This window comes from Saccoglossus kowalevskii, chromosome 13 (assembly GCF_978046115.1).
Source record: "Saccoglossus kowalevskii chromosome 13, keSacKowa6.1, whole genome shotgun sequence".
In the NCBI taxonomy this organism is placed as follows: Eukaryota; Metazoa; Hemichordata; class Enteropneusta; family Harrimaniidae; genus Saccoglossus; species Saccoglossus kowalevskii.
This window is the reverse complement of record NC_140653.1, coordinates 22,173,210-22,461,567: the sequence shown is the minus strand read 5'-3', so window position 1 is coordinate 22,461,567 and position 288,358 is coordinate 22,173,210. Positions and strand designations below refer to the sequence as shown.

Sequence of the window (288,358 nt, the reverse complement as noted above, 5' to 3'; positions counted from 1 at the left end):
TATGTATGAAAATATAGATGAAGAGGGTGTCAATAGATAATATAACCACTATATAGTGCGATGGGAATATTGATTGATTAAAAACACCTATACATAAATAGAGCTAACGAGTTAATGATTTGGCTTTTAGAAGAGCTTAATAATTGTACTAGAGTATTCAAATTTGGGGGTTGTGTCTCATTTGGAAGATACTTTTTCCTGATTGTGTCCCATGCAGTGCATTTTAGTAAAAATGATATTCATCATCAATTTCTTGCAGGCACAAATGACAAATTACTAGATTTTCACTTGTAATGTCACCATTATTGCTAAATTGCAAGGAGAACCAGATTTTTTTTTTTTACTGTGATATCTACGTATGATTCAGTCGAATAATAAAGTTATTATTTAAAAATTGATATGCTCGGTAACCCGATTTTGTTTTATTTATTTTCGGGCTAAGATTATTTTTTTCTTTTTTCACGATGTGGTACATTTTAACGACACCTTGGAATCATACTTGTTAAACTCTTAACTTGATGCGAAGACAACCTCCTGTGTTTGACACATTGATCGTCCCGACGTTTCCAATCAACACAGTATCTAAGGCGGTGCGATTCGAATAGACCATTTTCCGCACACTGCGAGAATCACGCGTTATGCGTGAAATCGAACGTAAAAACAGGACAAACAAAGGTCATAGCGTCGTAGTGGCGTCAAACATCGCGTGGGATTCGACAAACGCGAAAGTATTTTGGGGACATTTCCATGCTTAATAATGTGCTGTCCACATTTGATGATAGGCAATTTCGATTAAGTAAGGGTATTCGAAAGCAATATTCCTCTGTCGAAGATCGGCCGGTCGATGTGAGCTACGAAACAAAGAAATTCTAGTTCAAAATCAAATCGTTCGATTTTTGCGGCAGACGTTCGACGCGCGTCTTTCATGCATCTCGCGAGATCTCGCAATTGTACGGAAAATCACCTATTAACGTCACAGACAGTATATATCATTATTATCATCTTCATATACCAGGGAATGTCTTACGTAAGTTTGGTATATTAGCGGTGATATTCGGGTCTAACCTCCCAAATGTCGGATCGCACCAAAATATATATGGTCTTTATTTATAATAGAAGACCATAGGCCCATAAGACTTACATACATTATTTATATTTAAAAATAAAATTACAATTTTCAAACAATTGACAATTCTTGTAGTTCTTTTCGCAATTTCATTGCGTGAAAAGTAAAGGCTTCCAGTCTTTGAAGAAGATCTGTATTTTTTGTAGCCATTAATTTCTAATATTTACTAACTGTTGGCAGGAATATATTTTATTTTTAAATTAACAAAAAAAAAGAACAAATAAGTAAAAAATTATACAATGTTGTTACTGTTACAAAGCAAGCAAATTCGTTCGCTCCTATCTACAAAATAGAGGGCGCTATTGACAATACAGTGTGTCATGTAATGGCCATCGCATTCGGACGAGGCAGAATGTGTTGCTGTGTTTAAAAAAATAAAATACTATGTTAATATACGCCCTCCTCTATCGTGAACAGAGCACGTAATCATTGGGATATAGCTTAACTTTCCGAGCGCCATTTATTCCCCGCCAAAATTGCCTATCGTCAACTTGAATTATTAATAAGTCTATCCTTGGGGGCAGACATCCGGGCATTTTCACAGCCTGGCAACCCTGGCGGTGAAAACAAAGGCTCAAAACTCGCAAAAAACGGTACTTTGGGATGATTGTTGAGACTCCCCTGAACAGTGTAACAAGATTAGCCCTACGTGTGTAACATAACATATATAAATTTGGTTGTTTAGGATTACTTCAAAGTTGAGTTTGTGTTGTTTGCTCGAATTTGCGCGTCGTAGCAACGTAGGAACGTCTTGTGACGTAGCTCCGCCCCCGAGGATATGAGAAAATTGATTTAACTTGGTAAATTGTGACAAAATATTTTGCCGTCGTCTCGCGAAATTAGCACACACACACACACACACACACACACACACACACACACACACACACACACACACACACACACACACACACACACACACACACACACACACACACACACACAAGACATTTAGCTACTTCTGAGTTAAAATAAACTGAGCTGTGACGAAAACGGTCGGGAATTTTATTCATTTCGCTACGATTTCCTGAATGTGCATTTGTCAGTTGGCGGAATATAATCGATGTCAGAGGATTTGATCTCTCATTCGAGAGTACGCGACACCGCCACCTAGAGGATGTGTCTCTCTCCGCTCGTTTATGGTCGAGACCCAGATTCGCGCTTCATGTTTTGACATTTTCGTTTTGTTTTAAGCAGATATCACAACCTCATGGCATTAGCAACCATGACCTAGAAATACGTTTTAGAAAATATTAAATTACGTTTTAATCAAACTTGTTTAAATGGTCTACATAATTAAGCTATACAAAACTAATAATAGTCTAAATATAGAATCTTCAAATATACTAATGATGGGATAAGAAAGTTTCACCACAACACTACGATAAGGACTTCCCCGTTCTTGTGAAATTCTTTCGTTTTTATGCAGTTGAATTATTGTATTTAGCTAAATGCTGAAAGTCTCGCGTTTGGGGAGAAATGACACCAACAATAAAAAAACAAACATGATGAATAAAAAGCATTGCTAGTTTATTCATAAACAATTTGAACACTAATTACAAGAGAAGAAACCACACAGGATAAATGCTGGACACTGTTAGCCAATAGACAGGGAGTCGGCAACTATTGTCTCGCTTGCCTATATTCATTTTTAGTTAGATATATATTTAACAAATATATAACATGTGTATAATCAAATGCCATTTTCATGACTGTGAAATATAGCTTTAAAAAGTATTCACCCCGAACGCCTAGCGATAAGTTTCATTGCCTCTAACACTCACCCGATATACTGACCCATATATAGGCCGGCTGGAATCGTCTACCACAAAATGGCGACTCATTTCATCAAAACAATAAGCACAACAATCATAAATCTTGCAAAATATCAACGTTTTCAATGATGACCTTCATAACCGTTATGAAACGGTCAGCAATAAATCAACTTGTCTCAAGACTACACTACTCCTTTAAGTAGCCAGTCTTACCACGTGACATCTCATTTGCGGCTCCCGAACTCTCTCGTAGACTGCTACGTATCCACGTCCAAACATGACTGATACGAATAAGAGGAAGATATACCTCGCCGTGGGGATTACCGCGATTGTTGTATTGGTGATTGCTGTACCAATAACGTATTTTGCGCACCCTGATTACAACGCAGGTCCGGATCCGGTATCAACTTTACCCCCAGACAACACGGCTGATAATTTCAAGTTCAACTGCCTTCCTGGAGATCAGAACCCAACCGTCTCAAAATGTAAAAAGAATGGCTGCGTTTGGAATAACATTACAGTAGTTAATCCGTCGGTGCCTCGCTGTTACTTTCCACAGGGCTATGGGGCTTATCGTATGGTCGGCGAAAAACCCTTCACCTGGGGTTACAGGATCACTCTCGATCGACTGGATAGACCGTCAATTTACGGTAATGACGTCACTCGAGTTACATTGGATGTTCAATATCAGACTCAACATCGTCTACGTTTTAAGGTAAGTTGAACCATAAATATTTTTCTTTAGTTTATGAAGACATACCCGCAAATTTTAAACTGACAATATTTTCTTTTCTTCTGAATTTCAGTTTAAAATGAGTTCCCCCTCATATACTGCACCCGGATTTAAAATGGCCCATCCCTCAGACAAACTCTCGTGTACATAGCAGTCATGTTAAGTATGTTTTCCGTTCTATGGAGCATATATTCGTATGTGAGTTCAGTGGACGCTAAGGGATTGACTTTGCAATTTAACACGGATCCGATGCCCCCAACCTGACCTTTTCAACTATATATTAGAAATAACATGTCAATGGTGGTCGCATTGCGACCACATGTCGCTGAAAAATGCGTTGGAATGATTATTAGAAATCCACACCTAAATCATAATGCTTTGTATCACGAACTTTACTACCAAGCTCGATCCGTGTGTCTACTTGGTAAATCTGGGATTACTATTTTTTAATATCATTTACGTGTAGGTATCCCACAGGAATAAACAACGAGCATACGACATATACAATTTACATTTGTGTTACACAGGCTTGTGTTGTGGTCGACCTAACGATACACTCACGGGAATATTATTTTTGTTTTGATTGATCTTCAAAATAGGTATAACACACTTCAAACCATACATACGTGAACGAATTCGACGGGGACTGGCATATCCTGACGCAGTATACCACATATGAGCAAATTGCGCAATCTCACTAATCGATAGATTCTCGATACGACCTCCAATATTGTTACAGTACTTTTATCTAACGAGGAAATGCTAACTCCACTGTGAACGAAGTCGCCCTTGGCCTCGGTCCAAGCACACTCTCTGGTCGGTACTAGCCTTTTAGCCTCCCATATTTGTTGAGTTATTGTTCGACGCTGTTGCTAAGTTCTTGAACCAAACTTTACAACAGAGTTGCCGTAATAAAGTATATGACGACGTGACTTAAACTACGTCGTCTTAAAATAAGTCAGTATTTATCATATATACAGCTCTGTGTCATGATCGCTTCTCCGAGTTTTTAGGCACGACCTGCATACCACGTAAACGCAATTTATCAGTTCAGATCAGTTTGGAATAGAAATATCTTTTAGCTTAATTAATGATTTTATTACTGGCACTAAAATAATATAAAAACCTTATCCGATAAAAGTGATTTATAATACGCAATAATGGGCAGTGCGGAGTCCTTTATTTCTATCCTAATACCTCACAATGTTGAATATACGTACGTGCCTGAGAGTGAAGAAATCGACTCGGTGGTTAGCGCGTTTCGGTTATTTCAGTCTTACGCTCGTACAACGTTCACGGGCTAACGACATGCGAAAACACGCTGCTATGTAATGTTCTAGATCAAATCATGTTAACCAGGATTTTTAACGTGAAAGAGTCACAGTAGGTTTTTGTTTAAACAAAATTTGAAAAAAATTGCGTTCGACATTGTTAAGTCTTGTTTGCATTCTTGTTTGCATATTCGTGCACGAATCTCTGACTAGTTATCGTCTGATAGCTGGGCAACACGTGGTATCGATCAACCAATGAAAACACGGCATTTCAAAAACAGCGTACGGTATTACAATAATGCAATATTAACAACAAAATAGGTTCAACAGATTCATGGTATAAAATGGTGTAAAAGTCTGACAATACTTCTTATAGATAAACTAGTATTTTGAGAATTGAGAAACATACAAAATACGATATCTTACAAATGTATACGTGTTCACTGCAACAGAATGCATTACATTTATGACCTTGCACGATACGTGTGCTATAATAGTAATAGGAAGGACACAATTCATAATATATATATAAATCTTGCTGAATATAAAATAATGTTTCAGGTCAAACACAAGAGTGATCACCATCTCGCAGAAAGTTGTACCCCTTTCGAGACGTCACCTCTCTCAAAAAATCTAGGTCGATCCGTATATGAACTTATAACAATGACGTGTTCTAAGTGAATGTTTAGTACTTGCGTTTATATTTCAGTTCTATGAACTCGGTAGCGACCGGTTTGAAGTACCAGTAGAACTGCCCGACGGTGGTGAAATGGCGACGGACGCATTGTATGACGTCAGTTTTGTGTCAGACCCATTCTCTATGAAAATAACTCGCAAGGACACATCCACGGTGTTGTAAGTCACTTCCGGTTGACATATTTGTTTCTAAATGGAATTGTCACGCTAATATTTCGTAAAAAAATCACAGGGAGCCCAGGAACTATAATCAACTGTACGCAGTCTCTATGAGCGGTGGGGGGGGGGTGTTGTCTGGTATCTTGTGTAAGCAATAGGCAAGGGATGAAGGCTCCAGCGAGCTCATATTTTTTACACTGGAAAAAACAGACGAACAGAGTAAAATATAAAATCTATAAAAAATACCAGGTTGAAGAATTTAAGTTGCTCTTTCAAATTTTGCCAAAACCTTACCTATATTTTACCGATATCTGCAGTAGAAATCAAGAAAGCTACACAAATTGACTCCATTTATGAATAATTAACGGTTGGCCCGAACGCACGGCATAGTTGGAGGCGTGGCCTATTCAAAATGTGTCAACAACCAATCATAAGACTGGTTACGAACCACACCGAGTTTACGACTCGGTTAGTCTTACCCAAACTGGTCCGTAACCAGTCTTGATTTTGGTTGTTGACAAATTCTGAAGAATGAGATTGATTTGTATTCTTGTTGAAACATTATTCAATTGTAAATATACAGATAGCATTAAAAAAGAAGTGTTTTTACGTTATTGGTATTTTATTAACCAAAATCAGTCTAAACTGATTGTGGCTGTTAATTATAGATGGGACACATCAGTGGGAGGATTCATTTTCGCCGATCAATTTCTGCAAATATCCACCACACTGCCTTCCGACTACGTATATGGATTGGGAGAACATGAACATGCTAGTTTCCGACACGACATGGCGTGGCAAACATGGGGATCCTTCTCCCGTGACCAGGGACCAGCTGTGAGTATACAATATTACCTTCTAAAAAGTCAGACGAACGTTGTCTACGTTAAAATTTTAAATATAGTAACTCTGACCAATTGAACCTCTTCAATCGATCGATCGATTGATTGATCGATTGATTGATTGGCCAGGTATTCAATCAAGTCAGTCAGTTATTTGTGTATATAGTGTATATAGAAACAACATGTATACTGTCGAGAATACAACAGGACTAGTTAATTTATCGCGTGATTTTATAATAAAATTACTCTTAAATTCGTTGTTAATTTACTTTGCAGTATAAAGCTAACTTATACGGAGTTCATCCATTCTACACGTGCCTGGAGAGCGACGCCAACTCTCACGGTGTATTGTTGCTGAACAGTAATGCTATGGGTAGGAAACTTGATATCGATTTTTTTATCAAGTGTTACGGATCGTTTTGTTGAGTGCAATACATTTTTTTTCCAAGAAGTAAACGAGTACTATCTTTAAAATCGCATAATACATTATAATTTTAAGATATTTTATTTTAAACAGATTTTACTTTGCAGCCGACACCGGCTCTTACATACAGGACGATAGGGGGCGTACTTGACTTTTACATGTTTCTGGGTCCCACCCCGGAGATGGTTGTGCAACAGTACACAGAGGTATGATATGCACTAGAAAGGAAAGGACACATACAGCTTCTTGTTAACATCGTTTTAGACAATCATATGTGGACGTGCAGTCACTTTCAAACCACTCACATGTCTATATACATATGTATACATAATAACATGGCTGAATTGTTTCGTCATATTCAGGCGATAGGAAGACCGTACATGCCGCCATATTGGTCGTTGGGATTTCAACTTTGTCGCTATGGTTACGGTAACCTAACAAATGTGCAAGAGGTGGTAGCTGGAATTCGAGAGTACGACATTCCCCACGTAAGCGGAAATACTGTGAAGTACTTTATTTTCACTTGAAATTTGTTTTTCGATATTTTTGCCGGAAAGAGAAATCAGTGAAATAAAATCCAGGGAAAATACAGTTCTTGTCTGATGGTTCACAATTAAACTCATCAAAACAGTGAAAATAAACCTCCCACAAAACAGCAAAAATGCGTTTTTAGCAAACATTATTTCCAGCAAATATAAAGTATTTTACAGTATTCAATGTACTATTAGGCTAGACTTTTTTTATTCCTTGTTTCTCGAGTTTTTATAAGGCAATTTTTTTGAGGAGGGCGGAAAAAAATAAAATTTATTCTTTTTTTTCCATTAGATTTGTGTGATTCTCAAAGAATTGTAAGTGAGATCATTGATCGGAGAGAATAAATGAAATAAAATTTTATTCTATTTATAACCTTGTTTCTCATCTTCGCGAGACTTCAGTACTTTGATCATGATACTCCCACGAAAATGCAACTTGGATTTCTTATGCGGCGGGCGGTGAAAAAATGAAGATAAAAATATAATTTTTTTAGCAATTATTTGCGCTTACAAGTCACCTAAACCAACCACAATATTCTTTTCACGTCTACTTTTGAATAAATTATCATATTATACATGTTTTCAGAAACAGTAATTAACATATTGTTACCTTTATGAATATGTACAATTTTTTGTTTCAAGGATGTGCAATATGGCGATATTGATTATATGACGCGTCAACTTGATTTTACATATGAACACGTGACTCGTTACAAAGGTCTACCAGAATGGGTGGATCAATTAAAAGAAGAAGGGACCCGTTATATCATCATTCTCGTAAGTGGATATTAAAGGGCGGTAGTCGTCGCGCCGCGCATGTGCGACATTTGTGTTGATAAACATTGATTTTCCCACAATCCAATGCGCTCTTCTAGTGGAAATCACAAGTATGACGGAGGTTTGACTTGGGGGCGACTTGAACTAATTACCGCCGGTGACTCATTTGATATCTTCCAATCTTCTAAAAAATACCTAATTAAAGCTTAATTAACGTCTCAGTTTGTACTCGTTGATCTGGGCAACAGCCAAACTCGCCATCTTTGTTTATATGAGACTCATATATCTCGAGCATGATGCGTGGCGCGACTACTAAGCTGTTGTGTTTCGTGTTTATGCAGAGAAGCACTCGTGTTGTATTTTATGTTTGTCGTGCATACATCATAACGTGTTAATGACATTATGATACATACAATAAAAAATCGAGAAACAAGAGTTCGAAATGTCATGGAAAACGTTTTAAAAATGCAATGTTTTTACGCTTGTTTCTATAGTGAAATTACTAGTATTTCTTCATATCTCGAACTTTTTCTCGCTATTACGGGATACAAAAATTATATTATTCTTAATTAGAATCTTCATATTCTTAAAATATTTCAAAAAACGACATTTCATTCTTTTAATGAATTTCCAATCTTGTAATAGTTTTTCATTATATAAGACTTTCATCCCATAATGCATTGCATATATTGGCAGTGACATGTAGAGTAAAAAAATGAATTCGACTGAGACCGGAGTTACGTGTACTCGGAGATATATAATGACAAAATGGTATGGTCTACTACAGTGAACAAATAGTGTGCTACACGTATGTGCAGAAGACTAAATAAGAGTCCCCCCCCCCAAAAAAAAATACTAAATCGTATGTAGTATGCAAACCACGCCTAAATTAAACACGGAAAATATGATTTGCTAGATTTTTTGTTTTCAAATCGTAGTTTGTTTGTTTTTTTGTTTTGGATTTATAATGTTCACACTAGATGGTATAAGGTTCGGTTCAGTTATTATTTTTAAAATAAAAATATTACTTAAATTAAATTAAAAAAACTGAAAATAATTTCAGTTAGTAATAAACATATGAATTAGTAAATGTTCCAACCAATCAATCAAATCGTGTATATTAATCTATTACCAACCATACTTGTTTTATTTGATTCACATTAGGTGTTACAAAATCGGGGGGCATGGCGGAAAAGTGTGCAACATTTTTTTATCATTTAGTTTTGTGATAAAGTTATGACGAATTTGCTGTAATTTTTTTTTTTTCATCATATGGGATATCTGTAACCTAAAATGTGGGCCTGTAGTATTTTCGTCCTTTGTTTCCATGATTTTTTTTTTTTTTTTCAATTCTGCCATCGCTCTTGCCCTGATAGTTTCTAATGATCAGCTCTTTACACCCAACATAACACCGTGCAGGAATCTAATGTTGACAACGTTGTACATAGATGTGCATTTGTTTTATCAGATATCGTCATCGATACGTGCCGCGCAAGTAATTAAAATCATGGCGTTTCTTGTTTGTCTCATTGCCAAGTTTCTGTCTAATTTGTTTACGATCATTGCCAGTAAAAAAGTGATAACAAAAAAGTTTTTTTTTTGTTAGGACCCAGCGATCAGTGCAGAAGAGGTATCCGGTACGTATCCACCCTACGATATTGGTACTAATTTGGGGGTTTTCATAACAGAAGAAGATGGAAAGACGGAACTGAAAGGAAAGGTAAGAAACAAATTCATGTTTGAATTATTTTTTTTCTTAGCACATGCGTAATCATGCTATTTTTTTTTGTATTAATACGGTATGATTAGGAACTCAACAATATTAACTAAATGAACTTTTAATATTGCGTATTGAAGCGGATTCTGGGAGTTGTGTCATTGCTACTTGAACGCCTTTTGCTCTCGCGCTAATTAATATTCCTGCGATAGGTGATGTGATGACAATGTCCCATGCGCATGCGCTGTAGATCACCGGTATGCAGAGGCCAAATGGCCGACTTGATAATAATGTGGGAAAAAATACGAAGGTGGTTCTTCCATAAAATGACAGTAACACCATAAGTAGTTCATTGTTACCACACAGTCCTGTTTCATTAAGCAGCTAATTAAATCATCTACTTAGAAAAAATTGGTATTGTGCATACGGTGATCTGACATCTTGCTCGCTCATTCAGGTTTGGCCGGATCCACCAAATATAGAGAACATTATGAAGGAGATCGACTGTAGCAAGACAGGAGATTCATGGGGCTGCTCAGTTGAGGTAAAGTTGACTACTTTTGTATTCGTCATACGCCACAATACATGTTAGTCCATTGTTTACAGGATATATTAAAGTGGGGGAGTCGTCACCCGCGCATGCGTCAGATGGCCAAGCGTGTCATTGTTTACAAACAAGCGTCTACCCATTTTGCCTTTGCGTTTTTAGAGTGTGTTGATATCGTCGCTTGGTACTCAATCCCCGCAGGCGACGACCCTCACTTTAATATATGATAGATCACATAGGATATAGCATATGATGAAATACTCTCATTACTACAGAATTATCGAGCCGAGGCCGTCTTCCCTGACTTTTTGAACCCAGATGCACGTAACTGGTGGTATAATTTAACAAAGGACTTCCATGACGTCATAGCTTACGATGGTATTTGGATTGTAAGTAAATTCTATTCTAGTAGTATTAGTAAGATAAAGTATCGCAACTCTAAGTTACACAGTTCCGTATTACCTGCCAAGTGAATTCTATCAGGATTGTAAGCTCACTTGATTGTGTAACTTGATTGTGTAAGTTTCACAATTTGATAATATTCAAATTACGATTCATTTTATTTTTATTTTAATTTACATTTGTGTGTTACGTAATCTCATATTGTTTTACTTACGTTATATTATCAGTATCATAAATTGTAATACGTAAATCATGATAGCAACCTTAAGATACATATCAGTTACAAATTACGTAGCTGCATAGTATTTCTCCTGGGATACGTTATCGCGATACCAAGTTACGTGTACCATAATATTTTAAGCGCGGTAGTCGTCGCACTGCGCATGTGCCACATTTGTGTTGATAAACATTGAGTTTCCCACAATCCAACGCGCTCTTCAAATGGAAATCACAAGTATGAGGTTTGACCTAGGCGCGACTTGCACTGATTACCGCCGGCTACTCCTTCGATGCCTTCCAATAACATGAAAATTACTTAATTAAAGCTTGGAAACGTCTCAGTTCGTACTCGTTGATCTGCGCAACAGTCAAAGTCGCCATCTTTGTTTATATGAGACCCATATATCTCGCACATGCGCAGCGCGACGACTACCGCGCTTTAAACAACGAACGTGGATACATGGTATATATATGGAGTGTTGTCTATTCCAGGATATGAATGAACCGGCAAACTTTGTGGAAGGCTCGGTAAAGGGGTGTGACTACAATAATCCGTTAGAATCGCCGCCATATAAACCAGGTAATTAGCATATTCATCAACACGCATTGTAAACAGTCACTGTTCTCCGTCGATGCAAGGTTTTTTCACAGAGCGGTGGTTGTCATGTAATGTAGTCCAGCAGATGAACCATCAAAACCTGATTATGATAAAAGCATAATTTGGCACATATGTAGAGTCGATAATGTGCTTATCAAAATAAGAGGTAGACCTACTTTGACACCCTTCTCCAAAGACAGATATTTGGGTTTAAAAAAAAAACATTTTGGACCAAAAAATAAATAAGTTGGGAAACTAGCAAATAATCGTTTAAACAACGTTCCTACTGTAATATACAGCGTATATGTTAACCACGATCTTATATATTCGTATAGCTTCAAGAAATGTTGCATATTTTATTTTAAAAAATCCATTTTTAGTCAACAATTTGAATTTGCATGATACAAGCGATGATTATTCTTTCAGACATAGCCTACAAGAACTGCACTCTTGAGTAGAAGTAGTAAACTTGGCACAATTGTACTACCCGGGTAGCTAGGTGATCATATTTCGATATAGCACCGAATGAGAACTGCCATCTAGAGGTATATAACGCCATCTATGGTATCAGTATTTTATTATGATACAATTAAAGCTTGGCGCCTTATGTATAGTTTCTTATCTAAAAAGCGATATTTCTTCATTACTACTATACCAGTTAAATTACCTATACAATTGTGTCTAATTTCATGATTCTCCCAAAAGTGCATAATTTATATAATATATATCAAATCTTTACCCATAAACATGTTGTTAACTGAAATGTGTAATATATCTTGCAATGGACCCATCTCTTATTCTAATAAGCACACTCAACTTTACATTTGTAAAAAGTTTCACGCTTTTCTCGTAATTTGAACATCACTTCACCTTATCGGCTGGACTAGTGTGTTTTTACACGTATCGTCGTGTGTGACACATCAAAGACGCCGCGCTGCGACGGCCACCACCCTTTAAAAGTGCCTGAGTGCGAGTGACGTCATAACACATATTGATGCCCTAACTAACACATATGACAACTCGCAAGTATGGCGCAAAGTTGCATGAAATTGCAAAATCGTGAAAATTAAATTCGCCACCCGACAGAAAAAAAAATATGACAAATTTGTATTGATTTTACCACAGTCACTCTACTAGTACCGTGACGTAACTAGTAGAGTAGAGTGACTATAATTTTACATAAACTGACGTTTATTGTGAAAAACTCTTCTTGATAATATATAGACCTAATTTAAATTAACAATTGAAATGTACACATATAAAATTCCGGTGAACTGAAATGGTATTTAAAAGAAATAAAAACAAGATTGTTATCACAAACATGTCTCAGTTTGTTATGGCTGCCCTCGTTACCCAGAAATGTGCCATGCCTTAAAAAAACATCTCTCTATTTTACAGCTATATGGGGAGCGACGCTCGCCGACAAAACAGTGTGCATGGCGGCAAAGACACATAAATCATCGACAGAAATCAGTAACCAGTATAACATGCATAGTTTATTTGGATGGAGTCAAAATGAACCAACACTGAGGTAGGTAAATAGGTAGATGCTTACCGAAACGACTGTCCAAACTCTCTGTCCTAATGTCAACATGCCAGGCAACAATGGATTGTCGAAATAAACGTACATATTATGATTTATCCATTCCACAACTGCTATAAATCTACACTTTATTGGGGCTCTAAAATCTGCAATCTTATAAATTCATGTAATACTGAGCTGAACTGACGTCTGTAAATGAAAACATGGAATAAATTGGTTTCAGTTCATTCTAGTATATGCAAACGGAACCTGGGCATCTGAAACATAAATGCATGAGAGAACATGAATTCATTTTCCATTTTATTTATTTATCTTGTTTTTACTTAGAATTTTATCTCAGTAGTACGTTGATTAAAACAAATTAAAAAGGGATAAACGGCAACACATGCCCCTTTAAGATTATTCGTTTAATTACAATCAACTCTTGTTATATACACGGTTAAGAAATATCCTGCCGTTCGTGGCGTACTCCGCCCTCTGGTGACAAATTTGATGTAAATTCTCGCCGTTGGGGGCACGCTATCAGTCATCGTATTTTGGCGTAGTTTTCGTAGGGTGGAGACCATGTATAACCATGACATGTTTACACACTGAATGAGTATACACTATATATATGTAATTTCATTATATCACAACACAGCCATCTAACTGCTAGCCTCGCTTCTGATACGGTAGAAATGAGAATTAAAATGCGCGTACCTGAAAAGCGATTCCCTCATTTTAGTGGGAAGGTTAAAGTGGAAGGGTCACCTGCGCACGTGTGGGAATTGAGTTCCAAGCGACGATAATAACACATGCTAAAAACGCAAAGGCTCATGGGTAGACGCTTGTTTGTAAACAATGACAAGCTATCTGACGCATTCGCAGGTGACGAACTCCTCCGCTTTAACGTCGATTTCATTGACTTCGCCCACACACCACGCGGTATTGTTCATTTCACACCCCGTTCATCGTCATCCGTTCTTAAGCGACGTTGGTAAAGATTCGAATTCGTGACGCATACAGTTGAGGTAGCATGCATCTTGTTACAGCCCCAGTTGAGGTAGCACGCATCTTGTTACAGCCCCATTACGCAAGAACAACAACAACAATGTATTCATTTTAACAGTGTAATACGGTGCATGCCTTAATCGTTTGTCGTCTATCCCGGCCCCCCACTCCCTATATTTAGGCGGGGCCTATGCTTGTTCCCTCATTTTTTTGACCCCCCTATCTAGGTAAAAGAAGAAAATTTAACCCCCCCTTTCACGGGCTTTTCTGATGAATTTCACCCCCTATCTAAGGAACTTTTCAGTCTAGAACTCCTTTTAAACCCCCCTTTTTTGTATATCTCGGGAAGTGTTTTGAAATACACCCCCTATTTTGAGAATCTCGGGAAAACAAGCAAAAAATACCCCCTTTTCTACGATTTTCTCGGGAAAATGTTCCCGAGACAGATCGTCAAAAAGTACCCTCTTTCCCGAGAAAATGGGAACGCGCATGCGGCCCCCTATGGATCCTGAGTGGGGGGGGGGGTCGTCTATTTTTTTCCACTTGAGCAATTCACCATTCCTGTCAACACATGCATCCGGATAAATGGTAGTGTTCGATATTTTGTTATATTGCTTATGTATATGCACTGATTATACACCATATTAGTTTCGTAAATTGGAAAAAAACATAACGTTTGTACTACTTACTCGTTTTCAGTGCAACAAGAGACGCAACTGGTAAAAGATCCATCGTTGTCACTCGATCTACCTTTCCAAGCAGCGGTAAATACTCGGGCCATTGGTTAGGTGACAATGCTAGCGTTTGGCCGCATGTACATAAGTCTATTATAGGTAAGTCTATGTACTAGTGGTAGGGTTAACATGGGAAATCAGGGGTGCAGTGATTAAGTGTCGGGTGTATGAAAATGATTTCCATATCTCACGGTGTACGTAAGGGTTGGCCCGGACATTTCGGCCGCGGCTTTGTTTTCAATTTTAAAGAAAATGAGTTTAAATAATGTATTCTTCAGTGTTTTAATAGAACTTACGTGAGAGGAGCAAAGAAAATCTAACATGAACATTTCAGATTAATGTGATTTTCCAAACACTACTTATAAATTAAATTAATATATCCTTCGAGATGTTCTGGAAAAAAGGAAATTACAACCTTTTAATCCGGAAATTAACTTTTTATGCAAAATACGACACGGAAATATATCGAGAGAATTAAGTAATAAAATGTATGTTACAAGCAAGCACGGTTTATTTATATTTATTTGCTAATAACGTACGAGTGATGGTACGTTTCATTGTATAATGCCCACGACAACTTGAAGAAACGATTGCATCAGATAACTGAGGCAATTAATGTAGGCATTAAGGTAGCAACATAAGTTAAACCTCTAAAAAACTTATCTGTGATCCAGACATTCTCTAAACGGCACAAAGAATACTAATAAAACAACCTGCACAGATTCTGAAAGCTTAGAATACGATATATGTAAGCCGTACCAATGTTTGTCTAAATGACTACTTGACGGCAAATTTCGCTGTTGTGCTTTTTTGACTATTCATAAACTGGAGTGACATGTGAACTGCACGTTAGTCGTAGAGTAGACGACATCAAGATGACGAAAACATAGAATGGTGACATGAAATTAACTAAAAACAAATAACAATGACATCATGATAACGAAGACAAGGAACGAAAAATAACTAAAGCCAAGAAATATATGTTAGCCGTTGACTAACCATGATTGTGTCTTTCTATAGATAGAGAGGTAACCCCCTAAAATGTCCTTCTCGATGTGAAGCACTACGAGAGCAGCACAATGCTGTTATATATTTGATTCTTGTGGGGATAATTTAGATATACATTTTGATTTTTGGCGCGGCATATGTTTTTAATTTGAACGATGTTGAAATTAGTTTATAACGTAGCATCTCGTCGATAGAGGTATGGAAATGCAAAAATAGGTCCTCAAGTCGACCCGAAAAAACATTCCCATTCTTAGACTAAATTTTCTCATTTCATAAAATGTATATTTTTCTTCAGGAATGCTGGAATTCGGTTTATTTGGCATACCATATGTAAGTAGCTGTTTTACGATTGATCTGTCGTTTTTTGAGTATTTTCTGCAGTAGAGTGAGCAATCTAAACACTTAACATTGTTTGTCAACGTAACAGATTGGTGCCGATATATGTGGATTTTTTGAAGACACTACAGAATCATTGTGCAGACGCTGGTCTCAACTCGGTGCCTTTTACCCGTATTGTCGTAATCACAATGGTCTGAATTACAGGGTAAGTACCGTATTGAACACCTGGAGGTGGGGGGGCAATACATAGAACTTTTCTAATGGGGACGTGCCCCTGAAATCGGTCTCGTTTTTTTGGATTTTAGGTATAAGTATCGGTCTTATTTCTGGTTAAGATAGGTATAAATATTGGTAATATTTTTCCGATTTGGTATACTTATGGGTCCGTATATGAGCGAATATCTCCACCTCAGATCCCGGCCTCGGATCCATATATACATCAACACGGAAATTAAACAAGGCAATCAACATTTAAACGGGGATTAAACACGGAATAGAATAGAGCACACATTCCTCAGTGAAATATAGAGCAACTACGGTAACTGTATTATTTGGAATAAACAGTGATGACAGAAATGGCACTTTGGTATAAATATGGGTATGAATTTTGCCACTATTTACGTATAAAAATAATCATACTTATGAACACTCGGGGCACCTCCCTACCCAGCTATGCATCAACTGCCCCCGGGATTGAACATTACAATACAACAATTAGGCCGTCGTGCACGACATTTCCAAAGGCTGCTCGAAAATTGTTTTTTTTATTTGAAACAGTGTGTCTGTCGCTGGTGGCACAATATCTTGTCTTCATATGCGTAAATTGACGTTCGTGATGTTTCATATAAACAAAATTGGAGAGACATTAGGAACATTTGTTCTGTTATTCATATAACATACTCTTTTTACATTCCTAAATTTTCACTGAATTCTCAGTATATATTATATCTACCTATTTGTACCATTTACATTTTTTGACTAGATTTTGTTCCCTCAATATGTGAGATACACCAGCGAAATCGCAACTGTATAACGATATAAAGACACTCCAGTCAGTTTTCGTGTTAACATGAAACGTCCGTCGTGTCATGGTTAACTCGATGTCGGAGTGATTAGTGTCTCCTAGTTTCAAGATTTCCTTTATAGATGTACATCAATAGATTTACAACATTCATTGCATCTGACGTTACGGAATACGTTGATATTTATCCTGACATTCAAAGAAAAAGATACCTCAAGTTATGCAATCAGCATATAAATAATCATATAAATACTGACGTTTTAAAGTTTGCTAAAGAGAAAACATAAACTGCCTACTCTAATTCACGCATATATTTTCAGAGACAAGATCCAGCTGGATTTGGTGAGGAGTTTGCGAAGGAAGTGCGAGATGTCTTACACATACGATATAAATTATTACCATATCTTTATACGTTGTTTCATTATGCTCACACAGAGGGCACTACAGTAGTGAGGCCATTGATGCACGAGTGAGTATTGTTTTATGAACTAATACTTACTTTACTTTCGTACAAACCGTGCTGGATTGCAGTATACTCCTGAACTCATTCTCCATCACAAAATTCCCATAACACACCACGCCATGACAGAATGGATGAGTGTAGTGTAGTGTAGTGTAGTGTAGTGTAGTGTAGTGTAGTGTAGTGTAGTGTAGTGTAGTGTAGTGTAGTGTAGTGTAGTGTAGTGTAGTGTAGTATTCCTGATAATTTGTCTATTATTTTTTAGATTTGTTAGCGATACTGAAACATGGACCATTGATAGACAGATGTTATGGGGTCCAGCTTTTCTGATATCTCCCGTATTGGACGAGGTATGTGTCAAGTGACAATGACCACGTGACATAATGATGTAATACTGATCCATCACAATATATTACCAATCTCGCTAACTGCCTCGTGTACATTTACAAAGATTTATAATATAATAATATACAAACAATAAATATCACCACACCGATTTTAATTTTGGTTTTTGTGTAATTATTTGTTCAGCATGTTGAAGAAATTGATGCATACTTCCCAGACACCCGTTGGTATGACTACCATACTGTGAGTATAACGCTCGTGATTATCATATAACGTTGTATTTATCTTATTTTTAATCAGTACATCTGCACGATACGCACAGATAATTTTGAATCTAAAAAATAAAAAAGCAGTAATCATTAATGTGAAAAAATAAATGAATGAACATATGCTTAAATGTAACAATAATACCTCTTGATTAGGGTGTGGAGATGTCTAAGGGGGATCGTGGTAAATACGTGACACTCGCTGCACCATATCACTACATACCATTACATGTACGCGGAGGATATATACTCCCTACACAAGAAGCTGCTAATTCAACAGTCTTCAGGTAAGTTGTCATTATCTTAGAACTTCAGCAAGTATTCACATTTAAGATTCATATGCCGGGATTGGAGACATATCGATTCCCACTTCGCTATTCGAGACCCTGCGCCCTTAGCCACGATTCTATATGGCTATGCATATAATTAGAGTTGTTGGCGCTATATAACTTTTAATTTTCTGAACCATGAATCACCCAGCCTTATTTCAGAATGAATATGTGTGTTATTTGTATTTTAGCAGCGACTTGTCAGTTCAAGAGGCAGCTGAGAAACACACTTTTTCACTTTTGCTTCATGGTAGCCCCCTCTCCATCCTTGGACCTCATCCCACCACGATGTCAAATTTCCTAATTTGAATCTCAAATCTTGGCAACATACCTAGTAAGATTTTGGAGGTCCTTCAATTCTGGCATGGAGAGAATTGTGCGCGCTCTAAGGCCCTCTGAGAATGTTCTCTCATCAATTAAGTTGTCGTTTGCCAGATCTTACCGCTAAACTCTGGCTTTTAGTCCTGACAAGTTTTCAGCCTATGCCCAGGCCGCTAGGTGGGCGATGCCTCATAATCTGAGAAAGTAATATTTGTATAGTGAAAGTTGTCTCTTAACCGTATTCTTTATAACTGGGCTGTTGGTAGTGCCCTCCCTCAAACAGCTTTCGTTTTTATTTTGTTTTGTTTTTTCAGGTTCTGTTCATTAACGTTATCCCAATGATTTAAACGATTTAATGAGCGTTTATTCTGTTCCGTTTTCCAAAAAATGCTGTCATCAGATTTTTACGACTTTGCCAAACTATCAATTGTTTCTGATATTTCCTAAAATATCCCAGAAGTGCAAATATATCCAGGTTATATTATTATAAGTATAAAAACAATTTTTTTCTCCGTGCCATCATTTTAAAACACGCCCTCATCGGTCATTGTTTCACGAAGTATGCTCATTAATACTCAAATAAAATGTTTGGCTTTCTTTAAATATGTTATACGTAAAGGTAATATAAACACTAAATACTGTGTTGCAGTGGCATATTAACCCCTGCGCTTATTATATGTTATTGTTATGAATTATTAATAATCGCATATCTTTATATATTCGAAAAATATCTGATTTTTTGAGAAAAAAATTACATCATCGTTTGCTAAGAACAGTAAACACAGAAACTGCAGCAAAAAATGAAAGTTAACAAATAATGGTTCAGATTGCTAAATCTGCATGATTTAAACAACAACTTATAAAGTAGATAAAATAAATTTAAAAGAAATATAACCCCACAATATAAACTTAGAATTTGTATTAACTATATAATAGAGTGTACCTTTATTCAATTTGTTTTTCATAGTCGACTGAAACCGTTTGGTTTAATTGTTGCGTTAGACGATGATTTAAATGCCAAGGGCTCACTGTTCTGGGATGATGGAGATACAGTCGGTGAGTTAACACACACTTTCCCACAGTTAATAACCTGGGCGTCTCTCTCGATTTGTCGAGTCAGGTTACGTACACACGCCGTAAACTATTATCTGACCACTATTACTTACCGTATATTTTTGTAAAAGGAATAACCACTCAACTATAATAATTAATTAAAATAATTACGAAAATTATTCACAGTGACAGGTACAGTACATAACATCATATAACTATTCTAACCTCAGTTGCTGAGGTAATTATAAATTGTTTCTCCTTGTTTACTTACAGATACTTTTGAGAATGGCGAATATTATTTGGCTGAATTCCACGCAACTAAGGTGATATTTTGATATATTTTCACCCAAAAATGTGTGCGATTTTGATGGATGTATTTTAAAATATGTAACATGCCAGTAATGCGACGTGTTCCATTGGCCAAAGGAACGAGTCGGGAAAATGACGTCACCTTTTTGAATGTCATTCTTAATTATCATAGTTTCAATGTTGATTATAGGATGGATTAAACAGCTATATACGCCACGACAATGGTCAAGTTAATGGTCAAACAATGAATGAAATACTTGTATATGGATTAACTAGTGACGTCAACAATGTATATCATAATACTGTAAAACTTAACGTCAATAATTGGGAATATGATAATCAGAAGGTGAGAAAATGTTCACTATTTTTTATTATTATGCTCTGCTCTGTTTCTTCGTGAATACTCGTTTATAAATAATACGTATAACACATGCTAATATTGTTAAATAATATAACATATTAATCAAACACATAAATTAAAATTTAATACAAATTACATTTTTTGAATGACTGTGATATGCTCTTTATTGTGGCCTGATATATGAACCAATCACACACAAAAAACTGTTTATTTGACAATAAATAAACGTTTCCTTTTTCATGTCGATTTTGTTTACACTCGATAAATTATTGTCATGCTCTCTCCTTTAGATTATCTGAATATTACATTATGTTTGCATTTTTAGGGATTACGCATAACTAATCTGGGTCAAGATATGACGCTACCAATGTCAATAGTCTGGAATTAACAACGAGGCTGATGTGTGCACGGGGAAAACAAAATCCAAAATAATTTCATTTATCAATATTGTATTCTGTTATTATGGTCCTTTTGTTGGCATTCAAGTTATGATACTAATATTAATATATGATATGTAAATGTATATGTACGTATTGACTTTAATAAATTAACAAACGATTTCCTCCATGCACTTGTTTTCCTTTCTTTCAGCTAATTCGATACGTTAATTTGTTTTTTATGCGTGCTTCATGAACATATATGACTGAAGAGAATTTATATTATGCTCAAAACATAAAGCCTTACGAGTATAGATGTTCTGGATAATGTGTACAGGATAATGACATGAGCAATTAACAAATTACAGAAATGAATAAAGTTGCTATGACTGAATGTAAATAAGTACAATGATACTATGTTTATATACAAATTTTCAGTGAATTATTAAATGCTGACTAATTAATGCCAGAAATCATCAAATACCCTCGTGTCGGATGTATCTTTTAACTTAAATATGATCTATATTATTATACATCTGTCACCGTAACGCCATAAGTTATAGCGTGTCATACTTTTGCGGTATTTTACGGGAAAGTTTCATTCTATCATTTTAGGAAATGCGAATTCCAAATATGGAATGATTACGCGCGTAAGCGTTCTCTAATAATAAAAACAAACATGGCTGCCACCAGGGATTGACCAGACTGATTATGTTCTACACTTTTTGAATTTCGGCATTCCCATGATGTATCCTTGGAATGAAAAGATGTATAATAATAAGGTTATTACGAATATTATACCTCAAAGTACGCACTCAGACAGTACGTCGTCGCATTGACCTCCGCTGCGCGTCGGTCGATTCTGCCGCTGTACTGTCTTCGTGCATACTTTGAGGTATCTTCGCAATAACCTCGTATTACTGTGTGAAATAGTAGTAACATGATGCGCTTTTATTGGGCATGGCATCACACTAGCACTCTGCTGAATACATAGTTGTCTTAGAATTAGTATTGCAATACACAATTCCATTTCACACTGGGAGACATAGTGTATGTGCTTACTCACACTCTTGTGTTATTTGCACAAATTTGAACACATATAGCCCATCTGTGGAGTGATTCATGCATTCTGAGAACTTACATATTTTTTCGAAATGTTTTTTTTTTTCTTCCAAATTTAATTATTTTGCTATAGTAGTGGAATAAACAAAACTTCGTTTACAAATACACTATATAATTCTTGGAAAATGTCAAGCCCTGGTTGTGTCTTTGTATGGATGTATAACAAATATATGCAAATTATCTACCAGGTAATAGGGAGAGTACTAATGTTGGTGATTATATTTCCCAAAAATTAGCATCTTATTAGCACATCTATGAATTGTTGTCGCCAGACTTCGAGGTAAATTTGACATTTTGATCACACATTGCAAAACAAATTTTTCGAAAAACAAATATAGTAAACCTATTGGGAATTTAATAGGGTCCGAAATGGTAGTTCAATGGTAAAAACCACTGGAGAAATCAATATCCAATGATACAAAACATAGAGAATTCTGGGTAATTTAGTGATAAGAATGCAAGAGTGAATTATGCAATTACAAAATAGATTCGAGACATGATTGCTAGGAGTTCAAGTCCATATATGTAATATATGTCAGTTTATATTGTTCATCCTACCTAGATAGTAAACCACAGATATTTTGAATACACAGAGCTAGCCTGAATAGACTGGTAACGTAGTGATTGTTGTGCCGGTTCTGAGAATATATTCTGAACATACAAAAGTGGTTAAACGCGACTCTTGAGAAGTCGCATAAACTAGCAGTTTCTGCCAAACGTATTCATTATTTCATCTATCAATTTATTAATCTATATTTATTAACTTATTTACTAATTTATTTATTATTGCACACCAATTACAAGTAAAAAGAAGATGGAATAGCTAAACAACAATATTAATGCAAAATTCCATACATTCTAGTAGTCTAAAAACTGGCAAGACCATATCTCGGTATTTCGTTTGGTGAAGTATTGTATTTTACACTCCTGTATTTAAACATTATTTTGTTTGTTAATTTGGGAAGCTATGTACTATACAATGAATATTATATATCTCATAGTTTAACACATGCTATGTCGAGTTTTCGGAATGAGAGAATAAAGACTTGAGTTCTTCGTCAGTTGTGCTATCAGTTTTCTGTTCCAGCTCCTGATCACCAGCAGTTACACCCCAGCTATCTGACGTGGATAAACTCGCAGAGAATGGCCGACCTGAGGCGGGCTTCAAATTCCCCCAGTAAGAGCGGCGAGCTCTGTAAAATTTAAAAAAAAAACAGTGAGTGCAATATTACCAAATAATGGCAGGATCTTTGCGTTCCAATGACACAATAGGTGAATATAAAATAGGTGAATATAAAATGAATATTCATGGGAAATAGACACACATTAGATGGTTGTCAATCCGACATTTGGCAACTAATCTGTGTACTATAAATTAGTGTTTGTGTTTTTACAGCATTTTCATAATTTACAACAAGTAATAAGTATTGGAGCTCACGTATATTACAACATAAAACACGGTATATGAAATCAAGAACACGAGAAGTGCCTCGCCACAGCAGGTAGACGCGCACTCTACCCTGTCACACGCATTTTCCTAAACACAACAATTCGAAATGGCGTGTAGTGAACATCGCCACACAGTGATGGTAACGTAACAGCTGACTTTTGTAAAATACAAACAACGTATAAAGTCATGTATACATGGTTCGAATTGATTCTGCTCAATTCACGATTACAACAAGTGTATCCACCAGCAGAGACAATATATGAGTTGGTAATAAAACAAAACAATGTTTAATTCTAATTCAGTACATAATCTGATCTGATTTGTTTTATTTTAGCAATATGAAGAATATGAACTTAAAATGGCTTCATATCTATTTTGATAATTGTCATAGAAAATAATACGTGTTGTTGTCCCTGTAAACAAAATATGTATTGGATATACAAGTCTAAAGTAAATTTTTGGTAACGCATTATGTGCGCTATTCAGTTTGCCACTCGCAAATAAAAAGAAGTATTAATAATAATCAAGTACAATATAATGCGAATTATCAGAATGACAGTGGGAATGCGTTATCTAGGGATTTAGTTACATATTATGTTGACAAAATCTCGTTAAAGAACCTACTGCATGAAAGGAGTGCACACCCGAATCTATTTGATAGTTGAACGCGAATTCACAAATAGACAATCTTGCATTTTCAGAAATGTCATGTGGGATGACTAAACGCGATTTTCTGGTAGCTTTTAAATAATTTCGGTAACTTGGTCTCTTGAATAAACATTAACACATAATGAAAACAATCATTATCTATTATATCTCAACTTTCTGAAAATATGAATAATATAATTACAGGGATAATAGGAATATATAAACACACAATGAACGCGATTCAAACTGATGACCGCGCCATCCTATCTAAACCATAATAACCGCGGCGCGAAAGAGGAATAAACACGTAGCTACAGTGACTAGATAGGCTCCCTCAAGTCGAATCACTGACGTCAGACAACTTCGTATTGATAAGGCCAAGTATTCATGGTCACTATGACCTAGTTTAAGTTTATGTCAATGAAACGCTATACAGAATAGTCTTATTGCCAATGGAATATTCAGGTATTTTTCTGCGCTACAGGTGGCATTAAAGCCATTCAAACCACTCAATTGAGTGTAGCAAGGCGCAGTCATATTAGAGCACTCAGAATTGACCGAATCAAAATAAAACAACTTTGTTGCATACCTCGCTCTGACCCATGGTTTGGTATGTAGCCTAAGACCATCCCCCCACGGGGCATGCTTCTCAGATCCTGGGGGCAAGAAACCACGTTCTGGTGCCAATTCTTCAGAAATGGCACGTATATGGTATGGTTCGAAACCACAGCAACCTCCAATATACCTCACGCCCATTTTATAAGCTTCACGTGCATATGCTTGTATTTCCCAACGTGTGCACACACGTGGCTCTAAACCTGTGGGAAAAAAAACAATGCATACTTTGATTAAATCCTTGATTTAACACGAAATGGAATTTTGTACTGGAAAATTGGGTACTCTGATTACTAAATTAAGTAACACTACAGACAACGTGATCAGGTTGCTGATACAATCAACGATACCATCAGCTAAATATTTTACTGTGCATTTTCTTAAGTTTGTATATGTAGCACACAGTTATGGATCGTCGGGCAGTGCACGTCCAAATTTGGTTTTACACGGGTTCATATACATATATAATGCATATGCATATATAAGGGAGAATAATAACAATGGATACTCACTAAATGGAAATTCCGGTAGATCAATAAATCCTTGTTTATTAACATCCGGTGTATGATATGCTAATGGTTGAGTCATCAAATGAACTTTGAGTCCGGCAGCATCCAGGGCAGTCTTCATTTTACGTATAGCAGCAAGATTGGTAGTAGGGTCAAAATGGCAATTAATACCTACAATATCTGCACCTGTAAGACATAAATAATAGTGCGAATTGTTTTTAGTTTATAAATTTGGCTGCCTGTTCAAGGAGACAGTTCCAACAGTGAATCCGAAACACAATGAGCATATATATATATATATATATCGTTACCTGCTTTAACTAATCTGACAGCGCATTCACCCGTTGACACTCCATGCAGATCACCATCAGGTCCTATACATAGCGTAGTGGCAACTGGTAAACCAGTAGCTTTACATACTTCTGTTGCCCATTCAGCCTCTTCTATGTGCTCAAAATACTACAGATATAAATAGTACGAAGTCGGCGAATATAAAAAAAAAACTACAAAATCACTGGCCGTGAGAACCTACAAAATTCGATCATTATGTATTATGAATAAAGTGTATTGGATAGTATGGGCATTATACAATTTGAAAACAAACTATCGGATATGGGAAGGGTATTCAATTATAATCTTACCTCTGCTATAAGGAAATCTACTTTATTCTCCATGAATACGCTCATTTGTTTCTGAAACTCCTTCTGGGTAAATCCTTTGCCTTTACCGCTGAGATATGTTGGTGTTTGTGACACGCCTCCAGCCACCAAAGCACCACCTTCGTTTGCCACCTCCCTGGCTATGGCGCAGGCTGCAGTGTTTATAACCTTGCTCTGGGTGAATCGATTTATTTAAATTTATTATAAGTATAAACCATTATGATATTAATATTTATATATATATATATATATATATATATATATATATATATATATATATATACGCTTACCTTCACTATTGATAATTATAATTATCTAATGTGTAAATGTTCAGTAATGAGGATGTCTAAACTGGTCACTAATTTATACAATAGTCAATGTTATATATGTACTAGTCCATTCGGATCGATCTAGCTAATTCTTCATTAACGATTGACAGTTTTTTGATTACTCACAGTCAATGTCTTTGAATTAATATATCCTCTGTTCTGCAACTTATCATCACTGGCATAGAAAGTGAATGCTTGCATAACATCAGAACCAGCACGGAGAAATTCACGATGTAACTGACGAACTGAAGAGCAGAGAACAGAAGAAAATAAGCCACTGACTTGTTTCGCCGTCAACTACTGAAGAATTGAATTACAGAACTTATTTGCATATGAATGTGAAGTGGTTTGTTAGAAGGGTGGTTATTAATAATATAATCAAAATTAATATACCCTGGCTCTGTATTGAAAAAAAGCGCAAGAGAATATTTCATTAGATTGAAGCATCCAACTAACTGTTGTCAGTTGTACTAGCTACTGGTATTACTTAAAATACCTCTTTGATTGCATAATGTGTGCTAAACTTGTTTCCATCGATATCAACTTGTATAAATAGGTTCGTATAGCCCAATCCTCGACGTTTGATACATACAAAGTGGTAAGGTTTGTTCAATATAACTAAGCAATTCGAGTAGTAATTAGTGTAGTTAGGGCTTCTACCATCAAGTGTGTTCGGGGTTTCTACCGAGTTTGGAGGAACTCAGCAATTGTAGAATTAGCTTCATAAGTTGGTAGGCTAGAGGTACGTACGGGAATCGTTATCAGGCGGTAAGGACGTACACAGAGAAGAGATACAGATACGTGTAGTCCAGTATGTAACGCTTAGTAGATTTATTCGTAATATACAGTAGATCCAATCCATGACTGATAAAATCACTAACTATAAACAACTCCAGGGTGACGACTTAATCATAATAGTAAGATTAGACGGTTCACCGACAGTCCATTTGACTGCAGCTCCCTTCGTCGCCAATCGAGCTGATGTTACTGTAAACTCACTCGTTGTTCTGATGTTCCTCACTACTCAAAAAACAGTTCTTACCCTTTATACACATAAGCAACCAAATTGTGTAGTTTCTAATTTTAGAGATCTATTCACTTTGTCTTGAATGGTCATAGTTCAAATTCATTGTTAGTTCAAGGGCTGTTTTGATTGAGCAGTAAATAACATTTGTCCCTACTTAGAGGGTAGCAGAATTCAATGAACCGTAAAGCAATACAATCAAATTGTTGTCGTTGGGGAAAGTACACTCGTGACGTAGACGTCAAGTGCTAATATAAAAACACGTTATTTTTCAGGTTTACATTATATTTATTTGAGTTTATGACACAAATATGAAAGTTGATTCAACAAAATAGACATCAACCATAATACGATTAATTCAGTGGTGGAATGATGTTCGGAAAATGGTGCATCCATGTTGTCTCTGACGTACGTAAATTTGAAACACAGTAACTAAATTTGGAAACGGGGGGAAGTGGAATGCTCATGGTAACACGTATCAAACCAAGGTAAACATTTGGCCATTTGAAAGATAAGGACAAATCCATTCTAAAAAATTGGCGTCCGATCTCATTATTGAATACAGATTACAAGCTGGCTTCAGGCTGTATAGCCGAGAGACTTAAAACGATTCTTCCGGATATTATTAGTGATTCTCAAACAGGATATATTAAAGATAGGTTCATTGGTGAAAATACTCGTTACTTGTATGACGTGTTGCAGTACACTGAGCTTAACAAAATTCCTGGTCTGTTGTTATTGTTGGATTTCGAAAAAGCTTTTGACTCTATTGAATGGAGCTACATTGATGAGGTTCTCTTAAAATTTAATTTTGGTGCTTCTTTTAGGAGTTGGGTTAAATGTCTTTACAAGGATTCTGTCTCATGTGTTATAAATAACGGACATGCAAGTGAAATGTTTAAAGTATCCCGGGGTGTTAGGCAAGGAGACCCCTTGTCTCCATACATTTTTATTATTGCAGTCGAATTTCTGGCCCAGGCTTTGAAAAACAATCGTGATATTAAAGGAATAAAGATTGATAATAAAACATTATTATTAAGTCAGTATGCAGATGACACATTTTTAACATTAGATGGTTCAGAATCCTCTCTACGTACTGTCTTCCAGGTACTGAAGAATTTTGCTTTAGTTTCAGGCCTGAAATTGAATGTAGGCAAGACAAAGGCTGTTTGGTTTGGGTCAAAAAAGGGATGCAGTGACAGAATATGCCCCACATTTAATTTAATATGGTTAGAAAATAATTTTGAATTATTGGGACTGATCTTCGACCTTAATTTAGAAAACATGGTGGTCTTAAATTATGAAGATAAATTGAAAAAAAATTCTTCCTTGTTTGCTTCATGGGGCTGTAGACCACTATCTCTTTTGGGTAAAGTTACAATTGTTAAAAATCTTGCAATCTCACAACTAATCCATTTATTTTCCTCCTTGCCATCCCCTCCTAGTGCACTTATGAATCGTCTTAATGCAATTATTAATCAATTTATTTGGAGTGGTAGGCGAGCTAAAATATCCAGGGCTACTCTTAGTCGTGGTGTTGAATATGGTGGTTTAAATTTACCTAATTTAACACTATTTTCCAAGGCATTAAAATTAACTTGGATTAAAAAGTCCCAAGAAAAAAGTGCTCACCCGTGGAAAATACTTCATTTTAATATTTTTAGGAAATTTGGACATTATAAGATTTGGGAAGCAGATGCAAATTTTATTAAAAAGTATATTACTTCAATTAAAAATAACTTTTGGTCGGAAATAATGGACATTTGGCATTCTTGTATAAATCATCAAAAATTTAATTATCAAAGTCAGGTTTTGTGGCATAATTCAAATATTGCTATAAAAGATGATTATGTCAACAGGAGGTTGTGGCAGGAAAAGAATATTTGGTATGTAAATGATTTATTAGGAGATGATGGTTATTTTTTAAGTTATGAAAATTTCAAGTGTAAATACGACTGCAATGTTAATTTTTTGGAATTTCAATCTGTGTTAAAAGCTATTCCCAGGTCATGGAAAAAGGAGTTGCAGGAGAATCCTAAGAAATTAAATTCAATTGACAATTATTTTGTCCTTAATGTTAGAGACAAACCTAAACCTCACAAAAAAATGTATTCGGATTTGGTTAGGAAAAATGTACCTTCTTTGGGCTGTCAAAATAAATGGGAAAAACGGCTTGAAATTCAAATTCCGGACGAAGATTGGAAACCCATTTTTAAACTACCATTTCTCTGTACATTTGATTCCAGGCTGCAGGTATTTCATTATAAATTTTTACATAGGGCAATTTACACAAATAACACTTTGTGCTTATGGAAATTAGTTGATAGTACATTGTGCACTTTTTGTAACGCTGATATTGAAACTCTTGAGCATCTTTTTATTACATGTACTATTACTAGAAGATTTTGGGGGAAATGTCAGCAACTCTGGAAAAAATGGACAAACGTTGATATTTTATTGTCTGACAGGGATATTTGTTTTGGAATACATGGCAGTTTTTATTGTAATCTTCTCAACCTTTTTATTTTAATCTGTAAACAGCACCTCTATTCTGAATCGAAAAGAGGTTCTGTCCCAAAGGTGGAAGTCGTGGAGAGTATAATGTTAAACACTCGCATTGTAGAGCGACAAATAGCTATCAATAATGGTTCAATGTCTAAATTTAATGAAAAATGGAATAATTTTAATTATGAGTAATTCACTTATTAGCCAGATTTGTCAGCTTATCAATAATGTTCCCCACACTTCCACTTCTTTTAAGCCATCCACTTTTCTTTTTTTTTGTAATTTTTTTCTTTCTTTTTTTTTGTAAATGAATTTATTTAAAGTAATAAAAAAATTAAAAAAAATAAATAAATAAAAAAAAAAAAAGAAAAAAAAAAAGAAAAACATTTGACCATTTGAGTCAAGTTAGCGCGAGATACGAGGTTGCATAAGATTATCATGTGGTTCCTTAATCTCGCGTACAGGAAAGCACTATCATTCCAACCCAATGCATCTGTCTCCTGGCTCGATACATCAAGTCAATCCATGTGGTATATAAACCGTCATGCAATATGGACATGACACCAGTGAGAATCGAAATGCTATGTTATTTACAAGCAATAATTTCAAACCAACGTTTATAGTGTATCTGTGCAATTGTTGAGCGGGCTTCGTTAGAAATGCTACAAGCGTGTCAACTTTTACACAAAAATACCATTTAAAGAATTGTGGGGCCGACATTAATGTGAATTGGTAGTACAGTGGCCCCTCGCTAAGTCGCGGGTGTTGGGATCCAAGCAAAAACCGTGACTTATCGAGGGCCGCGACTTACCGAGGGACGTCGTGAAAGAGGGAGGTCGTGCATTGAAAAACATATAAAAAGCACATATAAACCCTCGGTTTAGTTAATTGATGTATCATCACATGTGTCAGGCAGTATTCGAATAAAATCATGATTATGTTTGCTGTAAACATTGCGTTGATTATTTTGTTTGTGTCTGATATTATGTGGGCCGCTTGCTGTTGCTTGCGACTTCTACGGTAACAGCTTCCAAAATAAACCAGTTTCATCGCAATTATAAACATGTTCGTCAAAATAACCACCTTCATAGATAATTTCTCTCAGTTTTTCGGGAAAAGTTCTGACAGCGTCAAAACAACAATAGAAATTTTGGGAGCCATCCAAGTACCCGCGACTTAGCCGAATCGCGACTTACCGAGGCGCGACTTAGCGAGGGGCCACTGTATTCAAATTTGGTTGGAAAATTGCTTAATTAAGGTTTAGTCAAATTTTTGCTGCAAATTTGTCTTGGAACATTATGATATATACTTTTCCATATAAACTGATAAGGTGTACATTCATGGAATGTAAGACAATTACATCGATGATGTCATCAATGTACTAGTATGTACTAACATCACATAATGTTGAAAACATGGTTTTATGTCGATATTAATAAATGAGGTTACCTGCTTCTGGGTGTTCTACTGCAGCCTCGGGAGTTGATGGTCCCATCTTCACGTAACCTCTCTTCTCTAGTGCCAATACAAATCCACCATCACCAACCACTATTTCACCAGCATCCAATCGCTCCAAAATTCCTCTAGGCTTTTCACCCTTTCAAAACAAGACAAAATAATAATCTTGTTCAGAAACGTCATCAGTTGTCCAGTCAATCTGCCAAGTATTTTAGGCGTGGTCTCAAATTAAACAAATTGCAATATAAACAAATCATGGAGAATTGTGTTGAATTTTGTGTCCTTTATAAAAGAAAAATCTCCTGGAAATCGCAAGAAGCGAAACATAACAATGCAGAGAATACTATTAATCCTAGTGTTCATGGAATATTACGCAAGGAGGTAGTGTCTGTCAATGATAAGCAGGGATTAGCGACGATAGATATCCTTTCCTGATATCCGTTCTATGATACAATACACTCGTCAATTTGCTACATTTGTCACATTATTAGACTTCAAGGAAAAAAATCTTACCGACTTTTGGCTGTTATTCATCTTTTGCCTACCAGTGGAAACGTCGTTGCTAGTCGGGTCACGGAGTTACAGTTGGGTGGTTCTTAAGATAGTAGAGAATATATATAACACTGGGCACAATACAAGAAGACGTGCCTACACACGAATTGGTGACGTCACCAAATACATGACCTTCAATCGGGATCGTTTGCTCAGTATAAACAAATTACAAATACGAGGGGCGTTTAATAAGTAATGTAGTGGTAATGCCTCTGACCAACTTCCAGTTGTCTGATCTAATGACATTTTGCATGTGTCACGATGTGTAATGATTTACATCTTTATGGGTTATGTTGCACAAAACAGCTCTGAACTAATTGTGGTTTCTGATTTACAGATGTTTAAACTGAGTCAGGTGTGAAATGGAGCCAGTTGAGTGTCGAGCAGTGATCCGTTTTTTGTATTTGAAAGGACGCACACCAAAGGAGTCTTTTGATGAAATGAAAGGAACTTATGGTGATGATGTCCCATCATATGACCTTGTAAAACGCTGGCATCGTGAATTCAAACATGGCCGGAAGTCTGTTGAAACAGCTCCTAGAGCTGGTCGTCCCTCTTCTGCCATTGGTGAGGCATCTGTCCGTCAAGTTGAGGCAGCCATTTTGAAAGATCAACGCATTACTGTTCGCCACATAGCCCAATAGGTCAAGATTAGTACAGGGTAAGTGGAAACTATCATTCATGACCATTTGTATGTGCATAAGGTGTATGCCAGATGGATTCCCAGGTTGCTCACACCTTTCCAGAAGCAAGAACGGGTCGAGTGCTCCAGGATGAATTTGGAGATGTGCCAAGCAGATCAGTCAAAGTTTTTCAAAAGACTGATTACACAGGATGAAACTTGGGCACATCACTATGATCCAGAGACCAAAGCCCAGACAATGCAGTGGAAGCACTTGGACTGTAGCCCTCCGCTGACAGGGTCATGTTCACAGTCTTCTGGGACCAGGACGGAGTAGTGATGATATATTTCCTGGCAAAAGGTACCACAATTACAAAAGCCTATTACGCTTCATTTTTGATGAACTTATAAGAAGCTATCAAAATCAAGAGACGGGGCAAGATCAGCAAACTTTAAGGTATCCTCCTCCTGCAGGACAACGATCCGGTCCACAACTCGCATGTCGCCAGATCAGAAGCACGGGCTATGAAATCCACCTCCACCCCTTACTCTCTGCACCCTCTGACTTTCATCTCTTCCATGCCATGAAGTTGTTTTTGAAAGGAAAGCGTTTCCCAGATGATGTATTGATTTCCTAAGTTACGACGTGATTTACAAAAACAAAAACGGTGTCCAGAGCTGCATCAAACGATGGGAGAAATGCATAACTCTGGGTGGTTTCTATTTCATTAATTTCCTGCTATGGGAAATGGGTCAGGGGCATTACTTATTGAACGCCCCTCGTAAGGTGGAACAAATCACAATATAATGGTAATAAACCCGACCAATCGTATAGTCAGTGGGGTCACGCCAAAGGTTACGCACTTCGTTGCAACATGGTCGTATGGTTGTAACTAGGTCACTTGCAAAATCACAATAAAACGTGGTCGCATATTACTTCGTATCAAACATGGGAAATGAAAAACCGTCTAATACAAACGACAAAGGTTCGAATACTACTAAATAAACACTCACCGGAACCAAAGCAATCGATTTGGCTTTTTCATTCAACAAATCGAAACATTGAAGTAGTTAGCCGACCGCCACATTTACCAGATTGTGACAAAGGATAAACAGAAGACCCAAGTCAAGGTAAGTTTTGCGAGATATTAAAGTGCCACGATGGTTTTCCCTATATTACGATACAACTCAGGCAACGGATGAATATCTTCTGTGGTGCATTGGTATTACTATGTCTGCGGAATTGTTGATTGAGGGTTCGAAGTCAACATTTAGTTAGAAAGTTTCACAATTAAATCAAATATCTAATAATACCAGTATATTTATTTCATTATTTTAACAACTTGCAATGGTGAAAATTAATCACACACGAGTTCCTTACACCTAAATAAGTTCCAAATATTTGTCGAAACACTTGTTCTCTCATTTTAACAACTTGTAAAGGTATAAATTAATTAAACGGCAGGTATTCACACACAAATATATGGCCAATTTCTGTCCACACATTTATTCTCTAAATTTAAAAACTTGTAATGGTGGAAATTAATTAAATGACAGTTGTTTACACCAAAATAAGTATCAAATATTTGTCCACACATTTATTCTCTCAATTTAATAACTTGTAATCGGGGAAATTAATTAAACGAAAGTTGTTTACACCAAAATATGTCTCAAATATTTGTCGACACATTTACTTTCTCAATTTTAACAACTTGTAATGTTGGAGAATATTTAAACGAGAGATGTTTACACCAAAATAAGTATCAATTATAGTGGGTCCTGCAATTTCTACTTAGTAGTCGCATAGACGAGCAGTAGGGTTTAATCAGGGGAACTGGTATTAGCCGGGCCAGTTTAGTTCTCTATTGTTTGCGGAAACCGTGTAGAGAAAGACTGACCATTTCATTGTGTCTGAAGAGGGCCAGCAGGTTATACAAGTTACAGAGTGATAAAATGTCAAACAGAGTTTTGTCAAAATGTCAAAACGATTTTTAAGATTGTAGAATAAATAGTTTTCACTTTTTGTTATGAATTTATATATTTTTCAGTGCCAATTTATTGAGTGCTCAACAGTTATCTACTTTATTTGGACGGACTGGGATGTTGAAACTTTCGCAGTGACTGGATTGGAATTCTGAAGGCAACGGCGTGCTACACAAAGAACATGCAAAGACCTGACGACATTGGGGTAGTTTCCGCTCTGCCCGACTACTAGTATTGGAAACAAGAAATGTGTTATAGACATGTTTTCGTGACTACTGTCTACTTTGATACTTTACTTTGTGCTCCTCAAACGGTACAACAGTCTACAGTTTTAAAATATAGATAGGACTCTGTCAAGCCACGTTTTACATATACGCTTCAGTAAATCAGTGTAGTTTATTTAGAGTGTAGAACATCCCAGGATGACCGAAGCAAAATTGGACGCCATTTTATTTCGACTGTGGCTCCCAGTAGAAGTGTACAGGACAGCGGATCGCCAATCTACCCCGTAAATATGATCAACCACTACTGAAGGGCGAAACTCTGAAGATCGTGCAACTTGCGCTTCTTCTTGTCAAGCGCAAGTGTTACTTTATAAAATTAAATATTAACCATAAAAATACAGAATTGCACCAGTGCGTTATGGAAAATGCAATTTGCGCGGTCTGCCTAGTTGTTAACTGAGTTGTTTACACCTGTTATTTCACCCGGAGTTGTTGCATTATTGTCTGTTTTGAAAGAAATTGACATACTTTGTTGAACTCACGGGAAACCATTTCATCTATTGAATGAAGTTTTATGGGTTCGTTTCGTTCATGGTCGACACTGAAACTCATTACGGCAATAAATAACAGGAACCTTAAAGATCGACTATGCAACTAATGACATTCAGTTGCCTCTTTTGCTGGACGCCCCCCCCCCATAGATTTCGGCGTTCCCATGATATATCCCTTGGAATGAAAAGATGTATAATAATAAGGTTATTATGTCTTCGTGCATACTTTGGAGTATCCTCGTAATAACCTCAAATTACATTGATCGTGTTACACGCAAGATATTTTTGGTATGGTGTTTTTTTTGTTTTTTTTTGTCCCTTGTATTGAAATGATCTATTTCATGCCAATCTTTGATACATCCCCCATATTATGAATGCATGCAACATTTTAATGAAATATTAATTTTTCTATCAGTATTTTAGTAGATGAATCAGAACATGAAAATGTGTGTATGCGAGGGGGGCAACCACTAAACTGCATTTATGAATGTTTTCGATATGGCGTGTTGTTTTTCCTGAATTTGAATGAGTTAACCAATCGCAAAATTGTTTCAAGGGTGATTGACATTGACGACAATCTGCATGTTTTTATTTATATTCCTGCAAACCACGTGTATCTTTTTTCCCATGCTGCATGTCTAATTTACAAAGGTCTAAATCGTATATACAGTACAGGAGAGTCGTATTGACACGTTACTCGTTGTAGGCAATGTTGGCTTGAACCCTATTGCCAACGCTGTTAGCCCTTTTCACTATTACTTGCTAGTAGTTTACATGATACAAGATACATGATACAAGTCTGGTCTTGTGTACGTTCTGTTAAATTATGTTCCTATTTTTGTAATGGTTGACATACCTGTCATTGATGAACCCAAAAGTGACAAAAACGAACAACGGATTATCTCCTGTGCCAATTCTATGATTTTTTTGAGATTTCAATTTGTAATATTTGTTTTTAAAAGCTTTCGGAATATGCCAAAATGTGTGACTCGTCATATCTTGTAGTTTAACTTTCGCCACATGCATTTGAAACAACGCATATGTGACGAGATATGAGCAATCACATATCAGATAGTGCGCTTCAGTTTTATTTTCAAACAAAACGACATCGACATTTCTTTTAGACTATTTGAGAATAAAACTAATGGCTTTAATACTATTCAACATTTTAATCCCATGTTTTTTACGAGTGTGTTATGGGTTAAGGCTAGTCCTCGTATGATCGAGCTGTCGTACCAGGAAGCTTAGATGCTCGCATATGCATGTTTAAAATAGCGGGAATAACATCCGTAAAATGAAATGGTGTTACGTAGTTGTGACCACGCAGATCATTGCACGTGAACTTCGCCAGCTGTTCATTCATCGTGACTCCCATTCACATACGCAACGACACGGTGAATATTCAATTAGTGCGATGCGCCACAATTTGTGGGAACGACGATCGTATGTACGAGAAAACAAAATGAATATGCAGCGTTTGGCAAATTATCATTCTTTTTGCTTCGTTTCGTCCATACATTCAGCAAGCAAGTTCGTGTCGTGTTTGGTTGGGTAATCGTAAAATAAATAAATCATTAATGTAATATCTAAAATAAAATAAAACGTAATGCCCATTGAATGACGACTACAAATACAATTTCGCATCACCTAATTACAACATAGAAACTAGAAGGCTGAATTTATTACCAGTGCCTAATATGTTTAGAGGGGCGAGGTGGACATACTGTTATCTCACATACTACTACCTAAGCAAACATTTTAAAATATTACGTGATATTGAAATAGTGTCCCATGCACAAACATAATTTTTGTAGAAAATAATCCACATACAAAAGAAACACATGATGCATTTATTCACGATAAAACACCGAGTCCCCAAATTTCTGAATAAACCAGAAAACATTAAAAACACATCTAATAAAACTGGTGTAGTCCGTCTTTAAAATGAAAGGTAGGACAAACGTAAATAGTCAAAATATTCCCGTATATTAAATATACAGATAGCCTATATATACCTGAACCATAAAGTACATTTATTCTAGGGTAAAATCCTATCAGTACATACAAAGTTATATTTATTCTATTGCCTACCTAGTGCGGGAAACTTTGTACTGGCTGCCTCTGTATAGCAAAGTAACAAGTTCTTGCACCCTTTCCTTGTGTTTTCTTAAATGTACGTTTAAATGCCTGAACAGGGCAGCTCAGAAGATAAAACATGTGAATCCCAAAATGGGACAGTGGTGGCAGGTTTTTTTTTCACTATATTTCTGATTCTTGTCTCTGAAAACGACAGGAGTGATAAATACATGCCTTTAAAGAAAGATTCATTGAGAGTGCGTAAAGCTTAACGATGCATCTCGCAGGCTGAATCAGTAAATCGCGGCATCCTGCCATGCCTCATACTTCAATACTGATACTGAGGCAAGTCGACTGCTAAGCACACCCGGCCAGGATAATGCTATGTCTGCTCCCATGAACATCGGAGTTAATAGACAAGCTTATATTACTCTCTCTGGAGATCTGTCCTGCTGGCCATCAGTATAGCAAATATTATAAATACTCTGCCACTAATGCGATAAAGTAGACAGAATGGAGACCCTTCGAAATACATGAATTTATGTAGCAAGCCTGTCCAATGAATCTGATAGTCTGGCTATGCTAGTGCAGAAGTTGTCCACTACGCGCGTTGTGATTGGTTCCGAAAAACCTCTCGCATGACTGAGCTGATGGAGCACCCAATACATACATACATACATCGTCTTTCAGGCAATATAAATATATGTAAGCATATCGTTTAAAAGTATATGTTGAATGACGCAGTGCTATAAAAGTACGGCTCAGGGGAATGGCTTCCTTTTCATATTTTGGCATTTGGTGGCGCACTTTCGGCGAGAGTCGAAATCCGGAAACAGTGAGACAGTCGACCGTTTCAGGATAGGTTCGGGGTGGCTACAGCACGAGAAATATCTCAAATTGACTTGGATACGAGTAATAATTTTCAGCAAAAAAAAATCAATAACTGTCCATTTCAGTGGAACACAGATCTAAAATGAGAAACGTGTGGGTGGGCATTGCACAGGCACTTATTCCAGCGGGTTTAATAATACATACACAAATCTTTATATATATATATCAGTATTGGTAATTTACAGGTATACAATATACATATGTTGTATGGGGATAAATACTATAATGGCTGATGATACAGCAATACTACCTGGACACTACGCGCCATGAAATAAACTAGAGTGATGGGCAAAGGTTACGTGAAATAATAATAATCGCCTGTACCGTATTCGGAAAATCACAAATAAATGAACATGGTATGCTTACGTTTCGAGTGAAATGCCGTGAAATGTTTCTCCAATCAAACGTCTATAATGTCAATCTACAGACATAAGTACGCGATATCCAATCTGATTAAAATCTGATGTATTGTACGGCGTGAATATAATTTTATTTTATATTTTATTTTATTTTTACTATATATTTTATTATTATGTAACTTGTATTATTATCATTACGTCCATCTTATCTTGTAGTTTAACTCTCGCCACATAAATTTGAATCAACGCATATATAACGAGATTTCAACGAGATCCCCTCTGGTTTAGTCAACAAATCATCGCCACCCCATCTCTGAAGCGTCACCGGCCGCTGATCGAAAATGTTTCACAAACACACATAATTTCTAAGATATATGGTTTGCATTTATTAAAACTTATTACAGACTAACTATAACATAACTGACATAGACTTAGATGATACTGAAATTGTTTGTCATTTTAAGGGAGTTCTCCAAGACATTCTAATTTATCTTCAAGTTGATCACTGGAATCAAGTGCTTAATAACCCTGGGGAAAAATAAACTTGATACTTATAATCAAGTCCGATTACTTTGATATTATACATATAGGTACTACCGATGAACCTCTCTCATATTTGCTATACAACAAGTCTGTTGGGGTCAAATCAGTTTGGGAGTTGATTGCTGTATTGATTACTATAGCTGTTTAGAGTTAGTACTCATTCCGACTAACTTATTTTTGTTTCCATTCTAGATAACTATGCCCAGTGTTTGGTGTAAAGTTCAAGCAATGGCTAAATAAACTAGCCTTGGCTCGCAAATATGCAGCAAAAAGTGAACACATTTATTGTGCGTGTGTGTCACAGATTTCCAGTGTTTTCACGTATTGATTCTTCTGTGATTTTTTTGGCTTGGCCTATTTCGCTCAAACTTGGCAGGTAGGTTACACCTTCACTCTAGTTACTAGGATAAATCTGAAAAATATCTTGGCCCACTGTTGCCATAGAAACAGCCAACAAACTGATTTTTGGATAGCTTCGCGCCAAATTTATCTCCTCCTACAAATTTAGGATACAACACATCAGACATAGATCATTCTATTCAGCTTGAGTGTGGGCACAAAGTTACTATTTGAATTTTTGATATTCTTTTCATTACTGAGAAATTTGACCCAAAGTTGGGGTGATTTTTGTGATTTTTTTGGCTAGGCCAATTTGGTTCAAATTTGGTAGGCAAGTCACACTTTCACTTAACTTAATTAGGTTGTAGAATCTGAAAACAAATTCTGGCCCACCGTTTCCATGGCAACAGCCAAAAAACGTAGCCCATTCTACTCAGCTTGAGCGTGGGCATAAATTTACTGTTTTTTTATGTTTATTTTTATTAGCGAGCAAATTTACCTCAAACTTGGGGTAACTTTTCACCAGCAACGGCTTTTAGGTATTTTTGTTCATACTTGACAGGCAGGTCGTACCGTCACTAATTGGAATACTTTCGCCCCAAATTTATTATCTACCAAAAACAGCCAAAACATTTTGCTTGTTGTTTGAGCGGAGCGGATCGCCAACTAGACTACCGGCTTGTTTTGTTGAAAATGATTACTCGTATCCAAGTAAATTTGAGATATTTCTCGTGTTCGTGTACGCCCACCTATCCTGAAACGGTCGACTGTTTCCGGATTTCTTGAGTTCCAAACTACTAATTTGGTATTCTAACAATAATGTGATGAGATTGAGTTCCATGATTTTGGATATAATCGAACGGGGTACAAATTGTCAGAAACCACTTGTCGAGAAAATAAAACTATGTTACTGTATCTGACGCCGAAAAATGTAAAACACACACACACACAGGTTGGCGATCCGCTCCGCTCAAAAGACAAGTAACATGTTCTCGGCTGTTGTCGTGGAAGGACCTGAAAATGAAGCTAACGTCGGTTTATAACTAGAACCGAGTATCGCATACGAAGTTTGCAACAACAAAAAGACAGTTACCCCAACTTTGGAGTCAAATTTCTCGGTAATTAAAAAAAGATATCAAAAATTCAAATAGTAACTTTGTGCCCACACTCAAGATGGGTAGTACGATGTCTGAGAAGTTGTATCCTGAATTTCTAGGAGGAGATACATTTGGCGCGAAGCTATACACAAATCAGTTTTCTGGCTGTTTCCATGGGAACGGTTTTCTCCGTTTTTTAAAGATTTTTCCTAATAACTAGAGTGAAGGTGTGACCTACCTGCCAAGTTTGAGCGATATCGGCCAAGCCAAAAAAATCACAGAACAATTAATACGTGAAAATAAGCCGGAAGGATGGTTGATGATCCTCTCCGCTCCGCTCATGTTTTCTGCTGTTGTCGTGGTAGGACATGAACGTGAAACTAACGTTGGTTTATAACTAAAACCAAATCACGTATACGAAGTTTGCAACAACAAAAACATTCAGTCTTTAGAAGTTACTTTATTTTATAGTTAGGACGTATTCTGTTGCTAAATTTATTATTTCCAACCGTTTTGCGAAATTGGTAGAAGAGGATACATTTGGCGCGAAGCTATTTGATTTATGATTTTTAAGAGCAATCCTATCGGAGCGGATCGCCAACAAGCACACAAAAATGATTTGAAGGGCAATCCAAGCGGAGCGGATCGCCAAAAATCAATAGCTGCCCATTTTGGTGGGACACAGATCTAAAATTTGAGATGTGTGTGGGGGCATTGCACAGGCACTTTGAATTCTAGTGGGTTTATAAATACATACACAAATCTGTATATATATATATCAGTATTGGTAATTTACAGGTACACAATAAACATATGTTGTATGGGGATATATACTATAATAATGGCTGATGGCAGAGCAATACTACATGGACACTACGCGCCATCAAATAAACTAGAGTGATGGGCAAATGGTTTTGATTACGTGAAATACTACTAATCGCCTGTATCGTATTCAGAATATCACAAATAAATGAACATGGTATGCTTACGTTTCGAGTGAAATGCCGTGAAATGTTTCTCCTTCTTCCGATCAAACGTCTATCATGTCAATCTACAGATTACGCATGCCCGGGAAATGTATCACGTGACATCCAATCTGATTAAAATCTGATGTATTGTACGGCGTGAATTTAATTTAATTTTATATTTTATTTTTACTATATATTTTATTATTATGTATCTTTTTATTATCATTACGTTCATCTTATTTTGTAGCTTAACTCATACACATAACACATACATTTGAAACAACGCATATAACGAGATTTCAACGAGATCCCCTCTGACTGGTTTAGTCAACAAATCATCGACCCCCCCCCCCCCTCTGAAGCGTCACAGGCCGCCGATCGAAAATATTTCACAAACACATACAATTTCTAAGATCTATGGTTTGCATTTATTAAAACTTATTACAGATGACTAACTATAAAATAACTGACATAGACTTAGATGATACTAAAACTATAATTTTAGAGGAGAATTGTCATTTTAACGGAGTTCTCCAAAACATTTTAATTTATCTTCAATTTGATCACTGGAATCAAGTGCTTAATAACCCTGGGGAAAAATAAACTTGATACTTATAATCAAGTCCGATTACTTTGATATTATACATATAGGTACTACCGATGAACCTCTCTCATATTTGCTATACAACAAGTCTGTTGCGGTCAAATCAGTTTGGGAGTTGATTGTTGTATTGATTACTATAGCTGTTTAGAGTTAGTACTCATTCCGACTAACTTATTTTTGTTTCCATTCTAGATAACTATGCCCAGTGTTTGGTGTAAAGTTCAAGCAATGGCTAAATAAACTAGCCTTGGCTCGCAAATATGCAGCAAAAAGTGAACACATTTATTGGAAATGAAAAAAATATTCAATGTAATGACAAAAATTGTAAAATGGTGTTGAATCTCATTTGTAAATTTAAAAAAAAATATAATTTTCTATTAATGGTTTATTGAGTTAATTTGTATATCAATTGCTGGGGAAAATACAATGTACAGGAAGACTATTATTACTCTGAAATTTTGAATTGCAAAAGTAATCCTAGAGCGGGAAACTGACACTTTCTCGCAGATCATCTACACTTCATATCGTCCTAGCCAATATCTGATATTTTTTGCCGTGAAATTCTGAAATAAAACAGTTTAATGACGAGAATCCAAATTCTCACTGATAAATGCTGAGAATTATCAACGGTCAGCACATATTTGCATGAAAATATATCTACATGGCAGAAATCAACAATGCTGATGAGAACATGAACTTTTGCCAAACTGCGAAAATTGTCCGCTTCTCACACTTTGCCAATTTGAGGTGTGAGTGAAAGTATTTTCAGTATACTGCAAATTGACTACGCAAGAAATTTGCAGTTGTACTATTATTGTGTTCTATTGGCAAACATTGCGTCAATCGTAGCAATGTCACTCCAACGTGTTTCCCAAATAAATCCTGCTGGACAGGACTTCGGCATTCAACCGCATATTTAGATCCCTGGAGCAATGAAGAGAGATGGAACAAGTCTGGTCGTATTTTGTGCAACTCACAAGACAATGATCAAAAAGCAAGTCAGAAAAATTAGATAAATTGTCTGTTACAGTAATGAATAACGGAACGGCAGCTGTGGCCTATATGGTTTGTCTTTGGCACACTTTGAAAGTGTGTGAATTGACAGAACGGAATTTTAGTCTTAAATTTAAAAAAAAAATACCCGAGAACCTAACCCACTTTTTCTGGTATTTTCTCCCAACTTTTGATTGAGATGATTGTCATCCAAATGAAACCCACGCCATGCCACGCAACACAATGCGATACGATATTTACGCGCGTAATCGTTCCATATTTGGAGTTTGCAATATGGTATGATGCAAAATTAATGTATAATAATCTGCAATACTAAGATTTCTCAACATATTAATGTTTCGTGTATCAACAGAAGAACACACTGTAAGAGTTCTATAATAAGGCAGTATTTTCTCGACAAGTGGTTTCTGACAATTTGTACCCCGCTTGATTATATCCTACATCATGGAACTCAAAACTCGTCATGTTATTGATAAAATACCAAATTAGTAGTTTGGAACTCAAGAAAAATACACCCATTATGATAAATAGTAGTCGTAGGAGTATAAATATATATATAATGTATATAAGGAAAATGATATTTAATCACAATCGTTGACAATTCCCCATGTTGAATAATTGCAAAGAAATGCAATATCAATTTCACATAGATGATTTTCTGTCAGTCTCTTGGAGGTTGGGATTCACTGCCATAATGCATATTGACAAAAGTAAGACTGTGTTATATGCAAATGTATGGCACACTACCAAATTGCGTGTATGTAAATTAGATACATTTACTTGTCAAAACGATTTTTCACGTGTGACATTGACGTCGATCTACATGTTTTTATTTGTATTGCTACAAACCATATGCAAGTTGTTCACATATTAGATGCTCAATCCACAGTCAGCTGGCGCATACGTGATAATAAAATAACGATATTTACTATATGGCGACCGCCATCTTGAATGCAGCATAAAACTAAAGAGACAATTGTGAAACTCGTTTTTCAGATTCCTACAAATCAGAACAAAAATGCCAATCTTTCACAAAAATACAACCGTTGGCGTAATATTAAGCCAACAGATAACAAAATTCGGCCGAATTCTGCGTTTTTGTGTGGAAAAATCCCTTAAATACGAACACCCAATTACACGAAGAACCTGGAACATTTTCCTGGGGTATTTGAAACCAAAAATCGTCATTCTAGCTCAGCAGCCAATCAGCGACGGCCTTACAGTTGTAACAAATTTGTCTATGGTAATTAGAAGCAGTCATTCTAAAATGGTATTTCAACACTACGGGGCGCTGACAGTTTTCCTTCCTTTTCAAGAAAAGACGTGAACAGTTCAAATCCTGAACGAGGGTAGAACACCAAAAGCGTTGACCCCCCCCCCCTTCCGCTAACCATACGAGCAAATTAAATGTCTTCAGTATGGTAATTAGCTAAATATGCAGATTGGAATCAGTAGACATTTAAATAGCATTTCAACACCAGGGGGCGCTGTTACAGTTTTCCTTATTTTCCCAAGTACTGTCTAGATGTGACGAGGTTTACAGCCGATAACAGTTTGTGGTACTGAAATGGTTCAATCATTGCGCCAGTCGTTTTACATATGCAATAGTGTACGAACTAGTACAATTAAGATATTGATCACCACGAGGGCCTGCAGACCGGTGTGAAGTTCAAAATCTCACCAATCACTACCACATTATCCAGCATGCGACGACGTCTGAAGCACATGGAATTTGTACTTTAATCATGCTTGACCGCTTGTTCAATCTCGCTTGTTTTGCTATAAATGTCTTCACACATTTCTGGCCATGTTTTCATTGTACACTTTTACATAAAGGCAGCGGGGGTGATGTTACATTGCAATTTACTTGGGACACACTAGTTCAAAAGACAAGGTGTTTGCTTTTTTTAGAGTTCAAACCAGGGACATTGCTTCTCTTTAATAAGGTCACTTTAAAATTCAGCAGTTTCTTAAATTGTGTAAAGTTCACAGGACTGACCGTCTCTAAAATTGAGTCGCAACGTTGCATCGATCCGACTCATGGGCACCATTGCAATATTAAAGTATATTGTAATCGTGCAAATGCAATAACTGGATATTGCACAGCACAAAGATGCAATCACAGATATTATCGCCAGCATTGTAGTCTAAAAACAAAACTATGAATTTAAAGTTAACGACCCTTTAATAACCAAGCTAACTAAGACCATGAATTCATGACAAGCGTGTACTTTTAAACAGGAGTATTTTGTGGTGTGTTATAAACAAAGACATCAGCAAATGTATTGTCAATTATCAGCTCATTTTAATTGCAATTTTTTTATTCCCACAGAGGGGGCACAGAAAGATTCAAACAGCTGGAAAACTAAGCTAGAAATACAATGCAAGTTTGGAAGTAAAAACATACATTGAAGTGAGATTCAATACGATGGAGGTGCAAATGTCTACTTATTTTACCCAACACAATGAAACCATATGTTCACATTCCAACAGTTTGATTATAAAAGACATGTTTATGCAGACAAATGTTCAAAGTTAATTGACAACTTCTACATACAGAGGTATTCCACAATCCCTATTCCATTGCGTGTATGTGTCCAACATATTCAAATTAATAATTTCACGTAAATACAAAAGTTTGAGTTTGAACTTAAAACTAGTAAATGCTGAATTTATAATTTGGAAACTATAAACTCCTGAATAATTCAGTGCTCCTCCCGAGTAGTTCTCTATTTTGAATGAGAGAATAAAGGCTTGAGTTCATCGTCAGTTGTAGCATCAGATTTCTGTTTTAGCTCCTGATCACCAGCAGTTACACCCCAACTATCTGGTTTGGATAAACTTGCAGAGAATGGCCGACCTGAAGAAGGTTTCAAATTTTCCCAGTAAGATCGACGAGCTCTGAAAAAAATATCAATAAAACAGTGTTACTGTATATTTACATATGCATAGAAAACTTTACATTTACTTGAAGCAAAAAATAGATTAAGATTAAAGTGGGAGTGTCGTCACCTGTGCACGCGCGGGAATCGATTCCCAACCGACGATAACGCACGCTAAAAATGCAATGGCTCACGCGTAGACGTTTTTATGCGCAGGCGCAGACTCCCCCGCTTTAATAAGCAGAATGAGTATAGCTATATACACATATTTTGCACACGTGTCATTTCTGTCACAAGACTATATTAATTTGCATACTCATCGTCTTCAACCCACAGCAGATTACAGTAAGTAAATACATAAAAATTCCAAACGGCAGCCAATCACAAACCCTGAACTGACTGGCATGTAACAAACTAGTGAATACATTAGTTTATTATACATCTGACACCGAAAGACATAGAATTGACCAGTCCATGAAACGCTGTTTAGACAGGTTCAAATGTTTTTCCTATTGTGCGTCACGTTTGCGTCACATTCAAATGCTTTTCTTGGTTTATTTCAGATGCAGAGTCGCTATCAGCGTGGGATGGAAATAGAATTCAGTTACTGAACGTGAACGTTGGCGCTGCACTCTGTTGTCATTTCATGATATTATCTCATTAAATTATTACCACAAGTAGGAAAAATATATATATATTTATAATTATCACAACAATACAGCCTTTGTGCACATTTTGCAGTATTCTCATAACCTCATATGACCATATTTGGGAAGTGGCTGGTAAAGATCAATATTGCTTTTGAGACAGGATATTTGTTTACGCATCAGATTTCGTATTTCACTTTTTAACTTCCAAGATGATTTACTGCCAACATATCTTTGTCCAAAGTTTGAGGCAACATACATTATTACGTCATCACATATTTGTTATATGGCGAAATGCTGCAGTATATAGTAGTGACAGCGATGAGATGCATTATGGGTACTACAACATTGCAGGGTTCTCCCTACGGCATTATAGAGTAGGGGTTCCCAACTGTTAAATTTTGGATAAACAATAGAACCAATTTAACATGACGATGAATACAATAAGTTATTAATAAGTTCTATTATGCAAATTGGATGATACTGTATGCAATATACGAGTAAACAAACATTTTATGAACAATATCGCAGTGCATTTTCTTCATTTGCATATTCAAAGCTTTAATGTCTTCATAGTCAAATATCAAATCAAATAACTTGCTCACAACTGAATTAGAGTACACGTTTAGCTTACTTGTATGCATATTAAATCTTGTTCAAAAAACGGAAATTGCATTTTATTATAAATCTATTCAAGAAATTTATCGATTTTTAAAAATGACAGGCACATGCATGAATGCACACACACACTTGAATGAATGAATGGATGCATGCATGCATGCATGCAGGCATGCAGGCCAAGAACTTCAGCCCCAGTATGTTTATGAATATGAATTTAAGTTAGTTGTACATTACATACCTAGCTCTGACCCATGGTTTGGTGTGCAGTCTAAGACCATCTCCCCATGGAGCATGCTTCTCGGAGCCAGCTGGCAGGAAACCACGTTCTGGTGCCAATTCTTCAGAAATGGCACGTGTATGGTACGGTTCGAAACCACAACAGCCTCCAATGAAACGCACACCCAATTTATAAGCTTCACGTGCATATTCTTGTATTTCCCAACGTGTACACACACGTGGTTCCAAACCTGGTGAAAGAAAAAAAATCAATCAATTTCCTGATCAGATCAAGTTAAAATGCAATGGGAAAACTGGCTGTTGTTGCACAAATAAAATTACTATAAATATGAACTTCCGAGGGTACATAACTCAACTGGAATTTTATTATACAGTACTAACTTTTTCCAACACCTATTTTTTTTTTGTGGTTCTGAGTTTGTGCACACAAAATAGCCACAAATGATCAATTAGTGCTTTCACAGAAATACACAATGCCCTCATTCGTAATCTTACCATTATGAAAAGTCCTATAATCAGAACAATCAATTTAATTTTTCGTATGGCAGATTATTATTTACGATACTACTTTGCAGAGTGTCCAGTAATAAAAAAAAAATCAATAATGTAGCTTTGTTATATTTCACATTCCTGTATTCAAATGACAAATTTCACACCTCAACTCAGCATACTAAAGTTATCATCTAGTTATTTTTTAGTTCGTACTAAGTGTCCATTCACGTTTTAGTGTGTGGGGGGGTGTTGATCTCCTAGTCTTTGCGAGGGAACTGCACAAATGCAATAAAATAAACCGGTCATTTTACCGCGGCTGTAAACAGACTTAATAAAAAAACTGGCTTTATACGGAAATGGCACCCAAGGATTTCATTTAGCATAAAATGGCTCAAGGTAGAAGCCTAGTCATAATTTTTGACAAAATTGGTCATAAATCGCATGACAATGTTCATTAGTTTATTATGTACAATCATGAAGCTAATGTTCTATGGTATAATGAAATAGCATTATTCTGTGTGTTACAGTTATGCTTTTTGAGAAACGTGTCCTAATATTTCTTAAAAATTGCTATTTTTAGAACAATTCCATAGAACATAATGTTAAAGAAAAAAATGGATTTTTTGACACTTTTTAAAACCCCGATTTTTTTAATAATTCAGAACAGGTACCCCATCATATTAACAATGTATGATTTTTTCAGACTATATCACCAGGCTAGATTTTGAGATATTACGTAATATCTCTGCCATAGGAACCTGTGGTAAAGGCGTTATAATAGTGTCAAAATGGCGACTTTCCACTAAAATACAACCATTAATTTCTCGAAAAAAAGGCTGGTGACCCCCAACTTTTTTTGGTCAATATCCTTATATTGCCTTGGAGTACAATTTATTGCAAAATGAATAAATTCTGTTTTTTTTTAATTTATGAGTAGGCTTCTACCTTAAGGGCATAGTGTTCCATTCCCTACATCATGAATCGTTTTTTTGTTAGGAGGGGGGGTCAATTAACACGTCTTGCTGTCAACAAGTTCACGGCAGCATTTGCATGCAGATTTTTGCAAAGTTTGTGGGTTTCCGTAATTATCAATTGGTGAACTGTTTTAATAGAATTTTTCAAAAAATAATTTAAAGACAACAGGTAGTAGTCAAAATTGTTAGTTAAGACTACAATGCACAATACATAAATAGACTAATAACGAGTACTCACTAAATGGGAATTCCGGTAAATCAATAAATCCTTGTTTATTAGCATCTGGTGTTAGATAACCCAATGGTTGAGTCATCAAGTGAGCTTTGAGTCCGGCACCATCTAAAGCATTTTTCATTTCACGAATGGCAGCAAGAGTAGTCGTAGGGTCAAAATGGCAATTCAAACCTACAATATCAGCACCTGTAAAACAAGTTATTTTTTTTGTAAAATTATTTTTGACTTAAAGAGCGGTGGTCGTCGTGCAGCGATTTGGAACTCCTAGCGAAATATACAATGTATGTAAAACAATGTGGCTATGTTTGTCCCAATCTTCTGAAGGAAAGTGCAGACTATAAACAGGACTATTTTATGAATTTGTGATGAAACGAGGGAACTGGTGGTCGCTTTATCCAGTATTTATATCCTCACCTGCTTTAACTAATCTGACAGCGCATTCACCAGTTGACACTCCATGCAGATCACCATCAGGTCCTATACATAGCGTAGTGGCAACTGGTAAACCAGTAGCTTTACATACTTCTGTTGCCCATTCAGCCTCTTCTACATGCTCAAAATACTAGTGCAAAGTTGAATAAAATAACGATTTCAAATTCATTCATTCATTCATTCATTCATTCATTCATTCATTCATTCATTCATTCATTCATTCATTCATTCATTCATTCATTGTAACACCATGGCCAGAACTTTAATTTTCGTAGAGGTGTAATTTAATTGTAAAACCTTACCTCTGCTATAAGGAAATCTACTTTATTCTCCATGAACACGCTCATTTGTTTCTGAAACTCCTTCTGGGTAAATTCTTTGCCTTTACCACTGAGATATGTTGGCGTTTGTGACACGCCTCCAGCCACCAAAGCACCACCTTCGTTTGCCACCTCCCTGGCTATTAGACAGGCTTCATTGTTTACATTGTAACCCTGTGAAAATATATAAACATCAGGTTTTTTTCACATATTAGAAACCTGATGAGCAAGCGTGGGGCAATAACTTTCAAGTTTGACCTAATCATGGAACCAATATGACATTTCGTCATTATGCCCACTAAGAATGTGGCCATGAATACTGTATAGTAAAACGGCGTGGATGTGCAAAAAAGAATGCACTGACTCCGACCTGTCTCTAACAACGACATCGAACACAGTACTTACAAGTAGCTGTCTGTTACGGAAATACATTTAGACCAGAATACTATAACGGTATTCAAGTGATTAAGTGTCAGGTGCAAAATAGTTGTGAGTAGTGACCTAATATATATCTAGAATCATAAGCACTCTAGCTTAATGCAACTTTTGGATTCTACCTACGAAAGATTCAGCCTATCACAACGTATATATTTTAGCCAATCAGATCCCCCTCCTTATTGACCTATTACAAACATGTAATATATCCTCTTCCCGCCTAAATTCAAGAATGTACCATTCCCCCATAAATTGAGAAATTGTCCTTGTACTTGTCAGATGCTGTTTTATGTTAGTATAATAAACCCCGTTACTTCCTCAAGCCGTAGTTATTTCTATCCACCCGAATCTCTTCTATACAATTCTACACAATACCATAACGCTTGTACATCTAGTTGTGCATCAAGCACAGGAATATCAATCCACACTGCGAATATTTTCATGAATGAAAACTCTGGCGTTTTCTTTACATTATATATTATGCATATTAAGTTTAACTTTATTGGTCTATCTGTGCATATACTGGATTAATATTGCAAGATTTTCATAAGAATATGCATTAGCAGTTAATACAAATGTTCATAATGAAGATTCAAATATAATATTTATACTTACAGTCATCTTCTTAGGGTCAATATTTCCCCTGTTCTGCAACTTATCATCACTAGCATAGAAAGTAAATGTTTGCATAACGTCAGCACCAGCACGGAGAAATTCCCGATGTAACTGACGAACTAAAGGATAAATAAAATGAGCATGGGTAATTGTCTCGTCTCGTAATATCTTACAACAAATATACTGATCCTGACAGGATATTGAAATGTATACCTAATATTTCCCTAATTGAATATACCCATTCACATTGTTCTCAAGTGAAAATCTGATTAATTGTTCAAAAATATTTTTAACTGTGGCCTGAACTATTTTTTTCACATTTTCACATTCCAACAATTAAAGTTAAGTTCCTGAGAAATGACCCTGTGACAATGTCATAACCTGTATTTTAAGCCAAATTGCTTGAACTACCAGATTTGTTCATTTTGAGGCAATAATTTTGTAGATTTAGTGCACACATTGCACTAAAAAAACTATTGTGTAAAAAAACATCTTTATGAAAACTACATTGGTATGGCATACGCACTACAATAATTGCTTATCTACGTTTTCAGATGATTTATAGATTAATTGCTATAGTGGCATGCCTAAGCAAATGGCAAATCCCATTCACACATATTCACCATAAACCTGAATATTGTTATTTCTGGGCTTTACCTGCTTCTGGGTTCTCCACCGTGGCCTCTGGTGTCCATGGTCCTGCCTTCACATATCCTCTCTTCTCAAGTGCAAACACAAATCCGCCATCCCCAACCACTATTTCACCAGCATTCAAACGTTCCAAAATTCCTTTAGACTTTCCACCCTTTCAAAAAAACATGAAAAACAAACTTAACTTAAAATTAAGACATGCGTATTTAATTCAAATGTTTATTCAATTATGCCAACTGTCAAAACGTCATTGTACACAGGAAGTGAACGTCTGATTTTGTCTCTAAAGCCTGAAACTTGTTGTTTAAGTTGAGCACCTTCAAAGAATGATCTTGCAGCACCCCCCCCCCTTCCAAAAAAACTACTGTACTGCATTCCAGTTGGCTGATCTGGTTATTGAAATTAACTAAACACGCATTTCTGGCTGTGTTCGCGTTTCGAAAACTTGGGAACAGCAATACTTTTCATGCTGAAATATATACACACACAATACTGCTAGTATGCAGTAGGTTAAATTAATTCAACCTTGAACAAATTAGGTTATGGCGAAAAACTCGTACCCATTTAATACTGCATGTTGTTCTGGAGTAACACAGGACTGATTTGAATTCTAATCGAAATGTTTACAACCTGTACAAAGTTTTGATTTATTTATCATTTTTTTTTCATCCGTTTTGATTAGCCGTCATTCTAAAGGGTGTAGTCTTATTTGTTTAACATATCAATGTTATGTCCAAGTTGATTATAAAAATATAGACCACTCCGACAATTACTTGTGGCACATCGCATGGTCAAATTTTACTAGCAGGACGGTCTTTAAGTTCTCTACTGTTGAGACATTAATATTATCAAACATAGACTGAATGTGTCCTTGTGCGTTTATTAAAAGCTTTTTAAAGGTCAGCGAAACAAATCAACAATCACAAAACACGCTGACCTGCATCAGTAATCTACCCTGAGAATGTTTGAACAAAATCAATCAAGGCAAGACTTAGAAACAAATTGGTTTTGGGTCAAAAGTGGCCACCAATTTGTCAAATGTCAACCAAATGAAACTTAGCAGATCACCTCATTCATGATAGAACATCTTCCAATGTCAAATGATAAAGAAATAGTTTTCAGAACAGAACGAGTTGAACGGAAGTGAGCGCGCCACCAGTGTTTTCCCGCTCCGGCGTTTTATGGTTACGTCAGTTTATATTTTTAGTAAATAGTCACTCTCCATACAGAGTCATATTCATAGAATGGGCTTTGCAATCATGCATTCTTGTTATACTGCTTTAGTAACAAACTGTAAGTATTGGTGTCCCAGTTTTATTCACTCTCGTGCGGGAAAAGGCAAGGATAATTAAAAATGACGACAAAGGTGAAAACAATTTTATGATAATTAATATTTCATCACAAGTTTTTTTTTGTGAATTATTGGCGATGGCTATGGAAATTGCAACTAAATTGATATCGGTAAGATTCTAGGGACGGCAGTAATGAACCCTAAAACGCTATTTAAGGCAAATGAACACGCGAACGCGAAACTGTTTCAAGTCATAGTACAAAACGTAAATTAGCCATTGTTTGTCCTTGCACAAGGTAATTTTTGGATTGCTCAGCGCATTTGGGTCTATGTACTGCAAGTTACAGAGCGCACACACGCATACCTAAGCGGCCGTCCCTCGGCAAATAATTAAGCCAAGGTATTTACGGTGTCGAAATCGTGAAACTACCCGTTTTTACGTAATCTGGGAAGTTCGAATTACTAAACTAAGCACAGGACAAAAGTAAATATTCATAGTATAACTGGACCGGAAGTGAAAATGTTTTACTACTCTAAATATCCAAACATATTTTAGTACAAGGTGATGATACCCGTCCATGACAGTGTTGTCAGTCATGGCAGTGGTGATGTTATTAAATAGCACTTGTGATTTTGAAATTGTGGTGGTGATATTGACATTTAACAGTTACAAATAGTTCATTACCAGGTTATGTTATATACTGTTTTGATAATGATTATTAATGATAAATTTTATTTCAAATATATCACTCATTTTTGCTACCTGTTTTGGCATTATACACGTCACGTTTTTTGCTTATACACTTGTACATACATATATACCAATTTCACTATCTAGCCTATTTCTCAGCTGATGCTAACACGACCCCGAGAAACACGCGACTGTGGGTGAACAGGGACGGGGGACTTTGTTGCAAGGAAGCACAATAATGATATTAGCAAAGAAAGTAATTGTTGCAAGTTGCGAGATACGATTTCCTTCTGTTACGAGATCCGCCATTGTTTAACATCTTGTGACCTCGCATAAAATATGTCAGGGTGTATACTCTTACATTTTACGCCGTATAGCGCCCCCCAGTGAACGTGGCGTGCACAAATGGCCACGACACCAAATAAGCAGCGCTGCTTCATTTATTGTTTACGTGGCATGTGGTTTCACAAATGGGCGCACGCCTAGTTTCTTGAAATACAACAATTTGTGCATGCATTTTTCGCAGTTTGCCGGAGCTTCTAGCAAGCTGTACTGACTCCAGTGAGTGAAATATTAAACCACGCCTCCGCCATTATATAGTACATATAATTTTACTCTTAAAAAGGTCATCACAAGTTTAGCTACTTCAATATAGGTCAAAAGCATACATTCTCATAGAACTCAATTTACATATGAATTAACACACTGGCCTCTCTATTACACGTGGAGTAAAATTTGCATCATTGCAGCCAACCATTCGAAAACCAATAGTACGCATCAACAGGTTTGTTTCTTCAACGTTCTCGAATTGTAAAACATGGCCTAGTAAAATAAGGCCAAATAAACTAGTATAGCACATGTTCGCCAATAAAAGATTCGGTAATCATTAGCATTACCATTCAAACTGATCTCGGCTCCGATAAATAAGGCATTGGTATTTTTGAAGCACATGCATGTACAGAAAAAAAAAACTAAACAAAATGCCGACGTTTCAACCTCTGTGATGACGCACAAATGTAATGACCTCGTTTGACTGAGTTGTGGATCATGACTGTTTTATATAAATAAATCGTTTTACTGCCATGTAAAAACTCCTTTGTCGAAGCGCTTTGTTGTTTGGTATGTTTGATGCTCCACACTGTCGTTTATACGAGCTTGTTTTCAACAAAACTAAAACTACATCGGGCGATTCGGTGGAAACCATCAAAAATATTATTAATTAATAGTAGGAACAACTTTAAGTTGAAAGTATTTAAATAAATTATTTCGTGAAATTGTGTATTTAAACTTTCGTATTTGTCGTACCATTGCTTGTCGTACATTGAACTGTAGTTGAATGTGAATATTAGGGGCACTTTCATTTGACAGAGGGCTACGCACGCATGTGCATTATGAATTTCGTGGAAAAAGGTATATTTTTTCGAAGTCCGCATGTTCACGAAAACTTAAAAACGTGACGTTCGAACACAACTTGGGATTACCAAAACATTATCTACTACTATTGTCCTCTTCCTGGCATTTCTCTAAAATAAGGAGTTTTGTTCCCCTCCCCCAAAGAAGTCCGCATTCTTTTTTTTTTAAAAAGTGTTATTTTTTCATTTGAAAATCGAAAAGGGTTATTTTGAATTTTTTCAGAAAACTCGTCTAGCCAAGTGCCCCCGCTATAGACACAATGAAATGTACGTCCGCGGTGAACTACGTACATGACTTTCTATATCTATGTGGCATATAGTCAATAAAACAGGCCGCGACACGTTGTTCAACAAATGTCGCATACCCGAAAAGAAAAAGAAAAGAAAAGAAAAAACGCGCAAATTACGAGAATTTTCTATCGAGCTTACCGTTTTGGACTGGTCCATGACTGGGGTTGTACAAATAGCGCGGATTAAGAGCGGAAAACGTGTTGCCGATGCACGTCGACCTGACAGAGCTAAAACAAGGCCGAACAGATGCATCATGAAGCTACTAATAGTGGTGTGTACGGCTGTTCTATTTATCAACATTCACCCGTCCACCGGTCATTTCTAAAAATTAGATCCGGTGAATTAGAAAAGGTTTTATTCTTACTCTATTTTTATCGGGTTAAGTGGAATCCAGATCGAGTTATTTTTTTTATTTATGGGTAAAACTATATGTTTAGGCCAATAAAATTTGTAAAAAAATGTCAAACGATTTGAAAAAAGCCGGTTCATTAGATCTATTTGACACTTCTGTGATCCGGCTGCTGCGTGATTCGGTCCTTTTTGTTTAGACCAAAATACTAGTATCACAGCGCTCAATGAGTTCGCTAAATGTCGACATGTCGGTCAAATCTATTACCAATTGATCACACGGATTGCTCGTGAAAGGAGTGGTATACAGGGAACTGAAAATCGTTTGGTTTAACGATTTAGTTTTATTTATGAACTTCAAAAAGGTACTAGGTATGCGTGTTAGTGCTCTCTTGAACTTGTAGTGGTTGAGGGGGCTATTGTATTCGAAGTAACGAAACGAAACCAAATAACATTCAGTTTAATCGTATGTCACGCGCAATACAAAAGTCGGGGTTTCAAAAAATACTGCACGTGATAACCAATCAAATGCAATGGCACGTCTCGATAATTATAGTTAGTGTTAGTCTGTAATCAGCGACACAAAGGAAAATAACACGTGAAATATTTATTATGTTTGTTGAAAATTGACCAGAATATATTTATCTCTCAGTCGTGTGTATAAACAAAAAACTTTAAAAAGCTTAGTAATAAAGCTGAACCTCGTGTGTGATTTTGGGGGTCGATTCATCCAGTATCTCTACATTGCAAGTGCTAAGCGAGTTAAGCTCCCACTACTACAATTTGTTTATAAGATACTGTAATTTTTTTTCACGGCTCAATGGATACGACTCGGCGTGAATAGAACACTCCCGTGAATACCCAAACACCTGTATCTACCCGGCCATAGTTTAATTTTAAGCAAATACGCCCATTTGGTCAGTCAATTGAGTACAGCTTATTGGTATGCACGTGTTCACATGGCGTGGTCCCACACTTTAAATTAAAAAGCGGGTGGGTAGATTAGTCAGTTACTATTTACTATTTATTATCAGCGCAACAAACAAAATCACTTCATTTGCATAAATATTTATAAATGCTAATGAAAGCTGAATCTAACCAATCAACAGGCAGAGCGCGCAACGAAGCCTATTTTTGAAAAGTTCCAATGTTAGTCGATCGGCCAATCGAAACCTTTCGTTTCAGTTTGACTTGTCAAATATTTATTTGGCACGATCCCCTAATGTGCTGTTCACCGATGATTTTAGGATTGAATTTGTACATACTAATTACTTAATTACCATAAATTATCTAATTTGCAAATGTTCCACAGATATCTCCAGTACCACCCATCAAATGTTAATGAAACTTGCATAATCCACATACCTGCATAATTTGCATGAATTGGTCATGTGAACTCATTAATATTCACAAATGTATAATCTAAAGCAATAAAATAAAATGTTTGCTCTCCATTTACGACAAGAGGATTATCTGGTTTGCCGACTCGCTAAATTTTGCTCACCACTCACCTAACCCTCTTGAAGACTGACATAAATGCTTTCCATGTCACCATCAAGACGTGGCAACATTTTAGGCACAAAAGTTCGAAGGTCATTTTCACATCACGTATTTGTGTACTACTGTATATAACGCAACTACATGAGGGAAAAGTCCAGTGTCATTGAAATTGGCACACGTAGTTACCGTAGTTCCGCAAGACCAAGGTTACAGTATACATGTGTAAACGGCCTAAACTGCCAGTGTGGCCATGTGTGTTGTTGAATGTGAATGTATGAATACGCAAGAAATCTAGTGTAGGTTGGCATCTTCTCTGAGATCTGTCCGTAGTTTTGGATAGCATTGATTACACCGTAATCAGTTCCCAAGTTGGATATTAATTACATGCTTTAGCCACCCTTTTTTTTTTTAAATAATTAAAAATAAAAATCATTTTCCTGTTTACATCATAATTTCAAACTATATTGTATATGTTCATCTCTGATATTAACACAGTGAATAAAAATATTCGTGTTTACGAACAATTGGAATGTTGATTTGAAGTACGTTCCGTTTCATGGAGGAATGGATGCTATTTATAAATGTTCAATACATTTCACAGGACGTTTGTGTGTATGTCAGTAAATCGTCCAATAATTGGAAACTTAAATTGCGTCTATGTCCAATGATCAGAAAGTGTCTTTTTTGAATTTGAGTTAAGCGTGAGGGTCTTCTTAAGTAAATGTTTTATAAATTTCCATTAAAAAACATTCAAGCTTTCGTGTAACGGGGTGTAGATCAACGCAATGGCTACAATCTAATCTTAGCTTATGGAGACACTATATTGTGTGGGTACTGTGCAACAAAATGACTGCGTGTAAGAGCCATTGTGTGGTCTATTCTGTGACATTCATTATAAAGTAGAACTCAATGGCATACTTCCGTCGGTTTCCGTAAAGCATAGAGAGACATTGAGAACCTCCCGATTCTCAAAGCCTTCGTTTTGCTTCCAACCGACGTACGCAGATGATAGGATTCGTTTTGTGCTGCGAGAAGGCTTCTTCAATTAACAAAATGCGATTCCTGTCCAGGTTGTCATTCGAATTGTGGTAAAACGTTCTGCAGAGCGGATACAGGATTTTTTATAGGGGGTGTCCAAACTTTAAAATCGCCAGACTAATTAATAATTTGGGGGGTGGACCCCAAGAACCCCCCTAGATCCGCCACTGCTCTATTTTTGGGTTATGGTAAATAGTCCGAGTCAAAATTGGAAAAGTGGTCTGGAGATTTACTTCTCGGTGTATATGGCCTATAATGTTGACAAATTCAAATCGCCTTTAATAATTGGAAGGATCGATATATTGACAACTTTTGGACTCTCGTAATTCAAGTTCATTAACATTGCAAAATATATTTCAAGGAAATAAATACCATTTATTGGTATAAAGAAATACGCTAACTTTGGATATTAAAAGTGGAGGTAGACGGAGGTTTTTTTTCAACTGAGTCCAAATTGTGCAGGTGAGGCGCAGTCAGTAGGTTGGTAGAGCATTCTTCAAGAATAACTACGGTGGGAATAATATATTTGTGAATTCATAAAAATCACATACTGCACCAGCAGTTAATTTGGGATTTGCTAATTACAGCCCCAAAACAATCCAGATATTTGACACAAAGATCAAATTAAGGAATAAATGTACTAATAAATTTCATCGAGCATGGAAAAACATATCAATCAAATCAGATATATCTGTACTTACTGGAATAGAGCGTTTCAACACTGAAATTCAGCTCTCGAGCGTGTTACTGTGGCAGAATACTTGAATATTAACAATAATTTGTTGCAGCAATGCCCAGACAGTGAAATTTATTTTTCGATTAAAAAATGTTTATACTATTTTTTTTTATATTGTTTGGACACACATCTGGTATGTGTTCACAATTTTGCCACTGTCGTCCGAGACTCCGCTTTCCCTTGTTTTATGCCCTTCTGGTCGTTATGCCATTTTGGCCATCGGGCTGGTGGGTTGCCCGTGATGATTCCTACGTTTTTTCCTGCGATCAGCGATATATTTTTCGCTCATTTAACCAATGCGGACGAGTATAATTGTTACATCAGCGAAAAATAATGCATACTGTGTAGAGTTAATAAATAAACTATCTTATGAGAAGAGGCTGAAAAGAATGTAGGAATTTACCGGAATCATCTTATGGATCGATGAGCCGTTTTCTGTCGCAAGATATGAATCGAAGAAATTATTTTATCATTATCAATTCGTTAAATGATTATCACGTATGAAGTAGTTTCTGCATGAACAGAGTGTCCAGATTTAACACCCGTTGTTTTCATAATTTCTGACCAATGTTGTCTGTTTTTAATAATCGAAAATGACATATTTATACATATCTCACGAATGTCGTTACCCCCCCCCTCCCCCCCAAAAACTGATATTAGTAACAATTGTATAACGGAAAAATAATTACTAAAATTAAGTATATGCTCTTCACTAATTTTAAAATACAACTGACTAGAACATTGTTATATGTGGATATTATCGATACTGCATACGTCAGGTACTATATTTAGAAGGAAAAAAAACGAAACACAAGCAAAAACGCATATACTTACCATATTAATGGGAATATTTTTAGAAACTAATACATGACAAAATTAAATACATATTTTGTGTGCTGTTATACCTTATGGTGAAAACACGCGATATTTGACACTAATACTACATCGGTGTTACATTTATAAACGTGGAATCGATGTTGATGAGAGTGCTCAGATGACCAGAAGAAAGGTACGCGACTGTCATCGGTGAGTTTACTTTGTGTGCACGCACTCTATTCGGCGTTCTCTCCAGGCTACCAAAATAAACGATCTCAAAGCTAAATACATTATTAAAGCGCGGTGGTCGTCGCGCAGCGCGTGTTCGAATTTCATGTAAATAAACAATGTATTTTACACGCGTTGTATACGTCGCTATGAGTCCCATATCAAACAGGACGCGGCACGACGACTGCCGCCCTTTAACAGAGAAATTATTCAATTTTGCTAGTTGTAAGTAGTCCCGTGAAGCAGTCAGTTTGTTTACAACTAAAGCATAATTTCAGTGGATTTCTATATAGATGATATTTGTCCCTGTCATGTCTCAGACTGTCTTAGTATGAACAAATGTAGATAATCAGTTGTTGTTTAACGGTATGTCTCATAATCCATAATCTTCTTTTTTCCATGACTTTTTTCGTCAAGTCGTTGAAAATGGCTGGAGCGACTAAACCTTTATGTGTATGCGGTCCGCTGGGAACTAGTGCAAGTAACTTTAAAAATGGCGATCGGCATCTTGGTTTATCGATATTTTGTTTTGAAATTTTGATGAGTGAGTTTTGGTTCAAACTAGCTGAGGACGTGAGCTAGCGCGAGGAACAAAAATCTGCTTACAGCATTCTTATTAGTCGAAAACTTTAACCGCCATCTTGGATTTAGCCTTTCTCTCGGCTGAGGGAGGCCGATTTTTTTTTTGCATCTCATATATACTACATCAAATTTTTAGCGGTCACGTGATCTTGGCCACCATGACACCCCCCAACAACAAAAAAAGCTTGAAAAGTCATTTCTTCAAACCATGCACTGCACAAATTAATCAGAAAATTCCGATTTTAGCATCTATGTATGAACAGCATTCATGTTTAGAAAACTTGTCATCATTAATCACGTCTTTTGACCACCATTTTGCATTTCGTCTAAACAGGAAATAGCATATTTGTCCATTGACCCTAAATTTGCATCTCATCACTGAAATTAAAGCGCGGTAGTCGTCGCGCTGCGCATGTGCGAGATATATTGGTCTCATATAAACAAAGATGGCGACTTTGACTGTTGCGCAGATCAACGAGTACTAACTAAGACGTTTTCAAGCTTAAATTGGGCAATTTTCATGTGATTGGAAGGTATCGAAGGAGTCACCGTCGGTAATCAGTGCAAGTCGCGCCCAGGTCAAACCTCATACTTGTGATTTCCATTTGAAGAACGCATTGGATTGTGGGAAAATCAATGTTCATCAACACAAATGTCGCACATGCGCAGCGCGACGACTACCGCGCTTTAAGAATGCAATGTGGATGAAAACGTTTATATTTTAATATTGTTCGATACTCCATACTGTTGACCTAGTCGGATTATAATTCATCATAAACGGAAAATGTTTGCAGGACACACGGCAGTATTTGTTTGACGAAAATGATGTGCAATGATTGTTTAACGTACGTACCAAAATAATTAGTGCACATGCGTATTAAGAGCATTTTATTGTTTGCTCGAACGAGTATTTAGATGTGAGCTACAGAAACAACGTTTTCAGTTCATGGTAAATCATAGACCAATATATTCATCAATATGCAGTGTCAAACAGCAAACTAAAATGACATTTTCTCAATCATGTGGGTTCGCCGCCATCTTAGATATCTGTGAAAATGTGGATGCCGCTGCCAGCCCAGTACACAGCCACGTAGGAATTATTATATTACTAGCTCGTGCTGCGGTCACGACTGCATGGCGACTGTTTAGTATACTGGTTGTAGTGATTGGGACCACACAGTGGCCAAGCTATGACCTTTATTTCGACCCCAATATCATAGCATGCCATATAAGGTCGGTGGCGGGAATATCCGTGTGATGTGCTGTTTAAAAAAAAGTGACGTTGGTGCATCGGGGAGTATGTCTAATTGGTGGAACAGCTTAAACAATCTGTCACATGTACGCCCTGACCCATTGAACAGGTTAGCTGACGAGTGATTGACAGGGAATCGATGACCTTGATGAATGTCGTGATATCGTGCTAGCGTAGTTCTATGTTATGAAGAAATAACATCTGAGCCGACGGTCTAATTGAAACCATGGCATTCTTACGGTCAGCAAGTGGGACTGGGTGGCTAAAGCAGATGAAATGGTCGCCATATTTGTGTCACCCGCACCAATTGGGATTGGTCGCGCCTTCCTATAAAAGAACGTTCTCGTATTCCAGCAATAAGTTAGCGAGGTATAGTGTTTATAATAGCGCCAGTGCATTTGCATATACGCACACCAAAATGCACGTGATGCAGTGCAACGTGCGCGAAAGTGAATCAAAATAATTGTGATAAACGTGGCATGTTATGATTTCGTGTAATATGCTTGATGGCCAACAACAAGCAGGGGCGTACATTGTGACAATCGGGGGTGGGTGGGTGTCAGGTAAAGCTATGTTTATATGCCCTGCAGTTCGACGTGCTATGTGTTCTTTTAGTAGTACACGCGCTTTCTAAAACATCTAGGACAAACTGAATTGTACTAATGACACAACAAACCCATTCCCTTTATTCTCATTAATATTCAATGGCTGTTGAATCCAACCCGCCAATCATTGAGAGTGGTGCCTACTGTCTTCATTTGAAACTGTTTCATTGTTATCCTGTCAGCCAATAGAAAACTCTTGTTTCAATTTTAATTATGATGCATATAAATATTTATAAAAATGAAAAAATGGGTTTCCTGTATCGGTAGTAAGGGTAAATATAATTTGTTCTTTAAGTGTGTGTTTATGGGAGATGTACTTCTAATAGATTATAGTATAATTATACTGGTGTTATGCCAAGCTGCCAGGAATATGAATAATACCACTTAAAATTATGAATGTTCAATAAAAAAGATGCTGATTATATTGAAACTGTTATATAATCAAACCGCCTCATTAAAAAAAAACCAATAAAACAAAACATTTTCATGGGCTTCACTTTAGTAATTTATCTCGTATGTCACTTTTGAAGCAATAGTTTTGTGCCAAATCGTGTTCATCCCATGTGTTATGTACAACTGTTTCAGAGCAATTAGGAATTAACCATTAGAAACTCTAGAGGGAATGGCTGAATTGGGGGGGAAAAAATTATCACCGAGATCAATAACAAAAAAAAGTAATTCTGCACTCATAAAAATATTTATTACAGTGAAACAAAAATGACAGTAAATTCATCATGGAAAAACAAATTAGCAGAAAAGCTACGTGGGAAAAAAATATTTTGTACACTTTTTCTGACACCCCCAATTTTTAAATGATCCATCCCTCATCTGTATAATCGTTCATTCTATTCATTCTACCTTTTAATTTTCTAATTGGTAGACAAATTACATCATAGGGAAGGTTCCTGTATTTAATTAGATCTAATTTATTAATTAATTAATTAATTTATTTATTTATTTATTTATTTATTTATTTATTTATTTATTTATTTATTTATTTATTTATTTATTTATTTATTTATTTATTCATTTAAATTATTTAAATAATTTTCTGGCATGTATTTGTCTCAATACTGAGAATTAATCTACGATTTCTTGCATTACTTTATATGCAGTGGAGCCACGAATGGAAAACTGAAAAAAAGAGTGCATGAGTCTGCAGATACCGTCATTATTGGTGGTGGGTGTGTAGGTGTCAGTGCCGCTTATCATTTAGCCAAAGCAGGAATGAAAGATGTTGTATTATTAGAAAAAACAGAATTAACCGCTGGATCTACATGGCACGCTGTAAGTATGGACTGGATACACATATAAAATTATGATGCTTGTTCTCATGGCAGATATGTTTTTGGCTAAATTATAAATGACTCGTTAAATTTTGTGTAGAAAAATCTCAAAGCATCACAATTGGTATGCTGTACCGCCGTGTTTTTGTTATTATCCATTATTATTATTGTTATGTTATGATGTCCAAAAAAATCCCAGCATGCACTAGTTTGCATGCTGTTGTTGAAAAACAAATCATGTGAAAATTACTTCCACTTGTCTTGAATTTGCAGTAACGATAAGTGCACTGATTACATATTGTGCCTTTTTCCATCATTAAGTTTTTTATTAATTTGATCATTCATGGAATCTATTCATATTTAGTAATCATAGTGGCTTTTATCACATATGCATCTTCACAGTGAGGTATGAAACAGTTTGACATCGCATACTAATAAGCACAGAATATAATACCACAGTCCCTCTATCATAGTGGAAATATTTGTCCTGTTTTAAATGGTTATGACCATATTCATAATGTAATATATGCAATGTAATGTGATCTCAGTGCGCTCACTTTCTCTCTTTCTGGGTGGCTTTACAGACAAGGGAACAATTTCAGTTTTGGTAACCTCATTAAACTGTATAGATCCATAAACCCAGTGAAGATGAATAATACACAAGGTCATGGATTCAAAAGCCCATCCCATTTCTTCACATAGCTTTCAATACGTGTTTCTCCTTTGAACTTTTTAAGTGGAACTGATAGTGAAATGTGAATGTACCGGGGGGTACAGCATTTGAATTGCTGCAAATAATTGACCAATTTGTGTAAAGTATTTTACACAATTTACAATTTTCCCTATAATTTACACAGACGTTTCTGGGCAATAATAAAGTGGTTAAACTTGGGGGTAATACATACTTTCCCCCCTAAATTTGTAAACATGCAAAACTTCACAGATTTTTCTGAACACCTACAATAAACAGCTCAATTTAAACAATGCTATGTGATACACAAAACTCAAGAACTGTAGTGAAAAGGTTAACCTTTAGAATACTAAAAATTTTCCCGCCAAAATTTTGCTTCAAGATTTTGCACATTTTATGAATTTTTCTACAATTTCTTCATTAATTTTGGACCAGATGAACATAATTTCTGATTGTTTACATCTTGTTGATCAAAAATTTAAAAAAAAAAAAAAACTATTTGTGTAAAATTTTTGGAAAAATAACAAAACTGTTACCATTCAGTAGTTTCTACTGAAAGAAATACCTGTACCCTACATCTATACTAATGCTGACTGTGTTGTTTGTTAACAGGCTGGTCTTGCAACATATTTCCACCCTGGAATTAACGTAAGGAATATACATTACGACAGTATTAAACTGTTCAATACTTTGGAAGAAGAAACTGGACAGGTAAGAATCGAATACCAAAAATATCAGGCCAATTGTTGTAGTTTCCAGTTAACTGAACATGTGCAAATCTTGTATTTTTTTTCAGGGCCAAACTGAAAAGTTGCCACTGGTGGGCACTCGCTTCCTATTTCTTGATAAATTCTACTGATATTATGAAAATTTGTATTTGAAAAATACTCCCTTATGTAACATTTAAGGATGCAATATGGACGAAAACATTATATTTTAATATTGTTGTTTGATACTGCATACTGTAGGCCAAATAAGATTATGATTTATCCCAAACTATTAAAAATGTAGTGTTCGATTGACATTGAACGGTGTCAGTGAGAATGCAATTGTTTCATCAACTCTCACCACAAGATTATTTGAGAATGATACATTGACAAATTACTTCTTTTTTTTTTTTTTTTTTAGAAAATTGGCTTCCATACACCTGGGAGTATTCGGTTGGCAGTTACACCAGAAAGGGTGGATGAATTTAAGTATCAGATGATGCGAGCTGGTTGGAATAAAGCACCGCAAAGACTAATGGATCCAGATGAAATACAGAAAATGCACCCACTGCTCAACATGGATGGGGTAGGTGGGAGAGGCAGGGTGGGGTGATGGTGGTGGTGTACTGGCCATGTAGATAATTTTCTCATGAGAAAGCCCTGACTCAGGTCAAATTTGTGGGAGAGCATGAATCTCAGAGCATGAATACAGTCTCAAGAACATGGTTAACGTTTTTAGCACAGATTATATATATACCTACTGGATTGAATAGACCAGGGTTTTTTTTTTTGGGGGGGGGCTATAATTTGGGGCTCATTGCATCACATTTCTTGCAAACAGCCGATTGCACTTGAAAGAACTGAGTGTGGCACACTAATTTCTACATGAAATCCTAGACCACATTATTATCTACTGTAAAAAGACTGATTTTCACGTTTAATTTTCTTATTTCGCTGACTGGAAAATGCGCTAAATTAAAACCCAGTGAATATGTGAAATTTAGCATAGAACACATTATCTAAATGATAAAACCGTGAATTTAAAACCCACTGAATATGCCTGAAGCGGTAAATCAGCGAAATTTAAACCCAGTCAAAATTAGTCATTTTACAGTATGCTTTTCATTGTTTGACAAAGTAACTAAAAACATGACAGGGACTATGTCATTGACAATGACTTGTTGTTTACAGTTTTTTTTCTGCATATTTACCTGGTTTTCTTTGTTGATAAAAAGCTTAATAAAATAATCTTTATTAGTCCCTGTTCGGACGTAGTCCGAAAACAGGGACTTATGTTTTGCCCTGTGTGCGTCTGTGCGTATGTGCGTGCGTCCGTGATCACCTCTATCTCGAACATGCATGGACCGATTAAGTTCAAACTTCACTCATACATCACACATTATATGGGACATATGCACATGCATTTTTTTCATGATCCAATTAACGATAGCCGAATAGCGGCCATTTTAAGGCCGAAAATGCATCAAAATCGCACATTTTCACCATTCCGGACCCGGATCTCAGTTATGCATGGACGGATTTTGTTCAAATTTGGTACATACATTAAACATAATAGAACCTTGATGCATGTCATTTTTTTTTTTTGGATCGGGTTTGAAATGGCCAACTGGCGGCTATTTTGTTTTAAAAAATTCAGTTCTGGATCCGTATCTGAGACATGCTTGGATTGATCGAGTTCAAACTTCACACACACAAGGTACATCATGTCACAAATATGTATGTGCATTTGTTTCATGATCTCATTAACGATAGCCAAATGGCGGCCGCTTTAAGGCCGAAAATGCATTGAAATCGCACATTTTCACCATTCCGGACCCGGATCTCAGTTATGCATGGACGGATTTTGTTCAAATTTGGCATATACATTAAACATAATAGGACCTTGATGCACGTCATTTTTTTTTTCGGATCAAGTTCCAAACTTCACACACACATGGTACATCATGTCACAAATAGATATGTGCATTTGTTTCATGATCCGCTTAACAATAGCCATTTTAAGGCCGAAAATGCATCAAAATCACATATTTTCACAATTCCGGAACCGGATCTCAGTCATGCATGGATGGATTTTGTTCAAATTTAGTACAATGTGTTGTACATATGCAGGTGCATTTCGGTCATGATCTGCTTTGAATGTATATGTCACTCAAATATGAACGGAACGGGGACCTGTCATTGACAATGACTTGTTTTTTGGTAAGATCAGCACGAGTGGATGTATCAGTTTGTTGACTACTGGTAAATTATTGTAAATAAATCCTCTATAACAGTACCTGTACATTATTATGAATCTAAAATTTTACCTCAGTTACAACCTAACAGTATGCCGTAGTTAAAGTAACAAAGACTCGTAAACAAACAATTCGAAAAAATATTGTTTTCAACTGAATTCAATATCATGGGTTCTTTCATAAAAAAATATGACAGTATTGGTATCGATTTATGAAATTATGAAAATAAACAATTACCGGTCACTGGTAATAGTATAGTTGTTGTCGTTGTCGCATCAGACTTGTGATCGTTAGACCAAAGTTTAAATCCTATCTTAGATTGCATGAGCACCAAAAAAGAGTTGACTTCCCCTACCCTGGGTGAGTGTGCTACAGACTTCAATTCCACTGGCCCAGATTCAAATGCGACTTTGGGGGAACCTTGGTTAAGGTCGGCAAATGCTAGTGTTCGACTGAGCCTGGTTGATGCCAGGATAGCACATTAAATTGCCATTTGATGGAGAGCTAGCCGCACAGCCCTGTCATGTAGTCTCAAACATGAATATGGTTTCTGTAGCAAAAATACAAAAATATGTCAGCACTAGCACTTGCAATTTTCTCTTACAAAAAAAAAATTAGGAGAAACAATAGTGACATTCAATGTCCAGAACTGACGCCTGGCACCAAAAACATTTAAAAAAACAAAAAAAACAATTACTGTAAAAATTCAAATAATTGAAGATAGTAAAAATGGGTTTTCAATTATGTGAATTAAAAAGATACATTTTGATTGATTCAATAAATAGTGATTTATTATTCCAAATAAAACAGATAACAGAACATTTGCGATGATTTCGTCTGGCATTGGTCAGTTTAATAAGGAGTTCCTGCATACAGCAACATGAATTGGGATGGCATGAAGCCTTGCCATCAGTACTCTAAATAAACCAAAAAATAATGTCATGACATTGAATGTGGCCATTCAGTGAACTTGCGCATCAGATCATTTATGGCATCCGTATATGGTGGTGATGGACTCAAGATTAACCCTTCAGCAACATGGAGCATTTTGTTCATTTGATGTTTTCTATTCAAGAAAATATTACAATCTACATGTGTTGTTTTGAAGCATTATTTCTCTTGCTACATGCCCATAGTTATGTCTAATGTCATGAGGGAAAAATTACAATGTGTTGTTATCAATGGTTGTGGTCACTGGAAAAGTACATTGCGATATGATTGTAATTTAATAATTTTGATTCTTTAGTCCGTGTTTGTCAAGTTTTGCAACATGTTTTATTTATTTCTTAATTCTCTTGATATTAATGATTTCTTTGTAATATAATGCAGGAATTTAGAGCGCGAGTTAATAGAATAACATTTTTAAATTTTTGGGAAGATCTCAAATTTAAAGTATACATTTAATAACTGATAGAGACTGCAAATTAATTGAGTTTTTAAGGTGAAATTTATCCAAGAAGGCTACAATGAATCATCAAAATACTAAGCAAACGAAAGCAATGCCAATATGCATTACCAGGGATTTAATTACAACACGGTCAGTCAAATAAAATACAAAGAATTTTAAAAAAAAATTTATATTAAGTAATCATTTCCATCCAGTAATACTCATTCAAGCAATGTCAATTTTAATGTCAATTAATCAATCTCAAACTAAAGTAATGTGCAAGTATGCTAGAGTCGACCAATATCGCACGTTGAACAGTATCAAAAAACACAATGTACCAAACGTAGTGTTTAATTCTGTCTGTCTAACATTGCCTTTCGAACTTCTGTACGTTTCAGATAATTTTAGGAATGTATAACCCAGGAGATGGCCACATTGATCCATATTCGCTAACTCAAGCTTACGCAATTGGTGCTCGTAAATATGGTGCCGAAATCTATCAGAATGCTCCTGTGTTAGGCATGAAACAGACATCAGACGGCAAATGGGAAGTGGAGACGCCGGAAGGTACAATGAAAGCCAACAGAGTTGTCAACGCATCAGGTATGACATAATTCATGACAATAATCTGTCTTGCAATTAGGCTTGCAAATTGAAGTACAGGTGTATGTAGCGAATGCAAGAGCAGATGTATGTTGTGTTTAATTTTATTCAAAATTCTTTTATCGTGTGTTTGCGTGGTGTGGTCGGAGGACCTGTCACTCTGACTCAGGATGCCACAGTAGCAGGATTGGCTTTTAGTCGTCCGTGTGCAAACTGAGGGAAGACAAGTCAACAGGTTTACCACGGGGCACCTGAGACACACAAGTATAAGCCGGGGCCAGGTTATTGTAGACAAATTAATACCATTACTTCTGCCGGAAACCATAGTCGCAGCAAAACATCGCATGGGATTCAACAAACATGAAATTTGATGAACTAAATATTCCCTCTCTGATAAATATGAATTGCGACATTGACTTATAAAAGCGGAAAATTCAAGTTCAAAATAAAATCATTCATGCGTTATGCAAGATCTCAACGTGAATGGAAAATCATCTACTGTATGGTGTGTATATTAGCGTGTAACATAACTAGGTCCATATTGGAGTTCTTCCATGCCAGACGTGCTCAGTATATTGTAGTCTCTGTTGGAGTCACCCTGTGCTAAACATGTCCAGTTTAGTAATTACTGTAAAGCTAATTGTGGTAAAATGACGTAATAGCAAAATGTTGATTTAGCGAATTTCTCATTGTTCATTTCCTGTTTTCACAATACTTTTCTGTTGCGTGCCAAAACAAATGGGCAATTATCATCTCCATAAAAACAAAGAAAGAAGGAAGCGCCCCAGATTTTTCAAGTTTATTCGGCCAAGCCTCTAAACAGACCTTGGCAGAACGACCATCAAGGTCTAAGTTTATTCGGCCAAGCCTCTAAACAGACCTTGGCAGAACGACCATCAAGGTCTAAGTTTATTCGGCCAAGCCTCTAAACAGACCTTGGCAGAACGACCATCAAGGTCTAAGTTTATTCGGCCAAGCCTCTAAACAGACCTTGGCAGAACGACCATCAATGTCTAAGTTTATTCGGCCAAGCCTCTAAACTGACCTTGGCAGAACGACCATCAAATATGCATATTCTAACAGCGCTCCCAGTAGTCAGTTGCGGCTAATCATTGTCCAATCAGGTTGCGTGTTACAAATCCCTCTTCATTTTAAACCTGTTTCATTTTAAACAAAATTGTGGCGCCAATAAATCGTGATATTTGTGATGATAAAATTGCAAAAGTTTTCGGTGTTTGTGCCCTCAAGTCTCATCAGGTACAGGCAATCGACGCAGTTTTGTGAGGGAAGGATGTGTCTTCATTGCGACAAAAACAGGAAGTGGAATTTTGTTTTATAATTTAGTACGTCCAAGCTAATTGGGCACCTTGTTTCGAGGCGCGCCAAATCACATCTCACTGCTTAATATAGGCAATTTGCCTATGCGATCCGGCAAGGTATCGAAGCCTATAGGTCAAAGACACAGGACCGTGCGATTTGGACGATGCAGATTTTTATGTTCCTGATTACTGTATACAAAACCTTGGCCATTTTGAATGTATAATAAAGTCATTAGCGACATTTTGAATTAGCAAATCAGTTCTCCCTCTAAATTCTCCAAAAAGACATGCTAGTAAAAAGGACATGTTTTACAGTATTGAAGTCAACCCAAGTCTAGTCCAATGTAGTGATGGTTCTTATTGGAGTTGCTGATCCAGCATAATAACATCTAACCCATTCTAAGTACTCATTTTCATTTCCATGCCACTAAAACTTAGTACATGAGTTTAATGAATGTGATATTGTGGATCTCAAATTTAATATCCTGCTTATTCTGCAAGCTCTTAGGGCAAAAAACTAACAGTGATCGTAGTTCATGAGTGTACATACCGGTACACAGAATGATGAATGATGTCATATATATGTGTGGCTTTAAAGCTCACAAGCATTTTTATAATCCATTTTAACTTCCAAAAAAAGCAAAATAATATAAATCTTAATAATAATAATAATGATTCAAAAAATTTAAACCACTAACATCTTGAGAAAATGCTGTATTTTGTGATAGTCAGCCACGATGTCAAATAGTCAATATGCTTGCATGGACCAATCAGATTGCCAGGATTTATATCATATAGTATGGAGATAATTATTACTGCTTTATGATATATGGTATAAATTATAATATCACTGTAAGCATGTTGTAATGGTTCTATTTTCAATAACAATAAATTAATAGATAGTAATCAATAAATGTGTTCGATTTGAATAGGATTCTGGGCCCATGAAATAGGCCGGATGATTGGAATAGAACTACCATTGGTACCAATACATCATCAATACGTTATTACCTCAACAATACCAGAAGTAAAAGCATTAGGCTATGAATTACCAGTTATTAGAGATTTAGAAGGGTCATATTACCTAAGACAAGAAAGAACAGGATTGCTGATTGGTCCATATGAACACCAGGACAAGATGAGGATGCAAGACAGTTGGGTGGAAGATGGTGTTCCACCAGGTAAGTCATTATGTTTCATGGTTTCATGCATCATTGAAAAATCAGGGAGTAAATCTTGCTCCACTATTACCGGTTCTTGTCATGTGTCACAGGACAATTGTTTGGTAGTGTTCCACTAGTGTGTCATGTATCATAGGACGATTGTGTGGTAGTGTTCAAATAGTGTGTCATGTATCACAGGACAATTGTTTGATAGTGTTCCACCAGTGTGTCATGTATCACAGGACAATTGTGTGGTAGTGTTCAACCAGTGTGTCATGTGTCACAGGACAATTGTTTGGTAGTGTTCAACCAGTGTGTCATGCATCACAGGACAATTGTTTGGTAGTGTTCAACCAGTGTGTCATGTATCACAGGACAATTGTTTGGTAGTGTCCAACCAGTGTGTCGTGTGTCACAAGATAATTGTTTGGTAGTGTTCAACCATTGTGTCATGTGTCACAGGACAATTGTTTGGTAGTGTCCAACCAGTGTGTCATGTGTCACAGGATAATTGTTTGGTAGTGTTCAACCATTGTGTCATGTGTCACAGGACAATTGTTTGGTAGTGTTCAACCAGTGTGTCATGTGTCCCAGGACAATTGTTTGGTAGTGTTCCACCAGTGTGTCATGTGTCACAGGACAATTGTGTGGTAGTGTTCCACCAGTGTGGCATGTGTCATAGGACAATTGTGTGGTAGTGTTCAATCAGTGTGGCATGTGTCACAGGACAATTGTGTGGTAGTGTTCCACCAGTGTGTCATGTGTCACTGGACAATTGTTTGGTAGTGTTCCACCAGTGTGTCATGTATCACAGGACAATTGCGTGGTAGTGTTCAACCAGTGTGTCATGTGTCACAGAACAATTGTGTGGCAGTGTTCAACCAGTGTGTCATGTGTCACAGGACAATTGTGTGTAGTGTTCAACCAGTGTGGCATGTGTCACAGGACAATTGTGTGGTAGTGTTCCACCAGTGTGGCACGTGTCACAGGACAATTGTGTGGTAGTGTTCAATCAGTGTGGCATGTGTCACAGGACAATTGTGTGGTAGTGTTCCACCAGTGTGTCATGTGTCACAGGACAATTGTTTGGTAGTGTTCCACCAGTGTGTCATGTATCACAGGACAATTGCGTGGTAGTGTTCAACCAGTGTGTCATGTGTCACAGGACAATTGTGTGGCAGTGTTCAACCAGTGTGTCATGTGTCACAGGACAATTGTGTGTAGTGTTCCACCAGTGTGTCATGTGTCACAGGACAGTTGTGTGGCAGTGTTCAACCAGTGTGTCATGTGTCACATGGCAATTGTGTGGCAGTGTTCAACCAGTGTGTAATGTGTCACAGGACAATTGTGTTTAGTGTTCCACCAGTGTGGCATGTGTCACAGGACAATTGTGTGGTAGTGTTCCACCAGTGTGTCATGTGTCACAGGACATTTGTGTGGTAGTGTTCCACCAGTGTGTCATGTGTCACAGGACAATTGTGTTGTAGTGTTCCACCAGTGTGTCATGTATCACAAAACAATTGTGTGGTAGTGTTCCACCAGTGTGTCATGTGTCACAGGACAATTGTGTGGTAGTGTTCAACCAGTGTGTCATGTGTCACAGGACAATTGTTTGGTAGTGTTCCACCAGTGTGTCATGTGTCACAGGACAATTGGGTGGTAGTGTTCAACCAGTGTGTCATGTGTCACAGGACAATTGTTTGGTAGTGTTCCACCAGTGTGTCATGTGTCACAGGACAATTGTGTGGTAGTGTTCCACCAGCGTGTCATGTATCACAGGACAATTGTGTGGTAGTGTTCCACCAGTGTGTCATGTGTCACAGGACAATTGTTTGGTAGTGTTCAACCAGTGTGTCATGTATCACAGGACAATTGCGTGGTAGTGTTCCACCAGTGTGTCATGTGTCACAAAACAATTGTGTGGTAGTGTTCCACCAGTGTGTCATGTGTCACAGGACAATTGTGTGTAGTGTTCCACCAGTGTGGCATGTGTCACAGGACAATTGTGTGGTAGTGTTCAACCAGTGTGTCATGTGTCACAGGACAATTGTGTGGTAGTGTTCAACCAGTGTGGCATGTGTCACAGGACAATTGTGTGGTAGTGTTCAACCAGTGTGTCATGTGTCACAGGGCAATTGTGTGGTAGTGTTCCACCAGTGTGTCATGTCACTTTGTGTCACAAGTATCACATTTTACAAACTGCATGTCTTATCCGTAGTAAAAAAAATTTATTGTTTTTATTGTTTTTAATGGTTTTCTCTGATATCTAATTTTAGGCTTTGGTAAAGAATTATTTGAGAGTGATTTGGACCGTATCAGTGATAACTTAGATGCTGCTATGGACCTGGTACCCGTATTGAAAACAGCCGATATACAAAGTGTAGTTTCCGGTCCAATAACATACACACCAGATATACTGCCAATGGTTGGTCCATACCAAGGTTTACATAACTATTGGTGTTTAATAGGATTCGGGTAAATTAATATATTATTTGTCAATATCAGAACATTATTAACAAAAACACTTTATATCAGAGTGGTTTTTTACCTTGCCCGTACCATCAAAGATAGAAAGGAAAGGTATATTAAGGGGAAAATTTTGTCCGTCGTTGTTGTCGTCGTCGTCGTCGTTAATAATTGTTATTGTGTGCATAATAACTTTACTAATTCTATTCCAAACTTCACCAAACTTGGTCACCTTATTCATCAGTATAAAGTCTTCCCTGAGTTTGAACAACAGATGTCCTGTATAAAAATATCATGCAAAAATTGAGAAAATCTGATAAAATATTTTTACTGTTTCTACTTGACTGATCACTGGTGATACACATCAAAGGTCACTGATCTCAGTGGAAATATGCATTGTTGTATGTGTTCAATGAAGCAAATGATTTATCTTGTAATAATATCCTTGGTAATGTATCTCAGAATCCCATACTGGGTTTCAAAACTAACTCATGGAGAGATTGCACAGTCTGATACACATTTGCAAACCTACCAAAAAAATCTTTACAGAAAACAAGATGTCAGAAAATCAATATAAGCACTCCTATGAACTGGGTGCCAAACTTTGATCAAGATCTGAAGCTAATAGAAAATCTGTTCAAAGTTGCCAAATCAAAAACAATACATAAAAAATACATAAAAAGCAAAACATTTCCTCCACATTTTAAAAAGAAAATTGTTTTAAAATATATGTATTCTGTATTTGACAAACAGTTCATTCGACAAATGAAAACTCACAGGAATATGTTTCAGCTATAGAGTTTTTATAATACTGGTTTAAAAACACACTTCAAAGATTGCAGTGTTTGAAGATGTAGATTCTCAGGAGGCAACAGTACTGTTGACTTCTCCCTTCACTGGACACCAACTAACTATTTAAGTTGATTTGCATACAAAGCAGAGCTTGCAACATGATAGCTAGTCTTAAAGGGTGTTTTTTTTACTTTTCATATAATACAGTTGTCACACAATGAGGCAATTCATATTTGTCTCAGTGAATCCACATTTTAAAAAGAAAATTGTTTTAAAATATATGTATTCTGTATTTGACAAACAGTTCATTCGACAAATGAAAACTCACAGGAATATGTTTCAGCTATAGAGTTTTTATAATACTGGTTTAAAAACACACTTCAAAGATTGCAGTGTTTGAAGATGTAGATTCTCAGGAGGCAACAGTACTGTTGACTTCTCCCTTCACTGGACACCAACTAACTATTTAAGTTGATTTGCATACAAAGCAGAGCTTGCAACATGATAGCTAGTCTTAAAGGGTGTTTTTTTTACTTTTCATATAATACAGTTGTCACACAATGAGGCAATTCATATTTGTCTCAGTGAATCATTAATTTTTTACAGACACCTGTACAAAATACGTGGACAAAAGCCAGCTAAGATTTTCTGTTATCTTGCATGTTTTATGAATCTATTCACGTCTAAATGCAGCACTTTTTTTTGCGATGAGGCATTTGTTTTTATACTAAAATATCTGAATTACTTTGAATAAAGCTGGAAATTATGTCCCTTAAAATAATTAAACAAATAAGGCACCAATGTTTTTGTAAGATATTTACATCTTTAAAGAACATTCGGTAGACTGATTCCCCACTGTTGGTTCAACTCCAAAACTTGTTTGTATTCAAAATTAATTATGACAATGCATGTTTATATTGAAACAAACTATGATAAAGGGAATTATATTATATAACAAAGGGCAAGGTCACCAGAGTTCAACTATGTTTTTGTTTGGTACGTCAATCATTCCCTCATTCTAATGCTTTACTTCCTTCATTGATTGATTGATTGATTGATTGATTTATTGTTTAATTCATTTAATTACCATTGTTTAATTCATTCATTTATTTATTCGATCTTATTTTCCCTACTGGTAAATTGAACTAAATATTCCAAACTTAACCACTGTATGTTTTTTTTGCACCAATACTACTTTGTTTTAACTGTTTAAAGATGAAAATATATTTTATTTGTAGATACGGTATTATACATTCTGGTGGTGTTGGTAAATACATCACCGAATGGATTATGAATGGGGAGCCACCCTATGACTTGGTGGAATTAGATCCAAACAGATACAATAGATGGACCACTAGAGAGTTTGTCACTGCCAAAGCCAGGGAATCATACGGTTTCAACAACGTTGTTGTCTATCCATTCGAAGAGAGATATGCAGGACGTCCAACTGAGAGAGTAACCGGTGCTTATCAGAAAATGAAAGAGAGGGGAGCGGAATTTAGTTTTCATGCAGGTAAAGTTCCCAGCATTTTATATCAATTGCATTGTTTATCAATTACAATTTACCAGACCATTCTTGAGTGCACTGAAGAAGGCTACAAATACAAGAATGTATAATTTTATTTTAAGTTTAACAGGCTATTAATATATAGTTTTTTTTTATTTGTGTTAAAAACTTATCGATTTACTGTTTTCAAGTTTAGGATGGGAGCAGCCAAGCTGGTTTGCGTTACCTGGTGACGAGGCTGGATACAAACCAAGTTTTCGGAGAACAAACTGGTTTGAGCCGGTTGGTCGTGAATGTCGCATGGTGATGGAGAAAGCTGGAATTATTGATTTGACCCCATTTGGAAAATTTGAAATTGAAGGAAAGGATGCAATGAACTTGATGGACTATGTATTTGCCAATAATATGCCAAAGGTACGAGTTAAGATGACTTTGTTATTCCAAGTGCGTAGAAATAAAACAGAAAATAAAAGTTGTGAGCTGACACATGCCCTGACTAAAAAATCATTTATGGAGAGGGGCGGTCTAATACTACTGATAAATTTATTAGTTTATAATTTAAAATATTACGATTTGTCATCAGGTTGGTCGTACAACAGTAGCTCACTTGATATCACCCAAAGGCAAAGTGTATGCCGAAATGACGATCACAAGATTGGCCGAAAATCATTTCTTTTGCATAACAGGGTCAGGATCAGAGCTACACGATATCAGGTATGTGCAGAGTGCATGAAAGCTACTTCTTCAAATAACAACTGTTTACATAGCTATTGGACAATAAAAAAAACCTGAAGCTCAATGCAGCCTTTTGTAGTGCATGCAACAACAAAGTTGTTTTTGTTTGACAAATCATTAAACTCTGTTTCGTTATTTGAATATACAAACATGACAGCTGGGACCTATAAAGGCTACATTTTGAGGTCATGCTGTTATATTTGTTAATTTCACCTGTAACTGAGCCCTCTATGGCAAAAATAACTTGAAAACTGAAGGTCAAATTTTTAGATCGTGGCTTTATTTTGTCATTTTATTGTCAAATAGAATTATGCTCTTTTTGGCAAAAGTTGCAGTCGGACTTAGTCATGGATTTATATACTACGGTATATTTTTTAAGTTTATTTTTCATAGAATTATGTCCTCTGTGACAGCTAGGGTCTAATGGCCACATTTTGAGGTCATTGATATGAATACTACAATTTTCTGTTGAAATAAGTAAAAATTAAAATATTGAAGACATGAAATGAAATTTGTCCTTCTGTCAAAAGGCTGAAATTTAATAATTATCGTGTAAATGTTAAATCTACGATTGACCCAATGATTTTATTGTTCATCTTTCATGATCCATTTCTGATTCAACTTTAGTCCTTTGTATTTATTTCGTTTAATTTAATAACGTATGATTAAAAAAAAACTGATGTCATTTTAACAATGCTGAAACAGCTGTCAAATATAAATCCTGTTTTTTTATAAAATTAAAATAAATCCATTCAGAAACTGAACAAGGACATATCATGCTTGAGGTAGAGTATGTTATATCAAATAATAAAAGTGCACAAACACAAGACCAATGACGATTCATGGCTAATCTGCATATTTAACCAGATTTACATAAATTAGCCAATTTTAGCTCTTCCAAAGGTAACTCAAAAACCACTCATTATTATTGATTTTGATAAGCAAAGCTGCCCTCTAGATTGCGACTATTTTGGTTGTCAAGGCGATTAAATTTAATGAATGGCAATTTAATAAAAAAATGTAGGTCGCCATTTGGCAACCTTAAAAAAAATCTGGCTGGCGACAAAACTTTCTGTAGCGTAAAACAGAATTTACAGCTTGTCAGCTCTTGGTGGCACTTTTCTACCCACAATTCTAAACTTTGCAGTTTATCATCCATCATAATTAATTTTTTTCAATTCAAACAATGTCAGAGTGATAAATCACAAAATTTGCAGCAGAATCATGCTATTGAAAGAGAAACTTATTCTGTTAGTAAATTTGTTTTGGACGATAATGTTACCATAAAAACAATGACTTTATGATTTTATTGTGTTGTTACGCCATAATCTGTCTGCCATTTTGAATCGGAAATTGGTAAAATTTCATTTTTTCTTCTTTGATTTGATTGACAAAGTCGACAGCAGAGCTCATAATTTTTTCACTTTTTACTTTTTTGACTTTGAGTTGAAAACTGCAAATCCAATTGCTCTGATATTATAAATATAGGTACCTCAGGTAGACCTCTCTCAGATTTGTTTATTTTGTGATGATATCTTCAATTATCTAATTTTGATGACTATTTTTGTCATATTTGGTAAAAAGTAATATTTTTGAATTCTTGTTGAAAACAGCAAGTATGATTACTTTGATACTATATATATATATACTGTAGGTACCTCAGGTAGACCTCTCTCAGATTTGTTCATTTTCTAATGATAACTTCAGTTCTTTAATTGAAATGTGTATTGCTAACAGCGAAGCTATCTCAGCCAAGAGGCTGCTTGTTCAAATACTAGTAGCCAGTCGCAGGGAATGAATTACAAAAAATACTTGTCTAAAAGTATATGAGCTGTTTATATTAAATCTTTAATTAAAATGTCATTCATAGTGTTCAAGACCATATTCTACCATAGTGTGAGTGTTGAGTTTTTGTGCAAAATTCATTCTGGATTTAATACTGGGTATACATTTTGTTATCTAGGTGGATTGAGGAGCAGGTGTTCGCTGGTAACTATGACGTCAAGATCACGAACGTGACTGATCAAAGACATTGTCTTGGAATAGCAGGTCCAAAATCAAGAGATATTCTACAAAAATTGACAACAACCGATGTTAGTCATTCCAAATTTTTACCAATGGTCAACAAATTCATGGAAGTGGCGGGAATCCCAGTTTTTGCTATTAGAATCTCGTACACAGGTGAAGTTTTTAACTAACTTATTATTTTTGTCATCTCTTATTTTAGAACTGTTTGTCTGAACAACTTATATGAAAATGCCATGAGGAATTGGATTATCAAATTATTATTATTATCAAATTATGGTCATAGTCTGTGAATAGCACTTGTGAGATTCAAAGACCGAAAGTGTGGTGATATATATGATAACTCCTACTTTCAAGTGAGCGTTATACAACAGAAAACAAATTTCAGCGATTGGCTGCATTGCCATAAAAACTTCTTATTGTTGTCGGCACAAAACAAAAAATGCAATAATTTTGGAAATTTTACAAGACAAATGCTTAGAACATTTATTTTGTTCTGACTTTGAATAAATTTTATTTTTATCATAAAAAATTATTTTTATTTATTTTTTGCAATATTTATAAAATGACAACATTACTGGTAATACAAATCATTAACGTGTTTTTTTCCCCTCTTCACAGGTGAATTAGGATACGAGTTTTACCATGATAGAAAGGATACACTAAAGTTATACGAAGCATTGTTAGAGGCTGGTGAACCCTATGGTATGGGTGATTTTGGTACTTATGCTTTGAACTCATTGAGATTAGAAAAAGGTTTTCGACTGTGGGGAAGCGAGGTGAGTTGCATGACATTCATTCATCACATTGGTGAATTAAGCAGGTCCTTTTTTGATGATGACATATTTGGAAAATCAGTCTAATTTGTGTATTTGTTATACTGTAAAATACTTTACTTTAGCTGAAAAGACTTTTTGGCTGTTTTGTATGGAATTTATTTTCACTGATTTTTTGACGAGTTGAAGGTAAAATATAGGAAAAAAAGTATATTCGCTGGATTTTATTTTCACTAAATCCTTCCTTCAGCGAAAATGGCAGAAATTAATTCCAAGCGAAAATAAATTATTCTACAGTAGTATGCATTATAGATGAAAATGTATATTTTTTTTTAACATTTTAGTTTGATAGTACTTGTTGATGGCCAAAGTTGATTATGGACAATCATAAACTGAAATTATTTACATTTTGTTGCAATTATTGTACAAAATTATTGAAAAAATAAAAATAACTATGCATAATAAACATTCATTGCAATATTATATGGTATATTGTTTCATCAAAGGTGTAAGAATTATCAGTAACAATTTTCTACCTCCATAGTCTGATCGATTAAATCATCATAATAATTGCTTTACATACTGTCGACGTTCTGTTCCAAATTTCTTTGGATTTGTTTTCTTTCGTCCCTGTTTCATAGTCGACTGCAAGACGTTAGTGTTGAAGAGCGAGAATTTCACTGAAATTAAATTTGTGGACGATCGTAAATGAAATGCATGTATGATTGAAGTGTGACTTGTACTGAATGTAAGAGACTGATTAATTAAAACATGTCTTTCAAAACAATGACATGCGCTTTTGTTTTTGATTAACAAAAATAGATTTTTACACCCTATAAAAACATCCAATTTATTTATTTTCCTACCGAGTGTTTGCTTCTCGTAGTCCAGCATTGAAAAATACAAAATAGGTAGAATTTTGGGTTTCAAAGCAAAATAACCCTATACAGCATCCTTAAATCTTACATGTCCTCATCTGTGTGGCATTTTTTAAGGGCCTCCCTACAAATAGAACACTTAATGGGTTGATGTAGCTATATCAATCTTTGAACTAAAGTTATTTTTTTGCATTATATCAAAATTAAATTATAATTAATATTCAATCATTGTTTTTTTTTGTTTATTGATAGATGATTATGGATAATAATCCATTAGAAGCTGGATTGGATTTCTTTATTAAGCTCAATAAGGTAATCTTAATCTTAGTCTATCTGTGTAGCAATTATTATGGTGCTAAAACTTTATACATGTTAAAAAATATCAGTAAGATTATACCGGTCTGGTGATGCAGAAAGGGATTGTTTTGTTATGTCTCTACACAATACATTGTGTTATTAATATCAACTGCTGTGTAGCAACTCGTCTATATTTATTATTAAGCGCAATACATTTGAAAATAGAAATTTAAACTGATTTTTTTATTATGTCTATTTTTATAATTTTTAATTTTTTAGAGGGGTGTATAAAAGAAGAAGTGACAATCGGTCTGTTTAGTGTTGATATATAGAAAGTAGTGTATTTTATGTGTAAGAGGTAGAGTAGTGGCCCCACAAATATAATTCATTTGTGCCACTTCTCCCCCCCCCCCTCCCGAAAAGAGGACATGCGCTAAAGTCCCAGTGCCTGCAATTACCCATAATCTTCTGTGTTTTGTATTACCATATATTGGTTTGTACTATACTGCTAACTGTCACCAGTATACAGCAGCCTGTGGAGATGTTTTATGCATTCTGAGAACGCAGTTTTTGACAGAAATATTCTTCTCGCCGTTGGTTTTCTAAATTGACGAGCCCTTGTGTTGGTGATTACATTCCTTTTTTCAGCACCACTGTAAATTTTCTTTCACCCGACCTTAACCTTGACATGACCTTGGAGTTGACTTATTATAAATCATTCTTTTGAAGATCAATTACAACGGACCATTTAAGTATTTGATAGCTTCTAAAATTAACAAGTTTTCTTGACATCAATGTTTATTTGTCTAATCATAGAGACTTGTGAGAAGTATTTTATCAATGTTGAAGTATGAAAATAAACTGAGCATTTAAGAAGTACTGAATAATTCATTTAATAACAATTCATTGTAAAAAAAAAACTATTCCCATTCACAATATTCTGGAAAGGTGTCAATGTCTATGAAAAACACAAGTTTGTCTCTTGTTGAAAAAATGAAATTTAAATTTGAAATGTGTGTATTTTACGGTTTATTCACTGAAAAGACTTTTGGGGTGTTTTGCATTATATTTTCACGGATTCATTCCTTCAGTGAAAATATTTTACAAAAATGTTATTTGAAAAATGTGGAATACCAAAATGTTCATATTGCATGTTCCAATGTGTGTCTGTCTTATTAACTTTCAAAATTCTTCAAAATGGGCCGTAATATCACTTTCTAAAAAATTGTTTCGTTTGCTAATTTATCAATTTCTCTCTCAGAAAACCAATTTCATTGGTAAAGAAGCCTTATTGAAAATAAAAGAGAAAGGACTCCAACGTAAACTAGTGTTATTGTCTGTTGATACTGATAATGTTGAAGCAGAAGGGAATGAGACAATATGGCTTGATGGCAAAGTAAGTAGTCATCTTGTATAATTCAAGCACTAAGCAAACAAAATATAAAGTAATATACAGACTCGCCAGAAATTAATTACGCACCACACTACATGCAGTTACTACTTACAATATCATTCAGTAAAATAAACTCAATAAAGATTTGAATAAATATGTTTATACATTGAATACTATATATTTGATTTTCGTCGTCGCGTTTACTGTTCATTTGATTTATGGTATTTGGAACAATGAATGTGATGAAGTGACAATGAAATAATATTGGAGTGGCAAAAACATTGTTAACAAGATTTTGGCAGTCAATGAAAAACGAGCTAGATTATGTGGAAGAAGAATTTAACATAAATGACAGCCAAATTTGACTTAACCGTAAATGATGGTCGAATTTGGAAATGGTCTAATGGAAAACTGCATTGCAGATTTTTAGTTTAAAAATTGCTTTTTCTTTGTTTCACAGGTGGTAGGTAATACCACATCCGGTGGTTACAGTTATATGACTAACCAAAGTGTAGCCTATGCGTATCTACCTATGGATCTTACATCTATTGGGTCAAAAGTTGAAGTGGAATTACTAGGAAAGCATTATGTAGGAACAGTTATACCAGAACCTTTGATGGAGACTGAACCAACAATAACAAGAAGAAGGTTAAAAAAAGAGAAAGAAGCTGCAAAATAATTTGTTCATTGTACTATATGTCATGTATGTGTACTAGATCAAATTAAGACATGGTTTAGGGAACTGACATAAATTAAATAATGGTGGTAATATGTTTTCAAAGAAAGCTTTATTCCTCCCAATGAACTAATTGGGTATGGAATGGCTTTGAGTACTTTCTTCCTGTTGAGGTGAAAAATGACAATGATGGTTCTCGTGAACTTATTCCAACCCAGGAAAACATAGAAAGTATCAGTAGGTTATTTTGAATATGTGACAATGTTTTGATCAAAAAGACTTCAGGATGTCTACAAGCTGGAGGTCCTTTTGAATGATTGGAAAAAATCACAAATTCGAAATTCACAGATATATTGTGGGAAACTATTTTCAAAATATGTAATTGACAATTCTTGCACAAAAATAATATGCATAATCTTGTAATACATTAAACATACACTGTACTCTGTGATCCAGCTAGATATGCTGTTTTTAGTCTACATTAATATAGTCGTATAAATAAAACAATCAATTGATTCTAGTTTCAAACAGTAGAATACAAATTAATGTGAAAAATATCAATGTACAAATAAAAGACGAAATTGAGAAATCGAACCCTAAGTGCAACAATTGAGGTACCTGGCCTTTGAAGGAAGATGCATTCTTTACTATTTCCTGGTTGAGTTCACTCTTTGTATTGTTCAAATAAAAAGTGTTTTGCATTACACTAGCACTCAACTGTAATACGAGGCTTATCTGTAGCAGGGTTATTTTTATTTATGTCTATTCAGATATTATTATAATTAATCCTAATAAATTGTCCAGATTTATTTCTGTACTCTACTTTGTCTGTTATGTGATACCAGATGCATGGAAATGTGTAAGTTGGTTGATATTATAATAAAGGCATCAGACAATATGTGATGTGACTAATGTATCAGATGTGACCTCAATAATATGCATAAATGTTATATCAAAGTTCGAAACTGGGACTTATAATCAGTCTCTGTCCGTCCAGAGTTGTATTTTAGAACCCTGCATTTTGACCAAATCTGTTCATTCTTTGTGGTATCTTATGCATGCTTTGTCAGTTTCTGTTCAAATTTGGTACATACATTATACATGTTAGGATACATGTCCATGATGATTTATTTTGCGATCAGATCAAAGATGACTGATTGGCAGCTATTATTTTTTTTAAATGTGGTATCTTATGCATGCTTTGCGAGTCTTTGTTTCAATTTAGTACATGCATTGTACATGTTAGGATACTGACTATGATGATTCGTTTCACGATTGGATCAAAGATGGCTGATTGGCAGCCATCTTGCTTTTTGACCATACTACTATAGTGTCAAGGCTTCTGGATCATTTTCATTCATATTTGGCACATGCATCATACATATAGAAATACATGTTGACAGTCTGATCCATAATCAGATTAAAGATGGCCGACTGGCATCCATCTTGTTTTTTAAAAAATGTGGTATCTTGGACAGGATTTGCCTCCATGCATGCATACATGCATAGGATTTGTGGGTTTTCAAATTTCATTCAAACATGCATGTCCATGATGATTCATTTCGAGTTTCGTAGCTCTGTACATGAACCTGGACAAATGAAATTCAGTTAGGATACAAAAATGCATGAATAGCATATCCTGTTTAATTTCTGATCATAGTATTACGATTTTGGAAGAGTCCTTCAATGCATCTAACCAGCCTGTCACAGTGTAAGGCCTGCTTATTGCTATTGAGAGGGGCACCCGCAGAACTCGCACTGGACAGGGGGTTCTTTCACTGCTAGTATGGGTTATAGACAAGACAATAGTACTGGAAATGAAATAGACATACACCAACAAATATCAAGTTAAAGCCCATGGCTTTAATACCTCTCAAAACAATTACAAGAAACAAAGCACAGAAAAATAAAATGAATAAATTCACTAAAATAGGGGATTGCCCAATACACGGAAGTGTGCATTGGTGATACCTCGCGGTTCCATGATGTGGAAATGAATGACAGTCAATAGCTTCTGCAATGACAAAGGAGTCTTGCTTGCAGAGGAATGCTGTTATTCTGGAAGGCATCCCTGAAAGCAGGAGATCGCAGAGCATTTCATACAAGTCTCCATATGCTTTAGCATCATATTCAAGTATCATTTCCTCCCAAATCTAATCCCACAATGCACCGTGTTTCAAGGTTTATTAAAGAGCATACAGTTGTTTTTTTTTAGTTTATGAGGGGGTGGGGCTTTACTAAATTGTGACTTTCTCTAAAGAGGGATGTGATGTTAAACCTTTGACCCACACATCTCTGAACTGAAATTCCAGTGAATCGCCTATGAACACGCTCACCCAACCCCCGAGAATTATACCCAATGAATTTGATAAATTAACTAAATTAATTTTCATTGAGTTAGTAAACGTTATAATATAAATGTTATCATAAATCACGGGCAAGGTGGTCAATAGTTTTCCTGAGTTTTTATTAATTAAATTATTTTTAATTTAAAACTTATGGGTTGACTGTTGGCGAGTCGAGGTAACGGACACGACATAACGCTACATTTTGTATTACATTCAGCCGTCCAATATGACTAGCTCTATCTGTGCTGTCCCACCGATATGCATTTTGAGCATACCGGAACACATGTAACTACAGAACCATGTAGGTCTTCAAACGAATAATGATAATTCCTCAGCTCCTGAGAGCGAGGTTATTTGTAGATATGTTGGCGATCGCCGCTGTGTCTGCGGAAGTACTATGGAAGATTGCATGATGGGAGTGAAAAGTCTTTTGATCAGTAAGAAAATTTTAGAAAAGTGAAAACTTGAGTGACTGTGAAATAAAGGTTGATTTTAAATATAAAATATCATGGAATCTGGATGAAATAATGAAAGGAAATTGAACGGGTATGAAAGTAAATGTGGCAAGAATGCAAGGTCAGAATCCGGGGGGTCAAAATACGTCACAATACAATGCTATCAAACATCTACATTAAAGCAGCTGGTAAAAGTCTTCGAAAACATGTAATTAAAAGTAAAAAGAAAAACACCAAAAAAGCCAAACCAAAGTGGTATACTAGAGAACTTAATGCCTTAAAAAAAGAGGTATACAAAATGTCGATAAACATGAGTACTAACCCTTATAACAAACAACTTAGACAAGAAACTTATAATATGAAGAAAAAATATAGAAATTTGGTAAAAAAGAAGAGAAGGGAATTTAAGAGTGACATCTTAAATAAACTTCAAAAACTGGGTGAATCAAACCCCAACAAATATTGGGAGTTACTTAGAGAACTAAAAAATGATAACAAAGATAATAGCTATGAAAATATTGATTGTAATAAACTATTCAACCATTTCAAAGACCTTAATACTGATACAGACAGTCAAGATATTAATACAAACATCAATCATGAGTCTAATATCTTAAATAAATTATCAACAGATTCAAAAGAACTAAATGAACCAATCTCACAACTTGAAATCCAAAAAGCTATTAATAACCTTAAAAATGGGAAATCCCCAGGAAAAGATAACATCTCAAATGAGATGATTAAAGCTGGCAGGCACACTCTTATTATACCAGTTCAAAAACTTTTTAATTTGATTCTTACAAGTGGATTTTTCCCCACTAACTGGAATACAGGAATAATAACCCCAGTCTTTAAAAAGGGTGATAAATCTGACCCTAGTAACTATAGGGGCATTACACTGTTAAACACCTTGAGCAAAAACTGTTCACAGCAGTTTTAAAAGAAAGACTTATTAAATATATTGATGTAAATAACTTAATTGTTAAGGAACAGATTGAATTCATCCCCAAGTTCAGAACAAGTGATCACATATTTGTTCTGAAACAAATTCTTGCAAAATACCTGGAAAAAGGGAAAAAAGTCTATGCATGCTTCACTGACTTTAAAAAAGCCTTTGATTCAGTTTGGCATCAAGGCTTGTTTCACAAACTTGCACAAAATGGTATCACAGGAAAATTCTACACTATCATCAGGTCAATGTATTCAGAATCTCTAAGTTGTGTCAAAACCAAAAATGGCCTCACCAGTGAATTCCCAGTAAAAAGAGGCATCAGACAGGGCGATGGACTAAGCCCTCTTCTGTTCAACATTTATGTGAATGATATAAAAAATGAAATTGAGCAGTCCAATAATGACCCCCCCCCCCTCTCTAACAGTCAGTCAGCTATCCTGTATGTTATATGCAGATGACCTGCTTTTGCTGTCTGTTTCTGAATCCGGACTGCAAAACGCTTTAAACTCATTAGGAACCTACTGCAAAAAGTGGAAATTAGAAATTAATACTACAAAATCCAAAATCATGATATTTAATAAAATGGGTAAACACATCAAAAAACACAAATTTTGCATTGACAAACAAGAACTAGAAAATGTCCCTACATACTCATACCTAGGCATCAAACTGAGTGCTTCAGGTAAATTTTGTAAAGCACAGGAAGATCTTGCAAACAGAGCTATGAAAGCATGTTTCAAGTTAAAGCAACAATTATTTTCCGAAACAAACATCCCAATTAAAATATATCTCAAAATGTTTGACTCTGTAATTAAACCAGTGTTGAAGTACTGCTGTGAAATATGGTCAAATGAAAATATTAATATAAAAAATCTGTCCAACTTTAATTTACCTATGGAAAAATTACACAGTAAATTTTGCAAATTTCTGTTAAAAGTTAACTGCAAAGCATCAAATATAGCTTGCCTTCTGGAATTAGGAAGATATCCTCTTGCCTTCTCAAGCATTGTACAGACAATAAAATATTGGCTCAGAATTTCTGACAAACCATGTAACACTTTAATCTATGAGGCCTCCAGACTAGGTAAAGATATGGACTCAAAGGGGATAAAAAATTGGGTGTCCCACGCTATAAACATATTTAATATTACAAACATGGACCATATGTTGGATACTGTGACAGCTGATAAAAAACAGATAATCATTACATCCCTTGAGAGCAATCTAAAATCAATGTTCAAAAATCATTTTAAAGAGACACTATATAATGATAACAAAGGTAAAAATCGCAAAAATAAATTAAGAACTTATAGAATGATAAAACATAATTTCGATTTTGAAAAATATCTGGAAGATGTTAAAAACCCATCGCACAGATCTGCTCTAACTAAGCTAAGGATCAGTGCGCACACATTGCAGATTGAGGCAGGAAGATACATCAACCAAACAGTAGAAGAAAGAAAATGCCACTACTGTCAGGAAAAACAAATAGAAGATGAAAGCCATTTTCTATTAAAATGTTCTCTTTATGCTGATTTAAGAAACACGTTCCTCCATACCACAAAGGTCATTACAACAATTGACAAATCTGATATTGAAAACACTGTAGACATTCTAAAAACAAAAGATAAACAATCACTAATTCATTTGGCAAAATATATCTTTGAGTGCTTCAATTTAAGAAATGACACTCATAAACAAAAAATACCAGCTGCTCTATAATTAATATAACTTATTAAAATACCTTTTCTGTTTTGTTTTTTTCTAACCATTTCTTGTTCTTCGTTTTTATTTGATTTTATTATGTTTTCACTTTGTCTTCATTTGTATTTTTCGTCTTGCCATTCTATATGTATTTGAAACTTTATTGTATTTTAAAAATCCAGATCCTGAACAGGATATGATTTCAATAAAGGCATTACTTATACATCCATCATCATCCATCGGCTGTCAACAACTATGGATGCGGTAAAAGTCTTGATTTGCAGTTTGCGTGAATGGCCGGGAAAAATCGTGCCAATTCTGTGCTTCAGTAAGAGTATTTGCTGCTTTTTGTGCAATGGAAATTAATTCAAGTAGTGCTGTCAAAGGACATTTCCTTCTAGTAAACAAAACAACCCTGGGACGTTTATCTTGAGAAATTGAGAAGACGAAAATCTCTTGGGACAGTCGTTGTTGTGAAACAATGGATATACTTCTCCAGGGTATCAAGGGTAGTTTTGATTATTAAAAAAGGGAAACTGCTGCTATATGGAAAAGCAACAAATGTCAATGTCATTGACCACAATAATTCTAAATCGATGTTGGTTTTAATTGGTGTTGCCTGGTGTAGAAGTAATAACATTGCGATGTTTTTGAGTTTAATAGTAAATTATTAATATTAAGAAATTAATAGTAAATGGTAGACTCCTTTTTGATTAACATCGACCAGTATAACCTGGTTGACAACAATGAAATTCTAACAACAAGGCAATTAGGACAAATTAATAAAAATATACAAACATCATTTATATCAACTTGGAAAAGTGAATTACAAAACGACAATTAATCAAACCAAAATGAAATATAAATAAATTAAGAACATTCAGAGAATTAAAAAAACATTTTTGCTTTTGAAACCTACCTTGTTACCCTGCAAAATATTGTGACTGACAGACACAACGGAATACCCCTTGCTAATAGATTATGTAACCTTTGTGATCAGAATCAAGTAGAAGATGAATATCACCTAATGATGTCATGCAAAAGTTGTACCCCCGATAGAAATGTCTTATTTGAAATGGCAAAAACCATAATTTGTCACCAAAGACACAATTCATAGCCTTGCTAAACAACAGTGGTCTAACACTCCCTGTAGCAAGGTGACTAAAGAAGTGTTTTGAAATAAGACAGCAACCCCAGTGACAATTTTCGTTCACAGTTAAGTTTTGCATTTTTTCTATTTTTTTATTGTATAATAATTTAGTCTTAATATTTTCTTTCTCTGTTACAGTAATGTATTAGCTTAGTTTTTTGTATGTTTTTATTTTATATTATTTTTTTTAACCTTTTATTCTTTCTTAAACATTTATAGCCATTGCCAATCCCTTCGGGGAATGTGCAAGTGTTAATAAAATTAATATTATTTAATTAATGACCCCGCACATTATTGATTGGCCTTGGCTAGTTGAAGCGGTTTTTAAATGGGCGACTCGATAGAAGTATTCGCTGATACTCAATACTTTTCATTCGGGTTAATACAACGCTTACATGTTACTGTCAGGAAGGTTTAATGTCTTGTTTGTATTTGCACAATGTGAAAGAGGGGTTTATTGCCAAAATGTACTAGTGCATGGGTGGTTGTATGCATATTGAACTATACAAAATTTGAATTATGTCACTAAACTGTACGTTTTGACGACTCGTGTGCAATTGTAAGATTATATTTCTGATATACTCGAAGTGAATCTCAGCACTGTGCTTTTTATAAATGTTATGGTTCGGTTAATAATTTCCTGGAAACTGTGCAGAAAATCACAGACTTTCATTATTTTTTGTTCATAGTTTTTCTAAATTTCAGTTTTTATTGTTCATAATTATTTACAGCAATAACACTTGTTTTCTGTTGTGAAACCATTTCCATTTATTATGAATGTGTACACGACAGCTTTCCCCCACACAATAAGACATGTATGGATATGTGCGAGTATGTTTGTTGGGTTAATATGTCACTTCTTTATATCCCACAATGTCTGGTAATTCTAACTAACTACTATTTCGCAAATTTGCGTAGCCTTGCTTCTACTCCCATATTGTCCTTAATAGTGAAGGTTAATGCGGATATATTGTAAATTACACAGAGGTAACATTACAATACATTTCCCTTTACATTCCCTTGTATTACATAACAGTCTTTGAGCTGAGGCACTTTTGGTTCTACAACCATCACCAGTTCTCTTGTTTCTTGCTGTAAACACATTTCGCGCCAAATTAGAAGAGAAAGACAATTATCTCGGAAATCACTCCATGATAATACACAGTGTGAAGACAGCAATAACCAATCCGATGACCACGTTGCTGGCTGTTTCTTGCATTAATGGGAGACATGATGATACTTGTCATAATTACCGACTGCAAACTTAAAAACAGCTAGCCCGAACGTTTCAGTGTGTTGTTAAGAGGGTAGAGCTATGTTTTGTGGTCCTGGCTTCTAAGTGGTCAGTGTAAAAAGATGCTGAACGTAGGGAAATGATTTGTTGATTGGAATTATATGTTGACCTGGCACTTTAAATTAAATTATTAAAGGGCGATGGTCGTCTCGCCGCGCATATCCGACATTTGTGTTGATATTAACATTTATTTTCAAAACAAAACAAAAATTCTATGTTGCCTTAATTTGAAGTTCGATTAACTGTTAATCAAAGTTCGAGTTACGTAATGTGGACGTTCAACAAAAACAAAATATAGGTTGCCCATAACTCGAAGTTCTGTTAACTGTAGTTTGGTTTCACAAAAGTGGGCGTGGTTTCTGAAATTTTTGAAACTCGATGTTTCCGTAACTCGATGTCCGTAACTCGATGTTTCCGTAACTCGATGTTTCCGTAACTCGATGTCCGTAACTCGATGTTTCCGTAACTCGATGTTCGTGACTCGAACAATTCAGCTGGAAAAGTAGAGTTACATATAATTGTCGTACATCCCTGGCATGTACGTTTTGACCCTGCCAAAAAAAAAAAATACCCGATAGCTTGCTCAGCAGATTCGTCGTGTATATTTGACCTTTGATCAGATCCCAGTCACTTATAACGCGAAACAAGACTATTAAAAAACGCTTACATGTACCGGCCCAGCGTACTTGAAAATAGGCCAATTCATAGGAAACGATACGCCGCATTTTGTCTGTGACGACCAAGCTATTGGAGCTCTGTGACAATGTGAAATTATTAAATCGACAGCCTGTGCCTCGGTGATATACAACTCAACTTGAATACAATCGCACACAAATTGGGGAAATATTAAGCGGTTCTTGGCGACCTTTCTTCCCACCTCTATGTGATGTGACATGGCGTAGCGTAGTATGCTGTGATGACAGTTGTCCACGGTGTTTCATCACAGAGATCGCCATTAATCGGTTGATATATTACATGTACATCAAATTGTCCATTTTAGGCGTGGACGGGACGTCAATATTTCACATAGTTTGGGTGTTCAAAAACAGTTACGTAAGATTTAGACCTGATCCAGGTTACATAGATCAATTTAGTAGCAACCAGAACTAGACGTTCATATTTTGGATAAAAAAAAACACATTCGCTCTTTGTGTCACGGGTCAGTTTTCAAAATAAATCTCTCGCCGCCCCACTTTAAAAAAAAATCCGCTGCGTAAGCTATCTTTTCGGTCCAGTCTTACGGAGAATAAATCATATTTAGAGCAAACCCCTAAAACTATTTATAGCTTACGAACCGGGTGACCGTAATCAAACCTCCACACTGAGCCTGAGTGTTGTTTGTATCATGATGACCTTGGTGACTGAATACGCCAGGCATATCAATCATCATGATCGTAACTGTCTCTCTACAATCACGTGTGAGACAAAAATTAACCAACATTCTCCACACATTCTCTGGTCCCCATTCAATCCACACTTCGATGCGGAAGAAGAAAGAGGAGGGAGGAAGAAGAAAAAGGGGTGTCTCTTACATAAATAATGAGAGCGTACCAGTATAATCTGTTTTTTTTGCACGTAAAATATTTGGGGTTGTATATTTCAAGAAACCGAATGAAAAAATGTATGTTTTTAATAAAGTGAGTGGAAAAAAGAAACACGGCGTTTAGGGGAAATAGTTTTTTAGCGCTTATAATCTGTGTAGAATATGAATGAGAAAAGCAATAGAAATAAAGCGTAGACCAAACAAAAAGTTGTACTTGTAGTTGTACACTTCTAAAGGGCACATTTGTCAGATAAGTATAATCAAAGAACGTAAATAGTGTACTTCTGTTCCCACGTGATCCCGGAATGTAATAAATAAGACGTGTCGTTTCCTATCTTTGTTTTTATTTTCAAATTAACAGTAAGACTTGTCAGCAAGTCTAGAGAAGTATTGAAACGTACATTTATTTGAGCACCCCCCATCAAATTAACGGTAATGGTGTCATGTGATGGCGCTGTTCGCTGTTACTCTACTGCCCACGCTCTGTTGTATACTGTAGGCTAAGATAACCGTATGGACAACAACATACGTTGTCTATAATTCCCATGGAGGATACAATGTCAATAAAGATTACAATTACAATTACAAGAACTTGTCACAGGTCTTGCAAATTCCCGGTGTAATCGCCAAGCCACACAGCTTCGCCATTTCGACTCGCACTGATTGACGGGTACTGTAGACACATTCAAGGTCACCAGTTCTGTCACTCAATTTAATTGCTCGTTCTGTCAGTCGCGCTCAACAAGGTTGTTATGGCTGTTCCAAATATGAAACTTACTCCCATTGTAGCTGTTTTCAACAAACCAGTTTTCGCATGACTTTTACCATACTTTGTATTGTCTGCAGGAAACCTCACACTACCCCAGTAATCATCAGATCGAATTTGGATTTTTTTCTTACAGTTCATGAAAAATCTCAACAAAATTCTTAAATCGAATTTAGATCAAATCTGATAAAAATCCGATGTAGGTATATGTTTATTTTTTTTAAACTTAATAACGGCAAATAATATTCATAAATAATAATCATCAATACACAAAAATAACAATAAAAATAATAAAAAGTGCTCGTTTTTTAGCGATTTTTCTTGTTTCTGTTTAAAAATGTCCCAACATATTTCAAGATTGTATGTAATTAGTTAAAAGATACGTGCTATTATTTTTTTAAATAAAATAGAAGAATAGAAGAGAGCTTTAGTAAAAACGTCACGAAAATTTCTTTTTTCAATAAGTAAATTACAACAAGCAAAAATAAAAACAAAAACAGAAGACATATAATAGCTGATTCACATTTGAACTGTATGTACTACAGCTGACTAATAGTAACCAAGTGCATATACTATTTTGATATTTGATGTTTCAACAATGTTCTTGAACTTGTCCCTCTTATTTCTGTTTTGAAAGTCTGGGTCAGATTTGTTGTAACACGTTGTTCATTGTATTTCTATGTTCATCATACAATTTACAGTCTATAAAGATGATGTATTTCATTGCAGTGTATCTCTGTTCAATTGGTGTTTTTGGTTTTGTGTATCGACCTGTTTTGTTTATTGCTTGTATATTATTGTTGAAATTCTGGTGTTTTTTGACGCGGACTGCGAGGGAAATTGTTCCAAATATGTCAAATTCAGTATATGTCTCAGAGAGTTTTTTTGACAAACATATTTCGTACTGATTGAAAAACACGAAAAGTTGATGACATGTGTTTAAATCTATAATCATGGGAAACTTTTGAAACAAAATATTGTTATTGTGATCGTTTGCGCCTTAATTCGTCTGAGTTCGGGATTTGAACTACTGTAAAATACTTTATTTTAGCTGGAATTAATTCTCGCTGAAAACAATTTTTGGGTGTTTTGTATGGAATTTATTTTCACTGATTGTTGACGAGTTTAAATGTAAAATATAGGAAAAAATGTATATTTGCTGGATTTTATTTTAACTGAATGATTCCTTCGAAAATAGCGAAAATTAGTTGCAAGCGAAAATAAAGTATTTAACAGTATTGTATAAACATACACAATGCTTAGTGGACGCAATCAAATATTTGATCTATCGTATTCAATCCAAACATCGAAGCGAGGGCGATGACCTCAACACGACAGTCCAAGTACTTCCTGATATGATATACACAGATACTACCCGTTATAGAAATACGCATGATTGTATACACACACATTAGTGAGGGAGGGATTCCAATACATGTAACAGCCATTGAGTTGTAAGCCGTGCGCAAAAAAGTAGGGTATAAAATGTGCTTTGCTGCGAGTAGTAGTTCTATTTACGATCATCACTGGAGACGTATCGCTGACTCTGTGACTTCACCATCGTCATGTCAAACCAGGCAAAGAAGGTAAAGATGGTAGGTGACTGTTCTCAGTCGCTTGTCGCCTGCATGTATTGCTTGCTCTGCATTACACATGTCATCCGGTGAATATCACACGGTAATGACGATGTCAACGCGTTCAGTAAAATTCAAGTTTGTGCCAAAATACTACTGTAAAAGAAGTTATTTTCACTGGAATTTAATCATATTAACTTAGTTTTAAATTCGCGGATTGCCAATGAAACATTGATTTCTAATATAATTGTATTTGTACATATTCACGTGGATTTCATCTTGCGGATTTTACTTATTTCTGCATAAATAGCGAAATTAAAAATTCGTTTACTGTAGGCCATCGCACTTGCTTACTTTTTGCGCGCGTGTGCGTGCGCAGTGACCGGTAAGAACCGGTCGTTCGCTGCTGTTGTTAAGCTGCCGGCGTTTTTCGCTGCTGTTAAATATGCATGCATGTATTTAGTTTGTAATAAAACAACTTGCGAGCTAGGGCTGTTGGCGACATTTGTTATTTCGCATTCGCACGCCGGCTTGCAAAATTGTAAACATGTGACGTCACTAGTGCGACGGCCTGCCTGAAAACTTCCAACTATCTGAACAATGTTCTAGAAGTTAGTATGCAATATAAATAAATAAATAAAATGTTATTTCTAACAGCGGCGATGGCTTCGCCCACAGTTGAATATTTTAGAACAGATTAATTCCAGCTACTGGTTGTTCACGTTAATCATCTCATAGGCGGACGTGCTTGTATAGTCATTGTGTGTGTTAGCGTCAGGTTTTGCAAGATTATGCTTTTCTGTCACAATTTATTTTCGTTGAACCACAGGTAGCTTGTTACAAAAATTTGTAGTAGGCGTTCGACGGGGTGGGGTTGGGTGGTAGCAAGATTGTATTATTCATCATGCAAAATTAAAATAAACACTAAAACAAACAATACCTCTGATAGACTGATTTTTAAAATATGTCAGTTTTTGCACTTTATTTTTGTTTTTTTCTAGTTTTTGAATTAATTTTACTTAGATATTGTATGAGAAATCAATATTAAAATGAATCTTATTTGAAAAAACAATGATTGCATATTGGCCCACTTATGTGCTCAGTAGTGCTTAGTTATTTTTGCAAATAGTTTCTATGGTAAAGTATTCATGTAACCATTTTGCTCATAGATACAGATGGACAAATTCATTTTAATGTTCATATGAATGGTACATTAATACAAATTGATGAAAAAATGATATTAATATTTTGTTATTATTCATTAAGTTAAATCTCCCCACAATGCATTGCACATGTGCTGGTCAATTTTCTTCCATTCATCACATGAGATTTCACAATGAACGAAAAATCACATATTTTAATTTGCCTCATATGAAAAGCCATCAATTTGTTCACCATCATTTCTCTGATACAAATTTGATAAATTATTGTTCACAGATGGCTGTCTAGCAGCCATTTTAGTAGTAACAGACTCATCCCTAAAATTGGCCTTTCTAGAACTGCTTGGATTTTGGGCTTAAGATTTTCTAATTTTATTCAAATCTTGGCACATGGTTTACACTTGATAAAGCACCAATGCATGCTGTCGTTCCATGAAATTCAAAAAATTATAACTTAGTCAAAGTTGGCTGCTTTTTCAGAGCCAGGTCTTGAGGGTTGAACATGTCCATGAATTTGCAATAACCTTAGCATAAATATAGGTCAACATTGATACATTTCTGTTTTCTATTTTAAGTTTGAAAGTCACTATTAAGCTAAGTCAATGTGTTTGACTTGTTTTGTTTTTTTCATAATTATAGGATGAAAAGCCAAAAGGAATTTTGGAACGTTTGAATGCTGGTGAAATAATTGTTGGTGATGGTGGGTTTGTGTTTGCACTTGAGAAGAGAGGATATGTGAAGGCAGGACCATGGACACCAGAGGCCACGGTGGAGAACCCAGAAGCAGGTAAATAACCAGAGATTAATTCAGTACATGTATTAATATATGAAAAAAATTGATATTAATTTTTTCCCTCCTAAATGTTAGCCAGTTATTTTCTGTGCATAATTTTTAGATATATTATAACATTGGTTCAGAATTTTTGACTCCCATGTGCGAAGCACAAAATGGGAGTCTTTGCAGTTAGTGTGTCTGTATGTGTGTATGTGTGTATGTGTGTGTGTGTGTGTGTGTGTGTATGTGTGTATGTGTGTCCGACTGTTCCACTGCTATCTCAAGAACCATACATCGGTTTTTGATGAAACTTGGTGCATAGATGCTCTGGGCCAATGCGCAGATTTGATTAGGTTTTGGTAAAAATCCATGCTCGTTAATTACCTAATTTGCATGATAATTAGCTAATTTTTAGCTGTTCTATGACTGTTCCACTGATATCTAAAGAACCACTCATTGGATTTTGATGAAACTTGGTACATAGATGCTCTGAACATATGCGCAGATTTGATTAATTTTTGGTAAAAATCCGTGCATATTAATTACCTAATTTACATGATAATTAGCTATTTTTTAGTGGTTCCATGACTGTTCCACTGATATCTAAACAACCACTCATTGGATTTTGATGAAACTTGGTACATAGATGCTCTGAACTAATGCTAGGTTTTGATTAGTTTTTGGTAATAATCCGTGGATACTAATTACCTAATTTGCATAATGATTAGTCAATTTTCGGTTTTTCCACTGATATCTCAAGTACTAATCATCACATTTCAAATGAAACTTGGTGCATAGATGTCATACGACACTGCACAGACCTGATAGTTTTTATGGTAATATCAGTACATATTAATTACCTAATTTGCATAATTAATTAATTTTCAGCATTTGATATAAGTAGTTAGCATTACATTTCAATGAAACTTGGTACTTACATACTCAAGGACTATGCAGAGATTGATTGTTTTCGATAAATATTTGTGCATATTAATCACCTAATTTGCATAATTAGTTAATTTTCAGCTTTTCCATGGGTATCTCAAGTACTAATCATCGCATTTCAATGAAACTTGGTACATAGATCCTTAGAGACCTGATTAGTTTTAGGGTAAATAATTGTGCATATTAATTACCTAATTTGCATAATTAATTTTCAGCTTTTCTACTGATATCTAAAGTACTAATCATTTACATTTCAATGAATCTAGAATTATGCAGACCCAATTAGTTTCCGGTAAATATTTGTGCATATTAATCACCTAATTTGCATAATTAACCAACTTTCACACTGATATCTCAGGTACTATACATCACATATCAATGAATGTACATGGATGCTGTAGGACAATAGACAGACCTGAATAATTGTGGGTTACAATCTGTACATATTAATTACCTAATTTGCATAATTAACCAATTTTAAGCTTTCACACTGATATCTAAAGTACCGTAAAAACTCCAAAATTTCGACCGGTTTTAAATAATTGGCGTTAGAAATGTGACATGTTTTTAGAGTCGTGGCCGAGTTGTAACTCAAAATCTAAACAAAGTCATCAATCAGTGAGTATTATGACAAGCAAAACAAAACATCAAGACGCGCAGAAGAGGTCAGCACAAAACTAATAGGTCAAAAGACAAAGCTGTCTCGCACTACCTAGGAAAACTTGCGAATGTTCGAAGTACAGGTACCCATTGGACAAAAGATACATGGAAGTTTAGCAAACTATCTCCCCGACCCAGTGCAATGTATCCGGTTAGAATCAAAGCTCACGTGTCCCTTATTTGAGGGACCAAATTCTGCCGTAAATTCGCCCTTGGATTAACAAATAAAATGGGATTTAAGAAAATAAAATGGGACTTTTAAGGTGTATTTTGGCGTCATTTTTCGGACATTTCAATCAATCCTGCCGGCTAAAATAGAGTCTAAGTTTTACCGTAGTCATTGACGTCTGTCTATTCAAGAGTACACGTGTATGATTTTTATCGTGACTAGCGTGAGCGGGTAAGCTTCCTTTCGAGAATGAGCTGTTATCACTGTGAACAATGTTAAATTATTCTTCAGATGACCAGTTTATTTTTTAAAAACAACTAATTTTTTTATTTAAAAAAAAATCATGCCGTTTTCGCATCAAAATCCAAGCCAAAATATCGTACTACAACATCAATCTCTTCGCATTGCGTTCAATAACATTAACATATTTAAATAAGCTATGGTAATTTGAACACGTTGGCATCATCCAGCTTTTTGATTGGTTAATTAGCGATTTGACCTATTTGACCTAAGAGAACATGGCGGATATCCTACAGCATCAAACGTTTATACGAGACCGGAATCATTCGCTTACGATGAAACTTAGTTGACTTTTATTTGTATTTCATAACCATTCAACAAATTTATTTTGTGTACATTATTATAATCACTACTGAGTACAGTAATAATCAACAATTCAAAAACGCAGCATGCCGAGATTTTTGTGTTCGTTTTTATTTGAAACTTCGTTTATTTAGAATATATTTTCGTTACCAATAAAATAAAAATCTCTCAGTCAATCAGAAACCCGGATTCATGCCTTCGAGGAAGGTCCCGTTTGAACGCTCACATCGGTTTTTTTTTTCGTTTGGGGGAAAACTAAAACTGGTCGCAATTTTCGAATAAGAATGAGTCGGCAATTTTTAGTGGAGTCGAAAATTTGGAGGTAAATAAAACACCGAAACCCGGCAAATAAATAGCCAATCGAATTTTTAGAGGGGTCGAAATTTTGGAGTTTTCACGGTACTAATTATTCCATTTCAATGAAACTTAGTACAAAGATGCTCTAGGACAATGTACAAACCTAATTAGTTTGGGGTAAAAATCTGTTCATATTAATTCCCTAATAAGCATAATAATTCATAATTTTTTGGTTCTAATCACATTTCAATTAAACTTGGAGACATAGATTTTCTGTTACATTGCGCAGACCTCATTAGTTTTACACTCAAATCTGGTCATATTAATTTTCTGATTTGCATAATTAGTTTTCAGCTAAGTAATTTCGAATTATATTTAATGTGTCTCCAATACTCTCAGCACATGGGAGTTCTTTCTAAGCTTTCTTTGATTATACTTAATTTTGCCATGCAAAGCAAAAGTTACATTGTTTGTATCCATCCATTTATTATAATATTCAATCTAGATTCTCAATAGACAAGGTTGTAGTAGTTTTCTATGCTCCACTCCTAGACTGGCGCAGTCGGGTGATTAATTTGTTTTTGTAGTTTAAATAAAATATAAAAACAATTCCTGAAATGGAGGTGTGATGAATTTCCTGCTGAATAAACCAGTCGGGGTGATTTCGCACTAACACCTCCATTTCACAAAATTTGTTATACTGCGCCAGTCTACTCCACTCCATACACACTAACAATATAAAAGCTATTGTTATAGCAAGAGTGGTTTGTCTACCTTGTTTTTGTTGTCCAATTTCCTGCCAGTTCAGGAACATGAGATACAAACTTCAGCCAATCATAAGTCATAATGTATACTAAGAAAGGAATTTGAAAAATATAATTTGCTTTTGATTAACATTACGGTATTGTAGTATATATACACTTGAACTTCTATAGTATTAACCTAATGTTTTGTTTTGTTCTCCAGTTCGTCAACTGCATCGGGAATTTCTCCGTGCTGGTGCTGACGTTATGCAAACATTTACTTTCTATGCTAGTGATGATAAGTTGCAGAACAGGGGAAATATGGACCCTAAGAAAATGACTGTAAGTAAACGAACGTGTCTTGATCCAGAGTTATTACATTACCCACCAACATTTCCGGGCATGATAGCGATATATATATTATAGAAATTGATCTTGCAATATACTTACAGCTTTACTGTTTTATGGTGGAATGGGGTGTTTCAAAAATGTTGATCAAATCGTTGAACTGAATTATATTAATATTTGGAACTAAGTTATATTGTGCAACAATTATACAATTTAATTTATTTCTGCACAGGGTTACAATGTAAACAATGAAGCCTGTCTAATAGCCAGGGAGGTGGCAAACGAAGGTGGTGCTTTGGTGGCTGGAGGCGTGTCACAAACACCAACATATCTCAGCGGTAAAGGCAAAGAATTTACCCAGAAGGAGTTTCAGAAACAAATGCATGTGTTCATGGAGAATAAAGTAGATTTCCTTATAGCAGAGGTAAGGTTTTATGTTAAACTTATTTGATGTTAGAAGACGTTACATAGTTTAAGACTTGTATGATTGTCACTTTTGAATTGGCATGTAACCAGTGTAATCAGAACAATGTTGAAATCTTACTATAGTAAAAATTGTGAATGCTTTTTCTATGCGGTTTTTGCATCTGGTTTTTTATAATAAAAAAACTCAGTAATTGAACACGCTATTTGTTGTAGTTTTATTTCACTGGATCCAATGCACTGAAAATAATTGTAATTATTTTGTAGTATTTTGAGCACGTAGAAGAGGCTGAATGGGCAACAGAAGTATGTAAAGCTACTGGTTTACCAGTTGCCACTACGCTATGTATAGGACCTGATGGTGATCTGCATGGAGTGTCAACTGGTGAATGCGCTGTCAGATTAGTTAAAGCAGGTAAGATACTTTTAGTACTGGATATAAGCAATAACATATTACATACTTCATGGATGATGGTATTCCTGGATTCTTCCCTTTTAATAAAAATGTGGATGCTCCGATTGTCTGAAATTAAAGGCAGGCTCTTGAAATAAAATTCTTGGGGGCGAATTTGTGAGTACAAAATTGACATTGATCACTCCCATATTTCAATACGTTTACAGGTGCAGATATTGTAGGTATTAATTGCCATTTTGACCCTGATATCACTCTTGCTGCTGTACGTAAAATGAAGACTGCCTTGGATGCTGCCGGACTCAAAGCTCACTTGATGACTCAACCATTAGCATATCATACTCCAGATGTTAATAAACAAGGATTTATTGATTTACCGGAATTTCCATTTGGTAAGTTGCTTTGTTTCATAACTTTGTTCTGTAAAATTAAGCAACTCAAATACTTCAAAATGTGTTGCGCCCTCTGGAGTTCTTTAGCACTTTTATGTTTGTTTTTAAGTCGCAGTTCTTGACATGGAATGTCAGTGTATTTTGCCAGACACTTCATATTCCATGCTTGGGACTATTGCATGGCAGAGCTATGTGGCAAACTCTCTGCCAAAAGACATTATGTCAAAATGCATTATCCCTGTATCATATAAGCCTGATCGAAACACAATCATCAATGGACGTACCTTATCCAAGTTTTCCCAAAGTCGCATACATTGGTATATAATGTGGTGATTTGTTCTCTTCAGTCTTACCCACAATAGCTTGGAGACATTTCTGTGCATACATTGTTAAAAAATGCATTATCAGGTCAGTTAATTCTTATTTATTTTTCAGCTTTGGAACCACGTGTGTGCACACGCTGGGAAATACAAGCATATGCACGTGAAGCTTATAATTTGGGTGTGCGTTTCATCGGAGGTTGTTGTGGTTTCGAACCGTACCATATACGTGCTGTTTGTGAAGAATTAGCACCAGAACGTGGTTTCTTGCCTCCAGGATCTGAGAAGCATGCCCCATGGGGTGATGGTCTCAGGCTACATACCAAACCATGGGTCAGAGCTAGGTATGTACTCATTGTTTTCAGTAATGATAAAATTATCAATTTACTTTTTGACTACATGAGATAATTTGCAATTAAAATGTTATCTGTAATTTGCAAAAAAAAAGAGGTTCATTAACCTCCTTCTTACTTTCCTTGCACTCTTTCATGCATGCACTCACCTTTTCATATAATTGCTATGTACTCCTTGGCCCACCCTCTCACCCTCCCACCCACAATTGAACAGCAGTAATTTGACTTATGAATATTCATAACATTAATCTCATTTAAAACAAAGCAGTTAACATGAAATATAGTGACAGACATATTTGTAACAGTCATGGCTTAATAATTTTGTACAAACATTGAACAAATCATTCAAAGTCTGCAGTGAAGTACACAGTTAGCACTGAAAACTTTGTTTCTATATTTCGTGAATTGACGCAGTTGTTGCAGAATTGCATTCTGACACTGGGTTGGAGTTCTAAGAATATTGAATATTTTGCGTAATCCATCATTACTTACTACTAGTACCTTGTAAAAAGCTGGAGACTTTTTTGCAAAGGCAGCGAATAATAATGATCAAATATACAGTACAAAATATGGCCAAATAAAAATAGTTGAATATTTTTGGTTTGAACTTCACATCACCAATCTATGTGAAATGTGATTGATACCTGTTTGAAACATAACTGGAACCTGGTTAGTTTTTAGTCCATGTTCAAACATACCGGTAGTCTGAAAACTTATTTTTTGACCTCCACATGTATCTCGGACATGCCCATTCAAGATGGCCTAATGCCATGTCTTTAATTAAATGAATGTGACTACATATTCACTTGAATCTAAGGTTTTTAGCATAACACATTGTAATAGAGTACATGTTTTTTTTATTTGTTTCATTTCAACAGGGCTCGCCAAACCTACTGGAAAAATTTGAAACCTTCTTCAGGTCGGCCATTCTCTGCAAGTTTATCCAAGCCGGATTGTTGGGGTGTAACCGCTGGTGATCAGGAGCTAATACAGAAAACTAGTAACACAACTGACGATGAACTCAAGACTTTGTTTAGTACAAAGGGATAAAAACTGCCATACATACATACTGTGTAAATTTATTGTATCTTCAATTTTCTTTTATTTCATATTTTCAAGGTCAGGGATACCAATAGTTCGTTAATTTCTTTACCTCAGGACTGTATTTTTGAGTGAACAGCATGCCAGAAGAAAAGTTGATTTATTGAAATGAATGATTTATTGCTTATGCTTCATTCAGATAACGAGTATACAATGCAACTAACTTTGTTATAACTTTAAAGTGCATAAAATAGTTATTCACACTTTCAGTTTTTTTGTATGGGAATACACTTGCCATGTACATAGCTATATAACCATTTTAAGGAAATCCTTTTTTCTGTCGGTGAGCACTGAGACCAAATTTTATCAAGTTGATTTTTTTCATGCATGTTTTATTCAACATGGATCCTCTTTTTTGACTCCCATGTGCGAAGCACAAAATGGGAGTCTTTGCAGTTAGTGTGTCTGTATGTGTGTGTGTATGTGTGTGTGTACTTGGATTGCTATATGTTGCGAGGACAAAAATACAGATATATAGCTACTTCCGAGGACATACACACCTTCCGAGGACCTTTTTCATAGTCCTCGGAAAACATAATTTATATTAATAGTTAATTCGATTATTAATACGTTTTGCGTAGCTTAGGTTTAGTATCGGGGGAAGGTATGGTTCACGTTATATTAATATTAATATAATTATACCATACCTTACCCCGATACTAAACCTAAGCTTCGCAAACATTTCTATGTTCAGTCACGGGATATTCAACTCTTGTTTAATTAAACTTAATTAAAATGCAATTCTCCATTGTATTGCATTGTAATTGAGTTTAATTAAACTCCAATTAAAACGCAACCCTATATAGGAACGCGTTTTAATCGAGTTCATATCGCAACTATATTAAAAGTTAATTCAACTATATTAAAAGTTAATCCAATGTAGTCCTCGGAACATATTGCAATACAAGTATGTATGTGTGTGTATGTGTGTCCGACTGTTCCACTGCTATCTCAAGAACCATACATCGGTTTTTGATGAAACTTGGTGCATAGATGCTCTGGGCCAATGCGCAGATTTGATTAGGTTTTGGTAAAAATCCATGCTCGTTAATTACCTAATTTGCATGATAATTAGTTAATTTTTAGCTGTTCTATGACTGTTCCACTGATATCTAAAGAACCACTCATTGGATTTTGATGAAACTTGGTACATAGATGCTCTGAACTAATGCTAGGTTTTGATTAGTTTTTGGTAATAATCCGTGGATACTAATTACCTAATTTGCATAATGATTAGTCAATTTTTGGTTTTTCCACTGATATCTCAAGTACTAATCATCACATTTCAATGAAACTTGGTACATAGATGTCATACGACACTGCACAGACCTGATAGTTTTTATGGTAATATCAGTACATATTAATTACCTAATTTGCATAATTAATTAATTTTCAGCATTTGATACAAGTAGTTAGCATTACATTTCAATGAAACTTGGTACTTACATACTCAAGGACTATGCAGAGATTGATTGTTTTCGATAAATATTTGTGCATATTAATCACCTAATTTGCATAATTAGTTAATTTTCAGCTTTTCCACAGGTATCTCAAGTACTAATCATCGCATTTCAATGAAACTTGGTACATAGATCCTTTAGGACTATGCAGAGACCTGATTAGTTTTAGGGTAAATAATTGTGCATATTAATTACCTAATTTGCATAATTAATTTTCAGCTTTTCTACTGATATCTAAAGTACTAATCATCACATTTCAATGAATCTAGAATTATGCAGACCCAATTAGTTTCCGGTAAATATTTGTGCATATTAATCACCTAATTTGCATAATTAACCAACTTTCACACTGATATCTCAGGTACTATACATCACATATCAATGAATGTACATGGATGCTGTAGGACAATAGACAGACCTGAATAATTGTGGGTTAAAATCTGTACATATTAATTACCTAATTTGCATAATTAACCAATTTTAAGCTTTCACACTGATATCTAAAGTACCGTAAAAACTCCAAAATTTCGACCGGTTTTAAATAATTGGTGTTCGATATGTGACGTGTTTTTATAGTCAAAATTAAGGTGCATTTTCGGACGGTCGAATTTTTCAGAATAGAAATCAGCAAATGAAAAAATGGGGATGATAGACAGTGTGCTTCATTAGTTTTTAAAAAATGCAATGTCCGTCAATTGACGTAAACTTCCTCATGTTTCACGGTAAAAGCAAAGGTCGTGGCCGAGTTGTAACTCAAAATCTAAACAAAGTCATCAATCAGTGAGTATTATGACAAGCAAAACAAAACATCAAGACGCGGAGAAGAGGTCAGCACAAAACTAATAGGTCAAAAGACAAAGCTGTCTCGCACTACCTAGAAAAACTTGCGAATGTTCGAAGTACAGGTACCCATTGGACAAAAGATGCATGGAAGTTTAGCAAACTATCTCCCCGACCCAGTGCAATGTATCCGGTTAGAATCAAAGCTCACGTGTCCCTTATTTGAGGGACCAAATTCTGCCGTAAATTCGCCCTTGGATTAAAAAATAAAATGGGATTTAAGAAAATAAAATGGGACTTTTAAGGTGTATTTTGGCGTCATTTTTCGGACATTTCAATCAATCCTGCCGGCTAAAATAGAGTCTAAGTTTTACCGTAGTCATTGACGTTTGTCTATTCAAGAGTACACGTGTATGATTTTTATCGTGACTAGCGTGAGCGGGTAAGCTTCCTTTCGAGAATGAACTGTTATCACTGTGAACAATGTTAAATTATTCTTCAGATGACCAGTTTATTTTTTAAAAACAACTAATTTTTTTATTTAAAAAAAATCATGCCGTTTTCGCATCAAAATCCAAGCCAAAATATCGTACAACACCAATCTCTTCCGCATTGCATTCAATAACATTAACATATTTAAATAAGCTATGGTAATTTGAACACGTTGGCATCATCCAGCTTTTTGATTGGTTAATTAGCGATTTGACCTAAGAGAACATGGCGGATATCCTACAGCATCAAACGTTTATACGAGACCGGAATCATTCGCTTACGATGAAACTAAGTTGACTTTTATTTGTATTTCATAACCATTCAACAAATTTATTTTGTGTACATTATTATAATCACTACTGAGTACAGTAATAATCAACAATTCAGAAACGCAGCATGCCGAGATTTTTGTGTTCGTTTTTATTTCAAACTTCGTTTATTTAGAATATATTTTCGTTACCAATAAAATAAAAATCTCTCAGTCAATCAGAAACCCGGATTCATGCCTTCGAGGAAGGTCCCGTTTGAACGCTCACATCGTGTTTTTTTTTCGTTTGGGGGAAAACTAAAACTGGTCGCAATTTTCGAATAAGAATGAGTCGGCAATTTTTAGTGGAGTCGAAAATTTGTAGGTAAATAAAACACAGAAACCGGCAAATAAATAGGCGGCCGAATTTTTAGAGGGGTCGAAATTTTGGAGTTTTCACGGTACTAATTATTCCATTTCAATGAAACTTAGTATAAAGATGCTCTAGGACAATGTACAAACCTAATTAGTTTGGGGTAAAAATCCGTTCATATTAATTCCCTAATAAGCATAATAATTCATAATTTTTTGGTTCTAATCACATTTCAATTAAACTTGGAGACATAGATTTTCTGTTACATTGCGCAGACCTCATTAGTTTTACACTCAAATCTGGTCATATTAATTTTCTGATTTGCATAATTAGTTTTCAGCTAAGTAATTTCGAATTATATTTAATGTGTCTCCAATACTCTCAGCACATGGGAGTTCTTTCTAAGCTTTCTTTGATTTTGGTTTATAATTTAAAGTCAAAGCTGTACATTCTAAATGATAATTTTGAATCGTGTTTTTGATGGAACTTCAGAATGTTGTTAAGAATATCTTTTCTAAAATCGTCCCAATTATAGGATATATAGGCAAAGTTATGAATCCTATCCTATCCTATCGTATCGTCACAATTTGTATTTGCATATCTGGTTTTAGTGTACCGTTAAGTATTATGTCAGCAGTGCTCATCTTGTAATGGTTTCAAAAAATAACCATATTTGACAAGATTCTGTGAAATAAAGATTTTTAATGGATACTGTAGTTAGATCTGTTTTTTCCAGTCCCTTTTTGTTCAAAAATAGAAACTGTGTATGGGTTTGTGCATTTGTGTCTCTACCTATATCTTGGGTATGTCTGGGCGGATCATGGGCTGAGATAAATATGCACATCCATTTATTTCACAATGCTATTTGAGATGGCTGAATGTCTGCGAGTTTTGTGTTAAAAACTCAACAAAATCGAGCAGTTCTTCCAGACGCAGATCCCGGCTATTCAGAAATATGTTCACTCTTGGTTTGAACATTATGGGATCTTGATTCATATCATTTTGTTTATAGTCCATGTTGAACAAAGTTTGAAACTGGATCTCTGGGGCCAAATCTGTTCATTCTTTGGAATGTACATGCAGTGATTTACTGATTCAATCCAAGATGGCTGACTGGCAGCCATTTTGTTTTTTGAAAATGCGGAATCTTTTGCATTCAGTTTTTGTTCAAATTTGGTGTATACATGGCATTAACAATGACTAGCTAAGATCCAATTCAAATGACCGACTGTTCATACTCGAACTTCATATATTTCTTAGATTTGGTGGCTCGCAGGCACTATGTAATGCACTTCTATGTTTATCAACTTTTATCATAGATCAAAAGCAACATGTAATCAATGTAAGTTATTTAAAGTGCCTGTGAAATGGCTGCTATTTTCACGCCTAAAATTATCCATTGATACATAAATATTATTAATTGTTATGTTTCTAAGCATGAATTATTTTTTTAAGTGAAAAAATGTGTTTTAAACTCAGTCTACGGCAACTTTATTTTTGTGTATTTTAAAACGAGGCTCCTCATTAGCATACAGAAATTCCCCTTGTGACGTCAGAAGGGGAAGTCGCATGGCAGCTTGCATTGCCGATACGTGTAAATAAGGCAAATTTCTTGTGCAGTTTTCTCGTCTTTGACTAAATTGTCACTTATGTACTTGTTCGTCGAGGAAGAATGGACCTTAATGAACACATAGTATAAATTTTGTTGCATGGGGTTGAGTTAGATGCGAAATATGTCCGTTCTGGTGTAGCTGGTCACCGTGATTGTCACCGACACCGGCGCACGTTTGTACACTGTCGCTGGACAAAACAGAATTTGACGTCGGAATTATCTCGTTATTTAGCAGGTTACTCGGCACGTCACTACACTGTTTTATTTCATCGATCGTCTGAGTAAAACTTTCAAATTTAAAATAAAAGAGAACATATTTTGACATTCTAAACATAAGACTATAGTGATCACTATAAAATAATTTTAAAAAACGACAAATCACAGTTACTAGTTACTAAATAAATGACAGCCGCATGGAAATAAATTGACATTTTGTTGGAATAGGTGAACGCGTCGGGTCACGACGAGGGCAAGTGCGTTGAAAGCGGCGTTTAATTGGATAACAAAAATAATCGAGATCGACACACATACAGATAAATTCAGAGTGGGTTCGAGTTAGCGTGATCCATGGCGTGATTGTCATAATTATAACATCATATTAAAACTTTATTTGGTGGAAACACATTGACCAAGCCCGGATTCTTATTTCATAAATTATTACGCAGATCAAGCTGCAAGCATGGAGGTAAAAAAAGAACAGAGGTGTGAATTCGACATTCAACACCAATCACCAAACAATTCAGAAACTTTTAGCCTTCGAAAATGAAAACAATTAGCAGTGTGTAAGGGCTGTGTAATTTCCTGTTTGCCCGACGCTTCGTTTTCGTGTCACTGTCAGAATTATTGCTAACTTTGCTAACTGAGGGACTAAATGATCTCTATAAAACGATAATCAGGATCGCAAAAAAAGTCAACTCATTTGAAACACTTGCCGGACGTCTCTTTCTTCTGAAATCCGCCTCGGTGATCATGGGCTGGTCCGGAATCTATTTCTTTCAAAAGTGTTGCGCCAGGTTTACGTTGTCGGCGTTTCTCTTAAAACCTAGTTGTGTTTTTTTTTCCATGGACGAGGACAGTTTTTCCAAAACAAGAAAAAAGAATCTGAGGTTAAGTGGCTTTCGTCCACCGATGTCTCACATTTGGATCGATTAGCAATATGTGAATACATACACTATGACTATACGTTTCACTGCAACTGCCCACAACACAACATCTAAAAACTCTCTCTCAAAAAAAAAAAAAAATATAGACAAAAAAAAAAAGAAAAAACGCCGACCGAAAAATGTATATCGTTTAAAAGTATACTGAATGACCAGTGTTATTGCTGCTCAGGGGTATGACTTTCTCTCACATTTTGTCATTTGGTGGCGCACTTTTGGCGAGAGTCGGAAATCCGGAAACAGTCGACCGTTTCAGGATAGGTGAGAAATATACCAAATTTACTTGGATACGAGTAATCATTTTCAGCAAAAAAATCAATACTGTCCATTTCAGTGGGACACAGATCTAAAATGGGAAACGTGAGGGTGGGCATTGCACAGGCACTTTAAGCATTACATACATCCACAAATGGTGATCAAACACCTATGTCAACATGATTTACGTCACATGACTTCTAAGTAATATATATATATATTGTGTATGTATACTATAGCAGAAATATGTTTATGTCATTTTTTTCAGCATTTTACCATGTAGTATTTATTGTCACCATGGCAACAGATAAGGAACTATTTAAGACTGCTCGATTGACATTTCCAGGCCTAATTAATGTAAATGTTGCACCTACAGAGCAGGATGTATTGCATTGTATTATGGGAGATGCATTCCCATTCAGTGTAATATAAAACAATTGTTTGAAACTAAATCAATTGTCAGTTTTTTTAAAACTTGTAATATGAACAGGAATATCTGTTCTATCTGTCCTTCAGTGAATTCACATAGATAAGAAAAGGAGGGCGATTAACCAATAGTGATATTAAATCCGTTAATATGGTGTACAACTTGATTTGAATGATATATAATCAAAGATTATAGCCAATTCAATCCACTAATAACACTTATCTGATATGTTGATTGATTCACTGAAACGTTATTTTACTGTCTAGATGGAAGATAGCTGTTGCTCAAGTTACAGACCTGTAGTTGTATACTAAACGTTTTGTTTCGCTGATTACAGATTTCTTATTATCTGTAATTAGCGAAACAAGCCATTTACTACTAGTAATTAAAATAACGTTATTTTCGGCAAATGTATTATGTAGTTATATACACTACTGAAGTTTCGTCCGACAGTTGTGAATACTGTACGTGCAGGACCCTTGTTTCGCTGATTACAGATTTCTGATTATCTGTTATTATCAAAACGAGTCATTTACTAATTAAAATATTGTTATTTTCGGCAAATATTTTGTAAATATTGTGCGTATAAAACCCATTTTCTCTGAATACAGTTTATTTTTTATTATGTTTGTCATCCCGTTTCGTTTCGTTTCGTTTCTTCGATTACAATAAGCCCCTTCACTGTAAGTAATTTAACAGTTACTATTACAATTACACCTATATTTGTCTATATATGTCAAGTGAAATGAACATGTACACGTGATTTATAATAATGAATCAACTAATCTGAAAATTTCTTATATGGAGCAGTTACAAACGTTTATTTTTTTCATAGCTAATATTGGCATGTTTACTTACTCATAGATATACTTGATCACTCAATATTTGTAAAGTGATTCTGAATTCTCCGGGACAGTCTTTTGCATTGGCTCATATGTGTTAAAAATTAGTTTAGTAACAAGGACTGTCGAGAATGTATATTCTTATTGATATTTGAAGGGCGGTAGTCGTCGCGCCACGTATGCAAGATACAAGGGTCTCATGTAAACAGAGATGGCGACTTTGACTGGTGCGCAGATCAACAAGTACAAACTGAGACGTTACCAAGCTTTAATTAGGTATTTTAGGTGATTGGAAGGTATCGAAGGAGTCACCGACGGTAATTAGTGCAAGCGCGCCCAGATCAAGTCTCATACTTGTGATTTCCATTAGAATAACGCATTGGATTGTTGGAAAATCAATGTCTATCAACACAAATGTTGCACATGCGCAGCGCGACGACCACCGCCAATTGAAGACATGAATTCAGAAAAAGAGAAAAACTGCCAAAGCCGATGCTAGGGCGCCCCCTACAGGTATGATTAGGATTGTTCACATAATGACCCCGGGTCGGTGAGTGGGTGCGTGACGATTAAAATGAATATATAGATTAATGCATGTTTCCTAAAATACCATTACTACTAAAATACAGATTATTCTGTGTTCTTCATAACGGTGAGAATAATAATATAAAGTGTATCTTTACTTCTTGTCGTTTTAACCGAGTTTCTCTGCACGAACGGCGGCGGCGATCTACTGAAAGCAAGCTACCGGTATGTTATGATGATAACAGTGAGGGACCTTTCCCAACGTTTTTCTGTTGGCATATATGCATGTGTAAGTACAAACCAACTTTAATAGTGTAACAGTGCATCGTAAAATACTTTACTATAATAAACAATGGCGACAGATCAAAAACACACTTGATTGGCAGGGCGTCCTTCAACTTTGGATGACCCCGCCGACATAATTGATGACCATGGTTGGCGGAATAAATGCTGACTCAACAGATCACAGTCCTGAACGCATGAAAACACGCGAAGCGGAAATATGTGCCATCTAATGTATCTATGGCCACTATATTTCAGCCATTTTTTAACAAACCGAACAAGTGAAGAACCATATACGTTCCGCTTCGTCTTATGTATGAAATGTAAAGGATCTTTGTATGATGTGGTATTAATGAATAAATAAACAAACAAACAAACAAATAAATAAACAAACAAACAAAAAAACAAACAAACAATAAATAAATAAATAAATAAATAAATAAATAAATAAATAAGTAAATAAATAAATAAATAAATAAATGGTCAGGTGATAAATTTGTTGCTACGTTCACGTTATACCGAAATTTTGTGTTTGAAGAGAGATTACTTAGTAGTGTTCACGTTAGTCCATGGTTAGTCGGAACCCATTTGGGACCCACTCGAAATCACGCCCTCATTCGTCGATCTGTTATTTAACCCAAACAAGAAAAACGATACGCATATGGTGATAATAATAATTGCTATATTGAAATTATATCCATTGGCTGTCATGGTATCTATTCTTTAATAAGAGTCATCGAAATTACGAGAATCGAAAAACACTTATTTGTTCGCATTGATATAGCATTGCAAACAAAAAAACTCGGTTGCAGCAACACATAAATATGCATCGCTGACGACGGTTTACAATCATTTTATTCATTACTACAGCATCTGACCAGTCATTGCTGTACTTCCCTCCATCGTCAGGTCATACCAGTATGAACAAGAGAACGGTGATGGTTGTGAACCATAATTGCCTCAGCACAAAGGCTGTTATGTAATACCAGCGGATGTAAAGGAAAATGTATTGTAGTGTTACTACTGTGTAATTTACAATATATCTGAATTAACCTTCACTATTAAGGACAATATAGGAGTAGAAGCAAGGCTACGCAAATTTTGCGAAATAGTAGTTAGTTAGAATTACCAGACATTGTGGGATATAAAGAAGTGGCCTATTAACCCATGAAACATACTCGCACATATCCATACATGTCTTATTCTGTGGCTGTCATATACACGATCATGATAACTGGAAATGGTTTCACAACAGAAAAAAGTGTTATTGCTGTAAATATTTATGAACAATAAAAACTGAAATTTAGAAAAACTATGAACAAAAAATAATAACAATCTGTGATTTTCTGTACAGTTTCCAGGAAATTATTAACCGAACCATAACATTTATAAAAAGCACAGTGCTGAGATTCACATCGAGTATATCAGAAATATAAACGTACAGTTTGGTGACATATTAAAGTCAAATTTTGTATAGTTCAATACACATACAATCACCCATATACTAGTATATTTTGACAATAAATACCTCTTTCACATTGTGCAAATACAAACAAGACATTAAACCTTCCTGACAGTAACATGTAAGCGTTGTATAAACCCTAATGAAAAGTCTTGAGTCATGGCGAATACTTCTATCGAGTAGCCCATTTAAAAACCGCTTCAACTATCCAAGCCCAATCACTAATGTGCGGGGTCATTAATTAAATAATATTAATTTTATTAACACTTACACACTCCCCGGAGGGATTGGCAATGGCTACAAATTGGAACATGACGTCATGGTGAAATCAAATATATAAGTTGGTATTGCAACTTGATAACCCCAATAGCGTTGCAATGTTATTAAAAAAACTATTATAATGTCTAAATAATTTGTATTGCTATATTTTTTGTTTTTTTTGTTTTTTGTTTTTTTTTCTGTTTGATTATTTCACAGTGTTATTCTTTTTATTTTTTTCACTTTATTTGGCTATTTTGATAAACCTAGTGGTTTGGCAAACCAGGTGTCGCAATATTATTAAAATTAAGTTGTTTCATAAATTCCATTTTTTTGTTTCATAACACGCCATTTTGTTTTGTAAATTCCATTTTTCGTTCCATAAAACACAAATTTGTTTCGGAGTATATGGCTTTCTCTTTAGAGCAACATTCGTACAAGATTGAGGCAGGGCCTCAAAAAAAAAGATTAGCCTGACAAGATCGCGTGAGTTGCGCCCTCCGTGCTCGGCCGGCAAGGGTGCCACTCACGCCTACATATCAGGCTACAGAATCGTCTAATCGTCTCAAAATAGATGACGAGGTCAGTGTCGTGGCATATAAAATAAAACAACCTAATTTATTTTCCATTATTTTTTCTAATTTAATTTTTAACACACTTTTGTGTGTGTTTTTTTTTTATTCTCATTGCGTATGTTTGTCCTTCTTCACATCTGTATTGCATTTTATTCAACATCCTAATAGGAAAACGAACGCAATAAAGATTATTATTATTATTATTATTATTACAATCCGACCCCTGGATGACATATCGACCTTTAATCCCCAACAGATCTCGTCGACCTAATCGTACCATGTTGGCCGCAGTCCATTTCAGGTGACCTGTAGAACCATAACTGACCAAATTTACACTTGTGTCACGTTAACACCTATTTGACAGTGTTTGCACGATGGCCGCTCTGGCAAGGGGTCGAGACGCTCTGCGAAAAGTGGAATTCGGGTGGTTACAATTGGGAAGACCTGCAGCTGCGTTGTCCACTAGACGACAGTGTTACGCAACCAATGCCAAGACCGCTGTTCCATCTAAAAGGTAATTATGTTTAATTGAATATGTTTGTTGTCACAGTGAAAGAACCCCCTGCCTATGTTGTGAGATACAAGAACGCAGAATCTGGGTGGTTTGGGTGACGATTAAATTAAATATTAAAATCATTACTGGTTTTCTAAAATACTATTATTCTGTGCACACCCTTTTCTTTTCTTTTTTACTTTGTAATTTATGTGACTTTTTTTTGAGATTTTACTGCTGTACTTTCCCAAGACAGTGTTGTTTCAATAAATATAATTATTACAAGTCTTCATAACGCCGAATCGCATAAAGTGTATCTTTACCCATTCTCGTTTCAACCGCGTTTCCGTGTAATGTGCTGGAGGCGAGCTACTACGTCATGAAAACAATGAGGGGCGTTTCCCCGCGTTCACAGTTTGTCCATGTGGGGATCTATATGTACAGTGCAGCTTTACTGGTAGATGGAAGTGCAATCCGTGCAATGGCAACGTATTACACTGTATGCCCACTCTAAACAAGGGAAAAACACTTGATTGACAAGTCGGTTGTCCTTCAACTATGGGTGACCCTGGCAAATGAGAAGCTAAGGAGGAGCCTCATTTTAAAATACACAATAATAAAGTTGCCGTAGACTGAGTTTAAACCCAATTTTTCACTTAAAAAGATATTTTATGCTTAGAACCATACAAATTAATAATATTGATATACCAATAACTTTCAGGCGAGTAAGTAGCATGCATTTAACAGGCACTTTAATGTCCATGGTTGACGGAGTAAATCAATGACAGCCCGCTGACCCAGTATATGCAACTTAAGACGTAAACAACGGAATAAAAATAAATAAATAAACAGACAGACAGACAGACAGACAGACAGACAGACAGACAGACATACAGACAAATCAATCAATCAATCAATCAATCAATTAATCAATCAATCAATCAATTTTATTGTTTTCTTGATAGATATGCTACGACTGACCAACTTAGCGAACGTATGAAAGACACGGCGGAGACTCTGATCATCGGCGGAGGATGCCTTGGGTGTGGTCTTGTTTACCATTTAGCAAAGGCTGGTATGAAAGATGTCGTCTTACTGGAAAAAACAGAACTAACAGCGGGATCCACCTGGCACGCAGTAAGTAATGAGCGCTGAGGCGACGTATAATTTGAATATATATATATGAGAAAACACAGAATGAAACATACACCAACACATATTACGTTGTAGACGGGAAACTTCAGCCATTAGGTGCTCTAAAAAACGGAACTAGAAACGTACACGTGACCTCCTATACATTGGTATTGCATGAAGTATTTACGGATGATCTCCGTCATTTAATAGTTTCTTTCTTTTCCGCAATACCTAGGCTGGATTATCAACTTTTTACAGCGGTATAGTTAACATGAAAAAGATTCAACATGAAAGCATTAAACTGTTCCAAACCTTGGAGAAGGAAACCGGTCAGGTAGTGTACCACTCATTCATTAATTAATTAATTCATTCGTTCATTCATTCATTCCCACTCATGTACGTGTACGTGTACAATAAGTTGTTCGAATATTTGGGCCTAGATTTAATTATATAATCATGTAAATTAATAAAACAGTTCAAGTTCGTCAAAGTTGTGATCTACTTAGAAATAACAATCGTACGCAAAGTATCTTGACTACTGGTTCCAACCAATCAATTTGTTGATGCTCATTAATATTCAAGTTGCTCCATCCCGTCCTTTAATCATTGTTAAATTGTCCCCCGATTCTAAAGTTGTTGTCGACACCATAGTTGTCATAAGGATCATAAGCATGGACTCATCCTCGCGTATGTGTTATCTTTCTTGCAGCAAGTTGGTTTCCACGGACCGGGAACAATTCGTCTGGCTAAAACACCACAGAGAGTTGACGAATTTCGTTACCAGATTCAAAGACACGGATGGTATTCAGATATTATCAACCAGAGCATTATTACTCCAGATGAAATTAAAAAACTACATCCACTAATTGACACTGATCAGGTAGAGTATTACTTCAGAGGCTAGATATGGAACAGACACGTTTGGGTCATTCTGTCTTCAAGAAGAATGCGTCAGACGGGGAATGGGTATGCCACGCATTCCACTGGGCATCGTTTTATTGAATACGGATCTCTGAAAAATATTTTGGGTACCATAACTTTTAAATACATTTAATATATATATATATATTTGTTGATAATTTTTATTACGTTAGATACTGGCCGGTTTGTACATGCAAGGAGACGGCCATATTGATCCGTATTCGTTGACACAAGCATACGCCGCCGGGGCCCGCAAATATGGTGCTGAAATCTACCAACGTCAGCCGGTCTTAGGATTGAAGCAATGCAGCGATGGTACATGGGAAGTGGAAACAAAACACGGAATTATCAAAGCGAACAGAGTAGTAAACGCTACGGGTATGTATGTCGTATCGCCAAATTTACGTAAACGTATAATGGTTTGGGTAGTGATCACAAAATGTGTACATCATCGTCGACGAATCAGAGTTTGGAAATGCTTCAATTAATAGATTGTGGAAAAACTGTAACATATATAATATTAAAAAATATAAATATATAATCTATGTAATGGACATATATATATAATAATGGACAGAATGGAAATGCTTCGTTTGTCAATCAGAATACATTGTCATTCTGTTATTATGTATGTCGTATCGCCAAATTTACGTAAACGTATAATGGTTTGGGTAGTGATCACAAAATGTGTACATCATCGTCGACGAATCAGAGTCTGGAAATGCTTCAATTAATAGATTGTGGAAAAACTGTAACATATATAATATTAAAAAATATAAATATATAATCTATGTAATGGACATAAATATATAATAATGGACAGAATGGAAATGCTTCGTTTGTCAATCAGAATACATTGTCATTCTGTTATTATCATTATTTTCCCCCTCTTTTTAGCTCCGCTGTTGACTTTGTCGAGCGGAGCTTATCATATGAGTGATTGTCCGTCGTCGTCCGCGTCAACTTTTTACTTTTTCAACTTCTTCTTGAAAACTTTAATCTTTGATACTTGATGCACATTTAATTTAATTGTCTAATTGGTATATATTTTTGTCATTTTTGGTAAAAAGTTATATTTTCGACTTATTGTTAAAAAAATGCTGGTTCGATTGCTTTGATATTATACATAAAGGTGCTACAGGTGGACCTTTTCTCAGATTTGTTCATTTCATGATGATATCTTTCATTCTTTATTTTAAATGTGTATTGCTAACAGCGGAGCTATTTCAGCCGAAAGGCTGCTTGTTTTATTTCATCCCCACTTTATCCTATAAAGAAAGAAGAAATTAATAGAGCGAATCCAAATGGTAGAAATAAACTGAGAACTTACAGGTTATTTGAAAAGAATATTCACGTTCACTTAGGAAGTTGCCTAACTGGATAAAAAATTGCTCTACGTATTACTCTCACCAGATGTATTGTAGTAGTGCACGTATTCGTCTTCATATTGTCAAGTACTAGTTCTGGTCCGACTTAAATTAATGTTTCATTAGATTTTGAGTTATAGCATCTTTGTCTGTTTTGGACTATTTTTTCAACGATAGGTTTATGGTCGCACGAATTCAGCAAACTGCATGGCAACCAACTTCCCGTAATGACAGTGCAACACCAATATATTGTAACGACAACGGTACCAGAAATCCAGGCGAGGAGCACGGAGCTTCCAGTATTGAGAGATATGGACGATTCGTATTATGTTCGACAAGAAAGAAGCGGGTTATTGATTGGCCCATATGAAGCAGAGCATAAGATGAAGCAACAGAAACATTGGGTCGAAGGAGTACCTCCAGGTACAGTACACTTGTTTTCACTGTAACTGTAGTAACCATTTTGATATTCGCCCAGGAGAGTTGAACGGGGCAGTGTACACTCAAATGTAAATAGGTAACTTTTCAGATGACACATACCCAAATATACCATTTCATGCCAAAAGATGGGTCAATTGTTTAGCCAACAATTGTGCGAATTTCGACTACTTTCGCAGAAAAAGCAAATCTATTAAAGAAAGACCACGAAGTTCTGTTTTCGGAGAGCATTAGTTCTTTACTTATTGTAAGTGATGATTTGCATCGTCACGCCGTCGATTCACGTGTTAAACATGAATTTGAATATATGTACACCTCATCATTAAATACTTTATCGAGATGAACTCTAATCAACTAAAACTTAGAGATTTCTCGCGTCATCATTGCGTATGTCACCCAATTTGCGCCAAGTGCCATAAACAGTATAAATTTATCTCACAGGATTCGGCCGAGAGCTGTTTGAAAGCGATTTAGACCGTATTGATAACCATCTCGAAGCAGCAATGAGCTTGATGCCAGTATTAAAGTCGGCAGATATTCAAACAGTGGTGTGCGGGCCAATAGCTTTTACTCCAGATTCTATGGGATTAGTTGGACCGTACCCAGGGTTGAAGAACTATTGGTGTTTATGTGCCGCTGCGTAAGTTCACACAAAATATAATGTATCCAATTTTTGAAGAAGTACGTCATCAATCACGTGGTTACAACGCTTTATGTCCGTAATGACAAAGTTGGTTCGTAGATCGTGAATACACGACAAAGCGCCGATATGACGTAAAAGGGTGACACAAAGGCCGTTCACATATATCGTTTTGATCTGATCTGTATGAGAGTTTTGGGGATGCACTATTTTTATCTTCGACATTCAAGAATAGTTCATAAAAATATTTTAGAGAATCCAATATGTTACGTTCATTTCACTACTCTATCATGAAATATAATTATACAAATTTGCGCTATTTCGCAGTGGTGGTATTATTTGGTCTGGTGGACTTGGCAAGTACCTGACACACTGGATAATGACTGGCGAGCAGCCGCATGACCTAATAGAACTCGATCCAGTCAGATATGGGAAGTGGACAAGTATGGACTACGTGGAAGCTAAGACGAGAGAAACATACGGGATGTATAATCATATCGTGTATGCAAACGATGAAAGATTTGCCGGGCGACCAACGGAGAGGATTTCTGGTGCGTACGGAAAGATGAAAGAGAGAGGTGCACAGTTTGTTCACAATACAGGTATGTGGCAGCTAAATAAAACACGATCTGACGGGAATGTCGCGAGGCATAATATATGTCAGTTGTTTCAATCCACTTGTGTGCCATTTTGGGCGATAGGCTTCTTTGTAGCGAATTTTTATATTTGTATTGATATTAATAACGATGTCTGCAGTCGCCGCCTTTTTTATTGATTAACGGCTCGTTTTGTATAACAGACATCTCTGCGTTATTGTGTTGTTCTGATAAATAAAATATTCCGAATACCGGGGATATAACACCCAAGGAACAAACAAAATCAAGTAATGTTTTCTGTAAAATACACTACCCCCCTTTTTGATGACATCTTAAGCAATTGAAACCGAATGCCGACATTTTAAAGGGCAGTAGTAGTCGCATGCGCGAGATATATGGGTCTCATATAAACAAAGATGGCAACTATGAATGTTGCGCAAATCAACGAGTACAAAATGAGACGTTACCAAGCTTTAAATAGTATGTGTATGTGAAAGGAATCACCGGAATCACGACGACTGCCCCCATTAAGATGTAATGGCAACAGTTGTGGATGAACATACAATGTGTAACTTTTTTCGGTCAAAATCATTCGTTGCTTAAGACCAATGTGCTATGAACTAAATATCCATAGTATATCACTACAACAAACTGACCATGAACATATTTGTCACAGGATGGGAGCAGCCAGGCTGGTTCGCGTTATCTGGTGACGAGGCTGGATACAAGCCAAGTTTTCGGCGTACAAACTGGTTTGAACCGGTTGGTCGTGAATGCCGTATGGTGACGGAAAAGGCGGGTGTCATTGATTTGTCTTCTGTTGGTAAATTTGAAGTCAGAGGAAAAGACGCTTCCAAGATAATGGAATATCTCTGCGCCAGAAGCATGCCTGAGGTATTGATTCACTGACTCAATCCATTATCCCACCCAGAAAAGACGATTGCAAATTTGAAGATGAGACCCATGTTCGTATAAAATGTTGGATCAAAGTTGTCATCTAATGGCCCAAATGAGAATATTTAATTGTTTCATTTACTTACAATTCGCATAATTAATGACGTCATTCAACAAATATGCACATATTTTGTGGAATAACCCACATTAGTCTGTACATATATAACATGTGATCTTCAATAGAAATATCAACCACCACGTGTCCCATCTTTAAAAGATCCTTTATAAATGTAATGAATTAGTATATTAATAATAATTGTAATACTAATAATAACTCTAATAATTAACTCTATCCGTCAAATTGTGAGGGTACCTTGTTTGTTTGACACACTGCAAGCAACGAGGGATTACCATGTCCGATCACGCTCGGAAAGCATTGTGTATGCACGTTTCTCGTCAGTTAACCAAATTATATTATATTTAAATAAGACGTGTTATGCAAATTGGGTGGAACACTCGCAAACAGTTCAGTGACACGTAATAATATGAACGTTTGATTAGCACACGCGTGTGCTATTATTAGTTGAATATTCATCCTCAATGAAAACTAACTGTATTTCTGTGTAATTGATTGCAGGTAGGAAAGAGTGTTGTAGCACATATGTTAACATCACGTGGTACAGTCCATTCCGAGCTCACTATATGTAAATTAAACGATGTTCGTTATTTTTGTATCACGGGAGCTGCTTCTGAACTGTTTGATATTAGGTACGTACCACATTTCACTGGAACCTTTTGTATAGAACTTTTAATTTTAAGTGTTCTTATACACGTGTTCGTTAAAGGATGACTGCAAATATTAATTGCGTGGAGAAATGTGACGGGCCAAAGTAGTACAAATAATTCCAATTCCGTCTTAGATGGATCGAGACGCACGCAGACAAAGGTGGCTTCGATGTCAGTGTTCTGAATGTCTCCGATGACGGTGGGTGTTTAAGTATCGCTGGTCCAAAATCAAGAGAAATTCTTCAAAAACTTACAACGACTGATGTCAGTGATGCTGCTCTCCTGCCAATGGATAACGTAACCATGGATATAGCAGGTGTCGAAGTTCTGGTCATCAGAGGATCTTCCACTGGTATGTGAACTGTGTGAATATTAATGCATCCTCCATCTTTCAAAGAATTGACAAAATATGCAATCTATACTACCCATTTGGGGTTAAAATATCCTGAACAGTGAAAACAACCAAAATTCGATTGACTGTTTTAAATATGTAATTATACAAGATTCGAGATTTTACGATTTATTGCCCTACACATACTTCAGTGTCGTCAACACAATTACCAAGCGTGAATAACATACACAATTGTTTTTCAACCACAGGTGAATTGGGATATGAGTTTTACCACGATAAAAAGGACACACTAAAGTTGTACGAAGCGCTGTTAGAGGCTGGTGAACCCTATGGTATGGGTGATTTCGGTTCTTACGCTTTGAATTCCATGAGAATAGAAAGAGGCTATAGAAGATGGGGCAATGATGTAAGTATTATTTATTTATTATTTTTAATTATTTATCTCTTCACTTCATGAAAAATTTATGATTTTATTATCTCTTTTTCTGCAGATGACAATTGACTATGACCCATATGAGACTGGTTTAGGACAGTACATCGATTTGAATAAGGTATGTTACGTAATAATTCATGTTTGAAAATTTGTTGTATAAATCCAGAAAATGAAACGTATAAGACATATTGTTTTTGTTGTTAAATAAATGTTTGTCTGAAGCAATGTACACTTGAATATATTGCGGGATTGACCAATATGCAAAAAAAAATGTAAAAAGGCATCAATCGTGTAATTGTGATAATTACTATCGACCACCATATTATGCAGAGTGCTGACTTCATTGGAAAGGAAGCATTGCTGAAGCTGAAAGAGAAAGGAACAAACCGAAAATTGGCATTATTGTCAATAGCGACCGATAATGTAGATAGCGCCAAATACGACACAGTTTGGTGCGACAATAAAGTGAGTTTATTTACTTGTTGATTATATTTTGACAAAACAAAAAATTATTCCGTTACCTCATATACAATCTTTACGTCACCGTTTGTTGTATCTGGGCATATGACACAAAACAATATCACCTCTATTTCTGTTCAAGGTTGCTGGTTACGTCACATCCGGTACTTACAGTTATTCCACCAATCAGATTATTGCGTATGCAAACCTGCCACTGAACCTTGCGTCTGTTGGTTCTAAAGTTGAGGTGGAGTTATTGGGCAAACATTACCCCGCAACAGTTATAGAAGAACCAATTATTAAAGAAAAGTCAGCAAGACTGTAGTAACACAGAATTATTGAATATTTTGGAATGGTTTCAAGTGATGCAACCGTGTCAAAAACAACGGATGAAATATTAATTACCACTTCGTTCGACGTGACTTTTGATAATTGGCGGTTGAGAACAGTATATTGGTGAATGGCAAATGTTTAAAAGCAGTAAACAATTTGTCGAGCACGGCGTTTGACGATTCCGAGTTTTTCTGAACAGGTTTATTCAAATATATATGAACGGATACTTTGATTACGTTAATTTGAATATGTTAATGCACCACAAGACGCTATGTTCCAGGAATAGGAACTATGATGTTATTCACAGTGTTTCAAAATGCTAATTTGAATAAATAAATGATTGATTTAATGAACACCAAAAAACGTTTCCAATACCTAGCCACAATGAGAATGAATTACATATCTGTCGTCTGTCCAATATATGCCATACGTATACAAGCAGTCCCATAAGAACTGCCAATAGAGAGTGGTTACAAAACACCTTTATCCCTTAAATTATTTAAGCCGATATATTATTCCGTTGCTTTTCAAAGAATATCGAATATGTACATCAAGTAATCGCTGCACTTTCTATTTTCAAACTCTATATTGATGCAATATGAAGTGCATTACAGTGCTGACAAGTCAGTGAAAGCAGCACTGTCACGGGGTGGCTAAGTTAGATCCCCGTTACCAGATATTCAAAATCCACCCAAGATCTACAAAGTGATAGAACACATTGCAATAGACACAATACACATTTTGTACAATATTTGAAATATAAAATATTTGTATACCAAGTGCTTCGAAAAACAGTGATGTGTGATACTTAAAGTACGGCTACGAGAACTTACGTAGATAACTGCCTGTTTGAATCGATATTCAGACCTCAAATAGGCCGTTAGCGTCCGAGTTGCCATACTTAATACTGTGCATCATTTTTGCAGCGCTATCGCCGGCCGCGCGTGTGATACATGGCTCGTTTTGTAAACAAATACAGTGGACTTGTACATATCATAGAAAACTACATGTTACTTTCAATCACAAACCACCTGCTGAGGAAATTCAGTAGTGTTGCCATGCATTCACACAGGTCGTCGATCTGAATACTAGTGTATTTAGTTATAATTAAGGCGTTGCTGCTTAAAAACGCACCGTTTTCAATTAGTGATGTCATTTGAGTACAAAGTAGTTCAGAAAAACAGTTTTCTTCTAGTAAACGGACATTGTTAAGAACAATGAAAACAGTAAACGGGTACGGTCTTGGAACTAAAAAAAGCGTACTTTCCTTGTAAATGATGAATACTAACCATCTGTTTTAAGGTTAGCAATAACAATAGCGATGAGACAAAATTTAGTATTACTATAACACCCTATAATATTAGTAAAATGGTTGTATAGTCTGGTAGAATGATTAAATATCGAAATTGCATTGGCTATTAAAAAGAGACAATCAGATGAAAGTAATTTCTTAAAATTCCTTGGAAGTATGCCATAATCACAACAGTCTAAATCTTTATTGTGCATTGTGGTTTGCTAGAATGCCATTCAAACTAAAGGAAGTTTGCACAACGAGGAAGACAGTGTTTTATTGAGGTATTCGTATATTTTTGGAAATCCACTGGGGAAATGACACATCTTTCATGGAGACCGGAAAGACACTTGTATCATGGTCTCCAAACACAGATTGGGTCGGCTCTTGATGTAATAATCAAGTTTTGCGAATGCCACAACGTATTACACCGTTTACATTTGTAACAAATCTTTCTCCTTTGTACGGAGTGTTCTTCTTGGAATATTCGTTAATATCCTATTACGATTATAACGATATAACTTCATGTCCTCTTCCTAGTTTTTCAATTCACCCACAAGTATAATGCAGACATGATGGTGCAAACGAAATGCTCTTCTTCTAGCATACCGTCAGCAGCCAATTTTTGTTGGGAGAATCATAAACAGTGAATCCTGATTAACAGTAATCTAACTTCAATAACACTTTTTCAAAAAGTTCATCTATTGTCAAAATGTCAAACTGTTGGGCAAGACTAAGTCAATACACCAAAAGAGCTGTTTTTCGTGTTTTTTTTTAATGTATTACATGTATGTATAAATAAAGTGGAAACATTAATCAATGTTTTGTTAAATAAAAACACTGTCTAGTAATTGACAATTACATATTTTATAACCTATGTGATATGTCACCATAAACACTGAACGGTATGGTTAAGCGGGGTAGCATAGTCATATGCAAGAACCGATGCATACTTAACATTGTCGAGGGATATAATTTCAAAACCTAATGGACATGTATCATTTTATTAGAGCCATACATTAGGTACTAGTATGACGATTTTAAGTTCAACTAATAAACTTGAAAAAAAGTAACTATTAAAAAAAATCAAGGGTACTTTTTCTTTCATGATGCATGTCAACTGTGGTTTGATTGTGACGAATTACAACTAATCTTAGGAAGACGTAAAACTGATTGTGGTAATCATGTCTGTATAACACTAACAATGATGATAGATACCTTAGTGTTATGCGATAGTTGTACAAGTTAAATTCTATGCTAGTACAATATTTTACAGGAAAGAATAATTGATCTTCAACAATATTACCATAATTATTTTAATAACAGCGATTTTCACTTGTTCATAAATGTTTATTACAGAAATAAATCAAATATTTACTCAACATGTGAATGTAAAATAAAATGTTCAAACATAATATTATATTACATTAAAAATCATAAACTCGGGAAAAAAACACATTCTGAAACCTATTCAGTTAGGTTTATTTAATGTTTTTTTTTTACTGCCAGAATGTTCCATCATTTTAGGCACATGACTTGGTCATGTTTTAAATATTTTTCTTTTATTCTCATGTTATTATTGAAACTAGTCTGACAGAGATGGCACCTGGTCACATACATTGATTAAAACCATGTGAGATAAAAAATTTACTACTTTTTGAATTTTTTATTTTTGTATGGTTTCCTTTCAAATATTTTTCTTTTCTTTGATTCTTTCTTAGCAATATTTTTTCTCATTTTCTTCTTAGCAGCCCTCTCTGGATCAGCTACAGCCTACAAATTGAAACAACACACTTTTTTTGAAAAGAACTGACAATGGTCACAATATAATAACGTTATACATTTTGTTAAGGTTGTTTAAGTTCAGCTTGCATTGACCCCACGCTCATAAAACTCAGTTGCACAGTAGCACAGTACATAGTAAAGTAGCTAGTTTGAAACCAGCCTTTCAGAATCAGGAGATAACAAACAAACATTTACCACTACAGCGGGTACGTGGTTTGCAGTTTTCCTAAGACCAGCTTAAGAGTAGAAATCACTAATCTTCTGAATAAGAGATTGGACACGAAAGAATGACACTAATTGTATAGAAATCCGATGTGAAGATTATGTTTTTCTGATGTCCATGTTGCCAGTCCTCTGAACTCAGTACCATATACTTTGGTTACAATTGGAAACATACCCAATCAAACTTGGTGAGATGCACACATTCTATACCACACTCAAGTTCTACAAAGCAATTATATACAAAGATATCGTACCTCCAGTGCCTCCTGTTGGTGTCTTTTTATTTTGATTCCTTCCAGTGAAATTTTAACCTTTGTATAGACTGCCGTAAACACAGTAACATCCACTTTACTTCTCAATATATCAACTACCTCTTGTGCTAATGTCCTGAGATCAACATCTGTAAATAAAAAAAACAAACTCACTGAATCTATATGTACGATTAAGTATATTTTGCGTCCGGACAGTCAGTCAAATAAGCTTGGGTTTTTGGTTTATCGATTATTTTGATAGTCTTACAAACATCACAGAGGCATGGGCACGGTCAAGATCATTAGGAGAAAAAAACATTTATATGGTAAAAATACTGTGTTGTTTGCTGCACCTACTATGCAATCAATCTGGTTTCAAGGCAAATGCCAACAAGTATGCAATAGAGAAAATGTTTGGAGATTAAAGGTTGAAAACATATTGTTAATTAATTATCATTAATATTGAATAAAACATACCTAATCAAAAATCTACCAATTATCTGAGAAATTACTGTAGACATCACTCACCAAAACACACAATAATGAATGCGATATTCTCTAAACTCTAATTTTGGGTTGTGAGCGAATGAGTGTTTCGCGTCTTTTTACTAACTCACCTTTCCGCGATGGGTTTTGTAATTCTTTATGCACAATCTCCAACAATACAGGTAAGTGTTCAATAATTTGATCAGTGGTAAAATAAACAGACATTCCAGCAATCCATTTCAAAATACCGGTTCTTCTTTCTTTACCCAATGTGGTATTAGCTCTCTCATATCTTTGTATCAGAGTTAGTCTTGACATCAACCATGCGAGATTGGTCTCGTCATCACTATCATGATGTTGATCTATTAGTTTACCAAGAAAAACAAGGTTTTTCACATCCTAGAAGATAAATTAAGAAAATATAGGTACACGTATATATAAATATTTGAATTGCATTGTTTTTACTGTAAAATGACTAATTTTCACGTGGTTTAAATTTCGCTGATATAACATTTCAGGTATATTCAGTGGGTTTTAAATTCACGGTTTTGTTATTTAGATAATGTATTCTATGCTAAATTTTACATATTCACTGGTTTTTAATTTAGCGCATTTTTCATTCAGCGAAATAAGCCAAATTAAAACCCAGTGAACAATTGATCCTTTTACAGTATTTCAGCACTGCCTTGTACATGTATGTATTTACGATTTTACAACAAATAGATTCGCCGATTAAAATTATAAGTAGAGGTAGCATTCAGTTCTTTTTAGAAAATGAATACATAAATATGTTTTGTCTAGATCTATAGTTGAATTATAATATTCCTCCAAACACTTCAATGTGTTTTAAGTTCTCGGCATGTGATACATGTGATACCACTCATACATGTATATGAAAGGGGAGTTCAATTAATGGAATAAAACTACAAAAACCGTGAAAATTTCTTAACTGGTGAAGAAAAAAGACAGAATCATGTTCACAATACTGGTATGTGCTCAGTAAGGTAGCTGGCACAGAACTCAAAACTAAAATGTAAAATTCCGATTTTAATATTTTGATGTCACAGTTGGAAAAAAAACAAAACTTACCTGATCCACGAGCGTTGCATTTGTAATCTTGGAATGTAATTGTTTACAGAAATCCTGCACCAGTTGCGATATTAAGTCACTACCGCAGTAATGAAAAACGTCATCTATTGTCATTATGGTAAACATCTGACCATATAACTGACTAACAGCCAGTCTGACCCAGCTATGGTTATGTAATATATGGCTATGTATGTGAACTGAAAATATAATTTAATTATATTATTTCTCCCTATTACCATATATGGGCATTTTATGTACATTATGGTAAACATCTGACCATATAACTGACTAACAGCCAGTCTGACCCAGCTATGGTTATGTAATATATGGCTATGTATGTGAACTGAAAATGTAATTTAATTGTATTAGTCTTCACTATTACCATATATGGGCATTTTATGTACATTATGGTAAACATCTGACCATATAACTGACTAACAGCCAGTTTGACCCAGCTATGGTTATGTAATATATGGCTATGTATGTGAACTGAAAATATAATTTAATTGTATTATTTCTCCCTATTACCATATATGGGCATTTTATGTACATTATGGTAAACATCTGACCATATAACTGACTAACAGCCAGTCTGACCCAGCTATGGTTATGTAATATATGGCTATGTATGTGAACTGAAAATATAATTTAATTGTATTATTCCTCCCTATTACCATATATGGGCATTTTATGTCCTCATTTAGGCATTTTGAAATTTTAAAATATGAAAGCCAATAATAATGGAATTTTCACTCCCGATTTTTAGAAAAGTTAATATACAACGATTTCTGTTAAAATAAAATCCATTACTATTCTGGCAAATCTGTGAGAATAATCAAGCATAAAAATGAAATCCCAGTATGTACAATTTATGGCATAATAGTGTTTGATCAAACATATGTTTTGATCAAACTACTGTTTCAATATTTACTGCAGAAAAAAACTTACCCCACATTTTCTTTACAACAGTTTCATGGGTTTTAGCTTTCATGATGAAAGCACAGTTTTGTAATATTTTACCAAAACAAGTCAATAAATTAAACAAGAGATGGTCTCCTTCTTTATCTTCCACTTCCTCCTAGTTGAAAAAGTTGAAATATGTGAACAATAATTATTTCAAAATCACACAAAATATTTGAGCATACTGCAAGCATTTTGTAGTTTATTTTAACCCCTTTGATTGTCAGTCAACTTTCAAATAACATATCCATATTTTTTTTTTTAAAAATTTTATCAAGACGTGTCAGCAATAGAAATTTAAATCCCAGTTGTTCAAAAATTAAAAAAAATAGATAAAAATTGGTAATATTTTGCACTCAAAGTGTTAAGTATTATGTTATCAACTATCCATAAAGACAATCTTCAATTCTGACAAACAAATAAATTTATTAAGTGAACAAAAACTTAAACAAGTATTTAGAACTGTTAAGGCACTGAAACAATTTAGCAATGACCTTGTACAGGCAATAAATTAACCTTGAGATCACTGAAAAGCCACTGCAAAATTACGCATTTGTGTTGAGTTTGTTATCGTCTGTGCATACTGTTCACTCTTATCTGTTTTACACACTGTACCAAATTTCTATGATTATATATTACTTATATTTTTAGTCAAATATTGTAACCATGGCAATCACTGTTGATGAGAAAGTAAAGTTAAACTCACCCCAGTTTCAATGAATTTATTAGGATCGATCTTCTCTGCTAACATCGGTAATAAATCCTTGAGACGAGAGTCAAAATCTTCTTGTTGTACTTCAACAAATAAACCAATCAGCTGAGCTGATAACTGCTGATGGGATATCTTTTTGTCTTGTAACCACAGCATTGATATTGTAAATAGTTTATCCCTACTTTCTGACTTGATCTAAAGAGATAACAAATTTAAATGGTGAAACATGTAGTCCTTAGAATTTGGTGTACAGAAGGTTAGTGCAGTAGTTGAATAAATGTATTAAATCAAAGAAAGCTTAGAAAGAACTCCCATGTGCTGAGAGTATTGGAGACACATTAAATATAATTCGAAATTACTTAGCTGAAAACTAATTATGCAAATCAGAAAATTAATATGAACAGATTTGAGTGTAAAACTAATGAGGTCTGCGCAATGTAACAGAAAATCTATGTTTCCAAGTTTAATTGAAATGTGATTAGAACCAAAAAAATATGAATTATTATGCTTATTAGGGAATTAATATGAACAGATTTTTACCCCAAACTAATTAGGTTTGTACATTGTCCTAGAGCATCTTTGTACTAAGTTTCATTGAAATGGAATAATTAGTACTTTAGATATCAGTGTGAAAGCTTAAAATTGGTTAATTATGCAAATTAGGTAATTAATATGTACAGGTTTTAACCCACAATTATCCAGGTCTGTCTATTGTCCTACAGCATCCATGTACATTCATTGATATGTGATGTTTAGTACCCGAGATATCAGTGTGAAAGTTGGTTAATTATGCAAATTAGGTGATTAATATGCACAAATATTTACCAGAAACTCATTGGGTCTGCATAATTCTAGATTCATTGAAATGTGATGATTAGTACTTTAGATATCAGTAGAAAAGCTGAAAATTAATTATGCAAATTATTTATTAGTATGCACAATTATTTGCCCTAAAACTAATCAGGTCTTTGCATAGTCCTAAAGGATCTATGTACCAAGTTTCATTGAAATGCGATGATTAGTACTTGAGATACCCGTGGAAAAGCTGAAAATTAACTAATTATGCAAATTAGGTGATTAATATGCACAAATATTTATCAGAAACAATCAATCTCTGCATAGTCCTCGAGTATGTAAGTACCAAGTTTCATTGAAATGTAATGCTCACTACTTATATCAAATGCTGAAAATTAATTAATTATGCAAATTAGGTAATTAATATGTACTGATATTACCATAAAAACTATCAGGTCTGTGCAGTGTCATATGACATCTATGTACCAAGTTTCATTGAAATGTGATGATTAGTACTTATATCAAATGCTGAAAATTAATTAATTATGCAAATTAGGTAATTAATATGTACTGATATTACCATAAAAACTATCAGGTCTGTGCAGTGTCATTTGACATCTATGTACCAAGTTTCATTGAAATGTGATGATTAGTACTTGAGATATCAGTGGAAAAACCGAAAATTGACTAATCATTATGCAAATTAGGTGATTAGTATCCACGGATTATTACCAAAAACTAATCAAAACCTAGCATTAGTTCAGAGCATGTATGTACAAAGTTTCATCAAAATCCAATGAGTGGTTGTTTAGATATCAGTGGAACAATCATGGAACAGCTAAAAATCAGCTAATTATCATGCAAATTAGGTAATTAATATGCACGGATTTTTACCAAAAACTAATCAAATCTGCGCACATGTTCAGAGCATTTATGTACCAAGTTTCATCAAAATCCAATGAGTGGTTGTTTAGATATCAGTGGAACAATCATGGAACAGCTAAAAATCAGCTAATTATCATGCAAATTAGGTAATTAATATGCACGGATTTTTACCAAAAACTAAGCAAATCTGCGCACATGTTCAGAGCATTTATGTACCAAGTTTCATAAAAATCCAATGAGTGGTTCTTTAGATATCAGTGGAACAGTCATAGAACAGCTAAAAATTAGCTAATTATCATGCAAATTAGGTAATTAACGAGCATGGATTTTTACCAAAACCTAATCAAATCTGCGCATTGGCCCAGAGCATCTATGCACCAAGTTTCATCAAAAACCGATGTATGGTTCTTGAGATAGCAGTGGAACAGTCGGACACACATACACACACACACACACACCCACACACCCACACACACACACACACACACATACACATACACATACACATACAGACACACTAACTGCAAAGACTCCCATTTTGTGCTTCGCACATGGGAGTCAAAAATTAAATTTGTCAAATATGGTACATGATGATCATCAAGGATGTGCAGGTTTACTTTGTAAACTTTCAGGTAAGTTCATGAAATGTACAATTTATTTATCCACAAACATTTGAAGCAGAACAAGATAAAATATTTTGAAACCTTTGTATCTATATGTTCATTGCAAGACATCTCTAAGACATGGACAAGGATATTTATTAATCCTGTGAAAACAGTAGTGACTAGTTAGAAAAAAACACACACAACCATCTTTTTGGTAACACTGCACTCGTAACATAGCAACCCGAGAAATTAAACCTCATCTATTATTGAAACGTCATTTGAATGAGAAGTCACGTAATAAAGTCAGAAAATTGAGAGAAGAGAAGTTCCAGAACAACTTACCTTTGATAGGAGTGTTTTGATGGCCAATGCTATCAATTTTCGGCATTCAACTGAATTATCATTAGCAAGAGATGACGCCATAGGAACAAAAAATAGTCCTGAATTCTCATCCAATAAGTTCTAAAAACAAATTTTTATAAACATATTTAATGCTTCACCAATTTTTAAAAGATTTACCAAATTTTTAATTTTGATTTTCTAAGAGTAATCCACATTTTTAATGTATAAATTCATTCAAGTAAAAGATCTGCTATTAAACATGGCAAAAAGACATTGATTTAAGGCTTTTTTTTCAAACACTCTTACATTACACTGACACTACTCACCTGAGGGAATATACTGAACATTGCAGCTAGCATTTCGAGAGTTGATTTCCTTCCTCCCTCGTATTCGTATGTTAACTGAGAAACATAAAATTCTAGATACTTTCGTATCTTCTTTCCGAGAGGATAGTCCAGTAAAAACTGTGACATTAACTGCAAATTGTGGAAGTAATGAGTACTGGATATTAGCTATAGTATATATACGGTATATATAGTATGGGCAACTTGATCAATTGAGGGTTGGTAAAAAATAATAAACAGAACTTTCTCTGATATTATAAGATTTGTTCAATAAATATTTTGTCTTTGATACAGACTGGCTGATTAAGAATCAATGGGGAGGTAAAAGACATTGGCTAATATGCAAGAATGCAAATTTTGAGGAATGCTATAATGATAGTAAGATTGAGACACAAGCCTGTCATGTAGTCCCAAACATGGAATATGTTTTTTGTGTCAAAATGCACTACAGTGTATATGTCAGTATAATATTACACATAAAAAAAAGTCAAAAAGAGATGACAATCAACGTAGGGAACTGCCACATGGCACAAACATTGATGTAGCAATGTGACATCAATGCAGCAACAATGCAAGTATGTGTGGTCTAACACACAGCTGATGAACACTGTTTAATACTACATGTACCATCGATCAAACTGAACAACCCACCAACGATACATTATATTTCTCAGTCATTTGTTTTCTTGGATTTGTGAACATGCATTCCACTTTGGATTTGAGTACATGTATGTTGCTATACCAGAGAATACTTTTGTATTATTGATGAGTGCATTCAAGAATACTCTCAGTGCTCTAGTGGAGTGAGGTATCATCACCTTTAGAATTTAGCATAATAATTTGCATCTCACACACCTGTCTGCATTGCACTTGTATATTATTGGCTTCTGATATGATTGACAACTCTGCCACTTTCTCCATTACAGTCTCTATCTCTTTACATTGTAGTTTCCGTGACAACATTGCCTAGCAACCCAAAAAATACATTTATATTGATGAGCACTGAATCACAACAACAATGTATATTTAATAACACATAACTGGTTAAAATTCAATGTGTCTTGTCATACATAAGACCATGAATTTTTGTCTATCCTCGGGGGCGGACATCCGGGCATTTTCACCGCCTGGCAACCCTCGCGGTGAAAACAAAGTCCCAAAACTCGCATAAAACGGTACTTCGGGATGATTGTTGAGACTCCTCCGAACAGTGCAACAAAATTAGCTCTACGTGTGTAACATATATAAATTTGGTTGTTCGGGATTACTTTAAAGTTGAGTTTGTGTTGTTTTCTCGAATTTTCACCGGCTCGACCAGCATTCCACAGCAGCGCGCACAGAGCCCATAGAAATGCATGGTACAGTGGTGCGCGTCTTAGCAACGTGGAACGTCTGTGACGTAGCTCCGCCCCCGAGGATAGAAATATTTGCAAAAAACATATTTCTAGGAACTTGTGAGATCTTGTGTGATAAGCAAATGAGCATGTCAGAGGTCATGATGTACATTCTAAAGTTAGTACATGTATCAGAGAGTGATGATAAAGAGCTGTACTAATAAAGTGGTAATTCAAAAGGAGATTTAATAAACTTTTCACTGTAAAAAACAGTTGTAGCGCGTGCTTTCTCTGCTTTCTTACTTTAAGTAATGGAAACGCTGTTGACTGCCTGGTGGTGTCATAGATATCCTCCTCCACAAAACTTAGTAATACTTGCAGTTGATCTTCAGTCAATTTATATCGTTGCATATTCTTCAGAAACATTGTCATCGTCTGAAATGATTATAAAGCTTTTAGAATAATATACAGATAACGACCCAAATATTAGCCTGAGCACAGGTGATTACATCATTTGAAGGAAAAACGTTCTTCTTGTGCAAGATCTCAAGCGTATTCGGACTGTAATATTTTTATTATAGGAATCTCAATTGATTATTATATTCTTTTCAAAACAATGGCACATAACATCAGTTATTGTAACCTAGCTGAACAAAAATTTCAAAAAAATCAATATATGCATACTTGGCTGACAAGTACATGTATTGTGGTAATCAGTGATTTTTTGAAGATTAATATATCTACCAGTTGGCCACCAGAATAAATGATTATTATTTGTAACACGAAAAATAATTGTCAGTTTTGAAATAGAGCCACATGAGATAATACTCAGTTCACAGAATTTGGAGTCAGTCGCATCTATCATGGTTTAATGGACAAGTTCAAATATGCTCACCTTAAAGCACCACTGTACTAGGTGCAAGTTGTCACCCTTTGGTGTTCCACTTCTTCCATAAGTCTTCAATAGTTGAAATAACAAGCCAGCAAGTTTACCGGCTTGATCATTCAACTGTGGCAACGAGTACTGTATGAGACGACTTAACGACTGTACAGATCCTATTATCACCTGGAAATGCAATACCAGTTATGTGTCATTGACATACATGACAGGAAAATACTTTGAAATATTACTTATTTGCATGTTAACTGAGCAAATTCAGAATTGGTGATTTTCCGTACAATTGCGAGATCTCGCGAGATGCATGAAAGATGCGCGTCGAACGTCTGCCGCAAAAATCGAACGATTTGATTTTGAACTAGAATTTCTTTATTTCGTAGCTTACATTGACCGGCCGATCTTCGACAGAGAAATATTGCTTCCGAATACCCTTACTTAATCGAAATTGCCTATCATCAAATGTGGACAGCACATTATTAAGCATGGAAATGTCCCCCGAAATACTTTCGCGTTTGTTGAATCCCACGCGATGTTTGACGCCACTACGACGCTATGACCTTTGTTTGTCCTGTTTTTACGTTCGATTTCACGCATTACGCGTGATTCTCGCAGTGAACGGAAAATGGTCTATTTCGACTCTAGTTTGTAAACGACCGACAGCTTTTCTGATTACAGGTCACAAACACTATTTTATGTTTGGGGTCCCGATCTACATGTGACTACAATGATGTATATTTTGTCATACCTAAACCTCAAGTTATCGCTTTCTCATGAAGAAAATTTACAAAGAAATCAAGTAATGAATATTTTTTCCTTCTTTCTAGAGTTCACTGAGCCTAGTACACTATTGCCAGTGTTGATTTAATTACAGGTCTTCAGTCATTTCACTTATCATAAACATACTGTAAAATACTTTATTTTCGCTTGGAATTTATTTTCGCTGAAGGGATGATTCCGTGAAAATAAAATCCAGTGAATATACCGGTACTTTTTTTCCTATATTTCACATTAAACTCATCAAAAATCAGTAAAAAGAAATTCCATACAAAACAACCAAAAAACCTTTTCAGGGAATATTAATTCCAGCGAAAATAAAGTATTTCACAGTACCACAGTTTAATGTAGTATAATGGTTTTTTTTCACTCACCTTGGCATATTTAGATTGCATACAGTCTATCAGCAACGGTGCCAGCGGGTCTAACATCGATAAATGTTCACTGTCGCTACCAATAATTATGCCTCTCTTTAATGACATATTTAGTAACTGTAAACAAAATATTATCATTATATATATTATAACATAAAGTTACATTCTGTAGACAAGCTTTTTCATAGTTCTCTGTTTCAAAAATTTCAAATATTTTCGAATGATAAAAGATAATTTATGCATAACCCCACACAAAATGTTTGTGTGTAGTATATAGCATTCTAGGTAATTCACGGTAACTCGTCTTTCGCTATTTACACTCCCACAACATTTTCTTTTATTGAGAAAACAACAACAACAAACAAGCCATGCATGTCACAGTCCCAGTTAGTTATCGAATTTAAGATATATAGTTTTGTTTATAGTAATATAGCTGGAATATAAACATGTCAGGAATATGATGATTGCTCTGGAACAGCATTAATTAAAACAAAATCAGGCATTTTGAATATATTTGAACATAGTCAGTCAAAGCATGTCAGAGATATGGCTCTAGAAGCCCATTCATTAAAAAAAATGGCCACTAGTCAGCGATTTTGAATCCGATCTAAGAAATAAAATAACATGCACCAGGAACCCATAATGTTTAATGTATGTACAAAGTTTGAACAAAATCCATCCATAAATGCCAGAAATGCTTGATAGTTGATAATTTGTTAGCACAAAAATGGCCACCATTCGGCCATTTTCAATAGGATCGTCAAACCAATATATCTGTATATCTATGACATGATGTATAATGAATATTTAAAATTTGAACATAATCAGCCACAGCAAGTCAGAGATATGGTACTAGAACCACATTCATTAAAACAAAATGGCCACCAGTCAGCCATTTTGAATCTTATTTGAAAAACAAAATGATGTGCATCAAGGTCCTATAATGTCCAATGTATATAGCCGAGAAATGCTTTATTTTGATGATTTTTAGAACAAAAATGGCCGCCATCGGCCATCTTTAATCAGATCATGAAACAAATTGATGTGCATATGTATAACGTCATGTATGATGTATGTGTGAAGTTTGATTGTGATTGGTCAGGCATTTCTAAGATACAGAGCCGGACGCACGGAGGTCAAAACATAAGTCCCCGCTATCGGACAGTGTCCGAATGGGGACTAATAAACAAGGGACTATATGCAAGTCTATGGAACAAGGTAGACCATGAAGTTCAAGTATATCACAATCATGACAAGTTTATTAGCATATGGCCTGCTGGGTAAATTGCAGTCACCTACAAACCCAGGTACATCATCACTGATCATCGTCAATGGATAAATTCCTACCTGTAATCCAAATTCTACCAAAACATGTAGATTGGTTTTCCTATGTACAGTTGCCTTAGGTTTCCTCTGTGGTGTCTGCGGCAATAGTAATACACTGTGTTGTTGGTGTTTAGACTTGGTAGATTTTTTATCTTCTCTGTAGTGGTAATGGTAAATAAAGTAGTGTTTAAAAACAAGAAATGCAATGACTAATCAAGTAGTGCATGTTTGCTGCTGCATCAAATGATGATGTGAATCCTCCTGACATAAAGCTTTGAAATGCACATACAATTTATCCCCAAGATGATTGACAATGTTCATGTAATGTATTTGATCTCTTAGGAGCGCATACATGTATCTTTGATAGAGATGATATGATGGATCATATAAATCCCAGTATATCATCTTTTAGACACACCTCTGTCATAAATGCATGTGCAACTAAAATATCAAACATTACTTGAAATTTGCATGGCAGTTCGCACAGAGCCCATAGAAATACATGGTACAGAGTTGAGCGTCTTAGCAACGTGGAACATTCTGTGACGTAGCCCCGCCCTGAGAATATGTCACTATGTCACATGGTGCGAGGTACGTCACCGACCATTTGAATGTTACTTACTGAGTGTCTTTAATCATGAACGGTAACGTCTGCGTAACGATACCATGTATGAATAATAATATATCCTTCGCATCTAGACATTTATTCTCCAGCAAACCAAGAGTAAATTTTCTCAGAACGTCTTCTACTTTCTTCACAGTCTTATGACTGTGTGTGTTATCTAAAACCTGTAAGGAAATACCACAAAATAAAATTGAGTGTATTTGTTATCACAAATATCTGCAGTATGGCATATAAATGTTGAATTGAATCTACTCAACATCTGGCAAATTAGAGGTCCTATCAATAAGGTCAACAAAGCAATTGTGAATAATTGCTAAAACGTAATGATATTTCTATTAGGGTATTAGTGTGCAGTTAGAAGGGAAGCTAATATTTAATTCATTCCTCTAATTTTACACAGTATCGTAAAAACTTGACGTTAAAATTCTGCCTACTCCTGCATACTGCCAATTTTTGTAAATTATTGACTTCTAGAATATTGACCGACCGATCACAGAACTGTGCTGTTTTTGGTTTTCTTCAAAATTTGTCCACATCAGATTTTTTTCTTGGAACAATGGATTGACTGTAATTTAGGTTTTAATTATAACAAAAAAAACCATTCAACTGGATTTTATTTTCACTGAATCATTCTTTCAGTAAAAAATGTATTCCAAACGAAAATAAAGTATTTTACAGTAACAGAAAAATAGAGTATATTCACAGCAAAGACTTTCTGTCTTCGTAAGCACAATCACATTAATGGCAGCGAAAATGTAATGGTTTAAATGGCATTTACAATAATCATAAATCAAGTATACAATAATTCTATCACTCACTGTTTTGATTGCAGAAATTAACTTTGTCAGATGAGTTGCGGATATATACTTGGATAATATATGGTATATATCGTAACTTTTTGAACTTCTAGCTTCCATGAGATTCCTCGTAATAGCTGCTACTTCTTTTTCTTCGGCAATTTGTCCGAACAACTCATCATTACAAATCTGTGAACGTAGAAAAAATCATTTGTCATGGCTGGACGCCTCATAACCGGCTGGTACTGGCCTCACACGTGGCTGGTTGCATTGGATTATTAAAACCTGGCAACGTAGTCAGCAAACCATTATCAATATTATTATTGGATGAGTCAATCACTTACCTGTATAAGCATATCAACACATGTATCCAGATCACCAGGTTTGAGTCCATCACTTATCCCTTGTAACACTGCGTTGATAGTAAATGTCAGTACATGTTTCTGTAAAACATACATAACATGTGTCTGTGAGCAGGCTGAAAATATTTCAAATTCTTATGTATGAATTTGAATTTTTGTGCTGGCATTAAAGTTACTGGGTCTGAATTCAAGTTTAATCTGCATAAGGTGAGCCGGCTCTTAACTATTTCTGGACCAGCATTCAAATATGCCTGTATGTAAAGGTTACTTTCAATTCCCACTAATCAAACACACACACTAACGAAATGGCTGCCAGTGGCCATTTGTAAATAAATTTAATTATAACTAGATTATAAATGATTTGTAAAAAAAGTGAATTTACATAACATCAACCCTTTTTGAACACCAAAGAAAACCTTTATCAACCCAATAAGCCCAATTATTATTTGGTCCTCAACTGATAGAAAACTGATAGAAAAAAACTTAAACCACAAAAAAATATTTAAATGGAAAAATGTACAGAGCTCAAAGCATTAAATAAATGATAGTAAGCAGTAATAACAAAAAAATCTTAGTTTCACTATCTTGATGTTTTGAACAATTTCACAGGGTTTTAAGTTAACAAACTTAGTCGGGAAACAATGAGTCCTATTATTATTTTACCTACTCATGTGGATCTAATTAAATTTTACCGATTAGAGAAAATCGCAAAATTAAAAACCAATGAATAATTAATGTGTTTACAGTACAAGTAGTTACCTGATAGCCTCTAGTCAAGGTATGTTGTAATTCACCAATAACATTTTTAATATATTCCGTTCCTAAATAAGACATGACCTTGATCAATGTTGTTCTACTAGATTCGCGTATATCACTGGACCGACTTTTTAAAGAATGACACAGCTTCAAAACAACTCTGTAATGATAGAATGATAAGTTGTAATACATGTTAGCGATGCACATTTCAATTAAAGAACAGAAGATATCATTAAAAAATGAACAATATGCATAGTATCAATGCAATGGGACGTGCTGTTTTCAACAAGAATTCAAAAATATCATTTTTCACCATAAATGATTGTGGTTTTTAACAAGAAGTCGAAAATATCACTTTTTACCAAAAATGACAAAAAATATTCACCCAAATCAGAGAATTGAAGATATCATTACAAAATGAACAAATCTGAGAGAGGTTCACATGAAGTACCATACCTATATATGTAATATCAAAGCAATTGGACTTGCGGTTTTTAACAAGGAGTTGAAAATATCACTTTTTACCAAAAATGACAAAAACATTCACCAAAATTAGAGAATTAAAGATATCATTACAAAATGAACAAATCTGAGAGAGGTCCACATGTAGTACCTATATATGTAATATCAAAGCAATTGGACTTGCGTTTTTTAACAAGAAGACGAAAATATAACTTTTTACCAAAAATGACAAAAATATTCACCAAAATTAGAAAATTGAAGATATGATCATGAAATGAACAAATCTGAGAGAGGTCTACCCAAGGTACATACACACCAAGTATCAAAGCATTCAGGCTTGTAGTCTTCAAGAAGAAGTCGAAAAAGTAAAACATTGACACGGACGATGATGGACAATCACTCATATGACAAGCTCCGCTCGACAAAGTCGACAGCGGAGCTAAAAAACAGCGTCCAAAACTATTTGGGAAAATCCATAGATTGAAAAATGTTGTTTATTATATAATCGATGTGGATCAATAGTTTGAACAACATTTTTGTGAGGGAGGGGGGGGGCAAATTTTTGTTGGCCAGTATTTTGCACATTTTGTAACAGCAATTTGGTCAGTACCAGTATTCCACCAACAAAATTAATTATTTTCGAAGCATTAACGAGTCTGGCAAGATAACTATGAAGTCCTTATTAGTTCTCATCTCTTCTCATTGGTAATTAGATTCATCTGAATGATAATTTTCATTTACTGACACATACTGTACTATAAATGTGTTCTAAAAATGTTCTGTTTTCAATATCAATATATTAATACCACCACACTGTGAATTGTTATGTGTATCATTTTAACAGTCTTGTATTCAATGCAGTGATAGAGTAAATGTTAAAGTTATTCACCTTTGTATATGTTGATATCTGACTTGCACTGGTAACGCTAATAACAATCTTATTATTGCGATCGCTAAAGGTATACGTACAATCTCAGTATCCGTGGCAACATGGCTACGAACTGAACGATGTTCATCATCGCTATCGACCTACAGAATAATATCAAAGGACATATATAAGATATTTTAATAAATTTATTTTATTTTGATTCTGATTCTGATACGAATTTGACATATTTTTAAGTGCTACCAAAATCAGGGTTGATGATTACCCAAATACTTGACGAATTACAAAATTGTAAAAAACAACTCATCATTACAAATCTGTCATACCTAATATTAAACTGTTATTATTAATAAATATTGTGTATAAACGCAATAGGCGGGAATAAATTGCGAACGCCGGGACAGGAAGTATGGAGTGCCGTTGACTGTCTGGTGCTGCAATTCACTGGTAAGATTTCTTACCAGATCTGGGTACTTTCATCTGCAAATGAATAGTCACGCAGATGTCTATCATTTTATCGTGACCAATCGTGAAAAGGGTCAGGGATCGCCGGCTACTAGGATCGCCCACGACTTACGCAAAGTTTGTCTTGACTGTACTAATACGCAATTGCGACACTTTCCACAGCAGTTTTTGATATCATGTCACTAGCAACTTGAAATCCGAGGACTGTCGACAGTCTAGGAATGAAATAATGAAACTACTTTTACCTTCTGGGTTAGACATTTCTCAAGTTTTGGTAATATCTTGTTTATTATGGTATTATATTTGGATTCATCTGCAGCTTGCTCAGTAACTGTAATGTGAAGACGCATTTCATCCATTAAAGATAACAATTCTACAAAGCAGAATATAAATGAACTGATCTCAAAACCCACAAGTTAGATACTGTATTCACTCTTGGTAATAGTTTTTGGTTTAACCAATCAGGATGAGTCTAGCAAATTATGATCAGATATACCATACCTGATTGGATTGAACTACAGGTGCCCAATTGTGTTGAAACATATATATAAAAGACAAAATTTGATACGTCGAAAAAATGTCAAAAAACAAGCTGCTCTCTGAATGGTGTGACTGTAAGGAGTCAGGGTTGGGAAGTTAATCAGGCACAAATAGCAAATAGGCAGAAGCATTTACTGTACCCAAGTAACACCATCCCTGATTGGCTTGACATGTTGGAGTCTGGGTTGGATAGCCAATGTATAGGAAGCATGTAAATTACTAACTACCAAATAACACCTTTTCTGATTGGCTCAAGTTTTAGTTGTCAAGGTTGGATATAGCAAATAAGCAGAAGCTTTTTTTACTGTAACAAAGTAACACCAACTCTGATTGGCTAGACATGCTGGAGTCTGGGTTGGATAGCCAATGTTTAAGAAGCATGTAAATTGCTTTCTCTAATTATTAACTTTTCTCACCTGTTTCATCATTGTTTCCAGTACAGCCCTCATCAACATCTTTAGGGTTTGTTTTCATTGCTGGCTTATAATTGGTCAAGTCAAAATGGAAACTGTCCAAAATATTTGCTAATAATCTGAAATAGAATTCATTTTTATCAACAATATCAATGTATGTATAACACAATAGAAGTCTGTAGATTGAATTAATATACGAGTAATGTCCAAGTCATCCTCATCATCCTCAATCAAATATTACAATACCAATAATAGTCTGACAATGTGCGATGATCTCCAAGCTGTTTTATATCCTAGATAAATTCTGTGTTTTTTTGCAAGATGATATCAAATGATGATCAACTTTTTCTTGGATTATATTTAATCAAAGACAACCACATAAAATATTGAAAGTACATTTTCTGACTATTTACTATCGGTTGCTGGAAATTTTAGATGAAAGAGATAAAAGATTGCTGACATCTCACCTGACTGTCATCTTCTGAGGCAATGTGTCAGTCATCAACAATCCAAGGTAATATTTCAACACTTTGATGTACGGTTGCCATGGTAAACACTTGGTAATAGCACCAATGGTCAGAGTGGCATCCAAGACAAGCTGATGATTTTTACTGAGGTTGGCATCAAATATCACACTGGTTGCTAATGGCAACAAAAACGTCTGCAGGACGTACGTCCCTAGTTCCTTGGTCTCACATTTTTGAGCGACCAGACGAAGGGCTCTCATTTGACGATGTTGCTGTAAGAAAAAAAGTTGAAGATTAAGGTCAATGAGATGAGCTTGAAGATGAAATGCTAAAAAAAAGTTACCATATTATCAAAAATACAAGTGCTTAGAAAACCTATAAATAGAATAGTTTTGGGATATAGCGAGGAGAGTATACTTTGAAAGAGGGACTGATTGTATCTCTAAAGATGAGGGGCACAACGTTTATATGAAAATAAACTTTTTGCTGAATTCAAAATGCATGTCTTACATTCTTATGAGAGAGAAGCTGTTAATAGCCAATAAATTGGCACAGATAGTAGTAATTATTTTGTGTTTTGTGTTTTTTTTTCACAAGATTTAAAATTATAGCATTCACAGTGTAGGAACAATATCTCATTACCTCATAAAGTGTTTTCCATAAAATGAACCCCTGAATTATACTGTGAACTAGGAGTAACAAAAATAATTTGCAGTATCTCACCTGTATATGAGTAATGTTTTTAAAGAAATCCTTCTCAATATCTTTATCATGAAGAACTTGTAAATCTTGAAACTTATTTGGGAAGTATTTCACCAGTTTGGTCAACAGTAGTATGTATTCATGTCGTACGTTCTGAAAATATATCACAGTATTTAAATTAGGCATAGTTTCAATGTTTCTTACTCATGTTTGTTATATGTATGAATTCCTTTGTGAGAAAAACTAAACGATTCTCCCTTGCTCCAAATTTCTCCACACAATTTACAATTTAAAAGTGTTAGTAAACAAAGTTTAAACAACAAATCATATGGGAAAGTAAACTGATCAGTCTGACACACTAAAAATCAAAGAAATTGACTATAGTTCAGAAATCACAAATCCGGCTACCTTGTCTATTTTTAGTTAATGACTAGCACAAAGCAAGGTAAAACACAGACCTCCATCTTGTTGCCGAGTCCCTCCTTTATTGCTGGTATTATCATCTGATTCACACATAACTCAAACAAGGACTGTAACTTGTCACTTGGCTCCTTGGATATTCTCTCTATTATTATTTGTAGAATATTTGAAGAATTATCACGAAGTGACATATCATCAACCTAAAAAAACATGACAATATATAATATTATTATACATCTGTCAGCGTAACGCTCTAAGTTACAGTGTGACGTAATTTTAAGTTATTTTACAGGGTATTTTCATCCTACCATATAAGGAAATGCGAATTCCAAATATGGAACGATTACGCACATAAGCATCCTTTAATAATAAAAACAAACATGGCAGCCCCAAGGGTTTGACTTCGCGGACCCCATACAAAGTGGTTTGCTCAATCTGTTCTAAACTTTTTGTATTTCGGCATTTCCATGATGTACTATTGGGAAGAAAAGATTTATAATAATAAGGTTATTACGAGGATACCAAAAAGTATGCACTCAGACAGTATGCAGTTGCATCGACCTCTGCTGCGCATTGGTCAATACTCCCACTTTACTGTCTTTGTGCATACTTTTCGGTATCCTCATAATAACCTCATATTATAACATTATTATTTATTACAATAAAAAAGATTTATTTACTGAGTTTCATTTCAGAATATTGAATGTTGCTGGGATAAATTTATTGATTTCTGAGAAAACATCATCAAATTCTCTGGCTAACTTTGCATATTCAAATCTAGTTTAGCTCATTTAGAAAATACAACGACTAAATAATTAACTCTTTGAATGCCAAATTCAACTTTTGTGTCACCTTCCACAAATTAAAACCTGCCTAATTTTTTTCAATTTTTTTCCAAATTTTCGTCAAGACCTGTATCCAGTGAGGAATTATGTTCAACTGATTCAAAATTATCAACAAAATTATAGAAATACATAGAAAAAATATATAGGATATGATGTTGAAAATACTCATGGGTAAAACATAGAACCATAGAACCTGTTGAAAGGGTTGAGTCATATACGCGTTTTGTTAGTGAAAAAAAAAATGACAAGCTGACGGAATCTGGTCTTCATAGAATGGAGCAAAGCAGTTTAATGGATATAGAATTTGAATTGAAATTCTGTTTACAAAATTTAGGATTAAGAACATTAATGATAGAATGGGATGGGAAATACCAAAAGATCCTAGTTCATTTGACACAGAGTAATTGACTTGCATATGACTGTGATGAAATTCTGTCTTGTGAACATAGACAAAATTTCCCGCACCACATTTGAACATCCAAATCACTATCATATTCTTAATGCAAATTGGATTGGAAATTGATCTCACACATTTGTGAATATTTGAAAAATAAACTTTAGATTAGTGAAATATTAATATCAGAAAGTAACATGTGATTTGTGACACAAAAGGTGCAGATTCTGTATTACTTTGGATTTGGACTTATAAAAATTATATTTTTCATCGCATATCACCCTAGTTGTCATAGTAACAAGAGAGAAGAGAATCAAAAGCAATTAATAACATTATTATAATATGAAATGACATTACTTACTTTAGATATAAAATAGAAGCAATTGTGCATAATGGGTATGATATAGTTCAAATCTACGTAATCCATTTCTGTGACTGTTGAAGATATCTTAGTATATGCCGATATTCTGACAGTGTAATCAGGCTCTTCTAACCGGCGTCTATCCACCTTATTCAACTACAAAACACATGAAGTAGCGACTTAGTTTTTATTATTATGATTGTGTTGAAAATATACCTCTTTGGAAGTTTCTGATGCAAGTGATATTCTGTTCGTGTGTACGTTCACCAAATTTTCGTTGTAAATGATAAATTCATACTAGGACCAGTAGAGAACCTGTTTACAATGGGTTCATTTATGTGCACTGAGAACAGTACAAAGTGAGATGTTATTTTCCTGAATCTAATGAATGAATAAACAAATGAACGAACAATACCAATGATTGAACAGTCAGCTCGAAGATGATCTGAAAGTATCTATGATTTGAGAAGAACAAGTCAACCACATACAACATCAAGGTTTGCGCCAGTGTCTCTGTAAGACGAGTCCCACTTACAAAATTTTAAGAAATTGAAATTTGACCCTGGATAACTTTATTAGAGATTGGACCCCAGCTTGCCTGAAAAACTGGTTGCCTCTTCAATAATTTGAGTCTGGGAAGCAAAATATTGGGTTAACGCAATCTCTGCAACATACATGTAGTATTTATCCTGCCATGTATTCGGTGCTATCTACATGTACGTGCTTTACTTCGTATGCATGTATCAGCAGCACTTATTCACTGTCATAATGCTGTACCATTACTCCCGGTTTTCACCATCCTAGTACAGACAGATCTGAAGACCTTTGCCACAATGTCTGGCTTAGCTGTGTGATGTGGTTCGGTGTGGACAGGTTTCACGCTCTTTGCACGTAATAATCTCAGTTATTAATTAAGCATCCTTTTTTCTATGGCCGCCAGGAAGACATGCCATGACGTGAAGCTAGGCGATTAGGTGTCGTACGCGAGTATTGTGTCACACACACAATACATGTTTACATTGATTTGATATAGTATTTACCCTGATGTGTATTCGGTGTTATTTCACTATTGTACAACACCCAGTTTATATTATGTTTCAAGACATCAATGGTTACTAATCTATGCGTACATGGAAGTACCAACCTGTACAATTAACTGACAAAGTTCAGCAACCTTCTCATCAGCAGCACCTATCAATGTAATTATATCGCAGCAAAGAGATCTTGATGGAGTTGTTGATAACCATGACAACAGTTTGCTCAGTGGTCTGTAACAATAAAATAATTTCACATTTCCAATCAATATATTATATATTAAATTAGTAGATCACTTACTCAATCAAGTGTTGATTTCAATAAATTACTGGTTGAATCTAGTCAGGGTTAATCTAAAATTATTTTCAACTCTTATACGAATATTCAATAACAATAATTTTAGTGGTGGTTGAAATTTTATGTTTAATTTAGCCTTAGTACTAAAGTTAAACAAAAACCGAAAAAGTGTACCTAGACTTGTGAAAAAAAAATTGACCATCAATGAGCCATTTTGAATCAATAACCAATCATGGTTGATGCCAATATTAAGTTTTAATGCAATCTGTCCAGGCATGCCTGAGAAACAGTTGATATCATGACAAATGTTAATTTTTGGTGTTTCTTGTGATTAAAGTGGCCACCAGTCAGTCAAAGTCAGCCAAAAATTAATTAACGTTTGCCATGTTTCCCATTATGACTTGATTAGTCAAGACATGTCCAAGAAATGATGAAGGACGAATGCATGGACGGACTGATGGATGGACGGATGCATGCATGGATGGATGCATATAATTCTTCATCAGCATTACCAATGCTTTGTGGTAATTATATTTATCAACAAAATGATAATATGAAAAACAGTTGTCGGAATTGCTGCCAAATTCAACAGACACACAATATTTACGATACTGAGAAATGTTGAATGGTACATTTACCTGAGAAAGTTTTGTGGATTTTTACAATGAATAATTAACTTCTTAACAATTCCCAGTATTTCCAATAATAAATCCTGTAATGGAAAACAAATCACAAATAATCAGAAGACATTGTTAACACATCGTCTGCTCAAACCCTCCACAGATAGCTGAAATGAATGTAAACAAGCAGCCTGTTGGCTGAGATAGTGCCGCTGTTATCAATGCACATTTCAATTAAAGAACAGAAGACATCATTAGAAAATGAACAATATGTATAGTATTAAAGCAATCAGACTTGCTGTTTAAAAAAAAAATTTGAAAATATAACTTTTTATCAAAAATATTCATTAAAATTAGATAATTGAAGAACAAAATCATCACGAAATGAACAAATCTGAGAGAGGTCTACCTGTAGTACCTATGTAGTATATAATATCAAAGCAATTAGACTTGCGGTTTTTAACAAGAAGTCAAAAATATCACTTTTTACCAAAAATGACAAAAATATTCATGAAAATTAGAGAATTAAAGATATCATCACGAAATTAACAAACATGAGAGAGGACCACATGTAGTACCTAGATAAGTAATATCAAAGCAATTGGACCTGCCGTTTTTAACAAGAAGTCGAAAATATCACTTTTTACCAAAATTAACAAAAATATTCATGTAAATCAGAGAATTAAAGATATCATCATGAAATGAACAAATCTGAAAGAGGTCCACATGTAGTACCTAGATATGTAATATCAAAGAAATTGGACTCGCGGTTTTTAACAAGAAGTTGAAAATATTACTTTTTACCAAAAATGACAAAAATATTCATCAAAATTAGAGAATTAAAGATATCATCAAGAAATGAACAAATCTGAGAGAGGTCCACCCAAGGTACCTTCCTAGAAAGTTTCACAGCTATACAGTTTGTGGTTTTTAAGAAGAAGTCGAAAATGTAAAGTTGACGGCGCCAATGGTCGACGGGCACCGACGAACAATCAATAATACTATAAGCTCCGCTCGACTTTGTCGACAGCGGAGCTAAAAAATGGTGCCAGTAGGCAATGTGCAACATTTTGCACATTTGTCTGCAGTTATACTGTAAAATACTTTATTTTCAATTGGAATTTATTTTCGCTGAAAATTCATTTATTTACATTCAACACATCAGAATCAATGAATGTAAACATCATACAAAACAGCCAAAATATTTTTCCAGCAAAATAATTTCCAGCTAAAATAAAGAATTTTACACTTACATGTATAATTTTTTTGTTAATTTTGAACTAAATAGACATAATTTTTCATTATCTACAAATTGTTTTAATCACTTTCAAAAAAAATATAAGATCACAAAAGTTAATAATAATTGGTATTAAAAAACAATATCAGTGTTTTGATACATTAGAGAAAAGATACATTCTTATAGTTGACACCCAAAAAAAGAGTCTAGGCACTTACTGCTTTTTCTTGTGGAATTTGTCGTAGAATTGGTAATAATATATCAATCAATTGATAAGATTCCTGTCCATCACTCACAAACGTACTCAGTCTGAAGATAAAATTTGGTGATTATGATTAATTTCCAATAATACAGATATTATGATAAAACAATACTACTAAATTAAAGCGGGGGAGTCGTCACCTATGCATGCGTCAGGTGGCCATAGCATGTCATTGTTTTCAAACAAGTGTCTACCCATGAGCCTTTGCATTCTTAGCGTGTGTTGTTATCATAGCTTGGGACTCAATTCCTGCGCGTGTGCAGGTGACGACCCTCCCACTTTAAATCTCACAAATATATATATATATATATATCGATATATATATTGAATAAGCTGTATGCAGAATATCGACAGGCAAAAAAATAATAACATTTTAAAAGCACGAAAAATTCTAATTGGGGTTGCCTGAACTTTTTTGCATCGAAATAATGACTTTGCATTTTCCCTACAGTGTTAAATTATACCATGGTGACAATTTCTATTTTCAATTGGTATTTCGAGTATCCCAGTTTTTCCTCCAGAATTTTAAAACAGCCAATCATGAAAAATAACTAGTAAATTTTCAGGAAAATATGAACATTCTGAAAATCGAATCAAGTAAGTTAAAAACAAAATGACTTCTGGGTGTCAATAATATATAGACGACTTACTTTGATAAGATATGCAGTTCCTTCATTGGTATTGCACACTTTTGATTCTTTTTCCTGTTGGTCTTTTCCTGCACAACTTGTCTGAGATACTGAAGTACAGTCAGTATGTACGGTCTTAGGACGCATTCAGAGCAGAAAGCATCTTCAAACATAAACAGAACATATTACAATACGCACATAGATTCATCATTGACGGTAGTTCTTAATAATACAGACCTTGGTTTGGACATGGTGTGTCACTAAATTCTAAGTTAATTAATTACCGATAACATTTTAATTTGATGGGGGTTTGGAGCAATAATTTTTATGTGGGATGGACTGGCTGCATATTATTTTTGTTTTTTGGTTTCAGACTATTTTTTTTTTAGTAACTCATATTAACCCAACAACCGCTGACAACGTTTTTTATTTTGGCTGCTTGTAGAGACTCTCAGCAGATGATGTGTCAAGTTCATCAAAAGAATACAATATTATTTACCTGTTTTGATATACTTGGGTGGGAAATTATAAATAGTATCTGTGATGTCATCATCATCATCTTGTATAGGTAACAAATTATCAATCATATCAATTATCATAGTGGTCACCGATTGGTCAATTTGTTTATTGGACAATAATTCCATAATTTGACCCAATACTTGCAGGGACAGCTTGTCGTCCGGATAGTAAACCAATAATGGATGCAATCTGAAAGAAGAAGAGAAGTATACAAAGCAGGAAATTACCTCAGGTGCATTGGGTATGTTTTAGTGCTTCCATTTAAATGTGACTGTACATGCTTAGACCGTGAGGTTAATACCAGATAACCAATAACGTACTGCAGCCATAGTGACCAAAGTGTAGTGGAGTAGATGCCGTGGAACAGCTTCAGTGCATGCAAACTTCTGGTAAATATTCTTGTAAATTTTTAGATATGGCTTTTTAATGATGACTGATTTCCATAAATGTTTTCAGTCACGGATGTATATTATAATCATTTAGAAAAGCACCTGACCACAGACTTACAATTTCGAGAATATTCACATAACACTGTGACCTTTTCTTCAAGGAAATTTATTTTGTGTGTACTCACCTCTGATGCTGAGTCCATGTGAATGCTAATTTCAAAACAGCCGTAGGACTGTACAGACACTCCTGTGTCAATCTTTGTATAACCGGCCACACAATCCCACCATACAGGCCTTGTAGTTCGATATCGCTGTATTCGTACAATTCACATTGTTGGAAGAATTGATTGATTACGTCTACACCAAGCTGTCGTAATTTACGCAGAGGTTTCACGTACTTGATATGTACCTACAAATTAAATAAATTGATAAAATTATGCTTGTATTAGTCATAGATATTGTTTAGTGACTTTAAGAGTTACTCGTTAAACAAAAAAACAAAATATTGATTATAATTAAACACAGGAATGCATTATTCTTGGAGGGGTCAAAAATGGTAATAAAATTCAACAGATCTAATTCGTTCTCCATTATGATTCATTTCATATTTGCACCAATTTAACATAGATACATGTATACTGACAGATGGTTTGCATGCATGCGTCACATGCACAAATATCAATTTCCTATTCAATGAAACTTTTTATTGCACAGGTTGATGAGGTAGAAGTAGAAAATTGTTGCGTCCTCACATGGCCAAATAATATTTTCAAGTGGGAAAGACAAAACATTCCTGATACTTACTCTTTAGGCAGAAAGAGCGAAACAAAAAGTACAAACTGCTGGCTTAAAATAAAATGTGTTTAAATGGAGTGAAAACGGAATCAGGGAAAGTATCCAGCAAAATTACTTGGATGGTGCCTCAATAAAATCTATTGAATGATAAAACAATGACCAGCTGCATGGATTTAATATTATTACTCACCAAATCTCTCTGCTCTAAGACAAGCGAAACTCTAGATGTAATTTGCAGTACTGAGTGTAACACAAGCGATAGATATGGTTCCAACACATGATACAAGTTACTCAATAACAGACCACACACCTCTATAACACTGTTATGAAAAATAAAACATATTAATATTTCATATTCACCTGAAACTATTTATTAGCAAACGATATTAATCATACAGAACTTTAATACAAATAGTTAGTAAAAATGCTCACTTATGATATGATACAACTATTACATACCTCTGTAGTTTTTTCAATGGTACAAACGACTGCAATTTGAAACTTTCTTCTGAAAAATCCAGGTTAATATTTTTCTCTAAAAAAAACAACAAATAATTTTATACATGAATGCATAATACAAGTAGTATCCGGTAATTTAATTAGTGGATAGGAGTAACAAACCTAATATTTTTATTCCACAAAGTGCTGTTCACATTTCAAGAATCATCCTTATAATTTTCTAAAACATGTTTTCACAATTCTAATATTAGACTCAATGATCAGTATTACCTCCACAACTGGCCCACCTTAACTTACCTTTGACCCTTACTTTTCACATTTTCTACTCAACTTTGACCCAGCCTACCTCACCTTGACCCTTGCTTTTTCACATTTCCTACTCACCTTTGACCCATCCTAACTCACCTTTGACCCTTGCTTTTCACATTTACCCCTCACCTTTGAATCAACTTACCTTTGAACAATCTTGACTCACTTTAAATTTAACCTCTTAATTTTGACCCTTACTTCTCACATTTCCTACTCACCTTTGACCCATCCTAACTCATCTTTGACCGTTGCTTTTCACATTTACCCCTCACCTTTGAATCAACTTACCTTTGAACAATTTTGACTCACTTTAAATTTAACCTCTTAATTTTGACCCTTACTTCTCACATTTCCTACTCACCTTTGACCCATCCTAACTCACCTTTGACCCTTGCTTTTCACATTTACCCCTCACCTTTGAATCAACTTACCTTTGAACAATCTTGACTCACTTTAAATTTAACCTCTTAATTTTGACCCTTACTTCTCACATTTCCTACTCACCTTTGACCCATCCTAACTCATCTTTGACCGTTGCTTTTCACATTTACCCCTCACCTTTGAATCAACTTACCTTTGAACAATCTTGACTCACTTTAAATTTAACCTCTTAATTTTGACCCTTACTTCTCACATTTCCTACTCATCTTTGACCCATCCTAACTCACCTTTGACCCTTGCTTTTCACATTTACCCTTCACCTTTGAACAATCTTGACTCACTTTAAATTTAACCTCTTAATTTTGACCCTTACTTCTCACATTTCCTACTCATCTTTGACCCATCCTAACTCACCTTTGACCCTTGCTTTTCACATTTACCCTTCACCTTTGAACAATCTTGACTCACTTTAAATTTAACCTCTTAATTTTGACCCTTACTTCTCACATTCCCTACTCACCTTTGACCCATCCTAACTCACCTTTGACCCTTGCTTTTCACATTTACCTTTGAATCAACTTACCCTTTGAACAATCTTGACTCACTTTAAATTTAACCTCTTAATTTTGACCCTTACTTCTCACATTTCCTACTCACCTTTGACCCATCCTAACTCACCTTTGACCCTTGCTTTTCACATTTACCCCTCACCTTTGAACAATCTTGACTCACTTTAAATTTAACCTCTTAATTTTGACCCTTACTTCTCACATTCCCTACTCACCTTTGACCCATCCTAACTCACCTTTGACCCTTGCTTTTCACATTTACCTTTGAATCAACTTACCCTTTGAACAATCTTGACTCACTTTAAATTTAACCTCTTAATTTTGACCCTTCTCACATTTCCTACTCACCTTTGACCCTTGCTTTTCACATTTACCCCTCACCTTTGAATCAACTTACCTTTGAACAATCTTGACTCACTTTAAATTTAACCTCTTAATTTTGACCCTTACTTCTCACATTTCCTACTCACCTTTGACCCATCCTAACTCACCTTTGACCCTTGCTTTTCACATTTACCCCTCACCTTTGAATCAACTTACCTTTGAACAATCTTGACTCACTTTAAATTTAACCTCTTAATTTTGACCCTTACTTCTCACATTTCCTACTCACCTTTGACCAATCCTAACTCACCTTTGACCCTTGCTTTTCATATTTACCCCTCACCTTTGAATCAACTTACCTTTGAACAATTTTGACTCACTTTAAATTTAACCTCTTAATTTTGACCCTTACTTCTCACATTTCCTACTCACCTTTGACCCATCCTAACTCACCTTTGACCCTTGCTTTTCACATTTACCTTTGAATCAACTTACCCTTTGAACAATCTTGACTCACTTTAAATTTAACCTCTTAATTTTGACCCTTACTTCTCACATTTCCTACTCACCTTTGACCCATCCTAACTCACCTTTGACCCTTGCTTTTCACATTTACCCCTCACCTTTGAACAATCTTGACTCACTTTAAATTTAACCTCTTAATTTTGACCCTTACTTCTCACATTCCCTACTCACCTTTGACCCATCCTAACTCACCTTTGACCCTTGCTTTTCACATTTACCTTTGAATCAACTTACCCTTTGAACAATCTTGACTCACTTTAAATTTAACCTCTTAATTTTGACCCTTCTCACATTTCCTACTCACCTTTGACCCTTGCTTTTCACATTTACCCCTCACCTTTGAATCAACTTACCTTTGAACAATCTTGACTCACTTTAAATTTAACCTCTTAATTTTGACCCTTACTTCTCACATTTCCTACTCACCTTTGACCCATCCTAACTCACCTTTGACCCTTGCTTTTCACATTTACCCCTCACCTTTGAATCAACTTACCTTTGAACAATCTTGACTCACTTTAAATTTAACCTCTTAATTTTGACCCTTACTTCTCACATTTCCTACTCACCTTTGACCAATCCTAACTCACCTTTGACCCTTGCTTTTCATATTTACCCCTCACCTTTGAATCAACTTACCTTTGAACAATTTTGACTCACTTTAAATTTAACCTCTTAATTTTGACCCTTACTTCTCACATTTCCTACTCACCTTTGACCCATCCTAACTCACCTTTGACCCTTGCTTTTCACATTTACCCCTCACCTTTGAACAATCTTGACTCACTTTAAATTTAACCTCTTAATTTTGACCCTTACTTCTCACATTCCCTACTCACCTTTGACCCATCCTAACTCACCTTTGACCCTTGCTTTTCACATTTACCTTTGAATCAACTTACCCTTTGAACAATCTTGACTCACTTTAAATTTAACCTCTTAATTTTGACCCTTCTCACATTTCCTACTCACCTTTGACCCTTGCTTTTCACATTTACCCCTCACCTTTGAATCAACTTACCTTTGAACAATCTTGACTCACTTTAAATTTAACCTCTTAATTTTGACCCTTACTTCTCACATTTCCTACTCACCTTTGACCCTTGCTTTTCACATTTACCCCTCACCTTTGAATCAAACTTACCTTTGAACAATCTTGACTCACTTTAAATTTAACCTCTTAATTTTGACCCTTACTTCTCACATTTCCTACTCACCTTTGACCAATCCTAACTCACCTTTGACCCTTGCTTTTCATATTTACCCCTCACCTTTGAATCAACTTACCTTTGAACAATTTTGACTCACTTTAAATTTAACCTCTTAATTTTGACCCTTACTTCTCACATTTCCTACTCACCTTTGACCCATCCTAACTCACCTTTGACCCTTGCTTTTCACATTTACCCCTCACCTTTGAATCAACTTACCTTTGAACAATCTTGACTCACTTTAAATTTAACCTCTTAATTTTGAACCTTACTTCTCACATTTCCTATTCATCTTTGATCCATCTGAACTCACCTTTGACTGAACTCACCTTTGACCCTTTGTTTTTTCTAATTTCTTACTCACCTTTGACCCATTCATCGATAGGCTCCAGTATAAGCTGTATAAAGTGAGATAATTCTGAAGACTGACACCCAGCAATAAATCTTAATATGTGGGATTTCTTGGATTTCCCTCCAGATTTATTCAACATTCTACCATATAAAACCCTACAAGAAAAATTAGCGAACAGATTCTGAAGTGATTCTATCAGATTTTATATAAAAGTGTAATGACTCATACCGGTTGTGAGCTTTCAGTAGTGGGGGGACAACATTATTACAAATACTACTATTATAAATATGATATATAAACTTTCCAATTTTCTATAAATGTAAAATTTTGTCACAAAAGTAAAGAGATCAGGGTGCCTTCTAACAGGTCTGATTTTGTAGGAATCCAGAGTCAAAATGAAATCCCCTGAAATCAAGAATCATCACAACTACAGTAAATCTTTCAGTGGTGCACCCTAACCGGTACACTCAAAAGTATTCATATTATTCGATACTTAATAATGACACCAACCTCATGAGTAATGGGAACAGTTGTTCTCGGTGATCATTCTGTACAATAGCGTTATCCTCATCCAAACTAAATGCAACAAGTTCTGCTCGGAAACTCTTCTCCACCAATAACCTTTGCAAGTTTTCTTGGTAAGGCACAAGGTATTTGTATTTATAGGACAGTAGGCAGTTTAAGGAGAGTTGTTGGACTATTGTGTCTGGATGGCAGAGGAGCTGTAAAAAAAAACACAATGATATCACAGCTTTGTTAGTATTATGATTCTAATTGGTGATATAGACACTGGTATTGTAGAAATCTGGCACACGTTCACATCTCTGTCTTGTTTCTCACAAACATTTTCAAAATAAACTCAAATAAACGTTACCTACCTTTAGATACAATTCCCTGAGTGTTGATTCTTGATATAACGACTTTGGATCTTTAAATTTTGAAAAAACTGACATGTAATCAATCAAAGATCTGAAACAACAAATGAAAGTGTTTGATGAATACGTCTAAGAGTTAAAATTTTATTGAATTTCAGTTTCGAGTTCAGGAAGGAATTGTCAATCCATTCTCTGTATGAATGAATCATTTTAATTAAATGCAAATTTCTCTCAGTGCAACAGTTTTAACTTTTTCAACCACCAGTTCTCGCTTTTCATCACAAACTCACAAAAAAGTCCTGTTTATAGTCTGTTCTTTCCTTCAGAAGATTGGAACAAAAACAGCCAAAAACTGAAAATTTACTCAAATTTGTCTGTTGCTCCATAACTAGGATTTGTTTCCTGAAATATTGAAGAATATAAGAAAAAAAAGTGCAGAAAATTTTGGGCGGGAAAGTCTAGTGGTGAAATAGTTGAAGCATCCAAGTTGCGTTATAATGATCCGTACTGTGTAATAATTACGAGGCTAGAAGCTCTACAGAGGATACAGACATCAGTTACGGTAAAATTCAGTAAGCTAGGGAATCCAATTAGCTGATGACCACAATTTAGATTTTATAGAGGTCTTCCAACTGGAAAAAGTATGCAGTTGAATTGTATAAACGAAATTCAGTAATAAAGTACATGAAGTAGGTGACGAGAAAAATTGTCAGATGTTTTTTTTTTATTGTTATACAATAAGTACGGAGTAATATAATTCAGAACTTACTTGATCGCCAGCTTTCTTTCTTTCTTAGTTACAATTCTCTTATTTACAGTGGACTGTGCTCTTAAATCCTCAGTGGGTGCAACAATATGATCAGTTGGCTCGTACTCTTTTCTATAAACCAATACATGTGGGATTTTACAATTGTTTTCGATACTGGCAGCTCAATACAAGAATATCCTTCTACAAACTTGATACCACTCAATATTATAAATGGCTTGAGTTTGTTCACAACGTATGAATATGGAAAAAATGATTTTATAGTTAGATGGATTCATTTTCAGTGGTCAGATGTTTCTTTGTGGTGCATGTAGTAATGTTCCACTTTAAAATTTTGTATTTGTGACAGAACCAGTAATTAAAGCAGGAGGGGTGTCACCTGCGCACGCGCGGAAATCGAGTCCCAAGTGACGATAACAACACACGCTAAACACGAAAAGGCTCATGGGTAGACGCTTGTTGTAAACAATGACACGCTATGGCCATCTGACGCATACACAGGTGACGACTCCCCCGCTTTAAGACAATATTTTATTGACTTGTGCATGCATTTCTAAGTACCTTAGTACCATTGTGTTGGTGAGAGTGGGAGGTTAAATATAACTGTAAAATTTTCTAGATCTGGAGTGATCCCTAATAACCTACTTACTGTATGAAATGCAAGAAAACTGGCGTTAATATGCGAGATTTCCCTTCAGCCTTATCAGCAAAGGTTGCCATGGCTTTTAATAACAGATGACGATGATTATAATGATCAGGTTTATCATCTTGTTTGAAGCATGTCTCTGATAACTGTACCAATAAATCAGAGACAGTATTACATTCTTCTGAAGTGTTTAGTGCAGGGACGCTATCCTCTGATTGGATGTCTTCAAGTTTGTCTGTGGTGGATTTCAGATGTTCAGTATAGACATGGAAGAATTCATCACGTTCCATCTCATAAGCAAGAGTCCTGTATAATATGAAATAATTTATTTTGAAAATATTATAATTGAGTAGTGAGCAGGAATTTAATCACATTAGAGGTCACTGAAATGCATTGTGGGCAGCTTAATATAAGACCCTACGTGTGACAGTTGTGACAGATGTGAACATTGCGCAATGAGCATCACAGTAAGCTTCTGTCACATTTCACATTTTTTATTGTTTTTTCCCACAATTTTAATCAAGATAAGTAGCATATAGGAAATTATGTCCATTTGGTTTAAAATTATCGAACAAAATTATCGAAAATACATAAAAACAGTCAATATGCTGGATAACATTTTGGCGGGAAAAGATATGGTGCCCAAAAAATGTCTAAGCTTTGAATAAGATTTAGAGAACATTTTAAACATCAATTGTTTGATTTGCAGTGTTACTTACTTGATAAAACCGAGCACAGGATTCCAGATTAAACTCAAATTAATATATAACGAACCTAACAGGTACAATAAGGGAACCTGCAAGACATTAAAAATTAAATCAAACTAAATTTCTCTCTTTGGGAATAGTAGTATATGTAGACATGTTTGGAAGAACACACACTACACATACCCTAGCATAACGATGTCTTGGTATAAACATCAATTGTTGCAAATGCCGAAGTCTTTCCCTGTACGATTGAAGTGTAATTGGTTCTGTCTCAGCATCCAAACAAACTTTGAATATACCATCATCCTGCAAGAAAGTTAATAATATATTTAGATGCAAAAGTAAAGAATGTAGATTTCAGTGTTAATTGTAAGCAAATTATTGCGTTAGAAGTCTACCCATAAATGAAAATATAAACTGTACTCCCTGTCAATATTAAAAAAGGTTTGGGGTCCCCAGCCTAATTAATTAATTAATAGGTAATTAATATGAACAGGATTTCAACCAAAACTAATCAGTACTGTGCATTATACATCTATGTACTAAGTTTCATTGAAGTCTGTTTAATAGTACATGAGAAACAAATGAAAATGCTTAAATTTGGTTCAATAATATGCATATTAGGCAATTAATATGAACGAAATTTCAACCAAAAACTAGTCAGGTCTGAGTATTATCCTGGAGTACCTATGTACAAAGTTTCGTTAAAATCTGATAATTGGTTCTTGAAATATCAGTGGAACAGATACACACACACACCTAGTACCTATGCACTAACCACAAAGACTCCAACTTTGTGCTTTGCACTCTGGAGTAAAAAATGGTTGTATTTGTAGTGAATGGCGGCCAATTTGTCAGTATGAGAACACTTTTATCATGGGTTCCTAAGGAGTAATATGATGCCATATCTCAATTTGTTGGATGACGACAGACTGAAAAAATTACATATTGGGATTTGAAAATCTGGGTTTTAAAAAGTGACCAAAAAAGCTTGTATGCTTTAACATTGTATTCTGTACAATTGTTTCAAAAACAGCAATTTCTGAATAATATTTGACCAATTTCCTCAAATACGGTACTGTAATACATAAAAACGATTGTTCTATGTTATCATGGAACTATGGAACTATGGTTCCATGACTGTACATAGTATGACCAACCTCCTCAACAAGTATTATTCTTCTACCTAAGGGACGACGTCAAAAGATCAATGTCGGATAAAAAACTTATTTCCTTTAGTTTGGGGGTGGGGGGGGGGGTTTTGACCTCAAAAAGTTTCCATCCTACAAAAACGATTTTATTTTTTAATGAAGTCCAAAAAATCTTGGAGTATCCAATCATGGACAGAAATAACCGAAAAGGGAAAAAAACAGAAAAATGGTTTGGTTCGAGTGTAAATTTGTGCGTCAAATGAGGTGCATTTGTAAAATCTTTTTACACCCACCCGACAACCAACTGCTATGCAATACTACTGTCCGATTATCAATTTGTATTTAATGGTGAATGTAGTCTGATGCCATGACCAATATTTATCAATTAAGTTTCAGTGTGGGGTAGGGGGGTTTGGAAAAAAACTAAAGGAATTAAGTTTTTTATCCGACATCGATCTTTTGACGTCGTCCCTAACTAACATTTACTATCAATGAATATTCTCAATACTGTACAATAGATCATTTTCAATTGGAGAATCATTCTGCTAATCTTGCTCATGTTGAAATCAGTGAAACTGAAAAGGACTTATGCATGATTGACTTTTTACCTGAAGTTCTGTGATATTTGAATGAAGAATTTCCAATATGGACAGAGAATGGAGGCGAATCTAAAAAAAAAACATAGTACAGACGGAAAATATGAACACACACCAAATGTTATAACCTTGAATGCTACGTAGTACCTATTAGTAACTGAAAAAAAACAAAAAACTAATAATTAAAGTATTCGCATGAGAAGACAAGAAATAATAAATTGATTTTGTACATACCTGTCTGTAAGGACTTGACAGGTTACTGATTAACACAGGCAATATGTCATTGATTTTGTACATACCTGTCTGTAAGGACTTGACAGGTTACTGATTAACACAGGCAATATGTCATTGATTTTGTACATACCTGTCTGTAAGGACTTGACAGGTTACTGATTAACACAGGCAATATGTCATTGATTTTGTACATACCTGTCTGTAAGGACTTGAAAGGTTACTGATTAACACAGGCAATATGTCATTGATTTTGTACATACCTGTCTGTAAGGACTTGACAGGTTACTGATTAACACAGGCAATATGTCATTGATTTTGTACATACCTGTCTGTAAGGACTTGACAGGTTACTGATTAACACAGGCAATATGTCATTGATTTTGTACATACCTGTCTGTAAGGACTTGACAGGTTACTGATTAACACAGGCAATATGTCATTGATTTTGTACATACCTGTCTGTAAGGACTTGACAGGTTACTGATTAACACAGGCAATATGTCATTGATTTTGTACATACCTGTCTGTAAGGACTTGAAAGGTTACTGATTAACACAGGCAATATGTCATTGATTTTGTACATACCTGTCTGTAAGGACTTGACAGGTTACTGATTAACACAGGCAATATGTCATTGATTTTGTACATACCTGTCTGTAAGGACTTGACAGGTTACTGATTAACACAGGCAATATGTCATTGATTTTGTACATACCTGTCTGTAAGGACTTGACAGGTTACTGATTAACACAGGCAATATGTCATTGATTTTGTACATACCTGTCTGTAAGGACTTGACAGGTTACTGATTAACACAGGCAATATATCATTGATTTTGTACATACCTGTCTGTAAGGACTTGACAGGTTACTGATTAACACAGGCAATATGTCATTGATTTTGTACATACCTGTCTGTAAGGACTTGAAAGGTTACTGATTAACACAGGCAATATGTCATTGATTTTGTACATACCTGTCTGTAAGGACTTGACAGGTTACTGATTAACACAGGCAATATGTCATTGATTTTGTACATACCTGTCTGTAAGGACTTGAAAGGTTACTGATTAACACAGGCAATATGTCATTGATTTTGTACATACCTGTCTGTAAGGACTTGACAGGTTACTGATTAACACAGGCAATATGTCATTGATTTTGTACATACCTGTCTGTAAGGACTTGACAGGTTACTGATTAACACAGGCAATATGTCATTGATTTTGTACATACCTGTCTGTAAGGACTTGACAGGTTACTGATTAACACAGGCAATATGTCATTGATTTTGTACATACCTGTCTGTAAGGACTTGACAGGTTACTGATTAACACAGGCAATATGTCATTGATTTTGTACATACCTGTCTGTAAGGACTTGACAGGTTACTGATTAACACAGGCAATATGTCATTGATTTTGTACATACCTGTCTGTAAGGACTTGACAGGTTACTGATTAACACAGGCAATATGTCATTGATTTTGTACATACCTGTCTGTAAGGACTTGAAAGGTTACTGATTAACACAGGCAATATGTCATTGATTTTGTACATACCTGTCTGTAAGGACTTGACAGGTTACTGATTAACACAGGCAATATGTCATTGATTTTGTACATACCTGTCTGTAAGGACTTGAAAGGTTACTGATTAACACAGGCAATATGTCATTGATTTTGTACATACCTGTCTGTAAGGACTTGAAAGGTTACTGATTAACACAGGCAATATGTCATTGATTTTGTACATACCTGTCTGTAAGGACTTGACAGGTTACTGATTAACACAGGCAATATGTCATTGATTTTGTACATACCTGTCTGTAAGGACTTGACAGGTTACTGATTAACACAGGCAATATGTCATTGATTTTGTACATACCTGTCTGTAAGGACTTGACAGGTTACTGATTAACACAGGCAATATGTCATTGATTTTGTACATACCTGTCTGTAAGGACTTGACAGGTTACTGATTAACACAGGCAATATGTCATTGATTTTGTACATACCTGTCTGTAAGGACTTGACAGGTTACTGATTAACACAGGCAATATGTCATTGATTTTGTACATACCTGTCTGTAAGGACTTGAAAGGTTACTGATTAACACAGGCAATATGTCATTTATTTTGTACATACCTGTCTGTAAGGACTTGACAGGTTACTGATTAACACAGGCAATATGTCATTGATTTTGTACATACCTGTCTGTAAGGACTTGAAAGGTTACTGATTAACACAGGCAATATGTCATTGGTTTTGTCACTGTCGAGAGCCTGGTCACCAAGCATATTAGCAAAACATAACTTCACACAATTTAACATCGTTGCACTCGTTGCATTACTCCTGATGATGATAACAAATAAATAAATGCAATTTACCGAGATCAATCTGATTACACAGATCAATGACAATGATTTTACATATTTTGAATATTTTGTAAATTGTTATGCCGTGCTAGCACAAAAGATTCCATGTGTCAGGCTACGTGTGCGTTATATTTGCATAGAACAGATCGAACAAAAAGCTGCATTTTTATTGGTTGGCAGCTTACAAGTCATGCTACTCATTAGCATATTTATCACAACAAAAACACGGTCACAACTATAGAGGGTGCGGCAGAACAGACCAGTCGTGGTAATTTAGCGTCAACGTGAAATATTTTACAAACTTGTTCTAACGGTTTTAGCATATGAAACAAATTACCATGACTGGGCAAGTACGTATGTACTTGACAGAGGTTTATCTATGAACATAAATAGTGACATTTTTACTGATCCAGTACACAACAAATGCGACTGTAGATTTACATGCACTTCTATTGGAAATACACTTTTATAAGAACAAATATGGTAATATATGTATAACTTCTTGGCCACTATAGCAATAAGAAAATAGATATTTCAAGAAGTTACTTACTTTAATAGTTCACAAAGCAGTTCTATGGATGGATATACTGTGTTTTGTTTGCAGCAAATTACTGTACAAAATAACTGGCAAAGCACCACTGTCATCAAATCAGTAACACCTTAAATGTAGAAGATTAAAAAACATTTAAGTAACTACTTCACTGTGAGATGATATGGTGGGGTGTGGAGAAGCAACAAACTCATACCGGAACATGTGATATATGGCATATATGAGATATAATTATAATAATATTTGATTGTGCCACTGTCCATGTGCCTGACTTCAAAAAAAAAACTTCAAACAGCAGACTTTTAGATTTTTAGTTAATTCAGGTTAGAACAATTGACAAGTTTTGGCAACATGAATGGGATACTCCTGATTTTGAAAAGTTTCAACCAGGTCAAAAATAACTGCAAATTGTCTTATAGAAAAATCATGGTAAGCTTTTTAAGAAAAAATTGTAGGTAAAGTGTGATTATCCTTTATTTTATGCACATAAGGATCAATCTTGGCCAAGAGGAAAATAACAATTTAGACCATCAGCTTGTACATGTAGATTAACTGTTGTATGTCGAATGTGACTAGGGAATAGAAGCAATTCACAGTTCACTGTGACTGCCAACAAACACTGTTCCCTTTAATTTTTTTGAATCTTGAAAATACTGTGAAAATTTGCCTATTTTTCCCTTGAAATGTTTTTTCTGCATACAAAATGCATGGAAAGTTTCTCAAAAGACAAAATTTCACTGAGAAACTACAATTGAATCTGAGAAAATTTAGCGAAAATAAGGCTTAGAGGGAACAATGCCAACAAATGGGTTTTACTAACTTACCTTTGTCCTGTGTACTTAGTAAGACATCAGTCATAGTTTCACTCAATATCAATAACTGTTCAACTATTGAGGTAATGTTTTCCAACCTAAAAATTGAACAGTAACATTACTGGTGTCATAGGCTAGGAATACATATTGTGAAATTTTGTGCCAATGAAACATCCCCTCAGGCTCTCCAAGTATAGAAACACTTGTAGACATTGTAGAAAATTTCTGAAATGCCCTCAAATCATTAAATATATCAGTAATTTTGATTTTGTAGAAAAAGGAATATTCATCTCACCTAATATGAGGCAAACAGATCAATGCCGCCCACAGAGATGACATTGTATTAGACTGCTGGAGGAAATCTTCAGAACAGCTTAACAGACCTTCTATGTGGTTGCTCAAAGAACTGGAAATGATAGTACAGCAATAAGTATTCCTGTTTACATGTATATGTATGTTGGACAACAACATAATGGCAAACACATTTTTGAAATTTCGAAGTCAATGAAATATCTGCTTTGTATGTGCTGTGCGAACGGTTGTATTTGACATAAACACATATTGCAACTATCTTTAACTGTCAACCTGACACGAAATGTAATGATTGAAGTAGAATAGGTTGAGACTTAAAGGCAGTTTGAGTCAGATTCAAATTACACACAACTGAGGATATGGATTATAGAAGGAAATATATAATTTGAGGTTATTACGAGGATACCAAAAAGTATGCACTCAGACAGAACAGTGAAAATATCGACCGACGTGCAGCGGAGGTCGATGCGACGGCGTACTGTCTCAGTGCATACTTTGAGGTATCCTCGTAATAACTGTATTATTGTGTACATCTTTTTCCTCCAAGGATACATCATTGGATACCGAAATACAAAAAGTTTAGAACAGAATCTGCGAACTTCTTTGTGTGGAGTCCGGTCAAACCCTGGTGGCAGCCATGTTTGTTTTATTATTAGAGGATGCTTATGCGCTTAATCATTCCATATTTAGAATTCGCATTACTTTATATGGTAGGATGAAAATACCCTGCAAAATACCGCACAATTACGGCACGCTGTAACTTATGGCGTTACGGTGACAGATGTATAATAATGTCCCATATGAACATTAGTTACTTTTCCAAAATATTTTCAACAAAGACTGTCCATAAAATTATAATACATATTCTTATTATTATCCATTGCTGAACGTATATAGCATGATGTTCTTCTTGACCAAGTCATGGCATTACAGTGTAAGATGTATAATAATGTATATTATCACCGTGTAAACTCATTACATTAGATGTAATTTTTTTTAAATGTTTTAACAATATTAGAATTTATATCAATGATAATGCAAGACTTTACAATAGATAGAAAGTCAATTCTAAACATTTTACATGTTTTTAATAGTCAGAATAATAAAAAAGTCACAATTAGTGAAATTGGCCATCAATTGTTTTGATAAAATTGGTACGGAATATGTACTACTGTATTCACCTATATTTAAGCTTTCAGATGATGTATAGTTTATATTAGCATGCTTACGGTACTAAGTTTTAGAGAAAAAATTTTAACATGTTTTAATGTTAAGATTTAACCAAATTGAAATGTCAATTGAATTGGATTGAATCACAAAATGGCATTAAAAGTGATGTACTTACCTATTTAGATTCAGCTGGTACTGCTGGAATGCAGTCAATTCTTCCTTACTCTGTGGCAATGTTCTTTTATTAGTTATAACTTTTGTTAATAAGAATAATAGTTCTGTTTTCTTTTCGTTTGTAGGGTTTTCATCTTTGTTAAAGTACTCCATTAGACAAGGTAATGCCAACTGAAAGTACAGTTGTAAACAAATTATACTTCTATGCTAAGAGTTATATTAGTTGTCATAGATATACTCAACTAACGGACTGACATGAATTGTCTCCATTGAGTATATCAGCACTACACTGGACAGTGTAACTCCATCAAGACACTGCAGTGAGATGGCATTTTGACTACCAGTGGAGATGCTATTAATATTCATAATGTAATACCATTACTTACCTCATCAAAATTATTTAAGGTTAGTAACCGATGAGTAAACATGTTTATTTGATGAAATGTACACAGCTGATTACCATAAACCTAATAAACGACAATAGATATGCACATAATTACTGGACAGCGACTCATATAGAGGGTAACAAAACAATAAACAAAGACACATGACCACACATTTTGTCCCAGGCTTCCTAAATATTATTATCCACCAGAAGAGAATTATGGGTAAATTGAACGATTTGAATATATGGGAAGTTCTTCTGAATTACAAATTTCTCGAGATGAGTGGAATCCATATCAGATTAAATTTTTATTTTGGGTAATCGTTTAAAATCACTGGTCTCTACTGTCGTTGAGACTATCGATAATACATCAAGAATATTTGCAATCAATAACATATTATTTCTAACGTTATCATTTATTATATCTTTACATAGTCCATCAATTATTTCGTTTTACTGTTCCATTTATTCATGATGTATGAGTGATCGCCGTTTGACCAATCAGGACTCTTTGCGGGCTTTTACTCTCAATAGAAGACCCCCCTATTCTAACAAAAAAGTAGAATTCTCTAGTTGTGTTGTTGTTTTACCAGTGAGCTGTCTGCTGTAAGTTTTGTCGTGGAACTTTGCATTGTAAACCTACATAGTTTTGTAAATGCTACTGGACTTACACATTGTGTTAGTTAGTGTTCAGCTCCTTCAGGGATTCTGCGATAATAAAGTGTTTGAGTTTAGTGTGATCATGCTTCTGTCAACCCACGAAATGCCCTGCGGCAATACCCCCAGTGAGACCCCTGTTAAATATTTTGAATCTAGCGTGGGGACCATGCCTACAATTGATCTGTTCATTGAGTCAGGTTTAAAAGTCCACTGCTAATGACCATGTGAAAGTACCCGGTAGTATTGGTCATCAAGGTCATCTCATAAATAGAAATTGATTAATTGAAGACAAACAATAATTAGCAAACTTATTATATTTACTGACCGATGTAAGAAGTTCTTTTTTGTCTTTGAAACTGACAGAATCATCTTCTATGTGTGCTGATACTAATGCCAAGATATCATCGATAACATCAGAGGAAAGATTCCCACAATCTAGCAACTCTGGTAATATCTAAGGATAAAATATAAAATGTGTATGAGACAGATGTTACAATTCTCACGACGTTAAGAGGCCGAGCAAGATTGTAAGGACTGCCTCAGGTTTTTTTTAAAAAAAAAAAAAAAAAAGTGGTGGTCATAAATTGTTTGAGGTGACTCTATTTTTTTTATTTTTGGGGTTAATCACATTCATTTATTTATTTATTTACTTCAGGTGATCACAAAATTTTCAAATAACCAAGACAACTAAATGCTTTACTGGAAAATTCTTGACAATTTGTGAAAATTCTTGCAAATGTGACCAAAACTGCAGTAATGATCACTGGTCTCTTTTTGTTAAGTCTAGTCGTGGAATTTCACAAATGTAGATATGCTGCATAGCGTCCTCTACAGTCAGATAGACAATTCTGTCTTTCACGATTAAAAAAAAAATTGACCAATTCCTTACACAGATTGTGTCCATAGATGTGCCTTTCTGCTTTATCCAAACTTGTAATAGTTTCAAAACACTTTGCAACTCTGGAAATACTTCACTGTTCTCCAACGTTAGATTCTTAAGATGAGTTGCTCTTTTCTGAAAATAATCATAATTTATGTTGATGAATATTACACTGAATTCAACAGGTACATGATACTCTTACCAAAAATCACTATTTCATACATTCATTATATATAGAGACTGCCAATTGTAATACTTACAGTCAACAAGACAGCCACAAACGATGTTGACTGTCTTTTACTGTGTTTTGCCATACATGTAACCGTGTGAAATAGACAATCGTAAACTAACTGAAAGTTCAAATCTTCTCGGCAATCAGCCGATCCCAAACTGCACAGCAAAACTGAAAAGTACTGAAATGAGAGGAAAAGTTAAATATAAATGATTGTTTTGGGGATGCAATTAACATACTAATGCTTTTTTCTGGCTGAGCCAATGATGTAGAAATGATTTTACTATATTAGATATGGAAATTGTAATTTGGTAAATCAATCAACATTTGAAAGACAAAATAAATGTAAAAAAAAAAGAAAGAAATAAGATTCTAGTTTAGTTTGTGCCCTTAGAAGCTCTGTACAGCCTACATACATTCATTTGATCTTTCTCAGTTTACTATAGAACAGACCAGTAACAGGATTTTTTCCTTTGGTCTGATGCGTGCCATGTTTGTTTTGGGGCTTAACTATTTGATCCAATAAACAACTGAACAAACTGAACAGTAGCGTAATAATGCAATATCCCCAATTCACAACTAAAACAATAGTCTGTTCTATAGTAGTCAAAGGTACTTCTTGAATGCCTATCATCCTAGCAGTCACCAAGGAGACCCAACTGAGTTTTAGGGAATTCATTTCGACTCAATACCCTTACATAATCAGTTCTTTTAGAGGACACACTGGTGATGAACTTGACACTATACTAAACACTCATCATAAAAATTCATTACACAAGTGCCATAATGTCAGATATAGTTACCGGTTATGAAATTATAGAACAAAGCGAGTGATAGTGATGTTTCAGCTCTATGGTTTTCATACGCATTTTTATTGATATCACAGTGTGCAAACATACACTGTGAGAATCATCACCCTTACAGAGTACACAGTACATTAGCATGAGTATGAAGAAACTACTACTTAAGGGGTATGCATAATAAACTACAGGATAAGGGGTCTGAATATTAATATATGATCATCAGAAAAATTTACCTTTTCAGCAGACGAGTGAAACTGTGTCTTTACACCTTTCATCATTTCAAAGAATAGTTTACCGACTCCTTCACATAACTGTGTCAAAATAAATACATACAAATGTAGATTTGCATTATAAGTACTTTTGGGAGAATGGATTTTATATCACAACACGCCTGGCGTTAGGTTTATAAGCAATCTATCACAGTACACCTTAGGTTGGTAAACATTTTATCACAATACATCGTAGGATTGTATACTTTCTGTCACAATACTTCATACAATTGTAAACTTTCTGCTGTAATACTCCTTAGGTTAATACTCATTCCATCAGAGTACACCTTAGGTTGGTAAACATTCTATCACAATACATCGTAGGATTGTATACTTTCTGTCACAATAATCAATACAATTGTAAACTTTCTGCCATAATACTCCTTAGGTTAATAAGCATTCCATCAGAGTACACCTTAGGTTAGTAAACTTTTTGTCACAATACTCCTTAGGTTGATAATTATTCCATCAAAGTACACCTTAGGTTAGTAAACATAATATGAAAATACCACTTAAAAATAAAATAGTTTATATCAGCTACCTCAGTCTTTTCTTCCATGTGATGTAAGATATAGTACATCATTTTATCAAAGTCTTTTAATTTACGAAGAAGAAAGGCAAAACTTTCAGCAGCAAATCGTCTGACATAATCTTTCTTGCTACTCCCAAGTAATGGTGAATAGAAACTGAAACCCAAAGAAACGTTTAAACATTATTTAGATTTCATTTTGAATTTTGTAGACACAAGGTTATATATAACTCAAGCCTTTAGCTGAAATAAAAATCTAATTATCACAATGAAATAAAAACAAATTTTTAGCAAAATTAATTACAAAATTATTCAATAAGTAATTTATGAAAACTTACAGAAAAACATCCTGGATGTCTTTCAGCAGATATCGCCATAGAAACTTGAAGAGGTAACCAAGGCACTGGAAGGCATCTTCAAGTAACTCAGTATCCTGTGGGTGGTTGTTGAGGAGTTCGACAATGATATCAAAAAATGATTGAAAATATGGATAGAAATCAATCTGTAAATCTTTAGATAATTGTACCACAAGGCTGTGAGAAAAAGAAACAAAGATGGCTGAATGTAATGATGTTGATAAAAAAACAAAAAGTTAAAGGGACGATATCCAAACCAGTTAAGGTCCATTTATTCGACCATCATCTCATCACTATTACCGGTGTGGATCCTATTCAGTGATTTAATTCAAAAGTGCGCCCTTTTTTTGACATCCCACCATTTTCACCATATTCAAAGCCAATTGGACACTCACAACCAATCAGATAACGTATTTCACCAAGGTCAAATATGCCGTCTCTTGGTAGAATGCTTATATCAAGTTTACAACACTGAATAATTTATCTACTATTTTGAAGCTGCAGCTAAGATTCTGTTAAACAAGTCATTGAAAATGACACAGTCCCCGTTAAACTTTTGAAAGTTCTCTTTGTGCTCGTCATATTAAAGCGGAGGGGTTGTCGCGAGCGTGTCCTTGAAACTTGAGTTCCAAGTGGCATATACAAGAGAATGTTTATTTACATCAAAACATGTGTTCCGTGTAGTAGTAATATGGGCAAAAATAAAAACAGCCGTTATTCGGCCATCTTTGATCTGATTATAAAACACACTGATATGTATGATGTATGTGCCAAATACAAATGAAAATGGTACATAAATTGTGGAAATATAGTAGTAAGGGCAAAAAATCAAATGGCTGTCAATCGGCCATTCTTGACCAGATTTTGAAACAAATTGTCATGGACATGCATCCTAACATGTATAACGTACATTTATGTGCCAAATTTGAATGAAAACTAACAGAGCACGTCCAAGATACCGCATATAAAAAAAACAAGATGCCTGCCAGATCTTTGATCCAATTGCAAAATAAATCGTCATGGACATGTATCCTAACATGTATAATCTATGTGCCAAGTTTGAATGACAACTGACAACGCATGTCCAAAATACAACATTTTCAACAAGCAGCCTATCGGCTGAGATAGCTCCGCTGTTAGCAATGCACATTTCAATTAAAGAACTGAAGACATGATTAGAAAATGAACAATATGAATAGTATCAAAGCAATCAGACTTACAGTTTTTAACAAGAAGTCGAAAATATCACTTTTTACCAAAAAATTACAAAAAATATTCACCAAAATAAATTAATTAGAGAATTGAAGATATCATCACAAAACGAACAAATCTGAGAGAGGTCCACATGTAGTACCTATATATGTAATATCAAAGCAATCGGACTTACAGTTTTCAACAAGAAGTCGAAAATATCACTTTTTACCAAAAATGACAAAAATATTCACCAAAATTAGAGAACTGAAGATATCATCACAAAATGAACAAATCTGAGAAAGGTCTATATGTAGTATCTATATATGTAATATCAAAGCAATTGAACTATTGGTTTTTAACAAGAAGTCGAAAATATCACTTTTTACCAAAAATTACAAAAATATTCACCAAAATTAGAGAATTGAAGATATCATCACAAAATAAACAAATCTGAGAGAGGTCCACATGTAGTACCTATATATGTAATATCAAAGCAATCGGACTTGCGGTTTTTAACAAGAAGTCAAAAATATCACTTTTTACCAAAAATGACAAAAATATTCACCAAAATTAGAGAATTGAAGATATCATCACGAAATGAACAAATCTGAGAGAGGTCCACATGTAGTACCTATATATGTAGTATCAAAGCAATTGGACTTGCGGTTTTTAACAAGAAGTCAAAAATATCACTTTTTACCAAAAATGACAAAAATATTCACCAAAATTAGAGAATTAAAGATATCATTACAAAATGAACAAATCTGAGAGAGGTCCACATGTAGTACCTATATATGTATTATCAAAGTATTTGCACTTGCGGTTTTTAACAAGAAGTCGAAAATATCACTTTTTACCAAAAATGACAAAAATATTCACCAAAATTAGAGAATTGAAGATATCAACATGAAATGAACAAACCTAAGAGAGGTCTACCCAAGGTACATATACACCAAGTATCAAAGCATTCAGGCTTGTAGTTTTCAAGAAGAAGTCGAAAAAGTAAAACATTGACACGGACGACGACGACGGACGACGACGACGACGACGGACAATCACTCATATGATAAGCTCCGCTCGACAAAGTCGACAGCGGAGCTAAAAAACAGGATAGCTGCCAGTCGGCCATTTTGAATCGAATCGCTAAACCACTGCATGTGCATATGTCCCACATAAGGTACTAGGCACATGCAAAGAATGAACGGAATCGGTCCACAGGATTCTGAAATATGACTCTGGACAGACTGACGCACGGTCGGACACACGGACGGACAGACTCAGGAACTCATGGACGATCAGGGACATGTATCCTAACATGTATGATCTATGTACTAAATTTGAATGAAAACAGACAAATCATGTCCAAAATACAACATTTTCAAAAAACAAGATGGCTGCCAGTCGGCCATCTTTGATCCAATTATGAAATAAATCGTCATGGACATGTATCCTAACATGTATAATCTATGTACCAAGTTTGAATGAAAACTGACAAAGCATGTCCAAAAAACAACATTTTCAAAAAACAAGATGGCTGCCAGTCGGCCATCTTTGATCCAATTGTGAAATAAATCGTCATGGACATGTATCCTAACATGTATAATCTATGTACCAAGTTTGAATGACAACTGACAACGCATGTCCAAAATACAACATTTTCAAAAAACAGGATAGCTGCCAGTCGGCCATTTTGAATCGAATCGCTAAACCACTGCATGTGCATATGTCCCACATAAGGTACTAGGCACATGCAAAGAATGAACGGAATCGGTCCACAGGATTCTGAAATATGACTCTGGACAGACTGACGCACGGTCGGACACACGGACGGACAGACTCAGGAACTCATGGACGATCAGGGACATGTATCCTAACATGTATGATCTATGTACTAAATTTGAATGAAAACTGACAAATCATGTCCAAAATACAACATTTTCAAAAAACAAGATGGCTGCCAGTCGGCCATCTTTGATCCAATTATGAAATAAATCGTCATGGACATGTATCCTAACATGTATAATCTATGTACCAAGTTTGAATGAAAACTGACAAAGCATGTCCAAAAAACAACATTTTCAAAAAACAAGATGGCTGCCAGTCGGCCATCTTTGATCCAATTGTGAAATAAATCGTCATGGACATGTATCCTAACATGTATAATCTATGTACCAAGTTTGAATGACAACTGACAACGCATGTCCAAAATACAACATTTTCAAAAAACAGGATAGCTGCCAGTCGGCCATTTTGAATCGAATCGCTAAACCACTGCATGTGCATATGTCCCACATAAGGTACTAGGCACATGCAAAGAATGAACGGAATCGGTCCACAGGATTCTGAAATATGACTCTGGACAGACTGACGCATGGTCGGACACACGGACGGACAGACTCAGGAACTCATGAACGATCAGGGACATGTATCCTAACATGTATGATCTATGTACTAAATTTGAATGAAAACTGACAAATCATGTCCAAAATACAACATTTTCAAAAAACAAGATGGCTGCCAGTCGGCCATCTTTGATCCAATTATGAAATAAATCGTCATGGACATGTATCCTAACATGTATAATCTATGTACCAAGTTTGAATGAAAACTGACAAAGCATGTCCAAAAAACAACATTTTCAAAAAACAAGATGGCTGCCAGTCGGCCATCTTTGATCCAATTGTGAAATAAATCGTCATGGACATGTATCCTAACATGTATAATCTATGTACCAAGTTTGAATGAAAACTGACAAAGCATGTCCAAAAAACAACATTTTCAAAAAACAAGATGGCTGCCAGTCGGCCATTTTGAATTGAATCGCTAAACCACTGCATGTGCATATGTCCCACATAAAGTACTAGACACATGCAATAAGTGAACGGAATCGGTCCAAGGGATTTGGAGATATGACTCCGGACGGACGCACAGACATACAGACGCACAATGACTGAATTATAAGTCCCCGTTTTCGGACTTCGTCCGAACGGGGACTAATAATCAGGGTACTTACTCTAAGAGGGGCTTATACGCTAAACTATTTGGAATCTGCAGATGTGTCTTCAAAGCGTTAATTATCTTCTCCTTGTGGTGAACAACTTGCGCATACGTCGTTACATCTCTAGCTATTTCTTTGCTAAAGTTTGCTGAAAATAAAAGAACATTTTTATATAAATATTGGTAGTTGACTCGGTTAGCACTGTGTTATACAACATAAAAAACACAATTTCAAGGTACTGATTGTGTAAAGGATTAATTTTGCATGTATTTTTTTATTGTGTTTTATTTTATTTTTTATTGACTATGAACTTCATCATTTGTTTCTATAAATTTTATTCATTTGCTGATGAAGTCATGAGGAGCACTATCCGGCCGTCACGATATGCCATGGTTCCATGCGACGTATAGAACATGTGTAAAATTTGTTTACCCACAATTCAAAGGTCTGTGCAGATCAACCTTTGCCATATATCACTGCGTTACGATGAGAATTGATAAAAAACAAATTTAACTCACCAAAATGAACCGTGCAATTCAGTTCACGCCACTGAAGGAATCCATCAACAAAATGGGAGTCGCAGTCCTGCATATAAGATTCATAAAACAGACAGACAGACAGACAGACAGAATGATAATAGTTTACTTGCATGAAATAAGTGAAAATGAGTGGAACATGCCATAGATGGGAGGGACTGGTTTATCAGTTTGTATTACAATTTTTTCTATATGGAGCAGTGACTGGAAAATATGTTCAGTATAAATGACTAGGAAAAGTATGTGAGCTTGGATAAATCTAAAGAATAGACAATGTAGCTGTTACCACTTAGATAAAGTGTAGATGAAACTTACCTCAGTACCTCCAATTTGCCGTTTTCCTTTACGAATAACATCTATGTTTATCTGGGATAGACGTTCAGAAAATGTCTGGAACTAAATTTGAAATAAGAAATACAACGAGTAAGAACACATTACTATGTTATTGTACTATTAATTTAAATCATTGAGTTTAATACTGGACTCTCACCAATTTACTCTCTGTATATTAAAACAATTCTGAAATTTATTACTTTGTATTGGACGTGCCCATTCCTAGTTGTGGTAGAGAGGGGTCATGTTTTCACAATATTTCTTCGTTGTTAGTAGATTTGTCCCACATTTGAATCCATTTTATGTTTTCATTATTAAGCAAAACCATTATGTAAGATCTATGTTGAGAAGTACAAACTGCTAAGGATTCTGGGTAATATCATAATTGGTTCTCAGAGACCAACATGTTTCAAAAAGTGAAACAAAACTACTAATCGAGAAAGAATATTGAAACAAACCTCTTGTTGGGTGCTTATTAGGATGTAGTCTAGCATTAGATGTAATTTACTTTTTAATTGTGATACCGTATTTATCCGGGCATGCCCATGCCTGGGCAAAGGCCCATCCCTCAATTTTGATACAATAAAGAAATTGAGGTCATGTCCAGGAATATCTTTTTCTACACTTGTAATAAATAATGTTTTGTTTGTATGTACAAAGAGTGGTTGAAATCAGGTAATTTTTGGCTTTATATCCATAACTGGGGCCAACTTTTTTACCATCTTTCATCACTGCTATTGCATTTCTGTCATGAAAATTTTTCTTCTGTTGCTGGAGAAAACAAAAAATTTCCTATTTCAAGCCCATCGCAATATCCATATAGTGAGACATTCCAGCCGCCGACTTGGACTTTGAGGGTTTTGACTTGAACGAAGATGGCAATGAACTTACAAATAAAATTCTGAGAAGTTTTTTCAAACAACTATGAACTTAATAGTAATAACATAATTTTACACAGTTTAACTCCTGACATTTTAATTCATTTTCAGTTCACACGTATTGGACATGTTTGTTGGTGGGAAAATCCTTATTCAAATGATTACTCACTGTCGACTTTTATTATTTCTAGTTGTCACATTATAAGCAATAAATTATTCTAGTTTTACTTCTAATGTTGCATGTTGTTAATTTATTTCTGTTGCATGTTTTTATTCATCGTTCTATTCCCTGTCACTGTTCGATCTGCGTGTTGCCAATTTTCGCGAATTGTCAGAGAGTGACAACTTAAAATCAAAGGCAAATTTTGTTTTCTTTAGAAATCTGAAATGATTAAATTTGCATGATAAAATGGCATTTTATTTATCTGTTTGGATTGTATACAAACCATGCATTGTTTGAGGGACGGTGATTGTGCATAAAACACTGTTCCTGTTGAGGGACTGTGATTAAAGTTGAAAATTGTATATACCCTAAATCCGGTTTTATACATTTTGTATTTTAGTATGAAACTGAAATATTTTAAATTTTGAGATGTTTATAAAATAATATGAAATTCGTGTCAATGCGTTTAAAAGAAACATATTTGGAGCTAGATTCGACTGACTGATTACGGGTACACATGTGATTACGTAATACGGTCGAATCCCCCATACAGTAGTAACCAGCGACCTTCGACTAGTCAGCTGGTGTGTGCATCTCAATAACTAGCTCTCCAATTAAATACTATGTTCAAACAACATACCGTATAGCGATTTTCATTTTGGTGATGTGCTGACTTAGAAGTTCTTTTCATCATCTTGACTAATTTTGAGTGCAGTTGCCCAAATTATATAAAAAATCGGCAAAACAACTACACGTGTTGACCACAAGCCGCCATCTTGTTTAAAAACCCACTAGCTTACTGGTTATTTCTACGCGAAAAGTTAAATTCAGAAATTTGTCCTAAAATGGTAACACAATTATAATTTCAAGTATAAGATATTTATGATACTTTCTCAATTATGTAACGTAGTTTATGCGTTTCCAATTATGGCTGATCTACTAGAAATACATATCTATTTTTGATGAGTAAGCTATGGGGCCTTTTGTCACGATATTACTGCTGTCAAGATCGAGGTGCTTGTTTGGATTTCTGCAAATTGTTTTTCTATTACTTTATCAATTTGAAAAACAGATAACAGGATGAGTGTACGGTGGGGTGATCTGCCTGGACCGTCTGAAGCAACACATTCTATGACCGGAATGGATGTGGAACTTCCTTTCGTTCACCCGCAACCAATAGAAATCGAGGGACCAAGACTTCATCAGCCCTCTCAACAACATAAGCCCAGTGTAACACAGTAAGTATAGACACCTTAATAAACCTGCATTGTTACGACTAGGGGTGCACGTGTGTTAGAGTTTGATTTCGGTGGTGTTGTCGAACTAACGAGGGTACTCCTATGCCGCATCTCGCTTATGTACCCAACTTCCTGTTATTAACAAAAATATATAGTGTAAGTAAGCATTCTTTTGTCTTTCTGAGCCACAGTCCCTCAACACTGTGTCTGAGCTAATATTACTATCGTCCACATCAATGAAATAAACACCACGGGAACACCACATTATGAAGAGAAAGCCTCATCATTAAAAGTTGATTCTTTTTAATTTTTCCTTGAATGCATTGTACTGGTGCAAGTTATACCTACACTCAATTTGAGTTATTCAAGTATGTGGTTATAAGATGTGAATATTTATAAATGTAAATTTAAATACAAAGGAGAGGATGTGATTGGCTATCATGAAGCTCACTTGTACCGCCCTCCATGTACAAACAAAACATTGCTGTTTGGATGACGCTCGGGTGATTTCATAATTATACTCGTCTGCGTTAGTGACATTAGTCAAAGTTTTCAACTTCAGTTTTGAGTTTTAAATGAATCATAAATCATATCTATGAGTAACCTGAAATGAGTGTACAGGTATTTAATATTGGATCACAGATTGCCAATTTTCAAATGTCAAATTGTCGGGCAGAATGTAAAAAACAAACAGAAATCAGACTAGATAACCGAACCTATACGAACCAACCGGTGAACCCCCCTAATTTGATGTTTTTTCTTTTAAATTGTCGATACTTGTACGTGTCATTTATTTCAGTTTGTTTTTAGTATGTCCCATTGAGAAGCTTATTTGCTGAAAATATTTAGTTGGAAATAAACACTAAATTTTCCAGGAAATTCCTGTAAAAATAATATTTCTAGTTAAGACAAAATCATTGCAACGTGGCTCTGTGATCCAGGAAGTAGACATTTTATATTCTGGTTCTCAATGCTGTATCATGTGAATCGATCATTTTGTAAAGATAAATGAAGGAGGATTTAATCAAATCACTTGATGACCTCAAGCTATCTTTAGAACAGAGTGGAAACCAGCACCTTCAATCTGTTTTTTTTTTTTGTGAAGTGCGCCCTCAACAAAACAATTACATTTGCCACCTAAAATAACTTAGCACGAACCTTGGCGATGCTAAAATAGGGAGTCGGTAAATGATGGTGAGCCAAAAAAACAGCAAAACAGTTCAGAAATTATTGCTGTAAATGGAGAACAAAATCCAATACTTTCCATATACCCCGGTATAATTTGTTGCATTTGCAATGGTAAACATCCTGTAAAAACATCATTAATTAATTATTTAGGCAATTATGAACAGATTAATTAACAGCTATATAATCAAATTAGAATTCACTTTACATATATGACAGTGCTTCTTTTGACTGTCTTGTAAAAAAGTCATTTGGGTGTCCAAGATGGCTGCTTGTGTTTAACTGTCAAACTTAGTTGTTCGCTCTACTCATAGTTCCACTAAGTGTGAATGCGTTACACTACGTATATATAAATGATTGTGATTCTTAGAATAGGCCGTTACTATCTCGTACATGTGTACCATTACATTGAATTTCACTTAGGCATGAACATTTTTTTGGATTTACTGTAGAATACTTTATTTTCGCATGTAATTTATTTTCGCTATTTTCGCTGAAAGGATGATTCCGTGAAAATAAAATCCAGCGAATATACTTTTTTTCCAATATTTCACATTAAATTCATCAAAAATCAGTGAAATAAAATTCCATACAAAATGCCCAAAAAGCCTTTTCAGCGAAAATTAATTCCAGCGAAAATAAAGCATTCCACAGTATAAACATTTATAAAGATTATCAACAGATAAAGTTTACATTGACTAGAGAAGACCTATTACCTATGTTTAGGTCTTTGCATTCTGATCAACATTAAAAATGCATAAATATATCTGAAGCTCTATTGCAGATAGACATTCAATCACTGCTTTTATTGAAGACATTGCACACTAAATCTGATCAACATATTTAATGTCCATATATGGTCATGTGACCTCATTAATAATATCACTATTGGAGATATAGATGTTCAACCAGTGCTTGTGAAAATGGGTGTCGAGAATCTGCCATCTCTAATGGCTTTCTTGTCTTTTTTGGGTTTTTCTAAATTGTTTATCGAATTAGATTGTAGAAAAAGAAGGTGAATTCGAAAGTTGGGGTTACCATGAAATAACTGAACCTTTGAAGCACCCTCCGCTGACTGTAGTAGATGGAGATGAACAATCACACAATAATGAATGCCTAAGTTTTTCTTTTTTCAAACAAATTATCTTGATAATACTGAATTGTTTACTAGGATACCAGCCGAGTTATGTCGACCAGATCCAATTAGTATTCATACAATACAACTATTAAAACACAATCGAAGACTACGCTCTATGATATCAGTAGCCCAACAACACCAACAGGATAGTGTAAGTATTGTTTATAATAGATCATTCACAGATATAAAAATGTTTTAAATGCTCAGGATTATTATTTAAAATTCTGAGAAACATTCATTTTAATTCCATGCAAATAAACCTTATTTAAGGTGTTTTTTGAGATAAAATCACAACATTCCTCTGTACTTTTAACCTTTTGATTGCAATAAACCCCTCCCTCAATGTATAAAAAATGTATTTTTTTATGTTTGTTTTTTTCTATAAAAGATTCTTGTCGATTGATTTGTGGTTGAAAGTTGACTTTGGCATTCAAATGGTTAATTTTCTAAAAAGGGAGGGGGGTACTCCATTATTTTGTGAATGCCAAATTTTGTGAGATACAAAATTCAGAAAATGTTGCTACTTAAATATATCTGTTTGGTTGCTTAGGGACGACGTCAAAAGATCGATGTCGGATAAAAAACTTAATTTCTTTAGTTTTTTTCCAAACCCCCCCCTACCCCCCACTGAAACTTAATTGATAAATATCAGTCATGGCGTCAGACTACATTCACCATTAAATACAAATTGATAATCGGACAGTAGTATTGCATAGCAGTTGGTTGTCGGGTGGGTGTAAAAAGATTTTACAAATGCACCTCATTTGACGCACAGATTTACACTTGAACCAAACCATTTTTCTGTTTTTTTCCCTTTTCGGTTATTTCTGTCCATGATTGGATAGAAAAAAAAACAACTACCCCCGGTACAAATACTCCAAGATTTTTTGGACTTCATTAAAAAATAAAATCGTTTTTGTAGGATGGAAACTTTTTGAGGTCAAAACCCCCAAACTAAAGGAAATAAGTTTTTTATCCGACATCGATCTTTTGACGTCGTCCCTTAGGTGATCATAATGGTGTTTAGTACTTTTTGAATCCTTTTGAATAACAAAGAAATAAAAACAATACAATTTATCAGACTTTTTATGGACAATCGTGAAGACCAAATTTCACAATAGTCACTGACACTTATAGTCCCTGATAAAATTTTGCTACGCAATTCTGGGATTTTTACTGACTTTCATCAGTTTAGACCCATATGATGTTGAGAACAAATGAAACTCCAGGGTTGGCACTAGAGGGCGCACTAGCTTTTTTTGCAGGCTGCAACCACTCTCAGTAAATGCGATGACCACTGTACATGTGTCCAATATGGTTTTGGTTTACTAGCTGATTAGAAACAGGCAATTGTTTTCTCTCACTGCATACAATTGTTGTCTCTGCAAAATGCAGTACTGTTGGATGTGGCAGTAGAATTTTTCTACATATTTTATTTGATGTGTCAGAATACATTATTTTGTAATAGTGTTGTATGGCACCTGATCACTGCGTATTGATTTGATCAAAAGTAATGCGTGTAGTTGGTGTATCTCAAAATGGTGGAATTAATGATGTTAAGTCAATTGCGAAAACTCCCTGATTTCTTTGACACTTTAATACTATGACGTTATTACGAGGATACCGAAAAGTATGCACGAAGACAGTGCAGCGGTAATATCGACCAACGCGCATCAGAGTATATACTTTGCGGTATCCTCGTAATAACCTTATCATTATACATCTTTTCCTCCCAATGGTAAATCATGAGAATGTCGAAATCCAAAAAGTTTAGAACAGAATCAGCGAATCATTCCATATTTGGAATTCGCCTTTCCTAATATGGTAGGATAAAAATGCACCATAAAATACCGCAAAATTACGGCATGCTGTAATTTATGTAATTTAATTTACAGTGACATTTGTATAATAATGTTATTTAATAAGTTTAAATTAGAAGTTGACAAATTATTGCATTCTGATTATTAGTAGAAACACAATTTCACATCAGATAAAATGAAGCCAAATTGCTCACTTCTCTCTCATCACTCTCTCATTACTACAGCGGTCTGAAGAGAAAGAGTTGCCAAGGTTACCAACCTTACCTACATTACCACAGACAGCAAGACCAGTCAAACCATGGTAAGTATGATGATGATAGTCCGTAGTTATCCAATGACAATCCAATGTCCTCTGTTCATGTTGTATTGCATTCTGGATTCTGACCAAATTTGGGGTAATATACATAATGTGATATTAAAAGACTTTGGTATGTTTCTTTAATCTCAGGGACAGTGCTGAGCGTCTCCAACATGATACAATTGAATTAGACGAGAGTACGGTGAGACAAATGACGAGACGATCTGTTGCAACTATATGTGCACATGCTGGATTTGAGAGTAAGTCTAACATGCATGTATTGAAGAGTAAACTAGGGAGTTACTGGATACTTTAAAGACTCTACTAGGGGGCTAATGGGTATTTCATAGAGGCTGCTAGGGGTTAGTGGGTATTTCAAAAAGTCAGCTAGGGTGTTAGTGGGTGTTTCAAAAAGTCAGCTAGGGTGTTAGTGGGTGTTTCAAAAATTCAGCTAGGGTGTTAGTGGGTGTTTCAAATAGTCAGCTAGGGGTTAGTGTGTATTTCAAATAGTCAGCTAGGGGGTTAGTGGGTATTTCAAATAGTCAGCTAGGGTGTTAGTGGGTGTTTCAAAAATTCAGCTAGGGTGTTAGTGGGTATTTCAAAAAGTCAGCTAGGGTGTTAGTGGGTGTTTCAAAAGTTCAGCTAGGGTGTTAGTGGGTGTTTCAAAAATTCAGCTAGGGTGTTAGTGGGTGTTTCAAATAGTCAGCTAGGGGGTTAGTGGGTATTTCAAATAGTCAGCTAGGGGGTTAGTGGGTATTTCAAAAAGTCAGCTAGGGTGTTAGTGGGTGTTTCAAAAATTCAGCTAGGGTGTTAGTGGGTGTTTCAAAAATTCAGCTAGGGTGTTAGTGGGTGTTTCAAATAGTCAGCTAGGGGGTTAGTGGGTATTTCAAATAGTCAGCTAGGGGGTTAGTGGGTGTTTCAAAAAGTCAGCTAGGGTGTTAGTGGGTGTTTCAAAAATTCAGCTAGGGTGTTAGTGGGTGTTTCAAAAATTCAGCTAGGGTGTTAGTGGGTGTTTCAAATAGTCAGCTAGGGGGTTAGTGGGTATTTCCAAGCGACAGCAAGTTAGTATTTAAAAGTACAGATGGGGAGGGAGGGGGGTTATTTCATTAAACCTGCTAAGGTTATGTTGATATTTAACACTTTTATTAGAATCAAGTCTAAAAATATATGTTATTTTAGATTGTCAGGAATCGGTTCTAGAAACCCTGACAGATGTATTGACCGACTACAACCAGAAAATATGCAAATTACTGCGAGTAGCTGTGGACAGGGAAGCTAGAACGGGTACAACAGGATTTCAAGTAAGTATTGTTATGCAAATTAGATACATTGCTATGCAAATTATTGAGAGTAGCTTTGTACAGATAAGCTAGAACGGGTACAACAGGATTTCAGGTTAGTATTGTTACGCGAATTAGGTGCATTGCTATGCAAATTATTGAGAGTAGCTGTGGACAGATAAGCTAAAATGGGTATGAGAGGATTACAGTTAAGTAGTGTTATGCAAATTAGGTACATTGTTATGAAAATTATTGAGAGTAGCTGTGTACAAATAAGCTAGAACGGGTACAACAGGATTTCAGGTTAGTATTGTTATGCGAATTAGGTGCATTGCTATGCAAATTATTGAGAGTAGCTGTGTACAGATAAGCTAGAACGGGTACAACAGCATTTCAGGTTAGTATTTTTACGCGAATTAGGTGCATTGCTATGCAAATTATTGAGAGTAGCTGTGGACAGATAAGCTAAAATGGGTACAACAGGATTTCAGGTTAGTATTGTTACGCGACTTAGGTGCATTGCTATGCAAATTATTGAGAGTAGCTGTGGACAGATAAGCTAAAATGGGTATGAGAGGATTTCAGTTAAGTAGTGTTATGCAAATTAGGTGCATTGCTATGCAAATTATTGAGAGTAGCTGTGTACAGATAAGCTAGAACGGGTACAACAGGATTTCAGGTTAGTATTGTTATGCAAATTAGGTACAGAAAATATGCAAATTACTGCGAGTAGCTGTGTACAGCGAATCTAGAACGAGTACAACAGGATTTCAAGTTAGTATTGTTATGCAAATTAGGTACATTGTTATGACAATTATTGAGTAGCTGTGTACAGAGAAGCTAGAATAGGTATGAGAGGATTTTAGGTAAGTAATGTTATGCAAATTAGGTACAGAAAATATGCAAATTACTGCGAGTAGCTGTATTAAGTCAGTATTGTTATGCGAATAGGTACATTGTTATGAAAATTATTGAGTAGCTTTGTACAGAGAAGCTGGAATAGGTATGAGGATTTCAGGCAAGTAATGTTATGCAAATTAGGTACAGAAAATATGCAAATTACTGCGAGTAGCTGTGTACAGTGAAGCGAGAACAGGTACAACAGGATTTCAGGTTAGTATTGTTATGCAAATTAGGTACATTGTTATGCAAACTATTGAGAGTAGTAGTTAACAGAACAGAAAAGTTGATGTACATGCATAAGTATGCGTCTTTTCAATTTTAAACATACTTTAATTGGGGGGTTTCACTAGGTTTTATTTTCTGATATAAAGTGAATTTGCTAAAATAAAATTGTTTCAATGGAATATTTTAAAAATGAACCCAGTGAATATGCTCAGAATACAGTCTTTTGGGTTATGTTTGTCCAGATTTTAAATCACATTCAATTTTTATACATACAGGATGTACTGCAGCAAGTGTTTCACGAGGTCGGCATCAGTCAATTTAAAGATTTACAAGTGTTCTGGGAGACCAGGATACGTAATTACCATAAAGTCACCCAACAACGTGCACATCAATTACGACAAGAATATGACAAATTTAGGGTAGGTAATTCAACTATTATGTAAAGTACTTTACTTTTTTTTGAGAATAACGTTTTTCATCTAATCATGAAAATTTCAAGTGGAGAAAATTTATGTTTTGTACTAAAATGTTTGAATTAACTGTGGCTGAAAGCAGTTTTTGTCATCTAGCTTTCACAAAATAAATCCTCATAAATTTTGTCCATAGTTTAAAAATATTCTGATCAGGATTGTAGCCAATAAGAAGAAGTTATGTCTATTTGATTCAAAATTAATGAAAAAAAATAATGGAAAAAAAAAATATGCAAAATGTTATGCAAACATTTCAGTGGGAAATAATTTGGTGTTCAAAGGAGTCAAAGGCACTGAGAAATGTTGTTTCAAAATAAAAGGGAATGTAAATGAGGTCTTATTAATAATAACATAAACAGCAAAATTGTTGGTACTTAGTGAGGTCAAAAAATGACCATGAGATGTCCTTCAGAGTACTCACAGTGGGTGGTTTCCTATCAGTTCTCAGTTTATTGCCATATCACAAGTATTACTTTGTAGACAAGGATACTATGTATCAAATTATATTAAGTGTGTATAAATATTTACGATATCAATAACTCTTTATTGAGATTTAAATACTTTGACCTCAAATGTCATTTTATTTTACTGGGGACATAATATCTATTTAGTGGTTAAGAATATGTGGTTTTGCTTGCGTGCGTTTGGTTGCAATCACTTTTTGAATAACCCTCAGTACATGGTTGCATCTTAGTGCAGACTTTGTGGCACAATTGCAATAACCTCATATTCTTTCTTTTGCTGTCATATTCCACTATTCTATAGCTTTGACAAAACAAAACAAAAATAAATAATACAATGACATTTTCCTGGGGAGAACACTGACCACTTTTAAATCAATGTCTATACACTTTCAAGGTTAAAGTACACTGTAACCTGAATATAATGAACACTTATAATGAATTTCCTAATATAATGAACACATAGCGTGTTTCCCGCTCACAACAAACCCAATGTATTATGTGCTTCATTATAAGTGAACATTTCACTATAACAAACTAATTGTATGTCCCCCAAAGTGTTCCTTATAACGAGGCTACAGTGTACTTTTATTTTGTAAGTCATAAGTGCACGCCAGAACAAACCATTTAGAAAATAAAAAAAAGTTTCCAATTTCACTAATTCTTATTCAAAATTTTGATTTAAAACTACTTTCATGATGCTAGTTCAGTAGCAATGAACTTCCTGAGGTTAAAGTATTCCATTGAGTACATATATGACTGTATTATGTTACAAATTTTAAAAACTGTGTTTTAAAACAAGCAGCCTGTCGGCTGAGATAGCTCCGCTGTTAGCAATGCACATTTCAATTAAAGAACTGAAGACATCATTAGAAAATGAACAATATGTATAGTATCAAAGCAATCAGACTTACAGTTTTTAACAAGAAGTCAAAAATATCACTTTTTACCAAAAATGACAAAAATATTCACCAAAATTAGAGAATTAAAGATATCATCACAAAATGAACAAATCTGAGAGAGGGTCCACATGTAGTACCTATATATGTAATATCAAAGCAATCAGACTATTGGTTTTTTACAAGAAGTCGAAAATATCACTTTTTACCAAAAATGACAAAAATATTCACCAAAATTATAGAATCGAAGATATCATCACGAAACGAACAAATCTGAGAAAGGTCTACATGTAGTATCTAAATATGTAATATCAAAGCAATTGAACTATTGGTTTTTAACAAGAAGTCAAAAATATCACTTTTTACCAAAAATTACAAAAATATTCACCAAAATTAGAGAATTGAAGACATCATCACAAAATGAACAAATCTGAGAGAGGTCCACATGTAGTACCTATATATGTAATATCAAAGCAATCAGACTATTGGTTTTTTACAAGAAGTCGAAAATATCACTTTTTACCAAAAATTACAAAAATATTCACCAAAATTAGAGAATTGAAGATATCATCACGAAATGAACAAACCTAAGAGAGGTCTACATGTAGTACCTATATATGTAGTATCAAAGCAATTGGACTTGCGGTTTTTAACAAGAAGTCGAAAATATAACTTTTTACCAAAAATGATAAAAATATTCACCAAAATTAGAGAATTAAAGATATCATTACAAAATGAACAAATCTGAGAGAGGTCCACATGTAGTACCTATATACGTAATATCAAAGCAATTGCACTTGCGGTTTTTAACAAGAAGTCGAAAATATCACTTTTTACCAAAAATGACAAAAATATTCACCAAAATTAGAGAATTGAAGATATCATCATGAAATGAACAAATCTGAGAGAGGTCTACCCAAGGTACATATACACCAAGTATCAAAGCATTCAGGCTTGTAGTTTTCAAGAAAAAGTTGAAAAAGTAAAACATTGACACGGACGACGACGGACAATCACTCATATGATAAGCTCCGCTCGACAAAGTCAACAGCGGAGCTAAAAATACATGTATGAAAAATTGTTGAATATACCTAATTCAACAAATAATTCAACAAATATGTAGAAACTCTACAACATTTATATCAGTCAACATTTTTGTGATGTTAATACAATTCTGACACAAATTGTGTTATTTACAACTATTGATCCACTAATTTTTTGCTAATTTTATTTTTCCCAGAATCCCAAACACAGAGGATCAGAAGACAATATTGTAAAGTAAGTGGATGGAATAGATTGTATTGATCAGAGTATTATGACAATTTAAACTTTACTATTTTCTCTATGTCGGTTTACAGATTTTCACATTGCAGAATTTTAAATATTACAGGGAAATATGTAAATAAGTAGCTAATTTAAATAAATACAAGTAAAATATGAAAATATGTATGAAAATAATAATAATAATACAACTCTCAATGGTACATTTCATGTTTTAACAGCTAAATTATTTCTTGTCTTTGAATTGCTTTGGGTACGAATACAGTGTTAACATGAGTAAAAGAAATATAAAATTATTAGGGCTATACACAAAACATATCAAGAATTTTAAATTTTTTTGTGCCAGGCGTCAGTTCCGGACATTGAGTGTCACTGTTGTCTCTCCTGACTTTTTTAATTTGTATGTGCAAATTGCAAGTGCTAGTGACGACACATAGTGCATTTTGCCACAGGCAGGGCTGTGTGGCCATTTCTCTGTCAAATGGCAATTTGTAATGCGCTATCCTGGTGTCAACCAGGCCCGGTCGAACACAAGCACCTGCGGACCTTAACCAAGGTTCCCCCAAAGTTGCATTCGTTAGTGAATGAATCTCAGCCAGTGGAATTGGCCTTCTCATTGAGTCTGTGGCACACTCACCCAGTGTAGGGGTCGACCCTTTTGATGTTCAGCCTACGGTAGGATTTGAACTTGGGTCTATTGATCATGAGTCTGATGCGACCACCACTATGCTACTAGTGACCAGTTACAATTATTTCTTTGATATGCTCACATTCTGTAAGATTCATTCCTCAGCATTCTCAATTTCTTATAAACATTTCTACAATCTTTCAGGGTTAAAGAAGAACCACTGTCTGAAATCTCCTTTCCACTTGGTGATCCAGATAATCCGGAGTCGACGGAGCATTTACTGGATATTCAGGGAATAGGTATGGAATTGGAAGAGTCGTCATGCTCCAGTAACGTGAATGAAACAGAGTCCCCTCACTGGGCGCTGGCGTATATTAAAACGGAAGGACAAGATAGGGTGTCTGCTTTGGAATCTTTAAGTGAAAGTATATCAGTTGAACAACAAGAGTATCCTGGACCACCTCCACCATTACCTGCTGGACAGGTAAGTGATTGAAACAAAATAACAAGTTAGGGTCTCTGCTCTGTTTACCTACTATTAGAACATGAGATTACCCAGGATCATCGTACCCTGGAATATATTTGCCCAAAGCTGTTGTGTGATAGATTTCCAGCCTCACCAATCATACGTATGTTTTTATTCTGTTACTGGTTATTTACAAATGCATATTTTTTTACTGACATGTTATGAAACATAGCTGACTGGCAACAATTTTTTATTCATTACGATCGAAATTTACTGTTATTGTTATTAAGTTTCAAATGTCATTAACTACTGGACATTTACAATGATTTATTGTCATTATTGATGAATTTATTTTTAATTTCAGAATGAAGAGAGGCGAGATATTGCTACTCCAACACCTCCACAATAACATTAAGATTACATTAGTGAAAATATTGTTGAAGAGCGTGTTAAATTATTAAACTTTCTGTATAAAAACTTTCTAATCTATTCATAGAAAAACATGACATTTTAGGTCCCTTTTGTAAATCATTTTAGTTTACAATTCAAAGAATGGCCGATTGGCAGCCATCTTCATAATGGCATATGTCTTGTCTAAGATATACATTGATTGTTTTAATCAAACTTGGCTCATAGATATTATAGGCATATTATAAATTATAGGCAGACATCGTTGTATTGCCCAATTCATTCAAAAATTGGTCATTGCCAGCCATTTTAAAATGCATCTTTGTCTATTACATGCATTGATTAATTTGATTGAAATTATACCGATCCGATATCAGATGGCCTACTAGTAGTAAAATGTATGTTGCCAACTGTAGCTATGATTGATCAGCACATGTGCACAGCATTATTTGCATAGACATCATCTTCTATTAAGCTGAAGATGACTGACTGGTGTTTTTGGCATTATGCTCATTATCTGGTATCTGTTAATTTTCCCAATTATCATGATTTTCGACTAAATACACATGTATTGGTGAATACAGATAGATTTCCATATTTGTGTATATAGAAAATGTTGTTAGCTATTCTTTTCATATGGTCATAAGTGTAAAATGTTTTTGATTTCTAAATAGAATTACTTATAAAGTAAAATTAGATCTCTGTGTCGCCGCTGTGTATCTGTTTTCATTATGCTGTGAATCGATATGACCATGCAACCATGTGAACATTCTCTAGAAATAAATACAAACTTCAGTTGGCTCTAAATTACATGCAAGTATGTAAATTCAACAGTCATGACATTCTGTTTGAATCAGTGGGAGATCGATTGAAACCAGAGCTTGCATAGTGGGAAACACATTTGCCTTGCATCAGGGATATTATAGGTTTTCATTTCTATGCCAAGCTGCTTACTAAAGTTTCACATTTCATAGGATAAAATCTTGATAATGTTGACATGTGGGTAGAGAGGCATTGCGGGGAATGTGGTTTGTTCTAATCCACACTGCATGCAGTCTAACCAACATCTTCCAATAGTAATGGAATGAGGGTGGAACTTTCTTTATTTCTTTAAAGATGCACAAATCGAATAATGGTCGATGACCTAGCTTTGGTCTCCAATTGCAGTTTAATACACCAGCAACGATGGTGTATAATCACATAGTCAAGTCTAACAAACTTGATCTGCCAATGTTTATTTATAAATCCTTATTAGTACTGATACCACGAACTAAGAAATACAATTAACCTCCCGAGCTGGTATGTTTCTCTCCTGTATTGATAATGTATGTCATACATATGATGAATGTAATAGTAGATGATTGTTGCTTTTTTTTTACTTTTTAATATGTTCTTGTATTACCAAGTAAGTCTTGTGTAAGGTGAAAATAACATCCAACTGTAGAAGTTTATACAAAAGTTGTGTCCATAAATGTGTATTTTGTAAATGAATTATTAAATGTTTTATGCCACATTTTTGTTCTAAGCGTATTGTGAAATTTAGAACTTGAACGTTTTTTGTTAAAATCAGCAAATGCTAATGTTCTTAATGATTCTGGCATAGTTGGTGTTCTAGATAGTATGAGTCAACAAGTGTACATACTTGTACACAACACTTATCTATCGATTTAACAAACTCTTTCTGGACTCTCTGAAATATTTGTTGGCGCTGCATTTATTTCTCAGAAGGGAACGTGCACACGCAAAATCTAGATGCGTTTGGTATCCGATCCAGACTTTGAGTAATGATGTATAATAGAAATAGTGGAGAAAGGTTTCTGTTGCTTTCAGGATCACGGAAGTAAATTAATAAATAATGTTTACAAATAACTATTCGACCCAGATACACTTTGTGTGAAAACGTTGAGCCTATGCCTTGGCATTTGACAAAGCCCCGGAGCCCAATTGGTGCATTCTGAGTCAGAACTAAGTATATGTGTGTCACTTGTCCTGTGTTAATTGCAGATACGTTTGTGATCCATGCTTCTCTCAACAGAACCTGTAAAAATAAAATGGTTCTCTCTTAAAATAATCATATTTAAATTTATTTTGGATGTCTTTCATACAAATCCTTGAAGTTCTCATAAATTACATTTTCTCTGAGGATGGACCTTGCTTGTATGTCGAAAGATCCAGGCTTTTGAGAGCTTCTAATGATCACGTTGCCCATTTTTGTGTAAGAATTTCATTAATGTCGAGTCTAACAAATTGGGCACTTTTAATACCCCTAAAGGTTTAAAAATGATTTGTTTTTCCGTTTCTACTTAAGATACTCTATTTTCCCTTTAAACAAGAAAACACTTTTTGACCAGCAATGCGTATTTCAATAACGCCACACTGGACATAATTTTACATATATGTTACTTATTAACATTAAAAACGGTACTTTATTTAAATATACACAGTTGAAAGTAACATTTTCTATTATGGTCATTACTAATAAATTGATAAATCAACTTGACGAATGTGTTTCCTTTACTGATGTAATCAATTTTGTATCCACCCAGGGAAAATAATTGGGACACAGAATGATGCTAAATGTTCTATTAATTTTCACATGCACAAATATTGATGAGGTTCTTATCGCGATCATCAAATCAAGATTTTTGGAATTGTATTTCTGTGGTATATCCAATTAAAAATGAGATTGATGAACTGATCACGGAGTCTGCCTTGTTCACTTCGATGACAGAATGGGGTTTTCTTGAGAATTCCTTGCCCGTTAAAGCATTCAACCGTGACTATTGTAGTAGATATCATCATGGAGGTAACCTCAATGTTATATCATGTAGACAAAAAGTATAGCCAATCCAAAGGTGAACGCAGAAGATCTAAATACGTGTCTATGTTTTTGACAATGCCTCGACGCCACCAATAACTGATGTCAATGAAATGTTGACAAAACAAACTGTACATAAGGAACCTGGAGATACAGTAACACATCAAATGATGCTTTTGATTTTACCCTGTGTATTTGTTCGCGCCTTAATCCTTTTTTGTTTTATTGAAAAATCTCTTTAAAACAATAAATTAATAAACTAGTTGATCTGTGTTTTTGCCTGTTCTAAGTTTTTAAACTTTAAAATGAGTTCACTTATGTGTGGACTGGTACGGGCACCCGTTTCTCTCTCTGTAGCGTTAACACCAGGAGTAATACCAACAATTTTAGCTGACCTTGTCTTTTCATTGCTCCGAGGTTCATTCTCATAGATGTGTGCCTCGTGAACTATAATATCAGTTTCATTCGCAAAGGTTACATCAGTGGGACTAGTTTCTAATTGATTCTCACTATTGTTACTTCCGTCACTAGTTCCATCACAAGGTTCCTGTGACAATCCATAGCTTTTCTTTGTTCTCCTGTCTCTCAGAATGTACACGCATAAACTTATAAACACGACTGTCCAGAATACCACTCCACAACATACGATAATTAGAAGAGTCGACATCTCAATATACACACCTGACGTTTCTGAAGCTCCCGCCAGTACCGTTTCATTTAATCCATTCGTGATATTCGGTGGCAGTGTTTCAGTGTTCGACGTGTCAACAATTACTTGTCGCAGTTCGTCAGCTGAGGTAATTTCCAAGGGTGGTGCTTAAAATAAAAATATATATATATATATATTAAGTGTTTTAGTTATAAGTAAAGAGCAATACAATTGCAGCAAAAGTTGTATATGAAATTCATCGTGACATGACACCTCTGGCACATTTTCTTTTCATGTTCATCAAGTTACAAACAAATATTTCGTCAGTTAGTTTACGGCGATTTGCAAATGGTGAATTTCAAGGGAACATTATGACGTTACATTGAAAAATAATTTACAATACAACTCAAAGTGGACAAATAAAAACATGTCCATCTCTGTATGTCATGTATTCCAAAACAATATGTATTATATATGTACATACTAAGTGTACTGCCCATATCCCTGCAAAGCCCATGGGACACCATGATATCATCAATTGCTATGTCGCTTCGAAAATTGCTCCCTCGGATTCCTTCAAAGGTCATCTGTCCAAATATAAAACGTTAAGCTTATCGAAATGTAATGCGGAAGTTATCATTAACTTAATATTCTAGCCATTACATATAGTATTACATTTATCTGAATCGTGCACATTATAAAACCTTCATTTGGACGAGGCTAATTCACCAGAACTTCGTGTACATGCTGCTGGAAATATGTATGACAACTTCTTCCACGTGTAAGTGCATACATGTTATCAGAAACATTACATCATCATCCCCGATGTTTGAGGCAATGTTTGGTGTTGATTCACTAGTTGTCTGGGTCATATCATATTGATGAAAATAACATACAAAAATGCCCACAACAAAATACTAACAGACCATAATAATTTCCTTAGGATTTGTATTCGTGATTCTTGTAGCAAATTGAATTGCCTGTTCTATTCGTGGCACGTGGATTATCCTTTAAATCATTATATGGAGAATTCGATTTGAAGACTTTGTTTTAACATATTGACAACTTAGTCAGCTTTCTAGGGCAATAAACACCAATATCTCCAAACACTAAAATTGAAAAGGTAATAATTACCCTGTATCCATCTTCCAGATGCATGTCAATATCTGCCTTCAACCATTCATCTTCCGATTCACTTGTCATATTCCATATAAGGAGGTCTGAACTATTTCCATGGTTACCGATATAAACATTGAGTGCGCCGATGTGGGCTCCATACATATGGTAATAGAATCTCACACAAATATGTGCAGATCGATATTCTAATATCGGGGTGATGATATTGGCCTTATTCCCTATTTCTCTGTTGGAACCTTCAATATACAGATAATGACCTGAAAATTCAAATTTTGTAAACTTGTAAAAGTTAAAAATAAAAAATCATTAAATCAAATCACAAACAAAATATTGTTCTATGCATTTTAAAACTTCAGATGAAAGTTTAGTTTGTTCTCGCTCCTCTCATCTGATTGGCAGTGCTTCTAGAAAATAATATTAATATACTCGGAGATGGCCTAGTTGGTCGTCGTTACTTTTATCACGGTGTTTCGGTTTCTTGGTAAAAAAGCAATTACTAGTAGTCAAATTGTCTGCAGACGTGTTCTACGATAGTACCTACAGAAAAGTGACATTTTCTGCTAGGAATTCGATGTATTTGCATATGGGCATGAAACTTGGAACGTAACCTATCATTAAAAATACACTAAATTAATAGTATATGACAGTTACTAAGCAACGGGAATACACACATATGAGTTTGAAAGATGATTTTGGAATGTCTGACCTGTTGCAGTTCCAAGAGTGTGATCAAATGAAGGGCCTGTGTTTTCAGTTGGGGTTGAACCTGCACCCAACTCCCAATCGAAATCGTCATCCATGCTTTGAGTTAATCCGCATATCTCGCCAGCTTCAAAGTCGCACTGGAAAAACTGCATTCCGCCTTTAACAACAAACAAATAAATAAATAAATAAATAATTAGACACAACAATATTTATTGATTTTTTACTGAGTTGAGTTTAATGACTTGCGTTTCTGCGCGCATAACAAAGCAGAAATAGCAATAACATTGTACACAATCGGTTACCGTATCATTGGACTAATTTCAATCTAAGAAAACAAAACGTCACAGATTAAATATGTACGTGTCATTGATAATGAACTTAATATTTATGTCCTCAAAATAAAGAACCAGTGGATGCAATATATAAGAATATGCCATCTGGATTAGTTGTAATAAAAATGTATCAAGATCACACGTGCAGGGTAGTTGTATAAGTATGATATTAAGCTGTTATTGGTGTATTTGATTGACATTATTTATCTCTCAATTCATAAAATGTTAAATAAAAAAATGGTGGATCTGACAAAAAACATCAATATTTGGCCTCATATATTTTAACGGGAGTGCAAACCCAATTAGTTTTCAATACACAGTTGCCTGTAACTGAGGCTGTGGTCAATGTACAATTTGCGAATTTCTGTACCACGTGGTATATTTTGTTCGAATACGTCATTATTATCCATAATTATTATTGGTTGATATATATAAACCAAGATAATCCCCCCCGAGTATCCATTTGATATAACAGCAAATGTTTGTAGGTAAACGTTCTACTTATTTTACCATGGACTCCTGGAAACGTACAGTCATATTGCCGAAATGTTGGAAAACATGGGCCGTTGACGTTGCGTGTCAATCACGAACATCGGACGAGTTTGCAATGTTGATGATATTAACGAACAGCACGTGATGAACCCCACAAATCGCTCCGGTAGTCGGCTATTCAAACCAGTGCGTGCATTCCATTACTAAAATAGTGTTCACACGTGATCTAAATAAAACGTTTGCACTCGATTCTCCAATTTCAAAGTTCGATAACCTATACAAGCCTATGCAGTGAAAGTTCAGTCTAACCTAGACTGATCACCCGCGACTTTCAATTTAAAATGAATACACTAAATGTAAATAATATGGATTAAGATTTGCAGGAAAAACATGATATGTCGTGTCCTTGTCAGAGATTCTTAGCAAACGTGCTTATGACATGTATCACTACGCAATATTTCTATTTAAGTAACAATCAAACAAACTTATTAATTAATTAATTAATTAATTAATTCAAGGGTAATTAGTCTGTTGATGCATAAATATATTCTGAAAGCTTAGATACAGAGGAAATATATAGGGGATATCTCATGAATGACCTTACAACATCAAATTTGTTAAACGAGTATTGTAATTTTCATTTGTTTCGAATCTTGGCGAGGAGCGAATGAAAATATAATTAATTTTAGAACCATAATTATATTTGGTATTGGGAATATAATTTTGGGATCAATTCAAACAGTGACCGTTTCACAGTCCATCAAAAATCGCCACGGGACATGGATCAAACCACATACCACTATAGGAACACATCAACATTGTTATAAGATATTAAAGTCAGCCATGATGATGTCAAAATATCAATATGCTTGCATGGACCAATCAGATTGCCAGGATTTATATCAAATAGTATGGAGAAAATTAATACACTGCTTTACTACACTGAGCTGACATGATAATATGGAATACATGAATATAATGCGTAAATTTGTTTGATAAACGGATTATCTGACAGGAAACCTTCTTTCTGAAATTGATAAACACGAGTTATTTTAATTTCTGCGCTGTAAATGACGTGCACGTACACTCGGTCGATGGTATTCTACTCACATTTATGCGATACATTGTGTAACACCATCGTATTGCCTGAATTTGATTTCGAAACACAAGTATAAGAACACTCTTGAGACTTCTAATTTGGACAGCAATTCAGTCTCCATCCTGGGCATGTTTTCTTGTATTCAACTTACTACACGGCCCAGGATTCTACAGGCAAGTGCAATCCCAAAGTGTTAGTAGTTTTATTATTATACTGATTTGTTTTAACGATGCACTGCATCACACCGACTGTCTTAGAGCTGCGAATCATATATTGATAACCCAGTAAACTATGGGTTGTCTGAATATTTCAATGTAAATGTAATACAGTCACAGTGTTAGGTTTTAAGCTCTATATACACATTAGTAAATTACAACATCATTATAGTTTACAGAGGGTTGTTATTATGTCATGTAACGTAAGATGGCCCCTTTCTCTTTAACGCCCCCTAATTTAAACAAGTTAGTTTATGCGTTGCATTCGTGCACGGTAACATGATCGCCGGTATGCAAAATTATCGTTTCAATTACGTCACGTTCCCATTAATGAGTTGCGTCTTAGGGTCAGTGTCACCACTAATAGCAGTAAATACCTACATGTTGTAACACTCCTATATAAAGGGCTTTGCTGATAGAATCCACTCTGACAGTACTATGCCAAAAATCACATTTGTTTTGTTTGATTTTTGTCTGAGAATTCAGGGTATGACGGACAATTCGCTTCATATCATGCAGCCAATTGATTTTAACAATTATAAACTCAGCAGAGTCCACCTCCCGTCTAGGCACTTAGTTATGCAAGATATCCAAGTCGCGACAGTCGCAAACCTAATATAGGACTTCCTGGTCCGAGTCGTCGCATGGCCGGGACCAACAAGTCTCGGGACATATCATGGTTGTAGTTATAGTTACAGGAATATTCTGCTTCGTGGCGAGGAGTGCAAATATTCAGGGACATATATATGAATGAAGTATTATCCTAAATGGTAAACACATAAATTGTGATGCTTATGCTTGGCCGCCACTGCTTGTTTCCTTTGCATTTTAATTATTTCAAGACGTATTGACTTATAAAGTCGAGCTTCTTCGGGTAACGCTACCCGAGGCAAATGAAGTATCATTTCAATAAAATCAATCGACAAGTATATTTATAAAAGAATGACTACCGCATCATGTGTAACCTATTAAATTGTATCGTGAGACCATGCTTTCAACGAACTGGTGAACGTTTAAACATTAATGGGGTTCACTTGTGGTGCGATCTGGATTACTAGTACACTGATTGAACGCCATGTGTTCTGTCAATATACTTTTGTTCACACTGGCTGGGTTATATACTTGTATATAAACGATTACTGCACGGGACATGACCGCTGAAACAAGTGTTGATATATGTTCAATTATATCTGGATTTTGTTTAATAGGTAAGCGCATATAGACTAGACAACAAATTCGGGGGATTTTGAATAAAACCAAGCGTACCAATCGTAATTTACAAATGTAATGTTCACGTCTTTTGTGCGTTCATCATAAAAACAAAAGGATAATGACATCCAGAATTTACATACAGTTGTCATGGAAACAGATAACAGTGTGAAACGTAAGTAAACATATGTCTCGTAACATAAGGCTACCTCTCGGTGCATTCGAATAATTTTACAGTCTCTTTGCCGTGGCGGAGATCGCATGTGCTGAAACCCGAGACGAGAGATAAAACAAGCACGGCATTTTAATCCCCTGACTCTTTCACCTCTCGGGGTGTCATTTTTTTTCTGGTGATTGATTGGAAGAACCGAGAGAGCGTGCTGGTGAGCCTTGATAATAGCTTCTCGCTCACAACAGATCGATGGGTTTTATGGCCAACCATGACCCAGATACGGCGCCCATCAATTATCAAGTTAGTGAACGTGTTGTAACACCGTCGGGCAACCTACTCGTCTCCGATTTTTTTCCCTCTGACGTTTGGGGTGAGACGTCAGACTTTTCTGTGTGGTGTATGATGACGTCAAAGGATATGGGACACGGAAGACTAATTTTAGATAAAAAATACTCGTGAATGACAAACAATTGTACTTCCGGTAAATATAAAATATAGCATATATTATCTCATATGCCGTTGAAATAGAATGTTAACGATTATATATCGTGACTGCCAACATTTATTAAATTGTCAGAGGTTACCATGACAATATAGCTCTATCATTGTATATATTAAACCAATGAACACTGTCATACAACTTAAAATTAACTTTCTCACAAAAAACGTCTTTTTCTCGTGATATTTGAATCAATGATTCTATATATCTTTATATCATATTTTTTTAGATAACAATGGTGTTATTAAAATAAAATCATCTACTTCGAATTCTCATGAATATAATCAAATATACATACATACATACATACACAGACTGAATTACCGTGGAACCGACTGAACAACGATTGATCGATCGGTCAAGATATATCGGTAATGTTATTGACCACAAGTATATAATTAATTTAATCGAACCTACCGTGAACCGACGACAGGAGAAGGATTACACCGACTGCAACGTACGGGAACATAGCTCAAGTTGAGCGGTGATTGGGACCGGTCTAGCGAAGACACTAGATATTATGTTTTTACGACTCCTCTCGCAAGTACTCCTAACACCGATAAACCGACAGTTACAACTCGCGTTTTATCGCCAACCGCTACTCATATTTCAAATACCAACCCATGTCTGCGACCAGTAAAGGCAATTTGCCGTGAAAGGCCATGACACTGTTTTTGTAGATCGACGACTTTCGTGACAGGACGGAAAGGAAGTGTCAGCAGTCGAAGACAATAATATTCCAGGAACAGCAACACTGCTTTGCAAGCCTGAGTCACCACGAGTATCTTGGCCCACGTCACATCTAGCAGCGCCCTCTTGCGACAGACTGAGTTCAACTCATCACAGACGGTCATTAGAAAATTTGAAGAGTATAGCAGATTCTGTCTGCTTGCGGTCATTTCTGTATCATTCACCAATGTAATGAAACTGGTCAAATGGATATGCGTTCGTTCAAATCAAGTAATTGAGGCAGACTGTATGTTGTGGTCTGAAATCATTATTCTCGTCTATGTAATTCAGTCGCCCGGGCGATTAGTGCCAGTGTAGCTATGCTAATGAGTGTTTTTATTCACTAATAGTTTATTTACAAGCTAATCTCTGGAAGCGTCAGGCTTGCTTCCATAGAGCATTCCGTATCGACAACACTAATGCCGGAGCTAATACAGAACGTGGTACGTATCATTTGCCATTCTCGTATCGTTGAACTACGATGCCACGGCGATGACCAGTAATATATGCACGCACCATGAGCCTTAAGTTTGAAATAAGACAATACACAAATCTGAGAAAGGTTGACAATGTTATTATAATCCATTATTATATCTCATGACAGCCTATATTCGAATATGTCAGTATTAATTTAATCCGTTCGAAAAAGACGCACAAAGCCCCGGGACTCAATCAGTCAAAGCGTGTTGTTATTACTTTCTAGTGTAATTATTAACACTCAAACAAATAAAGCTGGTTATACTAACTGTTTACAACAAGCCACACACAAAAATGAAATTTGGTTATAATAAAATAAACAATGATATTAAAAAGTCAGATATGCTAACAATAGAAGGACGTGATGACCCTACAAAGACCCTATATGGCTCTATTGAACCACCTTAGTACCAATATATATGGTTGCCATGGATTTTTACCTAAAATGGGTCATTGGAACATATGCTTACGTGATGATTCGTCCAGCTGTTGATAAACCTAATATTGACAACATTTGGAGGTTACTTTCTTCAAAAAAAATTTCAGAATTCCAATATGAAATGTGCTTCGGTAGAGGATTTATGTTTTTATTCGTATAAAGTTGAAGTTATACAGAAATTAAACACAACAACATGAAGAAGCCAAATCCTTAAACTTCCAATTGCGATAGTTATAATGTACTTTCCTGAAATGCAATAATATATCGAGTTGAATTTGAGATTAAGGAGACTAAAGAATTTGCTACTGGATTTTATTTCCTTTGATTCACCCCATCAGCAAATTAAATATAGCGAAAATAAATTCCAACTGAAAATAAAGTAATTTACAGTAAATTAATTTTGCACAAATCAGTGAGTATGACGTGTCTTCAATGCCCACTTTACACGGTTGAATCGTATATGTTCCCGTGATGTATCTTCAGCCAATACTTAGTCGATATCGCTGCAAAGGCCATATAATACATTGATGTCGTCGATTGCTATGTCACTTAGATAAGAGCTTCCTACGATTCCTTCAAATGTCACCTGTGCAAATATAAAACGTTAAGCTCATTGAAACGTGTTACAGAACGTATACACTTGATAATACAGCCATTTTTTTCAAAGTATTACATTATATACCGAGTCTTGGTCATTATATGACCTTCACTATCAAACAAAGCTAAACATCAACTTGATGAGGTCATGGCAATAATTCATGATGCATTCTTGTGGAAAATTGAATTGTTTGTTTTGTTGAAAATAATAGCACCTTGATTATTTTTTCGAAATTGTTACTGGAAATTCGATTTGATGATTTTGTTTTTACACATTGACAACTCAATCAGCCTGCTAGAAAAAAAAAACTGATATCTTTCAACATTAATTTATCACAAACTCAGTTTGCCCGGAAAGCATACACAAGTACGTTGGCAATGAGGGTTACCATGAATATGACATCTTTCAAGCGCACATCCACATCTGCCTTCAGCCATTCATTTCCCGATTCCCCTGTCATACTCCACATTAGAGGATCAAATTGATTTCCATGGTTACCGATATAAACATTGAGTGTACCGATGTTGGCCCCGTACATATGGTAATAGAATCTCACACAGACGTGTCCTGGGAATTCATTGGGTATAAACGGCGTGGTGATAATGGCCTTCTGTCCCATTTCTCTACCCGAAGCTTCAATATACAGATAATGACCTGAAAGTTCAAATTTACAAAAAGTGTAAAAGTGAAAAGTAAATGGGCATCATTAAAGCCAGTCACAAATAAAATATTGTTCCTTGCTGTCAACACTTCAAATGGACGTTTATTTTGTTTTCTCTCCACTAATTGAAAGTACTTCTATCAATTAGTATTAATATATTTGGAGATGGCCGAGCTGGTCGTCGTTATTTTTACCCTGCATAGTCTCATACAAATGCAATACTGTTCCGGTTATATTTGGAATGATTTGGAAAGTTTAGCCTACAACTTATTAAAGCAATTGTCTATACACAAGTTCTGAAATACCGTATATTATTTATTGGATATTTTCTGCTAGGAATTCCAATACATTTGATAGTCAATCACTGAAAATACAGTAATATGGCAGTAAGCATCGGCAATCTATACAATGAGAGTGATCGGAAACTCTAACCTGTTTCATTCCCCATGGTGTGGTCAAAAGATGGACCAGTGTTGGCAGATGGGGTTGGGCTTGAGCCCACATTCCAGTCAAAGTCATCGTATGGGTCTTGATTCATTCCATCAATTATATAGCCAACTTCAAAATCACATTGGAAACCCCAGCCACCTTTAAAATTAAGAAGAAATACATAAAGTAATTAAATTATTACAAAATTATGTAATTACAGGCACACAGGGTTAATGCAACAATGTTGAAATTGTAAAAAGTGTTCTCTTGGTAGCAAACTGAAAGATATCACGCACAATTTAGGATAAATGTTGTTGATTTTAGATTTACAGAAGCCCCACCTACAACAATAATAGTGGTCTACGGCGCCGATGTTGTGCCTTTGAATGGAAGATGACGGATTTCACACAAAAAATGTTACTCGTCGCTGAACTATCCAAAGATATCAAAACCATTAACAACGATTCATACCAATATTTGACCTCACATAGTAAACATCTGTGCTAATAATTACATAAGTATTCACAAAATGTTTGCAGGTAAACGTTCGACATATTACACTGTGATGGAAGTAATGTATGTCATAATGGTTCAGGACATCACTCTGCTATCAACGGTCAGTAGACTCAACTCATCGTGTTGTGTGTGTGTATTTATTTATTTGAATGAACGACTTTTTAATATCTACCTAGTATTGACAAGATGAAGAAATAAATGATCCCGAGTATCCTAGCTTGGTGACGAAAGAACAACATAATTATCGCCACAATTATTCCTACATATCCTTGGTGATAAAAAAACGACAATTCACAATATCACCAACTCATGGAAAAAGTGGTGTCGTTTTGTACACATTTTACTAAATATGAACCATTGAAACTAAAAGGGCGGCAGTCGTCGTGCCGCGTCCTGTTCGATATGGGACTCATAGCGATGTATACAACGCGTGTTTATTTACATGAAATTCGAACACGCGCTGCGCGACGACCACCGCGCTTTAATCTGGCTCTTTTGATAAACGTGATTAATACACGCATCACTACGCAAAACGTCTGATATTTCTATTTCAGGTAACAACCACAGAAATTATTGATCTTTAATTAATTAATTCAATCAAACGTTAATTTTATATAAACGGGGGAGCTAGTGCCTGCAAAATTGCCACACAATGTTCTGTGTGACTCAAAAAACCTGTGCATATTTTGAGGTTAAAGGTTGTCACAGTATATGTTTATTTAAGCTTAACTGCCAGTAAATAATGACTAGAAACATCAAACATGGCATACAAATTTCCTGTTCGACCGGTGGCTTGATTAAATTTTTTTTCAAAGGTCAAGGTCGAAATTTATGTTTACTTATTTTTTTAATATGACTACAAGGAAAAATATCAACTGCCTTCAAAGTCACTGACTCATTTGAACTTCCAATCAGGACAAAGGATATGTACCGCGCAGCCTAGCCTGACATGTAGACGTGAGTAGGCCCTCGCCGACCGAACGACATCATTGGGTTGTAGCACCGCGGAGGGCGCAGCTCACACGACCTGAATAAGAGGTCTCTAGTTTTTATAGAAGATGTAAAACTAATATTTTGTAATCTAATTCTTCATAAGTTATGGTGTATATATTTAACATCAGCAGTCATACAAAATATGTACATATAAATAATCAGCCTAGCCTGACATGTAGGCGTGAGTAGACCCTCGCCGGCCGAACGGCATCATTGGGTTGGAGCACCGCGGAGGGAGCAGCTCACGCGACCTAAATAAGAGGTCTCTCGTTTTTAAAGAAGACGTAAAACTAATATTTTGTAGCATTGGGTTTGTCATAGCGTAAAAATTGTACACCACGAAACCCCCTTAATATGCAAATAAATTGCATATTTCGATGATTTAAGGTATGAGATGCAGTTTACCTGACAGGTATTTTAATTAGTTAATTAGGAAACCAAGATGCCCTCCCTTGTCCACAAAACTATATATTTTCGGAAAGCTTATTGTAGGAATTTTAAAATTTTGTTATTATTTTTTTTATGGACACTGTAATTTGAAATATGCACAAAAATGTGCTTTTTTGGTCAAAAGTGATTTAAAAAAATAGCTTCTAAACCATGCTTTCGTTTCCTGTCAAAATTGGTTTATGGGTGCATCTGTTTACTATGAAGAAAGTACCGTCTTGAAAACTGTCTACCAGTTGTCAATTTTGTAGGGCAGCAGCTCAAATTTCACTACTTCAAGTTTATGCATAAATTAACACCCAGGCTAGTTGTCTGTACAATTGTTGTAACACTGTTCAACCAAAAACAATGCCCCGACGGCGTTTTGAAGATAAACATATTGTCAACCATTTGTGAAAATTTCAAAACAAAAGGTCAAAGCGTCTAGGAGCTATTTTTTTTAAAGTTCTGGGATGTGCACTTAAAAGAAGCTGAGATAATTGCTAATTTACATAACAATTCACTCAGTAAGAAGTTTGCTAATGCTCATAATTAAAATGGCTGTAACAGTTCCAAATTTGAATGTATTATCGTTTTGTTAGAAGTTAAATACAGTGCATAATATGGAGATCCCAGCATTTCTTTTTTTCACCATGTTTCTTTCTTTATTATTTATGTACAGCCTTGCTAAATCTTGCTAAGCATTCAAAAGAGAGAATGTTTGCACCTGTTATCTATATTTTAAAATCGTTTTTTTGAGTATGTTCCACTACAATTCTACAAAATTTCAACAGTCTATAGCCAAGACTGTTTGGATAATAAAAAGCACAAAAAAAAAGATTTCACTCCTAAGTGCCCACGAACCTGCATCTCTACTTTAAGTGACCAAGTATATAATGTGAGCGGCCCAGGAGTGCTAACTATGAATTGATTTATTTGTCTGGGGTACTACTGAAATTGTACATTTCATACTTAACTGAAAACCAAATATTCCACGGATCCATGATTTATCACTATATTGATTGTATGTAATAATAATTCAATATTTTAGTTGTGAGTTGATAAATATACGAGGGGTTGATCAATAAGTTCTCGGCCTCATCACGAAACAAAGACGGAATTCATATTCTGGGGTATAACTTTATACTATAATGTCTTAAGTCACTACCTATAGAAATGCAAATTTAAATATTCATTAATAAGCACTTGGTGCCCATTTAAAATCAGCAGGTGAGACGAAAATCACAAAATGGACCAGACAGAAGCATGTGTTGTGATCAAGTATCTCTATAAAAGGGGGATGACTCCCAAAGAAATCCACGAAGACATGGTCACGACACTTGATGAGGACTCCCCTTATTCCGCTGAAAAGAACAAAAGTGGGTTGCTAATTTTAAGCGAGGCTAGGAGAGGACGAAATCTGCCACCACGGACAATCAGGTTGAGGCCATCCATCGCATGGTAATGAATGACAGACATGTCACTATCCGACATATCGGGCATTCACTTGGGGATGAGAAAGCTGTCTGCAAGGTGGGTGCCCCGAATGTTGAATCAACATCAGAAGATTGAGAAATTTGAAATTCATGATATTATTGATAACTGGTATAAAAAGATTATTTATAAATAATCATATCTGATGTTCATTATAACATATAATATGGATAAATATGACTTATAAATAAAATAAAAAACCACAAAGAGTAACCCATAGGCTACATGGGCTGGTAAATAACACTAACAAGAATCCAAATTGGTCTGCACTTTGCACAAACATTCAGTATTCTTATTTCTACTGATAATGTGTTGGCGCATACACATAGAATACTGTCTTTACACGTATACACTCAATGTCCACTCACCATGAAAGTAGACTCACTCTGAAGCTACTAGATTATAAACACAAAAATATCATACAGTAGGATATACGACTAAAACATGCAGGTTGTTGACTATGAATATTTGTATAACATCGTGTAAAAACAACACGCGTACATTCGGGAAGACTTTCCATTTCACCCCACTCCTAATCCTAGCTCTACCCCCATCTTTACATCCCACTGATCACAAATAACGCCGCTTCTTGGGGACACCAATTGTTATCGAGAGGAGCATACACAATTGTAGTTTGGGGAGCTGGAAGATTAAGGGTTTAGTTTGGATTAGGAGTACAATGGAAAGTCTTTTCGATTGATCGATCGGTCAAAATATATCGATAATGCACAGTCCTTCCACAACAGGGACTGTGGATAATGTTATAACCCACGAGTACATAGTTAGTTTAATCGCACCTACCGTTAACCGACCACATGAGAAAGATTACACAGACTGCATCATACCGGAACATAGCTCAAATTGTGATTGGAATTGATCCAAGCAAGATATTGGACAATATAGACGTCAGTTTTTAAGCGTACCCCGAATCTTGCTAAACCGACAGTTACAACTCGTCTTGTTACAGTTGTCAGTCCAAATGGAGGCTCCTTATTATCACAATTACCTGACTCTGAACTACCCCGCACAGGTCACGTTCCAATATGGCGGCTATGTGTTAAGTCCTGATCACGTTAAGTGTTTGATAGTTGACTGTATGTGACTTGTTTTTACGGTAAATTAACAAACTATGGTATTATATTCATGTATTAACTGACATATCAGTCGGGGAAAAACAGTTGCATTTCGCGTTGTGATACAGAGATACCTGACGTGTGTCATTTTGTAAATAGGTCACTTCATGACCTCGCTTTGCGTGCGAATGATCTAGAAAAATGGTTAAGCTTGACTGTCGCTAGACAACTAGATTGCGATGGATAAGCGGATAACAAGAAGACATATAAGAGGTGTTTGGAAAAATAAGGATAGCTCATGCCACTCGTACCACGACAACTGAAACCAAGGTTCCAAAACAAGAAGACCTGGTACACTACTAGGAGGGGAGGCAATGGGGGTAGCTGGTACGGTTTTACGGGAAATAAAAAGGGCTTTTTACAATTTACAAGGAAAAAAAGACGTTTTTACAGTTTACAGCATTAAAAAATGGAACATTGAATGGTCCGAAGAGCTCTCCGACTCAAATTCTCCGCCATTGCTGCGCCGTGTGTAGAGACGCATGCGCATATTACCCTCGTAATGCTCTTCATTCGGTTAGAGGGCCTTTTACGTCTTGACATTCAATTTTGTAGTAAATTGTGTCATCTAGTCGTTTTACAGTTTCTAAAATGTAATTTCCCTGGATTATTCTTTACGATTTTTTTTATTTGGATGTAAATTCTTGTACGTACAGTGTACGAAAAAAATATTTTTTTCATTTACGTTGTACGAACAAAAAAATATTGCAATTACGTTGAACGAAAATAACCCTTGCCCCCCCCCCTCTACCAGAATTCTAAATTGGCACATGCTTGATCAAAGCCCCCTTAGCAAAGAAATGATTTGAATTGCACAAAACGCAAAGAGCAAGATGCATTGTTCCAATAAATCGATAACCACTGCCTATACCAATAGGCACCAAAAGGCCTGGCTTCAGTACTCACACAAACGCCAATTACTTTAGAAATTCTTTTTATATCTGACAACCCAATTGCAATGAACGTGTGAGTGAGATTAATGGCTATTTTCCTGAATCCTACGTTGTGTTTATATGTAAACTAGATTACTCTACTATTTATTTGCAATGGGTAATAATTATATGCTTTTATCATACAACAGGTACTGAATATTTTGAATATTGTGCCAAAATGTGTACACTGATATAATTCATTTTGACAAGGCAATAAGTCCATTTGTATAGGAAATATGATGTGACGAAATTACATAATAATGTCGAATATATATTCAATTCGCTACTTATTATAATAATATCATCTTCGGTACCAAAATGAATATACTTTAACGATATTTTATTCTCACTTATGTTTGTGTAATTGAAAAAAATAAAATGAAAAAATTGAATAAAATGAAAAAGTGAATAAAACATTTAAAGCTTATATTCAACAGAGGTGTGAAGCAAATCCAAAAAATTTAGCAGAATATAGATGAAAATACATGTTTTATTATAAAATTCATTTTGATAGTATCAGTCATTTTCATTGTAATGGGGCCGCCATCTTGAATACGACAGAAACTAAATAAAGAGACTTCTATAGTTTCATGCCGTATTCAAGATGGCGGCCCCCATATAGTAAATATCACCGCCGGCGCATTTATTTTATTATCACTTGTGCACCAGGTGACTGTGATATGCACATAGACAGGTCTATTCAATGATTTTTCAGCATCCAACTTTTGAATAGATTTATTTATTTTGTGGTACCATCTAACGGTTGAAGAACAAAAGCACGTTACATCGGCTACAAGTGTCCTCATTGTGATGAGCTAAATACATTTTGTATTTGGACGTAAATTTAATTTAGTAAATGAACAAGGAATGCTATGTCTATGTCTATGTGTCATCTCTTCCTTAATTTGTTTTACGCACATTTTACAGAGTCAAGCCAATTTGCCCAAAAAGGATCCAGTAAACATGGTGTAACTGAACATACATAAAAATGTACACAGAGAAAGATTTGTACATTTGTAAAACGTGATAGGGGACATTTCCGGTCGGGTTTTAATGAAGTGAAGAAACTTAGCCATTGTTCTTTCTTTGACACTGATTAAAAACTGGTGTCCAGTGCTTGTGTATCTCTACAACTAACTTGATATACTGTTTTAGGTGCCTCATATAACAGCAACTGCATGCAACGTCATTGCAGATTGCAAATATTATAAATGATTAGCTTTGACTACTATATATTATGTTTAATCCACGCCCCGTTGTAGTCAGGATTAAAGATCGACAGTTTCTGCTGATTTTAATATCGGTAAAAATAATCGGGGTGGGGCACGCGCAGCGTATATACCGCGTTTACCCATAGTTTTCTGCGCAAGTCCACCCTCCCACCAATGTTACTTTTCCGTGATTTCGAATTCTGTATTGAAATTTGCAGAAACTGGCGGAATACTCGACTCGATTTTTGAACGAAATAATCTTAGCGATTGGAAACTGACAATTCTACAAAATCCCCGGGGTTTCAAGAATTAAAAATAATAATTATTAATTAATAATAATAATAATTATTATTATTAATAAATCCAATAATTTAAATGTGTAACGCACATATTCAAGTGTATGGAGCATTTAATTGTGGCGTGAGACTTAAACTGCAACAATATGGTAAATCAACTTTGCACTTTGACCGCAAATCAGCTGACGTGACGTGTAATCTTGCCGGTCGTTTTCTCAATGGTGGCCAATGGAAAGCTGGCTATGTTTGTGACCCGTCTCCGGCGTCGGAGCGAGCGAGTTGAATACATCGCCGCGATACTAGCTCATTAAAAATCCATATGAGCCGATCGATGTTTGGACTACAAGGACCCTGCCAGATAAGTTGCTAATATTTATTCTGATTACATCGCTGGCTTTCCATTGGAAAATGTGGAACTCCAAACACAACGTTTATACGTTTGTTTACAGACTCATCAATTATGCAGCGCCACCAATCGGCTAGTCTTGGGATTATCGAAGCTATCACATACATCTATTTCAATGCAGTAGATTTAACCCGTGATCAATACATGATGGCTGTTGTAAACCCGGGTCAATCATTGACAGATTTTAAAACAGTGAAACAATTAATTGAAGAAATATATGCAATCCAAGTGGAGTCAATTAACAAACTAAATTCACACGACAACAACAATTTGCTTATTCGAGTTACATCCGGGCATCTCTATGTCCTGAAATTATTGAGCAAGCGTAGTGATAGTGATTGGTTGATAGGAATCGGCAACCTGATGGTGTACTTGCATGAGCACGGAATAAAGTGTCCTCTACCGGTAAAACTCTCAGATGGTCGGATGTTTAGCTTTCACAGCACAATGACAGAAACAGGTATTATGGGTATTCATTAAAGTATTGTTAATTTTTAATACACGCGGTAGACTTTCTTATTAGACTTCTTTTGTTTTTATATTCTAAAAAGCGGAAGACTACACAACCAAACTCAGCTAGTAATTTAACCACACTGATTTCATTCTATACGTCAAGATTACGTCAAACATCGCATTGCAATCACAAGGTTTTGAATCACATGAATCAATTTTCCCCCGTTTTTTTTTTCCTTAGAAATACATAATAAAGTGATCTTTCTGCAAACGTATGTTCCGGGAAGTATACTGTATGGCATTTTACCGTCCAATGAAATGTATTTCTCCGCTGGAAAGTATCTAGGCCAGATAGACAATATTTTAAAGGTACAAGTGTTATATTTTCGTTGCATTATACAGCCGATTATATATAGATCGCAAACACTGACTTTGTTACTGTGCTCCTTTTTAAAGTGTATATGACTCAAAACTCAAAAAATCCGCCTCACGCAATCTCTTATGTTTATCATAAAGTGTATGTACCTCATCACCTAAACAGCCATTCCATGCCCACTTAGTACTACGGGAACTACCCCCCAAACTGTGAAGATCTGGGTGAGAGTATGTAACAGTGGACTATTTTATGGTGTCTTTACTTGAAGAAGAGTATGTATTATTGCGCAAATGCAAACAATGACGTGATTGGTCAACGATGTCAACGACCATTTTGAATATTTACGATTTGTAGTATCGTACTTCCAAGGAAATTGCCGAATTCCATTTGAGATACGCACTGATTTAGTGATGACCAGTTACCGAAAAGGCTGAACAAACTAAAAAAAAAAAAAAAAACGTTTAAAACGTATACTGGGGGACCATGTCACGTGAAACAGTTACCCGCAAATTGGTTACTTGCATTTTTTAATACAGGGTTTCCATGACGATAGATTGGTATGTGACGTGACATTGGGCGAAGGGTCAGAATGGTTCCTGACCGCATTGCCTAAATTGCGATCCTACTATGACGTCATTTCGGATAATAGCAATATGGAAATGGTCGAATTTTATATCAAACAGTTTGAAGACAGAGTTTTGACAAATCTGCATCATTTGAAAGAAGGTAATAATTAAATAAGTACTTAATCTTTCCGTAGCTGGTTGGAATAGAGGATTTATGTGCGAATTACTAGTTACGTTACAACGTTCGATCTACAATTCAGTTTTCAAAACAAAGCTGTACAAATATCGCATTTCGATTTGCAAAATATTGTCGAATTAATTTACGTACTGTGAAATCATATGCGAGCTGTTGTCATTTTTGTTTCTCTTTGTGTTTTACCGTTTTAACTTTTCTGCTCGTTTAAATTAATTGTGTAGGTACCATACATGGTGACTTCCACGACGAAAACATTATAATCAATGACGGAGCTAGCGATTCCCCTTATACATTCAGACAGGGCGGTAAGACGTACCAAATGACCGGCATAATTGATTTCAACGACGCTCAGTGCTCGTACTATCTCTTCGAAGTGGCCATCGCTATCGCGTGCTTCATGCTGGAAAGCGACAACCCACTCTTGGTCGGTGGTCACTTTTTGGCTGGGTACCTCAAAAATTTCCAGCTTCCTGACTTTGAGTTGACCCTGCTGTACAATTGTATTGCCGGACGCCTGTGCCAAGAGGCAGTGTTAGGAAATAACCAGCTGAAACTGGGTCCCACTAATGTTTATTTATCAGACATCGTTGCTAAAGCGTGGAAGACATTACATATAATGAAACAAACAACGCAACAATTCACCGAGCATGCGTGGAGTTCAATAATCGATTCCCACGTTAAAACAAAGTGAAACCTTTCACCGGTTGAATTAGAAACATGTTTTAAATCAGAGAATCTTATCAAAATTATGGACAGTCAACTATTAATATTTTAAAATATTTTCTCTTTCTTAAAAATCACGTAAAACCAAGCAGGGGATGTGCATTCTTGTATATGGTTCAATCACGATTTACGATAATCACCAATACCAACCAGCTTGACTTTCATTTTCATCAAAATTGTAATTTTTAATAGTTCTGCCTACACATTGTATATTTGGGATAATCTTGGGATAAATAGAATCTTTCCTTTGAAACCATTGCAGCCACCGGCAAATTTAAAATTAATGTATGCATTCCGTTTACCATATACATACCGACAAATGCTATCTTCCTTTCCCATTTTTTACAGTATAAGCGCCCTCTATAACTTTAGTTTGTAAGATTCTACGCCATTGCGTAATATACTTGTAAGCAGGAAGTAAAGTACGGAGAAAACATTTTCGGTGTGCGTTGATGTCATTACTGGTGATCCCGACTGATTAACATAATGAGAAGAATTGCCATGGAAAAAGATGATTCGAGAACATCTTGCTACCGTGCGAACGAGAAACTCCGAGTCGATGAGCAGTCGCCAAGTCATTTAGTCGCAAGTGGACTTCGTGAACTCGAGTCGGGACCCGAGTCTACTTCCAACGCCAACAAGACGAAAACGACGAAGGGAAGCTTCATACGGAACCTTAAAATACAATTTAATATCTGGAGGAAAAAGAAATATCCGAGTAGGTTGGAATCAACAACTTTATCTGAAAACCGCTGCACCTCTCAATTCGACTATTCATCTATGGGTGGCTATATCGTCGAGGAAGACGTGAGTGATGATGAAGGCGGTGAGCTGGAACCACCAACAATAAGTTATAACACACGTGACGGCCACACACTAATGCTACACCATGAAAAAGGTCAAAATCTTTTATCTCCAAGGCTACACAAAGAATTGAGCTCTCTGTCAAAACAACAGTGGTATTGGGGACCCTTGACATGCGATGAAGCCGTTGAAATACTCAACAACATGCCCGATGGATCTTTTCTTGTACGAGACAGTTATCATCAACGTCTCTTGATAAATATTAGCTTCCGTTTCTGTGGCAGAACTAATCACGCGAGAGTGTTCTATTTCAGAGGCATATTCAGTTTGGAAGGTGGACGTTTCGCCAAATCGATCGTGGATTTAATCGAGACTTGCATGGAATACTGCAAAGAGGGAGTCTTCGTGTATAACTACGAACACACGCCGATCTGTTTAACTGACCCAGTGTGTCGTTTCATGGACGCCCCGCCGTCACTTCAGTATCTGTGCAGATTAGTTGTCCGTGAGCTTGTTCGCGTGGATCACATCCAGCGACTACCACTCCCCAGTCAGATTAAGGAATACCTAGCAGATTACTCGTACAACGAATGCCTTAAAGCGAGGTGCGAGTGTATTTTGTATTGAATCCCAGAAGCTTTCTGCTGGATTTATGGGTGGTCGGGGGGCGCTGATATGCTACGAAATGACCCCCAGGATTTGTGAATGGTGCGCGAAACGTCTTGGATAATTTACATAACATTAATATTGCATAATTTATCGAGAGCATCAACCATTATAACAAACATAGGCAGGTGCGCTTTATATGTTATTTTATTTCATTAGTATTGCACGATTATCGGTATACATTGTATACAGTTAAACCAGTCAGAAATGGATTTTAGAAAAGTTATATTCAATTAATCAAAAATGATTTGTTTTATGCCATTAAATATGTATTTGTGATGTTATTACCGTAATTATTAGCGAACGATTGTTAAGCCACTATTTTGGTATTTTACACGCCGTTAGACTATTGATTAGAATCAACAACTTGCATGTTTAGGGTGGAAATTATAAACATACATAACAGACATTTGATAAATAAATTGTTTACTTATTGTATTTAGTAGTGGCAACTTTGCAAAGCACATCCCTGGTAATCACGAGACCGTGCCAACGACTGCAGCGATTGGCTAATCGCGTGTTTACTCTGCCACGCTTTAGAGATTTGACTTTCAATATAGAGAGTTTGTGACCTTTGTAAGGAAGAAGAACGAGAGAACGGTACAGCGAGGGACTACCTCAGCTGACTGCTTGTGTGAATAAAGCTGGTCTATCTGTAAAGAACTAATGTGTATTCATTTGGGTCGAATCTGGTATCTCTACGTGTAAGTGACATCAGCCAAGCGAGACGAAGTTCCCCGATTCCTGAACACAACGCCTGTGTTCACAACACTATTATGGTACCCGCGAAAATTAAAAACAATGTTCTCTCGCTTTTTAGTCCCCGTTCGGACGAAGTCCGAAAACGGGGACTTATAATTCGGTCTCCGTCCGTCCGTGTGTCTGTGCGTCCGTGCGTCCGTGTGTCCGTCCGGAGTCATATCTCAGAATCCCTTGGACCGATTCCGTTCATTCTTTGCATGTGCCTAGTACTTTATGTGGGACATATGCACATGCAGTGGTTTAGCGATTCGATTCAAAATGGCCGACTGGCAGCCATCTTGTTTTTTGAAAATGTTGTATTTTGGACATGCTTTGTCAGTTTTCATTCAAACTTGGTACATAGATTATACATGTTAGAATACATGTCCACGGTGATTTATTTCACAATTGGATCAAAGATGGCCGACTGGCAGCCATCTTGTTTTTTGAAAATGTCGTATTTTGGACATGCTTTGTCAGTTTTCATTCAAATTTAGTACATAGATCATACATGTTAGGATACATGTCCCCGACCGTCCGTGAGTTCCTGAGGAAGTCCGTCCGACCGTCCGTGTGTCCGTCTGTCCGTGCGTCAGTCTATTCAACGTCATATTTCAGAATCCTGTGGACCGATTCCGTTCATTCTTTGCATGTGCCTAGTACCTTATGTGGGACATATGCACATGCAGTGATTTAGCGATTCGATTCAAAATGGCCAACTGGCAGCCATCTTGTTTTTTGAAAATGTTGTATTTTGGACATGCTTTGTCAGTTGTCATTCAAACTTGGTACATAGATTATACATGTTAGGATACATGTCCATGACGATATATTTCGCAATTGGATCAAAGATGGTCGACTGGCAGGCATCTTGTTTTTGTTTTTTTATGTGGTATCTTGGATGTGCTCTGTCAGTTTTCATTCAAATTTGGCACATACATGTACTTTATACATGTTAGGATGCATGTCCATGACAATTTGTTTCAAAATCTAGTCAAAGATGGCCGTTTGACAGCCATCTGACTTTTTGGCCTTACTACTATATTTCTACAATTTATGTACATTTTCATTCGTATTTGGCACATACATCATACATATCTCTGTGTTTCATAATCAGATCAAAGATGGCTGAATAACGGCTGTTTTTATTTTGGCCATATTACTATGACACGAAACACGTGTTTTCATGTAAATAAACAATCTGTTGTATACGCCACTTGGAACTCAAGTTTCAAGGACACGCTTGCGACAACCCCTCCGCTTTAATATGACAAGCACAAAGAGAACTTAACGGGGACTGTGTCATTTTCAATGACTTGTTGTTATAACTTTTCTGCACAAATCAATAAATCTCATAGTTCTGAATAATTATGAAAAGTTTGTATATAATTTGTAGTAATTAATTTAACTTTTTTTTCCCGATCGAATTTTTTTTGACGCAGTCACAGTGACGCTAACTTATGGGGTATTAAAATTAATTTTTCTGGCCACAGGCACTCGGAACGTTTCTAGGATAATAAAAAATGACCCAAAAGTAGGGTCGGCACAGTTAGTCAGTCGCCGGTACTTTCGCATAACACAAGGTAGGAAAGCTTTGACACCATGACATCGAAATTGTCCGAAAATAACACCATTTTCGATTATATTTCGATCCGCTGCACACAACTCAAGCATGATATCGGTAGAAACTATCGATCGACTTATATTACCTTTATTTATTAAAACTAAAACGAGTGAAATCCCGTGAAAATCGAAACACCAGAGCAAAATGTGCATAACCCTATAGGCGGATAACGAATCAGATACCCTACCATGCGCAGTTTCCAAACATGAATAGTATCAAAATTTAAATATCTGTATTGTTGTATTTTGATGTTTTTTGTTTTGTTTTTTCAATTTACAGGTAAAGCAAATTCCTAATTACACTTTACAGTTTTTTTTTAATATATTTGATAATTTGTGAATCAAGAATTAAACAATACCACACATTGAATAATTTGCATGTCGCTTGACTGAAAGTGTTAAAAACGGAGTTTTAAGTAGTCGGAATATTCAAAAAAACACAATAGCAAAATTAGTAGACAGGTAACCTCTTATACAAACATTGGTACGATGCACCACCGTACTCGCCTAAAATCATCTTCCACCTAACGTGTCAAATATGTCGAGATACCTTGTAAACTAAGTATGGTAAGTGCACATGTTATGGTAATTTGTGCATCCAATATGGTATGCTCAGCTCCTAATAAAATAATCATTATTTCTTTTAATATATTAATACTTTCTAGAATGAACATTTTACCCACTAGTGTGGCAATCCCATTTAATATAGTTATACCTTTTTTCTATAAAAAAAATCTTTCTTTTAAATAGTTGCAACTTCAGAATTTAACAGATGTTTCTCTTGCTTTAAAGCTGTTATTCTGACGTCAACAAATCTCACCTTCTCATGGAGTCTGTGGCACACTTACCAGTGGTAGGGGTCGATAATTTTTGTGTTCAACCCAAGTAAAGTTGAGGCATGCAGACACCTCCCCTGCACATTCCAAGTGTCCACGGGCTCGGTAATTGACGCTCACTAAGCTGAAACATTGCACGCAAATTGGCTGAGTTTCGTAAAAAGACTTATTTTACGTTACAGGTGACATCACCAGTGCCCAACTGAATTATTTGAATTCTTTACATAGTCTCCAGATTACTGGACCAATCTTGTCCAGCAAATGTTTAAATAACGTGGTTGACCAATAATGAGTATTGTCATTGTGCAAAACTGTGAGATCCACGGCGTTGTTAGAGTAGGTGATTATAACATGATATACTAGTGGGTGATATTGTATCGACACACCATGGTGAAACGTGATGTTCTGACGTCTGAATTGTAAATGTGAGCGAAAAAACGCCACTTTAAAGCGATGATAACAACACACGCTAAAATCGCAAAGGCTCATGGGTAGACGCTTGTTTGTAAACAATGGCACGCTATGGCCATCTGACGCATGCGCAGATGACGACTCCCCCCGCTTTAATAATCAGAGCCTTAGTAAAAATTGCCGCCTACATTTGTATCTTCAATAGAAACCTGCCGAGTTTGTTTGCTACAAGTCGTATTTTTCGTCTAGAGGTTTTCGGACCTATTTCGACTTGTTTCCCGCTGTTCTCTCGCCGCTCTAATATTTCTCGTCTGCTAATTTTCATCTCCTTTTTTTTCGTGGCCAGTTTTGCGATTTGCAGTTACGCACATGATTCATTCATTCGTGGACTAATACGGGCATAACGTGTGGCATCGAAGAAATGTTTATATAATATGAATATTGCTTCTCGCAATGCCACTCTTCATCTCCGGTATTACCCGCGAATATTGTGAGTCGAATGCAAGACATACGACAATTTAACACAATTTGTAACACAAAATAAAACTGTTAAAATATGCCAGCCTCGTGTAAACCTAAAATAGTATCACATGCCTAAAACTAACTGAATACATGAATGCCAAAACGTTATAATCAGCATTACTTTTTCGATTTTAGGAAAAATAAATGACACTCTGCTAAATATGCATGACGACCACGCTAACAAATTATTATGAAGCATACTTACCACATTATTGTTCCTAATTGTCTGGAGCAATAAACGCCCGTCTTTTCATATAGTATTTGTGAAGTACAAGTGAGCGATTTGTGTCTCAAGAGGGCGCTAGATATGAAGTCCCTAATGTATTTTTTTTTTGTATTACAATAGAAAAATTGACATACACATAACAATCACTAAAACCGTGAACCTCCTCAGGGAAGGGGCTGTCAATGTTTTGAAAAAAACAACACAATTTATCGTATAGATTGGCATAGAAGTCCAACATTCCCTATCCCTACATCGCCTATATCCATACTATATCGTGGTCTGCCCATGTTAACTTAAGGCATATTTTTCTTTCTTTGAATGTATTATTTTGATATCACGTTGATGAACATTAATCACATTCATATTATAAATAATATAAGGAATAATGATTTTCTTTGATGACATGAATCTTGCCTGAAAGTCTACACATTGTTCGAAACTTCTGATTAATACATGTTCAAGTCTCTTAGATGTTGTTACAATTTTTTTCATACGCCGCAATAGAGTGGTATGAAAAGAATATTTGTAGCTAAGGGTATTTCGTCCGTCACTAAAAGTAATATAGCTATAGCTAAATCAAGAGCTACACAAATACTGATACAGTCACGCCCCAGGCTCGTGTTGCGATTTTATGTAGATTACGCTTTATGTCGTATTTCTTGTCGATATTTTGTCACGGTGTCAGTTTGTTGTTACCGTATGCACAGTGTATTGTCGACGTCAATTTAATTTTGTGATTGGTAGAAAAGTAATGTTGTTTCCGACATCCCAAATGATGTTAAACGTAAACTGAGCCGGTTGTCTGAGACGTAAAACATACTGTTTGTTAACCTGACATGGTCGCAAGCTATATTTTGCATCAGAGTGAATCCGTCCGCGTCGGCGAGGGCGCAATAAATAATGGCCAACCATGTCAGGCTAACTGCTTGTATTCCAACTACATTTGTTTACCTGAAATCCGTTCTTATATCAACAACCACAAACTAACGCACGTGACAGTGTTATCACACTGTTAACAAAATCATTTTCAGTGCGAACAAAATTGCTTCTCCCTCGCCTTGCCGGTCACAGACGGTCACTTTGAACAGTAGTTGGTGACACTCAGGCTGACCTTTTTTATTTTGACGTCATCAGGTTGTGCACCCTGCATAGGCTCGGCGATTGTAAAGAGTAGCCATGAAGGAATCTGGCATCACCATCATAGCAATATTATGCGCCGTACAACTCACCACAATGAAGGCTATTTCACCGCGTCCGAATATTCTTCTCATTGTGGCTGACGACTACGGGTGGCACGATGTCGGTTACCACGGGTCCATAATCGAAACGCCAAATCTGGATAAATTAGCCAGCGACGGGGTGAAGCTTGAAAACTATTACGTTCAACCGATATGTACACCAACGAGAAGCCAGCTAATGAGTGGGCGTTATCAGGTGTGTACGTATTTGGGGGCGTGTTGGGTTCAAACCACCTGGGTTCATACCGAACGGTTTGTTTTTTTGTCTCTGGTAAAATGTGATTTGTGAAATATGATGACCTAGATAATTTAATACATTTATAAGACATTATTTAATCACAGTGCCTCCACCAGAGAATCGTGACTGTATTATTTTAATACGGATTTTTGTGTATTATTTTAACAGCAGCACGTGGATATACTGCGTCTACATAGTTTCACGTTGCAGTGTCATTGCATTCCAGGCTGTCGTGTTTTGGTCGTATGGGTGGAAAATTTTAGATTTTATGCGTAACCAGGGTGAGAGTTACAGCTTGTGAACAGATGATTCATTCATGCTGTAATAGTTTGAATATTTAGATACACACAGGCTTGCAGCATGGAGTAATCAAGCCAGCAGTGCCGAATTCGTTACCGTTAGATGAAGTCACGTTAGCAGAGAAGTTAAAAGAATCTGGATACGCTACCCATATGGTTGGTAAATGGCATCTCGGGTTCTATAAAGAGGCGTGTTTACCCACACGTAGAGGGTTTGACTCATTTTTTGGTACGTACTCGTTAAACGGTCAAATGTGTTCAGTACTGAAATATATAAACAGTGCTCACAAAATAATCTAATTTGAAAAATAAAACAACTGATTCTCCACTCCACCCTGTGGCGTGGCGCCGCGTCGTGTTCGATATACGGGACACATGGCGACGTATACAACGCGTGTAAAAGACATTGTTCGTTTACCACCCTTTAAAGCGGGGGAGGGGAGTCGTCACCTGAGCATGCGTCAGATGACCATTGCGCGTCAATGTTTACAGACAAGCATCTACCAGTGGGCCTTTGCGTTTTTAGCGTGTGTTATCGTCGCTTGGGACTCGATTCCCGTTCATGCGCAGGTGACGCCCCCGCTGCTTTAACTGTTACTCGGATCATGTTGTCATTCCAGGCTTCATCAGCCAAGGTTGGATTATACGTACGGCCATCGCATCACCACTGTTCGTGTTTACGCCGAGCACGCTAAACCGTGTGATTTAGGACGTTGCATGTTTCTATGAAACGGCACCCTTTTTTTATTCAACTGAAAGGCTCTGATACTTGTACTTGTTTATACTTCCTGCAATTAGCTCCAAGTATCCGGGTTATTGTAGGCTGGTGACATTGGCTGAAACAATTATATAGTGACAATCATATGGTGTACTTTTTAAGTGTTGTCCTGAATTACTAGTAATTAAAAAATATGGCATTTAAAAAAATGTCAAAACTTGCAATATTCTTTTGACATTGTGTTCTATGGAATTGTTTTTTTTTTTGAAAAATATTCATCAAGTTTCTAAAAAAACGTCACTGTTTCATTGTGCCATGGGACAATAGCACCATTAATTGACGGAATAAACCAATGGATATTGTCACGCGTGATATACGACCAACTTTCTCAAAAAATTATAGTAAGCTGCTGTCTTAACAGGAGAGAATGACGTTATAGTAGCTGACAAGAATTAGGAAATATGACATGCTCCCTTGAACTGCGCACTCTGCCGATACAGAGGGCGCAAATGACCTGCTGCTTTAATATACGTGTATGTCTTTCGCCCAACCACTCTATAATATGGTATATGGGTCAACGAACTTTCCTTCCAATAACGTTACATAAAAAAGCAGGAACTTTCGTTGTTCTACTTTAGGGTATTATACGGGAGCAGAAGATTACTTTACTCATATAAGGGAAACTGGGTACGACCTGAGACGAAATGAAGAGGAAGTAGCCAAGGAATATGCAGGACAGTACTCAGCGTTTGTGTTCACCAAAAAAATACAAAATATCATCAGACAGCATAATACAGACAAGGTAAACGTTAGTTTTCAATATGTGTGTTTATATTGCCTGGTGTTTTGTAGAGGATTTAACCGATATCCCGTTTACAGCAGCTGAATTAACATACTCTTTGTGTATCTATATATTTCTCAGCCTCTGTTCATGTATTTACCATTCCAATCAGTACATGCGCCTTTACAAGTACCTTCACAATACTCCGATAAATACAAAGAGAAGATTTCTGACAGTAACCGTCGACAATTGGCAGGCATGGTGACCTGTATGGATGAAGGGATAGGGAACATTACAGCGACGCTGAAAGAGTCGTCACTATGGAATAATACTCTCATTATCTTCTCTACAGGTGAGATGTAGGAAATTAACATAATCTGATAATTAAAGATGCGGTAGTATCAATAATAATGTGCTATAATCTGTTTGCTGCGTCCATTCCAACCAACCAACCAATCACGTTAATGTATGCAAGTTGTTTAAACGTGAACGCATAGTACGTATTTAGTTCTAGACGCATATATGTGTATTCTGTCAAATATAATAGTTTAAATTTAAATATAAGTAAATTGAAATGTGTTTGTATTACCATATTCGTTAATTAATGGTTAATTTGCATAATGCAATCTTTATTTAGATAACGGAGGTCAAGTATATACTGGAGGCAATAATTGGCCATTTCGAGGCTGGAAGGCTTCACTATGGGAGGGGGGTGTTCACGGTGTTGGATTTGTGCACAGTCCATTAATTCAAGATGAATTTAGAGGTACTGTACATAAAGGACTGATCCACGTCAGTGATTGGTTTCCGACGTTAGTCAATCTAGCAGGAGGTGTTTTGAATGGGACCAAACCATTGGATGGATTCGACCAATGGGAAGCCATCAGGTAACATATGAAAAACTTACTTGTTGCAATGCCATGTTTATTTTAGTTGAGTGGGGCATGCTAAGGTGCACTGTGTCAGGGGGTCTTTAGTTAATGTGCGACCTTACGAAAACAACTAATCCAATTGGGGTACTGTCACAATAACGCGGCATACTAGTACTGAAGTTTGCAGTTGCATCATGTCCATCTTATAATACTTGACCAATTATTTGTTAAAGCGTCGGTGTCGTCACCTGCGCATGCGTCAGATGGCCATAGCGTGTTATTGTTTACAAACAAGCGTCCACCCATGAACCTTTGCGTTTTAAGCACGCGTTGTTATCGTCGGTTGGGACTCAATTCCCGCGCGTGCGCAGGTGACGACCCCTCCGCTTTAAATGCAGTTTGCCCAGTTCTATGGATCATACCTATTCATGACCGATTAAATTGTCATCATTTTGTCTGCCAGTAAAGGAAGTGCATCACCAAGGACAGAACTCCTCCACAATATCGACCCGCTTTTCTCTCCACCAAAGTACATGACGAACATCACTAGTTGGCATGACATGTTCAACACGTCAATGAGGAGCGCCATCAGAGTTGGAGATTGGAAATTAATCACAGGAGATCCAGGTTGGTGATGAGAATAATTACCATGGCAAGGTACACGATAGCAATAGGCCTCGACTGATTTCTGCCGTTGGTTGCGTGGTGGGGAACCCAGAATGAAACTGTAGTTGGTGTTGATTGCACGTAACTGCTCATTGAAGTTAGTTTTCCAGTGACTGATTTTCAGATATTTACATAAACGTGGATTAAATTAAATTAAACTAATTATTCATCGGTAATCCAGTTATTGGTTTTCGGGGTTGATTCTTTCCATGCTTTAAAAACTACTAAACTACTCGAATTAGAACGCATTTTATGTCGTTTTCCGCAACGTTGTTTCAATGTGAGTTGTATATTTGACATGTTGTATCGGGAAGAAATCATTCGGATGCGTTTCGCTTTACAGAGGATTGTCGGAAAAGTGTGACATCACATCCACTGTCTTACATTATGTTGCATTGTGTTGTTTGCCTTGGCTTCCCCCTTTAAATCGTGATATTGTGCTTTCCTGTGAATTTTTAGTGAAAAGAAGAATATATCTGTGCGTTGCCGACTGAGTTCGTGACGTTGCTTACGATGTAATTTACACACTTGTCTCATCCCCGCCTAAGTAAGCTGAATGCCGAAAATTATAAGTGAGTTATCCTTTTCACAGGAAACGGAAGTTGGATCCCACCACCCGAATCGGGTCAGAAACCAATCATTTCTCCTGATAAACCTGGCAAGCATCTGTGGCTATTCAACATCAAAGACGATCCCAACGAGAAATTCGATTTGTCAAATTCTCAGCCAGCCAAGGTCAAGGAACTGCTAGCGAAGTTAGCAGCATACTATGAGACCGCCGTACCTGTCAGGTTTCCAGACCCTGATCCGAGAAGTGACCCATCAAAACACGGTGGTGCATGGGGTCCATGGCAGTAGAAAATTTGCACATACTTGGAAATGATTATGCTAGACACTAATCTGTAGTTCGGTTCCCTCTTATGATCAATGCAAATCTTTTTTATCTGTCATTCACCTCGTCACAATGGTGCTTGCAATATACAGACTGATTTCGTTGCATAATTGTTTCGAGTCTTAAGTTCTTTCATGTAACGGTTAATACTATAATATTAAGGAAGTGAATTAAGATTGTGATGTGTGAACTATCATTGCCACTATGTAAATGATGGGTCATACACCCCTTGTTGGAATGGTATGGTCCAGGGAACAGATCGTCTTATCAGGAAAATTTTAATACCGAGTATTGATTGATACCTATAAATCTACGCATTGATCACATGCTCGGGGCTATTCCATCTGGCGTAACCACGTTGGACATGATTGTATGAAGCTCGTACACAACTATTGCAGAGAAGTTACAAGTCTCAACGGACGTCTCGTAGAACTGACATCACGGCGAACTGACTTTAAAGGACACATCAATCCAAACAACATAATGACCCCTAAAGAAAAAGCTCCACAAATGTAGGAGAATGAAATTTACATTTTTTCTTTATATCACTTTACATTTTCTAGATATTCAACTTTATGTCATTATTATGTAGTCAGCCATCTTGATTCTCTAGCAAAGGATTATGGGTAAAGTATGACATCATATAATCTGTTGTCAGAAATTGAGAAAATTATTTTATTTATAACATGAGAAATACTGATGCGAATTAGTTCAAATTTTCATTGTGCATATTGCTCATGTATATAATTATAGTAATGGAAATTAGAATATTACAAATACACATAAATAAACATAAAAATCAATATTTTAGTCGTGAAATATATAATGACATGTAATATATCGCCTATATAACCTACTTACATTGGTAAATTGTATACAATATGAGGAAATTTGAGCATTTGGTAGAAAAACATAAAAATAAATATTGTCAGTTTCCATGACAACTATTGTATGAACATGGGTGGCACCAGCACATGTATGCTACCAATTTCTAAACTTTCAGCCAATTTGAAGTTCAACCTTTGAAGTTATAGATGAAATAATTTTTTTCAATTTCTGACAACAGATTCTATGATGTCATACTTTACTTTGCTTGAAAATCAAGATGGCTGACTACATAATACTGATGAAAAGTTGAATATTTAGAAAATGAAAAGTGATATAAAGAAAAACGGTAAATTTCATTCTCCTACATTTGTGGAGCTTTTTCTTTAGGGGTCATTATGTTGTTTGGATTGATGTTTCCTTTAATGTTTTATGTGTCATGAACAACTGGTGTTAATCTGGAAATACCATTCCCTTAGGAGCTGTTAATTATGATTTGTGTAGTTGCTCTAGCGGGAGTTCCTAAATAAAATCTGTTCTCTGATACCCTCCTAGTTTTTTACTTCGACCAATAAACATTTGACCATTTATAGATGTCGCATACGACTTATTTACCACTTCTGTGTCACTGAGAATGTTCTAGAACCGTACTGTGTCTGGGTGGAATATTCTAGAATGTTTTAGAAACTGGTTGAATAGGTAATAGAACACTGTAGGAGGCAATAGAAGGTAATGGAACATTCTAGGAATTTGTAGTAAGTTGCAGACTCATTATGTATGCTGATGTAATGGTCTATTTATAGACAGTGGGGGTATATATAGGGGAGTTGTTCAGCACTGAGTTCAGATCGGAGATCTCGTTGAATTGTATTGGAATTTAAGTATCTAGTCATTGGAGTAGTGGAGTTTTACCGCGTTATTGTACTTGATGTTTGCAGAGTATAATAATACCAGTACCAGTTGAAACCTCATCTGTTGGCTCCGTGTTCGTATTTTATCATCGCCGCCAGGGAAGTCTTTCTGTTACTGTTGCCATTTTGGTATTTGAACCATCACACCTGTACTATACCAATTACGGTAATATTACGTTGCGTGTTTCATCTGGCGGGCTCATCCGGGAACAGTGAAGACATATAGAAGACAACATGGCCAGCGAGATAAAAGATATGTTGAAACAAGAGTTGATGGAATGGGCGGATGAACTGGAAATGACTGGAGAAGACAAAAGGAAATTTATTTTGGAGCAATTGAGTTCTCAGTGGGCTGACAGACAAGCGGCGAGGGAAGAGAGAAAGGCAAAAATGGAAACAGAAGTAGAGGTGAGGAAAATGGAGATTGAGGAAAGGAAGGAAAAGTTACGTCTGGAAGCGGAAGCAGAACAGCGAGAAAAGGAAAGGGAGATTGAGGAAAGAAAGGAAAAGTTACGGCTGGAAGCGGAAGCAGGCGAAAGAGAAATTGCAAATGAAAAGAGAATAGGAAAGAGAATTTAAGTTGAGGAGATTAGAGCTGCATCAGCAATGCCAGGGTTCCAAAAGGCTGATTTGGGCGGTCAACGAAATGTGGTCAGTGATGCACAGTCACCAAAGTTGCCTGCATTTGTTGATGGTAAGAATGAACTTGATAGTTATTTATTGCGGTTTGAGAGGTTTGCAACGAATGCGAGTTGGCATAGAGATGGATGGGCCACAAAATTGAGTGCGCTGTTGACTGGTAGAGCACTGGAAGTATATGACAGGATGTCCGACATTGATGCAGTTGACTATGATCGTGTGAAGGTGGCGCTGTTGACAAGATACGATTTCACAGAGGATGGGTACAGGAAGCGATTTCGTGAAATTAAACTTGAAAGTTTCGCGAGTCCTGACCAGTTAATTGTGCGGCTTAAGAATTATTTTGCTAAATGGGTTGAGTTGTCAGGCACTGCAGCAACATATGATGGTGTTACCGATGGTGAAGGAGCAGTTTATTGGTGCCTGTACAAGAGATCTTGCAGTTTATCTTAAAGAAAGAGCACCCAAAGATTTAGATGAGTTGACAGTAATAGCAAAGCAGTACCTAGTGGCACTGGTCGACAGTTATCCACAAAGGACCAGGTGAGGCGTAACGATAATAAGACTGCCATTAGAAATACTGATGTGGGACAGGGTAGTAGTATCCGGTGTTATGTATGTCAAGGTGTTGGTAATCGAGCAGCACAATGTCCATCCCGCGTTATCGATGTCAACCATGACAAAGGTGAACAGTGCCTTCAGTGTGGTGCCATAGGACATGTGGCTAAGTTCTGCCGTAGTGGACAACACAGGGATCAAGAAAGAAAGAGTGTCAAACCCAGCACTACTACTGGTGCAGCTGCAGTGGTTAAAGAGCAGTCTAATATCAGTGCTATCTGTGCAGTTCAAATTAACAGTGATGTGCCTAAAATGATTGAGAAGGACCATTTGTTGTTGGCATCGGGGGAGCAGTTAAAGGTTGTGAATGGTGCATGTATGGATCAAAGTGGTGTTGTGGAGGACAGGACTTTGCCTGTGGGTCAAGGGAAGGTTGGTGACACAGCTGTGACCATGTTATATACAAAAAAGATGGGTCATATATTGATGGTTGAACGTACTGTAAGAAGGGTTCCAGTCGCCATGGTGGAAATTTATACGCCAAATTTGAGAGGCACGGTTGAAGCATTATGTGTGCAGGACCCAATCTATGAGTTAATTGTTGGGAATGTGCCCGGAGCAAGACCACCAGATGACCCGGATCCAGTGTGGAATGTGAGTGGAGCAGTAACAACCAGAGCGCAAGCGAAGAAATCTGGTAAGGTGAAGCCGCTCAAAGTGTGTGATGTAAAGACTAGAGCACATGTAACAAAAGACAAATTAATCGAGATGCAGCAAGCAGACACATCGTTGAAGAAGTATTATAATAAGAGAGAACCAGAAGTGAGAGGGCACCATACAACCGAGTTCCAGGTATATGGAGGCTTGCTATATCGTGTGTATCGGGATCGTTCAGTTCCAGGTGGCAAGACGGTACATCAAATGGTTGTGCCGAAACTGTTGAGGACTCGTGTTATGGAGATTGCCCATGATTCAATATTTGGTGGACACATAGCTTTTATTGGCCTGGGCTACATCAAGATGTTTCCAGTTTTTGTAGGTCGTGTGATGTGTGCCAGAAGACTGTTTCAAAGGGATCAGTTGTGAAGGCCCCATTAGGTAAGATGCCTTTAATTGATATGCCATTCAAGCGTGTGGCTATAGATTTGGTTGGACCAATTACACCAGCCAGTGATGGTTGTCATCGATACATCTTAACTATGGTGGACTATGCTACACGGTATCCAGAGGCGGTTCCACTTAAAAATATAGATACAGAGACTGTAGCCAAGGCGTTGATTGACTTTTATAGCCGATTGGGGGTTCCAGAAGAAGTACTAAGTGACATGAGGACTCAGAATGTCAGAATGCATGCAAGAAGTATCAAGATTGCTCAGCATTAAGAGACTGACGTCTACGCCCTATCACCCCATTTGTAATGGACTGGTGGAAAAGTTTAATGGTACTTTGAAGAAGATGTTAAAGCGGTTGTGCCATGAACAACTAAGGCAATGGCATCAGTATATTAGTGCTTTACTCTTCGCATATAGAAAGGTACCACAGGAGTCAACTGGTTTTTCCCCATTTGAGCTGTTATATGGTCGAACGGTTAGAGGCCCAATGAAGATCCTTAAAGAGTTATGGACCAAAGAAAGCGATACTCCTGAGATAGTTAATAGTTACCAGTATGTGTTTGAGTTGAGAGATCAATTAGAACAGACTTTAGAGATTGTTCGAGAGGAATTACAAAAGGCACAGAACCGATACAAGTGTTACTATGATCGTAAAACGAAGAAGCGAGTGCTTAAGGAAGGGGATAAGGTGTTAATTTTGCTGCCAACTGACAACAACAAGCTGTTGATGCAGTGGAAGGGTCCTTATGTGTTGGAGCAGGTAATAGACGTAAACGATTATCGAGTGAGGGTAGGTGACAGAGTGAAGACGTATCATGTTAAAGTTGTATGTTGAGCGGGAGACGTCACCTCAACCAGATGGAAGTGAGACAAGTTACTCACCAAATACGGCCATAGACCTGATGAAAGCTGTGCGCGCTGCTACAGCGGGGTGCAACGAGTCAGATGAAGAGAATGCTGTAGACGAAGATGATCTTCTAGAGTTAGGAACTTGTAAACCCAGGGAGTCAGGTAAAGATGTTCAAATTGATACAGACCTGACAGAACACCAGAGAAAAGACTAGTGGGTTTAGTCAATACCTATGATAAGGTGTTTACTGACTTGTCAGGAAAGACCAAGATAATCAGTCATAAGATTGACCTGACAAATGATACACCAATACGATCTAAGCCATACTCACTACCATATGAAATAAGGGAGAATCTTAGGCAAGATATTGAAGATATGTTAAAAATGGGAGTAATCAGGAAGTCCACATCACCTTATGCGTCACCGGTGGTGATTGTAAAGAAGAAGGATGGATCGAATCGCATATGTGTAGACTATATGAAATTAAATAAGGTCACTTTAACCGACCCTGAGCCAATGGTAACAACAGGGGACATATTTCAGAGGCTACATAATAGTGAGTTCCTGTCAAAAATTGATTTAAGTAAGGGTTATTGGCAGATACCAGTAGCTGAAGAAGATATACCAAAGACAGCATTTGTTACTCCTGATGGAACTTATGAATTTTTAAAGATGCCATTTGGAATGAAGAATTCGGGAGCTACTCTTGTGCGGGGAATCAGGAAATTATTGTCAGGTACGGAGGGGGTTGGAAGCTATATAGATGACCTGATAGTTTATTCAAGCTGCTGGGATGAGCATGGTCAAGTATTATCTGAGTTGTTACGAAGACTAAGGGCAGCGGACATAACAGCTAGACCGTCCAAGTGTGTTCTGGGTGCAACATCAGTAGAATTCCTGGGTCACGAAATTGGACACGATTGGGTGAGTCCAAGTCACGACAACATGGAGAAAATTCGAGAAGCGCAAAGACCAGCGACCAAGAAAGGTGTCCGATCATTCTTTGGGCTGGTCAATTACTACAGAAACCACATCCCCTTATCCGCAACTATTGCAGCACCCTTGAGTGATCTACTAAAGAAAGGACAACCTAACAAAGTTGTACGGGGAGAGGCCCAGGAGAAAGCATATAACACTTTGCAGGAATACTTATGGGGCAAACCAATTTTGAAGTTGCCAGACCCCCAGAAACCATTTGTGTTGCGAACAGACGCATCTCAGGTAGGAATTGGAGCAGTACTTATGCAGAATCATGGTGAGAAGCTTCATCCAGTTGCATATGCAAGTAAGAAGTTATCCGATGCAGAAAAGAAATGTTCAACTGTAGAAAGGGAATGTTTAGCCATTGTATGGGCGTGAATAAATACGTACCAGTTGAAACCTCATCTGTTGGCTCCGTGTTCGTATTTTATCATCGCCGCCAGGGAAGTCTTTCTGTTACTGTTGCCATTTTGGTATTTGAACCATCACACCTGTGCTATACCAATTACGGTAATATTACGTTGCGTGTGACAATAGAATGGGATTTGCATCATGCATTCTTGTTATACTGCTTAGTGAACAACATCATTATATTTGTATTATATTCCCCCAGTGACATTCCACGATGGGCATATTTTGCGTTCAGTGTTATTTAAGAAAATATTTGTTCAGAATTTTATAAACTGCCCTGCCCACCACCAATCAAATATATTGGCATAGCATTATGGCATTTTTTTAACAAATCAAAAATCACTCTCGATAATTTTGTTTAGCAATATGAGATTGTCAACTTGACCATGGGGGCTGCATGATCGTTATTTACATTTTACATTTTCATGTATACCATGAGGCAATAGTATCTTTTTCTTACTGACTTTAGTACACTTTTTCTGGGTCGATTGTTGTCAGGCATTGTTTTATGTTCTTGGACAAAATCAACGGTTAACGGTTAAATACATATATTATTTCCACTTTGCAGTATATTGTGTCCAGTTCTTCTGTGCGTTGTTCTGTGTACCGCGTTCTCTTGCATATACATGTATATATATATCTGATTGCTTGGAAGCATAACATTATAATGTAAACACGCATTGGGGAATATTTTGAACTACTTGTATATATGGCAAAAACGTTAATATTCGAAATATATGGAACAGTTATTTGAAAAAAAAAAGTATTTCCAAGTCATCAAATATGTCATTATAAAAATTACGACACAATCGACTAACTACACTTAGATACAAGTGTGATCCACAGGCGCTCGGAATGTTTCCTGGATAATAAAAATGACCTAAAGTGGGATTGGCATAGTTAGTCAGTCGCCGGTACATTCCCCTACTGCTCATATAATAACACAAGGTAGGAAAGCGTTGACACCATGACATCGAAACTTCCCGAAAATAACACGATTTTCCAAATTATATTTTGATCCGCTTCACACAACTCAAGCATGATATCGGTAGAAACTATCGATCGACTTACATTACCTTTATTCGAACTAAAACGGGTTAAATCCTGTGAAAATCGAAACACCCGAGCAATATGAATCAACCCATCTACACGGATATTTGGAAGCAGAGACTATTTTTTGTCGGTACCAATAAAATTGCAATAGTGACAGCGATTAAAAAGTAACCATTAACGGCAGAGTTTATTTCCGCCCAATGTTGAATACATCTTGTTGAAAACAGTCTGTGAATTTTAGCCGACTTTGTTTGACGGTGTTACCATGACCATTAAAATGAATATTCATTGAACTCACTGCAAGAAGGCGTGGACTTTGCGAATTCGCAGTATTGATGTTGCCGACGAGACATACACTATTCTGTCAGGCGTTAGTAAGGTCTGATGCTGTTCGACCGGCGAGGGCGCCACTCACGCCTACATGTCAGGCTAGCAGAAATAGTAAATCAAAACATCACCGATGATCATTTATAATGTTAAAGCGGGGAGTCGTCACCTGCGCATGCGTCAGATGGCCATAGCGTCTACCCATGAGCCTTTGCGTTTTTAGCGTGCGTTGTCGTCGCTTGGGACTCAATTCCCGCGCGTGCGCAGGTGACAACCCTTCCGCTTTAACATTATAAATGATCATCGGTGATGTTTTGATAACCTCTTGAAATGTACAAGTAACCTGTAGAATGCTGTGTGGGTAATATATATTGATTTTTGTTGCATTTGCATCAACAGCCGAAAACATATTGCTTGTTTTTAGCGGAGCGGATCGCTAACCAGCCTATCGGCTTGTATTCATTTGGCAACCAGACTATTTTTATTTTGTATACAAATTTTTGTCTGCTATTTTTATCCAGTTCAAATCGTTCAGCAACATTTTTGGCATATTAAGTGTACATCACATGGAATACTACGATTGAGAGAACTTGATGTATGTTGAGTTTTATAAACCCTGACGGGCTCTTGGAAGACCCCCCCCCACCCCCGCAGTAAAATTAACGATTGCCATGAAGGCGCAACCATCAACATCGAAGTACCAGGAGGTTTCTGCTGGCGACGTTGCGGCGTTACCCAGTTCCAAATAAAGATTACCAATGCCAAATGAGCAACATTTTAACCGGTAATCAAGATTCATACAATCCACGGATAGGAAGTAACATCACAAGTAGTCGTGGTTTCGCGGCGTTTTGGGTCCGGGAAGGTATTTTGCTTCGTCTGTCAATTATATATACATCTCGGTATACAGTCGGACCTTAACTGTATACAGACGAAGCAAAATACTTTCCCGGACCCAAAATGCCGCGAAACCACGGCTACATCACAAGGTGCATAATTCTGTTGAGAAACTTTTAACTTCAACATAAATTTAAACTACGTATGACCACGGTTACTAAAAAGAACCGTGGTATGACTGACTTCGAAACAAGATCGGACGACGTCCTATTGTACCAATCCTTCACCATTGCATTCAAACGAATCATGAGGTGCGCTGTTACATTCTCCATCAAACCCGGGAATCAACCATTAGGGGCGTTCCAGTAAAAAAAACACATCGCAAATCATGCAAATTCAACATTTTCAAACCAGTATACTAAAACAAAAATGCTCAGCAATGCAAAATAAGAATAGATATTACTTTTTCAGTATACACATCTCTGTTGATACTATCCCTCACATATTCTACTCCCAATTACTCCTGCGTAAAATGGGATAGCCTCTTTCCATGTTGACGTTCTGAGTAAAATCACGTGATAGGTGTCGGAGATTCATAATATATATTTGTATTCGATTTCATATTGCTAATATTATTATTACATGTCATTTCGCTATAGTTAATTCGTTTACCTTTCGCATGAAGGATTCCTCTGAGTATATCTCGACCAATTAGAATCATTTAATTTCAGCCAATCATTTTACTCTGTATTGTATCTTTTTCTCTCGCGTACTTACATTTTGTATTTCCCGCTTACGTGTTTTCTCTCACGTTCGATACGCACCTATATAAAGGGCTAGTTTCGGAGTTTCGGGGCTCCTTATTCATGTGTTACATGTTTCTATGCCAGTTTATCCAGCAATAAACCATACCGTGTTTTGCATCCACATTGACTGTTTTATTCTGCCATCAAGTTCAACTGAAGCGTATTATTATACCCCACATAATTTGGTGACCTAGACCAGGATATCTCAGCTCAACACGATGTCAGAAGAACAGCCACCACAGAACGCCGCTGCTGATGCCCAAGCAGTGGAGACGACAAACGCATTGGCAAAGCTGAAATTGAAGCGAAGGAGTCAACGAGGGCAGCTCACACGACTTTTCAACAAAGCCGAAACCCAGAAGAAGCAAATCGCCGACGCGGAAGGCCGGGAAAATAAGCTTACAGAGATTGAACAACTCGTCGCGCTCCACTCTCTCCTGACCGACCGCTACGCAGCGCTCATCACGCTCGAAGAACAAATTCTCGAACTCACTGAAGAAGCACTCTTTGATTCAGTCAGCGAAGAGAGCTCCGAATATACTGGCGACGTATTCTGCAAGAATCACGCTCTGAACGTTTTCATTAACAAGATGAAGACAGAAAACGAACCGCTACTTGACACCGCAAGCATCGCGTCCGCCAACTCATCTAGAGGCACCTCATCGACAGGTACATCGTCTACCTCCTCAACAAAGACCGTCTCGCTACCCAAGATCGTCCTACCACAGTTTGAAGGTGACGTACTGGAATGGGCTAGCTTTTATGACATTTTCAGATCTTCGATTCATTATGATGACACTCTCAGCAACGTACAAAAGTTCACCTACCTACGCACCATGCTAAAGGGCGAGGCAGCGCGAACTATTGCTGGACTATCTCTCACTGATGGTAACTACCACCACGCTATTGAACTGCTCTTAGAACGATACGGACGTGACCACCTAGTTACCGAGGCACATATGACTTCGCTCTGGCAATTGCAACAACCCACCAGCGACATCGAAAGTCTGCGTAGATTTTATGACGCGCTGGAAGGACATATCCGTGGTCTACAAACACTCGGAAAACCGGAAAGTTCTTACGGTGACCTCCTCGTTCCGATCATCCGCGACAAACTACCGGCAACCATTCGAAAGCAAATCGCTCGCGAAATCGGGGGAGAAGCTTGGAGTTTACCTAATCTACGTAAAGCACTGCTACGCGAAATAACCGCGATCCAATCCGGGAACCCGCTCGACGAATCGTCAATCAACAATTCACGGTATCAACCGGACATTACTGCTACATTTCATACAAATGTGCGATCTCCAAAACGCGATCCAAAATTGCGTAACACCAGCGCCAAATGCACCTACTGTAAAGGAACACACTTCACTTCTGCATGTCGCGTAGTAACGGACATAAACAAACGTTGGGAAATAGTCAAACGTGACAAACTTTGTTACAATTGTTTGGGAAGACATCGAGCATCGGAATGTAAATCTAAGTTCAACTGTCGTACATGTAAACGAAGACACCACTCAACACTACACCAAGAAAGCCAACCCGCGACGGACGTTGCAACATCTGATACGAATCCAAATTCACCGGTTCATGTGACATTGACAAAACTCAACGACACCCACAGGAACTCGCCAAATAATACATGTCTGCGTCCCGTACTTCTCAAGACTGCTATTATTCCGATATCTGTAGGTAATAGCCAGCCACTACAAGCTAACGTACTTTTCGACGAAGGGGCAAGCCGTTCATTCATCTCTCGTAAGTTTGCTAACGATTTGAACTTATCTCCTACACGCACTGAACAAGTATTTCTTTCTACATTTGGCGACAATACTGATCACTCACGAGCGTTAGACTTTGCTAGTGTCACAGCACACGATTTGTCGGGACATACTTCGAATATTGACGTACTGTTCATCTCCGAAATATCGACTAAACTGACAAACCACATCACTGAATCTATTCACCATGTTGATTATTTGCGCGGACTAACATTTGCGCATCCAGTCACAGAAGATAAATCATTCTCTATTGATTTACTTATCGGCGCTGACCAGTATTGGAATTACGTCGGGGATAACGTTATCCGCGGCAATGGTCCTACAGCGTTTTCGTCCAAATTCGGATATTTATTATCAGGGCCAGTAGACAAGGGTCAAAGGTCAACGAACGCAGATGTAAACATACTACACGTGTCTACCGAATCGCAACAACTCGACAGCAAACTCCAGCGTCTTTGGGATTTAGAAAGTATCGGTGTGACCGACGACCCCTCCGCAGAAGTATGTATGGATTTTGAAACTTATCGTGACACTCATTTGCAAATTGAAAACAAAAAATACATTGCGAGATTACCATGGTGTGATAACCACCCACCGTTGCCTACCAACTACGACGTCACAGTTAGTCGAACGCGCGCCATGCTCAGACGTTTGTCTCCTGAGTTACTCGACGCATACAACTCTATCATCGAACATCAACTTAACAGCGACTTCATCGAAGAAGTCTACAATGATGATAATACTGTCGGACATTATCTACCCCATCGCTCGGTAGCAAAGGACTCTACTACAACCCCGATTCGTATTGTGTACGATTGCTCTTGCCGCCGAAACGCCAATTCCCCGAGTTTGAACGATTGTCTCCAAACCGGGCCTTCTATGATTAATGATTTGCCAGCCATCTTAATGAGGTTCCGTGCTAACAATATTGCGGTCTGTAGTGATATTGAGAAAGCATTCCTTAACGTGAGACTGCATCCCGATGAACGGAAATTTACCAAATTTCTGTGGCTGACAGACGTGAACAATATCGACAGTCCACTCAAAGTGTATCAATTTAAATCTGTGCTGTTTGGTGCTGTGTGCTCACCTTTTATCCTGAATGCTGTGATCAAAACTCATTTGGATAATAACTGTGATATTAATACTGCCAATCAAATGAAAGACAACATCTATGTCGATAATGTCATTGATGGAGTCTATTCGGAAGCAGATGATGTTAAATACTACAGTGAATCTACGAGCCTCATGAATTCTTGTGGATTTAATTTACGTGCTTGGTCATCGAATTCTCCTGATTTGTGTGAACTTGCTACCCGAGATAACAAATATGAGCCCGCCGACGAAGGTTCTGTGCTTGGTATGCGTTGGAAAATTACATCCGACGTGTTGACACATTCTCGTGTTAACAGTCAACCTCAAGTCGCGTCGTTTATTACAAAACGTGACATTGTAAGTTTCACAGCGAGTGTATACGACCCGCTTGGATTAATTTCACCGGTATTGGTACGCGCCAAACTATTTATTCAACTTTTGTGGAAGTTGAAATTGGAGTGGGATGAACCACTAAGTCCTGAACTTTACGAACAATGGATCTTAATTGCTGAGGATTTAACCGCTGCTCGTGATAATCAAATCAACCGGAAATATTTTGACAAGACTTCTCCAGGTGATACCTATCAAATGCACACTTTCGCAGACGCGAGCACTTCCGCGTATGGTGCTGTTGTGTTTCTTCGTCGTCAGCACGAAACGGCTCTTGTCATGTCAAAGACACGAGTCGCCCCTAAATCGGAATTATCTCTGCCGAAATTGGAATTAATGGCTGCACTGATCGCTACGAGACTCGGTAAACTCGTACTGAATGCTTTATCGGACAAATTCAATATAACTGAACATTTCCTGTGGTCCGACAGTCAAGCGACCTTGCATTGGATTAATAGCAGTAAGAAGTTGCCAGTATTTGTTCAAAATAGAGTGCAAGAAATACGCGACTTCACACAAGAATATAAATACTGTCCAACCGTGGACAACCCCGCGGACTTACTAACGAGAGGTATATCAGCTAATGACCTCCGTTCAAACCCCAAATGGAATTATGGGCCGTCATGGTTACCAGATCAACAAATGTGGCCAACATGGGATGTGAACAATGCTACTCAACTACATGTCAACATCACGAAGGAAGATGACGACCTCGTCAACCCGGATACTACTTCGCCAGTCATCAACGCACAAACCGCTCGTCAAGAGACTGATGAAAGTGACAACTCCAGCGTTCAACGCATTATTGACATCATCCAGCGATGACACAACGCAACCCACTGCCACAGATGGTATCACTAACATACATGATGAAATCAACATGCCTACCAGTGGAAGTACAGATGATATACCATTGCCACAACGCAGATCACATCGTGACGCCGCAGCTGCCGCCAACGTCAGACTCACAGATTTATTCTGAACTTTAGTGAAAATCGCACTAGATCAGAAGTTTACAAGTTCAATTTGTGTTCCCCTGAACTTGAAAAAATGAACTAATAATTATTAGTGAACTCTTTTATCAATCGTTATTCGTTTATTCTCATATATATATATTATTCCTGAATGTGTACTTTTTCTCAAAGTCGGGGGAATGTCGGAGATTCATAATATATATTTGTATTCGTTTTCATATTGCTAATATTATTATTACATGTCATTTCACTATAGTTAATTCGTTTACCTTTCGCATGAAGGATTCCTCTGAGTATTTCTCGACCAATTAGAATCATTTAATTTCAGCCAATCATTTTACTCTGTATTGTATCTTTTTCTCCCGCGTATTTTGTATTTCCCGCTTACGTGTTTTCTCTCACGTTCGATACGCACCTATATAAAGGGCTAGTTTCGGGGCTCCTTATTCATGTGTTACATGTTTCTATGCCAGTTTATCCAGCAATAAACCATACCGTGTTTTGCATCCACATTGACTGTTTTATTCTGCCATCAAGTTCAACTGAAGCGTATTATTATACCCCACAATAGGCTGTTAAAATTGGCTGTTACATACTCTTTCGCCGGTCTGGAAAATGTGTTTAATTAGCTCTCATTCAATCGACAATGCATATTTCCCAGTGGGAGTGAACCTAGTTCGACTCTGCCATAAAAAAATAGGAGTGATTTCAGCAAAAAACGAATAACCCTTGAGTGCACACAATACACAGAATTTCATAACAAATCTTGCATTAGTTACAGCAGCAGAATACCACAGAAATATCAGATGAAACCACTATATATTGTACTTCGGCCTGAACCCTCTCTATTGCAATTCCAGGAATTACCCCCATATGTTCAACCATTTTCCACTTTGGTATTACCCACCCCTGAAATCAAATTCTTAATACCACGCTGAAGCGTTTGGTAATAAACAAACTGGCACAATCAATGGATATGGTTGTCGTTATGACCTTTAGTGCTAGAGTCATATGACTATATACGCACTTTCTAAAGTCCCACATGTATAACGTGAATCTGCCAAATCTGCGCTCACTCAGACTCACCTGTCAATGTGCTAGTTTTGAGTATCATGTGACACTAGTCATATGACCGTTTGTATTCAGGTCACTGGCATGTTGTGAGTCGTTCTGGGCAGTAGATCCGGCGCCGTAGATCCAGCGTATGCTTAGCAACTGCGAAAGTAGTCATGAAGGTGTTAGCAATCACTATTGCATTAATATGCACCGTACAATTCATCACGGTGAAGGCTATTTCACCACGTCCGAATATTCTTCTCATTCTGGCTGATGACTACGGGTGGCACGATGTCGGTTACCATGGGTCCATCATCGAAACGCCAAATCTGGATAAATTAGCCAGCGACGGGGTGAAACTTGAAAACTATTACGTTCAGCCGATATGTACACCAACGAGAAGCCAGCTAATGAGTGGGCGTTATCAGGTACGTACTGTCTTGGGCACGAGTTGTCTTAGAGACGAACGGCCTGCGTCTCGAGTTTGTGAAACAAGTATCACAGAGTGGTAAAATAGAAATTCACAATAGATTGTGGCTTTGCTTGATCGTGATGAGGATTTGTAGTGTTGCTGGTGGTGGGGTTCATTCCCCCTCGGTCTACGGCATATTTTTATAGTGATAACAGTCGAACAATATCATTGAAGCACAGTCCCTCTGTTTATGATCTATCTATCGCCATTTTTCATAATTTATGTTGACATTTAATCAAATTAATTTAAGTTTTAAGGGCTAGTACGTATATGGTATGTGGAATGTGTCCTATAGAAATCCTATACGATTTTGTATCAAAATATTATAGGAATTCTACAGGAGTTGTCCTATAGGAATTCTATTGGATTTTGTGTCAAAATATTATAGGAATCCTACAGGAATGTGTCCCTACAGGAATCCCATAGAATTTTGTTACAAAATGTTATAGTAATTCTAAAGGACATATGTCCTATAGGAATCAAAATATGGCAGGGTTTTGGTAGGAGCAAGCTCTTTTGAGTCTATCAATCATTTACATCATAAACTAATTAGTTACACAAAAGTAAATTATTGCTCAACATGTACCAGACATAATTGAAATACAATTGAAGGAAAAATATAAAAACAACATAAAAACTATTACCTTCAATAAGTTGATGACAATTTTAAAAAAAAGTAATTCCACAACTCTATGTACTTCAAAAGAATTGATTTTATTATTAAAAAGCAAAATAGTAAACAATCCTGACAAGTGACTTTTCAGTCAATTAAGAAATTTACATAGGAATAAAACAAAAGTTTACTGCCTTGAAATAAAATGGTGTACATTTACAGCATCCAGAAAATTGTAAATAAATGTATGCCAAGTAAAATAAAAAATAATAATATGCATATTGTGTTTTTGAAAAAGCACAGAGCCCTCAATTCAAATTTCTGGGTCCCCAATATGAGTAAGAGAGACTTAATTTTGGGTAAGAAAGTTCACTTTGTGATAAAAAAAAATACAAAATAAAATCTTGTCAATGCAGCCAATATAAAAAAAATATATACATACTTTTACTTCTTATCTGTGAGATAGAATTTGGGTACTGTACCTGTAATACAAACAAGTATTTGTTCCAAATGTTGCAGTGATGTAATTTTTTTGAATTATTTTAATTAAAAAAGATAAATATAACTAGCATTTATAGTATACAGTATCATACGGAGTATACATGTATAAACTAAATCTTTAAAATTTTACTTATTTTTACCACAGAAAAATTTCTCTATTTTAAATAAGCACATGCGCTACTAACGGAGCAAATATAGTATAGTTTCTCTAATTGCATTTTTGAGATATCTAGATAAAATAGAATCAAAGTTAAACTGTAAATAGCTCCCGTGTGATCAGAGCATGTATTATAAAGGTATAGGCTTTGCCTAATAAGTGAATGTAATTGCATGTAGGTCAATCCATCAATAAAATTGATCAAGATGTCTGAGAATCTATGACATACTGTATATGAAAACACATGATTTTGATATGGGCATTTTGAAAAACATGCAAGGACACTATACTTGTAAACAAAGGGCACTAATGAGGCACTCTATGAATGAGGTATTTCTAGAGGTCAGGGTTTGTCTCGTCTGTAGTCCGAAAACGGGGACTTATGGTTTGCCCTGTGTGCGTCCGTGCGTCCGTGATCACCTGTATCTCGAACATGCATGGACCGATTAAGTTCAAACTTCACTCATACATCACACATTATATGGGACATATGCACATGCATTTTTTTCATGATCCGATTAACGATAGCCGAATAGCGGCCATTTTAAGGCCGAAAATGCATCAAAATCTCACATTTTCACCATTCCGGACCCGGATCTCAGTTATGCATGGACGGATTTTGTTTAAATTTGGTACATACATTAAATATAATAGGACCTTGATGCACGTCATTTTTTTTTCGGATCAAGTTCGAAATGGCTGCCTGGCGGCCATTTTGTTTTAAAGAATTCAGTTCTGGATCCGTATCCGAGACATGTCTGGATTGATCAAGTTCAAACTTCACACACACATGGTACATCATGTCACAAATAGATATGTGCATTTGTTTCATGATCCGCTTAACAATAGCTGAATGATGGCCATTTTAAGGCCAAAAATGCATCAAAATCACGTATTTTCACAATTCCGGAACCGGATCTCAGTCATGCATGGATGGATTTTGTTCAGATTTAGTGCATATATTAAACATAATATAAGCTTGATGCACACCAATTTTTTCGATCCATATCTCGGACATGCCTGGACAGATCAAGTTCAAGTGTCATACATACATCATACATGCTGTACACACATGTATGCATGTTAGGTGGGTCAAGATCTGATTTAAGATTGGTGTATAACATCCATCAAAGGTCAAAAATTCATCAAAATTGCACATATTCACCATGGGTGAATTTAGTTCACACTTCATGCATACATTGTACATTATGGTACCTTGAATCACGTTGTTTTGTTTTCCAAATAGGGTTTTAACTGAATACAGTTCAGCATCCATATCTCAGGCATGCCTGAACCGATCAAGACCACACTTCACACACATCATACAATGTGTTGTACATATGCAGGTGCATTTCGGATCAGACCACTGAAAGTGGTCTGAGATTTCGGTCATGATCTGCTTTGAATGTATATGTCACTCAAATATGAACGGAACGGGGACGTGTCATTGATAATGACTTGTCTTATGGGTTTTTTTCCCAATGCGACTTAATTTCACTTGTTTTTATTAATTCTTGGTAATTAGTGTCATTAGCGATGGAATAGTAAAAACCGCAATTAACCTCAGTGCAGCAAATCGGGATAGATCTTCCTGACGCAATGGGCAAATTTCGCTATTTTCGCTGATAAGTAAAATCTGCTAAATTAAACCTACGTGAACATGTAAAGTAACAACAGATTGTTTCCTTGACAGATTCTTGAAATTAAATCATCAAAATAGTACAACTAAAAAGTCTGTACAACATACCTAGAACAGATAAATAAAAACATCGTAGTTTAATGTTCGTCCGGACTTTGAGCCCTTGAAAGTAATTGATCCAGCCCTTACATACGCCAACGATTGAAATTTGTTTAATTGCTATCAAATTATCACTCGAAAAAAAAATATTTCATTTGTGAGATGTGCTTTTGATACAAATCGAAGATCGCGATCGACCCTACACAAAACTACCGCCATTTTGTCTTCCTTGTCCTCGTTCGGCAAAAACAAAAAACTCGCATATTTACTATTTGTTTAATGAGTGCATTTTTGTTTAAAAATATCAAACAAGAATAAATACTAAGTAAAATAGGAATCAACTGCTTCGTTTTATTTGAGTAAGATGGAAACCATGCGAAAACAAATGTGAAACATTACTGTATGCTCGAGGAGAAGACACTGGGAGTCGTGTGCAAAGAGATTGTTTACAAATTAGATCACATTGGAAGTGCTTTCAGTCACGTTGTGTAGCTCCAATGCGTAAAATAGAAAATTTATATCTTGAATAAAACTGACAAACTTCCTTGCTGTTGCTGTCGGGTGTCTGCCTTATACATGGATTAAGTGTAGACGCGGGGATTCAGCTTTCCTTTTCTCTGCTCGTGGCGTCGCAATAGCGGTGAAGGTCAGTACTGGGTTGAACCACAGTCAGCTGGCATCGGTGTCGCTGGGTGTATATGATAGAGGGAAGTTGCGCAACCAAATTTGCCGAGTTCGCAGTTTTTCGCCGATAAAAAAGTAACTAAGGCAAAAACTCACGGTTTTTCGGCATTTTTGTAATAAAGACATTATTCTCTATCAATAATCCGCCCAAAACAGGAACATTTCAACTAATTATTGTGCTTTTTCGACGTTTTTCGAAAAACCTGCGATTAGGCTGCGAAAGTAGAACATTTGGAGGGGGTGAAACGGAAGAGCATCGCCAGGCGATGGACGTGGGGCTCTTTGGCAACGACCGCGAACGTATCGTGTCCAGCCATTGGTTGGCCACATAGAGGTCAAAATACGCGTTCTATTTTCATGCACAACTTCCCTCTATCATATACACCCAGCGACACCGATGCCAGCTGACTGTGGGTTGAACCGACAGCCATGGCCACTATATTTTGAATGATCATAAATAATTTTTGAACCCAATAGTAGTGATCACTGTGATTATTATATAAATTTCTTGCAAAGTCTGGAACGATACTGAAAAAAAATCGTTGAATTCCTTCTATATTCATGCTTGAAAGTAGGCCGAAGTATCCACAGACCCGCAGGTGAATACGAGTATCCAGATAATAAGTTAGGATCGATCAGTTCACACGAATTGTTCTGTTCTGATTCATCATTGCAAAACAATGGCCTGGAAACGGCCCAGCTTGAGGGAAACAGTATCGCGGAAAGAAAGAACAGTATCGGACCCGATACCCTTAAAAGACCTGATGAGAACACTGCAGAATCGCGGACGAAACGAAAGTTACGCAGCTATTGTCTAAGCGACGCAGGCCCGAGGAGAACACTGTACATGTAACCAGCACATTTACGAATCAAGATTGGCAGAAAGTTGTACGGCATCTGTCTTCGATTTTGTCTATTGATGAATATGACGCACAAAGTGAAATTGAACTTGCGTTCATGAAAATCGGAAAGGGTACTGCTTTTTCATCAAACTGAACTCTTGTAACTGCGCATGCCTACTCCCCATACTCGCATACATTTGATGTTTTTAGTCGCTGTATCTGCTCAAATAACATCCATCATGATATAATAAATCATTATATACTAAAATTCGCAAATTTGCAGACCTTCCAATGAAATATTACCAGTTTTTTTTTGCGACAGAATATGTTATTGCAATATGCAAATTAGGCTACTCACCCTAGTCAAATATTTGTTAAGAAACTTTAAAGACTCTAAGTTATAAATTAATTAATGCAATAATTGACTAATTAATATGCATGGAATTGCACCAAAATCTAATCAGCACATCTACTCATCATATATTAGCTGTGTGTCAAATTTCATTTGAATTGAAATTGTAGATCTTGAGTTATCAGTGGAACAAATTTTAGTCAGAGAGTCACAGACACCGGTACCATATAAGCTCTGTTTCACGGGAGCTAAAAATTACATTTAACAGCAATTCTATTAGTTTATAGGAATAAATTATCTAATTTGTACAGATTTTAAGGTATGTAATTTTTTTCAATAACAACAGTTTTAAAAGTCTAAAAGATACTACATCTTTTTCATTGCTTATAATAATTTTTTTTATTAAAATTGGTTTTCAATAATTTAATATGAAAAAAGTGTTACTTTCTAAGGGTAAACATTTATAATTCCTTGAAAAATAGTTGTTAGAGATCAAAATCATTTTAACAGGCTAAATATTAAATATCTGGGTTTAGTATTGAAATTTATTGCCATTATAAGAGAATTTTCCCCCAAAAGTGCCATGATAGAATTTTTTTTTGGTGGGGGCTGGGTCACTATTATGCATAATTATATATGCAAAGTGCCATTGGTCATTGTGACATCGTGGTCCACACTCTCTAACACAAGCAATAAGTGACCTGTAGTACGTGTGATGGGTAATCACTCAGAAGGAGGCTGTTGGTAGTGCGCCATCTGTGGTGACAGAAAGTTCAGTCTCTGTGTTCAGTAACTCATCTCCAAATAATTTAAAGTTAACAAGTTTCTCTGAGTATTTATGATTTTCTTCCAATTTGTCAATCATGAATTGAAATAAAGCAGATCCAAAGAATAACAAACTCATGGTTATTGTAAATTGTTCTACAATCTACAAACTATTATTAAAACTAAAGTTTGTATATTAAAACCATAAACTTTCTGTAGATTTAATAGAGAAGGGACACAACTTACGGTACAGGTCCAAAGGATAGAAAATCATGGCTCTCACAAAATATGTGTTTAGCATTATTAATTTTTCAAATCACATTTTATGAAGTTTTACCTATCGAGTATAAGTTTTTTTTATTTATATATATAGACACTTGTACAGAAAGTTAAACTCAATATGAACAAATTTGAATTTTTTACAAATGATTTTTCATCATTTTTCACCAAAATATATATCTATGTTGATATTTTTTTTCAAAATGTGTGGAAAAATCTTTCAAAAGTCTATAGAAATACTGTACACCAATCTGATTTTTAAAAATAATTATTAGTTTTTCATATTTTTAATTTAATCTGAATGTATCATTCATTTCATAGATGCAATATGGATGAAAACAAATATTTGTATTATTGCTGTTCCATACTTTATGATGTAGACAAAATCAGATTATCATGCAGGACACACAGCAACATTCATTAAATAAAAAGTCATAAACTTAATGAGATTGACAAGTATTTATTCAATTTGAAAAAAATATTGAAATCTAATAAGTACAAGAGGCATGACCAATATATGCATAATATATATCTCAGACATTCCTCCAGAATCACTGATGCAGCCAGTGCTATATTGAATACATTTGAATTGTCACTTTATTAAGAACAGTTGTTACCATAGATATTGCTTAAGGTCGAACGAGGTGCTCTTTCTAAGTTTTACAATTTATGTGGTACAACGTATGCCCTTCTAGAAACTTCGCTCAAGCCTTGAACATTAATGTCCAGGCTTGCACTTTTCCCATATTGACTCATATTGATATTGAATTGTATATGCCACCAGAAAGATGTGAATTTACAGTATTCATGCAGTAGGATTCTAAATTTATAGATACACACAGGTTTGCAGCATGGAGTAATTTTTGCACCAGTGCCGAATTCATTACCATTAGATGAAGTCACGTTAGCAGAGAAGTTAAAAGAATCTGGATACGCCACTCATATGGTTGGTAAATGGCATCTAGGGTTCTATAAAGAAGCGTGTACACCCACACATAGAGGGTTTGACTCATTTTTTGGTACGTACTCATTTAGGATTAAAGATGCAATCTAGACAAAAAAAATATATTTGTTAAAGTTGTTCGATCCAAATTGGATTATTATTTGTCTTAAACTAAACATTATACCTTTGCAGAACACTGTACCGTCTATACGGTTCTATGAAAAACAGTAATACACATATGTAAAGATTGTTATTGTACATTTACATGTGGAGAATTTCAGTTGTGTGCTGCAAGAACGATTTTACTTTTATGATAAATGACAATCCAATGTGTTCTTATACATATAGTATCAAACAGTACCGGTATTATTAAAAAGTACATCTGCGGCATACCATCCCTGATCAATATATGCCATCGAATGTTCAGATGGTGAATGGTTAACCTTTTCACAAAATAGTCCCATTTGTAGTCTGCATTTTCCTTCAGAAGATTGGGAGAAAAATAGCCAATTTTTTATTGTAAAAACTGAAAATTGACTCAAATTTTGCATGTTGGCTCCAAAATTAGGGTTCATTTCCAGAAATATTTGAAAATATAAGAAAAAAGGTGCAGAAAAATTTTGGCGAGAAAGTCTGGTGGTGAAAAGGTTAATGATGAATAATCTTCACAAACAAAATAACAACATAACTGTTTGATCATACTTGCTTCAAAATTAACAAAGAATTAATGGGAAATTTACTTTATTTTATACTAGATGCTATATGTCTGTGCGACTCAGTTTGTGTAAATCCATCTAGTGAAAGTGGGGAGGGGGCGTGTTCACTACAGGCCATGTGCTTGTCTGCAGTGGCGAGAAGCTACGTCATGTGCTTGAGTTTGAATCCTGTTTTGCATGTTGTAATGTGAATGTTCGTTTAAACAATATGTCCAATATGGGACTCATAGCAACAGGTACAACGTGTGTAAAATACATTGTTTATTTACATGACGACCACCACCCTTTAACTGTTAGTAGCGGGAGGGTTGTCACCTGCGCACACATGGGAATTGAGTCCCAAGCGACTATAACAACACACGCTAAAATGCAAAGGCTCATGGGTAGATGCTTTTTTGTAAACAATGACACGCTATGGTCATCCGACGCATGCGCAGGTGACAACCCTCCCACTTTAACTATCAATTTTGCAGAAAAAATTGCGGAGTTCAATAGAGTTAACCGCCAGACACCCCCATCCACCCAATTTAACATTAACATAAACCATCGTTCTGCTATCTTAGGGTATTACAACGGAGCTGAAGATTACTATACGCATAAAACACTCGGTGGATATGATCTGAGACGAAATGAAGAGGACGTAGCCAAGGAGTATGCAGGACAGTACTCAGCGTTTGTGTTCACCAAAGAAATACAAAATATCATTAAACAACATAATACAGACAAGGTATTGAAATATGTATGCCAAACATGTTTGTGTCATGGAGAAATAGTAAAGATTAATTGTAACACGTTTTTGAAAACTACAATATAAATCAGTTGTTTGCGCGATAGACATAATGTCATACACAATCTTAGGTTCCGATCCTTTTACCTTGCCAGTGCATCTGACCTATGCAAGGTAAGGACAAGTCTTGTAGGATCAGTGGCCAATCTCAACATGCGTTACTGAGTTGCCAACCTTTGTCATGTATTTACCGTTCCAATCAGTATAAACAATGCTGCAGCTTTGGTTTTCAATATACTGCCCATTGTTTCATCTCAAAATGTACATATACTTACTTAACAGCAACTGAATTAACGCATATTTTTGTGTACTTATATTTCTTAGCCTCTGTTTATGTATTTACCATTCCAATCAGTACATTCGCCTTTACAAGTACCTTCACAATATTCTGATAAATACAAAGAGAAGATTTCTGACAGTAACCGTCAACAATTGGCAGGCATGGTGACTTGTATGGATGAAGGGATAGGGAACATTACAGCCACACTGAAAGAGTCGTCACTATGGAATAATACCCTCATTATCTTCTCTACAGGTGAGATGTAGGGAAATTAACTTAATCTGATAATTAAAGATGCGGTAGTATCAATAATAATGTGCTATGATCACTGATTGCTGCGTCCATTCCAACCAATCACGTTAATGTATGCAAATTGTTTAAACATTGACGTATACATATTTAGTTCAAGACGTATGTATGTGTATTAATTCTGTCAAACGTAATAGTTTAAATTTAAATATATATAATTTAAAATGGGTTTGTATTATCATATTCGTTAATCAATGGTTAATTTGCATAATGCAATCATTATATTTAGATAACGGAGGTCAAGTATATACTGGAGGCAATAATTGGCCACTTCGAGGCTGGAAGGCTTCTCTGTGGGAGGGGGGTGTTCACGGTGTTGGATTTGTACACAGTCCATTAATTCAAGATAAATTTAGAGGTACTGTACATAAAGGACTGGTCCACGTCAGTGATTGGTTTCCGACATTAGTCAATCTAGCAGGAGGTGTTTTGAATGGGACCAAACCATTGGATGGATTCGACCAATGGGATGCTATCAGGTAATATACTGTAAAAGGATTAATTATACACTGGGTTTTTATTTTGCTTATTTCGCTGACTGGAAAATGCGCTAAATGAAAACCCAGTGAATATGTAAAATTTAGCATAGAACACATTATCTGAATGATAAAACCGTGAATTTAAAACCCACTGAATATGCCTGAAAATGGTAAATCAACGAAATTTAAACCCAGTGAAAATTAGTCATTTTACAGTATATAGTTGTATTACTATTTGTTTTGTAAAGTCAGGCATGTATGATTGAACTTTTGCTGGTGCAATGAATTTTTGAGTTTATATACGAAAACAATATATCGTCATTCATGTTTTCACTAATCTACTAATAGTCACTTATATTCACTTATATTCACTGATTTCATTTAGCGTATTTCACTTATCAGCGAAATTAAATACCGTAGTGTGCAATTATTAATGAATTTAGTATTTAATATATTTAGCTCCGCTGTCGACTTTGTCGAGCGGAGCTTATCATATGAGTGATTGTCCGTCGTCGTCCGTGTCAATGTTTTACTTTTTCGACTTCTTCTTGAAAACTACAAGCCTGAATGCTTTGATACTTGGTGTATATGTACCTTGGGTAGACCTCTCTCAGATTTGTTCATATCTTCAATTCTCTAATTTTGGTGAATATTTTTGTCATTTTTGGTAAAAAGTGATATTTTCGACTTCTTGTTAAAAACCGCAAGTCCAATTGCTTTGATATTACATATATAGGTACTACATGTGGATCTCTCTCAGATTTGTTCATTTTGTAATGATATCTTTAGTTCTCTAATTTTGGTGAATATTTTTGTCATTTTTGGTAAAAAGTGATATTTTCGACTTCTTGTTAAAAACCGCAAGTCCAATTGCTTTGATATAACATATATAGGTACTACATGTGGACCTCTCTCAGATTTGTTCATTTTGTAATGATATCTTTAATTCTCTAATTTTGGTGAATATTTTTGTCATTTTTGGTAAAAAGTGATATTTTCAACTTCTTGTTAAAAACCGCAAGTCCAATTGCTTTGATATTACATATATAGGTACTACATGTGGACCTCTCTCAGATTTGTTCATTTTGTAATGATATCTTCAATTCTCTAATTTGGGTGAATATTTTTGTCATTTTTGGTAAAAAGTGATATTTTCGACTTCTTGTTAAAATCCACAAGTCCAATTGCTTTGATATTACATATATAGGTACTACATGTGGACCTCTCTCAGATTTGTTCATTTTGTAATGATATCTTTAATTCTCTAATTTTGGTGAATATTTTTGTCATTTTTGGTAAAAAGTGATATTTTCGACTTCTTGTTAAAAACCGCAAGTCCAATTGCTTTGATATTACATATATAGGTACTACATGTGGACCTCTCTCAGATTTGTTCATTTTGTAATGATATCTTTAATTCTCTAATTTTGGTGAATATTTTTGTCATTTTTGGTAAAAAGTGATATTTTCAACTTCTTGTTAAAAACCACAAGTCCAATTGCTTTGATATTACATATATAGGTACTACATGTGGACCTCTCTCAGATTTGTTCATTTTGTAATGATATCTTTAATTCTCTAATTTTGGTGAATATTTTTGTCATTTTTGGTAAAAAGTGATATTTTCGACTTCTTGTTAAAAACCGCAAGTCCAATTGCTTTGATATTACATATATAGGTACTACATGTGGACCTCTCTCAGATTTGTTCATTTTGTAATGATATCTTTAATTCTCTAATTTTGGTGAATATTTTTGTCATTTTTGGTAAAAAGTGATATTTTCGACTTCTTGTTAAAAACCGCAAGTCCAATTGCTTTGATATTACATATATAGGTACTACATGTGGACCTCTCTCAGATTTGTTCATTTTGTAATGATATCTTTAATTCTCTAATTTTGGTGAATATTTTTGTCATTTTTGGTAAAAAGTGATATTTTCAACTTCTTGTTAAAAACCACAAGTCCAATTGCTTTGATATTACATATATAGGTACTACATGTGGACCTCTCTCAGATTTGTTCATTTTGTAATGATATCTTTAATTCTCTAATTTTGGTGAATATTTTTGTCATTTTTGGTAAAAAGTGATATTTTCGACTTCTTGTTAAAAACCGCAAGTCCAATTGCTTTGATATTACATATATAGGTACTACATGTGGACCACTCTCAAATTTATTCATTTTGTAATGATATCGTCAATTCTCTAATTTTGGTGAATATTTTTGTCATTTTTGGTAAAAAGTGATATTTTCAACTTCTTGTTAAAAACGACAAGTCCAATTGCTTTGATATTATTACATATAGGTACTACATGTGGACCTCTCTCAGATTTGTTCATTTTGTAATGATATCTTTAATTATCTAATTTTGGTGAATATTTTTGTCATTTTTGGTAAAAAGTGATATTTTCTTCTTGTTAAAAACCACAATCATTTATGGTGAAAAATGATATTTTTGAATTCTTGTTGAAAACAGCACGTCCCATTGCATTGATACTATGCATATTGTTCATTTTCTAATGATATCTTCTGTTCTTTAATTGAAATGTGCATTGCTAACAGCGGAGCTATCTCAGCCGAGAGGCTGCTTGTTTTATTTTCAAGTGGCATTTACATAATGCATACGATTTTTTTTTAAGAACAACATGATGCCGATATGTTCTTTACTGTCTAGTCATAATGTTCAATGCCGCATACATTATTCTCTGCTATATCGGCTATCTAAATAGGGTGCATTGTTTAGTTTGGGGAGGAATACTCATTTCTGTCGAAATTCTTTGTTGTATTATGTGTCCTGATTATCAATAAACTATCGATATGTCGATAAAAATGTACAGTCTGCCCCGTTACATCACTTTATGTCATCCATGTCTCATTTTATTGTCATCATTTTGTTTATTAGTAAAGGATGCGAGTCGCCGAGAACAGAACTACTACACAATATCGACCCTCTTTTCCCTCCACCAAAGGACATGACGAACATCACTAGTTGGCAAGATGACTTGTTCAATACATCAATGAGAAGCGCCATCAGAGTTGGAGATTGGAAATTAATCACAGGAGATCCAGGTAACACATAAATGTGCATTAGGTGTTGGGTGCAGTTTCCATGACAACGTATTTGTAGCTTGCATGGCAGTAGAGCTTTATAGATGACCTAGAATGGTAAACATTTGTCTGGTCTGCTATATCACAAATATGTACACGGAACCAATATTTCTAAGATTTATTTCTAATATTTAAAAATAAACGCATGGTAAAATTCGAACTAATTTCTTCAAATGGCTGTTTAGCTCATTGAAGTTATTGTCTTCAGCAATTGATATCCAAAATCAATCCAAGAGGTTATATTTTCTTTCGACAGCCATTCTGGTTTGGTTTATATTGTATGTTATTCATCGTGAATTCAATTATCAGTGTTCAGATTTGAAGTTGTTAAATTCATTTCATGCGTTAGGAGTCGACCAAATCTGTGAAAAAAGAGAACATAGTATTCTCTGGGCTTGTTGTGATGACGGTGGTTACTTAGTGGTGTGTGTATGAGCTGGGATGCGAAGTTCGATGTGTTTTGAATTACTGAATGATTTAGGCTTTACGGCCGCGGGTTTTCACATATTTGCAGGACGTGATACTTTACACATGATTTATATAAATTATTTAGGGATTATTATGGAATTTATGATTTTCCTACGAATTCTTAGTAAAATAAATATTTTACAATCATCCAAAAAAAAAACTCATTTGCTGTACTGTACTGTTGTGCATTGAAGCTAGCCATTGAATCAATTTGTAATTGAGTGTTCTCCTCTATAGGAAGCGGAAGTTGGATCCCACCACCTGAATCAGGTCAGAAACCAATCATTCCTTCTGACAAACCTGGAAAGCATCTGTGGCTATTCAACATCAAAGACGATCCCAACGAGAAATTCGATTTGTCAGATTTCCAGCCAGTCAAGGTCAAGGAACTGCTAACGAAGTTGGCAGCATACTATAAGACCGCCGTACCTGTCAGGTTTCCCGGCCCTGATCCGAGAAGTATCCCGTCAAAACACGGTGGTGCATGGGGTCCCTGGGAATAGTCAGTGTGTGTTTAATAGCAACACGCAAAAAGAAACTTTCGCTCTTACGACGCAATTGTGGAACGATATGTTTATACTATCAGATCTCTTGTACATGAATTAAATTGCTTGTCTACACAGTACTTGCATGTAAAACTTTTTACCTTTTGTAAGAAATTTAAAAATTTCTCGCGCAAATTATATTCATAATAAATAAACAAAACGAACCAGCGAATCCAAAACTAAACTGTTGTCAATGAAATCAACTTGAAGGCATTTCGGGTTTCTTTCTTTGCTGTCTTCTAAATGAAGAGGGAACAAAGCATGAAACATTATCTTTGCTTTTCGTGCTGCTGACTACTGGCCGCCAAGGTCATCCACTTGAACTAACCACTCTCATAGTATCGATAAGAATTCATTCAACCGTGACAGAAACACAATGAAATAACGTTGAAGTAAAAATGCCACGGTGTCGTCACTGAACGTGGCAAGACATCGTAATCACAATACCAGTCATATGAGAATTAGATGGTATTTCCATGGTGTGCCATAGAAACGATCACCGAGCAATAAATCTTACCATACTCTCCGTGTCATTTACTGTCCATGTGATTATAGTTAAAATCCAATAAATACCCAAAGAAAGAAAAGGGGTGTGACATTGATTAACAGGTATTGCCTTTCATCCGGGTACGTCTGACCATATAGTTTGATGGCTTAGGGTGTGAATCGACATTTGTGTAATTGGTCGGACTTGATGTGTAAAAACTATTTGCGTTTTAGATATCAATTGAGAGATGGTTTATCGAATACGTCAGTGTGTTTTATCAAGTTAATTTTATTTTGATTCAGCTTGGGTATCCAACACTTATTTTACTAGTTATCCGTTTTCCATACACAGTGTCTAGAGAGACGGTTAAGATTTCGCCTGTGACCGCGACGTTGATTGGCTGATCAACTAGATGCGTAACGCTTCTAATCTGAATATGCTAATTTTACACATTCCAAACGTATGTGGAGAGCGGGTAACCAGTGGAACGGCAGTCTTGTAATCGGGGTAAAATTTATTACACATCTGTAATCGTCAAATGGTACAGTACAGGTGAATTGACAATGCCCCAAATCCCTGAAATAATAAAATGTAAATATTTTCAACCCGACAAAATGAAATAACTAAACAAAAAATGTTCGATTTAGTCCACGGTGTGGTTTAATATCACGTGCACGTACAATACACATACTGTGTCACTCGGAGCTTACTGCAGAGTCGGTTACGTATGAAATTCACGTTTTGTATCATGATTAGTCTGCACATAAAATAAAGTCGGCATGTTTTTCAGGATCCCTAGGTTAGGGAGTCGCATTGCCACATGCAATACCCCTTATGTCATCGACAATATTCAGTATAATATTAGGCAAACGTTGTAGTTGGATAATGCGAACTTGCATGCCATATACTAGTAGTTTAATTAAATCCATTATTGCAACAGTTGTGAAATTCGGAAGTTTATTACCCGTAGTTTCAATCTGTCGAAATTTTAGGTGAAAGCGAAGTGTGGGCGACGTAGTAACTGCGCTTCACTTCAGACGGTGTGTTGGCAAGACATAAAAAACAGCACACAGTAATGTGCAACTCAAATTTGATAAAAGAGGTATGTGTTTGCCTACTTAAGATCGGTGCTTGTGCATGTATGGTATAATAATCTGGGCGGCTGTCATTATGCTGTTGGACACTGAGTACTGCAGGTGGTTTCAGTACTAACAACCGGGATATGTTGACATTTAGGTTAACCCACTCACTATATTGTTACGTGACTTGTACCTGGCAGTCGTGGTGTCAACGTGCGTCCATCCAGCGCCGAGTTGTATCACCATAGCAGCTAGTTTGGCGTACCGGCCCGCACGAAGCAATCACTGGGCGAGCAGACATCGTCCACTGCTACACGTGTCTGCAGGTGTGCAGCGTGAACAATAAAAACATTCTCAGACTGGCGATCACGGTCTGTTAGTTTAACTGACAATCATTTTCATAGCGCTAGAACAGTGTATTCATTAGAATTCGTTTGGCGAAGAAAGGTTCCTTCGTCTAACTTTATTTTTAATGTCATTTACTAGAATAAACGTAATTATTTTGGTATTTGCTCACATTTAAAAACTGGGCTGGTAAGATAAAACAAAAATATATTTTTTTAAATGCTTAAAAAAGAAGCACTTGACATGAATGATCTCAATGCGCGAAGCTCCTTCTCTTGTTGTAAATTAGACAACTACTGAACAATAGCTCTTCACTCCAGCGCAAAATTACCCTTGCTGATAATTGTCGTTATAGTCACCGTAATTTAGCGGTCAATTATTTCGTTGAACGCTTTGAGGATGAGGCTTGCCCCGTTTTCGGTGATCACAACGCGACCGGACCAGTCACCACCAACAATGATTATTGTTTAAAAAGCATAATAAAATAAGAGTCATATTGGTATCCAGGGGCAACTAGACTTAACCGGGAGACGTGTTGGTGTGACTCGCTTTCAGCGTTGAATAATGAACACTCCATTTTTTGTGCTCAAGACCGGAAAGTTCAGACAAGGCCTTGACGCAGAAAATCAAGGTATATCCAGATCGGTGGATGTCATAAAACCTGTCCGGACAAGCTTCACGTCACGGCAATAATTATTTTCTTTTCAGTTCTACATTCCAGTCGTATGTTAAGTCGGGATTTAGTTCTTTTAGAGTAATCACTAGTCGAGGAAATCTGCACGCGTCGCGATCACATGTGTTGGCGAGATCACGTCGGAGAATGAGATATCGGTAAAATCTTCCAACTTCTGCCACAGTTTCTCCCGCTTTGTCTGGTCGTATGATATTTCAGCCGATCCACTCTCCCTGTTACGGACAAAATACTTGCCAGTGACGTCTATAAATTGTTTGTCGGTTGCCAAAAAGAAGCCGCTGTCGGCTTCCTCGGCGGGCATGCCGTGAAACTCCGGCCAGCCCGCGTGCAAGAGCGACGTGTCAACAAGGCCTGGATCAAGAGTGTTGGTCGTAATCCCGAGTTTTCGAAGTCGTTCGGCCATTTCGTACGTCATCATTATAGCACAAAGTTTTGATAATTCATAAGCGGTTATCCCATCGTAGCATTTTTCTAATTGCAAGTCTTGTAAATCGATGGAGTCCGAGTGCGACATGCAGCTAACGACGACAATACGGCCGTTACTGTGTTTAGGTACAATGTCTATCAACAGGTACGTCAGAAGAAACGGTGCTAGCACGTTGACAGCGAACGTCAGTTCGTATCCGTCTTCGCTCTCTTTCCGTTTTTCTTCAAAGACACCGGCATTGTGGACGATAACGTCGATGCAGTCGTACTTGTCATGGATCGCCCGCGAAAGATCCCGAATTTGCTGAAACGACGACAAATCGGCGATGAACAAATCAATAATTGAGTTTTTAAATTTAGATTTCAACCTGTTCGCAACTCTCTGTCCCTTGTACAGACTCCTACCATGTATCAACACAGTGGCGTCTTCGGCGGCCAGTCGATAAGCCGTCTCCTTTCCGATGCCATCGGTAGATCCAGTCACCAGATATACCTTTCCACTCAGCGACATAGTGCAGTACGCCGATATGGCATGGGTGCACTGAACGTTTCGTTGTGTTTTGCTGCCTGACAATAGGTGGTTGTCTATTTTTATGACTTATTTCGTGACATGTGATCTTCAAAGTGGCGGAATATTCAGCTTGGCTTCGTGCCAATTAGTCGCCAGTGTGCTATATTCGTGGTAGAGTCAACTCAACAATTGCTCCACGAACGCACGCACGCAAGTGGTTTTATCTCTACCGTTGATGCGCAATATTCTTACAAAATAATTGAAAAAAAGTACACAGCAACCCATCAGTCTAAATTCTGAAAAAACAAAACATCAAATAAATGTCGCCAATAACCGCATGGACAGGAATTTTGGAGTTTTGTTAAAAATATTATAACATACATTACCTTGAGCATTTTTTTTCAAAGAATCCTGACCCTCACCCCTTGATACCCCGACCAATGTCCAATTATTTTACTTGAATAGTCTTCCGTAGCTACAAGAAGAGCATTGAGTATAAATTAGAGCACAGTCCCTGACGTGTTGAGGGACTGTGATTAGAGGCACTATGTAGAGTATGGAGTTGTGTTTCGTATGACGAGACAGCCCCATTGTCTAGCCTGACTTGAGTGCTTTAATGGATGTCGCAGTCGTTGAAAACTCAAAGATGACTGTAAATTGTCAGATTATTATAAAACACTATATAATAACAATATGTAATGGGTGTTTAAACTTGGCTGTCGATTGTTGATCACGGGTATAATGTGTTTATTACTCGACGAATAAATGAAATAATGAACGACCGAAAGCATTGTGGAAATATCTTTTTAGTCGATGGTAGTTTTAAGAAAAATGAACAAATTACGCTCATTCGAACAACCGAACTTGATTCAGTGAGCATCTGTGCCATTTAAGTTGTAACTTGTTGCTTGGCGTCATTTGGTAGTATGCCAAAGTATGCAAATATATATAAATGATTCGCTATACGCTTTGTTTTCATCTAAAAGAAGAAGAAAAAAAACGTCAAGTATAAACTAGTCGTATGAAACTGGTGACTCTGAGTGCAGTAATACCATGTAAGCGTTGTCGACATAGGAGATCCATGTGATACATACATTATTGTCATCGCCATGATATTGTCCCGAACACCATATTGACCCACCTCCAAGCGAACACCAAAACAGCAACATTGTCAGCTAACGCGCTGACTCGTTTGCTAAACGCGCTTATTAGAGATCGTTACGTGATAGGAACAAGTTGGGTCAAACCAACCTCAACATGAGTCATCAAACCAATAGTAGGGAACACGTTGAATATAAATAGAAAACCAGAATCATGCAATTGCCTTTCAGTTTATTTCATTCAATCGTATAAATCGTAACGTAAATACAAACAACGTCGAAGCATCGAGCTATTGTTGTTTCTAATATAACTATTTCTTTGCAGATGTTTATCTCACTTTTGTAAATGAACACAACCAAATATCCTAAACAATCCGGGTAGGCGAGCAATGTCCAAATAATGGTCTGCACTGAGACAATTGGTCAGAGAATATGTCGTTAGAGCAAAGCATTAGTGCCACGTGCAGTGTTGTAAACATTGCTGTAAGTGGCGCCCTCCAAATAATTAAAAAAATAGGGTTCAGAAAGTATTGATCAAATAATTCACGAACCTAAAATATTCCATGAATAATCTAAGTAAGAATATTGAGACATTAACATTTGCCAATATTGTTATAATTCTGGGCCTCAATATGGACATCAGATTGAAAAGGTCACAATGACCCAATTAACGTGTTGTTTGACGTTTAAAAATTAACATGATGTTAATCTATTGTTTAAAGCCTAAGAGTCATGTGACGAGGTGGCCGAGTGGTTAAGGCGATGGACTGCTAATCCATTGTGCTCTGCACGCGTGGGTTCGAATCCCATCCTCGTCGCCATTGTTTTGTAATAGGGTTAATTATAATCAGTGGTTATCTATACCTATTGCTTGACACGTCGGCCATAGTTACTTTGTCGCCTTTTTGTTGTTCACGTTTAATCAAAGGCGGCGGCACGAAAGAATGCATCGGTGCCTTACTAGAGGGGTACGGGGCGTGCTCCCCCGGAAAAAATGTAATCTAGACCACCTGAAATTTCTGCATTTTGAAGGTCTAATTTTGCTGACCCAAATGGTTTCTTTCAGCTTGCGTCCCCAAAACATTTTCAGGGGTGAGGGCGACCGCCCCTCTCCGCCACTGGTAATGCAGTTGCATCCCAAATTGTATTTGTGGCTAGAATACGATTGGCAGTGAAACGTGTATGCTTTATTTCGCGTGGATTATAAGTTTAATTCGTGTATACCTAATTATTTATACAATTGGGAAATCAATTATGGCACTGCAAATTGCGTGTCATATAAATCAACATGATAATGTAATTCTTCGTTTGCAAGTTTTATTTCATAAGCACACTATTATAAAAAGATTTGTTTAATTTGGATGGTGATGAATTATGGGCAATAACGGGCCGTGCGGAGTCTTTAATTTCAATTATAATACCATGGACTGTCGAATATTATGAGGTTATCACCAGGATACCGAAAAGTATGCACGAAACAGTACAGCGGTAGTATCGACCGACACGCAGCGGAGGTCGATGCGATCGCGTATTGTCTGAGTGCATACTTGTAGGCCTCCTCGTAATAACCTTATTATTATACATCTTTTCCTCCCAAGTACATCATGGGAATGCCGAAATAAAAAATGTTTTGAACAGATTGAGCAAACTGCTTTGTATGGGGTCCTGTGAAACCCATTCTCTACCATCAGTCCCAGGCAACAGGGAGTTACCGCAGGATGGCGCGTGACCCTTGTTACGCAAGATGGGGTCAAACCCTGGGGCTGCTATGTTTTTTTTTTTTTTTTATTATTCAGTTAGAGGACGCTTACGCGCGTAAACGTTCCATATTTGGAATTCGCGTTTCGTAATATGGTAGGATGAAAATACCCAGTGCGATATCGCAAAATTACGGCACGCTGTAACTTATGGCGTTACGGTGACAGATGTATAATATAGAATACTAGTATATGTGCAGTGGTAGCTTGAGAAAAAAAAATAGTGTGGTTAGCGCGTCGTGGAAGTATAATGTATCAGAATTGACAAGGTATGAACCGATAGGTACTCTAGTTTTGGTGTGTAGATGTGCAAATTTGTCCACTGAAAAACAGGGACAGGGCTTCGTATGTAGGGAGCCGACAAGGCCCCAATGGAAACGAGTACCCCCACATTCATAGATCGGTACATAAACAGACATAGTTCGATTTGTGTATTATTGTATTGGCTCTCTAAGTCATATCAATTACTGTCTACTCAGTATTTGCCATATGCATTTAATAAGGTTTTTTTACACCGGTTTCGTGATACCCCCTCGCCCCGTGTACTGTTTTTTTTTTTTCTCAATTCAACCATCACCGGCTCCGAGTTTCTAATGGCCACCCTCTAATCCTGTTATATCGTCTAGTGCATGAAGGGCGGGTCACGGTCATCATCGCAATTATATATATATATATACACAATGGAGCTCAAGATCTTGCAGAATTATACAATCAATTACACCAATAGCCCCGTATATCAGCCAACTTTTCAAAAACATGTGAAGGGCGATATATTTTCACAAAATGTAAAATTATTCAAATTAGCAAATTTGCGTATTGTATTGATAATTATCCAAATTCACAACAAATAATATGCTTCACTTTTTCTCTGGAAAACGAAAGAACCACATTTCGTAATACTGCATGATCAAGTTACCTGCAAAGACTATAAATAACATTTATCCACGATGTTGTCATCGAGTACTATTGTGAAATACTATCAGGAGCATATACATGCATTAGGAAACAACGATACATGCCATAACATGATGGCATGCTCCCAGTAATTTAGGGAGACTTCTGTTCATATAATCTATATATCACTGTGCTGCACATGCACTGTTTACGGAACGAGAGTACAATAAGTGTTCCGGCGTTATCGCTAAAGCCCACCCACCCTACATGCACTGGAGACAGCGATACTTACAGCGGAATGGTCTGGGGGTAACTCATAATATGAGTGGATTGTCTTCAGCGCATAGGACCTGGTAGACCCATTAATAGTAAACAAAAATATACTCAAGCCCATACATTCAAATAAATTGGGTGTATTTTGTTTTAACTATTCGAGTGGTTTTGTGTGCATTATTCTTACGGTAGTTCTCTTTTTGGAGGATGTGGTGGCCCTGAAAAGAGCCGTTTGGTTTGCGTGTGCTTCAAGCTACACATTTTATCTGGAGCTGGTGTACTTGGTGACTGCCTTGGTGCCTTCGCTGACTGCGTGCTTGGCGAGCTCACCGGGCAACAACAGACGAACAGCGGTACTACGCTTGTTGTAGTTAGCCAACCGAGAAGCTTCAGACGCGATACGTTCGAAGACGTCGTTCACAAAGCTGTTCATGATGGACATGGCTTTAGAAGAAATACAAGTATCTGGGTGAACTTGTTTCAAAACCTTATAAGATATAAATACCATATGATTCCCTCTTACGGCGTCTTCTGTTCTTTGCACCACCACGGACCTTTTTGGCCTTCCCGCCTTTCTTCGCGCCTTTACCTGTAGATTTCGGTGGCATTATAATTCAAAACACAACAACGCGGTGAAAATATGCCGTTCACACGTTGCCGACGCAGTATATCAGCGAATATGCAAAGGGAAGGGGAAGAAGGGCGGCAAGGCCAAGACTCGTTCTGCCCGTGCTGGTTTGCAGTTCCCTGTCGGTCGCTGTCATCGTTATTTGCGTAAAGGTAACTACGCCAATCGTATTGGCGCTGGCGCCCCTGTCTATATGGCGGCCGTGCTCGAATATTTAGCTGCTGAAATCCTTGAGCTAGCTGGAAATGCCGCCCGTGACAATAAAAAGACAAGAATCAATCCTCGTCATGTTCAGCTTGCAGTACGAAATGACGAAGAACTGAACAGACTGATGGCTGGTGTAACCATTGCACAGGGCGGTGTACTTCCGAACATTCAGGCGGTACTTTTGCCAAAGAAGAGTGGTAAAAAGTAAACTCAAACAAAAATTAAACCAAACGGCCCTTTTCAGGGCCACCACATCCTCCCAAAAGAGAATTACCGTACTATATTTTAATACATTTTGTTAAATATAAAGCCCAAAGTTGCATTCTTTTAAAGCAGGGGTGTTGTCACCCACGCATGCGTCAGGTGGTCATAGCGTGTCATTGTTTACAAACGCAATGAATGATTTACAACGTCCACAGACAACACATATCACTAGATCGACATCTAGTGGAAAGAAAATTTACAAATTCATGAACACAAAACAAATGGCCGATGTACAGTCGGGAACATTTATGTAGAAACCCACTCTTAAATGCAAACAACCATGGTTTATTTTTGCAATAAATTGTATATTATATTGAATTGAAACAAGTTGGGGGTAACCAACGTAATTTTTAAAAAAAGGAGGTTTGTTGATAGTGGCCATTTTCTTATAAAGGGCGGTGGTCGTCGCGCCGCGTCCTTGTCGATATGGGACTCATTGCGACATACAACGCGTGTAAAATACATTGTTTATTTACATGAAATTCAAACACGCGCTGGGCGACGACCGCAGACTGCGCTTTAAAGCGGGCCCGTCGTCGCGCTGCGCATGTCCAGAATTTTTATTTACAAACACCTTTTGTTTCCCACAATGCACCTCGCTATTTTTTCTTAGTGGCTTATAGGGTTGCATATACTATGTCTTTTCAATTACGTCGTGCCGGACAAAACTAATTTATAATGTATATGATATTGACAATGATGTTGTTTATATTTTGTGTAGCTTTTCGTCAAATAATTATATTGCAATGCGTATTATTGATTGACTGAGTTTTCCGAGTTCCTTCGAAAGTCGTTATATTCTGCTCTGTGGGGGCGCTGTACCCGATGTAATTCATGACTGGGGATTTCATATTCGCCTACAAGGGATCTAACTACAATAATCCGAACTAAACTGTGAACGTGCCTGAATGGAAATTAAGTAAGATACGTCAATTTAAAGTTCAAAATATTCTTTATATGAAGCAAATATGTACGGCGAAGTCGCCACTGAAACATCGCATCCGAGATATCAGCAGCGCGCTCTAAGGTACCGTGTGTCACGGCGCTCACTGAGCGTTCTAGGCCCAAAGCTGAGTGGCGTGCGAATGCACATATAATGTGTAGTACGTTCGTGAAAAGTCATTACTATCACATCAAAGGCGCGCTGACACCTTTATCTGGCAAGTGTTGAAATAGATAAATCAATATCTGTTCACGTTTACTCTGTGTTTTTCAGCAATGTATGTACAAAACACATGCTATTCATTTTATAATAAATGACATAAAATACCGCATACCTCAAATAGAAGAAGTGAATGAGAGGTGTAGTCATGCATGGTGGTTATCTGTTCGATGAAATAAAATAAATAACACAGTCATTCGGGCAATATCGCGATTTCTTGTCTTCCACTCTCGCATTATGCGACAAATGTAAAATATCGTAAAATACGGAGTAAATATGACATAACTTACCATGATTCCCATCTTACGAGGGCTATGCGTTTTAACGGGCTGTAAATTACGAATTTTGCCGCAGCTCTTCAATATTTCATTGTTCGAAGATGACACAGCTGTCGTGTTTTGATTATTTGATTTGTAGAAATGCACCAACTACCGGCATTTGCATAAAAACAAATATTTTCTATATACTGTTTTGATTTCTGATATTGTACAGAATGGCAGATACGTAGTTGTATCACTATAGAGTAATATGAAAACAATATTACAGTATTTACAGGCGAATATAATAAAAAATACCGAAAATTAATTACTTTCCGACAAAGTGTGAACTATCACGGGGTAAATTCTCTTCCCTCGGGGTTCTCCACACGCGTCAGGGGGGAAACTCGTCTCGTCTCTCTATCTCGTCCCCTTGAGGTACGGGATCGGGAAAGTCACTTTAACTTTACAGTCAAATAAGACACACACAACGAAATACGTTTCAGCTCTCGTCTTAGTCGGTCAATCGAGCACTCTATAAGACACAGCGCCCTGGGGAAAAAATCCCCAAGGCTATCACAAGGCTGACCCAAGACTAGCCCAAGACTGGACTGCCTCAAGGCTCGCCCCAGGACTGGACTCGACTCTCCAGGACTGCTCTCTCTCTCTACTGCGTCTATCGTGCTGTGCTCCCCAAGACCAACTCAAACTCTCTTTATTCATTTTCACAACTCTAACCAATTACAAAACAGTAAAAAGACTCTAGGGCGTAACCTTCAATCATAAAGCCAATCACACTAAGTACTGAATACGTCATATCTTTTGATTAATCGTTCACTACATTAATAACTATGAATATAAACTGTCAGAATGGCGACGATTATCTGGTAATTAGTTCCAAATCACTGAGCCAAGTTCCGTCCAAAACTTCAAATAGACCTAAACGATGACAGACATAACACAGCAATTCGCTCGTAATCAACTAATTAAGTCGGTTAACAGATACGCGAAAACAAATTCATGACAGAACATTCAATGTGGAAAATACACATGTCTGTAATTGATGCATGTTCGAAGGCGGCAGTGGCAACATGTGTAACATATCAATCCTAAAATCTTTGAAGATAGACGCCCAATCACGTCGACAAATCAAGACCTGCTGGTAAACATCGCAGACCAATTTTGATAGGAATTGCTCGGGATATAGTACTTCATATGACGCGGCTTTTCTATATAATACAGTTATTATCCCGACTTCAGTATTCAGCCTCGAACGCCACTGATTATATGAGGTATGACAAGTTGGATCGTGATTATGACTAAAAATATGGCTTAAATTTTTTTATAAAATTGGCATAATTGACAAGGTAGCCGAGTGGTTAAATTAAAAAAGGGTCATAATGACCCAATAAACGTGTTGTTTGACCTCTAAAAATACAGGTTTGAGGAATTATTCCTCAAACTTTTTGACATGAATGGTCGCGACTTGTGTAGCAAAACAAAGCACTTGGCATTTGTTGGAAAATAATACTGTATTCTTAAAAAGTAAAAATCGAAATACATAGTGGAATATATTTCAACTTAAAATAACATGATGTCGATCTCTTGTTCAAACTCTGATAGCCACGTGACGAGGTGGCCGAGTGGTTAAGGCGATGGACTGCTAATCCATTGTGCTCTGCACGCGTGGGTTCGAATCCCATCCTCGTCGCCATTATTTTGCACTATTTATTCATGCAAAAAATATAATAAAAAAATGTATTCGTGTCATGATCACAACCTGTTATGCCTGAGACGCATAACATTACAAGATATACAGTGAGACGTGCTTAGAGAGTGTGTAGTATATATATTTAATTTAGTACGTCGGCTCCTGGTGGATACCTTGGTAAATCAGAAACAAAAAACAAAACGCGCACTCGAGCTCTTTAGCGTCGAAGTGCTTTCGTGCCGTAAAATGACGTTTATTTAAAGTCAGTTTGAAATACCTAGCCAAGGGCTAATGTCACTGACTTCTAAAAATCACATCAAACAAAAGCAAAAATTACAAACATCAAACACAGAGAAAAACAGCAGTAAGACTTCACAAATAATTAATTGTTTAAGTAATTAAAATTCTAGTATCCAAAAATGATGGTGACCACAATGACACCATTTGCTTAAAAAATACAAATCATTGCACTCCTTCATTCGGTTAGGAAGCGAATTCCACATTTTAGCACCATAATAAGACAATAACTCCAGTCCATAACGTTTTGTCCTTGGGCGCTTCAACTGTAATTGATGAGAATTTTTTAAATTGTATGTTACATTTTTCTCCTTGTATAAATCCCACATAAAAGATGGGGAGAGTTTGTTCACACTTTTATAAACTTCAACAAGTATGTCACGATTCTTGAACACCTCTCGTGTTTGTAGTCCAGCACGTTCCAATAAAGTTTGATAGCTGGACTGAAAATCATTGTACACAAATTTCAGAGCTCTGTATTGAATACGCTCCATCTTATCAATGTTTACCACAAAAAATCCAAACTAAAGAACAATAAGTAAAATGTGATAAAATAAAACATCTAAATATACATAGTCTTATATATGATGGAAGAAGACAATGGCGTTCAAAGCGACCAATATGTTTGGTCTTGTTTAAACTTCAGTAAGTCTCTCGAAAACATTACTCTTTGTTTATTGGTGGCTGCAGATTGAAACAATGTAGGCACTATGAACGTTTATCGCGTTGTTGTGAAATACATCTATCACTAACTGATATTTCGCGCCAAGCTCGGCGTTGTGAACGACAAACATGATTGGTCTGTGTGCTAGAACATATTAGCATAAATTAGCATCTGATTCGTAAGCGTAGTCCCGTAATCACGACTCCTCTGTCGTTTCAACGCTTGGAAGTGTTCATGTGATAAAACAAGTTATATTTACTGAGTCATGGACTGTATTATAATACTAACCCACGACGCCACTCCTATCAATCAAGTGATATCACGTGATACTCTCATATTATATCATGACGCAATGTGTACATTAAAATCTATGCACCAAAACGCTAGTATTGATTGTACAGTACGCCAATAGATCGTTTAAAGGGCGGTGGTCGCGCGAAATATTGTCTCATATAAAAATCATGGCGACTTTGACTGTTGATCAGTGAGTGATTGGAAAGAATCAAAACTCATACTCTTGGTATCGTGAGAAAAGCGCATTGGACTGTGGGAAAAATCAATGTTTATCAACACAAACGTCGCGAATGCGCGGCGCGACGACCATCGCCCTTCAACAAAAGTTGGAAAATGTACAATTTGTGTAAGTGTATGACCATGTTTTTGTGCCGGGAAATAATAACTCACGCGTAACATTATTACCTGAGGTCACCGGGTCATCGAAATAATCATCTAACATATCTGTGGAAGGGCAATCTCTACGCTCAAGGTCATCGTAATGAAACCCTTTTTGTGATACCTGCTAAACACACTTATCAATCCAGGGTAAAACGAAAACAGAATTCACCTTATATTGCAAACCGAATATCACCAGTTTATACAGTACATGAATTACACGATGCGTTTTTATGTGTAGTATACTCGTCATCGTTCGCGTGACGAGGTGGCCGAGTGGTTAAGGCGATGGACTGCTAATCCATTGTGCTCTGCACGCGTGGGTTCGAATCCCATCCTCGTCGCCAATCTTTTAAACCAGAAAAGTACAGGAGGATCGTCGAAAAATACCCCCTAGCTACCAGGATTAGTAGTGAAATATGCTGTACCTGCTGAACCTCAGCAATTTAAAATGCGCCAATCATCCTTAGCAATCTGAGGTAACTGATGAAATTCAAGTAACACCAGAGTAACACAATACAATTACGTGGTAAGTGTGCGACATATTTCCAAAACACTGTTTGATTCACCCAGTATCTAAAAGAGTGAATTCTCAAAATAAGTAATTTAACGTCCAGCGAGATATATTTAATGCTGTACATAAAATATCCAACGTTGTTTCCTCGTCAAATAGTTCCCCAAAATTCATGGAATTCTAGCTTAATCATTCTAATCCATAAATCGGAATAAAAATGATCAAATCCTTCAAATTATAGGGGAGTTGCTGTTCCCTGGTTGCCTATGGGAAAACTCTTAACAAAAATATTAAACACAAGATTGATTACCTAGATAAAAAAGAATTACCCAGATAAAAATAACGCCATTTCAATCCCCAATTTATCAATTGCACTGGACTGAGAAAAAGTCTGCTCACAAACTGACAGTTTGACAGTGTTTTATATTTATCTAAAAGTACTGGAGTATTCGTTGGTGAAATATATAAACTATTAAAAACGTGTATAGCGATATCCCGTGTTTCGATTTTATACTGTCGTTTAGTATAAAGTTTTTAGAAATATTCGGAAATCTACCCTTACCGTCATGGTAAAATGCACTCTAACATTGACATGGTTGAAAGATACTGCCGACAATATTGGAGTTTTGGAGATTTAAAAATGAAAGGACCCCTGGAAACAACATCTGTCTAATATCGATATATTAATATAATTCTCCAGTATCGAGTAGCCTTTTTACATTGCATTTGGTTTGTAGTTTGCGTCGGGGATTTTAACTGCAAAAAGCCTTTGGAAACAACACAACAGACTCACTTTGGGCTCACTCTAAAAGACTGACTAACATTTGTAAGCAAATAACGCCGAATAAACGACAAGGTGACTAACTTTTATACTATTCTCATAAATAATATCGATGAGCATAGTCAATATTGTGTATCTCACACATTATTTTGAATTTTTAGGATACATATATTGATAGGTATGTATATTATACCGAGTTATAATAACGACATCGAAAAAAAACATATTATGATGATTACATCACACAAAATGGTGACGTCATCAACACGTGTCAAACCTCAATTATCAATATTCAAAAAGTATTTTACGCTCCGTCAGAAATATAAATCCATGTTTAAATTGTATCACTCACGGCAGAAGTGTATTAATTATTAGAGTATTTCAATACGTCATCGATCACGTGATATCCGTGCTTACTGGAGTATATACTCCCTCTAAAACCACCAACCTAGCAGTTATTTGGTAAACTTACATTACTTACCGTTCCCTTGCGTACATCAGTGAGTTTTTTTAGATAAGGCTGTGCTTTCAATGACGTCCGAGTCGGACAGACAAGTAATGATATCAACAACTTGGAACACGGATAATTCGAAATGTGGCAGTCTAATCTATGACGTCACAGGTTCAAGTCACATGGTTTAGGATAAGCCGACGCAGATTGCCAAAGGTAGTAGCATACCCACAGTGTATTTGTGTAAATGGTTTATCTATGTTCATTCGGGTATTACAGTGAAGGACAGAATGTGACGATAAAACTATAGTTGTATGCAATCTCTTGTTTGTTTTTAATTGTTTTTTCAATAAATAAAAAAAATGACCCCAATTCACATTTTAAAAAATCCTGCGATTACAAGTTGAAATGAACTGCTTATCATTGAATTGCTACGATCCCTGTCACAGATTTGCAACTGTGACCGGTTGAGTTGGAGAGCGCCGCCTGTGGTAAAGTCCGGTCTGTTCAACTTTTAGATAACCCAACATACGCTGTAATATATTCATCCGCCAGTCACAAATTTATTAATTTGCGTTAAAATATACAACACAAAGCATAGTTCATCGTCTCTTAAGTTTTCTATTTGGTGAAGAAGTCGAGAAAACACAATTATGGCGTATTTAAAAATAGAACTCGAAAACGATGCACTACATTACCTGACCCCGCTTTAGTATACATCGTGTAAATACGCAGTAAACCGAGCACAGCCGGAAAACACGTTGGATACATATCGACGTTACAAGCACCATGGCAGACCCGATACCGGCATCTGTGGGAGGGACAGCCGTCAAGATTGGGATAGGTACCACGGCGGCCTTGGCTCTCGTGAAATGGGTATACCCATACTTTGGACGGGACTTCCAAACACTGCGGACGATACTTACGATACAGAATGCGGCCAAATCGTGGATGGGATCGGGACGTTACGTTGTCGACTTATTTATAAGTTCGGCTGCCAAACACCCGTATAAGGCGTGCGTCATATACCAGAATCGCATTTTCACGTACGGCGACATAGACCGAATGTCCAATAAATTGGCGAACTTCGTCAAGCAGCGTGGCCTGAAACGTGGAGACACGGTCGTCATAGTAATGCACAACGAACCGGCGTTCATCGTCGCCTGGATTGCCTTCGCGAAACTCGGGATTAAGTGTGCGTTCATGAACTATAATCTACGGACAGAATCGCTTATCCACTGCCTAGATGTGAGTGAGGCTAAAACAATTTTACTCGGAGAAGGTTAGTGTGTTTTTATCGTGACCACTATGCACCCAATCATTTCATTCATAACATCGGCTGATGTTGTGGGTCATAGGTCATGGTGTGTGCGTCATGTGCTTAGATCTCAACTCGCTGCTTCAGCAGAATAACTTATCTCTGAAATAAATGCGATATTGCATTGTATAGTAACGTGGGTAGGATTGCTGCCTAAGTTATCTCTGTACGGGCGTAAAATGACATTGTTCGTGAAGATGTGTACGTTGTTATTGTTCTTACAAAGGTCGGAAAAGTTTGTTGACCTAAATTGTACACTGGTCTTGACAATCCTGCTATAAAATACGTCTATTCAATGTGCTATATACATGTATAAACGAATGTGCTGGTTGCTTTTAATATATTCCCGATACCCCATCTTGTCGCTTTCGTAATATAAATACATAAAATGAAAGGTTGTGCTTCTCGTCAAAGGGAAAACTGAATAATAGTGCGATGATTTGGTTTTATTTTATTTTTATGATTTTTTATTCAGTGCCACAGCAGTATTATATGTGTTCAACTTTTAACATTTATTAAATAATGATTTCGAACACATGCATTAAATATTGATTGATAAAACATCCTCTGAAACAGAAAACTAAATAAAAAATTCCAAATCACACAGAAAAGGGCCACGTCCGGGGCCCGAGGCCTCGCAAATTTGACAATCTTCACATGATGCACAAGCCCGAGTATTCAAACTAGCCCGCATCCCTCAGACCAATTATGATGACGTAGTATATTGTGAATATTATTGACAGGTCTGCAGTTGCTGGATGCATTTGACGAGATATCATCGCAACTGAGGGATCGAGAGATGAAAGTGTGGTCTGTGGGGAATGACGTGTCTAGCCATAGCGGTATACTTAGCATCGACGCTGATATAGAGGGCGCTTCGGCGGATCCTATACCCTTCGAAGAGAGAAGGGAAGTGAGTGAGTTCGACACGGCGGTGTATATCTATACTTCTGGTACAACAGGTAAGAGTATTTAGTGTTTCCGATCGACGAGTCGTGGTAAAAATATTACTTATTAAGGAAAATTGTTTCTGAGAGAGAGAGAGAGAGACACACACACACACACACGCACACGCACACACACGCACACGCACGCACGCACGCACGCACGCACGCACGCACGCACGCACGCACGCACGCATTCAGTGTATACGCTGGTCTCGTTGAAGTTTTAATCATGTTCGCATTTCATATACTAGTAACGTGTATGAATTTGTAACACATTTGAGTGCGGTCCACTTAACCCAATGCAATAAATGTTTCAATTGCCGACATTTCGATAAATATATGATATTTTAGTGCATGTAGCAATTGTATATTTCCACAAGAATTATCATATTTGAATAAGTCGTATCACACGGCGATGAACCTACTTAATTCGTTGAAACACGTTTATCCTTGATCACTCTACGTGACATTGCTAGCTTGTTGTACAATTATACAGCTATGTAAAACCAACCAGTGTTGTTATTGACTTTTTCGTGCACAGGTCTTCCAAAGGCAGCAAAAATAAGTAACTACAGACATGTACTCGCAGCCTTCATTTTAACCTTTTTTGACATTCGGTCGGACGACAAGGTGTACTTGACTCTGCCCCTGTACCACGGCTCTGCTTTCACGCTCGGATTTGGGAACTGCATTCGAGCAGGTTAGTAGCATATTTGAATGTCTTAGTAGATGTTTCACGTGTTCGTATTTCCTTGGCTTGTGGCGAAACACTGGAACACTTATTTCAATAAGTTAAGTTAGTAATTACCAATGCGACAGGGATTGAAGAAAGGATATAATCCGATTGTTATTATTATTATTATTAATAATATTATTATTATTATTTACCTTATCTTTATCTTATATTTATGTTATACTCGTGTGCATTTGTACATTTCGTGTCGGTTCCGCCATATTTGTCAAGGGTAAATCTATCTCAATCCATTGTCCGAGTAGTAATGCACGTTTTTTTTGTTTTTGTTTTTTAATTTTTTAAAAATAGGTGCTACTATGATTTTATCTCCAAAGTTTTCCGTGCATAATTTCTGGGAAGAATGTCTTCGGCATGACGTCACGGTATTTGTGTACATCGGAGAAATATGTCGCTATTTGCTTAGTCTTCCCCAGGTGGGTTAAATACATGATGAATTTTTTGAGGTCCGCTGTCGTGTATGTCGAGCAAAGTTAATCATATTACTTATTTCCGTCGGCGTCCTTGCTTTCATATTATACATATAGGTACTACATGTAGACCTCTCTCAGATTTGTTTATTTCGCGATGATATCTTCAATTCTCTAATTTTGATGAATATTTTTGACATTTTTGGTAAAAAGTGTGTTGAAAGTCTGATTGTTTTGTAAATGAACATATGGACCAATCTCGGATTTGTATATTATGTGATGATATCTTCAGTTCTCTAATTGAAATGTGCATTGCTAACAGCGGAGCTATCTAACCGAGAGGCTGTTCGTTTCCCGATTCAATATATCCCGAGCCCCAGTGCAATCGTCGTGAACGGGGTAAATGAATTATCACGTGATCCTACATCTATGCAAAATATAGTATAAACATAATAATACATATTGTACGCATACTAATGTCACAAACAGAAAAGTTGCATATTATGCCGTGCTTGTTAAGATATGGATCATGGTAACTTTAAATTATGATCTATGCTGGTGGGGAATTGAAATCAATGATTTTTTTTTTTTCAATCGCTTATTTTTAAAATGTCGTACAAATTCATTCGGTTACGTTCGCAACAGATCACAATAAATGCGATGACAATACAATTTAATCGCAAAATGACTCTGAAATGAACTCTTACCCGTTATTTAGATGTACAAAATGAAGCCTTTCAAAGAAACGAAACTTTGACCGGGTATAATAGTAATCGCTTCCCATTCGACCTGTTCGATAACAGTCTAGCTGTGAATATTCGCATATTTTCTGTCGATTTGAAAATCTCTTCATATCACTGCCGATATAATGAATATTTATGATTCGTTATAGCATCCCAATGACAAGAAACACAAAGTTCGCATGGCAATTGGTAATGGTCTTCGGCCAGATGTTTGGACCAAATTCCGGGAGCGTTTTGGTATTTCTACTATCGGAGAGCTGTATGCTGCCACAGAGGCGCCATTTTGGGCGAGCAATCACGATGGAAAAGTTGGCGCTATTGGGAAATCTTCGCCATTACTGAAAGTAAGTTGCGATTCAACGTCAACTTCCGTCTTGAGAGCCCACACATTTTTTCCGGGTGACATGGCAGCCATATTAAATTTCAGGCTCTGTAATCCTGAAGACAGCTTTGCAGTTCACGTATTTGAGAAATAACAAATGTCGAAACGTATACATAACACTGACCGTTTTAAAGGAACTGTTGCGTCACTTGCTACCAACCGTAGATCCTCAAATGAATGTCGCATGAGAAAGTACAAGTTCATGAACACAACACAACTACATGTACAATACATTTACAAAACATGGCCTAATCAGTGAAAGACTGATACATAGCCTCTTAAGGTATACAACCAAGAGGTGATGTCAGGAATTCGGAAAAAGTGAACACATCCCGTTTCCACATAAATGTATATCGCTTTGAGTCATTATCAGATGATTTATTTGAAGAAAACTTTGGTCTACTATCAGGGGGAAATTCTCTTTCTCTCGGGGTTCTCCACACTTGTCAGGGGGGAAACTCGTCTCGTCTCTCTATCTCGTCCCCTTGAGGTACGGGGTCGGGAAAGTCACTTATACTTTACAGTCAAATAAGGCACACACAACGAAATACGTTTCAGCTCTCGTCTTAGTCGATCTTTTGGAGCACTCTATAAGACACAGCGCCCTGGGGAAAAGTCCCCAAGACTCTCACAAGGCTGAACCAAGACTCGCCCAAGACTGGACTGCGTCAAGGCTCGCCCCTGGACTGGACTCTCGACTGCCCAGGACTGCACTCTCTCTCTACTGCGTCTATCGTGCTGTGTTCGTCAAGACCAACTCAAACTTTCTTTATTCATTTTCAAAACTCTAACCAATTACAAAACAGTAAAAGACTCTAGGGCGTAACCTTCAATCATAAAGCCAATCACACTAAGTACTGAATACGTCATATCTTTTGATTAATCGTTCACTACATTAATAACTACGGATACCAACTGTCAGAATGAGTAGTCTAAAAAGCGGCGGCTATCTGGTAATTAGTTCCAAATCACTGAGCCAAGTTCCGTCCAAAACTTCAAATAGGCCTACACGATGACAGACATAACACAGCAATTCGCTCGTAATCAACTAATTAAGTCGGTTAACAGATACGCAAAAACAAATTCATGACACTACACCAGGATAATTGCATTGAAGACTTATATGACATCTAAAAATCTCGAAAAGTGTAGAATTGAAATTATAAATAATTTTAGTAAAACTTCAAGTTGACGAGCCTCTTCGAATAGTAGGAGATATACAAATCCACATTTAATATCCAGGGTAACCAATGGAAACACGTGTCCCACACTATTGCATAAAATGTGTTTCTTTCTTTTGTGTTTTTTAGAAACTTATAGGTTACGAATTGATTAAATGTGATTATGAAACGTCTAAGCCAATCAGGAACTCTAAGGGCCGATGCATTCCAGTAAAGTATGGTACGATTCTTCATTATTATTTTTTATACAAACACTGTCAATATTAAAGCAATGAAACAAACACTATCGAATGTGAATGTCACTTGACGTTTCGTGGGTTTAAGTTGCGTTCTCACCATGTACGATCTGCAGAAAACCTCTCACTGACGCCTTTATAAATAATTAAGCATCATAAGGGCTCTGGGTTTTGTACAGTTCATGAGAAATCTTCTCTAAAACAATCCAGAAATCGAATTTAAAACATTCACCTATAATAAAGTTAAAATGCGCACATGGAAATGGAATGAAAACAATGAAAATTAGGTTTCATTTGGGGTTGGACACAACGTGCGATGTTTCTGTCAAGTTCAGATAAGCTTCAGTGTTGCCAACCCAACTGATTTTGTCATTTCTCGTGGTGATTGAAATAATCATTTGGAGGTGTTCTGTATAAATAGTACAAAGTGGGAATACAACTTTAAGTTCTGTACGACTTATTTGTTGCATTACAGGGGAACCTGGGTTATTGATTTGCCAAATCAACGAAAGAAGTCGGTTTGATGGTTACTCTGGTAAAAAAGAGTTGAGTGAAAAAAAGCTGATACGGAACGCCTTTAAAGATGGAGATCTGTATTTCAATAGTGGTGATCTGCTCGTCTTGGATAAGAATTACTACTTATACTTTAATGATCGTGTTGGTGACACTTTCAGGTATTCGTACAGCCATTCTCGTATATATGCATATATATTGTATACCGACGAATTTCCGCTGCAGTCGTAAGAAAGCGTATCTGTAGTGATTCAACATAATCCCAATTTGTATGTTGATGTCACAAACTGGAACGATATGGAGTGTCAATTTTATGATTGGATATTTGACGTTACAGTTTCTTTCTCAGGTGGAAAGGTGAAAATGTTGCAACGACAGAAGTTGCTCATGTGTTAGCATCATACCCGGGTGTGTTAGAAGCGAACGTGTATGGCGTAAAAGTACCAGGTAAGTAAACTCTTAAGGACCAACATTTCATAAGATACTAAAACACGATAACCTGCATAATTTAATCTTTAACGTACACACAATAACCAACTGCATTCGAAGATATAATCAGTTTTGAAAACAAATCTCGTATCACATGTATCATGAGCGTAACCCTGTATTTATGAAACCATCACATACAATGTGTATACATATCGTTATAGTATATAACAAATCAACAACAAGCATGTTAATTTAATTTAATTTTTATTTGCTCATATCTGAATATCATATAAGTTGTCTTTACTCGTATATATATGAAGAAATGTTTTTAATTTAACAGTGACTACTTTTTATTTGACACTTCCGCAACATTAGTCAACATTATATTCATTTCTTCAAATTACCCATCATTATTCAACAATCTCTGCACATTAGCGTAACACCAAGAAAATATTTTTTTAAATAATATTCTTCGGAAAAAAGTTTCATTTTAGTGTATGCTCCAACAATGAGCTCATAATTGGTTTCCATTTCTATATCACACTTCTTTCGCTTTGCATTGATGTTATACATGATATATTTCTAGTGTTATATACAAATGTGCTACCTATATATAAAATAATATTCCGATTTTTTTTTTTGCTATGTAAACATTCAAAGAGCTACCACTTTAACATCGATATAGTTGTGTTATTAATTGTACATTTGCTCTCGCTTTGCGTCATTCCAGAGCACGATGGCAGGGCGGGCATGGTTGCGCTGAAACTGGAAAACGAGGAACAATTCTGTCGAGATTTGCCCACGTTCTACTCGCACGTCACTTCTTCACTGCCACACTATGCGTGCCCGCGATTTTTGCGTATCCAGGAAGATATCGTGACAACTGGTACTTTCAAATACACAAAAACTCATCTGGTGGAAGATGGATATGATCCGAATGTTGTTGACGAACCGCTGTATTTTATGGATGTCGACCGTAAAACCTTTTCTGTTCTCGATAAAAACGCTTTTCAGAAAATTATGATTGGTAAAGCTAAACTTTGAGGCATCATATCTTTCTGAATTATGTACTATAATTGCCTTCCAATAATGTTTTATTAAATTGATATGTTTTATAAATATTGCCAGGATAATTCTAATACAATGACTGGATTACAATTATACATTGTTGAACATATTTTGTATGAGAGAATATTTTGTAATTTTTCAAACCAGTATTAATACAGTATTAAAAACTGTGTGTGTCAAACTGTGTGTATAAATTAACAACTGATTAAAATATTTTAACCCATTATTACAAAACATGCCCTATGAGTGTTAATCAACATTTGTTTATTTTCATGCCCCGAAGCGTCATTTAATTAGTGTTCCTGACGTGTTTTATACAAATTGTTATATTGAATCATAATGATCTTCTAGATCTGACCATTTTCTGCGAGTTCGGAAAAATCGTGATTCACTATAACGCTGGCATTGATTGTTTAATGGTATTTCATGCTTGACCATACTCGGAGGGTGCTCCGTGAACAATGAAATAATTTCTATATAAACAATAAAATATTTTCTATAGTACCGCTATATTGTTTTCTTAGTTATATGCAATAAACTATTACATGACGGTACTACGTCACACATGTCAAACTATCGTTTACTTCAGTTTGGTATGTTATGATAAATACACTGTAAATTCAACATACTAAAGTACAATCAATTATATTAACCACTTTCATGCATATTTTTTGCGGGGGTGTATATAATAACACCAGTTATACTTTAAACACCAACATATAACAATTAAAAAAATAACTACAAATCATCTTGTGACATACAGTTCTGGTAGTGCAATATAGAGTTCACAATTAAAAAAAAAACTTTTCGTCCTCCTGAAGTACTTGAAAAAATGAGCGTAAATATCTTTAAGAAAAATAGTATGAAAAGAGACGAAAAACTTTATGTTAGGGCGAAAATACATTTTTGAGTAAAAATGGCTTCATTACTGTTTTTATCTCAAATTTGGAATATTTTTTTTCTTGAAATCTGACCCGTGTTTGGGAAGTTTTCGGAGTAAATAATCCAATTGGGCAGTGGACGACATATACTTTTCATACGCGAGTAGCCTCCCCCCCGGTACTCATCGCAGTAATTTGATTAATCCCTCATTCATACAGCAACCAGGATATGACGTTTAGCCACAGACTAATTCACGACAGTCGAGGTACACGTATATATTAGTTTTGTTGTTCTATGACGTAATGTATTTTGTCGTGTCAATGTGTCACAGGGTAACCATACGCGGTCGTGTTAACCATCTGGAATTCCTTAGGCATTCCCGACTTTTCTTCAGAGAAACCCTTCGTTTCTTTGAGTTTAGACGGCGTAACCTTCAAATTTGATGCTTTCATCAGTTTCTTCCACAGTAGAATACAAACATCGATCATAAATTCTATAAATTCGCAGCATGTGATAACTGAAACACCCAGCCATAGTCCAACTTGTCCACCAAGATCGCTCACTACGTCACCATTCTGGAAAGCAAATTATATTTATAAATTTATTGAATTCATTTCTATGCCACAAAATTACGAGACGACTGGCTGCGCAGACCGATGCCAGTAACACCTTAACTGAGAATTTGACAACCCCCTCTTAAAAGCATGCACGTTCTCGAATTAACTTTCGAATACACACAATAGCCTGATTCCCTATATTTCCACTGGCGCTAATATGAAGATAATTTGTGCTTTCAGGTGTCATCTCAGAGTCCTATATTCAAGACAATCACATGTACCAAATCCCACACCATCCTACCCCCACTCTATTTAAAATAATGACAAACGTTTTTTTTGTAATAATTACAGTATCTCACAATGTGTACTAAACGTGTTATTCATTTACCGAATAACTGTTTTACATTCAGTCACGTCACGTCACGTCACGTCACGTCACGTCAAGTCACGTGATATATTATAGCTGAGTGCCAGTGGTTATGCGGTGTGCCTATCTATTGGTTCTGGCTTGTACTATGTATAACACGCATAATATGTTCAACCAATAACGACATTCTTTAAAAACACTATTCTATTTGTCTGTAATATGCAATAATTCTGCCAAGAAAATACGTTACTTACATCATATGCAATTTGCTCTTGTATATACTCATAATTTAATTCGTTATAATAAATGTCAATTTTGACCATGTTCTCGCTAAAAAAAAAAGAAAAAAACACATTGAAGAATCCGCTAGATTTGTGATTGGTAATAGAAATATTATCGTATTCAATTTGTCTATAACACCTGTGCATCTATAACTGGGGTCTTTTGCATTCATTCATTGTGTAGATTTTGCTTAGTTTAAAAGCTTTCTAGTCAAATAAATATCGCTGAAAATTCTATTCATGAATAAAAATAGGATTTAACCATTCTTTACTATTATGGATTTATGAATTAGATTTTTAAAGATAATATTTAATAAAGTTAACAATGTACAATATCCCTAAACGATGCACATGTGTTCTATTGAGATCAAGATGCGGATCTTTTAAAAATTAAACGAAGATGATATCATTGCCGAAGATCTGACGTGACTGTTCAAAATCATCCATTAGAAGCAAGTGTCAAACGAATGTTATCGAGAAAATTCAAATTACATACCAAATCGGTGAAATCACTTATTATAGTAAATTGTCGGCATCCATTGGTGTATTGGTGATCACAATTCCGTCACCATCGGACACAACTCGTGGATGAGGGTTCCTCCGACACCAAACATGCCGATTTTAATCAAATTTACAGAATGAACATCACACATTGTGTGTTGTTATTTTCTTCGATTAGATGTTATTTTTTTGAGAATTATTTTCCATCTTTCACTGTATATACCCATTATAGTTGATACAACATGTTAGTAAAATTTAATTTATCAGTATCAGAAAACAACATAAATGACCTCTTCAATTATTTGAGACATCTTCAACTGCCATATTAAATGAACCATAACTTGAAGGTGTCCCATTTAGGATTACACCAGTAATGTATAATGAAAGTACTTAGTGAATAAAAATTCTAGTTTGCGTCTAGATATCCACCTACCTGATGAAATTGTTGTTGTCGTTTAATTTCTGTTTCACGTCGTCACTGAACTTGAACAGTTCTTCCGTTAGTGCGCTCTGATTAATAACGATAACGACGAATTGCACTTATAATAACGCATATAGCTATGTGAACCGGGTCATTTGGGGAAAAAATTGATGATAACAACCATAAAATCCAACGTATAACAATGAAGTGACTAGATGCACAGCTCTGGTTATTGCATCAAGCTGAGGCATACTAACTTGAGAATCTAAAGTTCGTGAAAAAAAACCTGGTCGTACTATGTAACCATATTTTGTTAATTTAAAACAACTCTGTTAGCGCGTAAGTACACACTAGGAAATAACAACTCAATTACCTTGTATTGTTCATTTGGCCAAACGACATTCGATACCGTCGCTTCGTATAGTCTCTGTCTGCAAATAACGAAAAATACAGAAACTCAATAATAAGCGAACAATATCATAACCTAATGTATTGCGCCCACAAGTACGCATTAGTATACACAATGAGTGGGAAACTACATTAACATTAGGTGAACCGCGTTGTTTCACGATGTTAAAATTGAAGTTGATTTGAGAAACATTGGTGGTGACGTCATGGTACTTACTCGCAGGGCTGTGCACATGTTACGTTGCAGGATAACTCACCATTGTCGTTTAATAATGACACCATTTCCTGACATTCAACTGAAACGAACAAGACGTATATTTGAACTATTAACATCGACAACATGTTACCATAACAACTCATTTCGGGTAACATAATTTTCATCGGTGGACAGCTACAGCTAGCGACACATTGAACATTTACGTCTTGGAAGTGCGCCGTGACTACAGGGCGCATCTCGAAAATATTAAACTACGCATGTGCATCATCGTGCTACGTTTAGTTTTCACTCGATGGCTCAATATAGTTTAATGAATAATCGATATGTTTCCTACCTATATCTGGGTCTGTTGTATTACACACCGTTTCATAGCTGTGGTATTTATATCTGATGTCGGTGCACATGCAATGCTCTGTGACAGCCCAACTGAAACAGCTTTTCTCGCAAGCCTATGAAAATACAATGCGCATTTGTCTAAGTCTCAGACATTAAGAAGGATAGACTGTGAATAGACCTATTCCACAAGGTCTATGTTGAAATATCTGCTAGCGTAGAAACCGCAAACAACACTTGACGTCTAAGCAGTTTTTTTTTTCTGATGACGCGACTCGGACATTAAGTTTTTCTTCACTTATTTCACTTCTCATCGAATAAAATAATAAGTTTTAAAACAGCGTCACATATTGGCCCATGTTTTTCGAAATGACATGTGCACATCAAATTTCAATTATGAAGCTTCATTTACATGTAAATATTTCAGTAGACTTTACCTTTCTTGTGTAACCCGTAGAAAACAATTCGCTGAATATATTAGTAGTTGCGTCTGCGTCCGCGTCTGTTTTGCAAGTACTATATGGATCTGGCTGTCTGGTTACTTTTATCTGTATTGTAGAGAAATGGAACATAGAGCATGCGCAGTCATCGCATATAAGAATCTGGGGTTACACAAAACGTCGAAGGGTTGCACAGTGTACAACGTGAATAAAAAAATATCATCGTATTATATTTTATTATCAAAAGAAGCTCAAAAATCGTTTGAAGATCCTAATATATATATATTTGAGCAAGCAGCATAATAGCTATCATTAAGTATTATGTCAGTTTTTCAGCGCCCGTAAATATTCACCATTCGTAACCCGACAGACGTCAGGAATCCAGGGGCGGCCATGAAACCGTCATCTTCCGGAAATGGCATCTCATTTTGATCATGGATAACTATACGAACTCCGGAGCTTTCTTGTAAATCGGAAATGTACTCTTTCTCTTCAATGTAAAGTTCGAGGTTCAGACCTTGATAGAAAATATATAAATTATTAGGATTATAGTAATAATACTATTTACAATGTTTTAACTCGGTGATTCATTAAGGTAGCGAGAAGGGTTTGATGACGTTTTTTGAATAAAGCATTCTCTGTCTGTTGTCTCATGTAATTCACAATTGCCTTACATGTGTCCGTCCGGTATCCTCGTCAAAATTTGGTCGGGTCGATATCTCTATATCTCTTATATTTTAATGTATGTTCTTCAGGACAAATCTTGAAATGTGAACATGGGCGTACAGTATTTTAGTTGTTTTGTAAACTACAGCCAAACCACATGTAAGTTGGTTCATGTATTGTATTAAAGGGTGGTAGTCGTCGCGCTGCGCATTTGCGACATTTGTGTTGATAAACATTGATTTCCCCACAATTCAATGCGCTCATCTAATGGAGTTTGACCTGGACGCGACTTTTACTAACTTGTCTGAACGAGATCTCGGCGGCAATTCCTACCTTAGATCTATTGTTCGGCACTGTTTTTATTGTTCTTATGCTGTGAAGATGTGTCTTCCTATATAGGAATGCAGTTTCATTACAACTTTCAACTTGAACTTATTATAAGTTAAATTTAACGCACCAGGGTAAAGGGAAAGATAGATTTTCAGTATATCAATCTAAACCTAATGCTAAGACACGTATTTCTTAAAATTGTATTCAATATCTTTTACACATGATTCTATGAAAACAAATGAACGTTTGCAAATGAAGAATTTACGAATATATGTCATTTTAAAGAAAGAGGCTTAAAAATAAAACAGAACATCCGAGAAAAACATATTAATGAAGAATGATTTGGAACAACGGAACACAAGTCTGTGTATTCACTATAAATTTCATAAAACTACTTTGAACAGGCCCACTCACAAATCTGAATCGCATAGGACAGGCCTCATACCATTAAAAAGCATGGTAAATGGTGGCGTACGAGCAAATTAAAGAAAACGAATCAGCGACATGGCCTTTAAAATGTCGGATTAACACTGCACGGCATTAGTCAACTACATGAAAGAAACAGAGCCATGTTGGCCAGCTCAAACTACGAACAAACTAAAGTGAAAAACACCAAGATTCGAACAACACAGAATGTGAAACGTCGCTGATTACTAAATTGAAGGGAAAAACAATCAAACACGTACTTGGTTCATTTTAGCATTTGAATTAAGGTAGAAGCCTACTCATAATTTTTTACAAAATTGGTCATAAATCGCATGTTTTTAATGTTCATTGGTTTATTATGTACAATCATGAAGCTAATGTCCCATGGTACAATGAAATAGCATTATTTTGTGTGTTACAGTTACGCTTTTTGGGAAAAATGTCCTAATATTTCTTGAAAATCCCTATAGAACACACTGTTAAAGAAAAATTGCTTTTTTTGCCACTTTTTAAAACCCGGATTTTTTAATAGTATTACAACCAGTCAGGTATGAATTTGGCATTTAATACATGCCTAGGGACAGCAATTTTCAAGGAAATTAATATTCACCAGTTTTAAAAGGTTACAGAACTCTTTTGCACATGAATGTTGTTTTTAAATATTGCAACACTCGGCCTTCCGTGGACAGTGGTGTAGGAGCTATATTTGCATAAAGTATCTCTACATCGTTAACATTCTGATTATTGGACTTTGTGTAATGTACAATACTAGCGTAGTCACACTAAGTAATTGTTACGTTGTGCTGCTTAACAGTATATATTTACATGCCGAACGCCATTTGTCCCGAGGACTACGCAATTTTATGATGTTATTCCAAAACGGTTTCAATTATTTGATGTATAAATGTGTTTCACCACGGCCAATTAGTCATGTTGCCAACTTACCATACAATGGACCAGCCTTGCTTGTCATCAGAGTTTCCTCCAGTGAACCAGAATTAAAAGTATAACAGTTTCCATACATATGGTTGAAAAAGCTGGTGAAGTTGCTTGAAATACAAAATAAACACAGTTGGAATGTATGGCCTGGAAAAAAAATTCTCTGTTTCTCGTTTCATGTAAATTTAAAAAGGAGGCGGCGAGGCGATTTTTTTTTTTTTTTTTTTTTTGAATACTGAGCTAAAATGGGGGGAATTGGAGACAAGTGCGAGTACAAAGGCATTTTGGAATGCTTTAGAAGGAAAAAAAACGTCCGCATAGTTCAAAATGATGCGCGCGGAAACAAGAAACAGAGATTTTTTTTCTCAGCCTATACTGTATTAGTTAACATATTATTTATTAGAATTACGTAACACACAACACGTATACTACTTCATAATAAAAGTTAAAGTTACAGTTGTAGGAGAGTAATAATAAATGATGCCAAATGGCCTCACACTCACGTACGTTCCGTTACGTTACATCACGTGGCGTCACACCACGCAAGGTGACGGTACGTCACAACACATCACAGCATTACATCATCTTATTCCGTCGCGACACAACACGCATTCACGATACGGCACATGTCACATCACATCATGCTACGTCACGTCACGCGCAGGGTAACGACACGTTGTATCTCATGACACCACGTAACGACGCGCCTAATCTCATTACATTGCATCATGTCATGTCACGTCACGCCACGTCACGCGCAGGATAACAGCACGTTTTATCACGTGACACCACGCAACGACACGTCTCATCTCATTATATTGCATCATGTCATGTCACGTTACGTCACGCGCAGGGTAACGACACGTTGTATCACGTGACACCACGCAACGACACGTCTCATCTCATTACATTGAATCATGCCATGTCACGTCACGCGCAGGATAACGACACATTGTATCACATGACGCCACGTAACGACACGTCGCATCTCATTACATTGCATCATGTCATGTCACATCTCGCGCAGGGTGACGACACGTTGTATCACATGACGCCACGTAACGACACGTCGCATCTCATTACATTGCATCATGTCATGTAACTTACGTCACGTCACGCGCAGGGTGACGACACGTTGTATCACATGACACCACGTAACGACACGTCACATCTCATTACATTGCATCATGTCATGTCACGTTACGTCACGCGCAGGGTAACGACACGTTGTATCACATGACACCACGCAACGGCACGTCTCATCTCATTACATTGAATCATACCACGTCACGTCACGCGCAGGATAACGACACGTTGTATCACATGACACCATCTAACGACACGTAGCATCTCATTACATCACGTCATGCCACGTCACGTCACGTCACGCGCAGGGTAACGACACGTTGTATCACATGACACCACATAACTACACGTCGCATCTCATTACATCACGTCATGCCACGTCACGTCACGCGCAGGGTAACGACACGTTGTATCACAAGACACCACGTAACGACACATCTCATCTCATTACATTGAATCATTTCATGTCACGTCCCGTCACGCACAGGGTATTCAAACGAAACACTACAGCACATCACATCACATCAGATTATAATGTGCATGTGTTTAATACCTTGGACTGCAAGAGTATCCCTTCCACGTACAATCGAACAGTAAATCGTTGAGACTGTGACCATATGCAGACCGGTCTTCGTAGTCCTTTGATGCCATATAATTCTGTACTTTTTCTCTCAGTTTAAATCCTTCGCGTTTTTCGTTGAACGCCACATGTTTACTTTCCCAGTTCCTACTATAGTCCGCCGTAGTTCCAGTATCCGTCGTGGCTTTGTACGGCATGGTGAACTCTTTGTTAGTTATTGCTTCAATTGGATTGGCAGTGGAATTGTCTTGGAGGGTGGGTGGGGTAGCATCAGGGGACTGGAATAAAGACAATACAATTAAGGGTTATTAATTGTTTCCAATCAGTAGAGTTCTAGATTTCGATTTGCATTATGCATGCAAGGTGTTAGTGTATAAATCAACGCAGTAATATTTTTTAATATGCAATTAATTAAATAGCGCCATTAACGTTATATTCTCAAGTACATTCCAGATCTGTCTCTAACATCCGAATGAATATAGCATAAAATAAAAGATACTGACGAAGTCTGCAATGTTCTCAAGGATGTTGTCTCATTTCACGTAAAGACGGCCATAGCGTGTCGTTGTTTACGAACAAGCGTCTGCCCACGGGCCTTTGCGTTTTCGACGAAAGACCAGAATCGTTCTGCTTCCATTTTTTACATCGAAAACAACATTTTGGAGAAATCTGGATTGACGAAACTGGTGAAAAGTGAGTCTAGTTGTTTCATTTTTCTGTTAAAATAAGAAAATTGATTGTGTACTGTATCAGGCATGTCTAATCATTGTCGTTGGAGGCAATAATCAGTATGCTGAAACGTTCTCGTTGGTGATCTGTATTGATATGATCAGCATACTATATATTATTATAATATTCCACCCATTGGTGGCACTGTGCAATCGATTACACTGTCAGCAGTACAAATTTCGATATTTGAAATATTTAGCAGATTTATATGGACGGGGGCGCTCCGGGGTGAATTCTTAGAGCCTCCGACATAGGTGTGCTGGCTAATACACTCACTAATGTTCGATTGTATATTTATGAAGTGAATCATTTTAACTGATTCCAATTAAATTAAAAAATGCTGTTCCACTAATTTAAATAGAGTGGTCATTAGTGTCAAATAATATATACTCTCTTGGGATATCCTTGATGAAGAGTGAAATTATGGATCGATCACGATGTGTCGTAGCTTGACAATACTTTTAAAAGGGATGATTGTCGCGTAGCGCGTGTTCAAATTTCAATGTACGCGTTTCGTACGTCGCTAGGAGTCCCGTATAGAACAGGACGCGGCGCGACGACCATCGCGTACGAGTGAATATTTTGGTCTTATTCATATTATGTTATTCAACAACACAACACACCTAGTTGACACCCATCTCCATAATTATTTTTTTATATAACTAATACAATTATTGTCTCGTTTGATCTCGGGAATGGTAGTCGTCCTTTAATGCAGTCGTCGTACTGCATCGTGCTCGCTATGGGTCCAATACGACGTATAAATTTCGTGTAAATCACACACAAATTTGAACGTACTGCACGACAACTGTGGTGCCGTATTTGAGAAGTAGTCCAGGTTTTGTGTTTCTGTACCTACGGATTATACTCACCGTGCTTAATTATGGAAACATTGCATTGGAGCAGACGATGATACAACAATCAATTTAAACACACTGGATGTGTCACTCAACCAAGTCCAGTAGCCCAGTAGCGATAGAGTGGCGCGCTGTGACCGACGTAGTTTTGTGAAAGCAATGTCCTGAACCATACAACATTCAGCCGATGTGTTACTGTTGCGCAACGAACCCCGAGACAATTAATGGACGAGTTTATGCCATTTATAGCGACTTTGATTGAACATGTATATGTTCGTTATTTAAAATGCAACAACGCTTTTTAATTTTGTTTAATGATAAATCACATCAGTAATAACGACAACCTTCTTTCACCATACGCTTCAACAATACTTTGTCAGTAGAAGGCGCATGAGTTCGAGTTTCGTTTCATTGTGACGGTTTTACGCAAATCGACCGTACATACATGAGTTGTCGTTCGATCCTCCTGAATTGAAACATGGCAATACACCAAAACAAATTTAGTATTAGAAATACTAATTGCATCTATTCAAGGTTCAGAGGCCATCGTAAGTACAGTAAAGTAAAAACAACTAATAGACAGACATGGAGGGCTAACTGATTGCCCGACAAGTGGGAAGCAGAAAAATCACATCGTAAATTATAGTTTATAATTATATGCACTGCGTTCCCTTGTTGTATAAAAACACAAATTTTAAAAGACATTTAATCTTAAACATGCACAGTTTGAGCAGAAAAATTATACAAATGTGTCTCTTGTTGATAGTGTCGTAAAAAACTCGGGATATATTGGCATCTTAACTCTTTATAGAAAGGACATACCAGACAAAAATGAAATTGATCTGCAACTTTGCTATCGGTGCAGAATATACAAATTATATCGTTTTTTTATTATTTGTCAGTATGAATAAACAACTGCGTTTCGATATTCTAAATTTAATTAGACTCTCATGAACACATTGCTGTATTCTACTGCTCATGCCATGTGACAACTTTAAACTCCCTGAAATACAATATTCAATATCACCTACTCCTCAGCTTAGCCATGTCTCCCAATATACATGTCAATTGTCCGCTTGTAATTTCTCGAAAAGACACCAATGGTGAGCAAGACGGTGAGTAGGTATGGCTGAGAGATGTAGAAAATATTTAACAACCTAACGTATAGCGCTCAACTTATACTTTGCGACAAAATGTAATTTGAACTGATTTAATTTCGTCCCTTTTTTTAATAGAAAAAGTGCTTTGTTACGATTGACTGTCAAACGCGTCCGCGCTTGTGTTAATTAATTAATTAATTCGCGATGTTGACTTGTTAAAGCGACATTTCTGATAAGGTATCCGTTGTCCGGTGCGCGAGGCAAGTCTGTAAATGCTACACAAATCACCGATTAGGTATAATTGAAAATATAGTATATAGTAACTTATATTCACAATTAAGAGAGCGCGTTTTATATCAATATATAGTGAATAATGAATGTTACCTGAGAAGCTTCACCACCTCTTTTGCGGCGTTTTATTCCAGATTCTCCAGATCCGTCATCGGATTCGCCCTCAGATTTGGGATATCCAAAAACATCACGCAGATTCTGGTCATGTAGCAACGCGCTCACCTTGACGGGATTTAAATTACAAATAGTTACAGCTGGGAAAGATAACATTGGCTTGAACTTCATGTCGATATTAACAGTCGTTTCTCGGTCGTAGAATTTTGAAATGATTGTCGAGCACTGCCAAAGAAAGAGAGACACTCCGCCCAAGAAGACGACCACCCAATATAGTCTCCGTAATAGATTCGTCGATGACTCGATTCGTGGAACTCCGTGAGCAGTCGTGTTCGACATCTGGTTTTGTACAAGTCCACAAAATGTTCCCCTGATGGGCGTTTCCAGCTTGTAGTCAGTCATTTTAGGCTTTGTGTCAGTTTTTTTAAAATTGTGGTAGACTTTTAAAAAAATGTACCGAGAAGGTCCGAGAGAAATCAGAACCTCGTAAGCTTGTGTCGGTCTACCAATGATCTGATTTGCGAGAGATATTTTACCATGATGCATTGCGTGTTATTGTTAATGGTGATAGTGAGATCGATCGAAACACCTGACCAGTGTTTTGAAATACGGTATTCAATTGCAAAAATGATTGACATCGGTGAAATGACCATAAAATTAAATAATGAATCTGCCTCTGATAATGCACGGCTCCTGTCAGTCACTCCATTCGTCACAGTCTCATAGGACGTTATACGTGAATTTTATCCAGAGGGAGCCCAGGAACTATATTCAACTGTACGCAATCTCTATGAGTGGGAGAGGGGTATCAGCTAGAAGGCTCAAGCGAGCCCATATTTTTTAAACTGGGAAAAACAGACGAAAAGAATGAAAAATAAAATCTATAAAAAATATCGGCTTGAAGAATATTAGCTGCTCTGTTAAATTTCGCCAAATCCTTGCCTATATTTTACCGATATCAGTAGATTAAATCAAGAAAGCTAGACAAATTGACTACATTTACGAATAGTATAACGGTCAACGGAATGCGCGGCACAGTTGGAGGCGTGACCTATTCAGAATGTGTCAAGAACCAATCACAAGACTGGTTACGAACCAGTTGAGCGAGGCGAACCAAGTGTAAACTCGCTGTTAATACAGTGACCCCTCGCTAAGTCGCGCTCGGT

At 36.1% G+C, this 288,358-nt stretch overlaps 15 protein-coding genes, 3 non-coding genes and 1 pseudogene across 23 annotated transcripts; 11 read left to right on the top strand and 8 right to left on the bottom strand.

The window, feature by feature from the left end:
* Positions 1-3,178: 3,178 nt before the first annotated feature.
* LOC102809918 (sucrase-isomaltase, intestinal-like) lies at positions 3,179-21,465 on the top strand. Its single transcript, XM_085507359.1, has 23 exons — positions 3,179-3,616; positions 5,615-5,760; positions 6,429-6,597; positions 6,879-6,975; positions 7,120-7,232; positions 7,389-7,514; positions 8,202-8,336; positions 9,943-10,056; positions 10,511-10,597; positions 10,876-10,989; positions 11,714-11,801; positions 13,218-13,350; positions 15,052-15,185; positions 16,390-16,424; positions 16,522-16,638; positions 17,775-17,923; positions 18,180-18,264; positions 18,446-18,502; positions 18,682-18,812; positions 20,143-20,231; positions 20,502-20,551; positions 20,728-20,883; positions 21,224-21,465. The coding sequence occupies exons 1-23, from the start codon at positions 3,179-3,181 to the stop codon at positions 21,284-21,286; spliced, it is 2,826 nt and encodes a 941-aa protein (XP_085363485.1). The 3' UTR covers positions 21,287-21,465.
* Positions 21,466-22,897: 1,432 nt separating this feature from the next.
* Positions 22,898-41,901, bottom strand: LOC100378429 (betaine--homocysteine S-methyltransferase 1-like). Of its 3 annotated transcripts, none has more exons than XM_085507078.1 (9): positions 41,821-41,901; positions 32,108-32,189; positions 31,586-31,733; positions 26,734-26,852; positions 26,261-26,452; positions 25,931-26,078; positions 25,623-25,805; positions 25,085-25,313; positions 22,898-23,590 (listed from the first exon to the last, which is right to left on the bottom strand). In XM_085507078.1, exons 2-9 carry the CDS (start codon positions 32,126-32,128, stop codon positions 23,410-23,412), a joined length of 1,221 nt encoding a protein of 406 aa, XP_085363204.1. In that variant the 5' UTR covers positions 32,129-32,189; positions 41,821-41,901; the 3' UTR covers positions 22,898-23,409. The 3 variants fall into 3 exon arrangements, with proteins under 3 accessions (XP_085363204.1, XP_085363205.1, XP_006819781.3); XM_085507079.1 differs by lacking the exon at positions 41,821-41,901 and adding an exon at positions 38,860-38,890; XM_006819718.3 differs by lacking the exon at positions 41,821-41,901 and having other exon boundaries at positions 32,108-33,585.
* A 3,799-nt stretch (positions 41,902-45,700) lies between these two features.
* LOC100378580 (betaine--homocysteine S-methyltransferase 1-like) lies at positions 45,701-55,935 on the bottom strand. Its single transcript, XM_002737358.3, has 8 exons — positions 55,782-55,935; positions 51,965-52,112; positions 51,308-51,426; positions 50,240-50,431; positions 49,920-50,067; positions 49,509-49,691; positions 47,806-48,034; positions 45,701-46,318 (listed from the first exon to the last, which is right to left on the bottom strand). The coding sequence occupies exons 1-8, from the start codon at positions 55,896-55,898 to the stop codon at positions 46,147-46,149; spliced, it is 1,308 nt and encodes a 435-aa protein (XP_002737404.3). The 5' UTR covers positions 55,899-55,935; the 3' UTR covers positions 45,701-46,146.
* Positions 55,936-62,144: 6,209 nt separating this feature from the next.
* Positions 62,145-84,602, top strand: LOC100377832 (dimethylglycine dehydrogenase, mitochondrial-like). The gene is made up of 15 exons (XM_085507077.1): positions 62,145-62,512; positions 63,864-64,035; positions 65,338-65,436; positions 65,854-66,018; positions 69,473-69,677; positions 71,929-72,177; positions 74,436-74,634; positions 76,656-76,930; positions 77,121-77,338; positions 77,508-77,638; positions 79,623-79,840; positions 80,306-80,463; positions 81,591-81,650; positions 82,897-83,031; positions 83,489-84,602. The coding sequence occupies exons 1-15, from the start codon at positions 62,370-62,372 to the stop codon at positions 83,705-83,707; spliced, it is 2,646 nt and encodes an 881-aa protein (XP_085363203.1). The 5' UTR covers positions 62,145-62,369; the 3' UTR covers positions 83,708-84,602.
* Positions 84,603-95,398: 10,796 nt separating this feature from the next.
* LOC100378727 (betaine--homocysteine S-methyltransferase 1-like) lies at positions 95,399-104,304 on the top strand. Of its 2 annotated transcripts, none has more exons than XM_002737359.4 (8): positions 95,399-95,502; positions 97,290-97,437; positions 101,066-101,184; positions 101,423-101,614; positions 101,881-102,028; positions 102,235-102,417; positions 102,853-103,081; positions 103,969-104,304. In XM_002737359.4, exons 1-8 carry the CDS (start codon positions 95,482-95,484, stop codon positions 104,138-104,140), a joined length of 1,212 nt encoding a protein of 403 aa, XP_002737405.1. In that variant the 5' UTR covers positions 95,399-95,481; the 3' UTR covers positions 104,141-104,304. The 2 variants fall into 2 exon arrangements, with proteins under 2 accessions (XP_002737405.1, XP_006819776.1); XM_006819713.3 differs by having other exon boundaries at positions 95,404-95,511.
* An 11,008-nt stretch (positions 104,305-115,312) lies between these two features.
* On the top strand, positions 115,313-124,150 carry LOC100377978 (dimethylglycine dehydrogenase, mitochondrial-like). Its single transcript, XM_002737354.3, has 15 exons — positions 115,313-115,455; positions 116,400-116,571; positions 116,804-116,902; positions 117,278-117,448; positions 117,663-117,867; positions 119,034-119,279; positions 119,736-119,934; positions 120,262-120,536; positions 121,207-121,424; positions 122,062-122,192; positions 122,345-122,562; positions 122,811-122,968; positions 123,054-123,113; positions 123,326-123,460; positions 123,597-124,150. Exons 1-15 carry the CDS (start codon positions 115,316-115,318, stop codon positions 123,777-123,779), a joined length of 2,610 nt encoding a protein of 869 aa, XP_002737400.1. The 5' UTR covers positions 115,313-115,315; the 3' UTR covers positions 123,780-124,150.
* Positions 124,151-126,370: 2,220 nt separating this feature from the next.
* Positions 126,371-178,026, bottom strand: LOC100378126 (small subunit processome component 20 homolog). The gene is made up of 57 exons (XM_085507358.1): positions 177,893-178,026; positions 176,194-176,274; positions 175,861-175,927; positions 175,358-175,490; positions 171,133-171,327; positions 170,807-170,951; positions 170,230-170,307; positions 169,222-169,374; positions 168,971-169,096; positions 168,407-168,535; positions 167,423-167,503; positions 167,038-167,207; positions 165,676-165,786; positions 165,393-165,478; positions 164,569-164,677; positions 163,854-163,995; positions 161,839-161,907; positions 161,422-161,481; positions 159,846-159,968; positions 159,675-159,751; positions 158,959-159,261; positions 158,313-158,423; positions 157,547-157,637; positions 157,179-157,390; positions 156,681-156,823; positions 152,998-153,073; positions 152,729-152,858; positions 151,929-152,152; positions 151,335-151,543; positions 150,857-150,998; positions 150,163-150,253; positions 148,726-148,799; positions 147,900-148,023; positions 146,756-146,911; positions 145,194-145,355; positions 144,757-144,888; positions 144,034-144,305; positions 143,570-143,685; positions 142,859-142,944; positions 142,152-142,291; positions 140,804-140,960; positions 140,027-140,125; positions 139,704-139,871; positions 138,883-139,049; positions 138,282-138,417; positions 136,935-137,051; positions 135,784-135,954; positions 135,192-135,323; positions 134,410-134,520; positions 133,537-133,686; positions 133,211-133,330; positions 130,578-130,778; positions 129,860-129,989; positions 128,912-129,108; positions 127,954-128,221; positions 127,340-127,485; positions 126,371-126,851 (listed from the first exon to the last, which is right to left on the bottom strand). Exons 1-57 carry the CDS (start codon positions 177,944-177,946, stop codon positions 126,729-126,731), a joined length of 7,776 nt encoding a protein of 2,591 aa, XP_085363484.1. The 5' UTR covers positions 177,947-178,026; the 3' UTR covers positions 126,371-126,728.
* Positions 178,027-178,231: 205 nt separating this feature from the next.
* Positions 178,232-190,660, top strand: LOC144356763 (STAGA complex 65 subunit gamma-like). The gene is made up of 9 exons (XM_085507076.1): positions 178,232-178,490; positions 180,847-180,964; positions 182,858-182,934; positions 183,082-183,191; positions 184,111-184,232; positions 185,615-185,758; positions 188,410-188,447; positions 189,283-189,562; positions 189,909-190,660. The coding sequence occupies exons 1-9, from the start codon at positions 178,333-178,335 to the stop codon at positions 189,951-189,953; spliced, it is 1,092 nt and encodes a 363-aa protein (XP_085363202.1). The 5' UTR covers positions 178,232-178,332; the 3' UTR covers positions 189,954-190,660.
* Positions 190,661-191,648: 988 nt separating this feature from the next.
* On the bottom strand, positions 191,649-199,982 carry LOC100378875 (thyroid hormone-induced protein B-like). Of its 2 annotated transcripts, XM_085507075.1 has the most exons (6): positions 199,697-199,982; positions 195,263-195,418; positions 194,554-194,813; positions 193,904-194,006; positions 193,452-193,586; positions 191,649-191,990 (listed from the first exon to the last, which is right to left on the bottom strand). In XM_085507075.1, exons 1-6 carry the CDS (start codon positions 199,746-199,748, stop codon positions 191,947-191,949), a joined length of 750 nt encoding a protein of 249 aa, XP_085363201.1. In that variant the 5' UTR covers positions 199,749-199,982; the 3' UTR covers positions 191,649-191,946. The 2 variants fall into 2 exon arrangements, with proteins under 2 accessions (XP_085363201.1, XP_006819777.2); XM_006819714.3 differs by lacking the exon at positions 191,649-191,990 and having other exon boundaries at positions 192,008-193,586.
* A 1,069-nt stretch (positions 199,983-201,051) lies between these two features.
* LOC144356765 (thyroid hormone-induced protein B-like) lies at positions 201,052-207,080 on the bottom strand. 2 transcript variants are annotated; one of them, XM_078011465.2, is made up of 4 exons: positions 206,843-207,080; positions 202,616-202,771; positions 201,911-202,176; positions 201,052-201,510 (listed from the first exon to the last, which is right to left on the bottom strand). In XM_078011465.2, the coding sequence occupies exons 1-4, from the start codon at positions 206,892-206,894 to the stop codon at positions 201,415-201,417; spliced, it is 570 nt and encodes a 189-aa protein (XP_077867591.2). In that variant the 5' UTR covers positions 206,895-207,080; the 3' UTR covers positions 201,052-201,414. The 2 variants fall into 2 exon arrangements, with proteins under 2 accessions (XP_077867591.2, XP_085362884.1); XM_085506758.1 differs by having other exon boundaries at positions 202,079-202,176.
* A 2,833-nt stretch (positions 207,081-209,913) lies between these two features.
* On the top strand, positions 209,914-212,769 carry LOC100378277 (hydroxylysine kinase-like). Its single transcript, XM_002737356.3, has 4 exons — positions 209,914-210,479; positions 210,714-210,841; positions 211,385-211,574; positions 211,832-212,769. Exons 1-4 carry the CDS (start codon positions 210,074-210,076, stop codon positions 212,299-212,301), a joined length of 1,194 nt encoding a protein of 397 aa, XP_002737402.2. The 5' UTR covers positions 209,914-210,073; the 3' UTR covers positions 212,302-212,769.
* LOC146735082 (suppressor of cytokine signaling 7-like) lies at positions 212,357-214,466 on the top strand. The gene has a single exon (XM_085506757.1). It carries the CDS (start codon positions 212,820-212,822, stop codon positions 213,762-213,764), a length of 945 nt encoding a protein of 314 aa, XP_085362883.1. The 5' UTR covers positions 212,357-212,819; the 3' UTR covers positions 213,765-214,466.
* Positions 214,467-255,187: 40,721 nt separating this feature from the next.
* On the bottom strand, positions 255,188-256,114 carry LOC100372059 (polyprenol dehydrogenase-like). Its single transcript, XM_002732170.2, has one exon. It carries the CDS (start codon positions 256,055-256,057, stop codon positions 255,188-255,190), a length of 870 nt encoding a protein of 289 aa, XP_002732216.1. The 5' UTR covers positions 256,058-256,114.
* Positions 256,115-257,893: 1,779 nt separating this feature from the next.
* Positions 257,894-257,975, top strand: TRNAS-GCU (transfer RNA serine (anticodon GCU)). Its single transcript has one exon. It is a non-coding gene; the product is annotated as a tRNA-Ser (tRNA).
* A 2,368-nt stretch (positions 257,976-260,343) lies between these two features.
* Positions 260,344-260,689, bottom strand: LOC146735081 (histone H2B, gonadal pseudogene; annotated as a pseudogene).
* Positions 260,690-264,228: 3,539 nt separating this feature from the next.
* On the top strand, positions 264,229-264,310 carry TRNAS-GCU (transfer RNA serine (anticodon GCU)). Its single transcript has one exon. It is a non-coding gene; the product is annotated as a tRNA-Ser (tRNA).
* A 1,895-nt stretch (positions 264,311-266,205) lies between these two features.
* TRNAS-GCU (transfer RNA serine (anticodon GCU)) lies at positions 266,206-266,287 on the top strand. The gene has a single exon. It is a non-coding gene; the product is annotated as a tRNA-Ser (tRNA).
* Positions 266,288-268,442: 2,155 nt separating this feature from the next.
* LOC100371908 (long-chain fatty acid transport protein 6-like) lies at positions 268,443-276,171 on the top strand. The gene is made up of 9 exons (XM_002732169.4): positions 268,443-268,971; positions 269,751-269,969; positions 270,496-270,654; positions 270,997-271,121; positions 272,008-272,202; positions 273,551-273,641; positions 274,133-274,331; positions 274,520-274,617; positions 275,330-276,171. The coding sequence occupies exons 1-9, from the start codon at positions 268,479-268,481 to the stop codon at positions 275,641-275,643; spliced, it is 1,893 nt and encodes a 630-aa protein (XP_002732215.2). The 5' UTR covers positions 268,443-268,478; the 3' UTR covers positions 275,644-276,171.
* Positions 274,925-287,594, bottom strand: LOC102801959 (epithelial sodium channel subunit gamma-like). The gene is made up of 11 exons (XM_078007056.2): positions 287,172-287,594; positions 284,075-284,379; positions 282,442-282,545; positions 280,428-280,591; positions 280,072-280,182; positions 279,636-279,750; positions 279,302-279,380; positions 279,050-279,107; positions 278,689-278,765; positions 277,728-277,803; positions 274,925-277,124 (listed from the first exon to the last, which is right to left on the bottom strand). The coding sequence occupies exons 1-11, from the start codon at positions 287,592-287,594 to the stop codon at positions 276,867-276,869; spliced, it is 1,770 nt and encodes a 589-aa protein (XP_077863182.2). The 3' UTR covers positions 274,925-276,866.
* Positions 287,595-288,358: the final 764 nt, after the last annotated feature.

What these genes read in the sequence shown, in the direction of transcription:
- LOC102809918 (XM_085507359.1), top strand. Translation starts at nt 3,179, where the DNA reads ATGACTGATACGAATAAGAGGAAGATATACCTCGCCGTGGGGATTACC. An exon ending in GTTGGTATGACTACCATACT is followed by an intron (nt 18,503 to 18,681) that starts GTGAGTATAACG and finishes CCTCTTGATTAG; the next exon opens with GGTGTGGAGATGTCTAAGGG. An exon ending in GCTAATTCAACAGTCTTCAG is followed by an intron (nt 18,813 to 20,142) that starts GTAAGTTGTCAT and finishes TGTTTTTCATAG; the next exon opens with TCGACTGAAACCGTTTGGTT.
- LOC100378429 (XM_085507078.1), bottom strand. Translation starts at nt 32,128, where the DNA reads ATGAATAACAGCCAAAAGTCG. An exon ending in TGAATAACAGCCAAAAGTCG is followed by an intron (nt 31,734 to 32,107) that starts GTAAGATTTTTT and finishes TTGTTTTGAAAG; the next exon opens with GGTGAAAAGCCTAGAGGAAT. An exon ending in AGTAGAACACCCAGAAGCAG is followed by an intron (nt 26,853 to 31,585) that starts GTAACCTCATTT and finishes TCTGCTCTTCAG; the next exon opens with TTCGTCAGTTACATCGTGAA.
- LOC100378580 (XM_002737358.3), bottom strand. Translation starts at nt 55,898, where the DNA reads ATGATGCATCTGTTCGGCCTTGTTTTAGCTCTGTCAGGTCGACGTGCA. An exon ending in TCATGGACCAGTCCAAAACG is followed by an intron (nt 52,113 to 55,781) that starts GTAAGCTCGATA and finishes TTTTTTTGAAAG; the next exon opens with GGTGGAAAGTCTAAAGGAAT. An exon ending in TTTACCGGAATTCCCATTTA is followed by an intron (nt 48,035 to 49,508) that starts GTGAGTACTCGT and finishes TTCTTTCACCAG; the next exon opens with GTTTGGAACCACGTGTGTGT.
- LOC100377832 (XM_085507077.1), top strand. Translation starts at nt 62,370, where the DNA reads ATGGCATTCTTACGGTCAGCAAGTGGGACTGGGTGGCTAAAGCAGATG. An exon ending in TTGCCAATAATATGCCAAAG is followed by an intron (nt 77,339 to 77,507) that starts GTACGAGTTAAG and finishes ATTTGTCATCAG; the next exon opens with GTTGGTCGTACAACAGTAGC. An exon ending in TCTTTATTAAGCTCAATAAG is followed by an intron (nt 81,651 to 82,896) that starts GTAATCTTAATC and finishes TTTCTCTCTCAG; the next exon opens with AAAACCAATTTCATTGGTAA.
- LOC100378727 (XM_006819713.3), top strand. Translation starts at nt 95,482, where the DNA reads ATGTCAAACCAGGCAAAGAAGGTAAAGATG. An exon ending in TGGACCCTAAGAAAATGACT is followed by an intron (nt 101,185 to 101,422) that starts GTAAGTAAACGA and finishes ATTTCTGCACAG; the next exon opens with GGTTACAATGTAAACAATGA. An exon ending in TTTACCGGAATTTCCATTTG is followed by an intron (nt 102,418 to 102,852) that starts GTAAGTTGCTTT and finishes TTTATTTTTCAG; the next exon opens with CTTTGGAACCACGTGTGTGC.
- LOC100377978 (XM_002737354.3), top strand. Translation starts at nt 115,316, where the DNA reads ATGGCCGCTCTGGCAAGGGGTCGAGACGCTCTGCGAAAAGTGGAATTC. An exon ending in GGTCGAAGGAGTACCTCCAG is followed by an intron (nt 119,280 to 119,735) that starts GTACAGTACACT and finishes TTTATCTCACAG; the next exon opens with GATTCGGCCGAGAGCTGTTT. An exon ending in CATCAGAGGATCTTCCACTG is followed by an intron (nt 122,563 to 122,810) that starts GTATGTGAACTG and finishes TTTCAACCACAG; the next exon opens with GTGAATTGGGATATGAGTTT.
- LOC100378126 (XM_085507358.1), bottom strand. Translation starts at nt 177,946, where the DNA reads ATGATGAAAAGAACTTCTAAGTCAGCACATCACCAAAATGAAAATCGC. An exon ending in TCAGGGAATTGTATCTAAAG is followed by an intron (nt 157,391 to 157,546) that starts GTAGGTAACGTT and finishes TTTTTTTTACAG; the next exon opens with CTCCTCTGCCATCCAGACAC. An exon ending in GCTTCTATTTTATATCTAAA is followed by an intron (nt 145,356 to 146,755) that starts GTAAGTAATGTC and finishes ATGTTTTTTTAG; the next exon opens with GTTGATGATATGTCACTTCG.
- LOC144356763 (XM_085507076.1), top strand. Translation starts at nt 178,333, where the DNA reads ATGAGTGTACGGTGGGGTGATCTGCCTGGACCGTCTGAAGCAACACAT. An exon ending in AAGAATATGACAAATTTAGG is followed by an intron (nt 185,759 to 188,409) that starts GTAGGTAATTCA and finishes TATTTTTCCCAG; the next exon opens with AATCCCAAACACAGAGGATC. An exon ending in CACCATTACCTGCTGGACAG is followed by an intron (nt 189,563 to 189,908) that starts GTAAGTGATTGA and finishes TTTTAATTTCAG; the next exon opens with AATGAAGAGAGGCGAGATAT.
- LOC100378875 (XM_006819714.3), bottom strand. Translation starts at nt 199,748, where the DNA reads ATGTTCCCGTACGTTGCAGTCGGTGTAATCCTTCTCCTGTCGTCGGTT. An exon ending in TCTCCTGTCGTCGGTTCACG is followed by an intron (nt 195,419 to 199,696) that starts GTAGGTTCGATT and finishes TTGTTGTTAAAG; the next exon opens with GCGGAATGCAGTTTTTCCAG. An exon ending in GGATATGGGCAGTACACTTA is followed by an intron (nt 193,587 to 193,903) that starts GTATGTACATAT and finishes TTTTATTTTAAG; the next exon opens with CACCACCCTTGGAAATTACC.
- LOC144356765 (XM_078011465.2), bottom strand. Translation starts at nt 206,894, where the DNA reads ATGTTCCGGTATGATGCAGTCTGTGTAATCTTTCTCATGTGGTCGGTT. An exon ending in TCTCATGTGGTCGGTTAACG is followed by an intron (nt 202,772 to 206,842) that starts GTAGGTGCGATT and finishes TTAATTTTAAAG; the next exon opens with GTGGCTGGGGTTTCCAATGT. An exon ending in CACCATGGGGAATGAAACAG is followed by an intron (nt 202,177 to 202,615) that starts GTTAGAGTTTCC and finishes TTGAACTTTCAG; the next exon opens with GTCATTATCTGTATATTGAA.
- LOC100378277 (XM_002737356.3), top strand. Translation starts at nt 210,074, where the DNA reads ATGCAGCGCCACCAATCGGCTAGTCTTGGGATTATCGAAGCTATCACA. An exon ending in CAGCACAATGACAGAAACAG is followed by an intron (nt 210,480 to 210,713) that starts GTATTATGGGTA and finishes TTTTTTCCTTAG; the next exon opens with AAATACATAATAAAGTGATC. An exon ending in TCTGCATCATTTGAAAGAAG is followed by an intron (nt 211,575 to 211,831) that starts GTAATAATTAAA and finishes TTAATTGTGTAG; the next exon opens with GTACCATACATGGTGACTTC.
- LOC146735082 (XM_085506757.1), top strand. Translation starts at nt 212,820, where the DNA reads ATGAGAAGAATTGCCATGGAAAAAGATGATTCGAGAACATCTTGCTAC.
- LOC100372059 (XM_002732170.2), bottom strand. Translation starts at nt 256,057, where the DNA reads ATGTCGCTGAGTGGAAAGGTATATCTGGTGACTGGATCTACCGATGGC.
- LOC100371908 (XM_002732169.4), top strand. Translation starts at nt 268,479, where the DNA reads ATGGCAGACCCGATACCGGCATCTGTGGGAGGGACAGCCGTCAAGATT. An exon ending in CTATACTTCTGGTACAACAG is followed by an intron (nt 269,970 to 270,495) that starts GTAAGAGTATTT and finishes TTTCGTGCACAG; the next exon opens with GTCTTCCAAAGGCAGCAAAA. An exon ending in TGGGAACTGCATTCGAGCAG is followed by an intron (nt 270,655 to 270,996) that starts GTTAGTAGCATA and finishes TTTTAAAAATAG; the next exon opens with GTGCTACTATGATTTTATCT.
- LOC102801959 (XM_078007056.2), bottom strand. Translation starts at nt 287,594, where the DNA reads ATGACTGACTACAAGCTGGAAACGCCCATCAGGGGAACATTTTGTGGA. An exon ending in GGATACTCTTGCAGTCCAAG is followed by an intron (nt 282,546 to 284,074) that starts GTATTAAACACA and finishes TTGTATTTCAAG; the next exon opens with CAACTTCACCAGCTTTTTCA. An exon ending in TACAACAGACCCAGATATAG is followed by an intron (nt 279,381 to 279,635) that starts GTAGGAAACATA and finishes TGTTCGTTTCAG; the next exon opens with TTGAATGTCAGGAAATGGTG.